At 41.6% G+C, this 288358-nt stretch overlaps 2 protein-coding genes and 1 long non-coding RNA gene across 5 annotated transcripts; 1 reads left to right on the plus strand and 2 right to left on the minus strand.

The window, feature by feature from the left end:
- Positions 1–27375: 27375 nt before the first annotated feature.
- Positions 27376–199584, minus strand: RNF150 (ring finger protein 150). 2 transcript variants are annotated; one of them, XM_081135304.1, is made up of 8 exons: positions 199098–199584; positions 97417–97667; positions 90139–90210; positions 88534–88616; positions 69556–69652; positions 62751–62961; positions 35786–35892; positions 27376–34418 (listed from the first exon to the last, which is right to left on the minus strand). In XM_081135304.1, exons 1-8 carry the CDS (start codon positions 199570–199572, stop codon positions 34386–34388), a joined length of 1329 nt encoding a protein of 442 aa, XP_080991430.1. In that variant the 5' UTR covers positions 199573–199584; the 3' UTR covers positions 27376–34385. The 2 variants fall into 2 exon arrangements, with proteins under 2 accessions (XP_080991430.1, XP_080991431.1); XM_081135305.1 differs by having other exon boundaries at positions 27376–35892.
- Positions 199585–240103: 40519 nt separating this feature from the next.
- On the minus strand, positions 240104–247128 carry LOC308556093. Its single transcript, XR_013998674.1, has 4 exons — positions 246739–247128; positions 243575–243833; positions 241856–241913; positions 240104–240760 (listed from the first exon to the last, which is right to left on the minus strand). It is a non-coding gene; the product is annotated as an uncharacterized lncRNA (long non-coding RNA).
- A 13-nt stretch (positions 247129–247141) lies between these two features.
- Positions 247142–261039, plus strand: ZNF330 (zinc finger protein 330). 2 transcript variants are annotated; one of them, XM_081135167.1, is made up of 10 exons: positions 247142–247327; positions 249464–249592; positions 251470–251489; positions 251587–251657; positions 253900–253979; positions 255942–256068; positions 256508–256612; positions 257779–257825; positions 258821–258938; positions 260064–261039. In XM_081135167.1, the coding sequence occupies exons 2-10, from the start codon at positions 249473–249475 to the stop codon at positions 260333–260335; spliced, it is 960 nt and encodes a 319-aa protein (XP_080991293.1). In that variant the 5' UTR covers positions 247142–247327; positions 249464–249472; the 3' UTR covers positions 260336–261039. The 2 variants fall into 2 exon arrangements, with proteins under 2 accessions (XP_080991293.1, XP_080991292.1); XM_081135166.1 differs by having other exon boundaries at positions 247142–247318.
- Positions 261040–288358: the final 27319 nt, after the last annotated feature.

Consider the following 288358-nt stretch of genomic DNA (forward strand, 5'->3'; position numbering starts at 1 on the left):
CCTTTTGGTGAACATCTTTGCAAATATCAACCTGTGTGTATAAACATGTGGACAGAGGCCTCCTTTATTCCCAGGGCTAGGTGCTAGAGATAACATGGCTTTGCCTCTGGATATTAGGGATTTCTTGGATGCTTTCTCCCTATGTGTAGTTACACTGGAGAGCAGGGCGGCAGCTCTGGCCGCTTCCTTTCACCTTGTGCAGGACAGGTCCGTGTGCAGGGAGACCTGTTTATGCTCCACTTTCTTATGGATGTGTAGACTAGGCACTGGAAAGAATCATCATTGTGTATAAACAGGTCAGTGATTACCCCGGCATCGTGCTCACATGTGAAAGGGAAATGGGGCTATGCCAAGGACTCTGAATTTTCCCTTTAAAGGACAGCAAGGTTCCTATGTAAAGTTTGTAGTAAACTTTCCTGGGCTCCTGACAGCTGGAGACAATGTTTCCTAAACAGGCCAGGCCCAGGTTCAGGAAGCAAAGGGTCACCTACAGGCACAGCTGCTTCAGTGTTTTCATGAATCTAACATGTTTTGAAAACTGATGTCTTGTAGAACTTTTTTTACAGTTCATAATATACACATTTAATTTTTTTTAAACCTATATTTTCATAGTTTTTCCTTTAACCTATTTGTTCTGATAGGTGATTCTTATCAAAAGTGGTTCTGCCAACTATGGTACTTTTATGGGAATTACTGTACGTGAGAGTTAATTTTTGAATGAACTTCTTACCCACCTTGAGTCTTAGTGGGGTTAAGTCACTTGTTAAACACAAAGTCTGGATGTCCTTGGTTTTATCCGAGCATTCCAGCCTGTGAGCCATAATGCGCTGGAAGGGATCTTGTCCCCTGTGATAATTTATGAAGTCTGAGGGAGAAGGCTTGATTGTCTAAGCGGGCCATGTTTTTGCTTCCAGTGCTTTCCAAAGCATGGAAAGTATACCCAGCATGCTTGAGAAATAGGCAGAGGTGAAGAATGAAGAAAAAGAGCCGTCAAAGGGGCAGTTAGAGGTCCTGTGGCAACTCAGGTGGGTGCGGCAGGCCCCACTTGTAGTCCTGTAGTGGTTCCCCAGGGTTTTCCAAATCAAGTCTCAGCCTGGTCTGCAAGGGCCTCACCCTCACCGCACTCGGTGCTCTGGCGACGCAGGGCTGCTCTGGATGCGGGCACCACCCCCTTCACGCTGACTCTAGATTCTTTGTTTCTGCTCCACTGCATCCTGAGCCTGAAATTTCCCTTCTATCAGCATTCAGTGCAAGAGTCATCACCTCTGGGAAACCTCTATTCGGGCTGGAGGTTACCTACTTCTCTCCTGTGCTTCCTCACCTCTGGCCTGTCTTTCTCTCTTTCTCTGTCTCACTTACTTTTGCATCCTAAACAGCTGCATAGTGCTTGGTACACAGTAGGTATTTTTAAAAAGACACATTTTTTTAATCGAACAGTTCCAATTTAATAAGTTCAGAGCGATCAGAGCTTTCTCCTAGTTAAACTGGGGATTGGGGCAGACTAGACTTAGGACTAGAGGTAGAATTTCCACATCCAGTATTATTACTCGCGAGGAGCTCAGTGCACAAAGGTGCCTGCCTGCTTTCCTGTCTGGTTGCTTGCTTTCTGAAAGTCAAGCTGGGGAAACGCTTCTTCACAAAGTGAGAGGTAAGAGAGCAGTTACAGAACCGAGCGCTCTTTACACTGGAATGGGGGTAAACACTCGCACACTCATTCACTTATTGCAGCCTTTCTTCAAGGCAGACCCATGCTACGTGTGGGGAATGAAGACATAGCCTCCCTCGGCTCTTCCGAAATTCACAGTCTTGTTTGGATGATAGATGTGTAAACAGACCAAGCTGATTCTTCTCCTCAAGCATTTAAAATGTACTGTTTTGACCTGAAGGCACACAGTAAGTGATTTGTCTTTCTGCCGAGACCCCAGTGTCAGAGAAAATGAACTCTTAGCTAGTGAGCGAGGGGAACTAGCAACCCAACACCTGAGCCTGTATTGGCCGCACTCTTCTTTATTACTCCCTCCTCAAAACTGAGATTGCAGTAAATTGATATGTTCCTGAAGGTGATAAATTAAAATTTTACTATACTGCATTTTTTAGGGAAAATAAGTTCCATATACTTTTTGAGGATTTGGACATGTGCAGAGCAGATTTGGAACATCTCCTGTAATTACTATGCGCTGTAAAAAGTACATGTTTAATATCTTGACGCTGTTTTCCTAGGGAAGGGGCAGATGAATACTAGAGATTTTGCGAGGAAAATAAAGCAAAGATCCCATTTACAGCATGGAAAGCATATCCTCTGTTTTGTCCAAAAAGACCAGACTCCTAACAACTCAGTAATGTAAACATTGGCTCCTAAAGAGGAGCTGGTTTCCTCCTGGAAAGACCCATCTGCTAAGTTTTTTCTGTGTATATCTTTAAGGTTTGATTTGCAATCTAGATAAGCCCAGACAGCCAGAGTGATCGCCTCGTGATTTTGAAGATGATGGAGAAAATCAGAGGACGATGTCAGGTGGTTGTCTCCCATACGACGTAGACTACAAGATTTCTCCAGGAGCAAAACCCCAGGAGTGCATCAGTATATTACTAAAGACAGATCAGGTGATTGCCAACTTCCTTCAAAACCGAAACTTGAAAGCTCATGCTTAAGGCAGACGCTCCCTTGCACAATTCACTGTGCCGACTGCCCGGCACAGAGCTGTGCGTGTGAGTAATCCAGGCGTCCCCTTGGACACGGGGCAGGTGACACAGCATGACTAAGGAGGGATGCAAGGCATCCTGCCGGTCCTCACACAGCAGAGCACGGCGGTCATCGGGAAGGGAGAGGGAGCCAAATCCACGATATCTTTTCAAAAATTGTGTCTCCTATTTCATGTACTTGACATTTGGCCTCAAGTGTGAGCGTGAGAAGGGAAGTCTGAGGTGGAACTGGAATCAGGCTTCTCTTTTCAAAGCTGCTCATCACCTTAGTTGGCTCATCCCTCGGCAAGCAGGAGGAGGGAGACCCAGGAATGGGACATGACACATTTCCTGAATGTTTGTTTTGTTCCTGGGACAGTGCTGGGCGCGCCCCACCTCACCTGGTGTCACTGGCTCAGCAGCAGGACGGACAGAGTTAAGAATGGACTCCAGGAGCAGCTCCCGGGTGGAGTCCTGGTTCAGCCACTCGGCCCTGTGACTTGGGCAAGTTGTCTGGCAACGAGCGCTCACTGAGCTTTGACTCTACCAGGCAGCATGTCAAGGGGCTTCATTTCTTCTTACCCTCATAGCTTCCTACACTAAGGTACTGTTATTATTATTGGGAGACACTGAGGTAGAGAGAAGTTAAGGGAGGTAGACTGTGAAGACTAAAAGCACCTGGTTCTGGAATAGCACTGCTGGCGTTTACGTCCCAGCTAGACTTTAGGCAAATTATTTATCCCCTCTAGAGACACGTGTAGCACACTCAGAACAGTGCTTGGCACGTAGGAAAACTTAGTAAATGCCAGGTATTATTGTGAGTTGGTGAAATGGCAGGTATCCTGTTTGTGTGGTACGTTTACTGCTTGGTCTTGAGTAACCTAGAGAGGGGACAGATAGCTTGTGTTTAGGACTCTGATGAGGCCGGTCACTGTACGGCACACTCAGCATGTGTACGTGGGGATTTAGGGCTGTGTGCGTGCTTTCTGGCCTGTCTCCACCCCAGCGGGCCTGTGTTTCTCTCTCAGATCCTCTTTGGGGTTGAGATGAGGATGAGTGGGAAGGGGAGGGGTGCCATGCCCTTGTGACATCTCTGAAGATCAAATCAAGGCTGTGATAATGGGTGTTATAGAGCGCTGTAGCTTGCCCCAGTCAAAGGCCACCAGCATCCCAACAAGGGTTGTGTCTGTGACATGTAGCACACTCAACAGGAATAAACCCCATTAACTCAGAACCCTGTTTTTGGGTCTCTTTATTCATGCTCCAGAACTTTATTTTATAATACTTAGAGGATTCTTTGACTCAAGATTTGTGAACATGGCAAAGAGACTAGTTTAAAACGATGAAATTCTCTCTTGAAATAAAAAATTCATGAACTATTTATTGATCCCAGTAGAGTGAAGAATTGGATTTGTGCTTTAGCTTATTTTCAATACTAGTTCTTAGATGTTAAAAAATTACTTTTAATTATTAAACCACAGAAGACTCATAAGAAAAGACAGCCAGTATCAGGGCAGTTGTCTATCTTTAAAAAATAGAACATGAAGAAATTCACTAATGCTCCTCCTTGATGAATTGCTACTCTAAGACTAATTCTGAAGGCGCTGTCAGCTATGACGGCTGTGGATGCCAGAGACCTCGTCCAGGACCAGCCGGCTTGTCTTCCGCTTCGACAATCTGCAGAGAGAGCGCCTGGGCTCGGCAGCCCCAGAACCAAATAAGCCACTCAAGATCCATCACCAGGCGCACACTTCCGTTTCTGCTTTGGTGTTGCCACTTGTCTCTTTTTCTCAGCCCACCTCCTTTTCTAGGTCTGACCTCAGCCTATTGTGGTATAGGTTTGGCCTGGCTACCTAGATCCATTTCCAGATGGAGAATGAATGATCTCGGAAACAAAATGGCCCCATTATTTGAATGGTATCCATGCATCTCCTTTGGGGATGTTGGATGGAGCATCTCCTAAGCAACCCAAATGGTTTGAAATGCAGCATTTAGCATTTCCCATCTGACCATAGTTAGGTCTTCATTGAAATCACATGGGAATCTGCTCAGGAGCATGAAAGTGCCTATTTAAAGCCAACTAGTATAGAGGAAGACATCTATATCCCCAGGTTTGGAGTCTTGACTGGTATCTGTTTCTTTCTAAAGACAATATTTTCTGTTCCCAATGTGAACATAGATCAATAAAGACTTAAAATGAGCTGGTAAAGATAATCAGATAATGTGTGCAAAAGTTAAAGAATAATTACCCATAAGTCAAACCATACACAATACTTAAGATTACCTTAATAGTGTTTTCTGACATAAAAAATAGCTTATCCCAGCCAGGCATGGCTCAGTGGTTGAGCATTGACCTAGGATCCAGGTGATAGGGGTTCGATTCCTGGTCAGGGCACATGCCCTGGTTGCGGGCTGCAGCTGATCAATGACTCTCTCATCATTGATGTTTCTACCTCTCTCTCTCCCTCCCCTTTCAGGTCTCTGAAATCAATAAAGATATATTTAAAAAAATAAATAAATAAAATAAAAAATAGCTTAAAATTTTATAAATATAGTAAAATAAAATTATGTAAATTAGGGTGAGATTATTCTCTAAAGATCAGAAAAAAATATAAACAGAAGAGTAAACTAAATAGCTTCTGGATGCTGTTGGCAATGGGAGTTTGTTTCTAGTATTGGGTGCTAGGGATAGAGGATCTAGAACTGGCTCTTCTCTCTGCCTCAGTGTTCCCGCCCTGCCTCCCCACTGACCCTTGGCAACAGACAGGAGGGATCTGGGGGGCATCACCTCAACTTGAGTTGTTACTGTGTATATTTTAGTGATGATGAAAACTGGAATCTCTACCCAGAGTGGAAAAAAAAAAATCTATTCAGCACTAAGTTGTGTTACTCAGATTTTTTGGGTAATACCCTGCTTTGCCTTTTAATTCCTCTTTGAGTTTTTAATTCTCTGATTGGGATGACTTTAGGGCTGGGAGTTTCCTTCCCAGCCTCCCAGCTTTATTGCTGGTCAGGTGCCTCCAACACCATAGCTCCAGGGGGATCGTCCCTCTTTTCCCAGTTGCCTGTTTCTTCTTCCAAGCTTTTTAAACCCAGAGTTTGTTTGGAATGGGGCTGTTGCTCACTCCTTTGTTACACGTAATCTTGGCTCAGGCCAGCACCAGTCCACTGATGCACTCTGTGGGTGCCTGGCACCTTGGCCTGGGTAGTGCCGCCATCATCTTTGAGCTCACGGAGGGAGTTTGATGTTCACGAGTTCTCTTGGCTGGGAGAAGAAAGAAGCAAAGAGGAGCTAAGCCACTAGGAGCAACGCGACTGAACATCCATCCAGGTGGGCCCGCAGGTCTTTGGGTCAGTGTTTGACTCAGGTCAATGGCCCTGGAGCCACTCTATGTGTCTGGACTACACGCAGTACCCTTGTAGATTGAAAGGTTGAAATAACTTTGTACCTGAGACTACCAGGGAAATCTCAGACCTGGGAAGTCTGCAAGGAGGAGCCACACAGACCCATAGCTTAGTCAGAACTGAATTCACCTCCAGCATAGAGCCAGCCAGTTACTGGAGGGTCCTCTCGCTGGTTCCTCTCATTCCCACTTCTCATTTTCCCTTTTGGATTAATCCCTTCTTTCTGCTTATCTGTTTATGTCTTCTTCACAAAACCACTGAATGAAGGTATAGGCCTAAGGAGATAAACTTGGCCAATAAACCCGCAGACTCCCCAGCCCCCAGGTACACACACGCTAAGGGGCGCAACAGCTCAAAGCCACATCCCCAGGACGACTTCAGCCCCGCTTCAAGGGCCCACGGGAGACAGCTCGGTGCTGCCAGGAGCATTTACGGTGCGGTCCAGCCCAAGCTGGAAAGAGGCAGACAGGCCGCTGAACCGCCCCCCGGGGCAGTGACTTTAGAAAGCTTGCAATTACAAATCCCGTCTCTGCCCTTTGAGACACGAATCTTCTACTACCCAGAACGGTCTTTCCAAGGACCTGAGAGCCGTCTCTTTGAGATGCAAACATTCAAGGAGGCAGTGTCACTTTCTGCTCCACTGGGCACCTTTCTGTGATTTATGTCACAGCTTCCTGTCATAAACACCTGAGAAGTTTGTCTCTCCTCTGGATGAGCACCAGTGAACAAACACAGGTGGCCTGTCACACGGAGCAGCCCTCTTCACGCCCTCGGTGCCTTTCTGTAGTACACCCAGCCTCCCAAAGGGCTCCTGCCTTGTGCCAGCCAAGATGAGCTGAGTTCAGGCCGGCCTTTTCCCCATCGCAGTGGGTGTCACTGCACCAAAGCCCCTGTGGCTCTCCCGGAGTCCCGCGTTCTTTACCCTTGACCTCCAGCGCCGCTTTCATTCGGCTTTCCCCACCTCCACGTGCCCGCGCCGTGCTCTCATTCCTCCCAGGTTTTTGTCTTTCTTTTTCACTGAGTTTTGGAAGTGCAACGGTCGGACTCTCCCGATGAAGGACAAACCCGGGTCACGCTGAGGCACAGCAGAGGGGGCGTGGTGGCACCTTGGCCAGGGGATAGTCATTAGCATATTTTCCGAGTTTTTTCCTGAATGATTGACTCCGACCTTGGATAAGGCTTAAAAATTCACTTTCTCTGGGCTCTCCTTTCCTCAATCTCTTCTGCTCCTCCTGCCTGTCCTTTCTGTATCAGGATATTCTCAGAATATTCTGTTGGGGCTCTTCAATTAGACTTGGTGTGTGAAACGAAATGTGTTTTCCCAGCGTGGCCCTGAGTAACTAGAGCAAACCTTCTGGGCTCCAACCACCCCTTTCCTCACCAGTTCAGGAGATGGAAGGGAGGTCTAGGTAGGAACTTCGGGGGACACTGCTCTGCCTGGGGTTCAGTGGAGGCCAGAGATGACTGCGTTTCCTGCTGATGCTCTGTAAGAACCAGTTTGGGGTGGGATGACTTGACGGAAGGTCTTGCCAGCCCTGAGGTGGCCCCTTGCAGAAAGGAAACCCAGTGCAATTCAAGTTGGTGACTGTGGCTCTTTCAGATGTCCCTGTCCACGCTAACGTGACCAAGGGTGGCTGCGGTTGTCAAGGACAAGCTACGAGACAGGCATCTCCACCAGTGATCAGCAAAATAGCAAATCCAATGACAAAATCCTAACGTCCAGGTGGGGCAAAACTCCCCATCCAGAAACCATAGGCACCTCCAGCAAATACCATAGGCCATTTAAAAAGGTGAAGAGCCCTAGCCAGTTTTTCTCAGTGGTTAGAGCATCACCCCCGGACTGAAGTGTCTTAGGTTTGATTCTGGTCAAGCGCATGTCCCTCAGTTGTAGGCTCGATCCCTGGCCCTAGTAGGGATGCGTGCAGGAGGCAACCAATCAATGTGTCTCTCTCACATCGATGTTTCTCTCTCTCTCCCCCTTCTACTCTCTCTGAAAAGCAATGGAAAAAATATCCTTGGGTGAGAATTAAAAAAAAAAAAAAAAAGTGATTAGTCAACACCTGGGGAATGGAACTACGGTGCAGACAATGTGTTGAACACTCGATAAACATTATCTCATTTAAATCCTCTCAAGAGCCTCAGTGGGTAGGTTCCATTACTACCTGGATTTATAATGAAGATGAGGCTGAGAGGAGGTAAGTAATTTGTCTAAGGGCAAACTCTTAACCAGTGGCAGAGCAAGGATCTGAACCCATGATTGGATCCCTTCCCAGGCCGTCCCTTGGTCACCCACTGAGCTTCTGGTTCTTGCTGCAAAAGCCAGGCACACTCCGCGTTAACCCTGAGCACGAGCTGGTCCCTCTGCCTGGACTCCCCTTCCCTTCAGGTGACACATGGGTTTCTCCCTCTTTCCAGCCAGGTCTCCGTTCACATATTACCTTCTCAAAGAGGTCCTCTTTAATTCTCCTGTCTCGAATGGCATGACCACACCTTATTATTCCTTTCAGCAACTATTTTTTCAGCTTGGATTTCCGCCCCGAACTCCAGGCTGTGACAACCAATTGCCAGTTTGACATCTCCACCTGGCTGTCTATTAGACTCCTCAAAGTCAGCAGAGCCACATCCACAAGTGAGCTCAGCTCCTCCACCCATTTCCCCCTAATCTGTTGTTCCTTCCTCATTTCAGTGAATGACAACTCTGTTCTTACAGTCACTCAGAGCAAAACCTCAGAGTCACTTTCCATGTCTTTCCTTTGCTTGGACCTCCTGCCCAATCTGCAAGCAGGCTCTGCCCTTTACCTTCAACACCAGTCGTGGCTCCAACCACTTCTCACCACTTCTGCGGCCGCCTCCTGGCCGGCCAGTCACCACTGCTTCCCCCTCAAATTATTGCAATAATCTCCTAACAATCTCCCTGCTCCTGCCCTAGGTCTCTTTAGTTTGTCCTTTGCACAGCAGCTCGTGATCCTCTTAAAAGATTAGTCAGATCACATCACAACTCTGCTCACAACCCACCGATAGGTTCCTGTTTCACTTGGAGTAAGAGCCAGAGCCCTCGCCATGGGCCAGCAGACTATGCTCTCTGGGTTCCATTGCCTTCCTGACCTCGTCGCCCAGATACTAGAATCGATAATTGAAATATTTATTAGAAGAATGAATGAATCCACAGCACTCATTCTGGATCAGCTCATTCACCTGTTTGTTACCTGCCTTTCTCCACCATGAATGCAGAGACTGGCACAGAGTGGTACCCAATAAGTGCTGACAGATGGGTGAACATCTAGGTGGACCCAGACCATCTGACACACACTCTAAAACAGGCAGACTTCAGGGCCCTTGGTTTCATGATATACTCCAAATCACCTTTCCCAATCACCATGTTCACTTCTCTGCAGCTATTTCATACTCTGTTCACTTGCTTTTTTCTCTTAAAAAGGATTTCACAGTTTTATGTTTTTCTTCCATGCTAATGGTTACCAAATGCAGTATTTTAAGTTCCACAACAGCTGCTGTGATGAGGCCAGGTCCTCGAGAATGAAGTCAAAAAACTCATGCCAAGTGCCAGCACAGAGGGTGCAGCCAGTAAGGGTGAGTTCCCTGTCCTTTCTCGGGACACAGAAAAGGCACACATCCATTCAGCTTTCAGCTCGGTGCAGAGGAGGAGGCGGGGACCCAGCAGCAGGCTGGTTCTTTGGCTAACTAACCATCTCCATTGGGTTTTATGCCTGCTCTGTTGGCTTCCCCGCATTTGCATCAGCCTTCAGAATGTGGAAGTGAAAATCTGTCCAGCCACCCCTCTACCCCTCAGGCCCTTTTGCTTCCTTCCTCTTGACTATAAGGACAGGTGCTGTTGTCTCTGGAAAAGATCCTCAGCTGAGAGGGCCACACGAGTATATTTGGGGCATGCCCTTCTTAAGGATTTCAGCCACACTCCTTGCTAGCTCTGCCATGCAAGTCACATCTCTTCTGTGCTTTGGGTAAAAGTGGCACCCTCATCTGTAGAATGGGTATATCATTTGCTCTGTCTAGTGCTGCGAGCCCAGGGCCCACCCCAGGTCTGTTGACTTACCCTTTAGGGGTGCTTTTGATACCCTTTGATTAGAACTTTGTGTCTGGACAGGAAGGACTGAGCACCTGGACAGGGCTTTGCAGAGACTACGATGTGGGAATTAATCTGGAGGTGTAATTTCCAGGACTTGGCAGCCAATGGATGTGACATTAGAAAGAAGAGAGAGGTCTCATCGATAAAGATATCTGTCATTGTCCTGCTGGCCTTTTGCCACCTGCAGTGCTTTTGTGAGAACTGGATAAAGTCACCCTTCTGGGTACAGGCTGGATTTCAGGCCCCCATTGGCCCCTCTGCCAGGTGCTCTTGCCCAGCCATCAGTCGTAGGTGGCAGTCCTGGTGTTCTACCTGGAAACTGGGGGCCTAGACAGCATAGGTGGGCTGCTTAGCAGAGAGACTGGTGGGTTTCGTTCAAGTCATGGCGTGTCTGATACACAGTAGGACAGCCATCTCTCTGCAGGTATCAGAGCAGGTAAGTGGAAATGAGGAGTGGGGGTGTTGGTGGTGGCTACTGCGAGTTTAAGGCCACAGCTGGAGCTGAGAGCTGTTAGCAGTGGCCAAGGCCAAAGGCTAGACCTTGTCTGATGTAGCCGAAGGGAAGATTAGAGATAGAACAGAGTTCCCTGTATCTCAAGTATAACTGGTGGCAGCTAAGTTAAACTCATTGGGACTAAACAATCACTTAGATAATAACCAACAGTTTTTTTTTTTCCTGAAACTTAGCCTAAAAATAGTAAGGAAGTCTATAAATGGGTAACTGAAGGCCTTAGGAAAAAATAGGACAGAGAAACTGACCTTGTGGGAACCTGCAAATATTATCACATTTTCTAAACTCAAATGATGGAGGGCACACTAACTAAATAGGCCATCGGTGACATTAAACATGGCCTCAGTTAAACGGCACAGGGCAGTTCATCGCCATGTACCATCTCCCGCTTGCTGGGCACTTGTCAGGATTTCTCCCCCATTTAATGGGGATGGTTATAAGGTCATTTTGCATTAGATATGTTTCCTTTTTTCCTGGGTCTGTTTTCCTGCTCAAGTGTCTGGTCTTTTCTGATTTGCGGATGTTTCCTCCTGCTTCCTAGAATAACTCGGATGTTTGTGCAGGAACATTTGCATAGGTGAGGAGGTTATATCTCAGCTCTTCTACTTATGAGCAAGGTCACGGACATGCCATCAGAAAAGAGTCGCGCATTGCGACCTGGCTCAGTGGGTTCCTCCTCAAGGTTTCAGTTCTCTTCTTTGGGCAAATAATGTCGGATAATATTACCCACATTCGCTGAACGTTTCTATGCACCCAGTGCTGGGCTCAGTGTTTTATATCCATTGTGCTATTTACCTTTACAATACCATTGTGAGGCAGATATTATTATCACCATTTTAGAGAAGGGGAAACTAACCCTTAGCCTAAAATTTTGGTCAAGATAATATTGCTGGTCAGTGACCAGTGAAGTCAGCAGATCAAAAATAACATAAGGCAGATTTTTATATCAGAAGACAGAGTACGAAGCCAGGAAATGGAGGAACTTTGTGGGGAAAGTGCACGAAACAGGGAATCTGAACTGTGATCCTGCTCTGTGGCGCCCGAGCTTGAGCCAAGCATCAGGGACAGAGTCCGTGATGTTACTCTCGGAGTTTTACAGGGCGGGTGGGAGAAACTATGGTGACATAGCTGAAGGCCTCCCTTGTGGTAGCTTCAATCTGCCTTTGTTAGCTTACATTGGCTGTGAAGAGAAAAGCCATCTAGAAGGGTGAATATTTTTTCTTCAGTCCCTTTGTGAGAATTTCTGCTTGGTTTGACTTCATGCATGGATGTATAAGGAAATCCACCTTTTGGTATCAGAATCAATGTTCTCTCTGAGGTTTCTAGGCTGCAGGTGGAATACCTTCTTGTGTGATTCACAGAAGGAGAAACTGGAATCCATGTGAACAGATAGTAATTTTGAAATCAAATAAAATTTAAAAGCAGGCTTACCTGGCACTTTGGCTGCCTTGTTGATAGCCGTCATTTTAAAATCTCTTGCCATCATCTTACCTCTTCCCTCCCTGACTCAGCAAAGGTCCTCTCCTGGCTCTTCTCTACCCAGTCAAGCCCAATCCATCAGTCCAGACGCAGCCCCATGTGTCAGCCCTTCTGAGAAAGCAGCCTCTGCGGCCCCTGCCCCGGGGCTTCTCACCTCTTTTCTCCTGCATGACGCGTGGTCTGTTGCACATGAACACTCTCATAACTTGTCTTAGACCTACCAGATGCCACACAGGGAGGGAGTCCTTTGTTTCTAGTACTCTTCAGGAATTTCAGGTGGGGAGTCTGGGCCCTTGAGAAGATTTGAGTGAATGGGTTCCTTGTACTGTGAGCTCCACAGGTAGGTCCAGCCCAGGGCTGGTCCCAGAACTGGTTCTCAGAAATGGTTTGTTGACTTGGAGATGGGAGGTGGGGAATGGGGACGTGCACCAGGAAACCTGGACTGAGGGGCCTTTCTCTCCTGCCATGCCTCAGTGCCAGGGAGGGCGAGGGCCTCCCTGGCTCAGCAGACCTTGTCTCCTACACTTTCAATTAGGTCTCTAAGTGTGATTTTCTAAACCTCGCAACCCAAAGGGGAACAGTCAGAACGTGGGAACAGGCGGTGTGAGTCAGGACATAAGGTCCCTCTCACAGATAAAAAGACCAACAGGATGTGTATATGTATGTGGGTGTGTGTGGTGGGTGTCTATTTGTATCTATGTCTATGTCTATCGCTGTATCTCTATCACATATCTATCTATCTACCTATCTATCATCTATGGAGATATTTATTTTTAGGCATTGGCTCACACAATTCTGAAGGCTTGGTAAGGCCAAAATCTACAGGTTGGAGACTCAGGGAAGAGCTGCAGTCCACATTCAAAGACACTCTTCTAGCAGAATTCCTTCTTGCTCTGGGGAGGTCAGTCTTTGTTCTGTGAAGGCCTTCCACTGGTCTGATGAGGCCCACCCACAGAATGTAAGGTGATCCAAAGAAACGCCCTCACAGAAACATCTGGAATAATGTTTGACCAACTAGCTGAGCATCGTGGTTCAGTCGAGTTAGCACATAAAATTAACAATCATGGTGGGGAGAGGGGAGAGGTAAGACCTCTTTCAAGTAGGGGAGCCTCACCACCTGCTGTATTCGCTAACAAACACAGAGGCTTTCGGGGACCAACCCCATGGGAATATTTCCTAATGAGACCAGAAAACAAATAGAGTGAGTTCTTTAAATGGGAAAAGGTCAAAAGGGAGAGGCGCCATGCAGGGCCAGACAGTGGATTTTCACAGGAAGATGAACAGATGGCCAAACCTCTTGGGTGGGACATAAGGCACCTCTCCCAGAGACAGCTGTCGAGGGAGCCTCAGAGCCCCTGGGTCCCTGAAGCCCCAGCTGGCGGGCTCTTCTGCAGGGCCCCTTTCCTCTGGGCGCCCAGCCAGAGAAGCCGGCTGGGGTAGAGAGTGCCCGGCTCCCTGCAGGCCTCAGCTGTCCCCTCTGCGGCTGAGAGACAGTCCCTCCCACCCTGGCTCTCCTCCTCCGCCCAGGCACTTCATTTCAAGGCAGTGCCCCAAAGGGTGACGCTAAGTGGGAAACAACAGAACACAAAAAAACCAACCAGGCCCTTGTCCCTGCCGTGGAGGAGCTTTCAGTTCCCAGGTCGGCGTTGGAAGCAGACTAGACTGGCGCTGAAGACGCCGAAGGCTGCGAGCAAGGCGCCGGATGAGAGCGGAAACCACGTGAGCCCTGTGCTGCTTCTTCCCGGTGGATGCTTCCAGTCTTCTCGACAGTGACAAGTCCTGCAGGCAGCGGAGTCAGCAGTTCCCCAGCAGCAGATGGCTCCCACACAGCCTTCCCGGTGGCGAGGAGCTGCTTGGGACGTGATGATGGAGCACTTGGCAAATATCCAGTGAATGATGACAGAGCTTCTGTTACACACACTGCAGTATCCTTTAGGGTGGACTATGGGCCAGTGGGCTGTCTCCCCACGCGCACTTACTTTATGCTCCCCTCATTTAGAGCATTATTCTAATGCCAGGGGTATTTGATGGACCTGGGCATTTTGCTTTGCAGAACCTAATATTTTGATTAGGGAAAGAGATGGAACCAGAATTCACTCTGGCTAAAGTGCACGCAAATAAAGGTTTTCAGGACATGAGTGAACTGTGGCTCATGGGCATGGTTCAGATTTTAGCACCAGGAAAAGAAAAGCCTATAAATGATGGAAATTTTACACCTATACTAGAATTATTCCAGTTTTGCTAGAACCTAGACTAGTACGTCCTCTCCTGCTCAGCACTTTCTCTGGTCACCCAGCCTCTGCCATCAGGCTGCCACCTGAATGCACCAGACGTAGGATGCTAGTGGTGAATGAGTGACCAAAGAGTTACAGCTATCAGTGAAAGCTTCATGGGGAAACACAAAGCTTCATTAGAGTGACCTATTATGGAGTAATGGTGGAAACAAGACTTCGACATAGCTGGTCAGAGGAGTGGGAAAGCAATCAGGATAGAAGCAAGGGGATGCGAATGTCAGGGGCAGTATGTGCTCTATCTGGGAGTTTCTTCCCCTGCTAATCCCACAGACTTGAGCCTGAGTCTCGGGTGGAAGGGACAATGAACAGAAACGCAAAGGATGGTTTTCAAGCACAGGTCACTGTAGGGCATTGGGAACCCAGGCCCATCTCTGGGATTGTGGTGACAAGGGTGGGAGAGGAAGGCATGTTCCCCACTTAGGTAAGGTTGCTTTAAAGCAGATCTGTGCAGGCTCAGTGTGATGCCGATGGCCAACCCTGGTGGTAGAGAAGAGGCATCCTCATTGGACTTGGCCAACAAAATTATGGAAGAGAGCCAGAGCAGAGGAAAGGAAAGAACAAGTGTCCAAGAGCTGTATCTAGTGTTTGTCTGGGGGGTTCTCCCCCCGCCCCAGGAAGGTTCCAGGGTAGGAAACTGGAGGCCCCACCCAAGTGGATGGGATGAACCAGATAAATGTGTTGTATCAAATCACCAAAATAAGGTGTCCCAAATACCCAATCTTCAGTCATGACATCACTGAGGAGACTGTTTGTAGTTCTTTTTCCAATCCAATTTGAAGGCTTAGAGATTTCATTTGATACAATCTAGTTAGCTATCAACAAAGCTTGCACATGCCGCTGTAAATTTGCTCTTCCAAGAGAAGACTGCAAAGATGCATCATGTTTTTATCCTAAAGATAAAGCTGTTAAAAGATCAACTTCATATTTTTAGGATTCCGCTTTATACATGTATCTATATTTAGTTTTAGGAGGAAGGATGTTTTCATGCCTCGAGATCAGCTAGGTGTATTTAATTTGTGTATCTGCTATCATTGGACTCCTCAGGGATCATTGTCAGCAATTTCTAAGCATCCTTTCTTGCTATTACTAATAATTATACATTTTTGTAATGCTCTTAAACTCACAGAGCACATTGGCCTAACCCCTTAATGTATGTTCTTCTTACAAGAAGGTATGGACCACATTTTATGAGTGAGGAGACTAAGACTGGAGTTTCTTCTTCAAGGACCAGCTGCTCATGGGACAGATGCTGCCGAAAGCCAGTCCTGGTGTTAAACGTGTGCTCCCTCCCATACCAGAGGGGTACTGTGCTACCAGTGTTATTTGTGAATCATTTCTAAAACATAATTTTACCCAGACCTGATCAACCAAATTGTGGAACTGGAAAAAATGATAGAGTTTCCTCTCTTTGATGTAATTCAGAAAATAGACCAAAATGCAGCCAGCGGGTTGATAAAACATTGTGAGAAATTTTAGGCTGTACTTTCGGTGTATTTCTCGGAAGCTGGCCCGTCCCCTGCGCAGTGTTGGCTGTGCGCAGTACTGCTCTTCCTTGGTGCTCTGGTATCCCTGCCCACGAGCTAGCTGCCTTCTCCTGTGTCTGACCTCCTTGCCTGGGAGCTGGGCATGGTGCAGGGAAGTCCAGCTATTCTGTTGCTAAAGCAATAGCACACCTGAAGCTATTAAATCCACTGTAAAACACCACAAGGCAAAGTGGGCTTAGCCTACCCACCCTGCCTTGGTCACCTCCCAACACTCCTTTCCTTTTTTTAAAAAAATTAATCTTTATCATTGAAAGTATTACAGATGTCACCCATTTTTTTCCCCATTGACCCCCTCCACCCCACACCTGCCCCCCCAAGGCCTTCACCACACTATTGTCTGTGTCCATGGGTTCTGCATATACACATATAAGTTCTCTGATACCCCCTTCCCGCCTTCCCTCTGAGATCTATCAGTCTGTTCCATGCTTCTATGTTGCTGTATCTCTTTTGTTCATCTGTTTTTTTTGTTCATTAGATTCTGATTCCCCCCCCCCCCTTCAACACTATTGTGGTGATCACTTTAACTAGATGGGTCTCCTTTAACAATGTTATTGTAAGCCCCATTGTTTCATTTGCCTTGTTTGGGCACAAAACAACTACCTCTTCTCTTGCTGAATGACAGATTTTGCATATTCCTCCTAGAATTGTCTTCCAAAAATCCACTTGACTCCCACGTTGTCTTTGGGTGAAAAGCTCATATTATTGATGTGAGTAAATGTTGAATCCATGTCACCTGCTCACCAATGACAGTCCAGGACCTCGGCAGTGAACTCCCTCCTTGCTGTTGTTGGAGCAAATGGCTCACTGTCAGTTCAATAATACAGGAGAACTCCTCAAAGGCCAACAGCAAGGCACAGGGCTGAGGAGGAGAATTTCCTACCAGTTGGGTGGTTACAAAGAATAATTCAGGACATTCGCTAAGCAAGGCCAGGTGCAATCTTCTTGCGTGCATCGTTTCAGTATCAACTGTACTGTTTCAGTTTCTAACATACAAAAGCAGGGGCTATGCATGAAAAATACACATCTGTTTATGAGTTAGAGTACTTTTTCTTTTTATGACTGTGGTTGGCTTGGTTCCCCTAATTTGGTTCCCGTTTGTGCATGGCGTGCCTCACAGTGACCTGGAAGCCTGGACCTTGCAGGAGGCTCCCCATGGCTTTGGCCTCATGGACAGTGCCTGGGTTTATGTTCATTTTGGAGCAACTGCCCACTTCCTTGGGAGGGGCTGGTCCCTTCACGTGAAGTGGAGCTATGGCGAGCCACATTCAGATGTAGGAAATGGGGGTCTCAGGAGCTTTCTAATCATTTGTCTAATATTAATAATGTCTTTACATTTGTAGCTGAACTATATGTTACAAAGCACTTTCAAGTTTCTTATGAAGGCTGTGGGAAAAGAAGGATCTGTTCCAGGCTCTGTTCCACGCAGGGGAACAGCAGGGAGAGAGCCAAGGAATCATGGGACAGCATGGTGTGCTTAAGAAGTAGACAGTTGTCCAGGGCAGTTATAGCAGAGAACATGTTGACAATGTCTCCTTCTCCAGGACTTTGTTCTGGTGGCTCAGGAGGACAGCTCCCGTCTTGTTGATGCTGGACCTGGATCTGCAGTTCATTGGACCATAATCTAGACTTCTCTTTATTTGTTTGCCTCATATAGTTATTGGTCCTCATATGTAATAAGTGGCTCTCATGGGCCTGAGAATTCTCTGGTTCTAGGGAGAAGCAGAGAATTAAAAAAAAGGAACAGAAAAGTGAGGAGGTTGTGTTCGGATCTAATTCCCTTTGAGGCCTAAGTTTGAAAGTCATAGGGTTACCTTGAAATTTTGTTGTGCATTGTAGTAATTATTTTCCTTTTAAGATAGAAATGGTTTCTCTATTAGTTTTGGGGAAAAGAAGACTTCTTTTCTATGTCATGAAGGTCCTGGGGGAAATATTTGAAAGATACTTGCTCATAGCAGGAGGGCTACCACTTTCTTAACTCTCACCTTCTTCAAGTCCTCACCTATTCAACAAGGCTTATCCTGATCATCCCACTTAACAATGCAAGGATTCCCCAATACCCAGGCCCACTTCCCCTTACTCTCTCCGTTTTTTATCACTTATTACCCCATATCCCCATATCACTTATTACCTCCCAAAGTACTTATAACTTACTATCTTTACCATCTAGTGTCTATCTCTCCTCTGCTTGAATATGAGTTTCACAAGGATGTGGATCTTTATATTTCCTCTACTGTCTACCCAAACCCTAGAACAGTGCCTGGCACATAGTTGATGCTTAATACATTTTGTTGAATGAATGAATAGAGTCCACCCAGGCCAGGCTTCCTTTTCAGGCCTCACTTTGCAGTCTGGGGACATTTTCATGTAAGATTAGAGAGACAGAGAAAACCAGTGATGCTCTTAGCCGGGGATATCAGTTCCCCAAAAAGGAATTAGATTTAATTTGTTCATAAGGTCAAGAAATGAGATGCAATTAGTAAATGCCAAATTGGTCAGTGATGGATGTGTGGGCATCATTTTCTCCTGCTCACTGTTTGTGCCATGTCGTCTGTCCCACCACCATCTGGTTTCACTCCGTCTCACAGCGTCTTTGCACAGGGAGGCTGAGCTGGGGGGTGATGAGAGCCTGGGGATGTGGGATGACTTGTGTGTGACTGGAACTGAATCAGCAGCCCTCACCCCTTATGCCCCAAAGAATAAGCAGATGCTGGGAAGCACCAGTTGTGTTCCCCAAGCAGTGCAGAAAGTTGAATGCCGCGCATTTTCCGGGCCTTGCAGAGATTAGGAAGTGACTGGGGGAACTGAAGCTACTCCGGCTGACCTCACCTTCTGGTTTAACTTTGTTCTCACTTGTGTCTGACCCACTGTACTCTCCATGCCTGATGGTTTTGAATTCAGTTTAATCCTTTAGCTAAGACCTTAACATTTTGATAGATGGGGGACAGTTAACAAGTTTTTCTTTGTAATTGCACGAAGTTCACACATCCAGAGGATGGTTGAAAACAGAAGCAGGAGACCAGCTGGATGTGGCTCAGCGGTTGGGCGTTGTTGACCTGGGATGCAGGAGATCGCTGTTCGATTCCCGGTCAGGGCACATGCCCTGGTTGTGGGCTCGATCCCCAGCAAGGGGCGTGCAGGTGGCAGCTGATCAATGACTCTCTAATCATTGATGTTTCTATCTCTCTCTCCCTCTCCCTCTCCCTTACTCACTCTGAAGTCAATAAAGACATATTTAAAAAACAAAAAAACAAACAAACAGAAGCAGGATTTGCACCTGTGGCAGCTTCAATCCACAGAGCCCTCACTTCAGAAGGAAGTGAAGAGTGTTTCCCCATCTTCTCTCTTCTTCATCCACCCCCAAAGTCTCACTTCTGCTTCTTCTCTGGCCCAGCTTGTCATTCATTTCTTTGATCTTGTCATCCATTTCTTTTAACTCACCCGGTCTTCCCTTGGAAGTGGCTCCACGTCACACGCAGATAATAAAAGAATGAAGGAAACGGTGACTCTCCTATTTAGACCTCCTGGTTTATGTGGCCTCTGGGCTTTGACTTCTCTCTTCCTCTCTCTGGAAGGCCACCAAAATGAAAATCCCAATTTTTAAGGGTGGATAACTACTCTCCGAGTGAAAGAAACTTCTGTTTATTTATTTGTTGCTGCCAAGAAAGCAAGGGTTCTTTACTTGAGGAAATGGCACCAAGCCCGGAGTACCAAAGATAAGCTAGGGCACAAACCCCTGGCTCCCCGATGGCTTCCAGGGAATGGGTTATATACGGGAAAAGTCATTAGTTATGGTGCCTAAAGGAGCTGGGGTCCTGGGCACTACTGACTGGTTGGGGTCAGGGTAGGGAGTAGTTGAGCATTGGATCAGGTCCTCATGTCAGCCCCGGCAGTGTTCTGTGAGGTTTTGTGAGGTTGGACGGTAGGTAAGGTCATTCCATTTCAGGGGCCTGGGGTTGAAACACAACTGAAGCCAAGATATTATCTTTAGCTTGACCGAAACTCGTTTTTGTGTCAACAGATCTGAGGCTTTGTTCTTACGAGAGTTTGACACTGACCAGAATCTGATGTCCTAAGCACTTAATGATTAAGGAAGGGAGTGGACAAAGAGGAGAAAGGGTCATGCTAAAGAAATGGAGTTTCTGCATGGTTTCAGTTTCCCCCTTCTTGTGATCATGCCTCAATCTTGAGGAATAGGGAACCTGGGTGTGGGTCAATCAAGAAGGACGATTAGCTTGTAAGATGGAGATAGATTTGTCTGCCCATCGTGTCTCTCTTCTCTGGCTCTTACAATCTCCCCAGCCCACCTCTTCTGCCGTGGTCCCTGAGCCTTACAAGGGGCATTCTAGGTATTTAATTTACAAGCAGGAACCACAGCAGTGGCAGAAGAAGCAGTAGGCCAGGATACCTCTATCCTAAGTAATAATCAGAGCAAACCACAAGCTAGTCTCTGAGTCTTTAAGGCCTCCAGTTGAGAAGACCTCCAGGTGAAGGCTCAGAGAAGAGGCTTCTGTTTTTATTAGCACCTCTGGGATCCTGATTTCCCTTCACCGTGGGCCTAGTAATTCCTTCCTATTTTGTCAGTTCTTTAATTGTTTTAAGATGTAATTGTCTATATTTATTTATATTTTTTCTTATTTTAAAAAGAAGTTTTTGTTTTGTTTTGTTACCAGAAGCACTGGTCTGAATAACTTAACTCAGCATTTCTTAAAACAAGATGGGCTTTGTTAAGAGACTAAATGTCATAGAACCTACACATTATGACAAAGATACTCTTTTATTGTTTGTCTCTCTGGTTTCACTTCCTCTGAGGTCAGCAGGAGTGGGCTTTCTTCTTATCGGAAGAAGTAAATTCTGAAATCTAAGTGTTTTTCTGAGACTGTTGTGACCTGTGTCAAATATGACAACATTTTTGTTTTATATCATCTTATCTCTTATTTTTCCTCCATAATTTGCAGCTAACATTTAAGTGTTTTGCTTCCATTATTTTCCCCATCAGCCTGGTATGTAATATCCAAATATTACTAGTTCTAATTTCTGGGTGAAAAGTTTTTTCTTTTTAGATAAAAAGAGTAAAACAGGTAGGAGAAAGCCGGACAGCTAGCAGGTACCCGGTTGTTCCTTCAATCATTTATTCTGCAAATGCATATGGAAAACCTACTCTAAAGCGGGCCCTGTGCTGAGCCTGGGGACATATGGAGATTAAAAACATGAGCCCTAATCCCGAGGAACATGTGAACTAGAGAGGATAATTGAAATCAGTCTAACAATGGCATCCGTGAATTATTAATGCTGAACATTGCTTAGTGCTGTGTTTAACACATGGAGCTGACCTAACCGTAGAGGTCCGAAGGCAAAGTACAAGGCGCTCTGTAAGCATTTACGGGGCTACCTAATCTAGGGGAGAAGTTTTCTCCAAAGGAAGGCTGTTGAGCCGAAGTCCAGGGCGTGGGCAGGCAGTGACTAGAGGAAGGGGCAGGGCTGGGGCCCAGGGAGGAGTGGGAGCGGTGTAAGATCATTCTGCAGATGGTGTTGGGGGCTAGATCACCTGGGACCAAGATCATGTTAAGGCTTCTGTACAGTACTGGGGCTTAATAGAAATGAGAGGGCGTTAAAGGATTTTAACTGAGTCAGTGTATGTGTGTGTGGGTGTGTGTGGGGGTGTGTGGGGGGGGTGTGGAGGCTGCTCATGCTGCTTCGTTCAGGTAAAGAATCAGGTGCATGAACTACGCTATGAAATGCTATGTGGAACAAAACATTTGTGGTCAATCAACGATTAGACAATACTCTAAGAATATTGCTCCCACATTTTTTCAGGAACATAGGTCTGTCTGGCTTAGGATAAAGCATTTCCAGTTTTGTCATTTCTAACCTGCTTTTCATTGAGTGATATATATGTGGCTTCAGTAATATGTAGGCCTAAGGGCTGTTACATGGTACAATCCAATACACTTTCTTCCTTCTATGAAACACACCCTTCTCCAACCATTGCCTAACTCCCCCTTTCCTAGGGTACAAGTATTACTGGAGAAGATTCTGAATGGTTGTTCCTCCTCAAAGTTACCTTATAAACTTCAAGGTGGAATCCATTCACCTCCGACCCCTCTGCCAGGGCATCTGTTCTATTTGATGGTCAATGGCGCCCCCTACTGGGAGAAACAGCTCAACTACAATAAATACCAAGACAGAGGGCAAGTGCTCTGTAACCTTTGGTGTATTGGTGTCTATGTGGTTTACACGTGCAATGTTGAATGTAATTGCTGTGCACCAGCTAAGAAACGTACTTATTACCTTTGCAATAACTATGACTCATAAATGATTAGCTTCTCATTTAGTACATTTTCCAATTACTCTGGTTTAAAGAATCATTGTAACAACGTAAGTCACAAATTTATAGTCTTGTTGAGGGTAAAGGGGGCTCAATATATGGTGATGGAAGGAGAATAGACTTTGGGAGGTGAGCACACAATGGAGTATTATAAAGCTGTACACCTGCCATTTATATATTATTAACCAAACTTATCCCAATACATTTAATTAAAAAGTAAAATAAAATCACTAAAAGATATGGAATTGATGTTAAGAAATAATCCAGTCCAGTCTCCAACTTCAAGAAGAAAATATAACCCTTTCAACATACTGAGTTCTCCTTATATGCATATATGCATAACCCATGGACACAGACAATAGTGAAGGCCAGAGGTAGACATCTGTAATACTTTCAACAATACAGATTTTAAAAAAGATACTCAGTTCTCTGTTCTATTTCTATAACTTCCACAAAAGAAAGTTCCACATCATCAAAAGCTAATTTCCATGTTTCTAGTAATCCAGTGGGTTCTTTTATTTGATGAAAATATCTTTTAAAAAATAAAGTTATTTTAGAGTGTTTTTAATTTTACAGGAAAGTTACAAAGAGGGAAATGGGAGATGTAGGTAGGGTTAGTTCATATGGGCCCTGCGGGTTAACCTAGATTATTCCTTCCTTACATGTGAGTCTCAAGCAACAAAACATTTTATGGTTAACTTCAATCTCCTCCAAATCCACTATCATAAGATCAAAGTAGCCTAACCAAAGTGATAACGTCACCTGTTCTCCAGTCCCGTGCTGCTCTTGGGGCCCCTCTGCTGAGCCTGAAATGACTGCAGTGGTGGTTTGTAAACTTGATAGTGCATTGGAGCCACCAGGAAGGACTCCTTTCAACATGAATTTGCTTTCTTGTATCTGATATTTCCCACCTTGCCAATCTTTATGAGTCTGACTCTGGACTTTCTTCCCCCCAGTGGCTCATTTCCTCTGTGCTGTGTAGAGATTTTTAAAAAAATTTACCACCTTAACCTTTTCTTTTCTAGTTATTGATTTTAGAGAGAGGGAGGAAGTAAGAGAGATAGAAACATCAATTTATCGTTCCACTTATTTATGCATTCATTGGTTGCTTCTTGTATGTGCCCTGACCGTGGATTGAACCCACAACCTTGGTGTATTCGGACGACATTCTAACCAACTGAGCTATCAGCCAGGGCTTTGCTGAGGATTTTTGATTGTGAGTTTATATTCCTGAAACTTGGTCTATGAGGATTTCTTTGAGGCCTGGGTCTCAGTAATACAGCTTCAGTGAGATATGAGTTTGATTCTACCAAACACTTAGTGTAGCTGCCAATCTGGGACCACTTTAAACTAAATCTGTATCTCGTTTATCTACCACAGTGGATGCTGCTTTTGTGCCAAGGTCTCTGGCTCTGACCCTGGACTTTGTTCCTGTCCCCTGAAAACTTTTCCTGTGGCCTATTTTTGGATGGCCTTGGAGCTAAGCACAGTTTGTACATTTAAAAAGGGTTGTTAAAAACAACACCAGTGAAAGACAGTTATAGAAATCATATGTGATCCACAAAACCTAAAATATTTATTATCTGACCCTTTACAGAAGAAAAAAGCTGTAGATCCTTGGACCATCTGAGATCAGCATATGGGCCCAGGGCAAACTCCCTTTCTCATGGTCATTTTCTCCTCTGGGTGGTTCTCTCTTATAGTTCTGGTTTCCAGGCATTTCGCTTACTTTCCACCAGCCAAGCTATTCATCTTAGGAGACTGAAGGTATTTTATTCCCATGTTTTCCAGTGTCCTGTAGTTTGAGGGTTTTTCTGACCTCTAGGCTCTCCATAATATAATATAAAGAAGTCCTCCCTCTGTAGTTCCCATCAAGCAAGCCTCAGCGCCAGAGCAGGGCCAGAAGGAGAAAAGCACAGAATAATAACTAATTTTATTTTGAAGGAGTCTAGAAAATAATAACTCCCATTGAGACCTTAATGCAATGAGCTTTCTTGCACAGCTAAAACGGGACAGCATTCCCTGGGGACTCGCCGCGTGGCTGGGGCTGTGGTGGCGGTGGTGGTGGGGTGTGTGGGGGCTGTGGTTGTGGTTGTGGTGGTGTGTGTGTGTGAATGTGTGTCTTTGCACCTTCTTACATTCTGTGCTTGCCTCCATCCTACTGTTTGCAGGTTAGAAGTATTCCTGTTCAGGGAGTATTTCCTGACTATACAATAATTTTAACATCACTGTAACAAAGCGCAGCTCTCAGTGTTTCTGGCTTTCAATTCCCGAGAGCCCTGAGCAGTCTGCAGCCGCCTGCGGATGGGAGGTTGTGGTGCAGCTCCGAGGACACTGGCAGCGGGGTCGGGAAACCCACGGTCTCGCCCTGACTCTGGCCCTAATGAACACCCTCCCTTTCCCCTCCCTCCGCCTTTCAAACAAAGGGAATCGAAGAGAGGGAAAGGGAAGGTGACAAGAGGCGGCGCCCACTCCTAGTTTTCCCCGTTGTGAAGGAAAGGCCGCGAGTTTCTGGACTTACCGAGAGTTTTGCTGGCGTCACATCAGACCCGGGCCCGAGGGCCGGGGCTTATTCTCGGGCCTGACCCCACTGTATTCTTATATTCTCTAATTAACTCCTCTGCTCTCACGCTTATTTATAGATACTGATGCTGTTTCCAAAGCTCTGAATTCTGCGTGTTTTTCTGAGAGAGCCGGGAGCCTTGGCGCCCTCTGGATCCGTAACGCCGGTGACAGCTGTGTTGTGTGTACGCCGCGCATAGCAACCCCAGGCAGCTGCCCGCCAGCCAGAGCCGGGTCTGGTTTCTCCTGTTCAGCCAACGACCCTGGGGAACAGAGAAGGCAGAATGTTCGAGGGAGGCATGGAGCGGGTGGTGCTGAGGTTGGGGGGGTCACGACTAGGACAGGCCTTCTGGATGTTCCCGTGGGGACAGGGTGGGAATGTCTTCCCAAACAGAAGGGTCCGAGGGGCTGGGAGTTCAGTTTCCACCTCCCAGTGTGCCAGCAAGGGCAGGCTCCACTGGCTGGGCTTCGGGGGGCATCCTACCTGTGCTGGGCGCTGTGGGGGCGAATCAGCGAAGGGAGACCTAACCACGGTGAGCCGAGGGCTCCCCTGGTCTTAGGAGGCACCGTGGAAGGGTCACCGTCTCTTATTCTTCTCACAGCCGAGAACAGACACAGTGAGGCTTGAGGGAGACTCCGCACCGATGGGTGAGATGATGCACGAGGTAAACTAACTTTCTGTGCTTGGATCACCGAGGGCGGTGGAGCAGTTGCTGGAAAATATCTCAGACATCGCCACCCGACTCTCTCTTGAGTTGGACTCTCACTCGTCCGTGAAATCACCCCAGAGCAGGACCGATGCCCCTTCTCCCCTCGCCAGCCCCATGCCCCAGCCGGGCGCGATGTGTTTCTCGGCCAAGGCAAGGAGAGGAGCAGGGATGCTAACGTGGGCTTAGGAGGGATTAGGAGACTTAGAAAAGCCCAAATGTGTTTGTGTGCTTTCTGAATAGTGCTTTAGCTCCTAGTACCCCACGCAGAGGTGTTAGCAGACTAAGAATCGGGCACAAAGCTGGTCTAGCTGGCTTGTTGCAAAGCTCTGGGGAGTTTTCCATTTTCCACCCTCAAAAGGATAAATGTGCTGCAAAACAAAAGCCCAGAGTGGACTGACCAGGAGGGCAGAGCTCCTACTTCCCCGAAAAAGCATGACAGGAAGCCCGCAGCCTGTCTCCGAGCAGCACCCGGGCACGGGTTTCCCGGGGCATCAGGCTGGCCTTACCTGATAGAGGTGGCACAGCAACCAGAGAGAGACAGGACGGTCTATGGGGTATGTGAGATGGGAGGTGGGGAACCAGGTCGAGCAGCTTCTTTCTAGTTTGAACACCAACACGGTCCACACAAGGTGGTCTCGTCCAAGGCAGTGCTGAAAAATGGGATTCTGTCTTCAATCAGCTTTAGAAAAGCTGAGTCATACCAAGTTACATCGGGGACTTAATAAAAGCCTTCTCGAAGGTTCTTAACAGCTACTACGTATTGTATGAAGCCTTATTCCAACCGGATTGACCTTGGGACTCTGTGCGGTATCCAGCGTCACAGTCCAGATGTCAGCTTCATGGCAGACAATGGGCTCCGGGCAGAGGAAACCTGCGCTATTGAAGCCTGAACAAAGTTGAAAGTGCGGCACGAACTGATGTGGCACGATCGCTGTTACTAACAATCCCTTTAGAGTATCTCCCTCCCTACGAGCTAAGCGTGAGGCCCGAGAGCAAAGCCCGGCACTGATGTTCCCACTGTCCTCCCGCAGCCCCGTGCGGGGCGCGGAGAGCTCGGGAGGCCCGCACCCGGAGCAGTTTGAGGGTCTGCGGGCAGGTTGTGTGCAGGCCCCAGCCCGCGGGGAGGGCGCCCGGCCAGGTGGAAGGCGGGCTTCGCCGGCTGAACCCCACTTGGTGCGTCCAGCCCCCTGCTCCTCTGGGGGCTGGGGCTGTGCCACAACCCTGGCCGGGCCACACCCAGGGGCTGGCAGTTTCAAGTGAGTCAACAATAAATAGGGGCCTCTCCTTTCCTTCCCTCCCAGGCTGGCAGATCCCATCTTTCATATTTCCTTAGCATTTTATTTCCTTGCTAATTCAAAAGAACTGCTGTTTAAAATCCTTTAGAGGTATGCAAGTAAATATAAAAAGGGACCTGGCCACCCCAGCCCATCTGGTGGGCCCCACGGGGTAACCCTGTGTAGGGTCACCTGCCCCAGACAGCTCAGACAGTAGGGCTCCGTCCCCGCACCTCCAGCTAAGTTAGCCCCCATTCTTCTGAATCGTTCAAAATTTTTCATCACTTCACAGAGAGGAACAAAAGATACGAGGAGGTCCGGTGCCTAGCACTTGACTTACCTGAGAGAAATTACAAAGTTATTGAATTCTCTCATTCTTTTACCATAATCAGGATTTCATGATAAATATCAAGTTTTAAAATCCATAGGGCCCCCTCTGGAACTCAAGAAGAGGCAACACAGTAAGGAAATATGGATGACACAAACACCGGCGTCTGGTTCCATTTTATTAAAAAACAAAACCAAACAAAATTTGCAATGAAATTTCCTGGAATTCACAATCCTTTCCCAATCATTAGAGTTGTATTTTTTTTTTTTTTTTACCAGTACATAAGAACACGATGGCACTTATTTACACAATAGTCTTCTATATAACAAAAATAGCCATGTTGTACGTTTGAATGTTTCCGACTCTCATCCTTAGCATTTCACCACCCCCGGTAGGTGACAAACTGTCTATGCTCTCCAAGCACACACAGAATAGAATCAAGCGAAAGAAAAGCCCGTGTCTCCTGACAGAAGACAAATCCCTTTAAAGGTCGTTTCTTAAAACTTTGTATTTCGAGATATAAAGTGCTTTGGAAGGAATAAGCTAAGTCCCCAAGGTGAGGAAGAAAAAAAGAAATTTGTACAGGAAGAAAAAACCTACACTGCCTTAACTAATCATTTAAATATGCCCATGACTTTGTACAGAAAACGATGTTTGGGGTAAAATAGCTACATAATCCATTACTAAAATTTTCAGCTATTAAGAGCTAATAAAAGTCCAAATTAAAAGCGACCCATGAAAATGCCATCAGGAATAACTTTGTTGATTTTGAGTCATGTGGCAGATACATCCAGGAAGCTCAGTCTCAGGATCTGAATTTGGAGAGGTTGGGGACCATCTCGCGTGTGATCTGCCAATGACGGGACAGAAAGACCTCCTGGGGGAGCTAAGCAGTTTCTATCTGTGACATCATTGGTTTCACAATAAAAGCACACAATTCATGTTTAGAAAGAAAAAATGAATCCACTGGATTTTTCCCCCCCTTGCTAGTAGGGAGCTACTGGAGACAGATTTATGAAGCCACATCTGACTATTTCATAATGGGAAATTCATTCTTTGTAACAGATGTCTTTTTCAGTGGAAATAACGTGCTATATACAGAGGGGTTAAAATAAGTTGTTTTTTTTTTTTTTCTTTTCACATTGAACTGGCAATTGCTGGTCATGGTCTGCAGTCTACAGAAGTGAGCGTCACACTTAAATTTCTTGGAAGGCTTCCCTGGAAACTTGAATCGTCATTCCCCCAGCTCATGAATACTTTCAAGAACAAGACCCATTATTTTGCAGGAAATGAATGGAATGTAACTTCTTACAAATACAAAATTACTTCAAGTCTTCTAAATATAAGGAACATCCTACTATAAAAATAACAACCCTTCCACCCCTCCCCCACCCCTCCATCTCTTTCTAATTATAAAACGGTACGACCATTTCAGATTACTAATGTGAAAGCAGGAAGTCCATATAGTGTTAGGTACACGTACAAAACACATTAGTATTTCATACCATCTACATTCATATGAAAGAAGTCTGTTTATTGATCTTCCTTTGCAATTTGACAAGAATCAAGTTAAGTTACAAAACCATCAGGCGCCTGCCTTATAACTGTACAAACATTCCAGCCAGAGGCATCTAGTTACAAACAGAGCTGACAAGATGTGTCCACATTTTGCAGAAGAAAGGGCTGCTGACAGTGAGGTCTTCGGTGGAGTTCTCTTTCAGTCTTTCAGGGTTTGTGACATTCCTTTCTCTTTTGATAAACCAAATTCTCAACTCCTGAGGGAACTGGATAATTAAAGGCAAACAACTAGTTGTTGATGAAATGGTGACTTGTCAAATTAATTGGCTAAAATGACGGTGGCTTTGCAGCAGAGGGCGCTCTGCCCTCTCCAACAGCATCCTACTGACCGGCGAGTACCAGAGATGCCAAGGCCAACGCAGGCCGAAAAGTTCCTGCTGGGCGGCTTCCTTCCACTGCTCTATTAGTACAGGCAATAGTTTGGTATTTTCTTTGCAAGAGTGGGATGTTAATCAGCGAGCTCTTATAGAGGAAAATTCTTTGGCTATTTAAAATCATTACGTTCTCCAAGAGAACAATATTCTGAGTTGAATAAAGCGCTCAATGTGTCTAAAACTTTTGAGGGAAAAGGGGCACTAACCACTAGACTTGAAAGATGCTGTGGTACGAAGGCCACAGGACGTTATTTTTCAGATTTCTGGATTTAGTAAGGGCAAGGTCAATCACCAGCCTGCAAGAGAAAACCCCTGAAGATTTCAGTTTCCTTCGACTAGACAACCCACCTTCACTTTTCTTTATGAGAACATTAGGAGAAAATTCAACTGGTCAATGGAAGAAACATGTCTATTTGGATGGTGAGCCATCTTTGGTGTGTTTTTGTTGTTTGTTTTTTTAAATGTTTTTTTTATTTTTTATTTTATTTTTTATTTTGGAGAGGGAGGCAGGGAGAGGGAGAGACAGAACATTGATGAGAGAAAATCATCGATTGTTTGCTTCCTGCACGCACCCCACTGGGGATCGAGCCCACAACCTGGGCATGTGCCCTGACCGGGAATCTAACCAGCAACCTCATGGTTCATGGGTTGATGCTCAACCACTGAGCCACACCGGCTGGGCTGTCTTTGGTTTATAGAGCACACATGGTCCCCACATCTCTTCTTCTCCAAGCCCTCCACTTCAGTCAGGATGACAGGACCACAGACACTCTGCCAAGCAGTGACTATGGGTAACTCAGGTTGCCCTACATTCTCCACAGATCTTTCTCCTGTGCTCCATTTAGACCTGCAGACCTCTTAAGAGATGTTTATTCTCGCCTTATCATATCATCAACAAATATGGATCGGGTGGCCACAGAGCGAATGGCTCCGTAGGAAGTGCAAACATCAATAGTAACAAAGATGAGAAGGTCCTGGATCATGGAGATTCCTGAAAAAGAGCCACCGCTGAAGCACTCAAGGCAGGCATAGTTCAGAGGGCGGTAAGGAGAGACGCGAACGACCTTAGCACGTTCTTTGCAAAACAAGCAGGTTTTGCAATTAAGGGGCTCGATAATTAAAGGTCCTCATCTAGGATCTGAAATCCCTTCTTTAGTTTTGGGGTGATAATTCAGCACTGTCAAAAAGACTCAGCGTGGAGGACTGTGGCTACTGATCTAAGGGTCCTTACAAATGATTATTCTAATGACAAAGGGCCTGGAGTTGTGAGATGGGAAGAAAAGTGGGAAAAGGGAAGAGGTAAGTGATGAGAAACTCATACCTGCTTCTCAGAATTAATTTAGTTTCCAGGCAATCCAAACCTTCTCTGCAATCATGAGTGTTTAACTCCTTCACACACACACACACATAACAAGCACGCACACGAAAGAATCAGGTCGGCTCTAAACCTAGGGGATGGGCATGTATTCGGGAAGAGCACCCATGTTCACGTCCTGCCATCCTCAGTTCCCACTCCCTGCCAGGTAGTTAGTATTCATACCGCCCTTGACCTGACATCACCAAATGTACTCTTCAGTTCCGGCCCTGCAACAGTGTGGAGGGAGGACTTCTGGGACACAGAGCAGTGCCTGAGGAACTGCATGTCCCTCCCCTTAGGAGGCTGGTTCCTTTGTGTCTCTTTTTCAGCCTTAAGAAAGAAGTGGCCTCTGCTATCACTTACCAAGAGCAAGCTCTCGTGCTACGATGTTAACAAGCAGGAGTGGCAGTCACGTATAGTACGGCCCACACATGTTTCTAAGAAACCCCAGCCCAGAGGGCCTGGGGTGACCTAGGAAGGTCACACACAGATGCTGGAGGTGGAAGGTAATAAACCTAGACAGCGTCCTGGAGTTGTTTCTTTGCCATTATTTGCCGGAGAGACTCTTCTGGCAAGGAATCCTGGGAGAAAAAGGCAATAGCTATAGACGGGCTGTGATAAAATTAGATATGAGAAGTGAAAAGCGGGCTAGCTCCTTTAAGGAGGAAGTTAATTTGCCTTTAGAGTAAACTGGGTATTATTGTCTGAAGTACAACTATCGATGTTGTCATGAAATAAGAAAACGCCAACAACACTAATGAGCGTAACCACATTAGCAACTCTCTAGATCTAGAGCCACCAAAGTTTTTGTCCTGAAAAGTGGGAGAATGTCTGTGGGTGTGCGTACGAAGAAAGAAACAGGCAGTCAGAGGAAGCCAGGCATAGAGACAGAAAAGAGAAAGGATCTAAGTGAGAGCCCATAAAAAATGCTACCGGAAATTGCCTCAGGGACCCTGGGACCACAGAGGGTTGGGTCTTCGCTCCATAGAGGGTGTGACTGTATATCCCAGATTTTCTGAAAGAGGTTTGATTTCATGGGGTTTCTTTGTGTTCAGCCAAGGTGAGCACTCAACGGATAACTAAATGCAATTTATTTTGCATGCTCTGCAAGAATTTTCATTTAAACAAAAGTCACAAATGAGAAAGAATCCTATGCTAGGCCCTCTGTCAGCATGTTCGGTTCTAAAAGCATGGCAGCCACAGGAGGTCAGAGTATTAACTGAAATAGCCACGGGGCACTACAGTTTTTCATACGACCAAACCCAGAGACATGGACCTCCAGAGGTGTTTCCACCAGAATGAGAGAAATGCGAAAACAAGACAAAATAACAAACGGCCTCTTTGGACAAAGACTTGTCTCCATGTTTATGATGCTAACTTACTATGTGATGTCAGAATAGGTAGGTACCTTTGCCACTATTAACTTTCTCCCTTCACAGACTCTCCACTCTTCCTGCCTGGATGACACAGTTGACATTTCAGGGGTTACAAACCCTGGAGACTCCATAAAAATTCATAATCAGGGCTCAGTTCCTCCTAAAGGGACCAGCCACACAGGAGGTAGCAATTCCTAGAGGTGGCTCTAAATTATTCGGAGGGAAGGGACATGGTCCTTTTCTTGCCCACAGCCTCGGGTGGAAGGAGGATGCTGACTTGTGTTGAGAGCTGGGCTGTTGACAGGCAGTCGTAATTCACCATGTAGGGGCCAGATGGTCACAAGCCCCAAAGACTTTTTCTCAATAAGGCCACACAAGGTCTTGTATTTGGAGTCCATACGGAACTCCCCACTTTTCCCTCCGAAATCTTCAGGGGCCACCGGGACTAGGAAAAGACCTCCTGCCAGGCAGGAGGAAGGACAGCTAGGGGCTGAGGTCAAGTTGGATGACTGCAGTGTGGAATTCTCTTTGGCTCTTGAGTGCCAGGTATCAGTCTAAGGAATTGCCATAGAAGTGAGGGATATAATTTTGTTTCAGCACCACATCAACATGGTTTGTGTGACTTTCTACAAAACAACTGGTCAGAGGAATCACAGTAAGTGGTAATGGACATTGGTGGTGTGGTTAGAAAGTTCAAGCATAAATTTCAGGAAGGGTGGCCTGGACATTTACCCATTACAAAACAAATGGGTCTCTGGGCCTTGGATTAGGCAACTTGGGTGGAGTCTGGTTCTCTTGGGAGGTAATTAGGTTTTCACTTTTGTTCTTTGTAAGGGGCAGGGAACCTTGTGAGAATATTGTGGAAGCTGGAGACCTGTGCTGTCCAATCGGTAGCTCGTCCAAATGGAGATGCGCCATGAGTGTAAAACACAGGACAGCATAAGAAGACTAAGTACAAAAAAAAATGTTTACACAAATTGCGTGTTGAAACACTAATGTTGGATTAATAAATATATTATTAAATTATTTTTATGTGTTTACTTTTTTTAATGTGGTCAGCAGAAAACTGAAAATTACACGTGTGACTTGCACTGCATTTCTATTGGACAGCGGCTGGTCTAGATACTCACGACAGGAAGATGCACATCAGCAAATATGCAATATCTGCATATACTTCTAAAGGGTTCCCCAGCCTTTGGAAACCCTCTGTTTACTACGGGGTCCCCAGGTCTTTGGTGGGGGGTGGTGAGGAACACTGTGGGAGAAGGGTTGTTTCCATTTCTTTTGCATCCTTCCATGCTGCCTAATTTTTTTTTTTTTAGCTACCAAAACCACAGGAGAATCCTCCAGAAACAGACCTCTGGTAACTGGAGAACCTCGTAGACTCAGGGGGTTTGCAGCAGAGCCTCCTTGTGGTCAGGTCCCCAGGCTTCCAGTGAGCCTCCCGGGCCCCTCAGCATCTCCGCAGTGCCCATTAGGGGCTGCTGCGGGCACATGCAATCAATTCCTGCTGGACCTGGTCATCGGCAGGAAGAGAGAAGCCTCGTCCAACAGAGGCCTGTGTGCTACAAGGCATTTTCTCTCTGGGTATGAAATGCAATGTATATTTCTTTTGCTGTTGAATTATCCTTCTAATTCCACTTAAGTTAATACCAAAATTTGTTTGGGGCCACGCTGACAGAAGGAGTAGGTGTTGCAGCCTATTCTGACCGAGACAGGGAACACCTTGAGATTAAGAGCTGCACGCTGAGAACCAGGCTTTGAGGGGCCCAGAGATGGCAAACCATGACTAATGGTGGATTGAAAACAAGTGAAACCAAATCCCTCCAACGTGGACTGAAAACTTCAATCATTGAGATGCTCGTTCTCGGCAACACAGGAGCTCCAAATCCCCAAAGCTGTTGCTCTCTGCTACACGCCCAGCACCTCTGCCTCTCCAAGGCAGAAAGTCGGCATGTCATCGCTACCCGCAAAAACGGATTCCCCCGGCCAAGCGCTCCCTGCTGGTCCCGCGGCCAGAAGGAGTCTTGGGCACCATCCTGTGAAACTCCTGCACTTACAGAGGGAGAAGTTGAGGCCCAGCAAGCACGCGGCTCATCCGGGCCTCCCGATTCCTAGTTCAGTCCTGTCTTCATTCCTCCCTGGATCTCGGTACAGGAGGTGCTGGACTCCCAGACAGATGGGACATTTCACAAGGTGGCAATAGTTTTCCTTGCCTCGCTGCCTACTTAGAAAGCATCAAATAGGAAAAGGTCAAAGGTGGTGACAAAAAGCACCCGGGAGTGTCCCTTGATGCACACTTCATGCTTCAGCAGGCAGCAAGGACTCATGGCGGAGCCAAACTCCGTGTTTGCGTGAGTGTTAGTGTGGGGTGTGGGCAGGAGCCTCATCAATGTGCGGAGAACTCAGGGAGGGGGCCCCCTCTCCTGGCCAGCCCACACGGCGGCCTCCTACGGACGACACGTGCTGCAGCTGTCCAGGGACTGCTCACCTCCTTAGTTGTCTCTGCATCAGGAGAGTCTACATGGATTATAAAATCGCCCATTGAAAAAAATAGCACATTTCTGCCATAGTTACAAAAAAAGAATGCAAACATAAACAGATACCTCTTTTCCTTTCCCTCTTTGTCTCTCTAAGTCAGGAGAAACCTGACTTAGCCAGGTCCCATGCTGGGCTTTTTAGACCAAGTGGTTCATTCCCACCTCCCTCCTCACTGGGCGTCTGGACACACTCGCGGAGCCCTGGGAAACAACCTGTAAAGGATTCGCCTAAACCCTTTCCTGAGGTCTGGCGAGGTGTAACAGAGGTGTGTTGGGATTAAGGTCAAACCCGCACTGTGGACACTGGGCTCAAAGCGGACTTGTCTAAAGCCTCCATCTCCTGCAGAAGCCACGTGAGGTAACGAAGCCTGTCCTAGCCTTGGGGAAGCCAGTACAACAGATGTTTTGCTTTCGGGAAGAATGCATGACACCTGGTTTGAAAACTAGGCTTGTGGTTCCAGCTACGAGCCCTACAGCCATGGAGAATGGCCTTCATGCCCTGGAGGGGACTTCTGAGTTCAGAATCTCAGCCACGGACTGTAAGACCCAGACAAATTAAAGTGCCTCCCTAGAGCTTCCTTCTCATGTCACATGGGCCCTTCCCAGAGCCAGGCAAGTGGAAGCCGGTGTGATGTCGCTGAAACTAATGAGCAGCGGCCTCAGCACATTCAGAGCTCAGTGTTGGGGTCTCAGGCAGCTGGGATTTTAAAGATCCATTTAAAAGAATTTAGATTCCTAATGAAAGCTGGCCTTCAACTGTTTCAGGGTGCCCAGGCACCTCCCGAAGCCATGCGCACTTCATGCTGAGAGGTCAAGGTCATTCATCTCCGGGATGGGATATAAACTGATCACAGCAGGGACTGGTGCTTGGAAACACAGCTCCATATAAAAGCCGGAGTGATTCGAAGGAAAAACAAAGGAGTGGACCTAAAGGAAACTATACACAGTCTTTAAGAAGGAACTGCCAAAGAAATCAAACAACAATTCCAAAACAAGAAAACAAGACTGGGAAAAAACTGAAATGAAAACTAAGAAGCCCTAAAAGTGTCCTTTCAGTCTGTTGTAGGGGCCTCTGAAGTGTGTGTCTACAAGGACACGGGAGGGAAAATCAGCTTTCCACTTCCAAGCTGCCAAGGCCGTGGACCATTGTAGAGATGGAGAGACTGCATCCCGATCAACGTGACTTTGGATATTGCTTTTCGTGACCGTTCTTGAGCAGAGCGCCCTGCAGATGCCGAGGTGTTCTGGAGGCGTGTGTGCCTGGTCCAAGTCTCGGGGCACTCCTCCCTCCCTCTCCCTCGGGTCCTACCATCCCTTTCTTCTATATTTGCCATTTCACGATTTCACCTCTTCGCAGTCCTGGTCAGTGGAAAGTTCTACATCAGATAGTCCAACCTCCATCGCCATAATCAGGGAGATGTCAGAATCACTGCTTACAGTTGGCTCCTGTTCACCTGGGAGGGGAGAGCAAAGGGCATGGTGAGCAGTGAGCTACGTCTTTGGATGATGCTGGTTATTTCAGCACAATTGTCTTTAATAGCATTTCTTTGATGGTCAAGAGAAGATATTGGAAAAATTGACTATTTTGTAAAAAAACAACATCTAGTTAGAGCCTCTTCTGACATTATCACCCAAAATATATTCTAAATGGGTCAAAAAGTTAAATGCAAAAAAAAAAGAGAAACTAATAAAGCTAGAAGAAAATACGTCAAAGTAGGAAAACGAATCTAACCAGGGCAAGAAATTCTATATGAAAAAGCAATTGAACAATTCACAGAAGATTGATTAGTGCACATAACATTAAAACAAACACACACACACACAAAAGATCAAAAGGTGTACATCACAATGGAAATATTTATAAAATTTTTACAGAAAAATGGGCAGGTTACTGTTGTATAATTTACAGAAGAATATCATAGAAATGACCAATAAACATAAGGTAAAATGAGCTACTGTTTTTGTTTATGAAACCTTCACTCTTTAAAAAAGATAGCCTTGTAGTCAAGGATACATTGAGGTAGGCACTTTGATAGATCACATGTAGAACTGTGAAATTCTCACCCACTAATGTCATTTCCAGGATGCATTTTAGAGAAATAATCAGAGATGCAAAAACATTCATTTATTCATTATTTATTCCATGTAACAAAGTCCAACAATAGAGAATATCCGAACTATGTTACTTCTAAAGGAAATCTTGTTACAGCCATTTACGTGACATCTCCAGAGAATCTGTAGTTACGTAAGGAAATGCTTGCAGTATACTGGGAAGTAAACACAGAAGTGCTCACAGCTTTTTATGTAGTGAGGTTCACAGAGAAAATTAACTGGAAGCAAGGAAACTAAAAAATGCTAATAAGTGTTGTCTCAAGTTTTAAGATTTACATTCATTGTCTTAAAATTTTTTTTCAATTTTACTCCCAAACATTCTGCAATGCACAAATATAATTCATTCACTCAAGACATACTGAGTCCTCACTCTGTGTTAAAGATTGTGTTGGGTGCTAGGGATAGATAATATGGTTGATGCAAATGTCATTTCATAAAAGTTAAACCATTTTTTGCAAATCTTTATTTTTATTGATTTGAATTCATCTTTGCCTTGAGCTGTACAAGGCAGTCACTTTCCAAAATAGCACCAGGACTTCAGCAGCCTGTAGTCTAAGCAGTCCCCATGGCCTTTTTTGGGTGAGAGTGAGATAATGCCTGTCCAGTAGGTAGGCCGACCATTAGCTAGTCAATTATAAGACAATGGGATGAGCTCTATGCTGGAAGACGTACTTGGTGTTACAGGAGCAGGTAAGAGGGCTACTTAACCATTTGCTGAATAGAAGAAGGCTTAGGGTGCAATGACTAAACCGAGTCCTACAGGATAACTCATATTTTAGCCAGATGAATGGGAAGGAAGAATCTTGCAAGCATCGCAATAGCACATACAGATGTCTGGAGGTGACAGAGAGCCCTTAGCTGGGCATCAGATCATATTTAAATATGCCTGGAATGCAGAGTCAAGCTAGGGAGTATGAACAGGGGAGTCAGGGGAGCTCAGCTGCGTAAAAGGCAGCTATAAAACCAAAAGATCTTGTATGTTCAATTATCCTGCAAGAGAAACATGCAATTAAAAGATCAAACAAAATGTCTCAGTATTGAAGGCTGATGGTTATAAAACTTTTGCTCTGATAATCAGATATAATTTTTCTCACGTTGAAGTACAGTTAAGAGCTCATCATAGTGATAAATCTAGTGACTTTCATCTAGATCTAGCGAAACAAGGCAGCACAGAGGAAGCGCTGACTTAGGGCTCTAGAAAGAGAGCTCACTGCCCCTGCACGTGGTAGCTTCTCACCTTCGCTTCTGGCTCTTCAGCCACCAGCCCAAACAGATTTCGTGGATTCATTTTCACCATGGTGTTTTCTAAATTGGAATGTGTGAATTAAAAGCAAAAAGGGCCATGGGGACTGCTAAAACTATGGGCTGCTGAAGTCGTGATGCTATTTTGGAAAGTGACTGTCCTGCACAGCTCAAGGCAAAGATGAATTCAAATCAATAAAAATAGAGATTTGCAACCAATGGTTTAATTTTTATGATGTGGCATTGGCATCAACCACATTATCTGATCATTTTCCATTTCAAAAGTTTAAAATAAGTGATTTGAAGACATCAGGAATTATTCTTTACTGTGCCCTATGTTTTTAATTGAAATTGGTCTGCTCCATAATTTTTTTGTTTTGTTTTTGTTAATTCTCACCGAGGATATTTTTTCCATTGATTTTTAGAGAGAGTGAAAGGGGGCGCAGAGAGAGAGAGAGACAGAAACATCGATGTGAGAGAGACACATTGGTTGCTTCTTGCATCAGTCCCAACGGGGCTGGGGATTGAACCTGCAACCCAGGTATGTGCCCTTGGCCAGGAATCAAACCCACGGCCCTTTGGTGTGTGGGCCGATGCTCCAACCACTGAGCAACACTGACCAGGGCTGCTCCATAATTTTTAAAAGCAGGGTTTTATTCTTTAATCGAAGCAGACATTTTACTTTGAGATCATGATCATACAAAGGAAAATGTCGTCACTAAGACATTTAGAAGGTTCTCTGTGGGTGAGTGTAAAGTAGCTATTAACAATATAAATTTTACCTTCTTCCCTGCAAAGGCTAATATTAAACTAATGCAAAAATAACAGTGGCCTTTATTGAATTCTCACAGCAACCCTTTGACACAGGTATTATTAGTCCTGCTTTACAGATGAAAAAAATCCTCCTGGTCCATTTGACACGGTAGTATAATACCTACTTGACACACTTTCTTCTCTTGGGTTTCATGCATTGTCAAGACATTGAGAGAATTTAAACAGAGTGATGCGATCCACTTAATATTTTAAAAGATCACTCTGGTGGTTAAGTGAAGAATAGACTCGTAGGACAAAGGGTGGAGATAATTCAGAGGAAGCTATTGTGGAAAGCAAAAACAGGATGGTGGCTTGCTGTGGCAAAAGGACTGGAGATAAGGGAACACCCTGAACAACTATTTTAGAAGCAGGATATACAGAAAAGTGATGGACTAGACAAGGGCAGAAAGAGAGGAGAGAGAGCAGAGTAACTCCCAGATTTTTTGAGCAATACAGGCACTTTTTACTGAGCTGGAGAAACTGGAAGCCAAACAGGTAGGGAGAGATCAAGAGCTGAGTTTTGCATGTGCAATGTTTGAGGTGCCCGAAAGAAATCCAAAGTTGACGTGGAGTTGGCAGCTAGATACAGAGTCTGGAGTTTAGAGGAGAGGCCATGACTATCAGTAAATTTGGGACGCTCCAGTATAGAGAAGGTATTGAAACCATGGAAGCAGATGACGTTTTCTAGAAAAAGACAATAGAATGAAAAGATGACTCAGGGTTAGAGCTCCCAGGAACACTAAAACCAATGGGAAAAACCTCAAACTGGTGCCTCCAACATAAAGTGTTTGGCCCATACAGTGTTGTTTTTTAAAAGTGTGAATTAGTTACCAGTATTTAAAAGTCAGATTATTTCACATACAAATTTATATTTAAAATTTATCTTGAAAAATATATGTGGCAACATGTGCCCAGTTCCCAGATGGAAATCATTGGGGTGAACTGGGCAAAGAGGCTCGAGGGCACCATGGACAGCCTGCTGCACTGGATCATGTTACTTGCTTGGCCTGTGTAGACATTTGAGTTTCAAATCTCATATTCAGGGGAAAGGCTGAGCATAGCAGAGGAGGATAAACCCCCAAAGAGCCTGAAAATGGCCAGAGAACACGTGTCATTGATTTTTTTTTTTCTCATTTAAATGTATTCTGCTTCGTTACTTCCTTTATGGGTACTGATTCACAATTAAGAGTCCATACAAGGAAATGAGATACTCTGGGTATCTCATTGGTTAGGGTGGATTTAAAGACTGATCCCAAGTCATCTACTACTCAGCTGTGAACCTCTTTATCACAGCATTAAAGGGAATCTGATTAGCTGGTAAGCAGACTATACTGTTTTCAATGGAGCCTTGTAACCTACCTTGTTGACCCATAACTACTGCTTTCATTTGTTTCCATATTTCATTCTAAGAAATTCAATCAGTAGCTTAACTGTGGTTAACCAAAAAATTCTCAGTGGTGGGATTTGTTTTATTAACTTTATAAATTATTTTTTTTACTTTTTAACTGAATTTATTGGGATGACATTGGTTAATAAAATCATATAGGTTTCAGGTGCACAGTTCTATAATGTATCACCTGTATATTGTATTGTCTTCCTGGTCCCAAGTCAAGTCTCCTTTCATCACCATTTATCCCCACTGTACCCTCTTCTACTTCCTTCATCCTCTTTTAATTTTACAAAATTATTAATATCTTTGGTTTATTTCTTTCCTCTTTAATACATAAAATGTTACCTAAGGAATCAGAGACCTCTCTTTGTGAAATGGGCATTGCATGTGTAGTTCTGGCGTGGGTTGGCTATCACTATCTATAGCAGAGGGTCTGGTTGAAGTTTCTTCCAGCCTGAGACCGTAAGACCCTGTGGTCTGTCCTGTCTGGTCTTTGGGTACACCTGGCCCATCTTTATGACCTCCCTGGCTCAGGCCCATTCCACTGTCCACAGTCTCATTTTAGAATCCCATCACTGGTAAATGTCTGTAGCAGTGAAATTGAAGTTTCTCTCTGGCTTTGAGGAGCTCAAGTTTTATATTTTATTAACTAATAACAATATTAGTGCTTACTGAGTACTTAATACATGACAGAGACTATGCTAAGTTCTTTAAATAGATTGTCTAATTTAATATTCACAATTAACCTATGACATAAGAAGAATTATTATTTCCATATTTAAGTGACATAAACTAAGGCTTGGAAAGGTTAAAAATTTCCCCAGCTCACGGGCAGTAGACTTGGTACCAGAATTCAATCCTAGCTCTGTCTGATTCCAGAGTCCATGAACTTGACCATATCTACAGTTCAGAGTTGAGATTCTTAACCAAAGGATTAGCGGGCTTTCAGGGGAGTCCAGGTACCTAGAGTGACAATCACACTTCTATGGCCATGTGCACTTGTGCATTTTTCTGGTGAGAGGGTTGCTTTCACAGAAACAAGGCTAAGAAGCAGTCACGCAAGAGCTTTTGCATCCTGGGTGAGCTGGAGAACACGTTTTCATATGCAACAAGAGTTGGCTTTCTTATTAAAGCGTATTTCAGTTTCCATTTCACTGACTACGTGTTCTACTCCCTTAACACGACACTTTTCACACCAAGTCGGTGCTTTCCTTCTTAATTGTTTCTTTATGATGGTTATGCAAAGCTAAAGCAGAAAATTACCCTTTCCAGAACAAGGTTTGACATTTCCTCGGCGGCCTGTGCTGTGAAAGAAGGCAGGAGCAGCAGCAGGCTGGAACAGGCCTCCTCTGTTAGGAAGCACCGAGAGTCGCCCTTGGAATTAGCGTCGCCTGTGTCCTCTGTGTCGGGTGAAAACAACACGGCGATGAACGTGATGGCCCAGGTCCTGATTCTCCAGCAGGCCCCGCGTTCACAGGCTCGGCGCTGCTCTGCATCACACAGGAGCTCATTCCCCCCCCCACTGTACTTGAAAAATTAGGTTCGAAAGAAAAAATGCATCTCTCTGTCCACTGCTACCGAGGCTCATCTTCTTGAAAATAGGGCGTCATTTCCAAGCCCCTCATATTACACAAGAACACCGCTGGGTAGCCACTGGCCGACTGGCAAGGCTGCTCGCCGCGTCTCGTCGCAGAGCTGAGGTTTCTTAGGGCTGGGGCACCGCCTCTGACTTTCCCGTCGTAACCTCCGTGGGACAGTTCATGAGGCTTCAAATGAGTGTTTGCAAGAAGGAAATGTACTCCTTCAAATACTTTGGTTAACAAGAAATTCTGGGGAGATGATCTTCCAATTTGGTTTAAACGTTCCCTCTCGTGAGTAGCTTCTGCTGCGAGGATGGCAGGGCTCTGGGTCACTTTTCTTAGAGGCTGGGCGGCAATGACAATAATAGTTAGGATGTGCGGACTCCCCCTAGGTGGCAGGCACTGTGCTAAGGGATTGCATATGTCATGTGCGTTGTCTGGACAACGACACGCCGAAGTAGGTGTGGGGTTCCAATGGTGGCTTCACATTTTCCGGGCGAAGTCACCTTGTCCAAGGTCAAGCACAGAGAAAGGGGCAGCCACGGAGTCCCCCCAGGCGCACGGCGACACTATTCTGCAGCGGCCGGCCGGCCAGGCTTCTCTCGGCAGCTCAGCTGAACTCACAGACGACGCTGGGCCACCTTCGGGAACCAAGCGCTCCAGGCCGACCATATAAATCCATCCATTTGGCCAAGCGACGCCTGAAATCATTCAGATGGAACTCGTACTTTTTTGCCTTTTAAAATTCTTGCCTCCTCGTTACAAATATCATGAGCTCAAATCAGGAAAATTCTTCCTTACCTTTTGGATGGGGAAGTCTGAAGCCTTGTTTTTGTTCCGACTTGGTAAAAAGAGAATTCCCTGGAAAGGTGTAGGTTAAATTAGGTCACACAGTTCTGAACTCACTTGGCTTTTCTCTTTGTCATTGCTCTTCTTTCTCTGCGACACTTCATTCAGCAAGAGAAACGTTTCTTCAATGGCCCAGACTCCTTGCCGATTTCCTGAACAGTTCACTCACTGGGCAACCTTACTAAGTGCCCAGAGAAGAAACACTGTGACATTTGCATTAGCTTTACATTAGTTTTTGCAGCAAGGCGGGGGGGATCTAGTGAGCATTTATACTGCCCACAGCTATTTTTACAATCCCAATTAGAGACACCTACAGGAAACCTTAAGCATTAAGCATAGTATTTGGTACATGGAAGGTTCTTGTAGATGTGAGTATGACTGGAATGAAAAAAGCGAGAAAGAAGCAGCTACCAAGTGGATTTAGAGAGACAGGCAAAAATCACGCAGACTCACCCATTTTTGCAATTGTATAAAATTATACAGAGACTTCATTTATGTATTTACTCATTGGCTCAACAGGTATTTATTGAACACTTATCAGGTACACGGCACTGCTGATGGGCTTTGGGGGAGATAAAGGTGAGCTAAAAAGAGGCTCGGCCTCTAAGTTGAATTTGATCTAGTAAAAGAGATCAGACTTGTAGCTGCATGTTTAATACAAGGTGATATGTGCTAAAATCCAGGAATAAATAAAATGGCAAGGAAATAAAGGGATGGGGGAATTGTACCTCTTGGTAACCAAGGGGGTTCTTAAGTAGGTGACATGTAAACCAGTGGGGGGAGATCTGATTAGTAGCATTAAGCATAGAGATGAAGAGAAATGGCATTCCTTTCAGGAGAACCAGCAGGACTAGGCCCCAACAGAGCAAATGTCAGGCCTGGGGATGGTTTGGTTTGGCTGAGCTTAGGTTATGCAGAATGATAGGCTCTGAGCCGGAGGTCCCTGGTAGGTACTCCACCCTCTTCCTGTTTCGTGGGGAGCTAGAAGGCTGGGAACTACACTTCCTAGACTCCCTGGCCAGCTGGGGGTCTCTTAGGTCCTGCCAAGGAGATTGGAAGGCAGGAGGAAGAGGGAAGCTATTGTACTTCTGGTTCAGGCAGCTCACTGTGGGCTCCAGAAGCGCTTGCAGTGGTTTCAACAGCATTTGAGGGAGGAAGATCCTGAATTCCTAATTTGCAGCAGTGCCAGTGGTTTCCACAGCAGAAGCAAGACAGAAGAATAGTGGGGTGTGCTCAGTTGCTCTGGGTAACCCCCTCTTGCTGCTCCAGTCTTCCAATCTTTCCCTCCCTCCCTCCCTCCCTCCCTCCCTCCCTCCCTCCCTCCCTCCCTCCCTCCCTCCCTCCCTCCCTTCCATCTTTCTCTCTCTTTCTCTTTCTCTCTCTCTTTCTTGTACATCAATTTTATTCGAGCATAATTTACCTACAATAAATTGCATCTACTTAAAGTGTGTGATTTGAAGAGCTTTGATGCGTGTGTGCTAAGTTCCCCTATTTTTAAATACCTAGAGTGATTTCCATTTTCCCTACTGGTCTCATGGATTACAGGCAATGGGCTTGGAGAGAGAGGCTGTACTAAAACTGAAGAGGGATTTGAATACAGAGCTAAAGTGCCATGACTTTATTTAACATAGATGGATTATATTATATTTGTGCATAAGTACTTGCTTTGATAAACTGCTGAAAAGTAAACAATGTCAGTTTCCTTATCAGTAAAATGGTGATAATAATAATACACTGCTTCACCTCACAGTGTGCCCGGCACACGTTATGCCAGATAATATCCAGCAATTACTGTATTTAATATATTTACCATGGACTTTCTCATAAGCCTCTTGGCTTCCTTCTTTGTCCATTAATGAGCTGATGGGCAAGGGGTGTCCTTTCTTTCCCTGGACACTACCCCACTGTTTCTGTAATGTTTTATTTCTTCAGTGTAATCAGATGTAGGTTGATGCATCAACATTTCGTAAAGAGCTCATTTGCTGTGTGACAGCCTCGCCACTACTGCTTATACAAGTATCACCCTGTTATAAGATAGTCCAGTGCGGGCGCCAGAAGAAACCAGAGAACAGGGCTCTGATGGAAACAGTCTAGCTGAAAGGTCAGGCCGCCGGACCTAGCACAGTGGAGGGTCTTTACCTCCTTTGGGATGGGGTTGGAGAGGAGAGGACAGAAGTAGGCACACTTTCTTACACATACACTTTCAAATGGAAAGAAGCATTTAAAATATAATCTGCTAAAATATCAGTCCTCAAGAAAAGCATCAGCAAATTATATGGTAAGTAAACAGCTCAGTGCTAAGCTGCAGACAGAACACTGCCATGAGCACATTTGGGTCTCTATCGGCCGGCAGGTTTCATTTTACATCAACCTGTTCTATGACCTCAGTGGGTTTATGGTCTTTAATATAGTTGTCATTTATGACCATTCTGACCATCGGCCTCCCCAGAAAGCATGTGAGAAGCCTGATCATAAAGCTTCAAGACTGCAAGTCATTTGTTTAGAAGAACCGTTGGCTGCCTGCACCTCCTCCAATAAAGGCTGCATCATTCACCTTTGGTGGATTTGAGGACTGGTCACAACCTGGTGTTTTGGGGGATGGCCAAGGAGAGGGGGCTTCAAGTGGGTGCACGAATAAGTCCTCAAAAACTGATCGGCTTACTCTTGGCTAAAGAAAAGAGGCCTGATGCTTTGACCCAGAGTATGGGTTGATAGCCCACCATATGTTTCCGAAATTGCCCTAGCTGTTTACATGCCTTCCTGAAAGGCCTAATGGATTCTCTCTAAAGCATATAACAGCAAGAGCAGTGGTCTAGTCACACACATCATAAAATCATAACTACACCTATTCGTCTGGCTCCCAGAATACAGTTTCTAGCTCTTTGTGTTTACAACAAAAACCAGAATCAATATTTGGGCATGCAGTGGGGATTCTGCACCATGAGTTCAGGGTGAGAATAAAGGAGATACAAATGAGGAGAGCTGTTCAACAAGGTGAGGGCCTGTGAAAGGCAAAGAAATATGGGGGACATTAAGCTTGGCCATACATCTCTCTTCCATGCTGCTCCTCGAAGATAGAAACCTCTGCCCTTCTAGTTTCTTGGATCTTCTGCTTTGTTTCATAAGCAAGAGGACAGAGCGAGAAGAGATTTCAAGTTTCCTTAATCTGTCACTCAGTCAACCAAATAATCTAATGGCTATAAAACATTCAGCCTCATTTCTGGTTCAGAGAAACACTTAATAAAACAGAGCCTGTGAGACTGATCATGATAAAGCTGCTGTTTCTATTGGCTTCACAGATGGATGAACCCATTTCACCAACTTAGTAAGTGAGGAGGCAGATAGGGTAGTATGTCTGGAAAAACATCCCATAAAGTAATTTCATTTCACATCTGGACAATGCCAAAATGTAAATCATTTTTTAAAACACTGGCTCTAAAGTTCAACAAAATCTTCCCGACAGGCGGGGGTCCAGGAAAGAGAGCAGTGACTCTCAAGGGCAAGGTTGGGGGGCGGGGGGACTGTGGGTTCAAACCCTTGTGAGAAGGGATGATTTTCATGTTTATCAGAAGAGAGTATAGTGTTTTTTTAAAAAAAGTTTGGGAATGTGCTCATAAAGGGGAAAGAGAGTTGAAGACCTAATCTCAACACTGACATGATAAGCATTGCTCGATTTCACCAGCAGCTGCCCTGGGTTCCTTATCTGCTCACAGAGGGTGGGGACTTATTTTGCATAGAATGTCCCAAAGCTCCACCCCCAATGCTATACAAATAGAACCAATGTCACCCCAACAAATTCAATAAAAAAGAAATGTAATGGTTATCACTGGGATGAATAAATGAATGGGAAGATATGAAGAAGTCATGTTGATATTTTAAAGGCTAAAAGCATTGATGAGAGGGACCCCTCTCCTGAGGTCAGTGCTACTCGGGGTACACTGCACTAAGGGGGCAAGGCAACCCCATATAACAGGCGGAGAAAAACCAGGTCTGGACCACACAGCAAGTCAACGGCTTCATGTATTTACATGGGCCAGCAATCGCTGCCTGCTCCCGACCCCTCCACTTTAGTAGGCATCTTCTAAGACCAGCTTACTGTTTCTTGTTGCTCTTTCACGGTTTCAGAGTTGGGTTCAGCTCGTCCCTGTGCGAACTCTGTCCCTGTGGGGCATAGGTGGGGTGCAGCTAAGCACACTGTTCTGCCAGCGGCTTGTGAAACATAAAAATGGAGTGGTGAGAATTGTAAAGGTACCATTTATAGATGGACCATCACGACTGGGTGGACATAGTCATGATAAACACAGAATTAGAAAAGAACTGAAAACCCAGCAAATTTCCAGCAGTAAGAATGGAAACCTAGGAGGCATTTCATCCTAATAGCCTTGAGTCTGTGTTTAAAAGGCCAAATTCCCTGAACAAATCCCAGTAGGATTTTCTGGAATTTATTGTGGGAGGGTAAGGTCTTACTATTTCCTGCACTGGTCCCAGAGTGACCACTTCTCTCTCTCTCTCTCATAAATGAATACAAACTCTGTATGTGCACAGAGCCTTTAGCAGATATGGCAAATGAGACCTATTTTTTAAAAATAGCACTTGGCAAAATTGCTTCTACTTTGTACACATCTGTTTGACATCTGCTAGAATCTAACTTTCTTTAAAGGCAGTTTCATCCTACCTCAGCACAGGCATTAATAAATATTAGACTATATCCCCGATATCATTGGTAAGAATGGCTTTGTTTAATTAATGAAACAGACTTCTAGATTAACTTCTGGGGAGGTCTTACAGATATTTTCAGAGTGCTTTTGTGATGTCTTTTTCCCCTAATTACAGTATTCTTAACATGTTTTGTGAGCTTTGCACAACATCAAGTCATTTCAACATGTGGCCCATGTTAGTCTGATTTGGATGTTTTTAAAGGACTGTGCTGTTGCTATTTGAAATGATCACTGATGTTGACGATGGGCCCCCTCCCCACCTTTAACTCCACAGTTATCCTAAATATTTGTTCAGGACAGAGCTCCTGCCTCACTGTGACCCTGTAATGATCAAGCTGTATTGATCATTTTGCCAATATTTTTCAGTAGCCCACAACCAATGAACATTTGGAATCTGTATTTTTGAAAACTCTGCAGCCACAGGCAGAGCCCGCGTCCCAACAGGAGGCCCTCAATCACTGGCCAGGTCTTACCATGCAGTTGTCAATATTTCTTTCTTTCCTGCTTGCAAATATTTTATCTTACTTTGCCACAGAACAATAGCTGCCCACACTCTTTCTAAAGTCTCCTGCAAAGCGGGAAGTTTTGTCAACAATGATAAATATGGCACAGAGTGGTTAAAAATCCATAAGTGCCCAGATCACATAGAATCTGCAGCTCATCTGGTGCACGGCTGTCTCCATGGATACCAAGGGAGCAGCCAGTTCCCAGGAGCCTCCGGGGAGAGCAGACACCCTCACCTGGGCGTCTGCAAGCCCGGCTGAAAGCATCAAGGGTCCTGAGAACTTTGCATCTGCAGAGCCTGTTCATTAACCCATTAAATCCCAGGCTGCCCTAAGAGAAAGTCTCAAGGGCAGGGGCAAGGGGGGTGTGGGCCGCAGGAGAACTGGGTGGGATTTCTGAGACCGTTTGAATATTTTCCCTTCAAAACTTTGTAATTCCAGCCACATGGGTAAGTATATTTTTCTGTTCTATGGGTGCTTTTTTAGACCCAGGGTTTCTCTAGGAGAGGAATGCATATGCAGGCACAAGAGAACCCTGGAAGTAAAAGATGAAGGTATCACAGCACAGACATGCATACAAGTAAAGGCAAATTCCCAGCAATATGCTTCAGAGGGGAAAACATATCTGACTCTAAGAAAGGAGGGGCATATCCTATGAGAGTTAAGTCGCGGTTCTATGTTCCATAACTGCAATTGCTCATCAAGATAGAAAAATAATAACAAAGAAAGATAGAGTTCCTACCATGATTACCTCCTTCCAAGTATTAAGCTCCCCAAAGGTATTATCCACCCTGTATCTTCGGTGGAAGATAAAAGGCTGCTTAGTTGTGCCCAACTAATTAATTAGTAGATCTTAGCTGCCATGAATCCGAAGGAACTATAAAATGTAACCTTGTTGCCTTATCTGTTTTTCTTCAGCAGTTAATTTTATGACACTAAAGACCTCTTTCCTCAGTAAAATTATGTATCTGAAAAATACCAATTGCAGTTCTTTCCAAATTCATCTTCTGCTCTACTGGATCAAGGACTTAACTCCAGTATCTGAGCCTGTTGAAGGATTGTCTCTAGAGAAAGCGCCCCTTTTTACCAGTGGACGATGTTGGGGTCCCTGCTTAAGCTCAGTGTCAGTGAGTGCCTGGGCCACGGCGTGCAGTCAGGTCCACACAGTTCCATGTGCAAAGGAGCAGTTATTACAATGGTACAAAGAGAGTGGCCTTCTGCCCTGTACAGCAATGTTGGCTACCAGGATTAAACCTCCATTAAGATCACAAGAAAGGCAGGACTGAATAAAAATGTATTTTCTATGGCTTTCCTTTTGGTTCTGGGCTCCTACTCACAGGGATTGGGGGCCGTCCATACCGCACGCATGGATAGAACAGGTGGGGTCTGTGAAAAAGGAGCCACCCGGGACCAATCACGAAACATCACACTAAGGTGTCCGGCTGGGGAATCCTCAAAGCTGAGGCAACAAGAACTATGTGAAGTTGTTGGTTTGAAGAGAGTTCCACTTCCAATGCCCCTGAATAGAATGAGCATCGGACAGACACAGACAGAATGTACGTGGACCGTAGTGGTAAGAGCACACTTAGGATGCACGTGTCACCCGGGACTGTCCTCCTTGGGTAGGCTTCTGGGGCAGTGGCAGGCGTTTTCCAAATCTGGTTTTAGAAAGAATTGTGGAAGAAGCTGCATAGGAATGGTTGTTCTCAGCTCACCCCTGAAAACTGAGATTTAGTAGATCTGGGGTGAGGCCCAGAGGTCTACACTGCACTTCTAGTCCCAGTAGGTGCTCAGATCACATCTGAGAAATCCACTCTGGTGGAATGAACCTGGGCTTTGGAGAGAGTGACCAGAGCTCTCATCCCAGCCTGCCAGTTACTCAAGATGTGATGTTGATGAGGTCCCTGGACTGCTCTCCACTTCAAATTCTTGTGTGTAAAAGAGTGATAATGATTGTAAAAGTTAAATAAAACACAGAAAGCAAGCTCTCTGCAAGATCCTCGGCACATGGTATATGCTTAATAATGTCTGAATTCCCTCTACCTTTTCCTCTGTAGATAGATAGAATGTTTTCCGAACGCTTATTATGGACTAGAAACTTTTCTAAGGAGTTTGCATTACATTTAATCACCTGAGATAAGTGTTCTCATTACTTTCATTTTACAGATGAGGAAATGGAGGTTCAGAGAGGTTGAGCAATCTGCCCAGGGTTGCAGAGGCAGTGGGGCTGGGCCTTGACTTAGCTCTACTGGCGAGAACTTAAATTGTGTTCAGGGGTATAAATTAGGACAGGGATTTCAAGACTTCTCTCTGCTGTCCAATAAAGACCCACCCTTAACGTCCCAGCACCCTTGGCATTGGGTCATGTTCTCTGACGCCTCACCAGCTGAAGCTGACCTCATGCTCAGTGTGGACACAGGCATGTACAATTGTGATTTGGCCAGAGAGTGTGTGATTCTATTATAGGACAGAGGTGCTAGAAATACATTGTACCTAAAATGAAGGACTGCCTTACCTGTAGGGGCATGTTTCCTCTTTCCAGATATTGGACAGCCTTTAAGTGCATTAATGAAATAGAATAATATATAAATCTGTTTTGGGAGCTGTTCCCTTTCTGAGGAGCTGTTTGACCAGAAACTTCAAGTCCTCCTGCTGAAACATGTTAACACCTATGACACCAAACTGATGGTGCTAAGTCATGTGTCTGTGCACAGGTGTGCATGTAGACCATTCAAACGTGCAGATGTGTGTGTAAAGTACTGTCTGAGCCACGTACACATGCTTCACATGATATGCAGACAGGAACGTGTGTATATGCATGTTTGTGTGTGTAGGTAGGTGCATGTGTGTTCCTGGAGCAAATATGTGCACACACATGCATACTTCGACACAGGCATGTGTGTGTCTGTGTGTGCCCATGTATGCAAATGTTTATTTATCCCATTGCACGAATTTTCCTCAACTTCATAACAGCGAAGACATGCTTTCTAATCCATTGTGTCTCTGCTTGAACTCTGATTTCCAATTTTCTAATTAATTCCATATTTAAATAACGGTTTCAGTATTATTATAATGTTTATTTTTTCTTAAAAAATTCATTCTACTATTCTTGTTGCACAGTGGGAGTTTAAGTGCAGCCAATCCTTCTAGTACTGACAGCTTTGATTAAGGCATAAGTCTTTATATAAATGAATGATTTGTTTGACAAAAAATTTTGATGGAGCTTTAGTCCTACTAATTGTTCCTCCCTGCCGTGAATGTTAGTTACCAGTGAGCTTATTAACTGTGGATATTGTTGCTTAATAGGTTGCGCTGCATGATTTTACTAATAGGTATTATTTTAATGAGACCTAATAGGACAATTCACAACAGTGATTGTCCCTTAAACATCAGTGCACATGAAATAAGTACTGTAGCCTTGAAACTGTCCCTCAATTTGAGGCTGCAAAGCTGTGGTGAATGGCAGAGGACATGCCTCATCTCCAGGGCACTGCCTGACTCAGGTGCAGCCAATTGTCATCATAAGAGAATGAGGCTCATGATTTCAACCTTTTCAAGTTAGTGATATGCGCGCACACATGAATGTGTACATGTGTATGCGTGTACATGTATGTGTGCATGTGTGTGCATGCATTTTAGGGAACCTGGCTTGATTCTCACCCTGGTGTCCTGGTGTGTGCTCCACAGGAAGCCTCCAGAGTGAGGAGGAGGGCCAGTCTCCCTCCCATCCTGGCACTCTCAGACTTATCCACACCGAGTTCAGGAGGAGCTAGCTGCTCACCTCCGCAGCTGTGGCCTGTATGGAGCTGGGGAGAGGAGTTCGGCTGAATCACTTAACCACAATATATACAGAGTGTCCCCCTTCAAATGCGTACACACTCTAACAGCTGATAGCTCAATTTTGAAAATGAAATGTATTTTAATAAACACGGCCTTTATAATTATTCAAAGTGTGTGGATACATTTTGAGGGACACTCTGTATTTTCTTTTCTCCAGAAATTTTCCTGCATTTTTTTTCCCTAAAGGGAGGAAGGAAGTGCAGTGAAGACCGCCCTATAAGAAGCCGGTGAGTTAGAAACTCTGTATTTTAAACCATTTCTAGTGGATTTTCTATGTGGAGGTGTAGGACTCCATTGCTGCAAACTTGAAGGTTTATATCAATGGGTTCTTCCAAAATTTTTGCTGCAAACTGTTCCCTAAGGCTAAATGTATAAACACAAAAGGATCAAGACTTAGCCAATCTGAAATTATTAGTTTCTCCACAGATCATTTGTCTGGAGGTCTGCATGCTTAAATCACTCTCTAAGATTATGGGTAGGGTGGCTGTCTTTGGAACACAACCCATAGAGAGCCATGTGGAGGAAGACAGAACTATGACTTTCTAGGAATTGACACTAATGGGCTGTTGATTGATCGATGGGCTGCCTCGTGATGATGCTCATAGCCTGAGAGGTTTCTCTGTAAATGGTGCTGTAAGGACGTCATCATTTTATACGAGATCATGGTAATAAAGAATACAGCTTACAACTCAGTAGAACTCAAGTGATCAATTTAGGAAAAAGATAAATGATGACAAGTGTGCATGCAGCTCTGGCTCAGGAAACAAAGCAATTGTGATAATCAAAGATGAGTAAGGCAACGTCCATTTTCATCCCCACAGACACATGGTTTAGGATGCAACCTAGAGCTCCCAGGCTTTGGAACCTACTAGAGAAAGGTGCTGAGTAGATATCTTTGTATCAGGACATTTCAGTTGCACTGATAGGCACCTGGGATGTGTCTATTCAATGCGTGTTCCCACTGGGAGAGATGAGCACAGTGGGAAAAGAGGTAACATTTATGATTTACTGAGTGCCAGGCGCTGAGCCAGCAGCTGTATCCACACAGATATATTTCACCTGTGAGGTGGATTTTACTTCGAGAATTTTAAAGATGAGGAATTGAGAACCAGGGAGGTTAAGTGAGTTGGCTTCTAATTCAGTGGGTAGCCAGGATTTGAGCCCAGATCCATCCAATGTCCAAGTCATCCGGTTTCCCCAAGCCTGTATTATCTCTTAGTAGGGTCATCTTGATTCATCATGGGCTAATGCTAAGAATAGCACCAATGGTATAAAACAAAAATGAAGAGGTTCATTTAATCTGCACTGGTTTCTGGGCACTTGGTTTTATGATGTTTCCAGGGCGTCTGCAGAAATCGATGCATGGTCAGGCATGAGAGCCTTTCTCCATCACATTTCTCGTTGCTGCTATTTCCACCACTTCGTCTCTCTCCACTGCTTTTAATCCTGTTTCTACTGTGTAGTCCAATATCCAGAGTGATAAATAATAAATCATCAATCCATTTCTACAAGGTATTCGTCTCCTGCCTTCTTCATGATGGGGGAACAGTTTAGCATTTGTGTTCCTGTCACATGGGGGGAGGGTCAGAGAGTCATCCCATAGGAACTAGCCAGTTCCTAGGAAGGCTGGTCTGTTGGGGCCTTGGAAGAATTTATAGAAATATAAATATATATATTTTCTTTTCATTTCATTAGCACACAAAATGCAAATATATATTGCGATACAGTCTTTTCCATTTCTAGCTATAGCTATTGTTGGCTTTCTTTAAAATTCAGCATGTTCATTCATTCATTCATTCATTCATTCAACTAATGTTTATTGAGTCTACATGGATGCCATAAACTGTGCTAGCTTTGGAGCATGCAGGTGAAAAGCTGGAGTCCGAATTCTATAAGGACCTATATGTTTTGTGGGATGACAGATGCTTTCTCAAGGAATCAAAACAGAGCTAACTGTTTGAAAGGAGATAATTGTAGGAGGAGTACCAGATCCTACTTGGAGTAGCAGAGAAGACGTCTCAGAGAACACAGCAGAAGGGTAAGTGGAGCTTCGTGGGTGGAGGGCAATGTGTCAGGGGCACTGTATCTGGAACCAATGGCTCAGAAATGCTTCTGTATGATGTGCCAGGTGGGAGTGGGGGAAAGTCAGAGAGAGATGCAGGGGCCAAATGCTTACTGATTTGTTCTGATTAGCCAGCTTGCAATAGGTGATAAAAATGTTTTGAGCAAAACAGTGAACTAAGATCAGATTTCTAGAGCTGTCTATCGAGGAAGCAGGGTTAGGAGAGTCTGGAAACGGTAAGGTTAGAAACGGGGAGCGAAATGGCAACCACGGCAGAAATCCAGGTAAGAGACGATAAGGTCTTGAAGGGTAGTGATGGCAGAGGGAAATGGCACATGAAGAGAGACTTAAAGGAGAATGAACATGGCTTGGTGATTGTTTTACTATAGAGAGCAATAGAGTGGAAAGAATATAAGGTAACTGTGTGTTATTGGCTTGAGCACTGGGAAGTAATTTCACTATAAAAACTGAAGGCACTAACTTATAAAATAAATCTATACACTAGAGCATTGCAAATATAACACAAATGTAGCATGTAATAAGGAAACACTTAAAAGTTTGGTACCATGCACAATTTCTGAAGCCAAGAATGCCATACAAGGCCATAATTTTCATCATGAGAAAAAGCACATTTGGGGGATGGTGTGTGAGACACTAACAAAATGTGTGTTGAATTAGGGTTAATTCTTCAATGGCAAGTCAACTGTCTCTTTTTGTTCTTTGTTATTTTTAAATTCAATTTTTCAATCAAATTAATTTTTACAAATTTTCATTTCACAGCACAAACATAGTTTAACAAGACAAATAGTACTTTATCTTTGACTTTATCTTTTAATCATTCTATGGGAATTTTTGCTCTGTTATATTTTTTAATTTCGAAAAGCTCTTCCTCATTCTCTGAACTTTCCTATTACCTGTTTCTTTTCCATGGATGCAATATTATCTCATATTTCTAAGGATACAAATGATGGTTTACAGAATTCTGTGCTCTGAATTATTCTGGCTTCCTTGAGTTTATTTTTATTCATTATGTTCTCTCTCTTAGATTTAGTGGTTTCTTGCAACTCTCTATCCATCCTTGCTTTCCATTCCTATTTACAAATGAGACACTGTGATTAAGTGGGCATGGGTAGGGCTTGCCAATTGGAGAAGGGAACCTCAATGTGGGCCTAGGGCAACTAGTGGTTGGCCCAGGATGGGGGGAGAAACTGGGGGGGGGGTCTAGATGCTCTATATAAAGTCTTTCACTGCATCTTCTTTTGAGCACCAGTCTTTACTGCAGCCTTCCTGGGGACCTGGTGCTCTATATCCTGAGGCTCTATTGGCTTCTCCCTTCGGAGGCACTAAGATTTCAGCTTTCTCTATTTCCACTCATTTGTCATCTAAAATGTGTTGCCATATTGTCTGTTGTCATCTTTTTTTCTGTTCTTAGTGTCCTTGCAGGTTTATACCTTTTACAAGGTTGGCAGGCCTTGGTTAGGCAGCAGAGATGAACCTGTGGGTTCAATCTGCCATGCGTAGCCAGGAATCTTCAGTTGGTTCTAGATAGTTCCTTTACCAAATACAAGCAATCTTGATGCCCCTGAGTCTTAAAATGCCTCATAGGGGCATGTTTTAATTCCATTTTTAACTCTGCACTCTTAGTCTGGAATAAGTGAGCTTCTCAGGAATTTCTTTGCAGGAACCAGTTTAATGATGTGGTCCAGTACTAGAGAGACAATGGAGCCAGGGCAGAAACTTGACGTATACCTCCTCTGCTCCAGTTTTTCCTTTGGGGATAAATATTACTTTCTGTTTCTATTGTACAAGAGTGCTACGCAGACAGAACAGGATACTGAGGGTGAATTATGCTTTGAGATCTTAGGGGGAAAGATCAATCGATGAATTCAAGGTATTTTTTTTCTTAGTAAAAGTGACTTGTGATAACTGAAGAAATGAAAGTGCAGAGAGGGTAAGCGACTTGCCAAGGGTGCACAGCAAATTGGAGGCCAAATCAGGACTTGGGCCCAAATTTCCTGCCTCTGGCTAGTGATGTTTCCATTATATCATCTTACCTCAAGTAGCCCCAGTAATGTTCTGGTGGTTACACTTTTCATTTTCCCCTGACATTGAAATTCGTTTCTAAAATACTTTGACTTGTAGAACCCTGACACTCTGAATTTTCAGAGCCAATTCTTATGTCATCCAAAAGGCATTTTTGGCTGTTTCTGCTTTCTTAATCTCTGAATGATGGAACTCCCCATGATTTGTTTTGAAATTGAAATGGAAAGAGAAACTTTATCTTATTTACACTTCATGCTGCTCAAGCACTGAAAAAGTGCTGACTTGCCAACTGTGATTCCTGCCATTAGCTGTCACTTCCCTGCTGAACTCCATGTTTAGTGTGACAGTGTCGGGTAAAATGCAGGTCTGCTCAACAGCCCTTTCCCCAGCTCATGCTTGGAACAGCTGCTTGGTCGTGACACTTACCAAAGGCAAGACAGTGTTGGGAAATGGTGCTATCAATGAGTAACTCAGGAATGAGGCAGTCTCCTAGAAATGGATGATTTTCCTCTGCTGGCTGAGTTACTCAGTTTCGGGAAGACGAGTTTCTTCTTAGAGAATGGTGTGTGTCGTTCCAAGCTGAGTGTTCCAAGTGGCCATATATCTGTGGTCTAAGCTGAAGAACTCTCTCCCAGACTGTCTGTGAGTCTGCAGATCCTCAGTCCTGCCTGTCAGAGGCACCAGATGCACAAGACAGGAAAACCCTGGGAGGCAGGCCCTGTGGGCTTTCTTGGACTGACAAGTGTTTTTAATCCAGGAGGAATGTTATCATGGAAAACCGGGTGGCTTGTCGATTGGAGAGCTGCCATCTGGGTCACTTGATGATCAAGGCCTGTGCTTATTGCAGAGATCTTTGCTCTTTGGGACAGCTGTCCCTCTGTTGAAGCTGTCATTTGAGCTGGTGAGCTGGAAGGCTCAGAAACAAGGTGGTGAAGTTGCTTCAGGGACCTGGCACGTTACGAGACATGGGGAGCATTGTCACAATCTGCAAATGCTTTGTTTTGTAGAGTCGTCCATCGTGGCCTACCTACTTCCCGAAGGAGAGATGACAGTGGGGTCTATAGTCTTAACGGGTTGGCTGATTCTGTTGTCTGACACAATGAAATATGCTCACAGATCAAAGCAGTCATCTTGCCAGGGCTAATGTGAGTTTTATGGGCCCCAAGGGAGGCCATTCTCATCGCTGGTTCCAGCCAGCATATTACCCACAGTCAGGTGCAGCTCCTTTGCCATTTCAGGCTGTGATGCGAGTCGAAAAAGCGGGCGCGGCTGCTCCCTCTTGTCCTCCCTCGTAAACAGCAGGACGCTTTAGAGGGACGTGTTTATTTCTGGATGCACCAGTATATTTTACAGTCACATAAAACCTGGAAATTGCTGCTTTGCAAATGCAGCAAAGTGTAGCTGCACATTTGAAGCAGAAACGTGATGTTCCTGCCAACCCTCCCTTTGCTCTCAGTTGTCAGGACTCAGAGGTTCAGAATCGAGTTTCCTGGAAGAGTCCCGCAGACACACTTTCTCTTGTTTTCACGTTTAGGCTGTGGCCAGAGCATGCCCAGGGGCACTGAAAACTTTTGAACATAGATGTTCTGAAGCCTTTGTGAACTGCTCCCTAAACAATAAACACAGAACTTTAAAAATGCAAGAGTGGATGTCATTTCTGTCTGATTTTAAGAGAATGTGTCTTCAGCAATGAAGCCTCCCCAGAGAGGTTTACACTGAGTCCCTCCAGTAAGAGACAGTGGTGTGTTCCAGAGACTCCACACGGTCTCTGATGAAGTCTTTGGGAGCCTTTTCAAAATTGGCATGGCCTGTGTGTCCCTGGAGAGCTCCTGGTGACTGCAGTGATGGCTGTCAACGATTTTTGTGTGTGTGTGAAAATGACTTTTTTCTGGGCTGCAGTTTCGGCTGTGCTGAGACAATGATTTTCATCTCTGAGTGCATTTTGCAGAATATGAGCATTTCCCCCCCCAAAGGCTGACCTATCCCTAGGTTCTCTGCAGAGGGACTGTGGGTTAGTGGCCACATTGCAGGGGAGACATTCAGGAACTCATCCTGTCACATGGGACACTTCCTGGGATGCTTCCCACCTCTGTTTCTACTGCAGAGATGTGGACAGCAAGGAGGAGGCAGCCTCTCCGACCCCCCACCTTTGCTCCCCACCCACTGCCCTATGTACAAGGAATATGAAGGGAAGCAGGTCTGGGATTCTTCATCCCATCACCCATTCTGAGACAATAAAAAAGAGAGAGAGGGAGAGGAAGGTGGGAAAATTGGTAAAGAGGTTGTCTGTGGAGGGTATTTCCATGCTGAGTCCACTCCTCCAGCCCGAGGGGTGAGGAGGGCTCCCTGCCAGCCCACTCCCAGTGTGGGAACCCACCAGGGGATTCTGAACTATGTCCCCTGTAGGGGGGACACGGGGAGAACTGACTCCAGCCTTAGAAAAGCTAAAGCAGGCAGACTGTGAGCTCGGGACTCCTTCCCGCCTGGCATCTGGGGAGAGGAGGCTGTGGCTGGGTGGGTCTGAGGCCAGGGGATGGCACTGTACTGAAGAGGACTGTCGGGGCAGGCGAAGTGTGAGTACCCCAGGGCTGGCCACGTGGGGCAGCGAGCAGGACTGGGCTGTGCTTGGGCCCTCTCCCAAAGGACCCCCTGAAGCATAAGGCACTTCAGCAGACAGAGGCTGCACACAGACTGGCTGGATGCCCAGGGGCTGCAAGAGGCCTCGTGAGGAAGTGAAAGAGACTGGTCTGTCTGGAGTCACGGGCATTGTTACAAGGAAAAGGGCCCCGCAGGAAAAAAAATTCTGTTGTCTGTGTTTGGGACCTAAACGGATTCTTAGAACTGTCCTTTACCTAAGAGTAAGCAGAAATTCTTGCTGGAATTTTCGGCCGAGGGCTGGGGGAATGTTACGGCCACTCAACACAGCTGTGAGAGGTGTCTGAATACATCACAAATGATATTTGCTCAACATATCAGATGCACTCCACATCCCCCAAGGATCAGAGTTGATAGGAAGTTAGCAGAGGAAGCTTCTCAGAGGAATCCCATACTACAGTTCATTTCAACTGGCTGAGTTTTAGCAATAATTCATATGAACTGCTTCCTTCCGTAAAACCTGAAGACAGGTCTTCTTCTGGCCAAACCCCTTGCGCCATGTGCTCCTCTGTGTACTGGGGCAGGTCTGAGCCATCTTGAGTCTGTCTTCCAGGTGTCTTTCTGCCCCCAGCTCCCTCCACTCTCCACTCCACCCCATAGGCTGACAGTTGGGTCCTTCTAGTTTGAGGAAAAGAATGGCAAATGGGTAATGATCTAGAGGCACCACTAGATGGTTGAGTAGTGATTCAGTACAGGAAATGGATGGCGGCATCAACAGCTTCCTTGGGAAACAAAGGGAAGGTTTCTGGCCCTCCTGAGAGGACTCAGAGCTGCACTGAATGTCTTAGGAAGGGGTGATAGTCTTCTCCTTTGTATCTTTCTCTAGCTCCTTTCTGGAGTCTCCAAACACCTGGGGCTGTTTGTTTAGCTGTGTTTTCCTTTGATCCCAAGGGACTTTTCCCCCTGCTGAAGCAAGTCCAACAACAGCAGCCTGGGCTTGGGGAATCAGAAGGCAAAGTATGCATTTGGTGCAATCAGACAGGCAAATCAAGACTGGCTAGTGACGTCTGGAAAGTCGAACAAATGACCCCTTGCACTAACTAAGGTGCAGGAGAAACACTGCGATTTGGGACTGCCACGTGAGCTCATACAAGGTGGAAAGTCAGAAACGTTAAAGGTATGCACAGAGAATGTCTTTCTCTCAAATGTCAGGCTTGAAACAAGTTCGGATTTCCTCTGCTGTGTCAATGCTTTTGTTTCTTTTCCTGGGAGCTGAAGATGATCCTTTAATGCCAGATTTTCCCATGTTCACTCTAACGGCAATCTGTTCCACCACCAGCCCAACCCCTCAAGCGCTGAGATGACTTTTACATGCATTTGGTCAACACACACAACAGTCTTTGCCAGGAAAGGAAGGCTAGAGCATGAGTGAGAAATCAAGTAGGAGCTACACACATTATGGAACTTTCAGAGGTTTAGAGAAATGGAGAAAAAGAGTAAATAAATAATATGAGAAGGCAGTGAGCAACTGTGTCCATTTTCTCCCTTAGTTCACCTTTGAGCATAGAGTAGTTAAGCATGGGCCTCTGGGCCAGAGACGCCTCTGAATTCCAGCTCTACTTGTCCTTGGGCCAGTACTTTAATCTCTCTGTACCTCCATTTCTGCATCAGTAAAATGAGGGTAAAAGTAATATTTACCATAGAGTTGTTGTGAGCTAATATAGTAAATGGCTTTAAAGGGTGCCTGGTGCGTAGTTGGTGTTATATATTTGTTAGCTACTGTTATTTCCTCATTTTCTAGTAACTTCTTGAGTCTGTAGAGATGTGAGGTGGGAAAAGATAATATGAAGAAAAGTCAGGTCCAATCTCCAATGGGCTATTTATTTGTGATTTGTAGCAATATTGTATCCCAACTACACTTATTTCTCCATCCACATTTTTTTTTAAGATAGCATTAGAGAGTTGGTTTTAATAATGTTGATAAGAACTTGAATTTTTTCACCCATTTATTCATGCATCTGTGATTGTTCATTTATTGATTATTTATTTGAGTTAGGGCACAAGGCAATTTACAAACCTGTAGAGAGCACAGAATTTTCCCCTTAAGGAATCTACAGTCATTTGGTTAATGGTATAAATCATTAACATATCATCAGAATGAGATTGGACTGTTTATGTTTGGAATATTCCGTTAAATCCCTATAAATAAAACATATCACAAATAAATGGTCTAGGAAAAACATTTTGTGAAAAAGTTCAGTTTCTGTACTATAAGACTGCTATCTCTAGCCATATGGATATATATCATCAGTCTTTAGACTATAGATGTGATCACATACCTTTTGTCTTTACCAACACCTTCCTTCGAAATTACCTGGCATTCTTCCTTCTGTTGTGAACAGAAGCTCCCTGCTTCAAGCTTAGATCCAACACTTGCACCTCAGGTCATTCAATCAACATCTACTGAATGCCTCCTATGACCTAAACACTCAGAGTCTATTTTAGGCAAAAGCTGTTTATGGATTATAAATTGTATGGACACCAACCACAATTTTCAACTTCATTTTTGGATGTCTTTTAACTCACATATGCCTTTTCATTTGCCGTCTGGGCTTTACTGAGATATGTGAAGTATGTAATCACTTTTCAAAGTAAGGAATTTAACAGAGGACACATTTTCTCCTGAATATTAAAAAATCATTTCATTGCAAGGAAAATAATGCATTTTTGACTTGGTTCTTCTCATGGGCTCAAAAAAGGTTCATGTGTTCAAGCTTTTTGAACTGCTAATAAAATTTTATCACACCTTCCAATATACTTCACATGGGCCACTAGTGATATAACTGATGGTAACTGAAGATGTCCAATAACTGGAAATATTATGGGACAATCTTGTACTCTGAAAAAAGAACTTATTTTTTGGCCTGAATCAGCCACTTACTCCTCTGGGCCACAATTTTCTCATGGTAAAAATGAGAAGTTTATCATGGTTAAAATCAAATGAACTTCAAGGTCCTTCCATCCCTAAATTACTAGGATTCTAAATGTGTCTTCTCCTATGGGGCCACTAGCCACATGTGGCTCCTGAACACGTGGAGCATGGCTAAGTGCAACTGAGATGCGCCGGAGGTGTAAAATACTCACCAGATTTTGAGTTAGTACAAAAATGTAAAATATTTTGGATATATTGGGTGAGTTAAAAATATTGTTAAGATGACCTTCACTTATTTTTTTAGTGTGGCTATAGAGAACTTAAAACTGCTTTTGTGGGTTGCATTGTTAATAGTAGACAACACCTCTCTAAACCTTCAAAACAAAGGGAGCAAAACCTATTTTTGAGGACTTTCGCTGCTTAATGGTCATCGTTTCAATATTGTGGTCCTTATGCCTCTAAAAGCCAAGTTAAAACACTTATCTACCCCAAACGAATAAGTCTTGCATGGCAGATACTTATCACCAAGTTCCTCTTGAAGATGCTTTCTGTCCAGGGCCTGTGAAAGTCCTATGATTACAATACTCAACGGTCGGCCCCTGTGGCATTGCTTCAACTAGATCATAACAGATTATCAGGAAATACACCAAAATGTTAAGAGTGATTATTTCTGGGTAATGGGTTACTGAATGATTTTTGAATTTGTAAAATTCTTTTCTTCATCTTTCAATCTTTTAACACTGAGGACCATTACGTTTCTTCATTAGAAAAATGCGTATCTTTAAATTTCAGCATGAATGATTTTACAAACTGTATAAACATCACAGATATGTAAGAAAGAGGCCACTTAAAAGGAAATATCCTAAAATGCTTTAATCTGCTTTTCTATATTTCCAAATTTTCTATAGTGAATCAGTTATTTCTATCCAGGGAAACAATACACTTTATTTAAAACTTGCAATATCCACCCACCCTTCTAACCTTCAACCTACGTTAACTTGCAGGCTGGCTTTCTCCTAGAGCTCCTAGAGCTGTATTAGACTGAGGAATAAATACTTTAGGTGTTTGCTTCAATCTTGATGCTAACAATGGCTACTTTAATATTTTTATAACTAACATCAAACAGAACAGTATTGAGTTAGAGTCTATGCAGGAGGCAGGGAAGAAACCCCATAGGTATTTGAATATGCTGCGTGCAGAGGGGTTTAGATTGTACTGGGAAAATGCCCATCTAAAGGAGTGTCATTTACGTCTGAGCCCTGTGGCAGCAGGGAGAGCACTGTAAAGTATGTGTGTGTGCCCTCAGGGGGGTACACCGCCCCCCCCCACATGAGTGAGCGGGGCTGTGCCCTACCTTGGTCCCCCTGAGCATCCCCTCTGGCTGCTTTCTCACCTGCCTCCCAGCCACCCTCAAGGCCGGGCCCACGCCCCGCCTGCTTCGGGCAGCAGAGCGCGCAGCGCGGTGTGAGCGTGCGGGCAGGCGTGAAAACCAGGTGAGCTGTCTGCCCGCTGGCCCTGCAAAGCGCTGGGCTTCTAGAGGCCGAGCAGGTGGCACTGTCTGACCTGGCAATTTCCCCCCAACTCCCACAGCGCAGCAGCCCTAGAATACAACTCCATCAAGCACAGAACTTACTGTTGGTAGAAAAGATGACTTCTCCCTCCTGCGGGGTGGGGTCCGTATCCTGGACCACCTGCAAGGCTCCCACAGTCCGGACAGCAGGGTCCAAAGTGACTGAGCTTTCATTCACGGTTGTGTCGCTTGCGCCTGTGATCTGGTTGGTGGGCGGGCCTCCCAGGGATCCCTCGTAGTCGGTGGGCAAGTCGTCCATGCAGTCGGCATTGGGCTGACGGGAGCAGGGAAAAATCTATTCTTAGTGCGTGTGTCATTAAGTTAGAGGAGAAATGTCTGCAGCCTAAGTATTTTGTCTTGATGGAAAACCAAGTCCTTTACTGCTTTCTTCCTGAACCATTTTATTTAAAAAATTTTCACATAAAGTTCTGTAATGAACATGAAAACATCTTCCAAAATTTCCTTTCCAACGGTTCCATTTAGATCTACATACAAGTTTTTAATTCCGGGAGTAGCAATATCCATACATTAATGTAATTACTTAGGGGCAATAACACGATGTTTATTTATGATAGCCCTTCCTTAGAGAGGGTGTTTATCTCTCGTCTAGAAAGCATGATAATGCTGAAGGCCCATGCATTTTTGCAAATATTCTGGTGACAGGAGAGGGGCATAGAATCTGAACCATTGTGAATTGTTCATCACACACACACACACACACACACACACACACACACACACACACACACTACAAGGTGAGGTTATTTATTGTTGTTAAATGTAAGCCAAAAACCAGCTATCAAAAAAAGTCCTATTTACTTAACATGCAATTGTTCAGACATTTGTCAAATCCTCTAGATGAAGATCTTAGAATCATGACACTAGGGTGAGACCACTGAGTGTAACTACCCAGCATTGCAGGACTCTTACCCCAATATCCACATGAATGACATACATACGGGAGCTCTCTGCTTTTTGAATTTTTGCAAGGCAAAAATTTGCAAGGCAGCCTGTGTTGCTCAGCTTCTCTGGACTGTTCCATTATTGGGCAATGTGGCAAGTTTTATTCTTTGGTCTTACTTCTGCTGTTTGAAGTGGTATTGCATATATTTATATCTCTTCCATAAGCAGCATTTAAATGACTTTCAGTTGTTATATCTTCACCCAAACTCAGAAAAAAGGTGGTGTTGGAGAGACATGGGCCTGAGAAATACTAAGAATAGCTATTCATTAGTTTTTGGTTTTGCTTTGGTCTGAACATCAACATTGCCTTGAGTGATGATAATTAAATGGTTTTGCATTGCCAATGGATAAAGAACAGAGTGTGCAGGATTAGGTGAGAACTCTGGGTTGACACTGATTATGTTTTGTTTAAAGTTCATTATAAGAGAAAATCCACAGCTCATGGACTCACTGGGAGCATAATGCAAGATATTCAAAGCACTGAACTCTTGTCCTAGATTTCCACTCTTAAACTAGTCTCTTACCACCACACCTGTGTTTTCAACAGTCAGCTAGAAATCTCCATCACCCCACAAACCCCTCAGCTCATTCCCTATTTTTCTATATTCTCTTTTCTTTTTGCTTCTTTGTCTCTATTGGAAGTGAGTCAACTCATTGAAACTCAAGTTGTTGAAAGTCAATTCACTGAATGACCGATCCACCAAATTCACTGATTGTGACATTGGGCGTGAGCAGTTATGTTGTGAACATTTCTCATCCATTACTGGTCTCATAATCTCCCTATAGTCTCCTTCTCCATACATCCCATTCTCTGCTTTCTCACCAGAACACTCTTCTTTTAAAAACACAGGTATGATTCTTCTTTTCTCCTAAAGAATGAATTACAATCTTAGTATGGCAAAACAGGCACTCTACAGCCTCCCCAGCCTACACTTCTGGCCTCACCTCCAGCCTTTGGAAACACACTGAATACCGTATATTCCCTGTCTCAGAGCTTAGCTCACACTGTTCCTCTACTCAGGGAGACATTTGCCCCAATTATCTGGCCCCCCTTTCCCATTGCAAGGTCTCAAACTAACCCTCCTCGTGAACTCCTAATCATCCCTCAATTCCCAGTCCAAATGTCACCTTTTCTAAGTAGTGTTCCCTCCCAGGTAGTCATCTTCAGCACTATAACACCTTATTCCTACTTCTCCCATGCTGTTATGGTCATTGGTCACTGCGTTAGTCTCACTCTACTAGTCTGCATATTTTTAAAATTCCAGTTTTATTAAGGTATAATTAACACGTAATATTATTTTAGTTTAATGATTTGATATATGTATATATTACCAAATGAGCACCATAATCGCTTTAGTTAACATCCATCACCTCACCTGGTTACATTCTTTTTCTTGTGATGAGAACTTTTAAAAGCTACTCTCTTAGCAACTTTCAAATATACAAAACAGTATTGTTAACTATAGTTACCGTGCTGTACACTTTATCTCCAGAACTTATCTTCTAATTGGATGTTTGTACCTTTGACCACCTTTGCCTATTTTGTCCACCCCCCCACCCCCTGCCTCTGGCAACCACCTGTCTGTTCTCTATTTCTATGAGTTCAGTTTTTTAGGTCCCACATATAAGTGAGACACAAGCTTTTTAAAGTGACTCAACTACACTATATTGCTCTTGAATTCCAAGACTTCACATAGTGACTGACAATTATTAAGTGGTTAGCAAATGTCAGTTTGAAAATTTTATCTGAGTCTCAGCTTACTGCTCAGAAAACTTAGTAACATTAGAATCTGCCCTACATTATGGGAGGATTTGAGAAAATACTTTAAAAACGGAGTTCTGTGCAAAGGTAAGGTATGCTATTGAAGGGCAGCAGAACATCCTACTGCAAAATATGCAATGTTGGCATAAAGATTATTCTGAGCTGAAATAATTGAGAAGTAGATAAAGAAATGCTCTCTCCCATGTGCCTAAGAGCAGGACATACACTTGCAAAGGTGTGCCCCTCTCTGAACCAGGAAGAGAAGAACATTTTTATCACCAGTGCCTGGGAATCACTCTGAAATGGATCTGCACAAACAAACCTTACTAACAGGACCTTATCCACCCTTAGTTTCCTCCATATATTTACCTCCTCCCAATGCGCTGTTCTAGAAACTCAAAATCCCTTCCTTTGTCTTGCTACTTCTCTAAAATATTATTGCTCTTTTTTAGAAGATGCTATATAAGCTCAAGTTCTAACCACCTCTTTCAGTTGCTCATCACTAATTGTTGCCACGTGTATGCACGATGCATGTGTTAATAAACTTTGGTTTGATCTTCTCTTGTTAATCTTTTATGAGTGTAATTTACAGGCTGCCTGCTGGAGAACCTAGGAAGGTAGGTGGAAAAATAATTTTCCCCTCCTTTACACTATGTAAAGATGCTTCGAAGCAAGACCCACTATGTGGGGTATCAGGGAGGAAAGGTTTCCCAGTGGGAAATGTGCGGTTGCTCTTTCAGCCGTAAGCAGCTGACTGCAATCATATATGTGATAACAACTGACATGTTTTTCAAAATGTTGTGTTGGCTTGTTGATATCGTTCCTTTATTTCTTTTCCTTATTTAAAAATAGTTTTAAATTAATTTTGATGCAGGGTGTTTGCCTTTACTTTGTTGGACTAGGAGTGGTATTATATCTTTAACAGCAGGGAGAGGAAAGAGGAGAGAATTAGCTCAGTGAGGCTGTTAGCTGCATCAATAATTTGGACTGGATATAACATTTAAGACACCAACCTTACTGAATCTCACAGTTTATATTCACTCCAAATGGTTCATCAAATAGCATATTTCGTAAAGAAATCTAATTTATATCCAAGAGAAATTACAGTTCAATGTTTAGTAAAAGAGGTCAAATACCATCTGTAAGTGAACAAGATATAGGCGTTCAAATTCGGGTTAGCATGGGGAAACCCCGGTAAACCAACCGCCAAACGGCCAGGGCTTTGTGAGGACACCAGCTACGCGGCCTTTGCTGTCAAACAGTCATCCTGTTCATACCTGGATAATCGTCATGGGAGAAGGTGTTTGCTGGGATATGAAAAACCCAGTTTATACGGTACCTTACAGGAGTACTCACTGAAACCTGTGCTCTGTCATCTTACAAATACACACCTAGACCAAACTGGAGAGAAAGGAGGGTGAAGCACTGTAATGTAGATAAAGAGATGAAAACACTCCTGACAATAAAGGACTCCCCCACCCCCTCACCTCTATTCTATTTCTCCTGGCAAAATATAATGAAAAAAGATGCCCACTGTAATGGGAATTTCATGAGTCCTGAGCTGTGCTTTCTTTCTTTAGTTCATTTTAGAGAAACTCACAAAATGAAAATCTTTCTAGCTCTTAGCTTTCCATTTATATTTTTTTGCCTTATAGCACAGGCAGCCACAGGATACTCAGTTAAAAACAACAAAAACAAAAATGAACAAAAAGAACCCTGCCACCTGCATTTGGACTATCTAGTGGATCAGGGTTACAGACAAGTTGGTGAGTGGCTATTGTTCAAGGGGGATCGGGGTGAGTTTCATACACACGGTTCTGTGACTGGCAGCCTTCAGACTCTGAGGGGCTGCAACCTCACAGACATGTATTGAGCACTTAGCACATGTAAGGGATGAAGAGATGAAGGATTAACAGGCATCAATGATCAGGGAAAGTGACAGGCTCTTTTCAATTTCCCTTGATTAAGAAGAAATGGAGTAGAGGAGTTTAGGAAGACTATAAGCTGCATAAAAAGAGTTTCAGTTAGGCATAGGAAGTGTTTTCCAGCCGAGAAGGCTGTGAGCCTGGCCAATGACATGGGAAGTTCTAAGAATGGAGTAATAACTTCATCTCTTTGGCCTAATTAGGCCTAGTGCCACCCAACGATGGAAGATGGAGTGGAAACTACACCCAAAAGTCCTCCCAGATCCAGACTTCAGTTCAGTATTGGACAAAAAGAGGGAATCCTCAGGAAGGCACGGAGGGGAGCCATAAGCCTCGGTGCTTCTGAGAAGTAGCATAATCCATGAGCCTTCCTCAACGAGGATGTTCTGTTCTCTGGGGCGAGCTTGGATGCCTGTCACATTCCTGTTCGCCTGGCCTTTAAGAATCCTTGGCAAAATTCAAAAGATGCCACTGATGTTTATTTTTCTGGAAGTCAAGTGTGCTAAGTAAAATCCTATCCAGTCCTGATAGGTATAAACCCTGGCCAGAAGGCCCAACTGCTAAAAGTCACAATGCTATTAGTTTTGTAAATAAGCCAAATGGCCACCCAATAATTCTATTTTAAAAACAATAGCTGTATTCACAACTCATTTACAAGTAGCTTCTGGAGAAGTTCACCTCCCCAGGAAAAGTCTCGAGTCAAATGCTGTTTGGTACAAAATTTGGTTTCATTATTTTAACTAAGGAGCACTGGAATCAACACTTAGGAGCTTTGAAAGTATCCTGAGCAATAGGAAATAGGTCAAGTGATGCGACTGTCTACCTCTAACTGTGAGTACGTATTCTAAAGATGTTGGAGACCAAAGACACACGTAACACGTGCAAGCACACACATGCATACATTTCCCCCTCCCTTGTAAGAACCAGTTACAGCCAGGAATGTGAAAGTGTGAACACTGAGCTGATTTTCTAAGTCACCAGTATCTGGTGGAGATGTTGGGTTTTAACTAATGTTCCATGTTTACAATAATTGCTTTTCACCTTGAATGCATTATGCATTTATAACCCCAGTCTGAAAACTTAATGCACTGCCTTTCAAAGTCTAGCTCAAAGCCAAAGTCACACAAATTGAGTTTTGCCTGGTGTATCAACCATGAAAATTGGGCACATGGCTGGCATAGAGGCTGGTTCAGGGAGAAAATTCAGCCAATGCGTAACCCTCTAATGCTCAGCTGTGCCCTCTCCAACAGAGTCACTCTGATAGTCCTCTGGCATTAAAGAAAACCTTTAATATCGGATCTGATCCTTCCTCCTTCAGTGACATCTTGGGACCATTAACATTCTCTTTATTCTCTGCCATTAGTGTAGTGAGGAATGACAACAGGGAGGCTGCAGCAGGGAGGAGGGGAAGGGGGAGGCCGTTTTCTGCATCCTGTTTGTCTAGCTCCTTTTAGCCAGCGCCTGTGTTTTTCTGACATCTCTCTGTGCAGCCCTTGGCCTGGGTGGCCTGGCTGGCTTCATGCTCTCGCACAGCAGCTGCTGTCTCACCAACAACGTCTGTGGGCCTCACTTGCTATGGGCCTGGGAAAGTCTTTCCCTGGAGTGTCAAGCCAGCCAGCTGGTGGGATTCTCTTTGCACTGGTGGGGAGATTCGATTTTATAAAACATGTAGGGGAGGCACCAGCTGGATGGTCACACTAGAATGCAGTGGTTCTAGCTCAGGTTTCCTGCTCATTCAAGGTCTCCACAGAGATCTGAGTTCAGCAGGGGCTCCGCGCCAGCTTCCCAGCAGCTGTCCTCCCTGCCCAGTGTTGGGAAGAGCTTGTTTCCTCTGAAAGCTGGGTGACTGGGGCACAATCAGAAAATGTGGCCTGCAGACCTCTGTGATGATAGCACAGGGGCAATGACCCAAGAGGAAACCAATGCGTCCCGCCTGTGCCCACTCACTGCAGCCTGGAGGAGAAGCCTGTGGGCTGCACAAGCAGCACCTCGACTCTCAACTAAAATGGACACAGGGAGAAGCCACGATGTTCTCAGGCTGAGAAAAAGTGAGAGGAGAAGTGTTTTCAGACATGGGCATTCCCTTAGGGCCTCATCGGATGACACCACCGCCATGGGGTTGAGGGGACAGAGAAGAGCCAGGCGTGACGTTTTCTCCTTGCTTCGGGGCAATGCAGAAAGACAGACGTTACGATGCTGTAGGCTGTGCTGTGCTTACCGGGATCCCTAGGGCTTTAAGAATGTTCATCTTGCACATGGGACAGGTGCGATGGTCTAGGAGCCAGGGGTCAACACAGGACTTGTGGAAAAGATGCCTGCAATGAGAACCATACAGCTTAGAGCGGCGGCAACTGCAGAGACTCCCTAGTAGTCCACTAGATCCCAGACACTTGTCCAGGGTCACTCCGCTGCTCAGCGGCAGAGTCAAGACGCAAACCTCCGTCTCCTAACACCTGGGCCAATGTGCTTCCTGTTATCCCTGGTGGTGATGAGGTCAAACGTTGTCTGGATCCCAGGAGTGTCCTGCAGGATTCTAAGTTTCAGAGCACATAGAGAATGTAGAAACAGAGGTGTTTCTCTTTCTCAATAGGAAGAATGTTTACTGGAAAGAACACAAGGGGAGAACCTTGCACAGACCTTTCAGGATAACTCGATAGATGCTATTTTACATAATTCCAGAATTTCTTTTCCCACGGTTGAAAGACAACTGCAAAAATAAAGACTCATTTCCATTAATATTTGGGTTCTGACATAAAGGGCAGAAGAGCTCCTGCAAGCATTTAACAACACAAATGACCTTTTAAGTTGTTATGGCTGCTGGTTGTCGAGTCAGAAGCCAGAGTGAAAGGGGTTGTAACCTTTACTGTTTGTACAGCTGATGTGCTCACTTCACTCCATCCCCAGTGCCAGGTTCTCCGAGCATCCATCTGAGTGGCAGGATAATGGGGGGCATTTGGTAGATGTGGGAGGGCTCCTAACTGAAATTCCTCTCAACTTGGCTCTCAGGAGCCCACTCAGCACTGTTGGAGTCAGGAGCTTGTCTTCTCACTCAGAAGACTCCAGACCATGGGCAGAAGCAGCCCAAAGTTCCTGCCTGGGGCAAGAAGAGAGAGAACTATCTGTCTTAAGAGTGAGGGCTTCCTTAGGACATTCCATAATGCCTGACCCTCTCCCCTCAATGGTACCCTACACCTGGGAGCACTTCCGCTCTCTCCTCTCACTTTCCTCTCATGCGAACAGTTCTCACAAAGTTCTTTGTGTTAGATGGCTTTAGGCCAAATGCTTAAAAAGGGACCCCAAATTAAAGAAGCATGCAAGAAGGGGTTGCCTTTTAAATTGAACTTGGGAAGTACCCACGTGCCAAGGATGGGATTAGCTATATACAGGATCTGATCAAATTGGTGATTAGAAAAAAGGAGAGAGGCAACTTGGATGTGTCATTGTGTTTGCAGATTACTGCTTAGAATGCCCTGCAGATTTGCTGCTTGGGAGGTATGTATCTCATCCATTCATTCCCTCATCCACACCTTTGTCCAACAAGTAGTGTCTGCCAAGAACTGTGCTCATCACTGGAAGTCGCTATGATAGAGGTTTGGCCCCTTCCCTTAGGGAGTATAACAGGAGGGGCAGACATTAATAAAATAATAATATAAATAAACTGCTAATGACAACAGTGCTAAGTACCACATTAGAAGAACAGGAGTTGGGAGGATTATAACAAGGAGAGTTTCCCGATGAAGTGCCAAAGCTAAGAGCAGAGGGCTGCGCAGACATCCACATGAAGGGGAGGGGAGAGGAAGGGGGGTATTCTAGGCAGAACCGCTGGCTGGACAAAAGCCCTGAGCTGGGCACTGGAGGAAAGTGGTCCCAGCCCAGGGAGGAAGGGGCTGAGGCTGAATAGAGTCCTTTCTGCACAGCCACGCACCCCTCCCCTGCCCCCTAGCAATACCTCCCTCCCTATGTTCAGGCTTTACATTCAGGAAACAAGTTCCTAATCTGAATTTGCTCACCACCTGGTGTTCCTACTGGGAACAAAGTCAAACATCTGGCCCCTTTGACCGTCTCTGGGAGGCAGGCTCTGCAGTGTCTCCTGAACACAGGCTGGAGTCAGAATGAGGGCCGGACCCATCATTAGCTGCTAAAGCTTAAAGAAGTCACTTAATATCTCCAAGTCTCACCCAACCGGGGTGGCTCAGAGGTTGAGCATCGACCTAGGATCCAGGAGATCGGGGTTCGATTCCCAGTCAGGGCACATGCCTGGGTTGTGGGCTAGGCAGCCGATCAATGACTCTCTCATCATTGATGTTTCTATCTCTCTCTTCCCCTTCCTTCCTTTCTCTGAAATCAAGAAAGATATGTTTAATAAAAATATATATATATATCTCCAAGTCTCTTTGTCTCATCTGTAAGATGAGGGTCTGCTACTCACATGGAGAAGATTTCCCTGAGCGTCCACCCACAGAAGTCAGTACTTTTCTCTACCCCGCTAAGTGATTTCTCTCCATGCGCCGGTCGGCCTTACAGCCTCTGTGGTGGTTAGAGTTAGTGTTGTGTGTCACTGGGCCAGGCTATTCAACCAAACACTAATCTAGGGGATTCTGTAGACATGATTAATATCTATAATCAGTCGACTTTAAATAAAGGAGATTATCCCAAATAATCTGGGCTTATTCTAATCATTTGAAAGGTTTTAAGAGCAAAACCTTTTTAAGAGAAGACATTCTGGCTCAAGGAGGCTGCCTTAGCTCCTGCTCAGAGTTTCCAGCCTGTAGGCCTGTCCTGCAGATTTCAGACTTCCCAACCCCTACAATCATGTAACCCAACTCCTTGAAAATGTATAGTGGGATATAGTGGTTCTCTAGAGAGCCCTGACTGATGCAATCTCCAAGGAGAATATAAGCTCCAGGAGAGCAAAACCTTTGTCTGTCTGATTGACTGTTGTATCCCGGCATCACGAATAGTTCCTGGCACACAGATGATGCTCGAGAAATATTTGCTGTATAAATGGATATGTCAAAGGTCCTGGCGCTCCTCACTGCCTGCACTTGGCCACTGCGTCCCGTGGATTCATGCTTCCTAAGTTTCTTTCACATTCATTGCTTTTCTTTTCCCAGTGCCGCTCCCTCATTCACAATCTCATGACCTTTTTTCCCCTCTGTATTATTCCAATAACACCCAAGCTGGTCCCCATGCCACCAGCCTTTCTCTGTTCTCTTCATCCCACTCTTCCTTGCCAGATTTACCTTTTTAAAATAAAGTATGAGTTACGTCACTCCCTTGTTCATTCTGTTCTGTGCTAGGAGCTGGGTACAGAGATGAGTAAGACAAGGTCCCTCCTTCCAAGGCAGTGCCACAGCCCTTCAGAGGTTCCCTGGGAACTAAAATGCCGAGGCCATCGAAAGGCCACACTCCTGCATCCGTTTTTCTGGCTGTTTGATCTTAGGCACCTCTTAGCTCTCCAAGACTCATTCCCTCAGCTCTGAAATTTTATCTTATAGGTATGGAGTTTGCAAATGTGTGTGTGTGTGTGTGTGTGCGCATGAACGAAAGAGAGAATAAACAATGTCCACAAAGCTTAAATCATAAGTCTTGACCCTCCTTAATTGTAAGCGACCACTAGTCTTATCAATACCATTATTGCATCTTGTTTTTAGATATTAAGTTTTACTCTGATTTATAATCTTCAGAATGAACTTTCTAACGTTGAAAGCAAGGAGCTTGAAATTTTTAAAAATCAAGGGAAGAACCAAAGACAAAAAAAAAGTGCTGAAAGGACCCACAGGATTATCATGCTGATTAACTAACATTTCAGGCACCATATTTCTTGTTAGCCATCAACTACAAAGACTATATCCTTATAATTGGATTGCAAACCAATTTTTCCCTCCCAAATGGAAAGAAAAACAAAAGTCACTCGACTAAATAAATTAATTAAGGAATAGGGGAAGAATCTGGAATTGAGTGAAATGCACCACCAGTTTTAGTAAACATCTATAAGGCAAAGTCAGTCCCCACTTGTCCTATTTGCGTGAGTCTCAGTGGAGCACTGTCCCTTACCATGTTTTGGCAAAGGCTAGGTGAGGAAGCACAAGCTGGAAATACAACGGGGGTTTCACCAAACTCTTCTCCTTCCTTTTTCACCGAAGGGAAGCAAGAGTTTAGAAATTCTCCAAACACCTAACAAAACATGCTGTGCACAGCTGCATAATGATGCAGAGAGGACTGTGAATAATAAAATAAGGTCTCACATTTCTAGCAGTACTGAAAACCCGGCTCCACCCATTTCCCCATCTACTGATCCTAGTAGTCTGCTGTCTTTCACCTGCACGTGTGAACCTCACCCCAAATGAATGACATTTTTTCTCCACGTGGAGGAGGAAGGGTTGTTCTGGCCTTTCCATCTCATTCCTTTTTGCAGGCTCTTAGACCCTGCCACCTGCCACTGAGATTAGGGTCCTGTGGCTTTCCTTTTAGCACCAGCGCAAGCTGTTTCATTCCCCTGGGTGAAATGGTCACCAAAGAACGTGAGTCATGGAGACCCGAGAATCCATTCTCCCAGACAACATGACCTGCTTAAATAAGACACAGCTAGTGCACCTATGGTAGCCCAAATCCTTCTTCAGAGCCTCAGAATATTATTGGCAAAGTTGCCGATGAAATGAGTAAGTTTTTAATTAATAAACAATACCTACTGGTTACTGAATGCCTACTATATCCCAGGCATGTAACATACACTGTTAATTCACAACAGCCCTATAAGGTAAAACTTATTATTCCTGTTTTATGGAGAAGGAAGCTGAAGCCCATTAAAGTAAATTAAATTACCCCAAGAGCTAGTAGGCTGCAGAGCTAGGACTCAAACCCAGGCCCAGCCTAGGCCCACAGCTGGTGTTTTTGCCCAACTCCTCACTCCACTGCCCTTCTCCCTTCTGCCCCCAATAAACTGTCATGGGCAGGTGCGGAGGAGTTGGAGAAATTCAAAGTTTTATTCTTTCCAAATGTATTTTTGTGCTCCAGCTTAAAGGAGGCAGTATCTCAGTTATAGAGATTGGGGGTCAGGCAAAACCAAAGGGAAAGGTGATCGCCTTTATAGGGAGTTCACTTGGCTACAGACGGGAAAGCTGTCAGATCTTGGCCTCCTCGGGCCTACCCTTAGATACCAGGCTGCTGGATTCACAAATGAAGAGGGTAACATGGGCCTCTCAGCTCTGTGCTCCCCATTCTCCGCTGAACAAGGGACCTGAGAAATGAGGAGTTGACAGCCCAACACCTTTCAAACAAATTTTCAAATTTGGATCATGAAGTGCCCAGGAAGTAATATCCACTTTTTTGCCAGCGTTCTTCTCGACCTGATCTGGCTTCTCTTTCTTGTCTCAGTTTTCTAAAATACAAGTAGGATATCACTCCCCAGACTTCAAATGCTTCAGCTGCTCCCACTGCCTACAGCGCAAAGTCAAAGTGCCTGAACACTGCACACGAAGAAGCCCACCCGATCCAACACTGTCACCTCTGCCAGCCGGTTCACCCCACACTCTCACCAGAACTTGGGGATGCCCTTCTCACTTTTTATTTTTGGTGGGGCAAATCTTGCTCATATTTCAAGCCATAGCTCAGATGTCCCTTCTCTTCCCTGACCATCCAGTTCTTTTCTCCAAACTCTCCCTATTGCTCCCCCACATGTGTCACAGCAGCTGAGACTTCATTTGGTTTTCAGGGTTTGAAGATCAGACCTTAGCTTTGTGACCTTGGGTGCTCTACGACAATGCTTTTCAATTGTCACAACACCCTTTGAAGTATTACTATTGTTGAGGTTAACCTTTCAGAGGACTGTTATGAATTCAAGGACAAAGGATGTAGACACTTCTTAGAACACCACCTGGCTCTTAAGAAGCTAGAGTATCTCAATGTTTTGTGTTTGTTGCTTGTTTGTGGTTTTGAATCTCTTGTTCATATATGGGTAAAATTAAAAATATTTTAACTACAGGTGCAGCCTGGGCATGGATCAATCAGAATGGATGCACAGTATAAACAAAGCACAGCCCTCCGAGGCTCAGTGTCACCTGGCCAATTGTTCTATGTCCTGAGTGAGCCCATGACACCTTTCACAGCAGAGATGGAGTGTTTCTATTCCCACAGCCTAGCAGTGTACCTGGAATAGTACGGGCTCTCAGTACTGTTTGCTGAAAAAAGATGTCCTTAAGATCAGATTCCCCAAATCATTAATTAACAGCAATGTAGTTCTTTGCAAGTGGGTTTCCTCCAGAAGCAGAGCTTAGTCTGAGGCAGTTTCCTTCATTTTCATGGCCACTAAAATAAGACAGACTTCTGCTTTCTTCTGGGGCCAGGGGCTCCTAAAGAGGACATTATGGACAGTGATGAACCGGCTCTGCCTCGACTGCCTGGCAGATGTCACACAGGGCCATTCCTTCACCTTGGGAGCATGGATTTATGCACCTGGGCACAGGCATTACTCGGTTAGAATGGCTGAAATGGCAGTGGTGGTGGCATTAACCCAGTGCTGACCGAGCCGAGACAGTGTTAATGGATGTTGCATAGGAGAAACATACCCCTCTCCCATCCAGAGGACAAAAGACATCTAAATTGCTCTCATTGATTTTTTTCTTTGTCTAATTGCTCCTACAATCAAGTGAATTCAATGAAGACTATACCAGCATCTGACTGCTATGGCTTTGGGAATCATGTGGAAATCACTGGCTTTTTCTGTGCATTTTCCTTGTCTCACCCCGCCTGTGGTCCAGTAACCAGCAACCCAGGCTCTCAGTGTGTCATGGAAGTTCTCTACATTTTCTACTGCACTGTAGTATGCAAACCAGGAGGTTCAATCCTTATGCCTGTCAGTAAGAAAAGAGCTTTGGTATAGAAAGGAAGGTGGATTTCTCAGTTATACATGAGAAAGAATATTCCTGTGTATTGTTAAAGAGATTCCAAACCTGACACAAGGACTCACTGCTAGGAATTTGGGGTCCTGAGAAAAAGGAGGGAAATCATCAGAGATAGTTCAGACATGCATCCTGTTGGTGATAGATTCACAGGAAGATGCAAAGTCCATACTGTGTACAGGCTAAAAGATAAGGGATGAAGCAGGTTTCATTTTCATTCTTAATCTTGGCTGACTGTCCTGCGATAACCCCTTAACGTCTCTGAGCCTTCATTTATTGAATGAGAATGACAGTACCTACTTGAGGCACTCATTAATACTACTCATCCAATATACTGGCTCTGTATCTTCCAGGCACGTGGGAAGATGACAGGCTCTCCTGGTGGTAGCTATGGGCATGTGACTAAACCTGGTCAATACGTTATGAAGAGAAATGACAAATCTCGCTTCAGGCCTTGGCATTTAATCATATACCGGTCAATTAACAATGTTGGAGATGGTGACTGCTCGTCAGCCTGACTGGCATGAGCAGACTGTTCCTGCAGACACACAACAGACACAAAATATAAGGAAGAAATCTCTGTTGTGCTAAGCCACTGAGAGTTGGAGGAATTTTGTTTGTTTGTTTTTGCTGCAGCAAAGCCTAGCCTATCCTGACCAGTAAAATACCCTATGGGCTTGTTGTCAGAACGAAATAGCTTGTTTGTAAAGTGCTTGGTTAGTCTTCAGTGAGTAATAGTGACATTAACTATTTTAAGGGATCTTAGAACAACATGTAAAGAAAGTGACAGGTCATAAATAGATTCAAGCAAAAGTGCTACAGAATTCAAGAAAGGGGGCAGTTACTTTGTGAGGAAATTAGGAAACTGAAGGATGGGGAGAGCTTTGACGTGTGGAGACTGGAGGAAAGAAATCCAAGGAGAAGGAACCGACATGATTCCAGCGTAGCTGTGTATAGTGATGCGGAGAGAAACTCAGTTGGGGGTGAAGTGGACGATTTTAGAGGAATAGGAAATACAGTTGGAAGGGCGGGTTCGAACCAGCATTCTGAGATCATCTAGATGGATGCGGGGAAAAGAGGTATGAGCAGCGAGGAAAATAACCAAGGACCTGGGCCAGACTTGCCCTCATTCCTTGTGAGGATGAACTTCTTGTCATTAAGTGATTTCCTCCCACACTGCCTCATTTTCTCCATCTCCTCTACAGACAGTCCTTCCAGGGGTCACCATGCTGTGTTCTGGGGCTCGGTGTGGATCAGGCCAGTCAAGCAGCCACAGCTCCTCCTGCTCAGACTCCTTCCAGCTGGCCCAGTGCCCCGCTGCAGGGCGACTCTGCCACTGGGCTTGGTCTGAAGAGTTCGGACCAATTATGAGACATGGCATTTTCCTGATTCCCTCTGCTTAGGTTATGCAAACATTGTTTAAAATTAAAAGAAGAAAAGGAAAGGGAGAAGAGCTGCCACACAGAACCAGTAGTAACCATATTCTGGTGCTGTTGTAAACATAATTACTCAGATGCTGTGCCAGCAGGTGTGCCTGCCGGAGAAAGAAAAGGAATGTGGTAAAGTACATTGCCACTCACCTCTAGCACAGGAGGCCCGTAAAGACAAGCTGGGACTCACTGTGGAGGTGAAATCCTTAATGCTGGACTAGTTTTGATCGGATGTGCTTGGGGTTCTCAGACATTTGGCTCAGGGGGAGATGGTTTCTGAGGCAGATTTTTAGCCAAAACCATATTCCCAGAGAGCTGAGAGCACAGCAGAGCACCCTTCGGGGGCAAGGGGAAGGTGGGGCCAAGGTATCAAATCCACAGCCAGTGGTACAGTGGAAAGACCGGCTCAGAAGTCAGAAAACCTGGCTTTGCTTTGGGCCCTGTGGTCAATTTCTCTGAGTTAAGCTTTTTATTTAAAAAAAAATAAAATAAAATAATGAACCCAGCCAGCATGGCTCAGTGGTTGAGCATTGACCTATGAACCAGGAGGTCACTGTTTGATTCCCGGTCAGGGCATATCCCGGGATGTGGGCTCGATCTCCAGTAGGGGGCGTGCAGGAGGCAGCTGATCGGTGATTCTCATCTTTGATATTTCTATCTCTCTCTCCCTCTCCCTTCCTCTCTCTGAAATCAATAAAAACATATTTAAAAAAATAATGAGTCCTTAATAGTACCTACTCTATATTATAGATATATAGATATATATAATTGTGATACCAATTAGCTATTACATGTAAAAGAGCTTTGTAAACAGTAGAGTGCTTTTCAAAGTTAAAGTATTTTAATAAATAGCCGCTTATTTCACCCAGTTGCTCATAGTATTGGATTTAAATAGCAGTAAAGAAAAACCAATAAAACTTAAAAAACTAAGACACTGCATCAGATCCTCTTGCTACTAAACTCAGTTTCTTTTTTTAGCTACAGTAGAAGAAATCGATCCTTGGGGAAAGCAAGTTGCGAGGGGACTGCCGAGCCCTCCTTTCCTAGCCAGGCTCACTCATCCGCTGGCTCCTGGTGGAGGGAGGCTCCGAGCTGAAAACTTGACCCTGGTCTAATTATATCGTCTGGCTGGGGCAGCAAAGCTGGTTGGCATTTGTCCCGTCTGTCTAGTTGATTAATATAACTGGGGATCAGGACATTTGAAGTCAGAATGCCATATTTAACAAGGTTATTACAGTTCAAGATTTCTTTCCTAGGGCGGCATTTGCTCTGTTGAAAAGACGACAGAGACACATCAGACATCATTTACCGGCATCTCCTTTCATGTTTCCTCCTCTAATCCCCTAGATTCAGTGAAGCACCTCATGTTTGGCTGGGTACACATACGAATCCAAAGTAATCAAAGAAAAATTATTAGAAAGCACCATCAGCACACTTTGAACTTAAAATTTATGTAATTTTGACTAAGGCACAAAGTGAACTATTTTTTTTTTAAGTTCACAGCATAGCTTCTTTGATACTTAAAATCCCCCCCCATTATTTTAAATGTAGGTATAAAAATTGCTTAAATCTTAAGAAAGCTCGATGATGGAGTATGTATATATTTATGTACACACTACTGAGATGAAGATAAAGAGTTTCCATCACCCCAGCAACCTCTCCTGCCCCTTACCAGTCAATACCCACCCCCTGCCAAGTGCCCACCATTATGACTTGTCAGCATAGATGAGCTTTGCTTGTGATTGAATTTCATATAAATGGGATCATAAAGCAAGTATTCTTGTTTTGCCTGGGTTTCTTTTGCTCAACACGATGATTTCAGGTTTATATGTGCTTTGATGTATACTTACTAATATACATTGTTTTTTAATTCTGAGCAATATTCCATTGCATGTACATACCCCAATTAGTTTATAAATTTTCTGTTGTTAGACATTTGGGTTGCTTTCATTTTTTTGGCTATTCTGAATAAATGTGCTATGACAACTCTTGTACAAGTCTTCCTGTGAACGTAGGCATTCATTCTCCCTGGGTATATATCCTGGGTATATATCCATCCATTCTTCCTGGGTATATATTTAGTGGAATCGCTAGGTTAGAGGGTAGTGTGTGTTTAACTTTAGTAGAAACTGTCAAATTTCCAAAGCAGTTGTGCCGTTTTAAGCTCTCACCATGCTATATAACTTTTAATTTGTCAGAGTATGTTATGTTCCTGAAAGTATGAGTTTTTTTAAATAATGGTTTTCATAAACAATGACTATTGAGTGGAATGCTTTACACCAACATAAATTTCAGATACATTTTTAAAAATGTAGTGACTTGATGTTATTTTATTTCTTGATAGGGAAGCATAAAGAAGGAGAGATAAAACTGAACAAAGATAAAAAATCATATATTTTATCTTTTTACTGTTAATCAAAAAACATTATCAAAAGAAAGTAAAATATTTAAATGAGAAAAAGCACTATTTATTAAAAACATAAAAACAAAAATTTTAAAATAGTTAATATCACATTCTATCAATTCTAGGCCATACCATCCCCCTACCCCCCACATTTTAACATCTTTAAAATTAGTAAGCATCTTATAGCCAATGATAATTTAAATTAGATATAATATGTACATGAAGAGCTTGTTAGTAATATCTCAGAGAAATCAAAGACATAGGAATTAAAACTAGTGCTACCTTTCTATTTGGTTATCAGATGAGAAAGTTGTTTAAAATGGTTCTGCCTCATGGCTCCAAAGTGACACTAACATAAGCATTCTCACATCCTGCTGGTGGGTTGTAAACTGTTACCACATTTCAGGAAAACAGCTGGACAAAACTTATTGAGGTCCTTTAAAATCACTTTTGACCTAGTAAGTTCAAATTTAGGAATGTATCCTAAGGAATGGATATATATAAATAATATATATATTATATATATATATATGGTATATATATAAACAATTAAGGTAATGATTTTATAATGATGAAAACTGGAAGAAACTTAAATGCTAAACAATAAGAGGGCAGTTAACTAAACTCCAATAATGGGCTACTCTGCAACCACTAAAATATTTTAAAATAATATCTAATTATGGAAAATGCTTATTTTTAAAAAAATACGTGTTTTTATTGATTTTAGAGAGAGAGGAAGGGAGAGGGATAGAGAGATATAAACATTGCTGAGAGAGAAGCATGGACTGGCTGCCTCCTGCACACTTCCCACTGGGATCAAACCCGAAACCTGGGCATGCGCCCTAACGGGGAATTGAACCAGTGACCTCCTGGTTCATGGGTCAGTGCTCAACCACTGAGCAACACCAGCCGGGCTTACCTTTTAATGTTAAATAAGTAGAATAAAAATTGTATTAATGGCCCAACTCTACAACATTTAACAAATAACATGCTATATATTTAACAACATACAATGTAAAATAATATACATGGTATTTATATACATGCATTGTAAAAATTAAATACCAATGTCAATAATAACTTCTGGGTGGTGGGGTTGTTTTTTTGTTTACTTCTTTATACTTTCTCTATGGTCAAAATGTGTTTATTAACAATAAAACCTTGAAAGTTATTTTGAAAATCACATCTGTATATAAACAGAATTCCCAATAATCTAACTTGCATAGAATGGGCTTGAAAGAATAAGTCGAACTTTATGAAAACCAGCCAACATTTATTACTGTTTCCTAAAAAAGGAACTTGGGGAAAAACGTGTTCCTAATCAAGATATGTCACAGGCACACAGGGTGAAGTCAGGACAGACCATTTCTGCCTGGCTAGAAAGCGCCCCTTTGTTTCCCACTTCACTAGTTATGGGACTCATAGAACCCTGATCACATTTCAGCATTCTGTAAATTTCTTTTACTCATGAAGAGGTTGGAATCTTCTGTCTACACAGACATTCAGTTCATCTGACTCATCTAAAAAGCAGACTGGTCCCTAGGGAAAGCATCTTAAGGGGCCTGTGTTTATTTTTAGTGCTTTCGGTAAAACTTGATTGTGATGGTTTTGGGTTTTTAGATATTAAAATGATGTCCATTTTTATGTCAGATTAAAATTCTTGTTATGTCATATTGTTTATAAGGATCATGTTGTGTCTGGCAAGGAGACTGGAGGAGATTCTCTTTTCCCTCACAAGAGAGAAGTTCCCAGATGAACATCAGCATCCAACTGTGATGTCATGTTGGGTCATCATTAAAGGATCCAAGGCATGGATCCTGCAGCAGTTTCAAGAGAGGCAGGTGAGGCTACGGACTGCCCAGGTAGAAACATCCAATGAGAACAAGGAAAGGCTCTGGGATACACTAACCAAACAGCCTCCCAGGGAGGCCCTCTGGAAGCTAGCTACTCATTAGGTATACTCCTGTGCTCTCCCTACATTAGCTCAGCAAATCCTGTTAATTTGATTTTAAAGAGGCTGGGCCTTGGCAGGCAAGTCTGGAAGTCTTATGATATGTGCTTGTTCAGAAAGTTCTGCAAATGGATCCCTTTACTGTTTGCCATGTGCTTTATACTAGATATCTCCCAGAGCTACTTCTCTGGTAGAAGACAATGTCATCTGCCTTTGGAGACAGGAGTTAATGGGTTCTCAAATTTGAGGAGTCAATAATCAGGTTCATGTTAAAAATATATGTCAGTCATATCAACTGAGAAAGAAAAGTAGCAGTCTGTCTGACTGGTTAGATGGACAGGGATGGTTATGAGTGTCTTGGTCAATTGTAGACACATGGTACATAACAGACCTTCAAAGAATCTATTGAAACTAGTAGACCAAAATTAGGCTTTGTCCTCAAAAAAATTATTTTTCCAAATCTTCAGGCCTATTGCTTTTAGGTTCTATCTGACTCAGATGTTGAAAAGTCATTAGGAATTCCTTTGCCACTTAGGGTATCTATGTCCCCAATTGGCACCTACAAGCTTCATCTGTCCTTTCACTATTAATTTGTACTGCAATTTAACAGTAACCACTTATTCTGTTTTTGATTTTTAGCCTGGCATATTACTGTGTTTAAATCTGCATTTCATCTCTCTCAACAGGAATACTATTAGTCATGTTCTGATCTTTGTAAAAATGTAGGCTTAAGTTTCAAAGGAAAAACAACAGTATTATATCTTGCATGCCCCGAATTACTAAGGAGAGCTCTTAAACTGATACAACTGCAATTTGGCCTCATTCCTAAAACAGAGAGAAGAGAAAGGGGAAAGGTAGCACAGCATTTACACACAAAATCAAACAGTATCTATCCAAAATGGAAGTGTGCCTCAGTGACCCAGGTATGGGAGTGTTCTGGGGTTGGATAGCTCAGAAAGAAGTCTCCAAAAGATAAGCCAAAGTTGGTCCTCAGTGTTTTGAGTGATAAAGAAAAATCTGTTTCAGTGCTTGAAATCTGTTTCTTCTGCTATGGTTTTTGAGCAATAGTGCGCTAGCTGGGGGATTTTTTCTATTTCTTAGAATCGGAATGAAAAGATATGAGCATGTTTTAAATACGAACAGATACAGAGTCATTTTCCACTATTCCAGATGCTGACTCATGCTGGGTTTTCCTCCTGCATCTCTCCTGACTAGGCCCTTCTCTCTACATCCCCAGTGCCAAAGCTCCTCTTCAGGCCTCCATCACTTCCTACCTTGGCTTTGCAACAGTCTTGAGGAAAGAGTGAAGGCAGGGGATATATAAAATGCAGCCACTTTAACTGAGCTGCTAAAATTATTAACATTATGAAAGTTGTGGCGTGAGGAGAGACTCTATTCCTGCTCTCACTAGCCTGGAAACTTATACTTTTTTGAACTTTCCATTTCAGCGTTAATGCCTGGTTAGACATCTGGACCTGCGGATAACTTAACACTTTAATTAGCCCCTGAAGGACTCACAAATCCAGGCCACCTTATTATATACACTCTGAAGTACTCACATATACATCCACCTGACATCCATTATCCAAACCACTGGACGTGACCAGACCTCCTGGTTCCCATCTTCTAGACCACCTGGTATCCATCATCCAGTCTGTCTGACATCTGACTGATAACCATCCAGGACCAATCCTACAGTGCTAAGAATGTAGGACCGATAATTCTCAGTAATGTACTTCTTACTCTAAGAGATTTTAACTTTTCTTTCTTCTTTGGAACACTATTTGGGTTTATGCCTAAATCAGTGTTTCCAGAAGAAATATTCTTTTTGATCTCAAATAAATGCTTGTTGCCTTTCACTTTGGCCTTTTATTTTTAGGTTAACAGTCTCTTAACTAGTGTCCCAGCTCCAGTCAGATCCCTTCGAGCCACACTCCGCATAGTGCCAGCGTGCCGTGCATGTGGCACCAGCTGAACCCCACAGAGGGTCCCCTAGCACCTGGCTGCAGTCAGGCTCCTGGGCTGGGCGTTGGGGTCTTAAAGGATCTGGGTCAGCCCGCTCCCCCACCATCCTGACACGTGCATTACAAGCTAACAAGCCTTGGTTACCGCGAGTTGTCTTTGCTTGGAATAGTCTCCTTAGCTCTGACTGGAAAACTGAAAGAGTACAACTTTATGTAAAACAATTAAGTAATTTGAATACCTAACCTTAGGGGAAAAAAAGGACTCCAAAATGTGAACTAAGGTCTACACACATAGCTATTTATCACAGCCTTATTTCTAACAGCAAAAGAAGTGTCTGTGTGTGTGTGTGTGGGGGGGGGGGCGGGCAACTTAAATGTCCAAAAATAATCAAATAAATTATGGCATACAGGATATTATATAACAATTAAAATGACAAAGTTTTAGAGACATGGAAACTATTTATTCTAGAAAAGACTTAAGATGACTTAGGAGATGCAGAAATCCCAAAATGTGCCACAAAAGCAAAAGAAGAAAGAAAACTAGGAATGGCGACATAAAGCAGAGTCGGGGTGAGGCCGCAAAGATACCTTCTGGCTGTGCATCGGCCACACATCTGGTGCTTAGCTTTCCATCGGCAAGCAGAGAAAAAAATCTGCACAGTATCACCCCTTAGTAGCCACAATATGAAAAATCCCCTTGTTTGGGAGAAATGCACTCATTTCATACATGAACTGTTGTGGCGAGTCCCCACGGAGGGGCACACAAAATACTAAGACACACGCGGCAGGTTTTCCGAGGGTGATTCTTGCAGAGATCCCGAGGAAAGCAGCGGCCACTGCATCAGCCAACTCAATTCCCTTGTACGGAGCCAATAGAAAATAATGCACATTTTTAGTTTTCTGTGGATTGGCCTTGTTGCAGAAGTAGAATTTAGAGAGATAGAAGGACTGAAGAATATTTCAATGAATCTTCCCCCAAATAATTTTTTTGGTCATACTTCTGATACTTAATGAAGTTAAAGTTGTACTTGATGAAAAGTACCTGGAGTCAAGCTAGTCTAGCCGGATAATTAAAAATAGACTTATCAGAATGAATAATTAAGGGGCAGGAGTAGAAGGAGTGAGCTGAGAAGGCTACTAAAGAAAGACGGAACCAAATCGAAGGTCATAATGATGTAATGATGGTGCTAGGAACAGGAATAGTTCTAATGATGATAAGAGTAATGGCACATTATATTGTAATAATAGCAATAATAACAGTAGGAATATATATTTTCATTATTTGTCAGGTTTTGTATTGGGTATGTAAAAACAAATTTTTAGTTAGATAAAGTAGATTCTTGCATCAAAATCTAAGTTCCCTCATTGACAATTTTTTTTCTGTTAATAAAAGTCAAGGCTAAGTGAAAAACACAGCACACAAAGCTGGCACCCTCTCCTAGATTCCAAAAGTTTTGGTGGCGCTGGCACATTCTGTTCCCTTTAGTAAGAAGATCAAGGGAAATGGAATCTGCCTGTGATTTCCTACTCATTCCTGGTCATATTCCGGCTGCCGATCCATTCATGATCATAAAGTATTTTAAAGAGCCTGTTAACTTAATTAAAATAGCACTTGTGAAAACAAGAATTGATTCTGAATAGCTTAGGTCTGTTAAAGAAAACTCGTACTTGGAGCTGGTAGGTATGTCTGTGCATGTCTTCATTCTAATCATCACCATAGCTACAAACAGGAGGAAAATAATTTATTATTAGTCCCTCACTTGTGCAAGCGTCTCTGAAAGAGACAAACAACAGAATGATTTTGAAAATGTGGTGATACAAGAGCATCCAGTCCTGAATGATAGGGAAAGATACCCTACCCAGCAACAACAGAGCAGAGAGGTACCCAGTGTGTCAGGGGTGCCGAGGTCACAGAAAAGAGTATCAGAGAAGGAAGACAATAAGTTGGATCATTTTTTTGAAACAGTTTTTACACCAAAGAGATGCAAAGAATTCTGTGGATGAGTCAGCCTAGAAACAATGGGAAAGTCTATGAAGTTCATAGGAGCAAAGGCTTAACAACACTCCAGAGGAAATTATCTAGCAAAAAGCAAATGCCAGTGAAATTGTTTGATAACATCCATTAGTGCAAACTGTCTGGCAGATAACAGCAACAGGCATAAAAATATCTTGATTTTAAAGTCAGCATAGAAAAAAATGTATGAGCTCTTCAAAGAGTGAATATGTGTGGCGAGTCTAAGATCAAAGTTGTAAGGATAACCTGTGCTTGGGAATGCTCAATGCATTTTGCTATTTATTTATTTTTAAAAACATATCTTTATTGATTTCAGAGAGAGGAAAGGAGGGGGAGAGAGAGAGATAGAAACATCAATGATGAGAGAGTCAGTGATCGGCTGCCTTGCCCGCAACCCAGGCATGTGCCCTGACCGGGAATCGAACCCCAATCTCCTGGATCCTAGGTCGATGCTCAACTGCTGAGCCAGGCCCAGCCAGGGTGCATTTTGCTATTTAAAGCAGGGCCCACAATAAGAAAATAAAAGCTGATGGACAGTAAGGAGCTTAAAGCAAAAAGAATCAAGAAATGAGCTGAGAACCAAATAATGATGTAAAAAGGAAAAGCTTGAGGCCAAACTGAAACAGCCTAGGGCAAGGACTAGTATAAATAAAACGAAAGTTCCTAAAGTTTTATTATTTTTGTGTGATAAATATTAAAATGCTATTTTTTTCTTGGTTAATATTTCCAAAACATTTTACTGTAAAGGGAGATCTGGCATGATATATCATGACAATCTAAATGCTGCTAAAGCCAGGTAATTTGTCATAATTAAAAAAATTGCGATCAGCCAGATGTTACACACGTGGGCATGGTGAAGTAAACTGTGGGTACGTCTATGGCTGGGCTATTATGCAGCCTCTAGCAACTGCATGTAGAACATGGAATATGCTCATGACAGCTCTAAATGAACAAGCTATTGTACACTATGAATTACAGAGCTAGAGTAATGCTGTACCTAGTTTCTAAAGCATTTTCTTCATTACATTTGTAAAGTTCTTTGGAGTCTCAGGGAAAAAACTGCTATTTAACTTCAATTTGCTTTGGATATATATATTTTTTTATTAGGAACTACCTTACAGGCTCTAAGCAATCTCTAAGAAATAAAATGAAGGGAAGCACTTTCCTTGCTTTTAACTATCAGGCTTTATAAACCTGAATAAAATCTGCAGAAATGGAAGATGCTATGCTGAGAGGCTCTGGTGCTTCATGTCCTGCCTCTTTGCCAGTGTTCTAGAAGTCACCAAGTGAAAACCATGTATAATGTCTAGAGAGATAATTTATGTATAGTAGCCTCATATGAAGGAAACTACCAAGTCTTCATATGCCCGATTTATGATTTTATCTTAGAGAAAGTCAGGCATCTATACACCAAGGAGAGGAATCCCACTTGAAGGCCTTGGCTGGGGCCACCAGAGTGCACTTCCTCAGGCCTGGTTTCCTAACAATCAATTTGCCTAAAAGCATTTCAAGTACGATACATTCCCCTTGAGAGTTTCTGCATTTATTTGAGTATCCTGGGTGGTTTTTTTTGTCACTTCTTTGTCATTTTGGGATTATTAAACCAACTCCTCTAAAGGCATACTTTATTTATTTTGTATTTCTAATAAATAGTTTTTAAAGATGCAATGTTTTATGAGTAAATGGACTGTTTTATATCTCTGCATGTTTTCTATCTCTCTGTGTTTTTTTCTACTTTATTTACTTAAGTATTTTAAGACCTTTTAAAGCCAGTCTTTTTAAGTGAAGACCATTTCTTCAAGGCAGAATTTGATTTTGATTTTTAGAACACTTGCACAGATGCAGAAACACTAAAAAAAGGTTTTTAATTATAGGAGGACAGCTTTTAAGGAAACTTTAAAATAATTTAATCAAACTATTTAAATGTATTTCATTTTAACTGTATAAAAAGAATTCAGAAACCTTAACAGTAAATTTCATTTAGGGGGAGGAATGAGGGTTACGTGAGAATTACCTGGGAAGTTTTTCCAACTACACATGCTGGCACTCTTTCCTATAGATTCTAGAAGTTTGGCAGGGGACTGTCACATTCTGTTCTCGTTAGTTAAAAAAAAAACAACAGAAGAAAAAAAAAAATCAAGGGGAATGGAATCTGCCTTCAGCTTCCTACTCATTCCTGCCCATTTTCTGGCTGCTGATCCCTTCATGATCATTCATAAAATATTTGAAAGATTTTATTCATTTAATTAAAATAACACTGTAAAGTCGAGAACTGGCTCTGAATGTCACAGATCCGTGGTAAAGAAAACTCACACTGGGGGCCATGTTATCAAACTGTGTCATGAGGTTCTAGTTCCTAGCGGTATACTACTCCTTTGGTGCACAGAGGATCAGAAAAATATTTCAAAGGGAAAAGTTAAACAGAAAGAACGAGCCTTTTGGTTGCTTGATACTGAAGCACGGAAATGTTTGGGCAGATGGCCTAGCAGGTCTGAGGCTGAGCCAGGGGCCAGCGGGCGGCCTAGTGACTCACCGGCAGGGCAGGATCCGGACCACGTCGCTGGGCTTGTACCCTTCGATGCAGACTGCACAGTTGTCAAAGTCGGGCTCTGTTTCCTGCAACACAGAAAGCACACATGAGCCTGCTTTCGTAGCTCCAAGTCCTGTGAAGACACCCAGATAACAGGCCAAATGACAGCATGCAACAGTCTTGGGGTCAGTTTTCTTAATCAATAATTTACTATTTATTGGCTTAGTTTCCATTCATTCTAACCTCCACTTTTGGTTTCTGGGTTCCACTGCAAGTGCTTTGGTGAGGAAACAATTTTTTATGTATCATTACCAATAATGCTATTTGTTATAATTAGAAGTGGCATAGCAAAAACTCGAAGATGAGAAACATCATTTATGGAGAAGTATCTGAATGATATTTACCCATTTCTCGGGAATCTAATGTGTACAACTCTAAAATAGTGCTTTTAACTTCCCGCTCCCAAGTATATAAATCTATTTTAATGCTCCATAAAACATTACTTATATAGTAGTTCTTATTCTTTTATTATTCTCTGTTTCAGGGGAAAATGATAAAAAACTACTTTAAATTCAGTAGTGATTTTAAATGAATATTATCAGACACAGACAATTGTGTAGTGAAGGCCTGGGTTGGGATGGGGGTGCCGGGTAGGAGGAGTCAATGGGGAAAAAAAAAGGACATCTGTAATACTTTCAACAATAAAGATAAATTTAAAAAATAAACAAGTGAATGTTATATTAATAAGCTCAATGGTACATCTATATAGTTGAAAAGCAGCAGCACATAATTAGGGAGACAAATCAATTATTCAGACTAGAGAAAACACCTGTAATACATGGAGAGTCATGAATCCCTTACAAGCCCCCAGGAGCCCCAAACCCATGTCTGCAACCCACTGCTTTAAAATTTCTCCTGGGGCCAAGAGAGACCTTCGGAGGCGCAGGCGTGGCCTGCAGCACTCTGTTGTGGGTCCTCTAGATGTGCAGCTGCTTTTGGCTTTATGTCAACCTTCTACAGCGAGGGAGACTGTTGGCAATGACTTTGGGGCTCTTGACACGGGATTTCAGAAGCACTAAATATGCTCAGTGCATTTACTACAGATGTAAGCGGAGGATATCGTTCAGCACATAACACTGTCTTCCTTGCAAAGATTTGTGAAAAAATTTTTTCAAGTCCTAATACAGGAACGATTATTTTTTGTCTTTTTAAATCTTGTGGGACACTGGATAAGGTAATTAGCTACTGCTTGAAAATTGAATATTATTTCCTTCTTTGCACTGGCTGCTAGAAAGCCCCCACCTAAATTTGAGACCCACTTCTGTTATACATTTGTATACTAATTTCTTCCTGGCTTCATCTGTTTTTCCTACATTACTTTTTAAATTTCTCATATTTCTTATCCAAACTACTTTGCTATTCTATTGTATGCATTTCATAAAGTGCTTTAAGTTATATTTAATAAAGATGGGTATGACAACAGGTGCTTATGGGAGAATTATTAGCACACATCCCCCTTTCCCATCCGTCTCTCTCTTCTACCCCGGTGGCCAGTAAAGCGAGGCTCTTTTTGAATAGCCCCTCACCCAAAAGAAAAGAGGCTGTTACCTTGTCCCCCTTCTTGATGGTCCTGACCTGGAGTTTGCTGATCGCTTTTTTTGCTGCGTCTCCCAGTCGGCGCTGAAACACCAAACGCTGTGTGTTAGTAACAAAGGCCTGTAATTCTTGACTTTGCTTCTGATAACATTTAATAAACCACAGCAGCTATCACTGAAATTATGCACAAGTGGCATGAATGCTAATGATGATGTCTGGAAGAGAGATGGGCTGGTGATATCTGTGCAAAGTGGCTCTAGTAATTGAGGTCTATTAAGGAGAAGCTCTTCATGCCCCGTGTTAAGCAAATGGCATATGATATAAAAAGATCCTGCCCAACAGTGACTTTAGTGCAGGTTACATCTATGCAGACTAGCAAAAAAAATAATAAGCTTAGTAATTTGCCACTCCAGCCACTTAATTTGTGACAGACACAATCAATCTGGAGTAATTAGAATAAACATCTCTTTTTTCACAATCAAGGTTTATCGTCTGTATATTCCTTTCAATTTGGAATTTTAAGGAATTTCCTTTGCTGATGTAGACCCAAACTAGGTTCATATTTAGTCTGTAATATCCTATTACACCACATTCCTACATGCCAATTTTACCTCCTTTGTGTATGTTTAAGTGTGCATGTGGATATAGGGATATACATAAAATATGTATGTTTAGTTTAACAAATAATGATAAAGAAAACCCCTAGATAACCAGCATAACCCACATCAAGAAATACTATATTATGCATTATTTTTAAAAATAAAGTTACTTTCTAATGAGTACTACAATAATGTAATGAGGAAGACTGAGAGACAAAGAGGGTGAGGAAAGAATTGTTTTAATCCATCAAGGAGAAAAATGGTTTGCTTCTGTGTTTGTGAGTTTTCCACATTTTTATCACCTTTCTAAGTACATGTACTATTTGTCTGTTATAGATGTATATTTGCAGCACTAAACATATTTGAAGGACTGAGATAAATGGAACAAGCATTTAAACAGAATAAGCATTAGCTTTCACCAATTTTGTTCCTTTTGGAAATAACACTCAAGCTTCTTTCTTTTCTTTAAAATAGTGAGCATATACTAGTGAACTGTTACTTTATCCAAGGTACCATGGTAAAGCTTTAAGTGCAGTATCTTTCATCCTTACAGCAACCCTATGAGAAAAATATTTTTCTGTAGAATGAACTAAGACTTATAGTTCATGTAAATTGTTTTAATATTATAATGTTAGTGAAAGGTCAGCTAGAATATGAATAAAATTAAGTCTGACTTTAAAGCCAAAGCTAAACTATCATTCTCATTATTCAGGAACCACACAATTGACCAACCTGCCAGTCAGCCAATCAACCAACTTCTGCCCAGAGAGTCAACTAACCAATCAGCCAGCCAGCCAATCAACTCACACGTGGCCAACCAGCCAACTAACCAATCAGCTAGCTAGCTAGCAAGCCATTCAACTAATCAACCAATCAGCTAGCCAACCAACCAACGTCTAACCAGTAAGCTAACCAGTCAACTAGCCATTCAGCCAACCAGCTAACCAACCTGCTGGCCAACCAGTCAAAATCTCTGAAGTACCTATGATGAGGCATTTCCCTTAACACACAGTAGTTACGGTAAATAAGTACAAAAGGAGATGCTCTCTTTGTTAGTTTACTTTTCTCTTTGATATTTCATTTTTTAGTTTTAAAAATAATCACTGGCATTTTTACCAGGAGAGCAAGCTTTGGCTGTTTCCTAAAAGGACACCTACACACACTGATATTTATGCAGAAGTCTGTGAGTAGCTAGCAAACTATGGTGGCAGGAAAAATAGTTAAGAGTCTATAATGATAAATACTAGTGGGGGGCATAGGGTGAGAAGGGGAATAAAGAAGTGAGGTAAAACTAAACAGGATGCAACTCTTTTCTCTCCTCTTCCTCTAGTTATTGACTAATCATCTTTTGGTCTCATCTCAAGCCATTTTGAGGGGAGCCCTCCCTAGATGTCTTCCAAGAGAGAAGGTCCTTCTGGTCTAAACCCTCACAGCACCTGTCCCTCTGCTTCATAGCACTGTGATAACATCTGCTATTTTTAAGACCAATCCCAGTTACTTTTCTCTCATGTAAGCTCCCTGAGGACAGGACTGTGTTTATGTTTGCTTCCCATTAATATGAATAGAGCTACCGTCAGTAATTGACACTGGATCATTCAACCTATATTCCAGATCACTTACTTTGTCCCAGGAACAGCTCTGGGTTTTGGAAAAAAAAAAAAAAAAAGGGTAGTGAAAACACATACACAAATTCCTGTTCTCTGAAATTTACTACCTAGTAGAAACTCCATTAACGGTTGATGAATGAATAAAATCTTAAAAGAAGAGGTTTTTATTTTTTTATTTTTAGCATGGAAAACAACCTGAGACATTTAGCCAGGAAAATACATGGACAAACTATAAGTAATACATGTGGTTAGGTAAGCAAAGCTATGGTCCTGACCTTGGCAAATCCAGCCTGTCTCATCTATGAGCTGCTTTTCATTGAAGAAGCTGGGAGCAGGAATTGAAAGGCATGGAGAAGGGGCTACTAGTTACAAGGAGTGAGTGCAGTAAACCTGCAGAATATTATATTTAGAATAAGAGATCTTGACCTAAAGTAAACAAGCATTGATTGTTTTAATTTTAAGTTATGAGCTCAGATATTTCTGTAATTGTGTTTAATTGGTATTTTATAATATCTGCCCCTAATTCAGTTACTTAAATTGTTTTTTATATGGAAAGGCTAAGCAGAGCAATTAGGCAGCAAAAATTATTTTTGAACAATGGTATTGGATTATACTCAAAGGCAACTTTTTTTTTAAGGAGGTGAATCAGAAATAATGTTTTCAAAATTTATTTAAAATACTTTTTTTAGCAAATGAAATGCCTGTCTAAAATGGGAACATGTAAGGTAAATTCAAAGTCTGCTTTCTATCTTGTCAATGCATTTTACTTAACTTTTGGTTATATCTGAATAAAAATGGGGTATTTAATAAAAACATCCCTTTCTCTCTTCAGAAAAATAAAAAGCCTTTTCCATGCCCCTTTAAGGAAAAATGCAAGCTGCCTTTATTAAATAAAAGAAAATGGTTTATCTATTCAGGAAATGTAAAGTAAGCTGACCTGAGTGTATTGGGGGTTAGGGCTACCAGCAGAGTGAATGGTTAGGGCATTAGAAAGAGGAATCTCATTCCCCACATTCTGCTGACCGAGGCCTGGGGGGTTAAAGGAGTTCAGTGGAGGGCACAGTCTTTTGGAGCCGGGCTTCTCAAATGGGCAGGGCTAACAGATGGAGACATCCGAGTAAGAGAGAGAAAGACAAAGCCCTCTCAACATCAAGTCTATGAGGCCTTCCCCCTGGAGGTCCTGAGGCCAGATGATGCACACAGGAAGGCAGACACATTTTCTTTGATCATTCTGAAAAACTGGTGTGAAGTGCCCTGAGTCCAACCTCATTTCAGGTGGCAGTTCACATATACTTCTTTTCAGGAGAAAAGGGGTAACGTTGTGTGAGTGGCTGATGAAGGGTAAATGAGTTTGACCTGCCAGGGGGCAGAACAGATGTTCTAGATACCCCGGAGAATACAGAGAAGTCCACTTCGGAAATACAGAAGACAGTTATGAAACAGTGGAGTGCTAGGTTTTTCAACAGGAGTCTAGATTAACAAAATAAGGGGAAAAGCACCATAAAGTTTTAAAAAATGCTATATTTGCATGAAACCAAATTTTGTCAGTATATGCACGTCTCTATTTCTTTTTAAGTGACAAGAAAATGACACAGAAATATTGACTTCTGAATAAAAACACTGACTCACTTTCAACAATTTTCTAACTAGTATTACTGGATTACCAAAATGCAAATGAAAGAGATGAGTAAAAACATAAACATTCTTAATGAAATGGCCCAACTAAAACAGTTGTAGCCTTTACAGTTGGTTTCTTCTGGTTTTGGGTTTTTAACTGCACCAGGTAAAAAAGATAGAAAAACCATAGGCCCTGCTCAAACTGAGCCTGGTATGGGGGGAGACATCTGTCACACAACACATCCTTTCCTTTGTGGTTCTCAGAAATGCAGACTAAAAGGATGTTAATGGGAGACTTAGGGACCACCTCAGGTAGATTTAGGGACGACCTCAGGTTTCTAGAAGCCTTTTGTTTCAGGGGGGATTCCTCTCCCTTGTCCAGGGGCTCCTACAGATTTCTTCTGACCCAACTAGATCCAAATCATGCTTTTCACTAGAGTGTATCAGGAGTTGGGCATTTTAGTAATTTATTTATCCATCAATTTAATCTAAATGAGTATAAGAAAGTATTCACCAAGGTTATTAGTTCCTTGACAATAGTGAAGATACATGGCTTCATGGAAAATAAAAACAGAACCATTTATTAAACGAAGAAAATCCTACATAAATGCCAGCAAGGAGGGTAAACAATGATAGACTCTAGTTCAACCCAAGACATGTAAATTAGAGACTTTCTAAATATTTAGGAAATGGAGAAAAAGAAGACACTTTCCCCTGGACCCCTTCTGGGTTACAAACAGACATGCAGTGAAGATGATAAAAAACTAGGGACGTAAGGATGCCAAACAGCATAAAAATCGAGTTTATGTTCTATGCCATCTGATAGGATAGTTCTGTATCATATTTGCCCCTTTTTACTGACATCTGTATTTGATAATTGTCATTATCATCAGCACCACCAAGTGGAAAAATAAAGTGCTCTTCTGTTCTAGGTGGAGAGAGGACACTGTAAACATAAACAGAGTTGGTACTAGTCGTCTGGAACCTCGAGGCCACGGTGACTCAGACACTTCTCTCACTCGCTCTAATACATTATAATGATTTTTCCAGGCCTGGCTGATGTAACAGAAATCTGCACAATTTCTATGATGTAGATCAGCACTCCGTAAATCTAGAAAAGTGGGTCAGAGAATGAGACTGACTGCTCTGCCAGCCACGGTGACCTCACAGAGTGATGACTTAAAGCTGTTTGCATACATGTGACATGAGGTGGAAACGCCGGGTTAATTTTTGTGGGAGGTGTTGTAGAGGAGAAAGCAATGGCTCAGAAGTGAGAAGATCCAGCTTTCAGTCCTGTTTCAGTCACTAACTGTGTGACTTTGGTCAAGTCGCTCAACATTCTGGACCCCAGTTCCCTTCATTAGTAAAATTAAGTATGTAAAGTCTTGTCATTTCTGGTTTTCCCAGCTCAGGATTTTCTTCCACGCAGAAGAGAACTGGGAGGCAAAGGTCCTTGGAGACTTGAATTATCTAAACATGGCAAATCAACCGCTAATGACCTCACTGAAGACGTCAGGGAAACAACATGCACTTCGCTTTTCTGTCCCCCGTGGGCTCTGCACTTTCTCTAGGGACAGAGAAGAGATCGTTTTGGTTGTTGCTCTTTAGGAGACAGGAGCATCTCTGACCCCTGGGACACTTGGCATAGTCTTCTCCCTTTCTTTTCTCTTTCCCTGTGACATTCTAGTTTGTCTTAAACACCATTACTTCTCTTGTTCCAGCATAACTTCAGGGCCAATATGTGCAAATGAAAACAAATGGCCATGGGCCATGTACGTGCAAATACTAAGAAAAGTATTCACACAGAAGGGTAACTCTTTCAAGAAAGCTTGGTTGAATGTCATTACCAGGCCTCACATAAAACAACACAAACCAGGTCTGGTTTCCTTGGATTAACCTCAAAGGCAACATTGTTTACAAAAAACAAAAAAAGAGCTTAATGTTGTTTATCTGATCTGCCCATGTTTGAAATAGCCGCCTTCTACTGAGAGTCCTGTGGTTTTCAGGGCACAGACCTAGTCTTTGTGTCGGAGATGGGATATCCTAGGAGAGAGCGGGTCAATGTCCCAGAGCATCACTGGAAGGCAGGCTCATCGGCCAGAGCCAAGGCAGGAGTGCTGCTCGCTGGCTTTGCTCTGCCCTCTGCAGGGTTTCTATGAACAGGATAAGAATTCAGGAATGGCCATCAAAGTAGCACATCTGGGGAATGAGGGACACATGACTTCTTAACCTCCTGGTGGGGCGGGGAGGGTGCCCATATGGATATTGGCGTTCTGGTCAAGAATCTGTCATGGCCCTGGCCCACCAGGTAGCTCCATTGGTTAGAGCATCGTCCCGATATACCAAGGTTGCAGGTTCGATCCTTGGTCAGGGCATAGATAAGAATCAGTCAATGAATGCATAAATAAGTGGAACAACAAATCGAGGTTTTCTTCTCTCTCTCAATCAATCAATGAAAAAAAAAAGAGTCTGTCATGGTCCTGGCTCTCTATCTCAAGAGTTCAAGAAGAGGTCACTGGAAGGGAGATGATTAGTTGGGTAGAAGAAGAATCCTGAGCCGCCTCTGTGGAGCCCTCAGATAAGGGGGATCTTAGACTAGATACTAGAAAGGACTTAACAACAAGTCCTTACTTCTAAAGCCAAAAAGGGCCAAATTCAAACAGTAGAATGTGCTTAGTGTCACTTGTACATTTTTTTTTTTTGGTAAGAGAAAACATGTCCATCAATAGGAGCTGGTTTAATAAATGTAGCATGCAGAAAATAAAATGTTATACAGTCAATAGAAATGAGAAGGCAGCTTGGATTGAGTGTTGATATAAATTAATCTTCAAGATATAGTGAGAAATAAGGGTTCAGAGTTAAGTGTGCTATTATTTGTTCACACACACACAAACACGCATGAATGTGCAAGCACTGAAAATGTCTCAAGAAGAAGAAATTTCAGGCAGAGGACCTGGGTAACTAAGGGGCACATATGGGAAGGCAATTACTTTTCATTTATACCATTTTATACCTTTTGCAATTCATATCATGTGTATATACTATCTTTTCCAAAATTAATTGCTTTAAAAAATAGCTTTTATTTATTTATCTTCTTTTCTTCTATCCACAAGAAGGAAATCCTGGCTCTTCCCAAATTCTGTTGCCACCATTAGCATAATCTCAGCTTATGTCCCCTTTCTCCCTTTATGTGCCTCAATAAATAATTGTCCAAAAGATGAGCAATAGGAATGCAGGACAAAGCACCTCAACTTTACAGAACAATACTAGTAAAATATCAAAATATGTGTATTTGGCAAAGATCTGAAAAACTATACAGCAAATACTAAGTGCTTATCTTGAGTGGGGGTACAACAGGTAATTTTGGTCTTGTCTCGGTATTTTTTGTGCTTTTCTAAGTTTATACAATAACATGTCTCATTTTGGTAATAATTTTTAAGTTCTTTAAAAAACTGTTTGCTACTCACCTGGTTCCTGTCTCTGGCATTTGCATATCGAAACCTCTGGATATAATAAAAGACGAGCCACGCGAGGGAAATGATCATCAGGACGATGAAGGAGATGGAGACAAACACAACCGACGTGCGGCTCACGTATTTCTGCAAGTTCCGAGTTCCGATGGTGATGTACATCATCACCGTGATGTTTCTTTCCAGCAGGCTGACTATCTCCCTGCCTTTTGGCTCAGGAATCATTATTGCCACGATCTCTTCTACCCCTGTTGTGAGAGGGACAATGGTAAGGGGATAAGAGAGAGAGGGGGAAAATAATAGTGAAATGTCTGGATAAAGTAACACACAACCAAATAATGATACTATTTTTGACAATTCTTTGCCAGATCTAATATCCAGGTCTAATTTCTAAGTTCCAACGGCCAGAAACTGAATCAAATTTTTGCTTTCTTCAGCTACCTTGGGATGCTGCTGTCTTGTATATAAGAAAAGAACCTAAAATAAACTCATAATTTTGGTACCAGCGAGGTCATGATCAAGCTACCCCTTCAACTGTCCAAGGTGTTACTGACCCTGGTAAATAAAGGTGGGCCCTTCCCAACTAGTCCAAGTTTACAGCCCTATGTTGCATTTCACAACCCACCCTGAGGAGGGGAAAAGGCACTCTTACCCCATGGCACAAGGGTAAAATGCATTTTTATGCCATCTGTCTGCGACCTCCCTCTCTATCCTTCACTCAAACACTATGAATACTTGATTATAGATCTCTACTTATCATTTTCAAGGCAATTTTCTCCTATACAGAGTACCCGAAGTAACCCCAAATAGGGTTTTTTAGTGAGCTCTAACATGATTTGTCAACATAAAATAATGGTCTCAGAATGATTTTCTACTAATTCGATACAAACAGCTTGTGATTCCTCACCAAGCAAGGGAAGATGGAGGCTGAACAGATAACTCCAGGATTGTTTCACTTCCACTCTCAAATACTCCCGCCACATGCCCGTTATTGGAAAGTCTGAAGCAAAAGGGGCACCTTCCTTGGGTGTGAGTTATCTGGGTCATTGTCTCTATTCTTCATCACACTGTGTGAGGCACAGGCTCTCCGAGAGGAGTTCTGGGGCCTCTACAAGGGGGTCTTTGTAAGGATATGATACCAGCTCCAAATGGAGCAACTTGACATGTCACTGTGACTGATCCATGGACTAGACTATCAATTTCACTACAATAGGTTCTCAGGGATCACCTGATTCAAATTTATGCCCACAAAGCTCTTCATGGGCCCAAGTTCCATACGGAGATATCCTATTACCTGGGGTCACTACAAATTCAAGAGAGCAAATTTACAGCTAGGATGTTGTAGCTTAGGGACAAAATTAAGCACCACCATAGCTGCTTAAAGCTGGCTTTGTTCACATGCTGAAGTCAGCCAGCTAGACGGAGCTACCAGATCACATTTGCTCAGGATCTTGCAAGTCTCTTAGAAGCTACTTAGGGCTTTCACTTGACCTTGATCTCTACGCAGGTTTTCGAGTCTAGATTCCTTGATGTTATTTCACCGGGGCCGAATAAATACTTTAAAAGCTAGCTACATACAAAGGTGTCTGTGTAGGCTACATCAATTATATCTTTTTTTTTTTTTTTAATTCCAAAAACCTTTGCATGGGCCCAACTGTAAAATCACAAAGCCACAGAGTGTTTAGATTTAGCTGTCAACTTATGGGAATTACTGAAACTGGATGGCTTGAATTTCAACTTTGCAGAATTTACTGACAATTCCAATGCTCCTCTTTCCATGTTTATTTTGGCTAATGGCTGCATGTGGTCTGAGGTTTCTTGAGGGATTAAGGCTGTGGGCAGGTTTTGTCTCTACAGAAATAACTTCTTTGTATACTGGACTAATCTGGCCTGGTGGGGCTCATCCTGATGCTGTAGCTTTTTTAGATATATTTAAATAGTGGTAGATTCATAACTTTTCACTTAATTGAACATTTTATTTATATTTCTAAAGTGTGTCTATTCAAGGCTCTAGAATAAGATATTTTTTCTGAGAAGGGGATTTGGGGTTATTTCTAAGACTTTGTATGCTCAGATTTGCACAAGTTTTGTATATATATATATATATTTTAAAAATATGTTTTTATTGACTTTAGAGAGAGAGGAAGGGAGAAGGAGAGAGAGAGAAACATTGATTGGTTGCCCAGCATGCTCCCTGACCCGGTGTTGAACCCGCAACATGGGTATGTGCCCTGACTGAGAGTTGAACTGGTGGCCTTTCAGTGTATGGGACAATTCTCAACCAACTGAGCCACACTAGGCAGGGCAAATTTTATATTTTTTAGTAGTCAAATTTTATTATTCTATTTTATGGCTTCCAGTTTTGACACTTTGCTTAGGAAGCTTCTCCACCACAGATGACAGAAATACTCATTTAAATTTCTTTTCAAAATCTTTTAGTTTTACTTTTTACGTTTAAATCTTGAACAACCTAAATGTGATTTAATAACAACACAACATGTGATAATGTGATGGGTAGAGAGGAGACAGTTAGGATGCAATTTATTTTCCCCTAAATTCTTAGACATATTTGGATCTACTTTTGGATTTTATTTCACTGTAAGATTGACCTATTTTTTGCTGAACCTACACCAGGCTATTTTAGTTGTCTAGGCTTTTAATATATTTACTGTCTGGTAGCCTAACTCTTCCTCCACTAATTATCCCCTTATATTTTTCCACTTATCTACTATATGAGGAGACCATAGGGCCTAATGCTAAAGAGTTGAGCTCTGGAACAGAACAGTTTGTTTCAAACCCCAGCTCAGCATTTTAAAAATAGGCAACCAAAGTTTGGAGATCCATGAAGTTCTAAACTACTCATCATCCATTTTCAGGAACCTGAGAAAACATTTTCTCTTCCTGTAGGGTAAGTATAATTAACTATTTTAAACTGAAGTGTGTAGTTACACTACCTGTGTGGTTCACACCACTGTTGTGTCTTCATGATACATGACATCCGCTTGGAGAGACTGAAAATGGCAGTGGGGAGGTTCTGGTCATCTGAACTTGAACCTTAGTCAGTATTCATAATGAATTTCAATTTCTAGGGCTGATGATGGTAAAAAAGAGAGAGGATTCTGGGACATTTTTCCATGCAGTTTAGCCTACATAATGTACATGGTGTGCATTTATCCCAGTAGAAACAGTCATTAAGAACTTAGGTACATAGGCTTTCCCAAAACAGCACAAGGTAAAATGGATTTGGATGAGTTATCTGACCAGTCTGATCAATCCACAAAGTCCAGGGCAAAAAGTGACATAGGACTGAATCTGTTCCAATGGGACACATGCACCCATGTGAGTTATCAGAAAATTCCCTGGTCTTTGCTTCATTTTGGAATATGCAGCCAGTGTTAGGGAGAAGCCAGCAGATTCTCCCCAGCTACACTGTGGTGTCACTGCTTCGGAGGGGGTGTGTGAGGGAAGAGGGGAGAGAAAGCAGGGCTGAGGAGCGGTAGATGCTGAAAATCTAGTTGAGTGATCTCCTTAGAGCGAACACTGCCCTAAGTACCTAACCTATGACACACCGGAGGCTCTGAGACTCAGGGAAGAGCCGTGAACAAACAGCACATTCTCTCTGGGTAAACTCTACAAACAGGCCTTGCTATTTGGGCAATTCTGTGCTTACTGTGATGCCTAATCTATTATCAATTGCCTCTTTTTGCAAAATTATGTCAGCCACCCAGCTATTTTCCTCCCAAAGGCACTTTATACTTCTGAGTGATCACTGTTAAGTAATTACCGTGTATTCGGGAAAAGCTCGTTAGCCCTTGAGAGAATGCGTGACCAGGACATGCGTATGATCTGGCCGCCAGGCAGGTAGCAGAAGCACCCTGTATATGTAGTGCTTCCTATTCCCAGGAGGGAGCTCAATTGCCATGACCTAATTTAGTCTATGCAGATAAGTAAGGAATCAAAACAAAAGTTAAGAAAAAATGTTTAATAATCAGGAAATCCTTTATTTATACATTTAAAGCCAGGTTGTTCAAACATTGCATTGATAGAATGTCTGGAACACCAGCACAGGGCTAGACATTTAAAGGGCCAGCAGCCCCATTCCGCCCGGTGCATCCTGGAGGGTGGTAAGTCCCTCCTAGGTTTGTGTGAGCAAAAACCCTTTTTCAGTCCTATACATCCTCCGCTCCCCTAATCTTTACTTTAGTCTCACTGACAGCCCTTTAGAATTTAGGCAATAGTAAGAAAAGGCAGTTTTCATTTATAGATATTTTCTGATTATACACTTATTATCTACTGCCTTTTAAATAGTCAGCTCCTGATAATCATCTATTCTAAAGTCAGATGATAACATATGTGAAATAATTTCAAAAAACTGCAAAGTACCATATAAATGTAAAGTATTACCATTTTTTGCATTAGTTTAAAAACACTTTTAATAAACATAGATGCCAAAATCATAAATAAAGCATTCACAAATCGACTCCAACAATCCAGTAAAAAAATATTTATGATCAAGGTGGGATTTGTCCTAGGAAGGTGAGGGTGATTTAATATTGGAAAATATATGAATGCTTTTTAGTGCATTAACAAATTAAAGGAATAAAGCATATGATTATCTTGTGTACCTAGCTGTCCTCCAATATCTGGGCTCTTATACTTCTACAGTATTCATGTTTTAGCCTGGCACATGCTGTCCAGCAAAGTGTTAATCCTCAGCCTCCCTTGCAGCTAGCTGTGGCTCTGTGGTTAATGTTTGGCTGTTGAGATGTGGGTGGAGATGATGTTGGCTACTCCAGGGTCCTATCCATAAAGGACTGAGTATGTGCACCCCAGACCCCGTCTCCCCTTGTATCTGACTCCAGATAGAGAGGTGTGGAACAACCAGCTTCTTAAAAAAGGAAGCATATGTTGGGGATGGCACCCATTCCTGATTCTTATTAATAGTAATATAAAGAAATTTCCTTAATGTGGGTTATATCCACTTAAGCTATCATAGCTGTGGAGAGCTCTGATGTCACCATGATTCCTGTTCTCCGGAAGTCACCTGTTCTTCCTCTTTGTAACCTGTTAGAGTTATATTTGAGATGCTAGTCTTTCAGGTTCTTAAATGTCACTGTGTCTGAGTATTCATCAGTTAGTTTGGTAGTATATGGATACTTTCAATCTGAGGTATTTCATTTTTTCTTTAATTCTAAAACCGTTGTCTTTCCTCTTATATTTTTCTTTCCTGTGATTCCTATTATCCTGTTGGTGGCACTTATTCTTCTCTTTGCCATATTTTTAATGCTTTTCCCCTCTCATTTAAAAAATGTTTTATTTTGAAATAATTATAGACCAATAAGTGGTAAAAATATTACACAGAGGTCCCATGCACCTATCTCCTAGCTTCCTCCAATGGTGGTGGTCTTACATATTACAGTGCATTATCAAAACAGGAAACTGGCTGGCAAAATGCAATGAGCTAGATTATAGGACTTACTCGGACTTCACCAGTTTTGGTATGTACAGATTTTTAAAATGTCTGTGTAAAATTCCATGAAATTTATCATACATATAGAGTCATATAACTACAATTAAAATATTGAAATGGTCCATCACCACAAAGGAATTCCTTCCCTCCCTCCCCCTCTTCTCCTTCCCTAACCCCTGGATGTTGGCTTATCTATTCTCCATCTCTATAATGTTGTCATTTCTAGAATGTTTTATAAATGGAACCATTTGAGATGGGCTTTTCCCACTCAACATAGGGACTTTAACATCCATCCAAGTTGTTTTGTGTGACAGTAGTTCCTGTATATTGCTGAGTAGTATTCTACAGTACAGAATGTGGTACATCATAGCTGTTACTCACTCATTGATGGACATACGGGTTATTTCCAGTTTTGGGCTATTAAGAATAAAGCTGTTATGAACATTAGTATACACGTTTTTGTGTGAATATAAGTTTTCATTTCTTTGGGTGAATGGCAAGGGGTACAATTGCTAGATTGCAGGGTAGCTGCATGCTTGGTTTTTAAAAGAAACTGCCAAAAGAAACTGCTTTTCAGAGTGGTTGTATCATTTTACATTCCCACCAAAAATGTATGATCGATCCAGTTTCCCAACATCCTTGCCGGCATTTGAAATTATCACTGTTTTTTAATTTCAGCCATTGTAATAGCTATATAGCAGTATTTCATTATAATTTCTCTTTATCCGTCGTTGCTGACTTGTGGAAGAGTTTCTCAAGCTGATCTTCAAGCTCATGAATTTGTCTTTAGTGGTATCCACTCTATATTTTACTTCACTTATTGTGTTCTTTATAACTATTATATTTTTCATTCTATGCCCAGCCGGTGTGGCTCAGTTGGTTGAGCATAGTCTCATGCACCAGGAGGTTACCGGTTCGATTCTCGGGCTCAATCCCTAGGAGGGGGTATGCAGGAGGCAGGCAATCAGTGTTTCTATATCTCCCTCTCCCTTCCTGTCTCTGAAATAAATAAAAATATATTTTAAAAAAAAAGAAAATCAATTTCTTAAGAGCAGTTAAAGTTTACTGTTTTGGTTTCTAGAAGTTGGAAAACCCCACATAGTTTTCCTTATGGTAAGATCACATGGACTCTAAATTCATCAAATAATAATGTCAGTTAAAAGACCAACTATTAACATATGAGAAAACATAGCAAAGTGGGACAGAACTTGATATAACTTGGTGGATGTAAACAGGCTTCTGAAAGATGAGCTTTCAAACTCCAGAGAAGGGGAAAACACTGCATCTCCTTTGGCTGGACCCATAAATTACAACTAGTTGTAACGAACATTAGTATGAAGCGCTTTTAGACTAATATAAGTGAATAAAGTCTATAAAGCTCCTTGGTCTTTATGCCTTCATGGGTAGATCACAGGGCAGGGGAACTGGGTACATTTCTCAGGTCTAGGAAGGTCTAGGAAGGGGAGAAGAGTTGGGCCATTGAGTATGTATTTTGAAAAAGCTCCACAGATCTGAAATATACCTAGTGTCCTTTGTTCCATAAGCTCTACACTGTTAGTCCAAGAGTGTCCATGGCAGATACTGTCCATTACCACCCGTATCCCCTAGTCCACACCATTTTAGTGAACACTGTCCTGACTTTCAACGGCCAGCATCTCCTTGCCTAAATGGCCTTCCTTGACCACTAGACATCACTCTGACTGAGCGTGGGCCAGGAAGGAGGAACTGCCACCACCTGGGAGCAGTCCTGAAGTAATTACTGAGGAAGTTGTTGCATAAATCCCTCAGCTCCCTCCTCCCGGTGCTGGAGGAGCTCGCCAGTGGGATTAAGCTGCAGTGACTCCGGTGGAACTTAAGAGCACACTCTTTATTGGCTCCTTGGCCTCACTGTTGAGTTTCTCCATTCCCAAACTGCTGTTTCCTGGAATCACCTCCAAAATGCCTTGTACTTGAACCTTTGTCTTAGGTCTGCTCCTGGGGAAGCCCAAACTAAGACTGTGCCAAAACTTATTTCTCTCTTTTTTTCCTTTCCTTATAATTCCGATGCCCTAAATAATAGCTATATTGGTTTGTGTCTTATGGACAAACAGACACTGCTTCATAAATATCATCAAAAGCAAACCCCTGAACTCCTCCCCATCTATTTTGTAACTTATAAAAAGGAGCAGAATCATTCAGCAGAAGTAGCTCCCTCCTACCTTCTCACGCCCCCTCGCCATGAGGGTAGCTGCGGCGACACAGCTGCTGAAAAGGAGCATTCACTCGGCTACCTGGGGGACTGGAGCACCTTCTCTCCCCTCGCTGCCCTTAGGGAGGGGACATTCTTTGGATACTGAGCACTCGCTGAGATGACTGCACATCGGCCACTCTGGAAGGCTCCTTGTCTGACGCGGAGCCGCTAGCCACGTGCGGCACCGAGTGCTTGAAATGTAACTGGCATGACTGAGCGACTGCATTTCTCATTTTAGTTCATTTAAATTTTAATTTAAAGTCATTACTCAGTTCAATTACTGGAAAACTTTTAAGTATTTTTGAGACAACTTGAGCATGAACATCTACTTTTTTCTTTCCTTTTTTTTAATTTAATTTTTTCCATCATCATTTCTCCCCTCTATGCTCTCTTCTACCCCCCCCACCACTCCAGCACCACACTGTTGTCCAAGGCCATGAGTTCTCTCTCTTTTTTTTTTCTTAATTACTATCCCCCAATGCTGTCTGCCTGCTCTCTAAGTCCGTCTCTACTTTTTTCTAGTGTAAGTTTTATAAAATCTAAATACAGATCAAGTGTGTCTGGTGGAATTTAGCATCTGTATGGAGATGTGCTGAAATATAAAATACACACTGGAATTTGAAGAACTAATATGAAAAAATGCCATGAGTAATCATTAATATTTGATATTAATAAAGATACTTTTATATTGATTAGATGTTGAAATGATAATATTTTGGATATGTTGGGTTATATAAAATATATTAAATATAATTTCTCCTATTTCTCCTTCATTTTTACCAAAAAAATGTGGCTGCTAGAAAATGAAATTACATATGTGGTTCACATTATATTTTTTATTGGATGGCACTGTTCAGTCACCCTACTCATTACTTTTATTTGCTAGTCTTGTGGGAAAAATCACTGCTGTATAAAAAGATGAAGACAAAGAAATGACACTCCCTGTTCTTAAGGAGGTGACATTTTAAAAGGAACGTCGCAGGCTCAGTAATACTATTGAAGTCAAACTTAGAAGCAAAATAAAAAGTAAAGGCATGTCAAACTTTTCCATGGAAAGTAGCTATTCTTTTACATGAATAGATTATGATACTAAAGTAAATTACAGAAAGTGACTTAAGAAATAATGTCATCATCTTTATAAGTCTATAAGGCTTGCTCAGCCTGAACAATGAACCAAGTGCTGTGCCAATGTCACCTTTCTAGACTTCAATGGAACAACAAAATCAGGCACCTGGATCATCTTCTCTGACATCATTGCCTCCTTTATTTTACAGATAAGGAGAAATGACTTAGCCAGGTTAGGAGACTTGTTTAAGGATAGAAATGATTTTGTTCTTTCTCAAAAAAACCAAAAACCCCACAAAAATTAATTCTTGAATATAATTTATGTTCCTATTTAAAAACTTCTCCGTCATTGCAAAGTTCATATATTCAAACAAGTGGTTCTCAGATGTACCAACACTTCTTGGTATTACTGTCATAATTCCTTCCATATTTCTAAATAATATGATGATACTAATATTTCTTAGATTATCAATTTTGGACATTTTCTATTGACATTCTGCCATGGTAGATGAAGATGTAATTCACTATCACTCTACTTATGTCCCCACCTCATCCCTCACTGGATAAATCAACAGTATTCGATGCAAATACCGTTCCTTGTAAAGCCAGGTAGCACATTACAATTATGCATATTTTCTTTGTTTTTCTTGAAGTGAATAAATAATTGCATCCTTCTTTCACTTGCCTGGTTTTCCATATTTCCATTGTTATTTTTCCCCACAAATGCTACTCTCTCTGCCGTGCGCTTACCAATAACATTTTCTGTACTCCTCAAACACATTAGCTCCATGTGTCTTTTTGACGGAGACACTTCCCTCCTGCAACCACTGTTCCGCTCCAACACGGACTGCTTGCCTTGAAGCCTGATATGCAGCTGTCACCTGGGAGCTTGTCTTACATGGTGATCTAATGGGGGAAAAACTACTTCCCAAGTCAACTTTAAAACTCTCTTATTTGTATTCTGCGGACATATGTGTATTAAGTAACAGCCAAACGGTACTACCAACACCACAATCAAACACTCAGCACACTTAAAAATAGTAATCAGTAGCTTTTATAAATATTTACAATAGGAAAAGAGTGTGCCTATTTGAAGCATTTTGATTGCCCCTCAGCAAATGCTATCACAAGCCACAGAGGTCTTTTAGCTTCACTGCTGCCCAAACCTGGGTGTTTCCGAAGTGACCCTCACATCTGGAGCACATAAAGGCTGGTGTCAGCGATGTTCCCAGAATTACCTTTTGTTTAACCCCGAACTTTCGAGCCATCATTGTTGGAAAATAGGATCGAGAGGCCTTTATGATCAGGTAATGTGGAACCAGTAGGAATGTGAAGACAGGGCTGTGCTATCGTGGTGGTGCCGGCGCTGATGACATTCTGGATCTTGCTTATCTGACCTGTTCATCCAAAGAATGCACCAGTTTTCAGCTGACCACCGAAAGAGGTCCCAGATGTAGACAGAGCCATGGAAAGCTGTTGCAGAACCACAGAGTTCTACTTCTGGGTGCCACCCGGAGACCATCTGTCAAGTCCAATCTCCATATTTTGCAAACGAAAAAAAACCAAGGCCCAGATTTACCTAAGACAAAAAGGGGGTTGGTGGCAGCTTGGAAGCAGGCTTTTCAAAACATTTAGAAAGATGAAAGTAACTGATTGCTAACAGAGAAATTATGATCTTACAGATGGGTGTTGTTATTTTGCATAAGCTAAGCTTCCTGGAAGAAGTAAAATCATTTAAATATTCAAATTAACAAGAAGAAAATTCTGAAATGTCCTAAATTAAATTACAGCAGGTGGGAGGGTGGAAGGGAGAAACAAGAGAGGTTAATCAGGTAACAGCTGCAGCCCGAAACCAACAAAAGACCAATAACATTCCTGAATGTACCTCCAAGCTTTGAGTTAACTTCCTTCCAGGTGGCTATTTCTGCAATTATCCAGACAAATAGTCGACCACCAGGCGCCACCGCATCTTGCTTATGCATGATATTTCTGGATTGTTGCCCAAACCAACCCCCCAAAAGCAAACACAGTTCCCTTACAGACTCCACACCTGTCCCAGAACTAGCCTCCTCCACCCTCTCCCACTCCTTTATCTAGAGCCAATGTAACTTCTTTCAAAGCAACTTACATCTTTCTTCCCCAAACGGTTTGTGAAAAAGACCCCTGCCAATCCCGAATGCTGGACGCGCCTCCACCAGCCCTGCCGCTACTGGTTCCGGCTGCATGTGCCAGGGCCTGCTCCTTTGCTGCCTGCATATAGCTCAACAAACCCGTCTTTCAGAAAAGCTTGTAGCTGAGAAAGTTTTTGTTTAATGATATAGATAATTCTAACTCTTAGGCATTGATCCTATAATACTGTAACAATATTTTATAAGTAAATGTGGAAATTGAAGCATCAAATCGTCATGTTTCTGCCGTGTTTTCTGTTTTTGTTTTTGTTTTTACCACGTGAAACACAAATCTTGAGGCTTCTTAATTACTTAGCATCTGGCTTCGGAGATGATAGAACTTATGCAAATTATAGGTAAATGCTGACAGCTAGGCTGTTCTAGAATGACCCAGCCAGTTATGGGTCGCTGCTGAAAAGAAGAGTTAAGAGCATTTTCACTTCTCATTCAGAGACAAAGTCCTTAGACATGGGATGAATGTCACTGACTTGTTTGTCTAAAGAGACTGTGGCCACTAACTAAAAAAAAAAAAAAAGAAAAAAAAAAGTTAAGCACTAATGAAAAAATGAAAAAGAATTGCTGTTTCTTTTTTTGGACCTGTTTTTCAGCACTTACTTGAATTTTCCAAATTACAGGTAGATTATTCTAAGAAATCCTGCTCATGTGCCATCACCTTATAATTTATATCCATTGTGGGACACACGTGCACCGTCTGCATTCTAACCACCAAGGAGCTAACGGCCTTTCCCAGCACCCATCGCAGGCCTTCCATACGCAGTCTTCACAGCCAACACAGAGTGTCCGTGATCTGGTACTAATCATTTCCCTTTGCTTATTCTAGAAATTACTACTTGTTCTCTCTTTTACAAACAACTCTGAAGTGAAACAAAATGATAGCTTTCTTCATCACATTAGCAGCTTTGATTTGGAAAATCATTTGCGAATATTAGTTCTGGAGCCTCAAAACCATTCCAACAGATTACAACCATGAAACTCCATTTGCTCACTAGAAACATTCCACTCTGAATGTCAAGACTTCAGCCTTAAATAAGATTCTAGTGAAGGCAAAAGACGTTTATATTTGCGGGTTGCTGAGCAACCGATGTAGCAGCTTTCCAAATCTGAAGCAAATCAATAAATTCTAACTGAAATTTGAGAAGAATAATTTATATGGGAATAATAGTAACTAAAGGGTACATTTAGAGAGTCCGGAAAAGCACAGTTGAGTGTTCCCAGCAGAGTGACAAAATAAATTATTCCAAGTGTGGAAAGACTGGAATCATGTGAATGCTCTTATCTTCAGATGGTGCAGATCTTAATGGGGTCCTTCAAGAACCAAAATTCTGAAAATACTGCAAAATGTAATCTGAAAATACATACAAGATAGTAAACCTGTCTTGTTCCTAGGAGAAAGGGATTTTACTGATAATATAAAAAATTCTTCAAGTTCTCGGATTCCCTGTCACAAAAGAATGTGTAGTAATGTTTCCAACTTGAGTTCCACTTATTTAAAATTTTAGTACACATGAGTATACTTTTAAGTGACTTATTCTTAGGTTTCAGAATTTCCATCTGAGTATGTGGGCATTTTCTGACAAACTCGCTGGGGATCATGAGATAGTTAACCAGGGATTGGGAAGTAAAACGGAAGATAAAGCAGAAGGTTGCACAGTTGAGTTGTGTCTTGGGCCAGGTGTCGGAGATGTATGGGGGGCTGCCACCGTTAGATGAGCCTTGGCCTTGCTCCTGCGGCTGGTAGCAGGAGAGGCACTTGGTCAATGCCAAAGCAGCTGAGAGAAGAGCACAGTGTGCTCCACCTTTAACTCTGTGAGTGATGCTTTTCTTAGCTGGTCCTCCTTGGTGGGGTGGAGGCACTCAGGCATAGCTATTTCAAAGGGTGAGCTAGGCACAATGACAAATCCTCCTCGAGTACCCCACCCATGGACAACTATGGACAGATTCCTCCAGCACAGGAATCGAGGGACATCCCTGGATTCAGAGCAGCAGGGGACCAAGTGGAGAGGATGAGATGGTGCTCTGGGGAGTGACACATCTTCCCTGGGGGTGTCAAAATCAGTCATGGTTGGGTATATTAATTTCCCATTGCTGTGACAAATTACCACAAACTTAGTGGCTTAAAACAATAGTAATTTATTATTTTACAGTTTTAGAAATCAGAAGTCTGAAATGGTTGTCACTGGCAAACATCCAGGTGTCAGCAGGGCTGTGCTCCTTCTGAAGGCTCTAGGGCAGAAACTCTTTGGCTTTTCCAGCTTCTAGAGGCAGCTTGCATTCCTTGGCTTGTGGCCACATCACTCCACCCCTGCTTCCTTTGTCATGTCCTCCTTTCCCTCTCACCCTCATGCCTCCCTTTTATAAGGATCCTTATAATTACATTGGCTAATCCAGGATCTTTAACTTAATCATACCTGCAAAGTGCCTTATGCCATAGAGGCAACACAGTCACAGGTTCTGGAGATGGGGGTGGGGCATTATTCTGCCTACCAGGCTGAAGGTGGAAGTAAGACATATTTCTGGAGTAGGTCTCCCAGGGGCATGCAACTGGAGCCAGATCTTTCCTCATTACAGTGAAGGCCCCCGTTTCCCCCAGGTGTTTACATGGATGGAGAAGTAAGATTATTTATGATTTCCCTAAGGCCTTCATTCTGCTTGAATAGACTGACTTCAGCCATGGGCTGATTTCAATAAACGTTAAAGCTATTATTTCTCAAAGTCATGGAAGATAGTTAATCCCTGTCTCCCCTCTTCTCCCTGCCCCCACTAACACCCCAAACCCAAATCCTAGCACACTGGCAGGCACTCAGCCATGAGCAAGATCCTAGGGACATAAATTCTAACTAAGGCAGTGACATTCACTCATTGTAAAACACTGGCCAGGAAGGATGACAGGCCTAGTCCATTTTGGCAAGAAAAAAGTTACATGTGTGGAATTTTGTTGGCATAATAGTGGTAATTTGCCTCCTAGGGCCTAAGAATAGCTGCCCCCAGCATCTGAGAATGTAAGAGCTTTCCAAATAATTATTCGTTCCTCTCAGCTCCCTCTAGACCTTCACAGGCTGCACAGAGGCACATATGCATGCTTCCAGGCTCTTGGAGAGAACTGCTCATGGAAAGGATACAAAAAGAGCCAGCCTATTAACCATGTTTGGAGTGGAAATCTAAGGCCGTACCTGCTCCAAAGAAGCCCAGCCAAATCCTGAAAGATTTTAAAGAGGGTCAAGTGTAGCAATATTAACGATGTTAATAAGTGAAGCCATATTAACATCTCCCCACGCGAGTCGTTGCCAGGTTGTCTTGAAGGCAGAGGCCCAAAGAATCTGAGATGAGAGGCAAGTCTGGGACCCAGGTGATCTGTGTGTTTATCAGACCAAGAGTGCAAGCTGAAGGCGAGAATACAACTCATCCGGAGGTCGATTCTTAATAAATGTGGGTATTAGTTGTGGGGCTGCTGCTCACACACACACACTCTCTCTCTCTGTCTCTCTGTCTCTGTCTCTCTGTCTCTCTCTCTCTCCACTGCCTATTTAATCAGCCCTAACGAACTGAAGCCGGAGGCTAATATTGAACAGTGAGTGACCTTATTGTGGTGGCTGGCCACACAACAAAAACCACATTTAGAAGGCATCAAGTCCAAAAAAAGTAAGGCCTGAGAATGAGGAAGTGTAAGCTAAGAAAAAACGAAAAAGGTTTTAAGTATTCCCTAAAGACCGGTAGCCCTGAAGGGCAAAATGATTTCACTGCCAGGCTCTCGGAGTAGAGAACAGGGTGGAATTTTCACTCAAGGCTGTCACCCATCTGGTTTTCACGTGGATTATCTGGATGGAAGCTTATATTTAATCAATCTACCACTCTTTACTGAGTGCTCAGCACTACTAAATGTTAAGAGAGAGCATGAGATAGTGGAAAGTAAATTTGATCTGGAATAGTTAAAACTGAAGTCCTGCCTTTATTCATAGCTGCGTGATCTGGGCATTTAATTTCATTGAGTCTCAGTTTTTTATCTCTATGATGAAACAATAATATTGTATATTAATTATGCATTAATTATATATTATAATCATACATTACTAATAATAATTTACATAAGCTTGAGAATTTATTATTATCATTATTATTATTATGCTCTGGCTACTTCAAAAGGTTGATGAAATAATAAAATATGAATGTTTAAGTTCTTCTTATCTTATTAAATGTTATAAAAATACATATCGCTATTATAGAAGCAAGGTAAACTTCAGGTTCTACTTAGGGAATTTAGTTAGGGAAATTACACATGCACAAGAAATATAAAGAGAAAAACTGTATTTAGCAAAGTGTTAGAGTCCTGGAGTCTATTAGATTTCCTGACTCCATGCACTAAGGTTCATTGTGTGGTACAGACCAAGACTAAAAGTGAGAAAAAGTCATCAGGAAAAACTTCATAAGAGAGAAGCATGTGAGTTGGGTGCAATGAGGCAGAAAGGAACTTGGAGAACATTCCAGAATGTGAGAAATTCATGAGCCAATATACAGAGATAGTGAGAAGCAAATCTGCATAATTTCCCCAAACCCTCTCCTACAAACCATGATGGGGAACAACACGGCCTTATCTACCAGAGCATAAGCTGTACATATCTTCTGACACAGCACTGCCACTTTTAGAAATTGATCCTACAGGTGCATATGCATGTGCACACATAAATAATATATATAAAGATATTCTGCAGTCCAGTTTGTATATTTGATGGAAATAAAATTTTAAAATCTAGAAATACAACCTCAGAGCCCATCAATAGGAGACTGGTTAGAAAACTGGTATATCCTTAATGAAATATTTCACCGATTTTATAAAATGTAACATATATAATAGGCTCCAGATGCACCGATTTTGAATAATTGTCAAGATTTATTAAGTAAAATAAGTAAAGTATAGAACTGTGCCTACAATGCTATTATTTGTGTACAAACAAAGAAAAAGACTATGACAGATTGCTTGTCAGTGCACAGACGACCTGCATCAAAGTAAAGAAGCCACCAGTAACAGATTAGGATAGAGAAGTGAGAGGCGACTGTACTTGTCACTATAAGCCTTTGGGATTCTGTATCATAGTCTTGTATTATCTTTTCAAAAATTACTTCAGAAGTACCATCTGGCGGCCCCATGCTTTAAAGACTCCAAGTAATTTTGCACACCCTGACTTCAATTTAGGAAGCCCTGACAAACAATGTTCCCTGAAGAGACTCTAGCTGAAATTGCTTCCAGGTACATAACAATGCAAAATAAAGCTGTCCAACGTAGGGTCCAGTGCAGTTACCCGTGGACTTCATTTAATGGTTAGGTACTGTTATGGACTGAATTGTGTGTGTGTGTCCCCACCAGCCAAATTCATCTGCTGAAGCCCTTACCCCAACATAGAAATAGAGCCTTTGTTAATTAAGTGTCAATGTGGTCATAGGAGTGAGGCCTGATCTGACTGGTGACCTTATAAGAAGGGGAAGAGACACCAGAGCGTTTTCTCCTCGCCACCATATGAGGCACGGGGAGAAGGCAGTCACCTACAAGCCAGGGAGAAAGCCCTCACCAGAAACCAACCCGACTGGCAACTTGATCTTGGACTATCAGCCTTCAGAACTGTGAGCAAATAAAATTCCATTGTTTAAGCCACCCAGCCTGTGGTATTTTGCCGTGGCAGCCCCAGCAAAGTCAGGCAGGTACCACCATGGACTCTAGCCAATGCAAGCGGAGCTCAGGTGGTTGCTACAATGCCTTGCCTGCAGAGGAGCAATGCTGACGCACAGTAACACACCCCTAGGTAAAACTGAAAGAATGTGTGTGAGTAGCCCTAGGTCCGAGTTCCCAGGCTGTCTCCCTGACCGTGACCTTGAGCTATCAACCTCTGTAGGATTTGTCTGAAGCATCTCTAAGTTCCTTCCAGCTTGTGGGTACTAGGGTCTAGGACACACAGACAGCAAAACATGCCACTGCCAAGAGTCACGTTCACATCCAAAAATAGTGCAGTTTCATATTTGTGAAAGAGAAACAGCAGGCTGTAACCCAGGAGCCCCCAGTTAGCGTGAGCAGATCTACTTAGATTTTAAAGCCTCGCAAAGGTGGCTGCTGCCCATTGCTGAGGACACAGAATCTTCCTCATTCCGAGCCCTGCTAGCCTTCTCCAGGGAGGGCAGAACATGCTCCACTCCGAGAAGTTACTACTCTGAAAACCCACCTCTCAGAAACCCTGATACTCCCAAACCGGGCGGTAGGAAGTACTCCATCTCACAGGCGGATGAGGACACCTCCTGTTGCTAGCAAAGCAAGAGAGGTGGTGTGAAGCCAATCACTAAAGCACACATTGCTCAGGTATTATCCGTGCCTAAGTGGAAAGTGAAAGTGACTCTGCTGACCGGCTGATCCAACACTTGAGAGAGAGACCCAGGAATACTCTTGTGGTGAGCAGCAATTTTGAAAAGCCTACTTGAAGCGCTGATGCTTTTTTTTTTTTAGTCTAAGATTTGAATTCTTATCAACACCTAGGAACGGATATCATGGTTTGGGCAGGGAATAATTTCCTTAATGACAATGAGGCTAAAAGAATGGCAGTGCTGTTTGTTATCAAGATTTGGGGGATGCGGTTTCAAGAGAAAACATGACCCAGGATTGTGGGTGACGATTTCATATACATATTTTTAATATATCTTTATTGATTTCAGAGAGAGGAAAGGAGGGTGAGAGAGAAATAGAAACATCAATGATGAGAGAGTCACGGATAGGCTGCCTAGCCCACAGCCGGGCATGTGCCCTGACCGGGAATCGAACCCCGATTGCCTGGATCCCAGGTCGATGCTCCACCGCTGAACCACGCCTGGCCGAACATGATTTCATATTTTTGAACTCATTCTGAACTCTGTAAGGAACCCATTTCCATTGTACCCATCCCTAGCAAAGCTGAAGAAAGAGCTTTATCAGATTAGGAGTTGAAATGAACTTGAAAACCAGTTTTTGAAAACAAGTAAGCCTCTTCAAGGAATCGGTTTAGAAAAATTCTGCCTCCAAATCTCTCCTGGTAGATAGTTCTGAATATATGGCAAAATTTTATCTACTTAAGTAGTTCAAAAACAAGAAAATATTTGAGCACAAATTTCATAATTACATTCTAGATTCCTTGGGTCAGTCAGTATATGTAAGGGAGACTCCTGTTTATAGCTGTTAAACCTGGAAAGTAGCTAGAACTCTGGGTGTAAGAGTGGTTTATTCTTTGAATCCTTATTAAATACTGTAAGTACACAGACATATTGGTTTACCAACAAATATATTCGATTTTGAGCAACATCAAATTTCCATGCAGGTGGCAGACTATTTTAACTCCTTCAGAATATTAAAAGTAAATGCAACAAAATTTTCATGCACAAATAGAGGATCTTAAAAAGTATATCAATTTCAAGAGAAATATAATAGCCTACACTGATTTAAAAAGTTTTGACTTTGTTCTCACTACACACTTAGGCCAAGACAGAGTTAATGGGATTTGTTAAAAATTTGCCTCCCCACACCTCAAACGGGGAAAAATTTCTATAAATATCAAAAAGAATGAATCAAGCATCCAAATGAATTGTTGCTTACAATGTTATATTTCAACGTGGATTTTGTCTGGGAGGCTGGATTTTGTCTGGGAGGCTTCGTAAGTGTTAATCCCTGGCCATAGGCATCCTTATTCAAAAGTTATTTCAGCTGGCTAGAATTTCAAATGGCACCAACTATAAATAAGTATAACAATATAAAACCTTTCAGCTGTTTTACAAGTCTTATGCTATAATAACTATAAGAATGACTCATTCAGTACTAATTTATCTGTGAACTTTTGAAAATCGCTACATAGAAGACAAATTAAATAAATTAGCCTGACTTAACTTATAATTGAATAATTATGTTGGAAAAAATGTTTGAGGTGCACAGACTTAACCCATTAAGACACAGGCCACGTATTTCCCATATCTATACGCTTATGGAAAACATTCAAGAGATTATACTCCCATTTTGCCTATGGTTGTAAAATGCAGCCCATCTTTAAAACTCTAACTGGAAATCCCTCAAGGTGAATTAAATTCTGTGGTACTCCATCAAAGCCTATTTCTCTGAGCAATTTCCTCTCTTTCCTTTAGATACTGTTTGATATATGCTTCTCTTTGACCATCTTCTGTCTTCTCATATTTTCCTGCTCTTGCTCATACTTTTAACATACCCTCCTCATTTATCCTCGCTACTTCTTTCTCTCCTGTCCTTTCTGTTTCAGTAATTACACAACAGAGATTTATTGTCTCAATTGTATAAGATGATGAAAGGAACAGTTTATATAACCTCCTAGGAGAATTAAAAAAATGTAATCAAATTTAATGAAACTAACTTTCATAGTAGCAAATAACACCTGTGAAATAAACTAGATGTGGATGATACATGTGTGTTTATATCTACACGTGTATATGTTTCTGTCTACAATACTGACCCAGACATCACCTGAAATCATTCCGTGGTATGAGTTCCCACTTTAGTTTGGGAAAATACAATATCTCAGTTCTGCTTAGAGAAAGAAATAATTTTATGACAGATTATTATACGGTAAAAGAAGCATTAGCTGAAGAGTTACAATTTTGAGTGTTAGAAATGCTTTTCACCAGGGTTTTCCTTGGATTTGTTTATTGTCAAAGCCTCATGCACAGCACAATCTTTCCTGTATTTGATTAAACTCACACCAGGGCAGATTATCTGACTCCTACCATAGCTCTATCAACAGCCTCTTATTCTAAGAACAGATCTATGATGTCAGCCCTTATTCCATCTCCCTCCCCCACCCCCTTCCTCTCCTCACTATCTTAAACTATGCCACACTGAATGATTAAGAGCTTGGGTCAAAATGATGTGGTTACATAAACACCTACTATTTCTGTCTTATGGAAATGCTTCCCTTGTGAGTTACTCAATGTGTCTCAGCCAGAGACTGCATCTCCTCTCTGGGCTTGCACTGAAAATAATACCATTTGGCCTAATCCCACTGACAAATTGCTAAATCTTTTAAACAGGCCTGCTGCATACACCAAGTGGCATAACTGCGAACATGGCTAGCAGCTTATAAGTAAGTCAGATGTAGTGCAGAGGTGAAGGGTTGAAGAGGAGGGCTGGGCACCTTCCCTCACGGAGCACCATGCTCTCAACTAGGAAGCACCTCAGCCTTTATTATTTCAAAGGCCTCTTCCAGTTACGTCCTTTAAGCTCTTCAAGGAGCACTGTCAAAATTCCCAAAGGAAAGAACATTTACCTGTAGTATTCACCTCTGAACACCTAATGCCTACAGCACTGCCTGACACATAGTAGATGCTTAAAAGATATTTGTTGAAAGAATGAACCAAGTGGCAGGTTTCTCACCACCACTCTGAAGTGATATTCATTTAGGGGACTTGGATTCTCTTTCTATCCTTACAGGGATGTATTTCTTGAGTAGACACATAATTACTTATTACTTACTGGACAAGTATGAGAAATAAAAAGAAAAAAATAGGAAAGAACTGAATTTTGAGAAGCAAGGAGAGAAAGGACCATGGAAATAATTTTAGGGTGTGACACACCATACAAAACAGGGCTACCATGGGTGCTAGCTTTCAGGACTAATCTACATCACAGAAAAGAACATGTACCATATGGTATAACTCTTTCAGGAGACTTTGGTGAGGGACCTAGGCAGTGTCCTCCACCCCAAACACAAAGATTGATATTGGACTGAACTACAACCTTGGCAAATTACCAGGATGAACAGTTTACCGAAGTCTGCTGAGGGGACCGATGGCATAGGGAGAAAGCAGGTAAATGGCTTGTCCTCTCTTGTTCTCTCACCCTTCCCATTGCCTTTTCCTACTTCAGTAACACTGGCCACATTCCAATTACCAACAGTCATGAACACTTGGCCTGTTCTCCCCACAACACCCCAAATCCAAGTGAAGGGGAGGAAGGCCATGGGTGCCTCTGCTGACCCAACGTGGGAAAAAGATGCTGCAAGACTGAACAGAGAGTGGAGTCCTGGCGTGGACTGCAGGCGATGGAAGTAAAGGGGCAGTTCAACCGCCAGAGCCTTTGGAGAGAAGAGAAGCCACCCTACAACGTTCTCTGTGAAATGAGGCAGCCTCCGCGGCTAAGGATTTTAGCCCCACTCTTGTCCAGCACCCTGTTTCCATTCTGTTGCCCTTCCAGGTCTTTCCCCATTCTTGTCTTTCTGCTTCCCCAGCCTCAGCCTGGTGAGCCTTGATTCAGGCCATCAGGATACCACCAGTTGTGTAGATCTCAGAGGTGCCTGCAGACAGCGGAGGCCCACCAAGGTCAGGGAGGAAGGATGGTTCTTCAAGCAAGTGGAAGGAGTGGGTTGTGTACCAGAAACCAAGTAGGATTCCGAATGCAGTTTCTCAAAGACATGATGTATCTGCCGTCGTGGTTCTGTACTGTGTTCAGGCCGTTCATTCAGCAGCACTCAACACATGTCTACTGAGCATTTACAATGTGCCATGCTGGGCTCTGGGCCTATAATGATGGTGAATAGGAAAAATACAGGTTCCCTACTTTTATGGGCTTAAAAGTTTAGTGGAAGAGACATATATTAATAAAAAAGTCTCCAGCAATAAATGAACTATTACAGACTCAGATAGCTATGAAGAAGGAAAGGAATGATATTCTCTGGGGATGTTCTACAAAGGAGCCTGGGGTAGGGCCAGGAGTGAGGAAAGGCTTTCTGAGGACTGACGCTAAAGCTCAGCTCTGAAGGATGACTGGGAGCTTTCTCAGCTGGGGGGGGGGGGGGGGGGGGAAGGAATATGAGGAGGCAGGAAATTCTAACCCCTCGAACTTTTAAAATTATACCCATTATTTTCTCCATTATGCTCTTCAGAGGTGGCCAATAGAATTATGTCTGAAAACTTGCTAAAAGGCAGTTGTTAGTGAAAAGACTCTAGTAAGCTAGGAAGAGATTACAGACCCAGGTGAGTATGGAGACAGGATTCTGGTCAGTGACCCTGTGTCATTAGTTCTATAATAACTTAGAGTCTTACAATAACTTCTTTTTGTATTTTGGAAGATCAAAATTGTCCTTGCTACATTTATTTTTCGAAGTTGTCGCCATATGTGAGACATATGGACTTCAACAGTTATTGCCTTTCTAATATAACCATTAATCCTGGTTGTCACAAGAAATTGCTCTCTACCTGGTATTTAGCAGGAAAACTTCAAAATGTTACATTCCTCTCCCTTTAGGCCTGAATGAATCAATAAATCATTGACTACAGCAGATGACTTCCTTTTTTTAAAAAAAATAAAATAAAGGCTCCTATGAGAGATTATTGTTTCAACAAATGGCACCAGCAAAGGCCCTGTGGCAGGAAAGAGCACAAAATGTGCAGACCATTGGAGAGGAATAGGTAGATTAGGAGGTACAATTGACAGCGCTTGTAAGGACCTGAGGAATGAGAAGGGGAGAGCCCAAGAATGACCAACCCCAAGATTTCTGACCCACCCACCTGGACAGATGGTGGAGCCATTTTTATGTTGGCGGGGGGGGGGGCAGGGAAGAAATCCAAATTTAGGAGAGAAGACATGTTTTTGGACATGCTGAGTCTGAAGTGACTTTTAGAAATCCAAACAGATACTGTGGATGATCTGTTCAGGAAGGGAGATATAAATTTAGCAGCTGTCAGAATGTAGATGGTACTTGAAGCCCAGATGTGGACAAGGTTGAACAGGCAGACAGCACACAGAGAGAAGAGGCAGCCCAAGATTAAGTGTTGAGGAATTCCACACTCAGTGCTGTGCTAAAGAGGAGTCTGTCAAAGAGTCAGAGAAACAGCGCCCAAGAGACACAAGGCAACCCAGTATGGCCAACACTACAAGCACGCCTGGTAAGCGAGGAAGTGTTTATCCTGGACTCCTAGGAGCGGTAGGCTTCTCTAAGGAGGTATGAGAACCTAAGCACTGTGCAAAATACTTACCCTGGAAACTCTGTCCTGAAATGAAGATGAAACCTGTGAGGACTCTGGCTACATTAATATGGGTGTTAATAAATTAACTTTTAGAACACAACCCATCAGTAACTTGAGTGTCGTGTGTACTATGATAGAGGGAGACATTTTACTTTGGTTACATCTTAAATATTTTGAGCAAAGAGAATTATTTCTTTCCCTTTTTTCCTACTATCACTTCCTTCCTGGAATTTGCTAAAAGTTGGGTTTCTATTTTTAAGAACTAGAATGAAGAGCAAAGAGGAATGAGACATAGATACACTGCCCCACTTTCGGTGCATTTCCCCTTGGTCTCTGACTGGTTAGCTCAGCTGTCAGGTTTGTAGTCTTCTGTAAACTAGTGAAACCCTCCTTCTGTGTGGCACAGTAAGAATTGGCCAAGATGATCCCTGGCAGACTGACATCTGGCAACAAGGAGCTGGGGGAGGGACTACAGCTAAAAGCAGAGACAAATGTCAAGTTCCTTCATACCGAATCCTCTCAGTAACACGTGATTGAAGTAGACAGGGTTGATTAGGCAATAGATGCTTGTTTGTTTTACTTGACATTTGGAAATTTGAGGCTGTGGCTCTACTCAAATCTTATCTACTTCCCAGGGACAAGGAGGTGCATTGAGAAAGCATGGGTTCTAAATTCTCAGCTTTGACCTTCTTTCACACCCAACAGTCTAGTTAAATAGCACATTATTTCAAAACCTGAAGAAGTGTTTTGAAGATTAATACATCTTTCTTTCTTGCAGTTGTCTTCACTCCATATGTTTAAGTTTCAGAATTACACTTGAGATTATAAAACATAGGAGAACAAACCAGATTTAGGAATTTCTTCCTTTAAGCAAAATGTATGTATAATTGAGTTTATACTGTATTGAGAAGAGTGTTGGGCTAAAATATAGATGTTTATAAGAAAACTACAGATGTCCGAGAAAGTTAATTCTTCATGAGGAAAAAAAAGAGTTCTATGTTCTAGGCTAGTTCCTAAAAGGTATTTCAGAGTTTCCGACCTTTGCTAGTTTTGTGTTTTATTAATTTTTGGTTTTCAATGTAAAATGTGCATTTCCAAAGGTTAGAAAGGAATTGAGGCATTAATCAACCATCATCCCTTCTTCTGTAGTCTGTCTCCTGAATAGCACACTGACTCATCTCTACAGATCTGAATAGAGAGAGAGCTGGAAGACAGCTTGGGTTCAACCTTGTTTCAACAGAAGAGAGATTTATTGAACACTAAGCTTATCCCTATGGGGGAATGGTGTGGGGGTCATGCCAGTATTCTGCAAGAACCCTTGAAAATACTCCTCCTGGAAAGGAAAGGCCTCTGGGCAGAGATCTGGGGGACCTGGGTTCCTGTCTTGTTTCTGCCCTGATAAAATGTAGGAATTTAGTTAATTAGTAAATATCTCAAAAACTCATCTTCTTTCTCTCTAACGTATGATGAGTGGACTATATATGTAATCTTTAAAATATCTGCCAGGTCAATACTGTGTCAGCTGATTTTGGCAACCTCAGTGCTTCCAATCATCTTGGGTACTTGAAAAGCAGTCTGATTTTTAGTGCATGCATTTAAATTTTCTTATTTTTTAAAATAAGACTGGATGTTGAAGAAACAGACTCATAGATACAGTGAACAAACTGAAGACTGCTAGATGGGAGGGGGGAGGGAAGGCTGGTGAAAAAGATGAAGGGAGTAAGAAGTTACAAAATAGTAATGGGGATATACAATAAGGATATACAAAACAACCACAACCACCGGATGTTGAATTAGAATTACCCAACTATCCAAGTAAAGACCTAAAGGTTTTATTTGACCAAACGTGTATTCAAGTTGCTGTGATTCCCACTCCTTGGTGTGAGTAATAACATTTATAGACATGAACTGCCATTCACTGCAACCTGCCTACTTCACATTCCCCACCTTCCCATAGAGTGAACATCTGGACTGACCTTCAAAGGTAACTTTGTTCATATACCTGTAAAGCCAACAGGTTTCCTTCCATCCAGGGCTTAGAAAGTATGATGCAAGCTAAACTCAGGTGAGGAAATGAGAACACCCTTTCCATTAAGCTGCCAGAGAGCTGACTTTACAGGTTTAATAGGTTTGGTACGCACTTAGGCCTGGCTAATTCTTAACTCCATCTTCCCAGCATACCACTTTGCCTCCAAGAGACCCAGTTAAAGACTGGTAATTCCTTGAACTATTAGAGGGAAAACAGCATCCTATTACCTATGTAAGCTCATTTTATAACACAAAGCCTTGCATAAGTAGGTGCTCAATGACTACTTTGGGAGTGCAAGGGGGGGTGAAAGATTTCCACTGCTGAAGTCCTAGACTAGGTCATGTAATTTGTGGGCTGTGGACTGGATCAATTACAACTCTTCTTTTATCTCATAGAGGCCTTCATATATGTGGGCCAAAACGGCTACATCTTCATCTTGGTATTTAGGATGTTTGATGTTCTGAGCCTTCAGGATTTTCATGGAGGGTGTGTGTGTATGTGTGTGTGTACGGATATATGCATGCATCTGGCTGATTCCGGTAAGATATATAATTACCATTTCCATTCCTACCTCCAAGCAGTAGGCATCCCTACAAGAAAGATTCTTCAGATTTTTGTGAGGGTAAGTTCACTTTCATTGGCCCAAGGGAAGTGAGTGAAGGCTAGAAGTGGAAACCCTGAGCAGTGAAGCCAGTTGAGTGAGACCTGGGAGACGATGCAGCTCCAGTCCTCCAACAAAGATTCCAGCCGCGCGCAGCAGTCACGGCTGAGTTCGAGGTGTGCTGACCGAGCCAAACGCAACTGGCAGGTGCTCCAGCTAAGAAAATGTACTCTCCCTGTAGCCATCTGACTTGGGGGTTTCAGATCGTTGGATTAGCACATAATTTAAAAAGTGAATTTATACATATAGATAGATAGATGATAGATAGATAGATAGATAGATAGATAGATAGATAGATAGATAGATAGGTGATAGATAGATAGATAGATAGATAAATAGATAGATAGATAGATGATAGATAGATGATAGATAGATACACACACATATTTAACATCTATTAACATCATTTGGAATGTGTTTTGATAACTTAGCCTCTTTCATACAAGCTAATTTCTAATTGTGTTGGCTGTCTTTGCCTTACTGATTGGTAGGAGCTTTTTTATTCTAAATATAAGTCTTTTTCATTGGATATATGTATTGCAAATATCTTCTACTCTTTTAATGGAGTCTTTTAATGAACACACATTATTAATATAATGAAGTCCAACTTATCAATCCTTTTATGGTTAGTGCTTTTTATTTCCTATTTAGGAAATTTCTGTTTATCCCAAAGTCACAAACATATTTCCCATCAGAAACCCTCTTCCCTGGCAGTTGGACAGAATGGCCGACCCCCACTCCAGATTCTGCTCCTCCCAGAGTCCACCCTTCTCTCAGAAACACAGATGACAGGCCATCTGATTTCTCTACTTACTCATTCTGAGAAAAACAAAATCTGTAATACGCTCCCTGTCTAGACAACGTGCCTCAGTAACTCAAAAATAAGCTCTAAAGTTAAATAGATTTGATTTCCATTTTAGCTCTGTCATCTTGTCATTGTGTGACAGGGGCTTGGTTAACACCATAAAGTCCACAAGTTGTAAGGATTAAATAGAATCCTTTCTATAAAAGGACTTGGCACAGTGCCGAGATATCCAATAAACCTCCATTATCCTCTCCTGTGCTTTTTATTTCTCTTCACAGCACTCCACTTGAAATTTTCAATCATCACAAAAGTAAATCCATAATGATAAATTAGAATCTAAGTGACTCTCACTCACTCACTGATTAGAAATTCTGTATTAGGACATATAAAAATCAAATTTCAGATTCACACGCACAAAAATCTTCTTAGATAGAAAGGAATTTTTGTAAGCTTCTCAAGGGATGTACCTGGTGGCTCAGAGAACAAAGAACATTCTCTCTATTAAATAGAGCTCCAAAGCGTCATAATCTAAGGTTAGGGCTGCATTCCGGTTAACCGCATTCTTTTTTGAGCACAGCTACTCTTTTTAGATATTACCTTTTCACTAATCACTGCCAATCACATTGAAGTTATTGTGAAATAACGGATCTTTCCTTTCAAAAGCCACAATTCAAATCAGAACAAGGAGCCCTACAAAGAGCTATAAAAGCTCTGGAGGAGGCTGCTTCTCCTGGAGAAATGCTGGGAAGCTGTCTGCAAACAAGCTCAGGGCCCCCCTTGTCCTGGGCAGCCAGTGGGGGGCTGCTGGCCCCAACCTGGCTGTGAAGCCACAGGAATTCAACTTCCCTGTCCCTTCAATGTAACAGCTGGGTACGGATGAGTACATAAATGGGCTTTCCCCCTTCTCTCCTTTTGCATTATAGTATTATAATATTTTGAGTTTGTGTGTGTGTGTGTGATGTTAGCAAAATGCAAAGATTGGCACGATAAATGGAGACTGTGTACACATGAACAAAAAAGTGTAGCTTTTTCTTTTTATATATAAAAGATGCACTAACTTCTGTATTCAAGAATACAACTCAAAGCTGCTTGTCACAGACACCCCAACATTATATTTAAAAGAAACTGGGTAGGGACATGGAAAGCTCTGTTGTTTTTGTGTGCAAACAATTCACAACAACGTCTAATTGAGAGACTACTCCCTGCCAAGCACTGGAATAGAAGCTCCAGGGGGAAAAATAGTTTTTTATAAAAGGAGAAGTCCTTCCTGTAAGGAGCTTACTCAAGTTAGGTTTAAAACATTTCTATAAACTAATGAAAAATATCACAATTAGTCAGAGTTTCTGGGTTCTTTTCCATTCAAAGTGAATCCAGAGAGTGTGAGCTACTGCTGAGCCATGAGAGCAACTGTGAATCCACAGCTGTCCTTTACACAGACACATACGCCACCTACGTGACCAGCACAGTTAAGAACCCAGGTGGGGCCCCGATGGGTGTGGCTCCACTGGTCGGAGCTTCATCCTGTGCTCATGGGTTCGATTCCTGGTCAGGGTACATACCCAGGGGACGGCTCCATCCCAAGTCTGGGCCGAGGCAACCGATCGATGTTTCTCTCTCTCCCTTTCTCTTCCTCTCTCTCTAAAAAAATCAGTAAAAACATATCCTTGGGGGAGGATAATGAAGAACCCAGGTGGACCTTCCCATTGGGAGAGATGTTTATTTTTTCTCAATAAATTTAAGGATGTTAAGAAGTGAGGGGCTCTGATCGTGTCAGTGCTTTGATGAGGTAAACCAACAGAACCACATTTTAAAGAAATGATATCATTTTAGAAGGAGAATACTTGGATCTTCAAAGACAAACCTAGTGAGATGGTTATTAGAAGCGAGAACGATGTGGTTGAGAGAAGAGGAAATCGACCACCTTCATTTAGCCTCTGCTTTTCTTCGTCTTAAAGACACCCAATGCCCCCTGCTCTACACCTTATTGCTTAATTAGACCAGTTCTCTCCCTACCCAGGGAGACCTCCCGCTTGTTCCAGAGACACTCTCTTGGCTCTGTCTACCTCAGAGTGTCCCTCTAAGTGCTGCTGGCCTTGCCTACAGATCCCAGGGCTGCCCTTCCACTCCCTGCACGTTTTCTGTATCAGAGTCAGAGTAACACCCCTGGCCTTACCTGTCTTCCTCTGAGCTTCCTGCCATGCAGGTCCCTCCCTGTCACCTTCACCAAGGGGTCTAGAGACAGGACGCCCAGAAAGGGCCCCTGCTGCCCAGTGCCTGCCAGTACAATCACAAAAGGATTTGGGGGAAGAAAAGACGCCACCACTCTCCCAGTATTGTGCACTTGTATTTATGCATACATTTTTTTTAAAGTAGGGAAATTGAATTTGCCACTAAACTACTGACCCCATATTTTTTACTCAGAAATAAAGTGGTGAAGGTAATACATTCAATGAAACATCGCACAGGGCTTTTTCCTACGGGTTGACCCAGTTATACAGCATTGCTGGGGTTTCCTTCTATACATGCGTAGCATCACAAAAACATCCTTTGAAGGCAACCTTGCAATGAAGAAATATATTAAAAAGGAACTTTACCCAAAGAATGTTAGAAGATATGCATTGCAATGAATAGCATGAGTTTAGGATTTCCTGAAACATACTTTCTGATTCTGTGTAGATCACATTAACATTTTAATATTGTTTACAAAAAGACACCAACTCATGGGTCTCAAAATGTAAATAAAATCAATGGTCTAGAATGAAAAGATCCATGTCAAATGTGAAAGACCTTAAAATTATCAAGAAAATAATTTTAGGTATTGGTCCTAGTTCTATGTAATTGATTTAAAATGAGATTTTTAAAAGCATCACTGTCATGCTTTATAAGAGTCTGAACGAAAGACTATATTTAGATCTTATTTGATAAAGAAAATCAACAATTCAATGGCTTTCCTTTGAGTGGAAATTTTACTATAAGAAAATCTGAGAATAAGACACAGTGTTTTAAAGTGACTTCTCAAGTGAGCTATGAGAAATATATGCTACATTTTTATAATCATTACCATCACCTCTCCCAACCCCCACTGCCAAATTCCCCAGCATATGTTTAAGAACTAAACTGAAATTCAGATAGCTGCCATCTGGAAATGCATGTGAAAACCTCTCTACATTTCCAAGTCTGCGACGAGCAAATGTTTTTCACGTGTCTTTAATGCCAACCAATTCAAATGGTTTTCTGAAAGGTTCCAGAAGCAAGGTTATTGCTTTTGTCCTCTGATGGCCCCTCTCACGTTGATAGAGAGCTTTAAATACATAAACTGAATAGTGCAGCATCTTAGGGTTAGGCTCTAAATTCAGCTTGTAAGGCAAAATTAGCCTGGCAAACGCCCCGAACCACCCATAAGGTACAATGTAAGTGGCTGGCTGGTGCCGACTGGCCCACCCGCTTGGCAGCTCCATCGCCACCTTGAACTCTGACAGTCGGTGCTCCTCTGGACCCTTCCCTGGGCAGCTTTTCATCCACACAGCACTCTCATCTCAACAGCCACTGGGGATTTTTTTATTTTTATTTTTGGTTTGTTGGTTTGTTCTCATTTTATTTTGTGTTATTGGTCAATGGCAAAAAAAGTCCTTAAACTCTTTCATACATGCTTTTTGTAGGTTTCCCTGTGTTTGGCTGACCGCTCCATTGCCTACGGTGTATGTGCACTGACTCTGTGGTCTGTGGGAATATTTAAAGATATGTTTTCTCTTCTTCCCTCTCCCCTATTCCCCCGGAACTAAGAGTATCATCTGGGTAATTTATATGCACACGTGATACAACTCCACATTCTAAGGTAAAGCCCCTGCGAAAGGCTGCATATGTTGAGGTTGCGGGCATCTAAACCCCAATCTTTCTAAACAGTCAGGACAGTGTGGCAAATGCTAGGAACCATGGCCAACCATACAGTCATTCCTATTTACTCAGCTCAGCCGGCTGATTACAGTCAGGCTAAAGCTAGAACACATCATCATTTCATGCGAATGGTGTGTTTTTTTAAAAAATTTATCTTTATTTGTTGAAAATATTACAGATGTCCCCCCTTTCCCTCAATTAACCCTCTCCACCCCACCCCCACCCCCACCAGGCCTTCACTGAAAATTGTCTATGTCCATGGGTAATGCAAATATGCATATACATTCTTTGGTTAATCTCTTTTCAGAAGCTCTCCATGACTTAAGCTGTCACATTTAATTAAATTATCGAGTAAGATGCATGGAGAGTTGAGAATGAGATCCTGGCTAAACTAGACCCTTCACATTGGCCACGAAAATAAACACACACTGTGGTTAAGCTGCACTGAACAGGTAAAACACTTTCTCACCCTCTCTAACTTGGCGGCTTCGTTCCAACTAAGCATAGCTGTCTTGCTCACAAACACTAGTGCGTGGCATCAGAAATCTAAGGGTCAAGAGGTAATGGAAGAAAAGAGGCATAAATCACTAAGTCTGGCTCTACACTTGGCTTTTGGAACCTTTTGTTCCTCTGGCCAACAATGGAGGTAGTAAACGGACAATTTCTTGCCTTCGAACTGGAACGCTAAACATATGGATGGAATCAGGACGACATCTGATAAAAGTTACAGATGATTCCACTTCAAAGATAGCTGTGCTTTTCATTTTCAAATGCTTTAATCATTTGGTCCCTATGCCTGTCTCAGGCCCCTGGGGGAACAGATGTGTCCCACTGTTCCAGGTAAAGGCCCACCAGTTGGGAATCAGGTTATCAGTGACACCCTAGGACAAAGCCCATCTGTCCCTGGTGCCCACACCAGTACTCCTCACATGGAGACACTGTACATGAAATAAACTTTTGTTGCAGTTGGACTCAAAGGGAAAACATGAGACCTTAGCTGAGCCACACAGCTGGCTAACTCCCCCTGTAGCAAGTGAACAAAGGAGAATTTATGTTGCAACTCAGGGTCCATTCCTCATCTGAACAGAATCCTGGGATGGCAGCTACAGTGACTACAACTGGAGGCCCAGCCAATGTGCTAAGGCATTGGTGACAATTTAAGAGAACAAGGGGCAATAAGAAAGGAAGGCTTCTTTACACAGGCACAAGTGGTCTCTGGAGAGTTAGCTGAAACACAACTTGGAACCAAGGCTTATGATCCCTTTGCACCGGGGTTTGTTCTGCAGACTGCTGGAATCATAGCTCTCTGGAAGCCTCAGATCTTTGAACTTATGATCCCCTTTCATAATTTTACTTCCCCCTACCCCACCACTTAGAAAAAAAAACATGGATGATGTTTGATGGGCTATTGTGAAATGTATAGAGTGACAAAGACAAAATATGGCAAAATACCCTTAAAATGTCACATTATTGGCTTAATGACTAGTCGCAGATGGGAGCGCAACGATGCCTTTGGAAACTTTTTGTTGGGTTGGCTGACTTTACAGTTACAGCTCATTTCTCAACCTAAAGGCAGAATACCATTCAGTGACTGAGCAAGTTTAATAACCCCAGGATGAAACATATACTCTGAGTGTACGGCGTTTCCCACATGCTAGCACCCTCTTTTTCATTCTGTATACCCAAATGATAAATGAATGAAAACCGATATAGGGAAGTGGATGGGCTAAAATGTTAGAGGGAAAAAACCAGTATCAAATTAAGAATGTTTATTTTAGTTTTTGATTCCTTAAGTGCTTTTCATTCATTATATATTGCATCAAAACTTTTTTACATCACCTAAACAAAGTGTGACAAAACCACGGAAGACTATTGCTAAAGATAGGTATGTTATTCTACTCAAGTGATTGTCAAAAGCATTTATCTAAACTCATTTCCCCCAACTACTCTCTGCCTAAATTTGCTACACCACAGTGAACTAAATTCTATTCTCTCACCTCACACTCCTCCTTTTGTTGTAAGAATGGGGTCCATAGTGGACCCAGGATGGGAAATATTTGCAGGTATTGTGGGTCTCATCATATACCATGTTCAGGAACAGTGAGAGACCATTTGAGAGTACTAAGTGCCTTCCTATATTCATCCAGTACTTTTTGTGTACCTACAACGTACTCTAATGCTGGCCAATAGAAATAGGAGAGTCACAAATAAAATTTAAAATTTTCTAGTAGCCACATTAAAAAAATGGTGAAATTAATTTTAATATTCCTTTTTACCCAATATATCCAAATAGCATTTCAATACATTATCAACATAACGACTGAGATATTTTACATTCTTTTTTACACTAAGTCTTCAGAATCTAGTTTGCATTTTATACCTTGCATGTCTAGTTTGCATGTCTCAATTCACCATCCACATTTCAAGGGCTCAACAGCCAGGGAGAACTAGTGGTTACCAAGTTGGATAGCATCTGTCTAGACAAACTGAATGATAACAAACCACCTCTGTGCTTTCCTGCCTCCCTTATCTGTTTGCTCGGTTCTCTCTTACAGATTGTTCTTATACTTCATCCACGGATCCATTTACTTGCTTAACATGTATTAACTGTTTATGGAAATATGGTAGAATAACTATACTGTAAGCCCCCCTCTTATAAAACCCTCAGAAATGCTTGCTAAAACACATTCTTTGAAATGTGTAGCTACAGTTGTGGAAACATAAGAAAAATTTCCAGAACCACAAACTAGACAGAGGTGAAGATGGTGGTACTTGAGCTGCCAAGGGGTTGGTCCCAGGCAACTGAGAAGTTTGGCTTCCACATAACAAAAGAAAAACGAGGCTTGGCAGATGCTCAAGACATGAGTTGGAGTTGAAATCCATCTCTAACAAGGGGACCACAGAATGTGTTTCCCACAGTAAAACACTGAATTAGGAAAAACAATCTCCCGCAATCGCAGGAAGACAATAAGTACAAATGGGGGAAAATGTCTCCTCTTAAAGTTCACACCTATGGGTCTCTCTCCCCACTTAGGCTTGGGGTTCAAAATTAAATGAACATGTATGTTTCAGTAATTCTCAGAAATACTACCAGGTGCTTGGCAGAAGCAAACACAAGACATCTCATGGGGGATATACCCTCATCGAAGGGCACGTAAGATTATAACTGGTTAAGCTTCACCAAACATGAGCTCACAATTCCAAATTATAAACCAAATGAGAAAACAATGCAAGAGTTAGATGACAGAACCAAGAGCAGGATTAGATATCCTCAAGCAGTTCTGATCATAGAAATATCAAAGAGATCTTGTAAAAGAAATACACACAAAATATTAAAGTCATAAAAGGAGTCAGCTAAAACATTACAAAGAATAAAGTTCATACACACACAAAAAAAGACCAGGCGGATGAAAACAAATAACCAAATTGTACTTGAAATGATCAGTATAGTCATTTAATAAAAAAAACTTCAATAACTGGGTTAAATAGTTACTCAGATGCAGTTTAAAGAGAGGGTTAGTGAGCTGGAAGATGATCTAGTTATTCCATAACTAGATAAACTATCATTTAAGAATTATGTTGAAATATGGGCATTTTTTAGGTAAAGATTTAGTTTTACCACTAAAAGGCCTTTGCTGAAAAAAGTTCTAAAACACATTGGTAAAAATGGGTTTATATATAAGCAAGCATCAATTGTTTAAAATGGGTATAATTATAATAAAATTCAGAGAAAAATTAACAAGAAATCCTAGAGTAGTGCTGTCCAATAGAAATAAAGTATGAGATCCAGGTCAAGTGCTCAGCAGTTCCATGCGACTAGTAGAGGAGATCACAATGGACCACACACATCTAGAGCAGCAGCATCCAACTGGATATTCTGTGTGTCAGTGTGCCCAAGGGCACTTAAGTAGGGTGTGCAATGCGTTTCCTGTGTTCAATTGAGTTTGGTAAATTCCAGGATGAACATTAAACAAGCGTCTAAGCTGCAGACCTTCTCAGAACACTCAGTGCAGATGTACCCCCAGAGGGAATGCGGTAAGCAGTGTAATGTTTCACAAATGTATTAGTACTTTCCATACTAATGTAGTACATTTGGTCTACAGCACATCTGTAATACCTCCCAGAAAAATCCGCTGTGGAATATCAGTGTGAGAAACTCTGGTTTCAGTCACAGGGAAAACTAAAAAAAACAAAACTGGCAAGATGTGAAGTTGAAAACAGGGAAATGTCAGATCAAAACCTTATCAGATAGTCTAAGAAATGTGGATCTTGCGACGAGGAGCCATAAGAAGCTCTGGAGACATCTGAGCAGTGGGAGTGCGGAGCAATGCTCTGGGTTTCAACTGCGGCTTCTAAAGCTGCCTCTCCCTGGCCACATCTGAGAGCGGGGCCCCGACAGCGCCTGCACCGGGGCGCGGCGGGATGCTCGCCCCAGTGATCCGCAGGCAGGCTAACTTCCTCCCTGCCAAGTGACCCCACAGTCATTCCCCTTCAGCTGGCCTGCCGACTGAGATGAGAGGGGGGAACAGATCCCCATGCTGCAGTGAACCAGGTGACGGAGAGGTTCACCCTGAGACCAGAACCAGCTTGGCTCATGAGGACTTAGGGCGTGCTCATAAGCCATGACGAGCAACACAACTCTGGGGAACATGGCTTATAAATAGGTAAGGAGTTCTAAGTGTTATATGGACAATGATTTTCAAAAACATTTCATTTTTTGAATGGATCATGTATTTACATCGTTTAAGTCACACACACGCACACACTCATATAATGAAATGCCTCAATTCCGCTCTTCTTTCACGCAGCTTCTACCACCTCTATAGCAGGGACTGGACCCTGGGGTCTAAACCTGCTTTGCCTTGGCACACGGACTACAGTCCCCAGCCTCCCTGGCAAGGAGGTGTGGCCACGTGATTACACCCTGGCCAAGGGAATATGTGTCACTTATGTGCCTGGCCCACAACCTTCCGCATTTATCTTCCCTCTCTTTTCCCATCTGCTGGCTGAATGTCCACACGGACAGCGACCTTGGAAGCGGTGTCACGAGGAAGGCGAGGCCTCTATCAGCCGTGGCCTGGGACTGGCTGAAGGCGGCAGTGGGCCGCTCCTGTCCCCATTGTACAGAACGTATGGATATATTCCGGCTGCTTCCACCAGGCTCTCGTTCATGGACACCTGCATTAGAAATTGATTTTCAATCTCCTCTCTGCTAGTGTTTTTAAAGATCCTTAGTTAACGAGCTTAAGACATATTTTTTGTCTAATCTTGTTTCATCAAGGTATATATGACAGGAATTTAAAAGTAGAATATAACAGATGATGGATTGCAAAACACTGAGAATACTCTGCTACTGATGGATACGCTGTTGAAATCTCACTTTGTATCCTGAGTACACAGTGTTAGGACAAGCTGGAACCCCTAAACCCCTCTTTAGAATTAATCATATTACTCCGTAGCTCGCCAGACAACTGCTCCATTCAAATGTTACTGATGTCATACGAATAAAGGCTGATGGGTTTACATCTGGCATTCATTAAGAGGTAGTGGCTGGAATTAGTCAGAATCCTCGATGATTAATCTTTGATATGCATGGCCACAAATGGAGTTTAGTCACTTAGCCAGATGTTTCTTATGGATCCTTCTGAAGGACTGGGGCATGTCTCAGAAACCATTTGCTTAGTCATTTAACTAGAGTGCTTGCTTTTGCCAACAGCTTGACAGTTTAGAAAAGAATAAAAGCCTGTTTCCCACTGGAAAATTTTGGAGTTTTGCCATAATCATTATATACAGTGCTCTTAGGAAATTCCAGCTTTATGACTCTTTAGACAAATGGAGTATGAATTTTACTGTCAGTAGAGAACACTAAAAAACAAAGTAATAAAAGAAATCAATAACACAGACCCATGCCCCTTAATACAGTCCTTTAAAATTAAATATAGAGTATGATTTTGTAATTTATTTTCAAACAAGAACTGTTGAGAGACTCTGGACTCAGTGTTAGTGCTAGGATTACAATGAAAATGAAGTGCTTTTTAAATTTAAAACACTATAAAATTCCCAAAGGTAATCTTGAAACTTCATTTTATTTCTTGTTTTCCAATAGTAAAAATACCATTTCAAATTAAAAATAAACCTTGTCAGTAAAGCTCATATCCTAAAAAAATAACCAATTAGTTATTGGGCTTTTTATAATACAATGACATTAATTTAGGAAAGATTCATAAATTAGTAATCAACAATAACATTAATATTCACTCACATTTACATCATTTATTAAAATACACCATAATCCTGAACGATTACTTGCTTTCTCTGTGAGTACTTAGGAAGCATTTGATTCTAAGAATGGGTGGCCTAGATATTTTTCCAGCTATTGTTGCAGTCACCCAATAGCTAGCTGCATTTTAATGGAGAAATTGACTATATATAAATTGTGAACACACTGAAATTCCCTGAGAAGAAAAGGAAAGGTTCATCAGAAATCATAGATTGTATACGTTTCCTTAAAAAAAAAAAGGCAAACATTTTCCCTGGATTTTCCATGGATTCTACCCTGGTTACTTAGTATATCATTTCCCTGATGATATATAGAAACAGGCTTTGTATCCACATGCAACTCCAAGTAACTTCCAGGTCATCCCTATGGGTTTAGCTCATATTTGTTCAAGTTCAGTGAGAGTGGCTACACCATGCAAACCAGGCATCCCCCTCCAGGAACTCAGGATCAGTCACACCAGACTTACGGCGAAACAGCCTGCCTGCACCTCCCACTTCAACACTTGTTCCATTTATGGAGAACTTAAATCAGAGTACACTTAATACTTTACATGCTAGTACAGTTACAACAAGGAAAATGCTGAGGTTTTCATTATAGCTTTTGTGCACAGAAAAGTTTTAAAACATTACCCTTACTAGTGTTATTAATTTTATGGAAGTTGGACAACCTTAACACAGAACTGGACTTCATGGTCCGATGGACTTATTTGGGCAGGGGAGATTACTGGTTATCTGTCAGCAGACCAGCCAAAGATAATTTCTGCACAAATTATGGTACCAAATGTTAAAGTCAGTTCTATCAATCAACAGAGTGAAAAGACAAACTACAGAATGGGAGAAAATACTTGCAAATCATCTGTCTAATAAGGAGTTAATATCCAGACTATATAAAGGACTACATCTTAAGAACAAACAACGCAATTAAAGATCGGCACAGAACTTGAATGGGCATTTTCTCAGTGATATACAAATAATGAAAATATGCTTAACATCACTAATCATTAGAGATATAAGAATCAAAACCACGAGATATCACTTCACACCTGCTAGGACGGCTATTATTAAAACCAAACCAAACCAGAAAAGTATCAGCAAATATGTGGAGAAACTGGAACCCTTGTGCGCTGTTGGTGGTAACGTAAAATGGTGCAGCCTCCATGGAAAACACACATTCTAAAGAAGTTAAAAAATAGAATCACCATATGATCCAACAATCCCACCTCCAGGTATATATCCCCCCAAATTGAAAGCAGGATCTTGAAGAAATAGTTGCACACTCATGTTCACAACAGTATTATTCACAAAAGCCAAGAGGTGGGAGCAACCCACGTACCCATCCCCAGATGAACAGGTGGTTATAATGCGCCATGTACACTCGACGGACTCCTGTCACATGAACAGCGTGGATGGACCTTGGGGACATTATGCTAAGTGGAAGAAGCCAGTCTCAAAAACACAAGTATTATATGATTCCACTTATATAAGGTATTTAAAGTAGTCAAGTTTATAGAAACTGAAAATAGGACGGTGGTTCCTAGGGGCTGGGGGAAGGGAAGAGTGAGAGTTATGGTTTAAGGGGCACAGAGTTTCGGTTTTGCAAGATGAAGACTTTTAGAGATCTGTTGCACAACGATGTAAATATACTTAATGCTACTCAACTGTACACTTAAAAGGGTAAATTTTATGTTGTTTACCACAGTGGAAACTTAAAAAAATTACAAAACAAAACATAGTCCTGGCTAATCAAAGAAACCACAGTTAATCCTGTGTCTCCCAAAGGCAGTGCTGGTTGCTCTTCAGCCCATCAAAGCAACTTGTAAGGTGATGAAAGTATCTTTTATTTTAACCAGCTCCACCATTTGACTCAAAAAGCCACCGCTGCAACATGTCTGAGGTTGTTAGGTGCTCTTCCTTCCAAAGCTGGGTGAAAAATAAAGGGACATAACTGAAATTTGCCAAGAGAGTAGAATGTAAATGTCCTCGTGGAAAAAAATTAAAAAAGATAAACATATGTGAGGACGGATGTGGGAATCCTTTCACAATGTCTAGGTATATCGAATCACAATGTACACTTCAAATGCCTTATAATTTTACATGTCAATTATACATTGGCAAAGCTGAAATTAAAAAAAGGAATAATTGAAAACATTTACTTAGAATTAGATGTTCACTCTGGCTCTGGGGGATGCAGAAACTGGCACATGCCCATGTGTCAGTCCTCTTGGTGTGAGCCAGAATGCAGAGGCTCCAAAGCTGAACCCCTCCCCCGGGCTCACTGGCTGACCTTCACAGCCTTGCGCGTCAGGAACATGGGAGCCCTCGCTACAGCTTATGCCAAGAAGAATGCTGTGGAACTCTTAGTGGATAAATAGAGAAGAAGACACTACAGAAGTTAATTACACATTTAATAACAATGGGGAATGTATGTTTTCCTAAGCCCCAAGTGATCTAAATCTCATAAAATGGACTATTGCTGCAGGAGACAATACTGGTTAGAGCACAGCACTGCCAGGCAGCGAGCCTCATTAATTACTCTACTGGAGGCCAGGTCCCTGCACTGATTCACTTTCTAAGTACGCGTGACAATCATAATGAAGCACATATGGCATTTGGTGGCGTGCACCTGAGTCTTCAGATCCCAAAAGAGAAAGATGATAACTATTATAAAGAAATAAATGCTAAATATAAATATAAGTTTACATGTTAATAATTTTAATTAAAAATTAAATATACATGAATATTTAAACAAGGAAACAATGTATTTGGTATTAAGAAGAGAATTTAAGATATCTTAATATGTCACTTCATTTAATAAACCTTCTTCTGTGTCTGTTACATGCAAAACACTGTACCAACCACTGGGCCAGGCCTGGGGGACAAGGGAAGCTGAACACTACACGACATGGCAGCCAAAGGGAGGCTTTATCTTTGGGTCGTTCTTAATGGATTCTTAAAAAAGAACTGTCAACAGGTAAGAATAAGAACTGAGGTGAGTGGAAAGCCAGGAGGGCATTTAGGACTAAGAGAGTATGACAAACAAAGCCATAAAAGCACACAAATGTGAAGCGTACCTGGAAAATGGTAAAGCGCTATGGCAAAAGCCTAAGGAACAAGAATATAGCAGCCCTTTCCACTGCAGCAATATTTTATTTTAAATGTTGCATGTGGGGCTGTGCCTTCTCCATTGCTGTGCTTTGTATGTTTCTGACATAAACAGGTGCTTGAAAAGATTTGTTGAATGAACAGAAGATGATGTGAAGACAGGTGAGAGGCCAAGTCATGCCTGCCCTTAATATGTAAATATTAAGTTTAATATTTAAATTTTTTATTGTGGCAATAACACATAACATTTTTTGTTAAGCATATTCGCATTGTTAATGTCTCTAGAACTTTTTCATTTTGCAAAACTAAAAGTCTATACCCACTGAACAACTCATTTAACATTTTGTTCTGTGAGCAATAATATGACTCAAAGTTTTTGGGAAAGATTCCTGCACTTTGGTAAGTAACTTGTAAGTAATGTTAGGGTGTGTTAGGGAACCAATGGGCCACACCAGGGGAAAACCATTAGCTGGTTGATGAATCTCTACAGTAAAATGCCCAAATTTTCTATTCCTATTTTGTTAAGGAAAATCCCAGTTGCAATATATTTGTTAGAAGTGTTGATATATAAATGTATCTGAAAAATATTGATAATGCTTGTGGATGTCACATTTAATTTAAAAAAAAAGAAATTATTCAAAATAATACCCTAATATCACAGTGCAGCACAGCTCAAGAGAAGCATATTCTTAACTGTAATCTATTTATCTTACTTAAAAGGTAAGTGTTTTTGGTTTTGGTTTTGGTTTTGGTTTTAGTAAGTAAGATCACTTTTGCTCACCATCTTCCTACTAACTCACCCTTTAGCTTTTTAGAAAGCATAAAATGTATCTATCACACAGAAGTTTACTGCACATCACTCAAACAGCCAGTGTGAACTAAACTAACCTACTTTAAGTCAATACATCATCATTTATAAAGACTTTAAGAAGCCAATGAACAACAGAGTGGTGATTGTGAGGGACAGGGGAAGGGGGGAGGTAGAAGAGCATACAGGGATATAAATGGTGATGGAAAAAAAATTTTAAAAATAAGCCAATGAACAATGTTTAAGGGAACACTTTAATGTGAGGATAAACTGATAGCAAGAGAAATCAATTTCATTATGAGAATTTGGGAGAATTCATAAACCTAAACATAATCTGATGAGAACATTAGATCTGCATTTTCTCCTGAAGAAAATGAAATAGTTCAACAAGATTTGGAATTTCCAAATTACTTCGAATTACATTTAATCCCAGTTTCCCAATAAAATAATATAATTTATTTTCTTTTTTCATCATGTAAACAGAAGCCAGAACCATTTTTTTGTAATAAACTGTTAGATCAAAATGCATTTTTCCCAAGAGAGAAAGTTAAGGCGCTCAATGCCAAGGACTAAATTATTTCCAGCTGTAAAAGATTTCATTTTTCCTGGGAAAGCGGGTAGTAGCCAAATTCGATGTCATTTGTATAATATTTCAGAAAAGACATTCAATGTAAGACTAACCATGCAAATCAGTAAGTGGGCAGGGACCATGTACACAAATTTACAGAATTAACTGGAATCACAAAAAATATTTAAGTTCCCACCTGGATATAGAGAAATTTACATTTCAAAGCAACCAACTTATAAACAATTATATACACTAACATGCTGAAATATAAATAATTTTTTATTTGCTAAGTTCAAATATTTATAGTTTACAGAATTTAAATTATATATAAAATAATGCTAACACACGCAGAGGAGGGAGACTGTATTTTGCACCACCATCCCGAGAAACCTGCGACACCGGGTTAGTCACACCTGATTCTATTTGCGTGTGTACCTGGGGGCTACGTGAAGAGGGTGGTGGGCGTCAGGTTCCTGAAAATAAAACTCCCGGACAAAGAGGGAAGACAAAGACTCCCCTCCATCTCTGGGAAAAGTGACGGAGACACGTGGGGTGCATGCCATACTCTGGACACGCCTTAGAACCGACCTTTGGTGGTACCACTTAAATATCTGCTCTCCTGGCCAGAGGATTTAGACCGAGAAATCAAGAAAGAAGGCTGAAAAGTTAACAGGGCTGGCAACTTCTTTTGGGGCCATGGTCTGAATGTTTGTGTCCTTCCCAAATTCACGGGCTGGAATTTTAGCACCCAGTGTGACGGTGTTGCAAGGTGGGGCCTCTGGGAGGTGAACAGATCCTAAGGGTAGAGCCCCCGTGAAGGGGATGAGTGCCTTATCGAAGAGATGCCAAGGAACTCCCCAGCCCCTTCCACAGTGAGGCTCCAAGAGGTCTGCAACCTGGGAGAGGGCCCTCACCCAGACATGTTGGCCCCCTCATCTCAGACCTTCAGTCTCTAGAACTGTGAGAATTAAACTTCTGCTGTTTCTAAGTTATCCACTCTGTAATATTTAGCTCTAGCAGGCTGAACAGACTGACATTTGGCGACCCAGTAGCTTTAAAAAATAATTTCTTTCCCATTTGCATGCTAAAAAGAACAGAGAAATGACATGAAATAGCAGGGGATGGTAAGAGACACCTGGAGAAGCAGAGACATTGGTCACAGAGCAGAAAGAATTAATAGGGGCAGAGATCACTTTTACTCACTACAGGCTAAGGGTGTCCAGTGAGCCCCCCCCCCCAACAACAGAAGAGGAAGAACATGACCAGAGGCAAGATGTGAGCAACAGCTTCACCGAAGACAGCCGGGCCCTTGGACAGGGAGGTGGCTCTGGGCGACGGCTTGACGTTCTAAGGTGGATGGCAGATTCACAGGTCAGGGGCTTCAGGGCCCGGGAACTGGTACTCAGGCACACCTAAGACACTGTCTACCCTTAGAAAGGGTACAAACGCCCGAGTTGTGCTGACGTGGTGGCTGGGGAGTAAAGTGTGTATTATAAAATGGATGTATTTTGTGAGCCTTTTGTAATAGCTCCTAAAATTTGCACACGTGCGCGCACACACACACACACACACACACCAATTACACACGTGAGCTACGTAGGGCAAAATGAGGTGAGATTTGCTGACTATTAGGCCACTCCAAAAAACAAGGAAGAAAGGATACACTAAATGGGACCTCAGAATAGTTATTTTCTAACTTACTATAATAACGCAATACAAATACATAAACACACACACATTTTAATGGCTAGAAATGACAAGCAAAACATATACTACTTTAAGCTCAACAGGGAAGAAAGTGGAAATCAAACTAACAATATCAGTGGGGAAAATGCACTTGGCGATGGAAATAATAGGCTTCCGACTTTCTTATGTGTATTTTTTCTGGGTCAAGATAAAAAAAAAAAAAAGCAATACAAATATCTGCCCACAGGTAGAGTGGCCATATAATTTATTGTCCAAATTAAGGCACTTCTGAGAGTAAAAGGGGCAGCTACTAAAAATGACACCAGGGCACCAGGCATAAACCAGGGCTATCCTAGGCACACTGGGGAGCCTGTTCTCTACGGATAGGTGTGAAACGGCACTTATATCAATGGCTTCCTGCCTGTGTAAGAAGTACTGTTAAGAAGTACACAAATCTAAACGCCCAGTAAGGATGTCAGTAGATGGAATCACAATACACACATTGATCTACATAGCATTGATTTCAAATGTCTACACAGTGTTATGTTCTACACAATTCAAGTAAATTTCAGTGTTACAAAATGTGTGGTAGACTTTGATCATTAGGTATTTTATCAATCAATGGCTCCTAAACATACCACCAGCCTCAAGTGCCTGGCTGAGCAAACTTTTAACCTTTAAAAGTGTTGACACTCAGTTTTTGGGCCACTATTACCCAAAACATTTACCAAACTGTTTAGTAAATGTTGGTTTTTATTGTAAACATTCATTATCCAAAAACAAACAAACAAAATCCCAAGGAATTGAGCATCTACTATGTAGTATTAAGCTTAAAAATATGAATGTGGTTTCTATCCTTGAGAAGCTCAGAGCCCAGTTAGGGAGATAACTAACTGCAGCCTCTTGTGGTAAGTGCTGTGATATAAATACAAGCGAGTCCTATGAATGTCTTATCTAAACAGCTAAATCACATCACACCACGGCCACGGCCACACCGAGGTATAAACAAAGTGCTCTGACGTCAGATGGTGGAATGATCACTTGGGGGGTGGTCAGGAAAGATATGAGGGTAAACGGGACACTGGAGGAGGGAGTAAAAGTACTTGAACATCATGAAATAAGAAGAGAGTGGAACAGCACAAAGGAATGCACATCGAAATAGTATCCTCACTTAAATCCTAATTATAAAACTCATAGTTCTCACACAAATACCGCACCTGGCCCAAAGTTCCCAGGTGCCAAGACTCCATCAAATACAATTTGGAAACCTCTGACCAGGAGCAGAATTTTTCAAATGTATTTCTTCTATGGGCTGTCTTGACTTAAAAAAAAAAAAAAGTTTCATCGATTACTTTTGCTTGTCACTGTAAAGAAAATCAATAAAGAACCCCCCCCCCCTAGAATTAACAGAAAGTACAGTACTACTTTGGATGAAATGCCAATAATATGATAGTTGCTTTGAGTCAAATATAATGTAAGAAAATATAAAATAAGTGAATACAGTTTTCACATGTACATTGTATTATATAAATGAGTACTGTAAGTAACAGAAGAGATCAAGCCTTGGACCATCTGCAGAGCCACAATGAACTACATTAAAGAACCAATTATTGGGTGAAGGCATCTCCTTCTTAGAAAGTGACACGCCCTAGGGGAAACAGAAGAGTCAACCTATTTGTCATGAAGTTGTATCTTGATCCATAAAGAATAATATAATTGCAGGTCTCCGTGGGGCCAATACTAGAAAGATAGCTCCTTTCTCTAGGGAAAGTTGGTGATTCAAGAATACGGAACCATCAGTAAACAGGAAACAGTTTTGTGTTTACTGGACGTGTCTGGCAGTTGACATGTGCAGCTCGCCTGCCTGTGAGAAAGTGCGAAATAAATCAGTAACACCCAACAACTTCTAGTGAATTAGAGGCCCGATTTACTTCGAGCGTGCGGAAGGAAACATTTGCATTTGGAGACTGTCAGTCTTACTGCATAAAATGTGAGCCTCATTTTATCTAAAGAATAATAAGCTTGCTGAAGACAAAGTTTAAAATGAAAAAGGTCAACTAAAGGGCACGTCAAGACCTCAGCCCTCTCCACAGGGCTGTCAACCACCTCGAAGGCATTCGGGAAGGATAAGCTACTGCAACGGTCCGAGGCATTTCAAAAGCGGGGTCCTTCTCAAAGTTTCAACTGGGTGAATTCGAGTTGTGTTTCCTTCCCTGAGGCTCTTTCCATGCAAGATGAGATGGGTCTGACAAAACGCAATTTGGCTCCAGAGGCGCATGTATCATTTTTCACTTCGCACCAAAGAAAACAAATCCTAAAATGACTCGGAAAACAAAAGATACTAGCAATTGCCAACGGTGCCAAACTAAAATAAATACCAGAATATATAAGTTGAACGCCAAAAATGAGTGGTAACTGGTCAATTCTGTTGAAAGTAGTGATTCTTATCTGCAGCATAAATGATCTCCTTCATTTTTCTGAGAGTCACGTATTCATTCGCATTCCCTCCCTCCGTGTGTGCTGGCGGGGGAGGGGGGGTAAAGCACCCTCATGGGGGTTTTTCAAGTCCCTGAACTGTGTCTTCAGCATACTCTTCCAGGGGAATTGAAGGAAGGATTAAATATTTCAGGGAAAGCTTGGGAGAGTTGTATGACAGTCTTTTCTCATATTTAAAATATGTTTCAGCCTGGCCGGGCGTGGCTCAGCGGTTGAGCATCGACCTGGGATCCAGGTGATCGGGGTTCGATTCCCGGTCAGGGCACATGCCCGGGTTGCGGGCTCGATCAATGACTCTCTCATCATTGATGTTTCTACCTCTCTCTCTCCCTCTCCTTTCCTCTCTCTGAGATCAATAAAGATATATTTAAAAAAAAAAAATTAAAAAAAATTTAAAAAAACTAAAATAAATAAAATATGTTTCAGTGACCAAGTCGTCCAAGGGAAATGCTTCGCCTTATTTTTTATTGGAAAATATAATCTCAGTATAAGTATGTAGAAAAATATTCCAATATTTCTTTGTGAGCCGAGAGCCTGCAAATAATACAGACCCATTTGGAAAGGAAAACTGGGAACTTGCCCAAGAGATAGGTTATTAGCAAAGAGGAGAGTTTGGGTTTTAAGATTTTCACAGGGTGTGCTTGTAAAGGAGAGGGGTGGACCGTGCAGAGAACTGACTTCTGAGTCTCTCTGATGAAGGGAAGATGCCAGCCTACAATAGGTGACAGCAAAGAAGGGTTTCTGGGAGTTTACCTATTCATATGGCAACGGGTTCCCGTTTCTTTATGTAAGAATTCATAAAACATTCACTCCTATAAAATAGCTGAGGAAAATCATTTGTTCCAAAATGCTCAGCAATATCGGGGGGAGGGGGCCCGATTCCAGGCACACCCTGTCAAGTTCACCTGATAGATGAGTTTTAACATCTTGTTTAAAGAAGTGCTATGTAGGGAGACTGAAAATACAGAAATACTTTCTCCTTAACAAGAAGTTCTTGGTGTCTGAGTCCAGGTTTGGACGTCTATTCTCTTGTATTATTAGCCAGACTAGCTGTGGGTCTACCTGCAGAATTAAGTCATTTTAGGAAGGGGGGAGATTAGAGGTTGGCATAAGGTGAAGGGAAGCTCCTTTGTCAGGGAAGGCTAAGCAGGTCAGCGGTTGGGTGACTCAATTATTAGCCAGTTTCTGAATCCGGGGAACACACTGGTTTGATTGGTAATCATTCCTCTCTGTATCAGGGCAGAGAGTAAAAGAGGTCATCCTGCAGGTGAAGGGATATGCAGAAGTAAAAATAATACTCAGGATTCATGGACCACACGCTTGACTTCAGACCCCAAAATAATCATCTCCCCAACCCCCAAATACACATGCAACAGTGTTAAGTTTATCTGGAAGGATCTGGGAGAAACCAAAACAAGTAACACATACTTAGGTTCTTTATATTACCCCATTTAACCTTCATAGCATCCTTGCAGGATATGTAGTAGTGTTGAAGTGAATTTATTCTATTAGTATCTATCAGGATTCCTTCTCTTCTCTGTGTAAATTAAATCACACGTGAAAAGTAAGCCCAATATTTTAAAGGATACAGGCATATTTAAGGTGATATATTGACACATTAAATAGGATGCCTTTTGGAAAGGGGAAGGAGTATACATACATAATGTTAGCAAAATGCCTCACTAATTTTAAATTTAAATATTTTTAAAATCTATATTGTTGAGAGTATTATAGATCCTTCAAACAACATGTATAATCCAAATCTTGACCACTTAACAGCCCATAAGCAGACCAGTTTAGCAATACTTCCTAGCAGCAAATTCTATAAATGAGCACTAACCACAGGTTCAAAATGTTGGTCTTTTTAAAGGGGAAATCTGGGTGTACCTCCAAATCCTGGCCATGGAGAAGAAATTACCAGTTTCATGTAATCTAATCAGTAATATATGAAAAATGGATACATAAAATTTCAATAGCCACTCTCATTCTCTGAACCTCCTGTTTATATAATATGATTAGTCATAGCTGAAAAAGAAAATGACAGAAAAAAATATTGTCTTGGACTGGGAAATACTATTTTTTGCATCTAGATGTAATCAAAGAACATTAAAACCATGTAGACACAGATAAGAAGCCTCCTTCAATGAGATCAAATTTAGAATATCCAAAAACTAGTATTTAAAGCTAACCCCTCACATGTTTGAGGACTTTTATTTGGTAAAGACAAGTTATGAAATGTTGAAGCAGGAAAACACACACACACAGGCACACACACACACACAGGCACACACACACAATGTGCTCACGTGAGCTTGGGAAGGTCTGACTGGACTTTAAATCTCTGAAAAACATCTTACTGACACATCAGTTAATGTCAATATTTGTTTTGGTTTGAGAATAGGAGTAATCTGTTAACATGTCTATCTATTTATTTATAGCTATTGTTTATGAAGCATTCACTATAGGCCAGGACACTAAGCTAAGTATTTTATAAGCATTATCTCTTTTAATTTTCACAATGACTCTTTATGATTATATCCCAATAGAATTCCCATTGTACAGATAAGAAAACTGGCAGCGTTGAGAAGTTAAGAAACTTGTGCAAAGGCATTTGGCAAAAAAGTGTTGGTTCCAGGAATGCAAGCCATGTTCTGAATCATTAAACGCTGCCCAAGTCCCAACACTGATGCACTGGTGTAGAATGCAACAATTTAAGACAAAGTAGGAGAACTCAGAGGAACATCTTTCTAAACAGAGGGTCATAGCAGCCCTTTCATTTTCCAATGTGTACAGGTGCATGTCAGAGACATTTGGTTAGCACTGCTAAGATCATTGTTTTGAGTTCAACAAACCTTAAATCAAACTCAATAAACACTTACTAAGGTCCTACTCCACTTAAGCACTATGCTTTTGATTCTGGGTTTTAAACATTTATTAAGTCAGGTCCCTGATTTCAAGCAATTATGCTGATGTGGTAACCTAAAAGCATGTTGGCCCCTTCTTGTTTTTTTTAATTTATGAAAACATCCTTACCTGTTATTATAATCACTTTTAGATAAATAATCCCCCCCAAAGTGTTCTTTTCATTCTTAAGTATCAATATTTTTGTAATATATTTCATATGAAATTGAATTCAGACGTAGCACACTTCTTGGTCAAGGCTTGCATATGAAATTATAAATATAAAGGAAAAAAAGACTGAATAGGAAAGCTAAAGAGAAGGGTCTAATTATGTAGGGGGAATAAAAGGAGATAGACAAAAATGGGAAAAATTTCAAGTTATGAAAATACTGGAATTAATTATGATAGGCTAAAGCCTAAGATAGACTTTAGCACAGCAGGTAAAAGGCTGTCAAATACCAGCTTGGCCTGAGTGATTGCTGATAAAGTTTTGTCTCTCCTTATAACCTTGGAAAGGGGCCGGAGGAACTATATTTCCATAAAGCTTTCAAATTGTGTCTCCTACCTAAATAGATACCGACACTCCTCTTTAAATAGGATGCATTTTTTTCTGTTTCTCACATTCATGACTGGACTGGAGTACACTCTTTGGTTGCCAAAGCTTGGGACATATATAAACTTGTTATTGGAGCATTCGAGGAAATATACAACCACAAGTCTGGGAGGAAGTTCCAGAGTAGACTGTTATTTACTGACACCCACCAGGGACAAAATTGAAGTTTACACTCCAATGAGTCATTGGTTCCATATCTTTGGAAGCGTGGTGTATGAAGAACTCTTTTCAAACTGCAGACTGCTTCCCTAGCTTCTGAACATCTGTGTTGCTCTGTTCCCATGACCATTTTTATTATTTTCTGGCCAGCTGCAGATGAATTCAAGTCAAAAGGCAATTCATCATGCTCACATTTTCTCCACATTTATTCCACTGGTGAGGGGATGACTGCCTGATAGGACGTCACGTGGCCTCACAATGACTGGGCCTAGGTAAGAGGAGGCATATTTGTCATTCCTTAGAAACACGTGAGGATAAAAGGAGATATCTTGCTTGTTTCACCTTGTTTGCAATACATTTTTGGATCATTTTCTTTGCCTTTTAAATCTTAATATTTGCCCAAGACGGTAATAAAACAACATGACCCCCCCCCCCAAAAAAAAACATACTCAAACTCAGTTTTGAAGCCCAGTCCAGACCTTCCCAGGCTCATGGGAGCAGTGTGTGTGTGTGTGTGTGTGTGTGTGTGTGCGCGCGCGTGTGTGTATTTCCCTGCTTTACTATTTCACAGCTTGCCTATATCACAAAAAGTTCAAAAACCATGTGTGAGGGATTGCCTTTTTAGGGTGCTGGTATTTACATATGTTAAAATGCTGAACATATCGAATGCCTTCCATCTTTCCTACTGAAGGAATTGTGACCCCTTCCTGCACGCCCACAGCTCTCTGCAGTCAACGCCATTTCCATCTGTAGCAACGAAAGGCAGAGGCTGGCCCGGCCGACGTGGCTCAGCGGTTGAGCGTCGACCTAGGACCAAGGAGGTTGGGGTTCGATTCCCGGTCAGGGCACATGCCTGGGTTGCAGGCTTGATCCCCAGTAAGGGCTGTGCAGGAGGCAGCTGATCAATGACTCTCTCATCATTGATGCTTCTCTCTCTCTCCTTCTCCTGTCCTCTCTCTCTAAAAATCAATAAAAACATTAAAAAAAAGAACAAAAAGGCAGAGGCTGGACCCGATCAAGGATCTTGGCTAGTGTGACTAAGCACATTCCCAGAACTGATCAAAGATAGACGCACACATAGGTGGTGACTCACAGGATAAACTTTTCATCAAAAAGAAATACTTTCAAGTAGTATATCAGTGGATATTGATTAGAAGTCATTTAACCTTGAAAAACAGAAAATGGGAGCCAAAAAAAAAATTTAAATGCAACCCAAACACACAAGAAATTCTATCAAATTAATTTAAAATTGATGCCAGAGTATTGACTTTCTATAGGGTCTTTAAAGACCAAGATCTACTCTGCACTTTGTCTTCATGCTCCTGGGCACGTTCATCCATGTGATATAAAGCCACAGTTTAGACTGCAGGAAAAACGAAAGTGTTGAATGGAACCAGTGAAATACCGCTTGCTCTAACACAGCATCACATGGCTGAGAACGTGTGGGGGAGAGGCGCATGGTGATTCACAGCAACTGTTACATGGTAAGCTGAAGGAAGCGAAAAGAAAGTGAAAGAAGCAGCTTCAAGTACACTGAAGTGCAAGGTCTCCGCTTAGCTATGATCTAAAGGAATGTTAGAAATATAATGTTACCCAGCAATGGGCTGCTGGGCAACAAAGCCTGCGAGAAGCCCAGCCTGGCATGCAGCCATGAGGATGGGTCAGAGCTGCAGGCAAGGGGGAGACAATTGGTTGTTGCGATTATGAGATGAAGAAGGGGGTATCTTTCCTAGCTGCTTCCTTGCTACATGGAGCTTTGCGGCAGCTACCTCAAGAAGCCAAGCTGGCTGAAATCCACATAATTCTTCACTCATCTCTCACTCTCCCTTCTGATAAAATCTAAGAACAAGGGGTAGCCGTAGCAGACTTTCAAAACAAGAGCAGCAGTCAGGCCTGATGCTACCGGCAGGGCCAGGCCAGCTGTTCAAGGTTGGCACCTATTCTGAGTGACAGGGATTATGAAATGTTGTTAATTGTGCTTCATCTAAAGGATGAAAAATACCTTAAAAGTATGAAGCAAAAGGGGAAGATAGCCTTGGGTGGATTGCCTGAACAATGAACATGCCCTGCCTCGGGGTCTTGACCTTGCTGTTGCTGTTCCGTCCACCTGAAACAGTTTCCCTCACATAGTCACATGGTTCAGCCAGAGGTTATGTGCATAATGTTCCCCTACTAGACCTCTTTTAGGAAACAACCAGTTAGTCCAAACATCTGGGCAACTGGGAGGATGCTGGGTGAAAATCCATGAGGCTGTACAGGAGCTTCCAGACCGAATGCCAGCCTTGGTGCCCACGCTTCCTTCAGAGCTGGGCTCAAAGGTCACCACTGGAGGAGGTATTCCCTGGCAGCCCTATCTAAAACAACGTTCCTGCCATTATCTCATGGCCCTACCTTCTGTTTTTTTCATCCTGTGGCATTTATCATTGCCTGACTATATTTTACATATTCACCTGTCAAACTTTCTATTGCCTACACGCCTCACGAGCATGTAAGTTCTAAGAGGGCAGGGACCTTGCCTACTGCTCTGCTCAAGGTTGCCTGTGAAAGGTCAATCTTGCATCTCATCTTTGAGTTATCATTAGTAGCTGATCACTCTTTCTTCCTTGAATGCTTTCCCCCTAAGCTCTCAACATGAAAGGAGAGCCTCAAATTCTTTCTTTTTCTGGCTGCTCCTTCTCAATCTCCCCCGGCCCCCAGCTCCCTGATCTCTAAGGATTGTCTGGAACACCCGGGCTCGCAGCTTTAAACACCTATATGCTGATGACTCCCAAATTCTGATCTTCTGCCCAACCTCTCTCCTGAGCTCCAGGCTTATTTATCTGACTGCCTGCCTGACATCTCCCTTGGATATCTGACAGGCATCTCAAATGTAATCAGTCTCAAATGGAACTCCTTGCCTGGCCCCAGACAAGTTCCTCCTATGTCCTCCTTAGCTCAGTTATATTAATTTTTCCAAGTGGTCACACCTAAAACCTTAATTTCATCTTTGGTGCTGCTCTTTACCTCATGACCCACATCTGGTCTGTTAACCAAATGTGTTGATTCATCCTTTAAACCAGGGGTGGGGAATGTCCAGCTCTCAGGCCATATCATTTGGCCTGGCCCTGCCAAGGCAACTGCAGGCAAGACTCGAAATTCAATAAATCTAGGAGCTTTAGTCATAGCTAATTTTTAAGTTGATAATTTTGCATGGCCCTCGAGTGATGTTTTAAATATCCAAATGGCCCTTGGCAGAAAAAAGGTTCCCCACCCTGCAAACGATACCCAGAATCTTACAGCTTCTCACTATCTCTTTTTTTTTTTTTTTTTTTTTACCATCGACTCTTGTACAGATTATTGCAAAAGAATTAACTGATCTCTCTGCTTCTCTCCTTGCTCTTTTCAATTTATAACAGTACCAGAACCAGGATGATCTTGTTAAAACATGTCGGACCATGTCTTTACTTAGAACCCTCCAATGGCTTCTGTGCCACATAGATGTACTTATTATGACTTATTAGAGGCTCATTATGGCCTGGCCCTTGTTATCTCTGACCTCATCAGTCACTGCTGTCTCCTTCCTGCCACTCCAGCACACTGTGCTTCAAACAGTCACTGAATGTGGTTGCCTCAGGGCCTTAGCACTTGTTTCTTCTGCCTGCAATACTGTTCCCCAGATATGCACCTTGTATTTCCTCAAAGTCATTTCCTGTGGTACATCTCACCTGGTTAGTCCATCTAAAATTTAAACCTGTCCAGACTATTTCACTTTTGTAATATTTACTCAATCACATTTCCAGGGCTCCTGGTTTAATGCAGCATTTTAATGGGAGGAGATGAGGCTTGAGTTTGAGAAAGCACAGACCAGACCATGAGGGCCTTGGTGAGCGTGCAAAGCCTGTGACCTTCCCCAGGCGGTGAGGAGCCACCGAAGGCTTTTATGCAGGAATGAGATACTATCATAGTTGTGTTTTTAAGTGATCGTTTTGGTAGGCCTGATTTTTTTAAACCAAAGCACTGGGAATATCAAACTCTGGCATGACAAGGAGAACAACAGAATATTCTTGGAGATTTCAAGCAAACCTAAAATTTTCTTTGGTCAAATTGCTTTCAATTTCTATTTTTTAACTCTGCGATAGACAACCCTACACTTCAGTGGTTATGTACACTGAGTCCACTTTACAGGAACCTTAAGATGAACTTCAAATTATTGAGCCACTTGGGATTTCACATTAATTTTCCCCATAATGCTCAAAATTGCTAACATAAATTTAAACAATCAGAAACCCCTCACAAACACAAGATTTCATATTAATAGGAAAACCTCTAAATATTAAACAGTATGATAAAATTATAAATGACATGCGCCCAATGCGGCATCCTGGGGGAAAGTATTTCCTCTTTACAGGAACATTCTACTCCACTCTTGCAGATGGTTGCCAGACTTTTCTACTTTTCAGGAAAAGAAAAAACTCAGATGTTTATATGAAGTCTCTCAAGTTTTGAAATATTGAAATCAAATCAAATCTTTCCACAATTGCATTCAACCCCAGCTGTGGCCATTTTTGCCATCTGATGGGTGGTGTTGGAGTCTCAGATGCCCTCTCAGTCATTTCTTTCCTTACTTGCTTAGTCTCTCTATGTCTCAGTTTCCTTACCTGTAAAAGTCAGATAATAACAATCCCTACCAAATAAGGTTGCAGTTAGGAATACATTAAATAATAAGTGAAAAACATTTAACCTAGTGCTTGCCATATAGAAGGCCACTATTCTCATGACTACCTTTCCACTGAAAAGTACTAAAGCTAATAAGTCAATTGACAATATTTCCTGATACACATTTAATGCAGATCACTGTTCTAAGGGCTGTGCAAATAGGCAAGGAAAAGGAAGCAGGTGCCTGCCCTTGTCCATAGAATAGCAATGAGGAATCAGGGCAAATATTAAGTCAACTTGAGGATATGCACCAAAAACCATAAAATGAACCAATGGATATTAGCAAAACCATAAGTAAAAGTGGGAACTTTAAGGCAAAGGAGCAATATGAGTTGGTGGATTATAAGGCACGGCTGGGTATGGGACTTGAACACACCCAGTGATTTCCTCAGGAACCTGTTTTAGGCAGGTTCCAAAACAGGACAAGAGGTGATATTTAAATAGGTGGAGATAATGGGAAAGAAAATTGATTAGGAAATTAAGGAAGATATCATGGAAACCATCAAAGTCTATGGAGAATGCATATTAATTAGATAGGGTTCCCTGAATGGAGTAGGGCCCTGGTAAGGGAATAGACTTGGGGCATTTGGCTATGAGGGGTTGTCATGAGAAAAGGTTAAACCTGTCAAGAATCATAAAAATGAGAGAGAAAATGAGATAAATGATCCAACCTCACTTCCTCTGTTAAAGCTGCCTCTTCAAAATGTTCTCTCCCTCCAAAGGGTGATGTTTAAAATGTCCCTTTAACATCCCACTGAATGTCCCTTCTCTCCACGGGATATAAAATCTCTGCAAGTACCTGGGCTGAGAGACAATGGAGTTGTCCTATAGTTATCTACACTTTCTCCACGCCTCTTAAAAACCACACACCTGCTGTAAAAATGACAATGACATTTGAAAGAAATCTTTAAAATGAATAAAAATACCTTTAATTCCCAAAGCAAATGCAATTCTTTTCATTTTTGTACTTTCCTGTCTAATTTACGTCCATAAGCCTACAGATTTGTCAAGCTATAATCAGTGTGTATATTTAATTCTATTATCTATTTTGTAGAAACTCTAGGTTTCTCTGGTCATAGTTATGACTTCAATGTCTACATAACAGTTCATCAAATTGATACTCCCTAATTCAATAAAACATCAGGCATCAGGCATTTAAATAATGACCATTCTTTTCTGTTTACGAACGGTTGCAGAAAATGCTACGACATCACTGTTTCACACAAAGTTATTTTTTTGAATGCTGTTGGACAATTTCCTCAGGATAAATTCAAAGGAGTGAGATGACTGAGCCAAAAGGTATAAACAGTTTTATTTCCCTTTAATCTACATATATTAAGACAAGCATCCATGGCTTATAATGCTATAATAACAAGACTGGGAACTTCAGATGCATAACAAAAGGCACTTAGCCCGAAGTGCGATATATATCAACTCACAGTTCAGTTCTAAAAATGTCCCATGACCTCATAAGCGTCTGAACACACGAAAAAATTGGCCATTTAACAGAGTACAACTGAATGTCAAGGCATGGCTTTTTCCCCCCTACACTCCCCTACAAAGTTAATGTGCTGGTAGTAAAGACATAAGTAGAAACTTTCTCTCTTTGGATAAATTGCCCAGCAGAGACGCGATAGTAAATCTTCAGGCCTCGAAATCTAATAAACAAGAATTATCCAACACTGAGAAATATGAGTAAGGCACAGCTCTGGACTGTGTTAGCACTAATACAATAAAAGGACGAGTGAGTGGACGTATCAGATTGAAACTGGACATCATACAGACTACCAGAAAAATTGTAAATGCAAAAGAGCTAATGGATAAAATCAAGCTTTAAAAATCTGTGACATCTGCTAAACACCATTACTTAAAAATGCATGGGAAAAAGGGATGTCAACGTTATGATTATTGAAGAGCACAATTAAAGTGAAACAACTTTGGCCGTAGTTTTCAGTTGAACAACAGGTAATAAAAATGGTTTGGAAGGAGTGTAGGTATGCTTTGATAAAGAGAGAGGGCATGGGGGATAATTACAAAGTCTAGTTTCATGCAGGCAATGTGAAATGAGATTGATTAGTCTTTCAGTTAATCTCATCGGGATGAAAGAACCAATTATTTTCTTTTTTTCTTTTTTTTTTTTAATTCTCACCTGAGGATATTTTTTCCATTGCTTTTTCAGAAAGAGTGGAAGGGGGAGAGAGAAACATTGATGTGAGACAGACATATCGATTGGCTGCCTCCCATACTCTGGTTGGGGCCGGGGATCAAGCCTGCAACCGAGGTACATGCCCATGACAGGAATCAAATCTGGGACCCTACAGTCTGAGGGTCAACACTCTAACCACTGAGCCAAACCAGCTTGGGCAAAAGAACCAATTCTGGGAGTTCTGTAATTTCAGCTGACCATCTTGGGTAATAAAATATTATTTATTGCCAGGTGCCCAAGTCCATCAGTGCTAGCCACACTGAGATCACGCCTCTAGAGTGAAAATGAGAGCAAGATCAGCTCTGCTGCCCTTGGCCACCCCTCCATGAACTAGTTGGAAGGTCTGTCCCCTCTTTAGATATGCAGAAAACCCCAGGCAATGCTCAACATAATGGCCGTATCATGTTTGTGAGTTTACAGGCAGGGTTGCAGACTGTCTCCATCTGGTCCTCGGGTGACACAATCAGCTGTGGTCACGACACTGTTTTCTTGGTTTTATCTCAAACTACTTTCAAGGGAAATTGTATGTCAGAGGTTACATAATGCTGTACAATTCCACTTTCAGTGGACAGGTTGTTTAGATGCTCTAAAGGGTCTTCTCGAATATAACACAATTAGTAGTAAAAAGTTTTACTGCATCTCTGAACTCACAGGTTGTAAGAGAAATTTCCGAGGTGAAAATAAACAAAAAGTACCCAGGGGCTTGCAAAAGTGCTGTTTTCCAGAGAGCAAATGCTATCGTCGGTGCTACAACGGGAGACGAGGATGTGAGGCAGCACCAAGGTGGCAGGGGCAAGCCAGAGGCCTTAATTAAGCCTGAGATGCTCTCAGGGGCTACAGTGGCCCCAAGTCAGCAAGTCCTGATGACAAACACAAAGAGTCTCTGGAGAAAAGTATCCTCAATTTAGATTTTCTAGTTGTTCATTGTTTAAGGCCAACTCACTCTGAACTCCATGAGTGAGAGTCAGCAGAAATAACAAAAGAGTTAGACAACAAGGACTTCTTTTATTGAAATAAAAAATAGCTATGAAATGATTAAAATTTTAAAAGAGTATCACAAAAGCAAATAACAAGAGATAACAATGATTAGGAGATTCAAATATATATATCTACATATATATACACACACACACACACATGCATAACTATTGAAACAGAAATACTCTGTCAATGGTTTAATCCAGGGAATACCAGGAAAGGTACTCTTCACTGTTTACCTTCTGGGTCCAGTGCATCCTTTTATTGCTTATATTCTTAAGTCACCTTAATAAATAATCTACAGAAGAGTAAAGTGATAAAGGAATTCAATGTACCCACATGGTAGTTTCAAGAGGGAATGAGTTTTATCCTATTAGAAATTAGTATATTTTCTCTGTTTTTTTCTAAAGACCTCTAAAAAATATCAGGAGGCATCAATTCTTAAAATTAGTTAAAACTGCTCATAAAAGAAACTAAGTGCTAACATTGGGTACAATGGGCCCTGAGGATTAAGTAACCATTTAAACACAGCTGAAGATAGAATTAGTAAGCAGAACTACGGATCAGAAGAAACTACCCAGAATACAGCACAGAGTCCTGGAGATAGAAAATACCACAAAAGTGGCTCAAAGATATGATGGAGGACCGAGAATGAGGAGGTCTAATATATCTAATGAGGGTATCAAAAGAAGAAACTGGATAGAAGAGAGGCAATATTTAAAAGCTCAACCCTTCATTTTTAAGCAATTACAATAGTGTGATCGCTTAAAAATGAAGGGTTGAGCTTAGTCTTGATGATCTATTTTTAGCTGTGTGCTCTTGGGAAAGTTATTTAACCTGTGTTTCACTTCCCTCATTTATGAAAGGGGAATAAAATAGTTGCTATCTCAGAGATTCTGTGAGGTGGAAATTAGGACACTATTAGGGTCCAGTTGTAGCTTTTGAGATTTATTTTAGAACAGTATGTACTTCGAACAGTGCCTGTCACATATAGGTATTCAATATATGTTCATTATTATTATTATTATTATTTTTAATTACCTTTATACCCCACCAGGCATGGCTCAGCAGTTGAGCATTGACCTATGAACCAGGAGATCGCGGTTCAATTCCCGGTCAGGTCACATGCCCAGGTTGCGGGCTTGAGCCCCACTCAGGGGCGTGCAAAAGGCAGCCGATCAATGATGACTCTTTCATTATTGATGTTTCTCTCTCTCTTTCTCTCTCTCTCTCTCCTCCCCTTCCTCTCTCTGAAATCAATAGATATATTTTTAAAAAATTACCTTTATAGAATTATGTTATATCTAAATTATATTTTATATAATCAGAATATGTATAATTATGTATGATACAAAATATACAGTTGACCCTTGAACAACATGGGTTTGAACTGTGTGGGTCTGCTTATATTGGGATTTTTTTTCTGATAAATATACAGGGTGGGGCAAAAGTAGGTTTATAGCTGTATGAAAAATAGTACAATAATTAATAAATAATGGTACTAAACTCTGCGTTTCACATACTCACAACAATAAACTATTTTTGCCCCAACCTGTAGAGTTGATCCTTCATATCCCTGGGTTTTGTATCCATAGATTCAACCAATCTTGTATTGAAAACAGTATTTTCTATAAAATGTTCTACACCATTTTACATAAGGGACTTGAGGATCTGCAGATTTTGATATCCAAGGGGGGTCCTGGAACCAATCCCCTGAGGACTGGCAGGGACGACTGTATTACCAATATACTTATTAAAAGAGAAATACATTAAAAATCATGAATAATTAAGACAACTAGTATTTTTGTTTCGTTTCCCCAAATATAAAGATATTAAAAAATGTATTTCCTTATGCGACTAAGCTGGCTTAGCTTTTGTAAACATGCCCAGTGTTCTGAAATAGTCTTTAAAAAATTACCCTTTTGAAAAACATTATTCTTACAAAAGGACAATATAATTTCTTTGGCCAACAAGCATTGGTTCATAACAACACAAGATTTCCCAAAATCCTTATGGCTCTAGAGAAAATGTAATTGAATTATATTCCTTAAGTTTCCATACATTTGATGGTGTAGCTGTTATGCTCTTTATCAGAACACCACCAACAAAAAGTATTTTGTTTGCCAATGTGAAAATTTGTGGTTTAATTCTATGCATGAAATAAACCAACAGATCACAACCCCTGATGTCGTTGTCAAAATTAAGCAGGGACGAAGGGAATACATTGTCCAATTAGAGGCTCTGAGAGCCAAAATGGGTTATTTAATTTGAAATTCATACAAGATGAGGTATCTCAACCATTCCCCAGTTGGGTGTTTCTAGACACTCTGATGTGATGATGGTGGCAGAAGCAACTAATTATAGTTGCCAATCAAGAGTAACAAGGAGGCGGATGATTGAAAACAGATCACTGAAAAATCATCTATTTGGTTTTAGAATGAAGTTGTGATTCCTTTGACAAATTCATTGTCATAATTCTGGGAGTAAGACAGTCAGTAATATGCACAGAAAGCAAAAGAAGGTGGTCAGTATTTAATCTTTTTTTAAACCCACAAAGCAAATAATTCACATTAAGGTAATTAAGAGCATGATGCTTTATTTGCTTTCTATGAATGAGCTTTAATATTAACAAAAGAACCTGGAGAAACAGTCTGCTTGACGAACATGCCTCTGGGCCTTTAAACCACAGTAGGTGTCCACAAAGGCCCTGCAGGGTAGTCCCCGAGGGCTGTCTCCGCCAGTCCCCCACCTCCCTCTCCTGCTCACCCACCCCCTGGCCTCCACTGGACTCCCCTGTGTCCTGATAACCTCTCACTTCCACTCCCTCTGACAGAGCCCCTGCATTCTAGTATCTGACTTCTCAGCTTCACACTCAGCAAACTTGGGCAAGACCCCAACACCCTAACATCCTGCCCACCAACAAGACCACACCGTCTGCTCTGAAAGTGGTGGGCATGAAGACGGAACTTCCCTATGTGGGATATAAGGTGCGAGACCTTCTAATTAACACAACATCGCTGACTCTTAAGCAACAAGAGGACACCGCCAGGGCTGGGATCCCATGCGCTACCTGATGAAACCAATCTGTGCAGGAAACGAAAAGTGCATGTTATCAATTAAATGTGCACATACAATGTACATTCTGATACTGATATACTACACAGAGGCTTTCCTATTTATATTCATTGTAAATGTTTGGAAAATACAAAGAGGACGAAGCAAGGGAGAAGTAAAGGGGGGAAGAGGAGGGAAGAAGGGGGAGGGGGAAGCAGAGGAGGGGGGAAGGGAGGAGGGGGGAGGGGAGGAGTAGGAGGCTATTTTGGAGAAGTTCACAAGATAATAAAAAAAATATTTTCTGTATGTACTCACTTCAGAATAAACGACAACTTCAACACTTTTTTTTTTAAAAAATGTATTAGTTCAGAGAGAGGAAGGGAGAGGGAGAGAGAGAAACATCAGTGATGAGAGAGAGTCATGGATAGGCTGCCTCCAGCAAGCATCCCCCCGGGGACCGAGCGCACAACCCGGGCGTGTGCCCTGACCAAGAATCGAACCGCGACCTCCTGGTTCACGGGTCGACGCTCAGCCACTGAGCCACGCCAGCCGGGCAACACTCTTTAGTATTCATATTTCTGGCTCCTATAATTCACAGCTAATCCTTTCAGTTTTCAGAGAAGAAAAGTATTTGGTTAAATTTCATTAAAAAACATAACTTTTATTTAATATTATAAAACTCTGGATATATACTTTGCTATGTGAAGAGGTAGCTTTATCTCCAAATGAGTTATTTGATCATAAGATAAAAAAGGAAATCATGTGGTTACAAAAAATTTATAAAATCTTCTGCAGCCATCATACATTATTTCTAAATAGTTCAAATTTCAATTCAAATAATTCCATGTTTTATTGCAAATGCACTCATCTTCATGACAAAAAGCTCACATAAAACACTATTAAATGAAATCTACTTTAGCTTAGGAAATTCTGTGTAATTAGGGTTACTTAATTGTCAAATATGTGGTAAATAGCAACCAAATTTAAAATTAAACATAGGTATCGAGAGTGAGTTATATCTAGGAAGGATGTGGGTTTTTTTTTTTAGTCTTACATTTGTAAATGTAAGTTATGTCAAGATATGAGAACTCTAAAGGGAAAAAATGCTGCTTCACACCTTGTCTCCTATGTGGTTATAGCATGGATGTACATTCATGTAAGGTCCCATGGATACTGGGCTAAATTTCCACTTTTTATGACTGCATGGAGGTTTAATTATTCTTTCCATACCATTTCAGAAAATAAATTTTGAGCTACTGAGCTATTTGCTCATATCCTGGTGATAGATAAAATATGCTCTTAAAGAAAAGAATGCTTGGAAAAAGGAACTCAATAACCAACAGTAAATGTTACCTAATACTTATAGGGCAGCGACAGAAATGATAATTGAAAATAATCAGACTAGTGGAAATTTAAGCCTAGTCTGGCCCACAATAAAAAGAATACAATATAGCTCTCCTAAAAGATGAGAGAAATGAACACAATACATATTAGTAAAAAAAAAAAAAGCCACTGACTTTCATCAGAGAAAAAAGTTATTAACATATCAAAAAAATGTCAATGAATTCCTATCACTTTTTCAAAGGAACTCCAGCAAATTTAGGATCACTTAGCTCAGAGAGTACAGTGGCAACTACACATGAAAAATTTAGGAAGTAGGATAGTCATAAAAATATAGTCATAAGAATATATATTTTACCATACTTTAAATGAGTTATTATCAAATTTGCTTATTATAGCATGTTCTACCTATGCACTAAAAGATCTGAATTAAGTAGGCTCTACTTCAATTGATATAAATAAACCAAAGTTCAAAAGTAAAGAAAATACCTCCCCAAAGTATATAGATTTAAAATCCATTGAAGCATTTAAGATAAGAGAATCAGTCCTATAATTGTGAGTTATAGAATTGTGGTAAGTACAAAATACTTTTTTCAAACAACTTGTAGCTGAGTCACCTGTTGATTTCTAAGATTTAAAGATTTGGGAGACTAATTTTTATTAGAGTATGAAAGAAACAATTTTGAAAATTAAAAAAAGAAAATGAAACATATTATGTTCAAGGTAAAGTAAGATAGGAAAATTAAGTTTAAAATGTATAGTAAAATCTATTTCTTAAGTGCATGAAGTAATGAGTTTTCCTTTTGGGTCTTTATGTAAAATTGTTATTGTTTCAAGTTTCTTCATATTATAAAAGAAATATATATGCATGCACGCTCATGCAATAGCAGGTTTGTAAGGCATACTTATGTCTAAAGCACCAGGAGTGAAAAATCACTCCTGATATTCTGCTTAGAAGCACCACCTTTGAACAACACGGCACCCTGCCAGCTGCCCTTGCTCCTGTGCCTTCTTTAGTTAGCTGAGGTTACTTGTAGGCAATTTTGTATTCTGTTTTTTCCCCCCAGGAAACATTATATTTGTTGTTTAAAACAAACTTTGTAAAGATGATTTTAATGATTCATAAATATTTTTAAGTTTATGTGTCAATATTGCATTAAATGAGTCATTAACATTTATATAGCATATTCCACTTACCAAAAAAACCTGAATTACAGTATATAGATGCTACTACCTCAGTTAATATAAACCAAGTTCCAAGTTTCAAAACTGAATGAATTGCCTCCCAAAAGGACATGGGCTTTAATTCTACTGAACCTATAAAGATTACTTCATCATTTTCCTTTCTATACTTAAAGCTATCCAGGTTGTGTTTAAGTTTTTATCTTTTAATAAGTAAATGCAGACCAACATCTTTGTGAGTAAGCTATTTCCTAATGATAGTCTCAAAAGTTAAATTAGTAGGACAAATAGTATAAATTATTGTTAACGTTTTAAATAAAAACAAACAAATGACTTTTCTGAAAGTTTGTGCCAGATCACCCTTCTCCCGGTTACAGGTGAAAGTACAGGTTTGGGGCTTACACTGTTTTTAGTTCTACAAGAAGGGCCTGATGAATCTGGCGCCATGAGTAAAAACAAACTGATTTAGAACATAAGTGCACAAGTTATTATGCTAGATTCAAGGGGTACAAAATAAATACAAGACTCTTTCCTTTGCAGATCTTACAGACTCACAGTTTAGAATGTGTAATAGCTATATGTGTGTGTCTCCCTGTGTGTACATGTGTATCTGTTTGTGATGGGGGTTTGCGGTCATAAAAACGGAGTAAGCAACAGTCATACCCTTTATTCTAGTTGAAGGTTTTGGCCTTCACCTTTCCTGCTCATTAAACTGTAACCACCATTTTATAATGAATCAACGACAAAAAGTCCTACATAAATGTGACTGGTTGTTTCATAGACAGATTTAATTCAAGTTAACAATAGACTCCCCTGATTAAACCAAACAAGTTGAACTTTATTTTTTTACTTTTTAAATTCTACACATCATAAAACATATTGAATATTTGCTGTGTATCAGATGCTATTCTAAACACCTAGCACATCTTAATTAATTTAATGTTGGTACAACCTTATGAGTTAAGAACTATAATTCCCTCATTTTACATCTGAGAAAAACCAAATGCCATTAGCTAGTAAGTTTCAGAGGAGGCATTTGAACTTTTGTGGACTAAGTAAGAAAATGCACCCTACTCTATACTCTGCCTTCTATATAGTAGGCCCTTGGAAAATCCTAACCATTATTGACTATGTACGTTTCTCTTTTGCCCTACAGGTTGTGAATATTATAAGGTCCAGATTTAAAACTAGGATGCTTTATACATGGCTTTCCTCCATTAAAAAAGCTAATTAGTTATATTTTCATTATACTCCTATTAAAAACTAACACATAATAAAAGACAAAAACATGGTGGTGGTATTGGGTGGGAGCAGTGGAATGAATATCAATGAAATGAGAGGTAGTGTCCCCCAAGCATTATTCATTAAACTAAAAGCAATGCAGAAGGTTTGACACTGATGTGGCTCTATAGGGTACAAGTTTAATAGCACAACAATTCTTAAATATGCCCTATGTATGTACCAGGCTCAATGTCTGCAGATCCACTTGCTTCTCCAGTTTCAGCAATGAACCTGGCATACCTGGTTGCTGCTCTCTAAGGTGTAGGATAGCCACACACTTGGGATGGGTGTGTGACAGGTAGAGGCAGGGAAGGAAAGTGACAGAGAGAAATACAGAACATAAAAGAAGTTCCCTCACATGATTGATGCCTGTTTCTGACTCCTCTCCAAATAGGAAAAAAAGCTATTCAAAAATATTAGAAACAGAAGCAGTTCCTAGAATTACATATAGGAAAAATACATCCTTGTTTGTAATAAATTTCAAGTTTTCTATATCAGATGCTAACTGTTTAGATAAGACTTAGGAGATGCCTCTTAACAAAAGGCAAATTTTAAAAGGCAATGAATTAGGGTGTATAGGCTCCACAAGAAATTTGTTATAATTCACTCTTCAAAGGTAGACTGAACTGAGCAATTTAATAATAACATTTCCACTCACGAGGTCAAACATTGGAAAAACTGGCCTTGACATCCTCAAGACCACTGGAGTATGAGATCAATATTCGCCTTTCTTTGTCTGTCAAGCTCCACCCCTTAACTTGCATGCCCTCCATCTAACCACAGAGTCAAACAACTTTCTTCCAACTCCCAAATGGAGATGATGCACCTAGCATACCCGTCCGGATTTTCATGTTGAAATCGGCTGCGATCCTTTATCTTTACACAGTAGCCTCAGCAAAAGCTTTCTTTCCTACAGCTGCTCGTGTTGCAATAACACACTGCAGGCATCCTCTCTGCAAGAGCCGCTCCATCTTCCCGGTCCCTGCTCTGTGATTATCTCCTAACCCTTCTCAACATCGTTTGATTCATCTGATTTAAGTGTGTTCAATTTGGAAAGGGGCGAATCACCATGAACTCCCTCCTCCTCCTGCTAAATTATTTCTCCTTCTGACCCTTTTCCTCTGGATGCAAGAACAGCAGAGCAAGGTGCACTTGTTAAAAGCTATCATTTGCTCAGTATTTGTGTAAAAGACTTTAATCCATTCCTCAGCAATTTAGCACTCCACCAGCTATACTTTCAATGTCAAGAGCGTGTATCTCCGTAATCTGTAAGGGCCGCTTACCCTCTGCAGCAGCAGCAGCGTTTCCTTCCCATGGAGGAGGGATCATTAAGCTGTGAACAAAGCAGCAAGCAGCAGTTCAGATCCTGAAGCCTAAGCTAGACACAGTCAGCAGAGCCACGTCCTTTTAGTTAGTTTGTACTTCCAAAATACTTTAGACACAAATGCAAATGTGTCTTGATACTAGAGAAGATATCTATGCCAAGAATTCACGATATGAAGCAAAAGTTTTCTTTTAAATCGAGTATTAGTGTTCTAAATGTTTTTAAGCAAAGAGTTATCATACCTTATAAGAATTGGGCTATGACAACTTAAGAAACTGAAACGTCTTGTAAAATTAATAGTTTCACAAATTCCTTTGCAAAGCGGATTTCTCCTCAAACACTGAAGACATACAAAACCACAAATCATAAATAATGTAAAATACTTGGTTGACTGTGAAGTTAAATTAGTGTAAAGTCTGAATTTTCAATACTGAGTGCCCACAATATCCCACATATGTTTTTAAATAACTTCAGTTAAATTAGTTGCAAATGGATCAAGTTTTGCCTATTCAGTTATGTGGCACTGTTTTCATAAGAGATAAAATAATCTGTTGTTAGAATATTAATTGTTTATTATTTGTCAAAGAGTGTATATAGACTGACCGAGGTTGTCTAAAAATTACCCTCTTACAAAAATTTGAAATTATCCTTAAGCTATTAACATTCTGAGTCAAAGTCATTTTCAGGGAGAAAACAGGTCTTCCCCATCAGAAGCACCATGAATGGACTAGTTTTATTGCAGCCTGGTGCCTCACTGCAAGAGCTTTTCCTTGGACTCATCAAGTCAAAGTCTGCGGTGGGTATGTCTATATGGTAGAAACAATCTGACTAATATGCAAGAACCAGGAAATGCCGGGCTAAGCACTTACTGCCTGTCTTGACATGGTCAAAACCAGGCAGGAGATACTTTGATTAAATTCAGGACATGTTATCTCCCTGCTATCAAAGAAAAAAATTCCTTGGTCCCAATAATCTAGATTGGTTTTATTGATCTGTTAAATATCATCATGTAATTAGTTGGTTATTTGCCAAATGACTTGACTATAAATTACTAAAAGGTGGTTGCTCAGAGCCTCAGCTTTGATTTCAGTTTCCAAGTTCAGAGAGGATAATTTCTCAGAAAGGCTCTTTATGGTAAGATGGAAAACACCTCAAAAACTCCAGAGGAAAGGCCAAATAAAAAGTTTTGCAATCATCTAAAGATACAGGTAAAAATTAAGGATCTCTATGGAGAAATTCACCTATAAAATATCTTTTTCTACCACTGGGATGGAGTCAAGATACATTCTTCCTGAACTGAACTAGCTCTAATTATCTGGCAAGTTTTAGCACTGAGATTGAGGAAGTAAAAACATTCCCCAAGTTATTACTGGTGAATGCTGTCTTTAAAAAAAAAAGGAATAAAAAAGTTGGGTAGCATTTCCACTTTAATTCTTTTTTCCTTTTTTTTAAATATATCTCTATTGATTTCAGTGAGAGGAAGGGAGAGGGAGAGTGAGAGGTAGAAACATCAAAGAGGAGAGAGTCATGGATCGGCTGCCTCCTGCACACCCTGGACTGGGGATCGAGCCCGCAACCCTAACTGGAATTGAACCTCGATGTCTTGGATCCTAGGTCGATGCTCAACCACCCAGCTGGGCTCCACTTTAATTCTTAAGGGAGACCTCAAATACTTTTTGCATATTGACAACAAAAAGGAGAAATAAAAAAATAAAATAAAATAAGGGAAGGCAGTAAAAGAGGAAGAAGGAAGGAGTGAGGAAGGACATTTATTGCTGGGAAAAGCATGAAACATTTTGGCCTAGAGTTTAATTGATGGAAAATATGGTACAAATTTAAATATGGGATTTTTGAGTGTGATAACATTTTCCTATGAAAACACATCTTATGGCTCTTGAAAGGTCATGTGTTAAGTGGCACAGGGAGAACTGTATGGTAGCAGAGCCACCTACACACTTTTAGGAAGTACAGACATTTCAATCAAAAGAGGTCATGATGGGAGCTTTTGTTTCTTCAGGATAAAGGTCATCCTCCACTTCTGAAAGCTGGACAGCACTGCACTTGTACAGTCCCAAAGAGTGAAAGCTAGAATGTCAGGGCTGGCTCTTGGTAACCCTTATTTTGTTTCTTTGTGGGAGAAAAAATTAAAAACAAAAAAGATTCTGCCATAATTTCAAACCAATGTGCATATGAACCACCCAGGCATACTGTTAGAATAAAGATTCTGATTCAGTAGGTCTGGGGCCTGGGATTCTTTATGACACAGCAGCTTCTACTGAGATTCTAGGGCATTAGCACTGAGCACCTGTCCACCTACAACCATGCAGCAGTGTCACAGGAACTGTTGCAACAGGTATAGCTCTTTATATTTTGAAATACAGCCTCCTATGAGTTTTGTTAGTACAAGTCAATCTCCCTGAATGAAAATTAAGATACTGGGTGAAAAAGGTGAAGAGATTAAGAAGTACAAATTGGTAGTTACAAAACAGTCTCAGGGATGTAAAGTGCAGCATAGGAAATATAGTCAATAATATTGTAACAAATATGTATGGTGCCAAGTGGGTACTGGAAATACCGGGGGGGAGGAACACTCTGTAAAGTATATGATTGTCTAACCACTATGCTGTACACCTGAAACTAATATAAAATAATGTTGAATGTAAACTGCAATTAAAAAATAAAATGTAAATTATAACATAAAAAAATAAACACTAAATAAATGCAAACAGACTAAAAGTTACCAAATTTAATTTTTAAAAAAATCTTGGTCCCAGGAACTGAATCTAGACCAAAGTCACCCAACTGAGGGAAGCCCTGGTTCCAGGGCTGACTCTAGAGGAAGGGTGGGCAGACTTTTTCTGCAGAGTGAGAAGGTAAATATTTTAGGCTTTGTGGGCCATATAATCTGTCGTAACTACTCAATTCTGCTCTACAGTGAGATTGCAGCTCTAGCCAGGGGTGGGGAATGCCTGTGTGTACATACACCTTGTGAAATCATTTGGTCTGGCCCTGTCAACTCAACCATAGGCAGGACTCAGAATTCAATAAATCTAGGAGTTTTTTTCCTAGCTAAGTTTTAAGTTGATAATTTTGTATGGCCCTCGAATGATGTTATAAATATCCAAATGGCCCTTGACAGAAAAGTTTCCCCAACCCTGCTCTAGACAGACAAATGGGTATGGCTGTGCTCCAATAAAACACTATTCACAAAAATGGGCAGTGGGCTGGATTTGGCCTCAGGAAGGGCCATGGTCCTCTAACCCAAGTCTAACCCAATGTCAGCCCAGTAAAGGAAGCCCATCTTGAAGTAACTCTCAAAACGAAACATTAGATAACAGCTAAAAATTTGAGGGCAGGGCCAATGTCCACTATTGTTTACTAACTATAATTATACCCTTTAATCTCAGTCTAATAATCAAAGATTCAGAATGTTACTGTATTTTTCCCTGAACTGCGCCTCTATATTAATGAATCACTTAAAAAATCTCTTTAGTTTTATTTTGTCTCTAATGTAGTTTTTAAATTCATGACTTTTGACTTACAGCTTTTCTATATAATTTGAGTTGCATCTAATTCAAATAGAACTTTAAAGAATTTTCCATTGGGCTTTCCAAAATATTTTCATTTCTAGTACTTAAAAAAACTTTTGTCATTCCTTCCTACGTTTTGTTAATGTGAGGTTTGGTGAGAAAATCTCTAGCATAAGAACATTTTCCTTTTAAAAACAGTTTTCAAGATCTGATCGAAAAATGATGACACTATCTAGTCAACTGTTTTCATAAAAATGCATGAGGACATACTACCCATTAAAAGATTACATATCTTTTATAAAATCACAAAAAGGAGCTATTCTTTTAAGATTTCTTTGGAGTTTTCTAACATTGCACAAAATACGCTGACAGGCATAGATTAAATCATTTCCAGTGCTTCCCAGGTCTTGCAAGCTTTGCTCTAATGCATTTTGCTCTTTGTTCCAAATTCATTCCTCCTCTCTACCAGCCTTTACTGAGGTCTACTTCCCATTTCTATATTAAAAATGCTTTTTTAAAAATGGCAGACAATTGTATCATTCATATTCAGTTTTTCTTTTTCATTTTCTCTTAAAACAGATGCTTATTTTCTCTTCCTTGACCTAAGGCATAAGATCAGGCCATGGATTCTAAAACACAAGCATATCTGACTTCATTCAACCAGTCACTCAGGGTTGGGTTCTTCACCTTCACAATATGTTTTTCTTTCAAGGCTTCAAACTATGGGTTTTTTCCTTCATTTATTCTTCTTCCTGCAAAATTTAGCATCTTCATGTGGGTGGACCCTGATTCTCCCTTCCTGACTCCCCTACACCACCAGCTTTGATACTTTTAGCGAACTGACATGCTGGGCCTCTTGAGATCTTTACTTGTAAGTCTCTCAAAAAGAAAAACATATTGCCTATAAAACACAAATATAATTCACAAAAATATTTCATATAATAAGCACTAAATAAATGTTTGCCTTTACATGTTATTTACATTTGAATGTTGAATGCATTCATATGCCAGTGAATGGCATTTCCTTCCCTTGGTCAAAATGATCCTGTTTGAAAGAAAACAGCTTGGTCTAACTCATTACTCCAGTCACCTGATATCAATGAGATTGCTATTCTTGCCTCTCCAACCCCAAAGTGTGAGTCTGATGGGTACAGCTTGCGAAGGAGCAGCCAAGGGCCCTGGGAAAGTCGCCGGGACTGAGCTGTGGTGCTCTTTAACTGAGCTCACTACACTTCTTTCTGCCCGTAGGGGGAGAGGGGAAACAAATGAACAAACAACACAGATGCGTAAAAACTCAGACAGACAACAGTGCAGTGTGGTCACCAGAGGGAAGGGGCGTGGGGAGCAGCAAAGGGTAAAAGGGGTCAAATATATGGTGACAGAAGATCTCATTTTGGGTAGTGAACACACAGTGCAATATACAGATGATGTATCACAGAATTGTACACTTGAAACCTATATAATTTTATCAACCAATGTCACCCCAATAAATTTAATTATAAAAAGGGGGAGATAAAAATTAATGAGTTAGGCCCATTCAAAAGCGAGAGGGGACCCAAGAGATGTGAAAACAGATGTCCACACACAAACCTGCGCATGAAAGTTGACAGCAGCCTTATTTATAATCACCCAGACCCAAATGTCCCCAGTGGGTGAATGAACACCCAAACTGATACATCCGCATAGAGGGACGCCACCCAGGAGCAAGCTATTGCTACATGGGAACCCAGGGGTGAATCTCAAGCGCAGTGTACTCAGTAGAAGAGGCCGGATGCAAACGGCTAAGTACTGTATGATCCCACTAATCATGACATCCTGGGAAAGGCAAAGCGATACAGCAGAGAACAGGCAGTGATTGCTAGGGATGGAAGTGGGACAGGACTTGACAAAGGGGCAGCACAGGGGATGGGCCTGTTCTGTATCTTGACTGCGGCAGTGGAACATGACTCTTGTCAAGCTTAGAGGACTGTACAATAAATAAAGTAGATTTTACTGTATATGTAACCATGACCATGCCCTGGGTCAGTGTGAAGCGCGACTGGGTTGCCTGGGGCCAACGCGGACCTCAGTGAATGAAAGGAAAAGCTGTCCATCTTCTCCTCTCCACACCTCAAGTCCAAATCTCCTAAGACTTTGTGGGATTTTTTTTTAAAAAGGTGTGTTGGAGGAGAGGGCCTACATTTTACATGCTTTGCTGTTTTGCAAGGGAAATGATTTCACTCTATCCCATATTAAACTATTACCAGGCCTGCTTTCAAAATCAGAGCAGATTATGTCTAAAAATAGTTTTAAAAGGAGTTTAAGATTAAGGAGGGGTTTATAAAAAGTCTCTTCCATTTCACACGCAGAATATCTAAGCACACCTCACAGTGATGGCATGGGGTTAGGTAGTGCCATTTAATAAAGAGTTGTTTCATCATTTTTTTGTTTTAATGTCTTTATTGATTTCAGAGAGAGGAAGGGAGAGGAAGAGAGAGAGAGAGAAACATAATGATGAGAGAGTCATTGATCGGCTGCCTCCTGCACGCCCGCACTGGGGACCAAGCCCGCAACCCAGGCATGTGCCCTGACTGGGAATCGAACCTCGATCTCCTGAATCCTAGGTTGATGCTCAACCACTGAGCCATACCAGCCAGGCTGTTTCATCATCTTTATCAGTCCCATCAGGTTCTAATAGAGACCAGCCTGCTGATAGAGTTGTCTAATTTGTTGTAAAGAAAGATAAGGAGGATATCGCTGCTGCGATGCATTCTTTGCGTGGAGACTGCTTGGAGAGGTCAACCCCACTAAAAAGGATGGCTTTCTGCTCTCCTCAACTGCAGCACTTGCATCCAGCACGTCCTGTCCTGTTTTTAATCAGCAAATGAAGCCTTGCTTTATTCTGAAAACATTAGGCCACTAAAACTCCCAAGAAAGCCAAAAGGCAGCTTTGATTTTTTTTTTCCTTTTCTTATTTTCATTTTCATTCTTTGAGGAGAGTGTATAAAGTTATCAACTGCTAGAGTCAGACTGTCTGGGCCCAAATTCCAGTTCTACCATTGAATAGTTACCTGACCTTGGGCAAGTTACTTAACCTCTCTGAGCTTCAATTTCCTCATTTGAAAAGGGGGATAGTAAGTGAGAGTATTTACCACACAGGATCATTTTTTTTAAAGTAGTTAATAAATGTAAAGAGCTTAGAACAGTGCCTGGCACATAATAGGTTTTATAAAAGTACAGGCATACCTTGTTTTATTGACCTTTGCTTTATTGCACTTAACAGATACTGCATTTTCATCAACATGGAGGCAAGATGCTCCACCAGCAAAAAGATTATGACTCATTGAAAGCTTGGATGATGGTCAGCATTTTTTAGCATCAAAGGTTTTCTTTCATTGAGGCATATACATTGCTTTTAATTTTTAGACATAATGCTACTTAGACTATAGTATAGTATAAACATAGCTTTTATATGCACTTGTAAAACCAAAACATTCAGATGACTTGCTTTATGGAATTTGCTTTGCTTTATGGTGTTGAGCCGAAGCCACAATGTCTCTGAGGTATGCCCCTATAAGCACCTGTTGTTATTAGGTCAACATCTACAGAACACCACAAACACCAGTAGAAGGAGAATGATTTGGAGGGTCAGACAGATATGACTTTAAATCCTAACATGTACTGGTTTCCTGTGTTCTGAGCCTCAGTTTCCTCATCTGTGAAATGGGGTTAATAGTGCCTCCTGACGGGTCTGTTAGACACAGACTTAATGCCTGGCATTTAGCTGGTATCCTGCTCCTGTGTGATAGTGGTCAGAACCGTAGGCTCTGGACCAGAAAGCTTGTGAGACTGTGAGCAAATTGCTAACCTCCCTGAAGTGCAGTCCATTACAGGTAAATGTCAATGAAAGTGGTACTGAGTTCAGAGCAATGCTGCGATGATTGTATGAAATAAGGTGCATAAAGCAGAGTCGGGACTCAATATATATTGTTTAAAATTATAAGCCAGACGTGTACATTATACAGAAAACTGGAAAAAAAGATTCCTAGTTCAAAAAAAGTCATATTTAAGTAATATTTTAAACAAACAGAAAATGAAAAAGTACTTCTCCCTTGAAAAACACCTCTTCCCAGGGAGGCCAGATGAGTGGGCAGTAACAGGAGGATTAACCCCCAGGGCCCTGTGAATCACTCCATAATCTATCATGCAATCCCCTGCCTCTGTTCAGGCATCTCTGAAATCTGTCCTCTCCCCGCCCCCTCCACTAGGAGGTTCTCGGCCAGTCTGCTACTATTGGGTTTGCTTTTGCCGCAAAAGACAAATACAACACAAAACCTCTGGTTCACCATCAAATTTGAAATGCCTGTCCACATTCTGGCCACTTCGCTATCTTCACCCAATCCAACACCAGCTGCTATTATCAATTTAAATTTTCTTTTCTCATTGTCACAACATGGCACTGTGACTGCTTAAGACATGTCTAATTTCTTCATTAGCTTCACTTTATATTCCTGACTCATCTCAAATATGTTCTCTTCTCACGACGACTCCTAAGAAAGGTTCTGTTCTGTGAAATATCAGCTACTTGTCTAAAATTGCATTTTTTTTTTCTTTTCTGCCTCTGAAAGAATTATATTTGTGTGAGAAAGGGCAAGGGGACATGTGTCAGCGGTGACAACCCCAGCTCAGCTCTGCGGAGGGCTTTAGAACAAGACTGACCGGGGTGGGAGAGACTAGGGTACTGGAGCTGCACCCCAGCCAGGAAAGTCAGACCAAGGGCAAAGGTGCAGCGAGTGTGACAAGAAGTCTGTGAGAATCTCTCTGAAGTCGGGGAGAACAAGGATGGAAAGTTCTTGGGCCACACATGCGAAGTCTGATTACCAAACGTGATCTGCTCCTATGGCTCTGCGTTGAGTGACCTACTTACTGGAACATGAATCCGATGTGGTTGTCACCATTAAGGGGCAGCCGGATTTCCTAAATACTACCCTTGGATAAGTGGCCTCCTATGGCACAGCACCTCTAACACAGCATCTGAAGTCACAACCATCTGGAGGGTCTGCTGCTGTGTCAACAGCTTTCAACACTGTCAGCCCTGAGGGATAGGACCCTGTCAGATGCAAGCAGCCATTACTGCTCAAATTCTGGAAAGGAAGGCCAGGGCCAAGGATGTGTCAGCATCGGGAAATTCTATTTCATTTTATAAACGGCCCTATCAGTCATTAAGATAAATGATATTTAGGTGTTAGTTGAGCTGTTATTTTGAGCTAGGTAAATTTCCTCTGCCTTCTTCCTGTGTCTCCTCTGAGCTCCCTCTTTAACTCCATCTGCCAAGAGACTCAGTCTAAGCAGAGGGAATTACAGGAGAGGCCTTCTTGTGTTTGCTGATAGAAAACAGGAAATAAAAATAAGACAAAAAGGGACCCACACTGCCCCAAATGGAAGCACCTAGGGACGACTGCTTCTATTGGATGGAGACAAGAAAACACCATTGTCAACCAGATCTTTGCATGGAGGGATTTGTGTGTTCCATATTTAGCACCTTTAAATTTATGAAACTTCCCTGCTAAAGGAGTGAAATGTTTATCTTCCAAAATTTATTGAAAAAAATCCCTGAATACCACTTGAAAGCATAATGTAGAAATATAAGCAAAGACAAGATAGAGATCTGTGAGATTCAAGGCCTTTTCGAACAAAGTAAAAATAACTGAACAATTGGTGTGTGTGTGTGAGAGAGGGGAGGTGGTGCGGAGAGAGAACTTATCTACCTACCTATATTTAGGGCAAGAGAATAGATTGATAGTTTTCCAAAACCAATTATTCCTTTAGAGATAGGGAATTTTCATGTGTTAAAAAAAAAAAATCACTTAAATTGCTTCCTTCAATAGTGTTTGCATATGCCCCCATTTAATATCAAGAGAATAGAAGAGCTTTTATTATTCTTTCCCATTTCTACTCCCTGTGGGGAATTCTATTTAATTTTCAAAACCATAAACTGTTCTACTTGTGCCCTAGGTTCTCAGAGCTTTATGGTTACTCTACATTCAGTACTGTTTCACTGTCAAAGTATAATTATGTGTTCGGACCAAAGAAACCAAATGCAGTTTGCTCCCCCAAAGCATACATCAGCTTTGCCACTTAGGTTATCAGCTCAGTCCCCACATGAAACCTAGAGGTGCCATACCATCATTTGAGCTCCAAATCCCTCTGCTGTTCGAACTCTTCAGAGAAAAAAGACTAAAATAATCCAAAGTAGTCATACATATTATTTACCATATTCCCTGAAGGTTTTTGAAAAAGCCTGAAAGCGATGCGCATAATAAATGAGAGATTAGATAGTGATTCCATGTTACCGCTGCTCAGCTGTATACAGTATGAGCCGTGCTTCTGGGAAACAGAAGAACTTTGAAACCAATGCATGAGATAATAGAGGGACTCGATTCAGTTCTTGTCTAATAGCCATATGCACCATGAATGGTTTTTCTAGCATTTTCTGACTGTTCTGGTCTTCCTGTCCTGAGATGAATGATTTCGGGGCAGCTCTCCTCCTGCTCCTGCTCCTGACTTTCTACCTCCTTGCTTCAGCCTTTCTAACTAATGCAAGGGGGGAACATGTGCCTAATAGAGCAGGCTGTCTGCCAAGTCAAGAAATATGGGGCAGACTCATCTTTAAGTAGTATGTTAGCTACAGTTGCAAATACTATGCTCAGTATGGTTTCCTTCCAGCTTCAGGTGAAGGATCTCTACATTAAGGCAATGGGTATAACAATCTGAAAAAAAAGACAGTCATACACCATTTTTCTCGTGTTTCAACCTTTTCTAAACCCTCTGTAGACACTTATCATATAGACTAAGAGTATGCTGATCCTATGTTTTCTGACTTTTAAGACCCTCTGCAGTAAAAGGCATATTCCTAATGAACCGTCAGAATGGTTCATGAAAAAAGGTGAATCCACTAACAGTACCATAAAACTCCCCTTCATACCAAAGGAAGATTTACCGAGAACCCCAAAAAGCACAGAGAAATAACCAGTTCTTCTGAGTTTGTAGAATTAGGAAATGAGATCGTTAGATCCTGACTTTTTGCCAGGAAAAAGGAAACACATCCATAACCAGGAAAAACATCCATAACCATACTAAAAAACCCCGAATCAAATGACTCTCTGAAAATGCCTTGTGCCCAAGACCACTCTGTCCTAAATTAAGCCCTTCCTTTCTTGCCCTCCTCCCCTCCCTCTTCTATTCAGCTTAGGAAGAGCTACCAACAGGTTTGATTTACATGTTGGTGGTGTTGGTTTTGGGGAGGAGTTTTCTCTGCCTTTCTGGAAGTTAAGATGCTGAACCCAGCTGAGACCCAGAATCCTAAAAGGCCTGTGAGTGTGCGAAGGGCACCTGAGGGCCCTGGTCAGCAGGAGACCCGAGTCACAGGAGAGCCTTGTTCCACTCATGCCTTCTTTTTTGCCCAAATGCACAGAGGCCCTGAGGATGGGCACAAAGTTGGCTGTGGAGCCCTTTCTGCCAGTGTGACAGAAAGTGCACACACAGTTCACATGTTTGTGCACAAAGCTGCACAGTACAAAACCTTCACATGACTCTAATATCTTTCCAGACACTTACGAAAACTACAAAGGCAGCTGACTAAAATATGCATAAAGGAAGGCTGCTCAAAAGTCAAAAATATGCTCTTTGGAAGTAGATTCTGTAAGTGCCCTATATCGCCTCCTCTGCACATATGTACCTAACTTCTATCTGCTAGTAAGTAGTATAATGTGGTATGGATAAGACTGCACCTAATTTTAATCATATTTAAATTTAAGTAGAAGCTATATTCAAGTGGAATGTACCTTCCTTATCCCTGGGCATGAATCAGAAACACAAGACAAAGAAATGACAGCTCAGCGGTCCTGAGTGTTTACCATTCAATGACTTCAGCTTAGCAAATAACTCTTTCCATGACCTGAAGTGCTATCACTGTCTCCTAAATAATTGAAAAGAATATTATCTTCTCATCGCTCTGGGTCTGTAGTAATGCTACATATTCTCAAATATCCTTTCAAGCTCTGTATCTAGAAGACAATATCCAGGTTATCATTTTTTTTCTCCAGGAAATAGAACCAAATATGGAGTTTTACCCTTTAAAAAAGGGAACGTGCAGAGCAAATAGATTAATTCAACACAGGGACAAAATGATTCCACTTAAGTAAAATTAACTGGTTCTATAAAGTTGTATAAAATTTGTATATCAGGTTATATATATATTTTAAGATGATAGATACACACACTTTTATATAGTATATAAACAAAAATGTGTGTGTATATATTTATTTTTAGGGCTGCATATGTAAGGATTAAACAACAAGGCAAGGGCATGACTTAAGAACTTCAGAACAGCCTTGGCCAGGTAGCTAGGTTGGTTAGAGGGTCGTTCCGATACACACCAAGGTTGCCTGTTCAATCCCTGGCAAGGACACATACAAGAATCAACCAATGAATGCATAAATAAGTGGACAATAATTTGATGTGTCTGTCTGTCTCCTTTCTTCTCTCTCCCAAATCAATAAGAACACGACATTTCAGGATAGTGGCACTCGATCCTAAAGAGGCACCCAGGGGCTTCTAACTTGCCATTTATGAATCATCTAGTTAGTACAGTGAGTGCCAGGATAGATGTATTTGTTGTTATTTATCATTATCTTTTAACTTTACATATTTGTTACATGCACTCATTCATACATGACACATTTTGTAATTAAAATAAGAGTTCTGTGCAGATAGGCCTGTAACAGTTAATAGTAGTTCCCTCTGTGTTGGGGAGGGTGGAGGAGAGGGTTAATGGCCACGTTTACTTCTTGCTCAATGTGCTTCTGTTTCTGGGTTTGGGTTTTTTTTTTTTTTTGGTAACACAAGGAGTAGTGTGCATTCATACTTTTTCTTAAAAAAACCACTAAAGATAATTTTTAGCTTGTAAAACAATGAATTTTACTCATTTTAGGAAATTCTTTTTCTGCTACAAAGTAAAAGTACCTCAAAGGGATGAGCATAGGTTTATACAGCTTTAATTTTTCTAAGGTGCAAAAAATCATAAAAGTTTAAAAATAAAGATACCATATATAATGATACCTTAGAGTCTTCTTGGCCATATCTGTTCACTTCAGAAAAAAATAGCATTTAACTGTACTGTGATCGAATAATCCTTTCATTTTTTCTTCTGGGCAAGGTAACATGATGATTTACAAGAGTGCATACTCCTTTACTCAGGCAAGAGATCCTGAAGTCCCGATTAGTCTCAAATTAGGCTAAAATTCCAAGAAACTTCAAGAATCATCAGTGTTATATTTCTTTTATCCCTAAGTGACTTCAAAATACCTTTGTTGGACTAACAATGGCCAACAACCACAGTGAGAAGGTCTTTATGTGGGACTTAATGCTCTCTAATGTTCTTTCCAGGTCTAAAAATCTTCTGGGCTTCATTTAGATGCAGCCATGTCCTCAGTGAGTGGAAAATGTGATGCAATTACTCTTTCCATGGGTCTTTATCAGAGACAGCAGCCTGAATATTAAAGCACTATTTACCAAAGCAGACCATGATATGCTGGACTATGTTGTTTGGGAGCCTTTTACTTCTCCCCAAATAGAATGTGATTTCTGTAGAACAAGGAACCTTGTGTGAGCATCTAGTGCAGTGCCAGGAACACCCCAGGTACTGATAAACTGTTCGCTGAGTGCATTTGCTTGCTTTGAGCTCAGAAAATTAATTTATTTCAGCCAGCCACCCATATATTTCACAAGCCTTTACTTAGTGCCAACTCTAAGCCAATTTGATAGTAGATACTGAGGTTACAAATACCATTCACGCACTTTCATGCCTTCCGGAGGTTATGTCTACACCAAAGGAGAGAAAGTAGTTTGTTATTTTATCTACCCAGCAACAACATGGATAAAACTGACAACCTGATGTTGAGTGAAAGATGCCAGACACAGAAGAGTACATTCTGTATAATTTTGTTTATATAAGTTCAAAACCAAGCAAACCTAATCTATGGAATTTGAAGTAGGGACAGTGGTTACCTTTGGGAAAGTTAGCAACCAGAAGGGGCATAAAAGAACTAATGGGGTTAGTTAGTGTTTTGTTTCTTAATCTGGGCTTGATCAACTTGTTGAAAATCCACCAAGCAGTGGGTTTATGATTTGGGCACTTCTATATGTGCATGTTATACTTTAATAGGAAGTTCACTTTGGGGGGAAAAAATAACACTTTTAAAAAGCATATGGCTTGGGTAAGTGGATTTGTTACTGTTCATACAGTTCAACACATTCTCAACACTTCTAATCTTGTTCTAACTCAAACGCCACTTCCTGCAGAAAGTCTCCAATGAGTCCCAGACTTGAATGACTTTTTTCTTCCTTAGAAGTGCATGGCATTTTGTTTATGCATCTCCCTCACTTTAAGCACTGGGCCAAAATGTGAAACAATCTTTAAGTTGGACCACTATGACAGTGCTTTGGATATACTAGGTACTCACAAATCCTTAAGCAAATAAACATTAAACCTTCTATTACCTGCACTGCTCCACATGGCCTATTCCTGGGCTTCTGGCTACTCTGTAGTCTGTCCCTTTATTCAGCATCACATACACGACAAACTTGGAATCTACTCTAAATGTGATGTCAACAAACCTGAAACCTTTTCTATGGATGGCTGGGGCAGATTAAAAAGAAAATAGCATTGTTCTTTTGTTCTAATGATAGATACTGTATAAAAAACTCAAACAAAGAAAAATAAAAGTTACCATTAATTTATTATACACTTTGTCTTATGACTTGATCTTTACTCTTATAACAGCATATACATCTTTTCATGTCCACACATGCAACTCTCACCGAAGTTCATCACCTTCTGGAAAGTACGTTCCTACTTTGCTTCACCAACTCCCCATCTATGGACATCTGGGCAAGTTCAGAAATTTTACTTTTAAAAACAATAATCATCTTTATAAAATTGTCCATTCACAATAACTACATAAAGGTAAATCCCTTTGAGGTTTATTTTCTGCATTCAAAGTATAAACGTTACAAAGGATTTTTTAGGGTATGCATTATCAAATGTAAGTTTCTACAATAACAAATTCCACATTGCATTGATTCATTGTTTTTACCTTTTAACACCTATGAAATCAAAATGCTCCTTACAGTCGATGGCACGTTAAAATTACTGCCAGGCAGCTGGCTGTTGGGACATGGTTCACTCTGCCTGCTCTACTCTGCAACACCTTGGCCAGAAAACTGCTTAAAGACCATTTTAGGAAAGAATTTAAGTGCTGACTATCATCTGAAAACATTTTGACACCTTCTTTAAGATTAAGAAAGTGCCAGCATTGAATCTCACAGAAGGGGTGTCAGTGGCATGGGGAAAACAATCCCAGAGGACAGAGCCGAGCTCTCTTTTAAGAAATGCCGCATCTTCAGAGCTCGAGATGGCACAGATGATTATAGTGTGAACAAACAGGGATGTTGATGCTATGAGTTGAAAAGTGATTCGGAAGCATTGCACTCATTGTGAAAACGTTTTAGAAAATAACCAGTTCAACCAATTTATTTTATGCATATTTTCCCCTTAACCTACCCACAGGCATGATTTAAGGTCAAAATCTACATCTAAATAAGTATAAAAATATCTTACAATAATTATAAAATGAAATTCTAAAGAAGACAGCATTATATCATAGTTTACTCAATGGCTTTTTTGTTTCTTAATAACACATGAAATAATGTTGGGCTTTCACACTGATGGCAGCTTCAGTTCCATGGAAGGGAATTCAGTGTCCTAAGTTCTAATACTAAGTTTCATGTTTTCTTTGTCATCTTTATCAATTTTACATAAAAATGGCATAATGTTTTAACCTGTATATCTTTGATTACTCATGAAAATGGCCTTCTCCTCCTCCAATTTCTCAACCATTTATGGTCCCCTCTGTAAACTGTCTGTTTTTGTGGGTGTTTTTTTTTTTCACATCTTCTATTGAGATGCTTATATTTCACTTTTTTGGTGATAGTACTTTATAAATTTAAAATATTAAACCTTTCTGCTATATCCCATGCAAACATTTTTCTCAGTTTATCCATCATTTTAACCTCGTTGATGGTGTCTTTTGCAATTCAGAGACCCATTCACCTAGTAAGAGATGCCAGCCTGTTTCTGATTTGATCCAATTTTACCAATCTCTTCCAGATACCTTCTTCATAGACGGGGGGAAATCTCATACAGATAAATGTCACACAGCTAGAAATAACTCCAGTTAGCATCAGCCTACATTAAAATGATAAGACCCCAGAAACCTGCAGCAGAGTCCTGTCTTTGATCACAATTTCACTCAAAGAATGACATTCTAGGTCTTTCCAGAGCAGCCTTCACTTTGGGGTACTTCACAGCTGCCTAGGGGTAATAATGTGATCAGCAGGGGCAACAAAAAGCCTGTCTGATGAGAAACAGCTTCTGAGGGCCACGGGTCGGAACGCTGCGGCCCCGGCCTAGCTGCACAGGCCTCCGGGGCCACAGCGGGCCAGACCTCCCTGCCACCGCCCCAGCGCACAAGTTCGGCTGGGCCTCTGTGTGTCCCTGGCATTGCCGTGCACTGAGAGTCGGGTGTCATGGGGCCTAACCTTGGCTTTGCCTCTAACTTGCAGGAGTAATTTTACCTGTCTGGGTCTCAGTTTGCTCAGCTTTTGGCCACGAGCAGCTGGAATACCTATTTCCAATGCCCATATTCTGGCTCTGTGATACATACCTCACAACTCTCCTCATTTACTGCCCAGTAGTAAAAACCACAACAAAAAATTCAAGTGTGTCTTTCTCCAAAGGTGCGCTTCTTAAACATTTCACTATACAGTAGTCCCCCCTTTATCCATGGGGGATACGTTCTAAGAGCCCCAGTGGATGCCTGAAACCATGGATAGTACGGAACCCTATATATACTATGTTTTTTCCTGTACATACATACCTATGGTGAAGTTTAATTTATAAATTAGGCACAGCAAGAGGTTACCAACAATAACTAATAATATAATAGAACAATTATAACAATATACTGTAATTTACGTGAATATGGTCTCTCTCAAAAATATCTTATGGTATTGTACTCACTTTTTCACTTAAAGGAAGCACTTACAGCTTCTCTTTGGCAGACCCTGATGGCCAGCATCACCACTATTGCACATTGGGGCCAGCATCACCACTATTGCACATTGGGTCCACTACTTGCACACAAGCACCAAGATACCATGACAGTCGGTCTGATAACCGAGGTGGCTACTGAGTGACTAAGGAGTGGGAACACACGGAGTGGAGACTCTAGACAAAGAGATGATTCACGTCCTGAACAGGACACAGCGGGATGGCTCAAGATTTCATTATGGTACTCAGAAAGCACACAATTTAAAACGTATGAATTGTTTATTTCTGGAAATTTCCTTTTAATATTTTCAGACCTTAGTTGACCGCAAGTAACGAAACCACAGAAAGCAAAATCATGGATAAGGGGGGACTACTGGACTGTCTCCTAAGTTAACAGAGCACTTTGATCTGTGTTTTCCTTCCTCATTTCACAAGGACTGCATTGAGTTGAAAGTCAAGGTTAGAAACCTCAAAAAATTTTATTAGACCTCTGGCCCACTCACCTCAGCCAACACATAGTGACCCTACGAGCAGCTGAATTATTTCCCCAGTTGTTTTTAACAATCACAAAGATGGACTTCTTTAGCACTTCCTCAAAAAATCTATTCTGTAATTACCTAACTCAGATTAAAGGTTTTTTTCCTGAAATGTAGCTTTTGGGGATTTCTTCCCCTTCCTCCTGTCCCCATATCTCCTTACATAGATATACTGAAAATTAATCCTCAGATTTATTATTTACAGTTTTAATATAAAATTTTGTATAATCATCACACTTCTCATTATTGCTGGTAAAGTGGTGAAAAAAAAATATTACTTTCCAAAGAGCTGGCTAATCCCTTCACACAACAAAATAAAGACTCATGGGCACAGGCAACACTGTGGTGACCGCCAGAGGGAAGGGGGGTGAGGGGAGGGAGGCAGAAGAAAGTAAAGGGGGAATAAACGGCGATGGAAGGAGACTTGACTTGGGGTGGTGAACACAATGCAATATGCAGATGATGTATCGTAGAATTAATTGTATGCCTGAAACCTATATAATTTTATTAACCAATGTGACTCCCAAGGAATTTTTATTTTTAAAAAGAGCCAGCACCAGAATAATTACTCTAAACACAGAAAGGTCTTTGATTGTGGCAGGAGATGAAAGAACTCAAGAGCAGAGCATCCTTGGCTTCCAAAGCTTCGGGGAGAGGCTGAAGCTGCTGTGCCACAAAGTAGTAGGAAAGAAATGCATGGTCTGGAGCTGGCAGCTGCAGAAGAAAGAAGAGACGGGAGGAGAGAGGAGCCAGGGAGCCTTTAAGTTTGGCGTGTGCCTGGGAGAAGCACCCGGGGCAACTTCTGCTGAGCGGTCAAATGCTCGCACAGGGACCTGGGAAATTTACTCCAGCCTTGGGGCTTACACCACAGAGGAAGGGCACGGGCCCCCAGGAGCCTGCCGAGAAATGGAAGGGCTAGTAAGGGCTACAGCGACGCCTGTTTCAGGAGAGCAGATGGGAAAATCAGGGACCGGGCCCCAGCTTGAACACGGGGTTATAACAGGGAGTGACTCGACGTAAGAGCAAAGAACAGGATGTGCCACTCACCCACCCACATCACCGAAGTTCAGAAAAAGGCCAAGAAAAAGAATGTTTGCAATGCGATGGTGAACTATACAGTATGTGATGGGACCCTCAGACTTTCAGTAGAATCTTACATACAAAAACAAGGTTGTGATTTTGTGTGTGTTACGCTTCAGTAGGGCATTTGTTTGGGGATGGAAAGAGGGGTGGCGAGGGAGGGAGGGGGGAGGGGAGGGGGGCAGAGGGGAGAGAGGGAGACTGAAACCTGATGAGCTCTGGGTCAATGCGGTTTGGGTTCCTGTGGTGTGAGGCACTGTGGTGTGAAACACAGCCATCAGCAAAGGTCTCATGATAACCATGAAAATATAAGCTCCCTGGAAAGCTCAAAGAATCTGACGATTTAAACTTTTATAGGACATCGAAAGAAGATTCAATTTAATATAATGTGGAACACAAGGGACTAGAAATCCCCAACTGATATTTGGCTTTTACTTCTTTACCCAAATACCGTTTGCATAACTCTGTCGTGTGGTAATTACATTCCAGTCTTTATATATTTGTGAACGTCTTCGGTTCCTTTCAGAATCTGTCTTAAGGAAAGCAGTAATTTCCATAAAGAATTAAATACATAATTCTCTCCTGGGAGAGCAGGGTGAGAGATTTTCATCTCCCATTGGAGATGAAATTCAGGAATGGATTCTGAACTGTTTTGCACTAATAAAAAGGAGTGGTATTTTTCTTCTATCATGTCCAAAGCGACAATCACAAATACTGGAAATATGCTATTAAATAAGGAAAGGCATTAGGGGTGTTCACACCTTCACACTGCAAAGTGATCGATACAATGCAAAGTCGACACAGGGACACAATTTTACTGCCCCTTCCCCCTGCTGACATCTAGCAGCCTCGGCGATATCAAACCTGGGAGCCACTGAGGGTCCTGCACACGGGTGTGCACTGCAGAAACAGATGTATTTAGGATAAGCTTGCAAGTATATCCACGGAAGGTGTGTAAACAAAATCATGTGTTAGCTTTTTCAAGCCATTTCTCTACTACCACTATAGCAATACTATCAACAAGTAGAAAAAATATCGATTAGGATTTCATTGCTTACTTCACCCATGTAAGAAAGTTAGAGTAGCCGAGACACAGAATGCACAAAAAAAGAGGAAAAAGCTCTAGTGCACACATGAGGCAGCTGCTCCCAGACCCTTTTCTTTCCTAAAGGCCATGAACGCTTCAGCCCATCAGCACAAATACTCTGCCGTCATCCACCTTCTACCTTCCCTACCACACCAGGGAGCAGTTGGAGGGTCGCTGTTTTCACATTAAAAGAGAGATAGATGATGTCATATTCACCCCAAAGCTGGGAAATTCCTATGTAAGTGGTAGTGTCCACAAACAAAAATAACCCTGTCCAGAAATCACGCCGTGGTGGACCCGCTTTCCTGGCTCCGGCGACATCAACACAGTGATTGCGACGACAGGGGTGCCTGCCACGGCGGCTGGGCTGCTAATTCAACAGGAAGGGCCTTTAACCTCCAAATTTATAATGCCATGATTGAAAAAAATGTATCTCATACAATGGAATGAACTGTTTACTCTTACTAAATAGGGTTTTTACGCAAAATAAATAACTGAATAATAAAAGTAAAAATAAAAATTGTAGATAATTAGAGTGCAGTTCTGGTGTTCCTACATCTGGTGGATGTGGCTTCCAGTCCACAAGCTTTTCCTTCTTGTTCCCTGATTCTCTGTCGTACTCACTTCCATTCCGCAGACACTTTGACAACGAAGAGGCCAACTGCATGATCTTCACCCTCTGTGGTTGGAGGTTACAGCACAGGGCCTTGCTCCTTAGCTGGGCAGCTCCACCAACTGGACTCACGCGGCTCTAGAGGATCTGGATCCTATTTGCTGATTCATAGGAGATAAAACTGCCGAGACCCTACTCCATGTGAGCACACAGCCCTCTGCCTCCAATAAAAACCATAAATGCTTCTGCACAATTGAGGGACAGTGTTTGGTTTGGGAAAGTCTAGCCTAGAGGTTGTGAAGACCCCTTTACTCGGGGGCCCTTGTGTGAGAGCTCTCATTAACAAACATCTTGGCAACGGAGGGAATCGGCCTACATCCGAACTCCTGGGGAGACGGGGAGATGACACAAGGTCATAATGCTGAATGCTGCGGACAATTTTTTTTTTTTAGAGTAGAGCAAAACACCACAGTGAATCACTGGGATGTTATCTAAGACCTTAGCTTTTAAATCTATTGTGATCTCTCACACACATTCGTGGCTATGTCATAAAAGTTTTGCAAAACAATAGCTACCCCTATTGTGTGCAGTGAACTGTAATATTTTTCTCTTCTGTTTCATTCGTTTGAAAGAGTGTTGTCCAACCTTCTAAATTTATTTTTTGAATTTGCAGTTAGAAAAACAACTAATATAAAAGGTTAACGAGACAGGTGGAAATGTAATTAAATATATTTCTTTCCAGGAAGTCATAGGAACACCTATGATGTCAAGTTCCGCCCCCTTAGGTACTGGGATGATTCCATTTACACAAAATTACAAACACAAAGGTCTCAGACATCCGTTTAGTTTTTAGCTAAGGACACATAAGAATACAGGGTGGGAAGTAGTGCTTAACCTTAATTCTGAATAAGCCCATAAAAATATAACAAGGTTACACTGCAGTAAGGAAATACTTAATGGATGCAGAGTGTTCTGATCAGGGATCCTAAAGAGAAGCAAGAGGTGATGAGGTTTGGGGGCATAAGAGGAAAAGAGTGAAGGTCAAGTTCTCTTGGTTTGTGCACGTCGGCTAATTGGCTCACCCCTGAACCAAGTGGAGAAGGTTAGGTGGCTGCTGCTCACAGCACAAAAGGAGAGCAGTGACTCCTGCAATTCAGAACAGAGGTCACTAGTAAAGACTGAAAAAGTGTCTGTGCACCCTTACTCCACGGGTTCCAAGCATAACCACAAGAGTCAGCTTCCCAACCGCTTACACCACCATCGCTCGGAAAAATTCTCCGTGCAGAAGCCTCTGTCTTCTGTCTGTTTTGAATCACCTCCAGTAGAGCTAATGGCAGTTGGAGCTGAGTAGCAAGTTGGCAGCTGAAGAGCTATAAAATGTTTATAATCTTTAAGGGGGAAAAGAGTTAATTATAAGAGATTGCAAGGTTCCAATGACTAGATGTTACCTTGAGATCTGTTTATACACTAAGAGCGATACACATTCAAGCTTGTGCAAAACACTGCTTTCCTCTCTCTGGAGCCTGCAGCAAATGGTGCTCTGCACAACAGCAACGACAATAATAATTTGACGATTCTATTCAATGTCCCAAATCCAAATTGGTAGCAGACATAAGAGGAGCCCAAGAGGTCTGTCAACCTCTTTTGGCAAATAATAGGTAATGCTTGCTGAAATGCTAGCATTTGCAATGGCATAAACAGTGATCATTCAAATCCAGCACCATCATGGTGACTCCCTCTCTCTCTCTCTCTCTCTGTCTCTCTCTCTCTCACACACACACACACATTTCTACCTTTATACATCAACTGCCATCCCCAGACATTATTTATCCCCATCATGATACGGCACGCAAAAATTAATATGTTGACTATGCTTTGCCCTCATTTTTATAATCTCTACCCTGTATGCCTATTGTTTAGAAGGATAAGTTAAATTTAGAGAGATTTCTGAATTCTATATAACCCAACCATTACATTTCTTTCTGGAGATTTGAATGCCAGGATTAGCAATGGTAGTGGGAAATTTATACCCAAAGATAAACAAGAATAGGCCTCTGGTAATGGTTTTGTAAATTAAAGGGCTTCTCCAGATTGGCTTATTTGCCTAATATTATTATTTGCTCTTGGGAGAACATAGAGAAAGCTCAGAGTAAGAGCCAATGTGTTAATTGAATAGGACCTTTGATATCATCTAGTTCAAGTGCATCATTGCACTTGTCAAGTCCAATATTGTCAGCCTCTTGCCCTGTTAGCAGCATCTGGCCTTGTTATGTACTTGTTTACTGAAATTCTCTCACTCCTAGGTTTCCATAATTTTAGTCATTTTGGAATTTCTCTAACCAAAAAGTTGCTTTGTACTCCCAATCTCCAAAATGCTTGCCCCCTACCCTCAACCCCACCCCGGGTGTCTATCCTCACCTACACCTCCTCTGGTGTTGGTCCCATCCATTCTCACAGTTTCATCTACCTGGACTGTATTAGTGGCACCAACATCTGTGTGCAGCCTCAGAAATGCTACACACCCAGCACTGCAACACACCCGACACTGCATCCACATTTTCCTTCCAAATCCCTCCTTTCCCTTATATTCCATTTTTATTATGCCATTCATCACTCACCCACACAAACATATCACTTTTACTCCGCCCTTATATTCAGGCACCAGTTTCTAGAAATTATTTCCGAACTCTCTAGACTCTTGTGATTGGCCTGCTAATTAACATTTCCGAAAACCAGTGTCTCCTATACACACACTTCAGTACCGCTAGCACAATTATTTTCTAAAACAGAGCTCTGACACGTTTGCTTAAAAACCTTTAACATTTCCTATCAATCACCTATAAGAAAATGCCCGACTTCCTCGGCACCCTTCCCACCTCTAACTGTTGTTAGTCTCACCTCGCCATACGACCCATCGACTGGTCCCTTTGGCCCACTCACCTTCCCTCAACGATCAAATCAGTGGTTCCTCGGCTTACAGCGCTCTCATCTTCTCCCTTTCACACAACTCTGCTTATTGTAAAATGCCAACTCCTCTGTATCGCCTCCCCCTCAAATCTGGAGGCCATTTAATCATTCCTGGAATGATTAGTGTTTCTCTGGTCCTCTGTTCCCTCTAACGCTCTCACACATCCACTGTTCCCTTCTCGTCCGCCGGATGGTAACCTGCGCTGGAAAAAGTGGCACCTAGTCTTCATACAGCTGGGGGTTAATACACCTGCGCATGGTGAGTGCTCAATTCACAGCCGCTAAAGACGCAGGTGAACAGTGAGAAACACGTTTGAATTAAAAAGAAGAAGATGTGAATCTGAGTCCTACTTTGGCTAGGACTTAAACTCTGGGAGCGTCAACGCCTTCATGTGTGGGCGGCGACACTAGTATTCTTTTCACCTGTGAAGTGCTATTATAAGAAGAAATGAAATCAAGTAGAGAAAAGTACTATGTCAAAGAGAGACGAATATATTAAGCACAATCCAAGACTATAATCTTTTAATGTTCGAGGCCTTCACCTAATATATACCCAAAGGTTAAAAGATGCTACAGCCAAGGCCCAAATAGGGATGACTATAAATGCAATAATAAAAGATATTTTCTCTCTGTTAGCATTCACTGTTCCTAGAAATCAAAGGTGACATCAATTTAATGTGATCTGTACAGCATAATAGTAGGCATTAGTTAGTGTGTAGAAGCATATATCACAGAGAAAAAGCATAGGCTATCGATTAAAATAGACATGAACTCCAGCACCACGTGCTACTCTGCTTTCTCATTAGCAAATGCTTTCATAGTGCTTACTCTATAGATAAGTGCTTGATATATATTAGCCCATTTAATTCTCACAAGAACCCCCTGACGTAGGTCCTACTATGATGATTTCCATTTTGCATACGGAAGCAGGGAGGTCGGTTAACTTGTCCCAGGTCACAAAGCTATTACGAGGCAGAGCTGGGATTTGTGTCCTCAAAATCTGGTTCTCGCCTGGCTCTAACGACTAAGACAATGTAGGCTGTCCAAGTAATCACATGACGGGCTAGCACAGTGCCTGACACACAGTGAATTCTGGACAAAATGTTAGTTTCCTTTTGAACATAACTGTGCTCAGGTGGCGAGGACATATGCCAGTGGGCATGAGGTCTGCTACATCATCTGACAACAACCCCGAGCCATTTGGACTCCATGGAAGGGGAATTTTATCTGTATAGTGGATTAGCATTCTTTCCGATGAGTGGAATTTCCAAGAAAACTAGAAAAGATCAAACCGTTTTAATATCCATTCACATGTCACACACACACACATACACACACACACACACACTACACACACCCACTTTCCTTTTGCGGAATCATTAAAATGCCGTAACACTGGGCTGAGACAAAGGCCGATAGTCGCCAGCCAGTTTCATTCATTCAGATCTTCTGGCTTTCCTCTGACACATCCCAGCACACCAATTACATTTTCTATCACAACCAGCGTGGCTCATGTGGTATGAACTTGTTCCAGTTCTCCCTCCCCTCTGATAACCTCGGACGCACTCCTCCCTCAGGGAAGTTGTGGGGTCCTCTCCTGTCACCCAGGGAGGAATGTGTGAGACGCTCTCCAACCGCAGCTCGCATCTCCGCAGGGCTCCTGCCTCGGCCTGCCTCGGACCTGCCTGGGGAGGACACTAGGCTACAGCTACTGGGGTAGATCAGGCGTCTTCACAGTTTTTCCAACTGGGTTAATTCTTACACACCTGACACGAGGGTTCTGAGGCTCTGAACTGGGGTGTCATCGATAGTAGGGTGAATTTAGGAGCCAAAGGGCACAGGGAGAGATAAACAGGGTGATTTCTCCTGCCTGCGCTGGAGCAGACTGTAGGAGAATAACCCTCCCATTAACGGCAACAGAAAAAGGCAGGTTCAGAGAAAAATCAAACAAATATCTACTCAAAGATCATGACAGGAATCCAGGCAACCAGGGCCTGGGGGGGGCCAAGATCCTAGAAAGAAGAAAAATACACTTAAGGGAGCCCTACATTCGTTTTGTTTTTTTTTTGCCTCAGGGAATTTGCCAATTTGGTCTCAACCCGTAGTGTCCAAACAGAAAGCGACAGCTGAGGCCTTCTGCAGTCTTACTGGGTTGGGGAGGAAAAAAAAATTGGAGTTAAAGGCTACCAAAGTTGCCAGAACTTGAGAGACCAAGGACCAGGGTTACAAGGAACCACAGAGCAGTGAGGATGTCCCGCAGTTTCCTCCTGAGGCCTTGGGTGACTCCTCAGCTGCTCATAATTAGGGCAAGATGCTTTGAAAACCACCAGAAAACCACTGGTTAGGAGACTAAAAAGCTAATCGCTATGTCCGAAATCCCAGAGAGCTTAGGAAGGACAAAAACTGCAGCCCAGGGCCCGTCAAGAAGGGGGCCACCTGGCACACAGTCGGAAGGACCACGCCCTGGGAGTAAGCGCAGATCAGGAACCGGGGGCATTGAAAACGTTTTGCGTGCAGTTGCCACGGTCACGGGGCAGCAGGGTTCAAATGCAAACGGGTGTGACATAAGCCTCTCCACCTCCCAGGGCCTTGTTGCCTAGCAACTCAGTGATGGACTCAGACCCTGCCTTGGTATTGATCAGCTCTGGGGCCATACAGCAGTCGGACACCCGTTCCCCGGAGGGCCAGGGCCTGAGCGTCTCCAACGCAAGAGCTTCTAGTGAGACCATGAGACGACCGCAGCAGAGCCCATCGGCAGCCACTACGTGAGGACACGTTGGCCATTCCAAATAGCCACCGAGCCGTTTCTCAGTTATCGTCTCTTCCCATGGGAGGTGACCGAGGAAAATTCTCTCCTTTGTTTGCATAAGCTAAGACAGCCTTTCTGAAAGTCACCTCTTTTGGTTCCAGACATATGCATCCAATTATCACCCTGTTCATTAGAGGAGCTCAGCGGTCCAGGCAGAGGTCAGGATAGCTGGGACTCAACTGGTGATAATACAGGTGTTAAGATGTAGTCCCATTGCAAATATATATATATTTTGACAGCCCTAGGTTGCTTTATGTCTCCCCAGGCAGGTGACTCTCTCAGGGTTCAGACCCAGATCAACTGCATCCAGAATCACCTTTTTCACCACTACCCTATCCTGCCTTCCAGTCTGGGTGCTGACAACCAAGATACGTGGAATGGGGTACTTCCTACTTGGTAAAAATATCAGGGTGTCTCTACCACTTATGCCAGAGCCTACAATCAAGATAATGAACATGCCAATAAAATTTCACCCAACTAAACTTAAATGGCTAATCATTTATTAAGGGCTCAGCGTTTCCCCTTTGCTGCATTATGTAGTGTAAGTGTTCACAACAGCTCTGACGGAGAACGTGTGAGGCTCACTTCTCAAGTGGAGGAGACTCAAAGGCTTAGGTTAATCCCCTGCTTCTTGAGCTTTCCGGGCCCTCCCTGCCCGGCAAAACCCCCAGTTCTGGGCAGCCCCTTGCCCACTCTGCTCACATCCCAGAAGGGTAGCATCTCACTCTCACCAACTGAATGACTTCGAACTTCTATCTGTGCTGGGTGGAATAGATATTAGAAGGAAGGGAAGCGATACTAATCATTTCTGACACATTGCTGTACTCTTTTCGACTGCTTTACACGAGTTTGTATGCTTTCCTGTCCTCGCTGCATTTGCCATTTGTCTCCTTGCTGCTCTCTAAATCTGGTTATTATTAGCGAGTCACTAACCCACGTCTTGAGGTAACACTTAACTGTACATGTCACCATAGTTTTAACCACTATAGCAAAGATATTAAATTTTTTTTCCATGCAGGATTTTGATGTCCAAGGAATAGTTTTAAGTATTTCTTTAAATACTTAATAAAGAATCATGGGATCTAAGAACCTGAGGAAGAATGTAGATTCATCCAGTGTGGTGGCTGCCAACCCTGGCTGGATATGAGAATAGCCTGAAGTGTCCCCTTCCAACACCAGACCCATTCCAACAGAATCTCTGGGCATCTGTAAGTTAAACTCCCTGATTCTCATGTGAAACAAAGGTGGGAAGCCATAGATCTAAACCAAGATCCCATGGGGGAAGTGACTTGCCAACGGTAAGGCCCATTTGTGGTAGAACCACAAATGAAACCCAGGTTTCCTAACTCCCTGTTCAATTTGCATTTGACACCCCCAGAACGTAAACCACAGACGAATGGGTACAAGGGAAAGGGGGGGGGGTGTCTCACTGACTGTAATTCTGATGCTTCTATCACTGAGGCTTCATTTCTTCTGATTCTCCACCGTCTGTGTCTTGCCCCAGCTGCCAAACTAGTTTACCTTGGAGCAAAGTGATGCAGAAAAGCTGTGCTGGGACTGCAGCAGCAGCACCGGCGGCACCCCAAACGGCCAGCTGTCCTTTGTACTTCAGAGGAGAGCCATACCATGAGTGAGCGCAGAGCTATATAAAACCCTGCACGCAGCCAGGCAGGAGGAGCCTTTGACTAACTAGGGCTGCATTCAGGAGCCTGACTTAAGAAAGGAATCATGGATATGCACCCATTTTTAGGTGCATAAGGTTGTAGGTGCAGCAGCATTGTCTATGTAGGAAAAGTGGAAACGTCATAGAAATATCATGGAAACATCAAGAAATTTCAAAATATAACCTTGTATTTTAAAAAACCACTAAAACATATAGGTAACATTATTCCCAATTGGGTAAAAGCAAATAGGTAACCACATAATGAGGAATATTATAGCTGAGTTAATGATGGTTATTAGCTTCCTCTTTTTACATGTTTCCACATTTTCAAAATTTTCTATGAAACATATTTCATTCATTTAAAAAGATATACATATATAGATACATCCATATATAGATACACATATCTATCATCTATGTATCTATGTATCTATCTATCTATCTAGATGCAAGACCACAAACACATGCACAGAATTGTATTTGGTTATAACTTTGAAACCCTGGATCCCTCTGCTTGTTACTTAGTATGTCTTTTTCCTCTTCGACCACGAACATGAACCAGGCACTCACTTCATGCCACATCTGCAAGATGACCAAACATTTTAATGGGAGACTCAAATTAGAATTTCCCTGTCAAAAGCTAAGAAAAAATTTCTTAATGTCATAGAATATTTTTTCATGAGATTAGGGACTAACATTAACAGAGTCCCTCTTTCCAGTCTCCAGCTTATGTAAGAGATCTTAACAATAAATATTTACTGAGCTCATTCCAGGCACCAGGGTCTGGGAACTTTACCATGAACAACAGCAAAACATGTCTAAAAGCTCTACTGCTCGTGGAGCTTACATCCTGATGGATAAACATGTCACCTATGAAGCAGGGAGGGGGCCGGGTGTGCTGGGGATGGGATGTGCGGGACAGATGCTGCTGTTTTCAGCAGAGTAGCCAGGGAGTGCCTCAGAGATGAGGTCACATAGAGAAGGGACCTTCGAGAGGCAGGGGCAGCCAGTCCTGGGGGTATCTGGGAGGAAGAACATTCCAAGCATCTTCTTGATAAATAAAGGGGAAAATCTCTTTTCTCCTCCACTGTTCTTTGGAGCATTTGAATTACATTCCTGATGAGGGTGTGACGGTCAGCTCATGGCTACGGAATGGCCAGACAATATGTTCCGTAGACAGTGATGACAGCAGAAAAGACGTATTTAAAGGAGGGGAAAGGGGCACTGTGTATGCAGAAAGACAACACCTCTGAGAAACCTCAAATCTTTGTCTTAAGTGGACTGTGTGTGTAAAACACCATCTATGATGGAGAGGTACCAGACTGAATTGGTTAAGAAACAAGACATTTCCTGGATTTTACCTAATATATGTACTCACTGTATGCATATCTTTGCCTGGAAAGGACATGAATATGAATAAGCTATATATTTCATACAAAAATACATCTAATTTTTTTAAAAAACGTCTTATATGAAATATATATTCATGCACTGAATATGAAAAAGCCTAACATCCAATATATAAGCTTAAATTTTATGATAAACAATGCTTCTTTCTACTGGGAAAGATTTTCTAAACACTACTGTATTATAGAATAGGCAAGATATTTTTAAAAAATATACTTATAGAAATAAACTTATAACCAATGCTTTTGAAGTGGTAAAAATATTTAATTTCCCTCTCTTATACAGAAAAAAATAAGAAGAACTAGATCTAACCCTAATCATTAATATTTTTACTTCAATCTACAAAACACACTTAGTCTATCATACATTAAACTGTCAAGTGATTAATCCTGAAAGTTTAAAATAAAAAATTATACCTGTAGACAAGGTTTCCATCTACTAGAACCACCATAGTTGCAGCTTCAGGAGAACAGTCACACGGCACAAGGTTGCCTTGTAGCTGGGATTTATATTACCAATAAAATCCCCAAGAGTTGCGACAACCCAAATAGGATTTAATTTCTTTTAAGCATAATAATTTTCTTTAAGAATTGATTACATTTTTTTTTTTCTTTTTTTATTAAACTTACTGGAGTAACATTGGTTAATATGATCATCTAGGTTTCAGGTGTGGGTTTCTATGTTACAAAATCTGTATGTCGCACTGTGTGCCCACCACTCAAAGTCAAATCTTCTCCTGTCACCATATATTAAGACCCCCTTCACTCTCCACCCCTTTCCCTCTGGCAACTTGGGTTTCATTTTAATTCAAATTTAGCCTCTCTCGACTTACATTATCACACACACAGAGTTCCAGCGCAGCTTCAGTCAGTAATAAGTGAGGATCCTTAGAGTGTATACAAAATAAAGTATCTCTTCTGCAGATAAACTGAAGACTTTCAGGGGCTACAAAATACCAAATTCTTTATATACTGAGTTTCATGTCCCGAAATGTAACAGTAATGGTTAAGCTCCTCCCTTTTAAAAGCTGAGGCTCTTTTCTAAACAAATTAACACAGCATCAGAGACACAATCATTCCTTCTAAGAAACTAGAAGAACAAGTTACAGAGTCCCAAGCTCTCTCTAAACCTTTCCAGATTTCACAGCCATGAAATCCCTTCCTTTTTGAGAAGTCGGGGGAGCCCTAAGAACAGAGGCATCAGGAGAGACTAGGGTGGGATTCTTACTACAGATTAGCAGGTAGGAGACAGGCTTCCTTTCAAATCCCCCAGATGTGTATTTCTATGACCTGCAATGAGTAAACAAGGCCCACAGTTTCTTGAAATGCCTGGGCCATATTAAGTTACGCTGCCAATAATGCTATTTCACACTGACACTGAAGTATGGCTTTTAATAACAGAGTCTGGAATTCCTGGCTGTTGGCTATCTGGCTGCCAGTGGAGAGACTGGTGAAGAGGTACAGCTGAGAGCCAAACAAAAGAACACAAACAAAGAGGGGCGGGTGAGACTGTTTGGGCCTGGGAGATTAAGACCAAACGTAAATGATAGCTTTCTGTATGCATCTTAAAAGAAAAGTGAAGTGGAACCTGAGGCTCTTCAGAAATGTTTCTTAACTATCTGAAAGCCAGAGAGTCATGGGCTCTCAGGCTCGGGAGGGCCCTTCAGATGTCACCCATGGGAACCTTGTGCGTGAATCCTGTGCTCAGCAAGCACACAACATTCATCTGAATGCAAGAGAAAGCGTCCCTCCCAGGGAAACCTCTTCCATTTCTAAACAGTTCTAGCCTTGTGAATTTCCCCCCTTTATAGGCCAAGTCTGCTTTCTGTAACCTCTCCTCATGGACCCCAGTTTGACTCCATAATGTATAGCTGAGGCCCCATATGGCCTTGGGGTTCGGATGGGGCATCAATGAGCAGTGCAGGCCAAGAGCCGGACAGACCACAGGAAGTGACGGGGACCTGGGCCAGCTAATGGGCACACTGACCATCTCCAGGGCCGGCCAGGGCTCTGCTCCAGCTGCCTGCTGCCACCATGCAGGACTGTGGGCCCCTGCTACCAGATTTTCTAATGGGATGCCAGAAATTTGAATTTTAGTAAAAATATCCTAATTTTTAAATATATAAGGAAGAGATTGTGGAGTTCACACAGCTCTTAGAGAACTAACCAAACCTCTCATTTTTTTTAAAGTAAGAAAACTGAGACCCAGGATAGAAAAAATGGCTGACCCAAAGCCAAATGGTTAATCAGAGGTGGGTCCTACATCTTCCAGCACAGAAATGCAGTCTGCAAGTCGGCGCATCTGGCCTGTAGACTCGTTCAAGTATTCCAAAATGGGAATCGGCTTCAGATCATTTCCCATCTCCATTAAGTCACCACTGTCCACATCTAGTGTTTAGAGCATCCGTTCAAGTTGAGAGGGTATGTGGAGCAGTAGTTACAAGCACAGGCTCAGGAGACAGGCTGCTGAGGTTTGCAGGTCCAGCTGTACCTGCATGGCCGAACCGCCTCCCCTGTCCAGGTCTCAGTTCCCTTGCCTGTGAAACAGTGATGATAACAGTACCTATCTCAGCACAGCTATGAAGACTAAATGAACAAACACACATAAAGTGCATATAACATGCCTGACACAGAGCAAGTACTGCATGAGCAATATCGTTACTACCCAGACAGGGCTACGATACCCTGAAAAACAGAGTTAATGCAAACATATTACTTAAAGGAAAACATAAAAATAAAAATAAAAACACACCAGCAAATATTCTAGAAAAATGAGTCCTGCAGGAAAATTAACATCAGCTAGTTCCTTTGTAGGAGTTAAGGCAAAGGCAGACTTTAGCAATTAAAGTAATGGTCATAAATGCAGCATAAACCCGGGAATTAAACTCTTAGCACCCACTTAAGCAGGAAAGAACCTCAGTAAATATTCTACTTTTTCTCCTCGAACCTTGGAGAAAGTCCTAGAATACATGGGATATCCTTCATCCTGGGTGCTTCCTCGCCAAGGGCTGAGCTTTTTGTCTAGATAGTTAACTGCAGCCATCTCCTCCCTCTATCCTTGATACTATTAGGGATCGGGTCTCTCAACAGTTCTTCCTAGAAGCCTAGGTGTTTAGTTTTCTCCTTTCCCTTTAACTATGAGCGAGTAATAGACAAAAAGTGGCAAACACACTCTAAAAGGGGGGAAAAAAGAAAACGCACCATTTCTTCAACATCACAACCCACTTGGAAACCATATCCATCGACTTACAAATCTACCATGTTTATCATATAGGTCCTGGTCATGATGAGATTTCAGTTTAAGCCAAGAGAAAGCACAAATACAACAGGAGAATCCTAAAATGTTCAGCAACCATCAGAAAGAGCTGGAGCACTTGTTTCAAATCACAGGAACCACAGAGACTGGAGCAACTGCTCTGGCCTCTCACGCGTGAGAGGGTAAATCAAGAGCTCTTTCCCAAGGCTGCTAGGGCTCACTGGGGCTGGGTGATCCAGTTTGTGGCTCTTGTGTGTCACTGAGTACAGTGCTTATAAGGGTTAATATTTATTGATGGCTACATCCCAGCTATAGATATAAGCACTGTACTAACTCATTTAATTCACAAAACAAACAACCGAGGAAGTTACTATTATCTCCCATTTTACAGATGAGGAAGCTGAAGCCCCGAGAGGTTGAGTAACTTGCTCAAAGAGCCACAGTGAGAGAAAGTAGCAGAGCCAGGGCACAAACTTAAGTGGTTGGCTCTAGAGGCCACACTCTTTAATTTGGGTCTCATGGCCTTTGCCTGTGCCTGCAAGGACACTGCTGGGGCTCTCCCTAGGTGGAGACAGTATTCCTATATGTACAGCTTTTTACTCTTGCCCCCCTGTCACTCTCACAAGGCAAACTGTGCCAGAAGCTCCCTAAAGCAACGAAGACACAGTTCCTCACATCCTTTTATAGGGGACATATAAAATCTCTGGTCCATGGACTTTTTTTTTAATGGAAAGAGATGGATCTCTTTTCTCTACCAATCTCTTTCTCTCTCTCTTCCCTGGGACAAAAGTGTATGAGCTGAAAGAACAAATAAAGGACTAACAAGGGGGAAGGAACAAAATGAAAAGCAGAGAAAGAATTAAGATTATGCTGAAAAGTAACTGTAGTCTTTAGGGAAAAGCAAATTAAAACCACAATGGTGATATCACTTCACAACCTCAGGGATGGTCAACATAAAAAAGTCAGATAATGAGGAGTGTTGATGTGGAGAAACTGGAACCCTCACACACTGCTGGTGGGGATGTGAAACGGGAGCTGCTGTGGAAAACAATCTGGCAGTTCCTCAAAAGGTTAAACCACACAGCTGCATGTGACTCAGAAATTTCACTTCTAGATATGTACCCAAGAGAAATGTCCACAAAATGTACATGGATTTTCATAGAAGCATTATTCTTTCTTTATTTTATTTTAATCTTCACCGGAGGATATCTTTTCCTACTCCTTTTCAGAGAGAGTGGAAGAGAGAGAGAGAGAGAGAGAGAGAAATATCGATGTGAGAGAGACACATCAGTTGGTTGCCTCCCACACACCCCTGACCAGGGCTGGGGATTGAGTCTGAAAGCGAGGTATGTGCCCTTGGCCAAAATTGAACCCAAGACCCTTCAGTCTCCAGGCCGACGCTCTAACCACTGAGCCAAACTGGCTAGAGCTAGAAGCATTATTCTTAATAACCCAAAAGTGAAGAAAATCTAAATGTCCATTAATTGATGAATAAATAAAAGGTGGTATATACATACACAGGAATATTACTTGGCAAAGAGGAATGTAGTACTGATACATTCTACAGTATTGCTAGACCTCAAAAATATTACGCTAAGTGAAAGAAGGCAGTCATAAAAAAATCCCCACACATTACATGATTCCATTTATATGAAATGTCCAGAATCGGTGATCCATAAAGAGAGATAGAAAATGGATTAGCGATTAGCTAGGGCTGGGAGATTGGTGAGTAATGACAAGTAACTGCTAATGGGCACACGGTTTCTTTTGGGAATTAGTGGTGAGGGTTGTACAACTCTGTCAGTATGGTAAAGGCCATTAAATTGTTTACTTTAAATGAGTGAATTGTATGGTATGTGAATTGTATGCCAATAAAGCTGTCATATTTTAAATAAGATTTAAAACCTGGTTACAAAGTAAAACTACTAGCCTATCCCAGGAGAACCTGTATCTTTGTGAATGAGAAACCATAATTGCAGAAGTGGCAGAAACCCTAAATCATTTAAGCAGGAAAGGGAAAAATTTCAGAAAGAAAGGCTATATGGAAAGGCGAAGGAGAAAATGATTTCCATGTAACGGAATTCCAAGATAGTGGGAGTGTGGGGGTCATATCACCCTAAATGTGTGTTACATGATGGGTTGTATAAATCTAAGTTCAGACCTTTTCCTCACCTGAAAGCTAGCAGCTCCAAAAATAAAGGATCTAGAGATGAGGTGAGATTTTTTTTTAGAGACTGAATTAAAGAGTTCACAAGTGTAAGGATTCTCTGGTACATTGCATCCCATGTTCACAAAATAAGAATATGAAACTAGCATCTAACACGTATTTCCTAAAATGAATTTAGAAATCTGACTCAAAGTTAACTAGAAAAATTAAAGCCTTCTGGAGCTAAGAGTAAGACACTGACAGCCAGACCAGTGCTGGCACTGTTTCAGATTCAGGCAGAAGGACTTAAGAGTGAAGTGAAGGGTTTGCCAAGCTACCGAGTCATGTATCTACTTATAATGAGACTTTAGCAGAAATCAATGCAATCTCTGAGTAAAGCGAATACAGAGTCTCTTAGTGTGGCAGTATGTCAAATGATACTATGGAAGTTTCATGGCTATTAGCAGATAGAGCATTAACACATTTTTCTAAACAGAATAGATAGTAGAGAATTTCATTTACATTTTTTAGGCTTTAACTTTCAAACTGTTACTAAGTCCTTTACTCCCACGAGGTCTTAATCAAGCATCGTTTGTGTAGAAAATCAGCTTACTGCTTTCTTTAAAAACAGGCGAGCCATTAATTGATCCAATGTGTTGGCAGTTCTGGAGAACCTTTTTAGACAGGAACAAATGATGCCTCTTAGTTTGTGTTCCAAGAAGCCAAGTTTAAGATTTCATGCATATGCACAAAGAAACATTGAAAGAATCCTGCAAAGTCAGCCAACAATCTTCTTGGCTTTTAAAGGGGGAAAAAAAAAATCTCCTTCACACCACCCCACCAGTTGAAGTTAAGATATTTAATATGTTTATTTAAAGATACTTTACATGACTTAAAGTGCTCTTCCAAAGTCCTCCAAACCCTTGAATACCATAGTTTAAGTAATGCTCCTATGACTCGAGGTCAGAATACAGTCTTTCCCCCTACACAATTGTTGAGCTCAAGAAAGCATATCACATGTTCCCAAATGCACTATTGTAACTTTCCTAAGTTTACTGCCTCTCCACCTCTTCATTAACTGCCACATTGTATTTTCCTGCCCTAGGTGACAGAAGCATTGCTGTCCACACCCCACCTGTTTGCGTTCATGTTGACAGTTTCCTCTCCTAAAGCAGCTGGTGATGATTACCATAGGCAAACCAACTGGATATTTCACTAATAGGTGATACGAGCTCTTGGAAGAAAACTTGTCCCCAAAGAATGCACCCCTCCCCCGCCCCAGTGGAGCCAAAGCTCGGTGTTCCATTTCAGTAGTGTGACTGCTTATTCATATCTGGCTTTGAAGGAAAAATGATGTTTTTGCTTAAGCGGCTCCGGTCAGAAAATCCATCTGTCATTTCTATTACCTCCTCCCCCTGGATGTCACAGTCTCAACCCAGGAAGCCCTCTGGGGAAGGAGGGCGCGCTTCTCAGGCACATAGAAACAAGCAGCATCCCTGGACTCCGCGAGTCTGCTCCATCTAGCTGCTTATGCTGATGAGCCTGGAGAGGACTTCGTGTTCTTCCTACCACGGAAGCACCGCTATGTCAGTCAGGGAAAAATCGCCAGTTTCAGGGCAGTAACCTATTTCTAGTGCTGGCACCCTGCGATCATTAAGAAAAGCTTAGTCTTTCTATCCTGAAATCCTCTTATTGGCACAAGCGTAATTAACCTCCCGATCAAGCAAAAGACAATGCAATACTGAAAAAAGTAGACATAACTTCAGGGCCACCATGCTTTTCTTGGCTTGGTGAGAATTGTTATTATTTACCATGGTGCCCGCCTGTCAGCCTCTCCGGATGACAGCCGGGCAGAGCACAGGGCTTTTAACATTATTTATGATGTGTGTCAAAGCAGCGGGAGGGGCGGGGGTGCTCCATCTCCCATGAAGAACTGAAACCCGACTTAAGAAGCTAGTTCTCCGAGGTGAGCTGCTCACACCAGAAACCCTACCCACCTCCTGACACACAAGCGCCCGCACCAGGCGTATACCTGATGCACACGGCGAGGGCAGAGCTGACTTATCAGATCTACCTGCTCCACGCAGGTGCGGGGCCAGTCCCTGAGCGAGAACAATACCTGAGCTCGGCCCCAACCGCACCTTTCAGGTCCTGCTCTGAGAGGTCAGCCCACCTGGGCGGCGACCCCCAGTCCGGGCGCACGCATCTAAACTGAACACACTCCCTAGTCCCCCAATGCAGGTAGTCTTTTTTCTTTGTAAACCCCCCCAAAGTGACGCACAACAAAACTTAGAAGGTCCAGGGAACGGAGACGCGTCTTTGGCAAAGCACAGACTTCCCAGAAAGGGGGGGAGGGGGGCCAGGCGCTGGGGGCTTCTCAGCACCTCCCCCCCGGGGTTCCCCACCCCCCGCGCCCGCCGAGGCCGCTCACCTGCGTGGGACATGGTGATGGTCTCGTTGGTGTTGGAGCCCACGTTGAAGATGACCACGGCGGAGGCGTTCTGCAGGAACGCGTTCCGGATCTTATCCCGGTACGTGCAGTTGCCCTTGGGGATGAGCGCGATCCAGCTCTTGCCGTGGGCCGGGGCGGCGAACTTGGTGCTGGGGTCGCAGGCCAGGCGGTCGTGCGCCGCGCTGGCCATGACCACCTCCCCGCGCGCGTCCTGCTTGGGCGAGTGCTCCCCGTAGCGCCCGCACTCGGTCTTCTCGGTGCGCAGCTCGGGGCCGCCGCCCGGCGCGCCGGGGTCCGGCGCGGGCTCGGCGTAGGTGATGTTCACGAAGGCGGTGTACCATTCCTCCTTCTCGGCCACGGTGAAGTCCAGGCAGAGCAGATGCACGAAACAAAAGGAAAGCAGCCATGTTGAGAGAGCCAGACTGCGGCACGCTTGGATGAGAGACATTGCCATCTTTATCCGCCGGGGCCCCCTCCCCGCCCCCCGCGCCCTCCTCCCGCCCCGTCCCTCCTCCCCCGCCCCGGCCAACCCCGGGCCGGCCGCCGCCTCCTCTTGCTCCCGCTCCCGCTTCTCGCTCACTCCCAAGCCCGGGGGGCCGCGGCCGGGACGCGCCGCAGCCGCGGGGACCGGATCCCGAGCTGGCGGAAGGCGCCGGCCCCTTCCCCTTTCAGCCGGAGCGCGGCGGTTGCATGTCGCTTCCTGGGCGCCGGAGGGGCGCAGGCGGAGGCGGCGCTCGGGGCTTGCGGAGGAGTCCAGCTGCCGAGCGTCCTGCTCCTTCGCTCGGCTTCTCGCATAGGGGTGGCGGGGGGCCCAGGAGCCCGCGGGGTGGCGGCTCCGCGCCCTGCAGCCCCGGCGCGGGCGGACGCGGCTGCTGGAAGCGCGGGGTGCTGCCCGGGCGGCCAGGCCACCGCTCCTGCTGCGCGCCGGTCCCCGCCCGCTGCGGGCGCTGCGCTCCTGGCTCCTGGCTTCGTCGGTGGCCGAGCCGGACACACAGCCAAGGCAGAGGCCGGCTCCGGGGCAGTGGGTGCGAGCGGGCAGAGAGAAGTACGCGGTCTGTCCACGGTGTGTGCGCGCGCGTGTGTGTGTGTGTGGAGATGTGTGCGTGCAAGGAGGAGCTTAGTGTGATGTCAAAGATTCGGGGCTTCGCTGCTGCGCTCCCTCGGTCTCACTTTATAGGCAGCAGCGACCCCTGCTGGGTGTCAAGTTCAACCCAACCTGCGATTCGGATCGGGTGGAGGCAAAGGGGGAAGGGCCCCCTTGACCTACGCCTGGAGGAACAACTTCCTGCACCTGAAACGCAGCGAAGTGTGCGCGCCTGTTCGAAACAGCCTTCCCCTTGGCGGGAGCACCTGCAGAGCGCTCCCTGCTTACCCACCCGAGGGCCGCGGGATGAGGCCGGCCGGGGGAGAGGCCCTTCCCAGCCAGCCTGCAGCATCTAGGGCTGCGACCATCAACTGTGAGGGTGCATCGGCGTCACCTAGGGGTGGTTAAAACGCAGACTGGTGGGTCCTGCCGCGGAGTTTCTGAGTTAGTACAGCTAGGGCAGGGCTCCAGAGCAGTGCATGCCTTTCTAACAAGCTCCCAGAGGGTGCTGAATGCTGCTGGTCTGGGGACCGCTCTATTCAGGCGAGCCCAGGAATGGGCTGCTTTCCTCCCATCTGGAAGCAAACGCTGGACATTTGTTTTCCTGTAGAATGAGTGTTTCCTCACTACAGGAGGAGAAACTGGGTGAGATGTTTCTTCACTGTGTTTATTGTGGTTGTCAGGACTGGTAACAGAGGACTCGCAGGGTTAATAGGCAAGGGAGGTTTGTTTGGGTTATTGTTTATAGTGTGTTCTCCAGGTGTGCAGAGGGATCACAACCAGTCAGCAGAGAGTACATCCCCTCGGGAGTAGTCTTCTTAAGACTGTGACACAGCACAATTCCTTCCCAATTAAATGTTCGGTTATTATCCTTTCACACCAGCAGTTTCCTTGGCTTGGGATATGGGCCATATAAAGTCTCTAAACCAGTTAGTTTGCATGGTGGTTTTCAGTCCCTCACATTGTACTTCCCACCTGGCACGTTTTCAGACAACCCAGGACCCAATTCATCATGCAGACAAAAGTGCACCTTTCCCCCAGGACCTTAGTAGTTCACAGGCTTCTCTGTTAAAGACCGTTCACCAGCGGCTTCCTTTCCTTCCAGCAGCAATGCAAAAAACTGGTGGCTATACCCAAGCTAGAAGCAGGCACAAGAAGAAATACTAAGAAGAATTTGTCTCTTTGGTATTTGATGTGCTGGATTTGTGTGTTTTCACTTCAGAAAATAGGCTTCTAGGCAACAGGGACCATGCTTTTTATAGTACCCAATACCTTAGGCAAAAGTAGAGACTCCCTGGTTCCTGAATGGTGGCAGATCCGAGGGAGGAGTCCATTGGCCACCCCCCAACCCCAGCTAGGTTCTGTACAGATTCCTTAGCAGACCAAGGTGGTTCCCCAAACCTCTCTCTGCCTCATAGAGAGGTTTCTATAACTTCTTCTCCAGCCACAACCCTTGGGGAGCCTCTGTCATTCAGAATGCACAGTTACCTCCTACCCTTTCTCTCCTGAGGCCGAAGAGGTTGCAGGACTAAGGAGACAGCATCCTGGCTGGGAGATTGGTTAAGTACAGGGGCATTGGGCAGGTATGTGAAATATTAACTATATTGGGAACTGGGATTTTTAGTATTGGAAAAGGAATTTATAAATATGGAAAGAAAGAAAGCTATAAAGAACTATGAGGTGTTGGATTGGATTAAAAATGAGTGCAAAATCATTATATATAGATGTATATATGTACACCTATATATATGAACCTACATGTATATACATACACACACCAGAGCTGTCTTCACTCAGAGGCTAGAAGCAATGGACACATCAAGTGATCAGAGGATCTTGGCTTCTAAGTGCCATTCTCTCTTAGAAGGAGCCAGGGCTGCTTGAGCTGGGAAAGTGCAAAGTAAACTTGGAGGGAAGTGCTCAAAGCATGACAAGAACATGCCAAAGGGCACATGAGCCAGCTGGATGGAGCTCCCACTGGCCAAGTCTGGGACAGCTTGAGCATCAAAATAATTAATGATAGTAACTGATAATAACCCATTGGATAAAACAAGAATCCGTGAATCCATGCTAATATAAATGGGTAAATAAATAATGATAGAATAAATAAATAAATGAGGAAGGAAGGATAGCTCTTTCTTGTGGAAGAAGGCCAACTAAGATTGATGGAAATAGAAAGTCACCCTTGGGCAATGTCCATTGATTCAGGCAGGAGTTCTCAGTGGGTGCTGAGGGTGGTGGGTGGATGGGTGTTTGATGTGAAGCAGGATGCTAGCCTAGTCTCAAAGTAGCTTCTGAAATGTACTTATTGACGACAAGGGGGGAAATGGTTAATTTATTGAAGAGAACCCTGGAAGACACCAAATTGACCAAGTGATCAAGATCAGCATCACCAGTAGTAAAACTGGTCACATCTCATACCTCCTGTTGTGATGTGCAGAGACCAGCACAGCATCTTTTCTGTCGCATTCCTGTTGAGAATGCGTGGCCTGAATCTGGACATAGGAAAACTTTCGGTGGACCCACAGTGAGAGGCATCTCACAAAATGGAAGATCTGTATTCTTTAAAACTCTTAAGTTTATAAGAGGGAAAGATGGAAGATCGAATTGATCTAAGTCAAAGGAGACTTAAGAGATGTGACAACTAAATCCAACAAATGATGCTGGATTGGGTCCTGGACCAGACAGGAAAAATAAACGGTTGGCAAAAATTGAATGAGGTCTCTGAATGGGACGATAGTGCCTTATCAATGCTGACTACCTGCTCTGGATGTTCACATTGTAGCTATGCAGAAGGATGCCCTTGTGTGGGGGATATGTGCCCGACAGTGTTTAGTTGTGATGAGGCATTCTGTCTGCACCTTGCTCTCAAGTGGTTCAGGAAAAAAAAAAGATAATCTATAAGATCTTGGTTTCTACTAGCCACTATTTCAGAGAAGTTGAAATCCAATCCATGATAAAATAGAAAGTCAAAAGTCCACTATTTTAGGGTGGGTGGGTTGGAGGATATTAATCTGTTTCCAGCTTTGTGCTAATGATTCTCTTCCAGCACAGCTGCTCCTTTGCTCTAGTAGCTTCACTTGAACCACTGAGCTGGGTATAGAAGAGGGAAAAAACAGATAAAGTTCTCCCTTTCGTGGAGTTTACATTCTGAAGTGGGAGAAATTGAAAAACAATTTAAGTTTTAGAGTATGTCAGAAAGTGCTATTAAGAAAAAGGCATCAGTCCTAGCTGGTTTGCTCAGTGGTTAGCGTGTTGTCCGGTGGACTGAAGGGTCTCGGGTTTGATTCCGGTCAAGGGCACATACCTTGCTTTCAGGGCATGTGCAGGAGGCAATCAATCGATGTGTCTCTCTCACATCGATGTTTCTCTCTCTCTCTCTCTCTTTCTCTCTCCCCCCCCCCTTCTACTCTCTCTGAAAAGCAATGGAAAAAATGTCCTTGGGTGAAGTTTAAAAAAAAGAAAAAGGCATCAGAATGAGGGAGGGTGACCTATTTTAGATACGCTACTATTTTACATCAGGATCAGCTGCTCTGATGAGGTGACTTCGGAATAGAATCCTTGAAAGAAGGGAGGAGATCCATGTGTGTATTAGGGGGCCTGGTTGTACCAGGAAGAGGGAGTCATAAACTCAGCAGGCTTGAGGTAAGTTTGTGCTTAATGTGCTTGAAAAAGAGCAAAGAAACCATGGAGGGTGGAGAGGGGTGAGAGAAAGAAAGTGAAGGAGATGAGACCAGAGAGATGGGAGGGAGATCCTATGGGGCCTTACAGTCCAGGGTAAGAACACTTTGGTTTGAATCTGAGTGAGAAGAAGAACCTTTGGAGAGCTTTAAGGAGAGAAGTGACACAGTCTGACATGCTTTAAAAGTTTATTCTGATGGTATTGGAGCAGGTATGGAAGCAAGGAGAACAACCAGAAGCTATAAACATAATTTGGGAAGCAGGACAGTGCTATGCCAGGACAGTGTCAATGAACATGCTGAGAAGTGATCAGATCCTCAATCTATTTCAAAGACGGAACAAACAGAATTCTCTGGGGCATCTGAAATGGGATATGAAAGAGAAGATTCCAGAAGGACTCTACAGTTTGGAGCCTAAGCAACTGGTGGAATGCAGTTGTCATTATCCGAGACGAGGAAGATTGTAGGAGGAGTTGGTTGGGGTAAGGATCGTGTAATTTGCCTTGGTATAGTGTCCCAGAAGGAAGATTACCGGGTCAAAGCACATGAACGGTTTTCAAGTTATTGACACATCCAGCATGGCCAAATTGCTTTTCCGTCTTTCATGCCCCCAAAGTAAAGGGAGCTCCCTAAAATAGTTTTTGAAATATCACCAGGAGATAGCTTAGTGGTGAGTCTGGGCCTAAGGGGGGACTTTCTTCATCAGCCAAGCAGCACAGGCCACATAGAATTAGCAGGTGTCCCCAGAGCTCTTTGGTGTGTGAAAAATGGTATAAATTGGAGCCACTTTAACGCAGAGTCAGAGCTGCCATCCCAGATGTACTGCCTTGCGAGTCTCACTCCTCAAGCCTCTGGAATGTTAAAGCTGGGCACAAAAACCTTTAGACTGGGCCTAAAGCAGCATGGTATCCCACAAAACTGGAAACATAACACAAAAGCAGACATGGTGACTACAGGGTTAAAAATTAAAGACATTCTTTAGAATTAGCATTCCTGTGTTAGCTTATCTGCACCTATAGAAATTCCTGCTATTGATGTAATTGTGCCCCTTCTCTATCTCATAAATACCCCTTGCTTTCGCCTCCTAATAAGAGCATTATTTGGGTTTCTGCCTGAATCAGCGCATCCCAAATAGCTATTCTTTTGCATCTCAAATAAATGCTATTGCCTCTCACTTTGGCTTTAATTTTTAGGTTAGCAGGTGTAGGGAGGTGTTCCTGTTTTCCTGAAGGGTGGAGGCAGATTTGGCTTGAATGCATGCAACCTGTAAGTGTCTGAGTCAGAAACAAAGAGCAGCCCCAGCGGAGTGTGGCAGTGTCCCATTTCTGAATGCCAGCACACTGGACTTTCCCCCGGACGCTCTCACCCCTGACACTGCCTTGTCACCTTGCCATTCATGTGCATTGCGTGTTCAAAGGGAATTCTACGCTAGACCTTTAGGATATGAATAGAAACATTTGAAAATGCAATCCCCACTCCATATACATATTTTAATGGCTTCTAAAAGTTTAATGTGAAGAAATTTCAATGTGTAAGATTTGATCCATATTGTATTTTTCCAATTTGACATTAATTGATTGATTGATCACAAGTTTTTAAAATGGATGCCTGTTCAGTTCTTCACACTAAACTCTTAAATAACTATCCCCATGACTGAATATGGGGAAACTCATCAAAAATATATTCTCCATGTCTGTGAAGGGGGAAGAATCCTCAAACTATAGCAGGGGACGCATATCACCTTAGTGTATTATTGTTTTAATGATCTGTTTCCTGTGGAGCATCAGGCTGTGGCATTTAGTTTCATGTATTCTTTCCCCTTCCCCACCTTCCCTACTTGCTCAGAGGGGAAGTATGTCGTGCTGTGTTGGAGGCATGGGGGGCTTGGCAGCTGGTGAACCAGGATTAGAATCTGGGCCCTGCCACAGGGGCAGTTTTATCAGTGCTGAGCCACAGTTTTCTCTTTAAAATGGGACTGATTACACCTTTTCCCAGGAATGTTGGAAGATTCTAAAGGGAACGTATGTTGGGCGCATAGAAGAGTGAGAGAGACTCCAAGGAGAGGCCAGGACAAGGGGATAGGAGGGAACAGAGCCTAGAAATTTTTAATGTCCAAAACATTTCAAGAAAGTCAGTTTTATCATTTATGTTTTATGGTTGTCTGATTTGTGTTAGGCCCTGTGCTGGATGCTGAGGAATAGACAAGGGCCCTCCTCTCCAGGAGTTTAGAATCTAGTTTTACAGACAGACATAACCATCCAAGGGAATTGTGAAGGTAGAGTGTGGTCATTTTTAAAACACCCAGATAAGAAGAATTCAGCGAGAGCAAATGCTACATAGAAATGACACAATATAAGGCTGGCCTAACCAGGTTATTCTGCATCACAGTTAGCACAGATCCCTGGAGGGGGCCTAGGCCTGCCTGGCTCCTCCAGACGGGACGTCCTACTCCTGCTTACATCCCAAGCACCTGCTGCAATGTCTGGTCCATGGTGAGCATCAATAAACGTGCCGAGTAATAAACAGTAATGAAGAGCTGCCATTTTTGAGCACTTAATAGCTATGCAGGCACCATTCATTCTAAGCACTTTACACAGACTGTCTTATTTAATTCTCAAGATGATTTTATGACATAGGTATCATTTGTCCCATTACACAACTGAGAAAACAGAAACTTGAAGAAGAGCCTGAGGCCATGCAAGGAGCAGGTGCGGGAGCCGGGCATTTTTTTCCTGGCCGTCTCACTCCGGCCTCTGGTCCTAAGGGCCGTACTGTTCCATTGGTGTTCTCCTTGTCCTGCATTTTCACCACCTTGGTCATGAACTTGACTCTGATGAGTAACTTCAGTCTTTTCGCCTCTGGCTAATTCCTTTGTTCACTCCAGCTCTGATGCTCACCCTTGGACCTCACATGCGTGGGAGTGCGTCTCCGAGACCACGCACTTTCAGAGTCCAGCCATTCCTGTAGCTTCTGCTGCAAGTCTTGCCGACGGAAATGGAAGGTTATGGGAACGTGTGGGGGTGTTTTTTGGAGAGTGCGCCTGAAACTAGTAACATTCATTTCTTTCCTCTCTATTCCTTTATTAAGTTCTCAAATTTCAGAACAATACATTGCTAAAAATAACCTTTCTTCTTTTTTGCTCCTTTAAATGATCAAATGAGTTCTTATTTCAGTCTTCCGTACAGTTTTGAAATTTAATTTGGTCTTCTTTGCCCACCTCATTAACCAGAACCCTTCCAAACAAGTTTGTCACAAAATTCTTTGAGAGACTAGACATGGAAAGTCAGCATGTACAAGCTCTCTTGGGACACGAGCCAAAACCAACAGAAAACTTTTCCACCACAGTACAACTCCTTTTTGTCTTATTATTTCATAAGTGGTTGTTCAAATTTTGTTCTAAATTACTACTTTAATTGGGTATACTTTTTAAAACTGGCTTCTTTTCTTGTCTTGTTCTTTTCAAGATCATCTCTTCCCCTTTCACCAGAAAGTTGAGACGGGGGAGGATGCATCTGCGAGCCAAGGCATTCAGAGAATTGCATGCTCACTGCCCGGAACAGCTGGTAGGCACAAGCGGCTGTAAACTGCACTTTGTCAAATACCAGAGGGGAGAGACTCCAGGCGCTCCTGCTGCCCTTTATAGCCCACTGTTTAGAAGGACACTTTTGTAAATATTTTCCCTTTGACGAAGTGCATTCCCACAGGGCCGGTGAACAGCCATCAGCACAATCGAGGGAGACAGACAGCCTGCTTTAGGATTGAAAGGAGCAGGTGTCAGGGTCTTAATCCCAGCTTTGTGCCTAATTTGCTATTTAGGTCAAGACTGTGGGGTGACTAATGGCTCATTTTGGCACACTTTACTTTGGATACTAATTCCTAAACATCCATTGAGTGGAGTCCCACAGACCCGTCACATGACTTTGGCATCACTGTGTTTCCATTAACTGGTCTTCTCATGTCAGAGTAAAGTCACTGAGAAGAAACAAGGGAGAGAAAATAACTTTTTTTCTCATAAACCAGGCCCTGTGTAGTTTTCATATAAGTTATCTAGCCTGAGTTTTTGCCACGGTGCTACAGGTAACGAATGTGAAAGCTCAGACCAGCCCATTCCGAGCTTGTTTTTCCTCTGTAAAGTGAGTGTGTCAGAACCGATGGTTTCTGCAGATCTCTAACGTGCTATGGATCGGATGAGTCTCTTACTCAGGTCACATACAATCATGCAATTCCTTTCTGTTGTTAGGCTGGACTCTGTGAGGGTCTCCAAATAGATCTGAAGAACTTCCTTGGAATTTCCAGCTGGGGAAACTAGCCACTCAATTCTCTCTCTCTCTTTAAAAAAAATTTTTATTCAGTTTATTGGGATGACATTGGTTAGTAAAATTACATAGGTTTCGAGTGTACAATTGTATAATGAATCATCTGTATATTGCATTGTGCAGCACTCAGTTCTCTTGACAGAAGAGCAGGCCTCCTCTCCCTGGAGATGCTTCCCTCTTTGACCGAGTGTGATAAGAAAGTTCAGGTAAGGCACCGCCAGCATGGCAGCCAGTTCATCCTGTTCCACCGGGGAGAGCATTGGGTGGCAGGAGTCACAAAGAGTTCCCATTCACTATTATTATTAAAGATCTCACTACTGAGCAAATCAATTTTACTTTAAATTTATGATGTAAAGCTCACATCGGCACCTCCTGGCAATGCTACCGTTTCTCTGGCAGGCTCACTTTTCCACTCCCCTTTGAATATTTCATAGCCTTCCTCTTGTCACGCCTTCTACACACTCCTTAGTTTCTTACTGTTAGCTTGTGATCTCACCTCAAATATGATTTAGAAAAAGGAAGCCTTCAGAATCAAGTTCCCAACATTTGATTGAGAAGCAGCCTACTTTCACCCCACTCACCCTTCCCATTGCTTTAGTGAAGAAAGCCGCTCCAGTTCCTCAAGGCCGACTCTCCTGCTGTTGCTCAGCATCTCGTCCCCTCCTGCCTTCTGAAGGCCATGGCATTTAAGATCGCCCCCTGCCTCTTGCACATCATTAATCACTTCCTTTGAGGGGCAGTTTCCAATCATCATGCACCCATGCTCAGTGTCACCTAAAACCTTCCGCACTCTTCCAGCTACTACCTCATTTCCTCTCTTTTTACAGCAAAACTTTTCAAAAGAGTCAGCTGGCTGCAGCCCAGCCACTGCATCCCATCCTGCACCCACTATATTCTGTCTTCTGCCCAGGCCGCTCACTGAAATGCCTCTGGTCTCCAGTGAGCACCGCTTTTCCAAATCCAACGGCTGCATTCCTGTCTTCACCTTATGTGACACTGACACACAGTTGACCACAGTCTTCCACTTGAGTGTCTCTCCTCTCACATTTCCTCAGAACTGCTCTTTTGGCTCCTCTGTCCAACAGGCAAATGTAGGGTGTCCTAAGGCCCTGTCCCTAAGTGTCCCTAACCCCAAGGGTTGCTGCGGCCTCTCTTCTTCATTTTAGACTCTATTTAGGTGACCTGCTTTCCAGTGTTGGGTATCTCATTTTTGAACTGATGGTTCCTGAATCAATTTTCTTGAGGCCCCAAACTCGCGTATTCTGTTGCCTAATTTACGTATCCCATATTGATGATTTATGGATATCACAGAATTAATATGCCAAACTCCGAGCTACTAATTCTTCCCATTCTTATGTTCATCAGATAGTAAATGGCACCATCACCCACTCAGGGACGTGAGCCAGGATTCCTTCTTGATTCCGCCCTTTTAATCACCACTGCCCACCCCCCACTCATATATATAATCCATCAGCCAGGTCTGTTAATTCAGTCTTCAAAATAAATTTCAACCTACTCTCTCCTCGCCATCTACCCTGTTACCACTTTAGTCGAGTCTACCTGCCCCTCGATCCCTGCCATCAAGATGAATATAGTGCATACATAGTCTCCTAACTGGACTAAGGGCTTCCCTCTTCCATGGGACTTAACAGAGCATTAAAAGTGAGTTTAAGATGTAAATCTGACTCTCCACCTCATTAAGTGATTCCATGACTTTCTTGGTCTGCCCCTGCCTTTTCTCCGGGCTGGCACCCTCCTCTCATCACCAGGCCCCACTGGATTTCTGTTACATCCTTCAGTGTGGTGAGCACTAGCACCACTCTCCTCAGGGCTTTTGCACATGCTTTCCCTGCATCTAGAATGCACTTTCCCTTACTGTCCACAGGGTTAATGTTTCTTCCCTTACTTTTAAATGCCATTTTCTCAGAGATATTTCCCCTGACCACTCTCCTTAGATAAACAACCCTCTTCAATTGTTATGTTTCTTCCCACTTGGGGGAAGAATAAAGTGTGGGGGAGGGAAACCAAAAATCCTTACCATGCTACCTATGTGTGGGGCTCTCCTTTCTTTAAGAACTGTAACCGCTATGTGACTAGATAAGACTTTGTGGTCTTAATGCATTTGCTCAAAAGACATTATTCCAAGAACATAATTCTGATCATCACAGCACCAATCTGACCAGCCATCCCAATCCTCTTGCCAGAGGCTCTGCCACATTGATCAAGATTGTGTTTTGTTCAGGTGTCCTGCAATTGGCAATTGTCATGCTCTATACAATTGCTTTGGAGCCTGGTTTGCAGTGATTCTTTGCTTTTAGGAGCCCAGACCAGTTGTTTGGGGGTGAGCATGACGTCTGTGCAGAAGATCGCCTCCGTATCAGCCTTGGTGGCTGATGAGCTCTGTTTTCAATTCTAATGCTCGTTAAGCTTTTAGGAACATGAATATGCTTACACAGCAGAGAACGTAGGACAGAGATGATTCCTTCCTTCAGTGAAAAAAGGTAAGGATGGGATCATCACACATGATTTTTTTTTTTTTAAATCAGAGAAAATGTACAAAAGAAATACTTATTTACTTTGGACAGTATTTCTAAAGGGCTATGTGTTTCTTTCCTAAATAGTAGAAATAAGTGGCATGAAAGCAGGGACACAATCTATATTCCTAAAGCTTAGAAAGGGCTGGTATAGCCCCTCAGGGAGTGGCTCAGCCATTGAACGTCAACCTAGGATCCAGGAGATCGCAGTTAGATTCCTGGTCAGGGCACGTGCCCAGGTTGCGGGCTTGATCCCCAGTCGGGGGCGTGCAATGACTCTCTCATCATTGATTTTTCAACTCTCTCCTTCTCCCTTCCTCTCTCTGAAATTCTTCTTATATATAGGAAGCATTAAAAAAAAGGGGGCTGATATATAGTAGAGTCTCAGTAAATATGCAGTATATGGTAGGGAAGAAAGGATGGGCAAGCTAATTAATCAAGGCAATTCCAGTAACAAGAAAGGCTACTGCATCTAAGCTTTTCAATTTGATAATAGAATATCTATATCTCTAGGACAAAGCAACACATCCTCTGGCCTGAACTTTAAGTATGGAAATCTCTCTAAGCTGTAGATTGAAATGCAGTTTTGGTTACTTAAGACATTTACTTCACATTTGTATTGCACTTATTCCAGGAAAACAATTGGTATAGATTTACAACCTCAAATATAATATAAATTAGGCCAATTAAAAATTAAAAATGAAACCAAATCAACTAAAAGGAGTATTAAAAAATGTGACCAGCACAAGAATATATTAATTACTGCTCTTGAGTACTGAATTTGGTCAATATTTCCTAATAGGGCATAAATGAAAACATGTTGGATTAAGTACTTTTTGTTTGTGTAATAAAAGAATGAAGACAATTTATTTGTCTTTAGAGGTATTTTTTTTCCTTATAACTGATTTCAAGATATTCACATTTACCGTGATTATTATTGTAGCATCATAATCAATGTCTCTAACTGTATTTTTGCCAAAAGCACAATCATGTTCAAATGGGTATTTCTTCACTGACCCTTTATACAATTCAAAGGAAGGCATTAAAACAGAATGCAATAAAGGTATTTCTGTGGAGCATATAAAATGGAGATAATAGGGTACATACAAGACAGAAAGGCTAAAATTCACTTACGTAAAGTGCATAGGACAGTGACTTCCTTATAGCAGCGCTAACTAAATATTAACTATTACTGCTGTAACTTACTACCACTTCTGCTACTACGACTGCTTACTAGGCATTAAATGAGGACCCTAAATGTGTAATAATCTATAGTAGGAACTAGTCTCGTGCTATTAAAGCAAACAGTTGGCAAGGGCACACTACTAGATAGAAAACAGAAATATATAATCATATGTACATTTACATATATGTGTATGGGTCTGTGTGTGTATCTATCTTTCTATAGCTCAAGGAGTCATTTCAGAATTTTTTAAAAATGTAAATTCAGATACAGGTATTTGATCTTGTGAAATCTGGGTAGTTTTAAAATTTTGAGTCACTTTACCTTACTGCCTAATTCGCAGGTCACATCCTCGATTCATTTGTGATGCGAGCTGTGGGAAAGAGGTCAGTCAAATCGTTTCATTTATGTCTAGATCTGAAACAAACCTACACACATTTGAATTCAGTTGACCTGGGGTGGGGCTCTCACAGTGGTAATTTTAAAAGCAACTCAGATACTTGTAATGTGTGGCCAGGTTGAGAACCATAGGTAATTTAGATAACTGGGGGCAGCAGGGGTGAGAACTGAAATAATTAATGAATAATAACAGTTACACCTCAATTCCCACACTAGCCAGTGTTCATAATTAGCTAAATAATTTTCTGAACTTTACCCAAACTAGGTGTACAATGTAACATTTTAATGGCAAATAAAACTGTATAGAATTTAAATCGTTTCTGAAATATTAAGGTGATAAAAAGAAAGTAAACACCAACCTATGAAGAAGTAAATACAAATTGAGATAGAAATATTTTCATTTAGCATGAATAAAATGAAAATAATAAAAATAGGCAAAAATGCAGAACATTATGAAGCTTAGCTTAATATGAGTCAGGCAATAAAGAAATACAACACTATTAAGACAATTTTAAAATAAAGGAACTCAAAAGGCTATATGACTAAAATATGTATCGATCATTTCCAATTAACAGATGAGGGGGGGAGAGAGAGAGAGAGAGAGAGAATAAACACACACCGTGTGTGTCTTTGTGAACAGTCTAGTTCACCATTCATCACAGCGTAACTCCTGTGGGCTAGCCAATGACTGATAGCTTGTTTCAACTCTTGCTATATTTGTCATGGCTACACTAAATTGAATAATCTTTAAAACCAGATATTACAAAAAGAAAACGAAAATCTCACTTTCTGGTGTATAGACAAAAAGGGAGAAAAGATAAATTCCTATCAACTGGGCGGCCCATTTACTCACCCAGGACAGAAGTCTCTCATGGGCCAGGCCTGCTTGGATGACTGTATCTTATGGAAGATCCAGTGCTCGGGTTCTGCCGTGGTTCAGGTTCCCAACTTTTCCACCTTGTGGAGGTTTTGAGGAGTCACAGTGTGTCTCAGGGTATCTCTGTGTCAGGACGGATGTAACATCACCCACACCTGCCTCGGTATGTGCCTGGGCTCAGACATTTTCAGTGTCTCACTGCTCATGGGGACATAACCAGCTTTCCGTTGGTCCCTTTTCCGGATGCATCACAAGGGAGAGCTTTACTGCTCAAGTCTCTATAGGACTCGGGAAGGGGAGATGTGATCTAACCAACACTGGATTTGCTACTTTATATTATGTAGGGACCCGTGTTTAATGAACCAGAATCAGGGTTGGTCCATTGGCTAAGTCATGGTAATCTTTATATTCACCTCATATTGTGTTTAAATAATCAAGCCTTTGACCCTATTTTCCTGGGGAGGAAAACCATGTGCAGGTGAAATATTCCTTATACAGATGGAAACCTTTAACTTTTTAAAATCCTAACTGCCAATATCACATGACTGTAAAAGACTAATTGCTTGCTAACTGTAGGAAACGTTCACTGCTTCATCCACAAGATCCTAATTTCCTTCTTTAGGAAAAAGGGCAGCCCGTGAGTACGAATGAGCCACCCTTACGGTGCGCGGTAGGCCCCCTTCTCCTCGACTGTGAAACCCGGCTGCCCGCTGGCAGGACTTAGGAAGGAGGTGAGATAACCTCTGTATTTACTAGCAATGTGGCTCAAGAAGAACCTGTTGAGAGTGTAATTCAAGGGTAAAAAATGTCCATATTTGGGATAAAACCGTACACTGCTTGCTACACAACGTTGCCATTGAATATTAGCCAAAACTTGCAGCATATGAAACCCACCAAATGCCGTGCTGGTATGCATCTTATAGGCCTCCCATCCCGCGCAAGGTGACTTTATTATCTATACCAAGAGAACTATGCAATCTGTTAGAGCTCTGAGGAATCTATAAATAACACCCTCTTTCCATTCCCAAGGTTAGAACAAATTGAGACACAGACAAGGATTCAGAAATATGGAGGCAATATATTTGCTTTATTACTGATAATAGCTCTTTGGAGAATGTGAATGTGTTTGTTATGATAAATAATGCTGTCTTGCAAACAAACCAGCCCTAAAATCTCAGTGGCTTAACACAACAAAAGTTTATTTCTTGCTCATGAGAAATCCAATAAGAATGTTCCTATTTGGCAGGTGGCCTTCGACACGGTCACTCAATGACCTTCTGTAATGCGGTTCATCATCCCAAGGGCCTCAGAGTATTCTGCTGAAGTCTCTACGTCTGGCTAATACATGAGGAAGAGAGAGTATGAAAAATAAGAGTTGATCCTAAGAATGAGGGTAAATAGAAGAGCTGGGAAGACCGTATTCCATAGTTCACAGTGAGACCCATCATTTAGTTCAATGAAATTGAGTAAGGTTTGAAGGAGGTGAGGGGATGAACCACATGGACACCTTGGAGACCATGATTCCAGAGGGAACAGCCAGTGCAAAGGCCTTGAGTGACAGCAAGTGTGGCACGTCCAGGGAACAGCAAGGAGCTGAGTGTGGCTGGAGTGCAGTGAGCAAAGGTGATGTCAGAGGAGCAGTGGGGACAGGGATACGGGATGCTGAGTGGGGGGAGTCAGTTCATGAAGGGCCATGGAGGCCATTCTAAAAACCGTCGACTTTCCTCTGGGTGAGATGGACCGTCCCTGGAGGCTTTGTGCAAAGGAGGGAGGCCGCCTGACTTGTGTTTTACAGGATTACTCAGGCAGCTGTGTCAGGGAGCTAGGGTAGGAGAAGGGTCATATTTCCCAGTGGATGATTTTCCTAGATTAGCACTCCTAGAGTCTCTCTTCCTCCTTTCTCTGATTGCTGAGATTGAAATAATTAGTAACGTTCAATCAATCAACCCTTTCCTCCCTCTCTCTGGAATCTTGACCACACAGAGGGTGCACTCTGAGCCTTTCTCTCAGCCGAGCTATAAGCTCAGTGAGGCACCTTCTACCCTGCAAGGGGTGCTCTGCTGTTTCTCAGGAGTGAGTCTGCTTAATTCTGGGAGGAAATATTGGCATGCCGAGACTCTATGCTGTCACCAAAATCCATTTCTTCTGCCTTGTGTTCCTAGAGCTAGACTAAATTTCCCAACCTTCCCAATCTTCCTCATTCTGAAGGGAGGCCATGTGATTGAGTTCTAGGAGACGGAATGTGAGTCAAACTTATATACACCACTTCCAGTCCTGGCACACGAAAACCTCTATTAAAAATGAGCACTCCTTCTCTTGTATCACCCACTTCCTTTCCTACTTTTTGTCCTCAATTCATATCCACTTAACACAGCACATGGTTGATATTTTAAAAAATTGTCTTTCTCCGTCTCTCCCCACTAGTTCTTGGAATATAGTATATAATTAATAGACAATTTTGGAATGAGTGAATGGATCAGGTATATTAAATTAATTTTTTATTGTTTGATTTATAAATAAGTTTTCTTTCTTTATAGTTGCCTAAGAATTATAAGAATATACCTAGTTTTATGTTTGAACTTCCTTAAATAATATTATTATAAAAGTAATTTAAGTCAACTCTGGGAGCTAAAGACATGTTTTTCTTTAAAAGAGGTTTACACAAGTTTTTACTTTTTACTGTTTGAAAAAATACACTATTCTAGCTAGGGTGATAGTAATCTGAAAGAATCAGAAAACTGCAAAAATATTAGAAACAGGAGGAAACTTAAATGTTATCTAACCTAACATTTTACCTTAGAATAGAACAATTCTAGCATTATGGGAGGCTTTTATTTATTATTCTGTTTGCAAAGTTTTCTGGATTTTATGAGTAAGAAAATGATGCTCTTAATCTTTATAACATTTGTATTGACAAATAATTTCAGATTCCCCAAGGAAGGCAATGTGCTGTCATGATAAAATAAAATTCTTCATAAAATTTTCTTTAATATACCAGCTTTAAATTTCATTCAGAAATGAAAAGCTGTTCAAATGGATTTAACAGATAGGTATTGTTGGGAAATATTTAATTCTTGGAAAAATTCATGATGTAAACCTACCTTGTGTTCTTCTACAATCCTTTCATTTATGTCCAAAGAAAATACATAGTTTTGTAACAGTGATAAAATTGTCATTTACTCAATTTTAACAACGGCTTTTATGCAGTCTATTAATCCCTCTCTAGCTATTTGGGGAATGTTGCTATGAATCATTAGAAATAAATGAAGTTTTGAGTTGTGAAGTTTTTTTAGAGAATTATCTTGGGCCACAGGGATTCTTCAGTGGGTAAGACAACACCAGGATGAAATTCAGGTAGGAATTCAGTTGTATTGCCTGCATCCCTGGAGGGTGGATTAAACACCCACATTGTGGACTTTTGTCCAGTCATATGAAAAGAAAACATGAGAATTCCTTTTCCAAGTTGTTAGGTTTTGAGATGAACATAGCTAAACAATGAGTGTGGGGAGGGAACAGTCTGCTATCTTGAAGAAATGCACCTGGAATATCTGAATATTGCTTCAGCCTGCGACGTGACTGTTAAACTTCAGTACAGCATATTGCAAGTTGCAGAGTGCCATCCACTGTTTTGTTATTATTTATTTGTAAAACAAAGGTAATTTTTGGAGTTTTTTTGTTTGTCCATTACAGTTGACATTCAGTATTATTTTATATTAGTTTCAGGTGTACAGCGTAGTGGTTAGACATTTATATAATTTATGAAGTGATCCCCCAGTAAGTCTAGTGCCCGCTTGGCACCATACACAGTTATTACAATGTTATTGACTATATTCTGTAAGCTGTGCTTTCCATCCCTGTGCCTATTAAAAAAGGTAAACTTTATTCCCAGGAAGCACTGCCTTCAATTGCACTGGTGAGTACTGGGCCTCACTGTCACGTATCAAGGTCTTCCCAGTCGTTCCGTTTCCTTCATTGTCATCCTTAGGGCCAACTCTTCATTTTACTTTGCCCCAGAAGATGTTTGAGATATATTAACCCCTTCAGGGGAGAGAAGAGAGGAGTTCAACCTATTTTTGTTTGTTTGTTTGTGTTTAGGATAAACTTCAGGGCACACACATATGTAATACGTGTAATATCTTGGCATGAAAAGAATATTAAATCGGCCTATGAAAACAATTCTAGGCAGTGTTTTCCAATAACCAAAAGCATATCCCTAGGACTCATTCACAGCATCTTAATTATACACTTGGCTTGCAATATCCATAATTATGTTCTTCTTTCCTTCGAGCTGAGAAACGTTTTTAATTCTTCCAAGTGTTGGGGGTTTACAGGCATTAAAGATGTCAAAGCACATTTTGGAGAGGTTGGTAAGGAGGGGGAGTTAGTGCAGTATAATGGGCTGAGTCGTGTCCTCCCCAGAATTTATATTTTGGAGTCCTAACCCCCAGTAACTAAGAATGTGACTGTATTTGGAGAGAAGGCCTTTGGAGAGGTAATTAAGTTAAAATGAGGTCCTTAGGATGGGACTGAGACCAATCTGACTGCTGTCCTTATAAGAAGAGGTAATTTGGGCACAGACAGGTATAGAGGGAAGACCTTGTGAAGACACAGGGAGAAGACGGCCACCTACAGGCCAAGGAGAGAGGCCTCAGGTGACACCAATCTTGCTGATAGCTTGATCTTGGACATTTAGCCCCCAGAAATGTGAGAAAATAAACTTTGATTGTTTAAAGCCACCCAGTCTCTGTGATGGCAGCCCTAGCACATTAATATACATAGCAAAGCAATCATGGTAAAAAAAAAAATCATCTGTTGGGCATTAATCTATTTGAACAGAAAGAAAGCACTGAATGGGCGGATGACGCAGTAGGAAGAGAACTTCCAGAGGGATGTTGGGTCTCTGTTACCTATTTTTCTATTTGTCGCCCAAATGGATTGTGGTGTTCCTTAGAGCAGAGATGAAGTGTAATTTGTGTTTGAACTCCCTCCCTGCTCTTTGCACACAGTAGGTGCTTACGCGTGTCTCCTGAATAGATCAGTCGTTAATTGGAGGAGGGGTGCAGCGGGGAGCACACACTGAGGCGTAACGTATGGCTAAGAGAGCAGGCTACGGAGGGGATTAGCCAAGGCTGATCCCAGCTCTGCCACTTATTAGTTGTGTGCTCTTGGGCAACGTTCCTCACCTCTCTCTGCCTCTGTTTCCTTACGAGTAAACCAGAGGTCATCAGTATGCCTACCTCAGTTTGCTGTGAGTATTAAATGACTACACACATGGAAAAGCACTTAGGATGATCCCAGGCACATAAAAGGCACTCATTAAGCCTCTGCCATTAGGCGTTTCCAGAATGTCCAGAGTTAAAAGGAAGCTCTGCCTTAATAGCTGACATAAAACAGGACTCGGGTCTGGGTGATAGTGCTATCAGTTCTTTGGCCAAATTCCAACTTATTTCCTTCCCACATAAATAGCCAAATTCTCCCTTCTTAGGGAGAGGAACCAGCTTTTATAAAGCTAAAAAAGGAACTTTGCAGGCTGCTTAATCCAGAGCAAGGTCACTCTGACCTTCATTTGCCCATCCATAGAGCTCAACACCAGTCTGTGAGTAGGGTTACTAAGGCACGCTGTTCTCACCACTTCTTAGTAATGGCCATGTTTAGACCCACTAGCTAAATGCTGGGGGATTAGGGAAAAACTGAGCAGAGTCAGAGAACATACATACTCACAAATAAGCGGACACCCAAATCTCTCCTCGCCTGAGCTCTTTGCAGTCCTGGTGTGTATCTAGAGAGACAGAATATGCCAGCATGCAGCAGAAAAGCAAGCGGTTGTACGTAAAAAGCAGCCACAGTCTTGAGTGCAAGGAGGGCCTAAATTAACAAATGAATTTAATTTGGGGAAAGCTTATGTGAGAAGGTGAGCTCTTGGCAAAATATGATGGATGAAAGGATACATATTGGTAGAGACTAGGAAGAGAGGGAAACCATTATTCAATGAGAACTGCTGTTTCAGGCTGCGAATCGTACTCAATCCTGTCAGTAATCCTACCTCTCTGCCTGGCTTGAAGGGAAGGAGATAAGAACTGCGCGCCTGTTTGTAAAAATAAAGCCTGGGGATGTCATTCTTCATCAAAGAGATATTTTACCAGTATCCTCTCCTTCAGGATGCCTCTGTTGTCTGACCTCCTGTTGTTTCACTAGCATGAAAATCATGGTACACACTATATGGAATTATAACTCTGAGCATATGCTATAGATGATTAAAAGAAATGAATCCAAGGTCCAGGCATTTCCAAGCCTAGAGGCTTCGAGGGTGTGGGATATGTAAGAATGCCTTCCTCTGCAATAGCAGAATTCCCAACTGGAGACGGCTTAGAAAACAACGGGCTCAGTATCTCACAAGAAGCCCAGAGGCAGACAGTTCTAAGGTTGGCCAAGCCAACAATGCAACCTTGGCATCAAGGGCTCAGGTCGTCATTGTCGTCGGCCTCCCTGCTCCGTCACCTTCAGGGTGTCATCAGTGTCTCCCCTCACTGAGGTAATTGCAGGAGTTTCAGGTACCACATGCAAACATGACAACATCGCCTCCAAAACGGGGGTTGGGGGAGATTACTTTCTATAAAACCTTTTTAAATAGCAAGAGAAATCTTTCCTAGCACGGCCATGCATGCTGTTGCCCCCACGGAGGAGTCAGATCCCACTGACCCGGGTCAAATCCACTCACTGAGGAAGGAGACTAGAAGCATGACTGATGTAGCCTCTCGTGACTCACAGTACATGTGAACCCCACAGGAGGGTGAACCCCAGAACAAAACTAGGGTGCTGCCAGCAAGGGAGAACAGGGAAGGAAGCGGCAACCAATGATGCCCATCCCAGTGAATTCACCAGAACCCAGGGGATGTCGCATTTCTTTTCTCCAGTTCGCCTGGAGTTGACGTCATATGTTAGCTTTCAGAAAGCAACCTATTTTCTCTTCTTCTGGAGCCCCAACTGCTCTGTTCCCCATTCCTATACCCATCCCATATACCTCAAATTTATTGGCATGTTTTTAAAACTCTAAGGAACCATATGTGATAATAACATATTAGCATCTCTTACTTGCAATATGCATTATAATATAAAGAGCGCTTCTACAAATAGTTTCCCTGTTACTCAAAACAGCGCTGCGAGAAGACCAAGGCTCGGGTGTTTCAAAAGGTGTCTGTCTAAAGTCAGAGAGCTTTTGGTTGTAGCATTTGTCTTGCAGCTCAGGTCTTCTGACTCCGCCCAAGGCGCTTTCTGCTCTCCCCTCCTAATTCTCAGAACACTGCCGACAACATCATAATCACTCAACACACAGTTGTTAAATAAATGGATTCACATTTAAAATCTGGAAAATGTGCATTCCATTTTTATAATTTTTTTAGGAGAGTTTGAGGAAATATAAAGCACTGTAACAAGATAGCCACGGGAGGTCGCTGTTGTTCCACAAAAACAGAACATGTTTTCTTTTTTTTTCCTGAAAGAAGAGCCTGATCCTGTTATAAAATCCCAAGTGAAATGATGGGAGCTGTTGTTACATAATATTTACTGACTTCCCCAGGCTTTAGGGATTACAACTATAGAAATCTCATGCTTTGTGTATTTAGTGTTAACATTTACCAAACATTCTGCTGAGCTGACATAACCATTTTTTTTCTGTGACATTTCTCCATATTTAGAATGACCATTTCATTTTTTTATTTTTATTTTTACAATGCAAAGATGGTGGGATTATTTTGTTAATAGAAAAGGTTCTTTCCTCAAATTTGTTTCCCCCCCACTGTGATAGTCCCAAGGAAGAGCCCATCTATAGCTTCCTATGGGTATAATTTGAGAGACACTTAGAACTCTAATCCTCTTTTTGCCTGGGCCATCCTTGCTAATTTGTTCATAGATAGGTCATCATTAATTCTTCATTCCTTTTCGTTAAATTTGTGTCCCCACTTTGAGGGCCTGTGCTCCAGAATGGCATTTCCCCAAGTAGTGTTCCTCAAAATATGTATGGCATGAAACCTGCTATAAAAAGAAGGGCTCCTCAGTCAAGCCAGCCCAGGAAATGCTGCAAACGCTAGCCTCCATTTGGAGCTGCAGAACCGCATTAGTGCTTTACACGGGGGAGAAGCTCAACAGCAAAGGAACAGTTGGTGTCACTTTGTTTAGCCAGCTGCTCCCAGATCTTTCCACCAGAGGGCAGCAAACTTCTGTGAAGGGCCCGCGGAGGACCTGCTTTGGGCTTTGGGGCTCCTGCTGGGTCTGTGTTGGAACTTCCCCAATCTGCCACTGTGACACCAAAGGGGCTGTGGACAGTGTGTAGAAGAAAGAGTGGCTGTGCCCCAATGAATCTTTGTTTATAGACACTGAAATTTGAATTTTAGATAATTTTCATATGCCGTAATATATCCCTGACACATTTTCCCCCAACCTTTAAAAATCTAAAAACTCTCATCGGTATGAGTTTCGTACAGAGTTTGTAATGTGCACCCAGACAGACAGCGCACCAGATCTGGCCGGTGGGCCCAGTTTGCCAACCCCTGCATTGGACCACATGCCCTTTCTCATTACCGTGTTTATTTTCAGGTGACATCTATTAAGATTGAGGGGACTGTAAGGATACAATTCGCAAAAGGGTGGTATCTAACTTGTGAATTGGTTTTCCAACCCAATAGCCTGTTTGCTGACTTCAGATATTAATTAGGGGGAAGAGCAACCTGAGAGATCGAGGTCTCTTTGGGGGGGGGTCCTAAGAGAGGACAAGCTGCAATCCTCTAACTGTCCACACCACTGTTTCACTTAGTGCTGGTCCCAGTGCAGTGGTATGTAGAGAAGGTCATTAAGTCATGTCACCTCTCAGCCAGGGCTCCACAGCTGGTGTGGCTTCTCCATCTTTACTTTCCCCTTCAAGGCCAGAAAACACAACACTGTGAGAGAGTGGAGCCTCTAGAGGTGGAAGCCTCTTTGATAAGCCTTTTGCTTGTTTTCAATTTTTAATATTGTAAACAATGCTGGGATCCATTGGTTATATTACTAGATCTCTTTCTAGATTTATTGCTTCCTTAAATACATGACCCAGGACATACATGGGGACAATTCAGGTACCTTTGCCTAATTCGGGAAAACCTGTGATTTTGCCTTTATTTCTGGACAGATGACTTTCTACCCTCTGTTTGCGAAGATACTATTTAATAGTGATCTGGGCACTGGCACTAAAGATGAGTGGGGAAGATAAAATTTCCAGACTTCGCTTTTCTGTTCTCTTATCTATTTCTAAGGCTTCAAGAAGAAGGCAAGGGCAAATCCTCACAGGATTTGATTACAGATTACTCTGGTAAAGCTGTACCACACTGGGGAAAACAGCATTAATCCCAGGAACAGACTCTTAATTTTTTGAGCTACACCTTGGAAATTAAAAGATAAACAAAGAACTCTAGTAAAAGAACATGACCTTCTCGAATGACACCCTAGAAAGGTCATATCAAAGCAGACCAAGATAATTTTGAAAAGTGCGTAAAAAAGTAGATATTCTCTATTTGGGGTGTCCAGGTGGCAGACACTAGGGGGGTAGCTCTGAGAGCAGCTTCAGGAATCCTAAGTCCTCTCAATGTTTATGAGCCTTCAGCCTTTGAAAATGCTTCCAGCTCTGTCTTTCTTACTTCTGATTTGTTTACCTGACATTTCAGACATAGTCAAACACCAATTGTTGTTTTTTTTAACTCCCAAACTACTTTCATCTGTTACAAGCGGCAACAGTTGTGAAGATTTTGCAACAATCCTTTGCTGTGCAGCTCCCGTGTTTCCCAAAGTGCTGCAGCTGTGATCCTGGAGCCTGGGCTCCCCATCAGCGGCCTCAGCCTCGCCTTGTTAGAAACGCAGATTCTCAGCCCCCACCCCAGATTTGTGGAGCTGGCCCAGCAGCCTGTGTTTTCATAAGCCCTCCAGGTGACCCTAATGTGTGCTAAAGTCTGAAAACACACTGTTCCGCAGCCACCATTTTTTATTTACTATAAAATAAGGAAAAAGAGGAAGTCTGAGAGCTGTCATGGGCTACGTGGCTCAGGCAAATCAACTGTCACAAGTACGGAAAGGGAAGCTGCTGGAGGGGGGCGACTGGAGAAACTAGAAATCTGCATTACGGGGAAAATGCTGGTCGGTATCCTGCCTGACATGACTCGTATCTCAGGTGTCATATAATTGTATGAATGTGAAAGTATGTAACTTTGTATAAGATGTCTTTGCCAAAAAGAGTAAGAAGAATAATTATAAAAACTTTACCAGTAAATATGTGTCACCTCATGGAAAAACCTAAGGTAAGATTAACTTCTCAATACATACTTATTGGGCAGTATTTTAATGGTTATAATTAATGGTAAAGAATAAAGTAATTCATTAGGAAGGAGAAACAAAAGATTCTCATATTGAGTAGTAGGAAAATGTCCAAGAACCACAATAGAAAGGCTCATGTTTAAGGGGAAAGTTTGGGATGCAGTTCGTGACAGGCTGGAGTGAGCATGCGCACATCTGGAAGTAAATTTCTCCCTATACTCAGCAATATTCTCAGCTTCCTTTGAGTTATCTATTAAGGTTTGAATCTACTTTATCTAAGTTATTAAGTTTAAGTGTCTAATTGTTTATTTACTTATCTCACTTTTTAAGTCTAAACTTTCTGTAATTTTTGCCATTCATTCCTTTTTGGCATTTATAAAAGTAATTATGATTCTGGTACCTTTACAAGACCTATTTAGCTTATCATAGTCATGAGTCTAATACATTCTTCTCATTTCTGTGCCCTCCCAGGTCGTCAGCTCCTAAAAATCCATAATTCTACAATTTCTAATTTGTGTTATAGTCTAGAAATCCCAAGAAAAAAAAAAATAAAGGAGATGAATGAATTTGTTCAGAAAAGCATTTCAGAAATAAGAATCCCAATATTAATATTTATTTTGCACCAAACTAAACATGAATCTAGATTTAGGGATGGTTCGCTGCTCACATAATTGAGCTAATGTTATAGAACTACCAAATCATGGTCGTGCAAATGAAAAGAAATGGAGATACTGAATCAAATTTAGAGTTAATGAGCCTTTTCAGGCTTCACCATGTTAAACAATATATTCCATTATTATAAATGTTTGTAACAGTTCTAAGCCAGATAATATACAATACATTGATGAACGCACTTGGACCAAGTAGCTTGTAATTTCTCAGTTATTTTGAGGAACTTTATCATAGAGATGACATTTACTCCATGTCTTGGGGCACCTGTAGGTGATTTTTAATTGTGACATGAATCACCATATAGTGCTTGAATGGCTGAAGGTTGCCTGTAGATGATCAGAGCTGTCAAAATCCATTTTTATACAACAGATAGAAAAAAATAGTAAAAAGTAACTGCCTTCATTCAAACTTGTTATGCTGAGGTTCAAGGGAGCCTAATATATTGCAATTCTGTTTTCCACTTGAACTCAGAACCAGCTAAGAGGTAAACTTTCCCACCCACTCACTGGCAGCACTGCCTTATATACTTATAAACAAACTATAATTTAAACACAGTAAAGGATAAAGCAGTTAAAAATCTGATGAGCCCTGGCAGATGCGGCTCAGAGGTGAGAGCGTCAGCCCTCACGCCCAAGGGTCTAGGGTTCGATTCCCTGCCAAGGGCATGAACCTGGATTGCAGGCTTGATCCACGCTCCAGCAGGGCAGGGCGAGTGCGGGAGACAACTACTCGATGCGTCTCTCTCACATCGATGGTTCTCCCTCCCTCTCTCTCCGCCACCTTCTCCCTTACTCGCTCTCTAAAAATCAATGGGAAAAATATAAAATATACTTGACTGAGGATTAACAACAACAAAATCTGATGAAAAGAACTTTCGCCACACAAGATATGGATTACATTTTTTAGTATCCACAGGGAATCTAACTTATAAATATTTCCTCCTCTTTTATCTTATTAACAAGCAAAATAGCCCATCCAGTGCCTTTTATTCTCACTATTTTATTTCACTAGCTCAAAGCTTTTAAATCTTTTAAATGTTCTCTACGAAACACTCTCATGTCTGCTGATTTTATTTTTAAGTGAAGGATTAGTAAAAAAAATTCAAGCTCTAAAAAGTTTAATTTTATAATATCATCAGTAGCAATCTATAGTTACGTAAGGAACAGGGACCATCGCAAAAGGGGTAACATCCAAAGCTTAGATTGTAGACAATCCTATGCAAAGGAAGATTCCAATGTTCACTTAAAAATGTGTTCCTGATTTCCTCCAGGGAACCCACGATTGAGATGCACAAATCAGCCCTGGCCTTGTGGCACCATTCTGACACTTCCCAAACCCAAGGCCATGTTTCCACCGAGGAGGGCAGAGTCTGGCAGCCGGCAGGGCTACAGATGCAGACGCCGGTGTGGGCGGTGCCTTCACGCCCCTCCATCCCCTTTCTCCCTATGATACAGCCTCAAATGTACGTTAAGATCAGGACAGAAACTACGTTTCCCTGTCCAGGAATGGCCAAGTTTCCCAGGAAGCCAGTATTTTTGGAAGAGCATTTCCGCCGTCTAGATGCCTGCGCTAGCAGTCTCTTTCCTGGGCCTGTGATTTCTCACGCTCGGTGCTTGTCCTGATTTCTCTGACATGAGAGAAGAAAATTAATGGAACAAAATAAATTAAGAGCCCTGGTACTTTATCACTGTAACTGTTCAGCAAATCTAATTGATACCTTGGGGAGATCAGGAGGCGCTTGCTGATAGCTCCTTTAGAGCAAAGGGCTTACTGTTTTTTTGTTTGTTTGCCTGTTTACATTTTGCGGCTATAGTGCGCTATAGGTAATAAATACAATAGCAAATATGATAATTAAATGTTCGAGGGGAAATGGGAAATGACAACCTTACACTTTTCAAATTAAACAGCGGATATGGTAATTTCCTGAATGAGTAGTAAAAGGGTCATCTCTGTATTTTGGATTCAAATAAGTAAATTTCTCTCACATTCTCTATTTTTTTCCATGTTAAAGAAGTATCAGAAAGAACAATTCCTGGAGAAACTTGAAGGTACATAGCAGGGGCCACTTCTCAGTTACTCAAAATGATCCGTTGAGAGGCCCACTTGTCATTTTTTTACTGTCTTTAGCTTAAAGAAGATGAGTTCCTTGGGGGCTGGTGAGGGAGGGGAAGGTTGCAAATGTCCAGGGACTGGAGGTACAGCCAAAGCGTTGAGCTTGTGCTGACAAAGGGCCAGGTCATATGGAGTTCATGTGGATGCTAGTTTAGGTTCTTCAACTGCTTTTGTTTTTTTGTTTTTTTGTTGTTAATTCTCACTGGAGGATATTTTTTCCATTGATCTCTAGAGAGAGTGGAAGGGAGAGAAGGGGAGAGAGAGAGAGAAACACCCGTGTGAGAACTGTCACATTGATCGCTTGCCTCCTGCACATGCCCAACCGGGCCAGGGATCGAGCCTGCAACCCAGGTACAACGAGCCCTTGGCCAGAAATCAAACCCATGACCCTTTGGGGCTTGGTGGACACTCTAGCCACTGAGCAAGGCTGTCCAGGGCTCCAACTGTTTCTTAAATGTCAAATTTAATTAATATATTTCAGGTTCGCCCAGCCGGGCGTGGCTCAGCGGTTGAGCGTCGACCTAGGATCCAGGCGATCGGGGTTTGATTCCCGGTCAGGGCACATGCCCGGGTTGCGGGCTGGATCAATGACTCTCTCGTCATTGATGTTTCTCTCTCTTTCTCTTCCTCTCCCTTCCTCTCTCTAAAAAAAAAAAATATATATATATATATATAGATATATTTCAGGTTCGATTATATATTTTTGCAGTCTAAGTATTCCGGTGATTGAGTATTCCCTCCTGGATGCTGGTCCTGCTACTCCCCTGGCTAACACCTAGTCATTTTTCAGGTCTATGTTCAATGCCACTTTCTCCAGAAAAATTATTTGACCTCTGAATTAGGACCCTCTTTCATTTTTCTGCCTTAGAACCCTGTTCCTTTCTTTCAGGGGACCATAGGTATAGAAATATATGTAATATATGACCTATATTAAGCTCCCCCGTTTGTGATAGGTTCCTCCCCCATGTTCAGCTGTGCGCTCCAGCAGGGCGGGCGCCGTGTCCAGCAGCTCAGCATCAGCACCAGGTCGACAGTCGATCACTATTCCCCATGTGTAAGTCCCACAATATTGCCTCACTTTCTCCTATTGTAGTTTATAAGCTTCTTTGTCTTTGTTTCCAATTAACCTTCCATTGGCACAATTCCTTACCAGTTTAGGTTAAGAATTTCAAAGTTCTTCCTTCATTGTCGAGGGGATTTAATATTTAAAGGAGTTCAACAGCGATTTGTCTTGTAAAAGAGAAGTCATTGGATTGCATGACTATTCCATAATCTTTCAAAGGTTAAATTCATTTTGTTTCAAATGCTCCCTTGTTTATAGGGTTTTCACTGCTGGGGCTTTGCCCTTTCAGAGGCTTAAACCCACTTGTATTTCCGTAGTGGACCCTTTCACCTTCCATAACCCCCACCACACGGTTTAGAGGGATTTGTGGGGATTTGCTTCCTTTCTTGTGTGGATGGCTCCAGGCAGGAGCTCTGTCCTCCTGATTTGTCATTGCACCGTAGCTGGCAGGCCAGAGCCCTCTAGCTGCTGACCGGTCCTCATGCCATGCGGAGCCCGGGGGAAAGACGGAGCTGATTAATTAGTACTAATTACTCTTCAGCCAAAGGGCTCTTCTGAGCGTGACAAAACGCAACGCAGTCCACATCACAGTGCGCTCAGCTGGTCGGAAAGGTGGGGCTCCACGGTCAGAGGCAGGCGCCCACTCTTTCTCCTGGGAAACGAAACACAGCTGAGTAAAGAAACCCCCAGACCTCGGCTCTGCTGTCACCTCCGATGCCCATCCAATTTGTCTTTTTCCTCCTATTCGCAAGTATCTTAATTCAGCATCCACTTAGGGGGCGCGGGGCTCTGAGCGACAGGCGGCCTGACTGGGACCTGCTTCAACAGGACGTGGTTTTTCTCACGGAACAAGAACCCTGGGTGTGGATGGGCGGCGATGTTCCTTCCGAGGCTCTCGGAGTCAGACTTCGGGTCGGCGTCTGTGTGACTCTCACGGCCATCGGAGCTGAGCAGCCCCAGCAGCCTCTGCTGCATGTTCAGGCCTCGGACAGGCAGCCAGCAGCAAAGGCTTTCTCCTCCTGCTCCCATCTCAGCCAGGAGAGAGGCCCCCCTCAAAGCCTCCCAGCTGCCTTGACTTCCCCTCCCGTTTCGTCGGCCAGAACTGGTTACATGGCTGCTCCGGCTGGGGGGCAAAAGAAAGAGCCATAGGCTGTCCAATCCTTACAGGAGGTAATGGGGAGTGGAGAAGGGCGTTGGAAATGGCTTTGGCATTAGTTACCTAGAGTCAGTGATAGATCCTATCTGGGGACTCTGCTCAACCCTTTGCAATGCCATTTATTACAGGATCAGAACCGTATTCTTGGTGGTGGCATTCTCCCCATGCCTTAAGATGTTCCTCCTTTTCTGTTTGGTGCCATAACTCCCGTCTGAATTTTTCTTAAAAAAATATTTGGCACAGAACCAGCAAATCACACGTTTATGTGGTATATTAAGCATATCAGAAGAACAAGTACTATTTTTAAAAGATTACATTTTTCTTTTCAAAAGCTCCCTCCCCCAGGTGTTGTTTTTCTTTTTGTATGGACTTTCTCAGGTACTGAAATTCCTAGAGTAGTAAATGTAGAAGTGTATACCAGGTTGGAGTAAGTCTTGTATTTATATAAATGAAATAACATCAGTAATTTCATGATTTGGGATAGTCAAGAGAAGCATTATGGTGAAATTCTCTATATCATTTTTTTAAAAGTTACTTTCTAAAGTATGCAGTTTAATAAAACTCTGTCCCTGCTAGAGATGTTATATACTAATAACTCAGCACTCAACCGGCCTCTTGGGTTTTGACACCAACTTTTATCACATAATCTGCCACTGAATTCCTTCCTACCTGTGGTATCTTAAGTCACTGGGTGCACCTGAAGGGCAAGTGGGTTCATATTTCATTTCACAAGGATGAAAAGAAAACATGGACAAATGTTCTCGGTAATTATTGGTAACTTAGTAGGTAATGCTATAAAAGTTACTAATGTAACTTTCACATGAAAAAAACGAATAAAATCTGTATAATCTTTCTATAATTGTGATTAGGTGCAGAAGTCGATTGACCTGAACTGTTGAAAGTTTTTCCATCTGTGTATAATTAATAATAAATGAATTCTGCCAGCCAAACAATTTTTTGAAGTTCATTTATTTGATAGTCTTGATTTGACCTCTTTAAAAATACCCTGTAGCTCTAATTTTGTTTACTTCTGTGATTAGGCATGGGCAATCACTCATGCATAGACATTCTGACTCACTCAACAACATTTTCTCTTTTGCATACAAATGTTCTAATTTATTTTTTGCTCTCTCATCAAATGTCCATGTGATACGATCTAAAAATATGAAGACTATGCTCATCCAAACAGAGTTTAGTGTTTAAATAAAATATAAAGTCACCTTACCTGTGACATGAGTAGTTTACCATTTATGCCCAATTACTATGCAGCACAGTAACAATGATATACACCATTCAATACAGGGTAGGGGAAAAGTAGGTTTACAGTTGTTCATATAGAAATACAATAATTAATAAATAATAATACAAGAATAAACTTTTGCAAACTCACAGCTGTAAACCTACTTTTGCCTCCCCTCTGTACTGAATGGTGTGTGTCATTGTTACTGTGCTGCATAGTAACTGGGCATAAATGGTAAACTACTCATGCCACAGCAACGGAGAATATATCTATACAGACAGACCCAGCATTTTTATAATCAGCAGTGGGAAGAAGTTGAAAGTGGGAGGAGTGAACATGGAGATGTAGTTTGTGGAAAGCCTCTCCCCTATCATACGATGACTGAATGTGTACCTGTTTTCTGCTAACTCTGTCATATCTGACCTTAAGGAAAAGCACCTAAAACCTTCTCTATATTGATTTCCCCAGTATTTAGATGAACTAGCATGTCAATCTGCACTGGAGCTTCTTAAGCACTTAGATGTGGGTCTCCCATGTTGATGATTTTAGAAAGAAACTGGTTAAAGGACTAAAATGCCCAACAACTCTCAACAGAACAAGTAGGAAAAAAACATTTTCCATATATAATTATCTTAGCTGAAGACCCCAAGAAGCTGTGACCCTGGTGGTCATGTGCAAAGAAGACAGAGAGTTTGTGTCCTTACCTTGAAAAGGCAATGAATGACCAGTGGGGTGTGAGTAACACTTCCTAAACCCACAGACCATGGCAGTAGATCACTCAACTATTCATTTCGTAGGTATGATAGTCATAATTCTAAGATTGCTCCCCAAATACCTGCTCCCTGGTGTGCATGCCTAGTCTCATCTCTTCCCCATAAGTGGGGGCAAAACCTGTGAATTAGGTTATGTTATAAAGCAAAGGTGAAGAAATTTTGCAGATGTAATTAAGATCCCTAATCAGTTGACTTTGAGTTAATCTAAAGGGAGATTATCCTGGGTTGGCTTGACCTTATCAGATGAGCCCTAAAAGGGAGAGTGGGCTTTGAAGTGTTTTGAGATGATCATGTAGCTAGAATCTGAGAGCACCTACCACTACAACTATGAGAGACTAAATTCTGCCAGTAGCCTGAATGAGCCTGGAAGAAGTTCCTGAACTAACTCCACAGAAGAGCACAGCCCTTCAGACAACTTCATTGCAACCTTGTGAGACTCTGGGCAGGGGACCAGGTAAACTATGGTTGGATCTCCGACCTACAGAAACTGTGGGAAAATAAATGACTATTGTTTTAAGGTCACTATGTTTGTTTTGCAGATATAGAAGACTAATACCATTGGTTTTATTCAGTCATACATTTAACATTCACTATGTCTCCTGTCCTGTTAATTTACTTGGCACTTGGTTATGTGGAAAAAAATTTACATGTCCTTGTATTTCGTATAACTGATCTGATTTCCATGAGTCTTCACCAGCTATAGTGACAGAGGAAAAAACTTAAACTTGTCACTTAAAATGAGGTTAATAGTAGCACCTACCTCACAGGGTGCTGGTGAAGATTAAATGAATTAATTCAAAACACCTAAAGCATTCAGAATGATATCTGGCGCATAGGAAAGACACAATAATACTGGCTACTATTATGTAATGCAATCACGCATACTCAAAATGAAAATTTAAAATATAAGACTAATATCCATTTTTCTACTTTTTCCCCTTTCATGTTCCCTTTCCAAACACATGCACACACACACACAAGCATAAGAATAAACGCCTCATCAAAATGAAGACAAGAGGTTGCTTTCACAGGCTACCAGGAAAAATACTTCATTCTTTCCTGGGGATCCTGTTGTAGTGTCTGCCCCTTTAAATGAACTCAGCTTGCCCTTGCAACTCTGAGCGGGGATTATGTAAAGGGCCCCTGCAAGGCTTGCAAACTCTGTCCCTGGAATAATTCCAGGTCATTTCCATGTGCCAGTAGTGCTAATCCTTTGACCTTGGCATGACTAGATAATCTTTGCAGATACTGTTTTATGTGGCTTTCTCCCTGCATCTTTTTTTTTTTTTTTTTTGCTTGTTTTTTAAATATAATCTCTATTGACTTCAGAGAGAGAGAGTGGGAGAGAGAGAGATAGAAACATCAATGATGAGAGAGTCATTGATCGGCTGCCTCCTGCACACTCTCAACTTGGGATCAAGCCCACAACTTGGGTTTGTGCCCTGACCGGGAGTTGAACCAGGATCTCCTGGATCCTAGGTCCATGCTCAACCACTGAGCCACACCCGGCCGGGCAGCTGCATCTTTTCTTTGTTAATGCCCTGCCAACCTCTATTTCTCCCTCTCTTGCCCCCATTGAGATGACCTTGGACTTGGACTATCAGCTTTCTGGCTTCAGTGACCGTGGGAGGTTGGGGGATGTGGTTAGGATGGAAAGCACTAGTAACTTGGAAAATGTACGGATGTTCTTTGCTCAAATTCTTAGTCAGTAGGATAATTAGAAGGTTTGTAAGGTTGGTAGAACGATTGAGTGAATTTGTGAAAGCAGATGATTTAAAAGGAACACAAGGGAAAACAATTCTTGTAAAGGTTCTATTGGATTGTGACAGGATTTGCAATCTGAGGGTTTTACCAGGAAAAGAGACCCAACAACCATTGTTCCCTGACAAAGTCCCAAACGTGTGACATGACTTTAGAGAGGACTGGCTGCAAAGTGTGCTGGGAAGCGGGGATCCTAGGCACCTCATTAAAGATTTCTACATGCAAAGCTCAGGTTGAATGTGTTAAAGAGCCAGCAGATTGGGATCCTCCAAGAAATCTATGTGGACAGTAGACCAAAATCCAGAATGCCCTACCCTATGCCTTGGCAATGCAGAAAGCTCTGGAACAGGAGTAAAATGCTTGTGTTGAGAGAAACCATAAGAAAAGAAGTGGAATAGTGTTCAAAATAGAAATTAACTCATTGTATGCAAAACAAAGAGGTAAATAGTTCTGACGGGTTTTGACCTCCCGGCAGACCTTACCCTTTCTACTAAGAACAAAACCTGACCCCCTCAGGGAACTTATATTTTCTCCATTTAATGGAACTGTTGATCAGGTCTTCCTCTAGCAAGGGAGTAGGCAGAAGACTCAAATTAGACCAGTTAGACTCCTTTTGGGACTCCGACTCTTGAGAGCAGTGATGTGCCAGAGGACTGTTGGGTACGATGGATCCTGTTTCAGGAGTAATCAGTTCTTGCTACCTGGATCCTCATTGCTGTCCTAGCTTCCCCCTTTGCAAACCATAGGTTCTTCAGTTTTGCCTTTGATTCTGAGAACTGCTTCAGATACTTCCACTACCATTCTCTTCAGGTTAGAAAGGCTTTTGGTGGAAATCCAAAGTTAGTAATAACTGATTTGCTGTTGTTTTGACTCCTAAAACGAACAGTCCTAGTACCTGTTGTACCACCTCGCTGTTCATACCCAGGGCTGAGAAACTGGTGATGAACTGTGGTTGTACTTGGCCTTGGCTCCTTGCCGAGACATGCGTTTTGGCATCTCCTGTCGCTTCACACACTGACCTTTCTGGTAAGAGGTGACCCACTCTTTCCCCTTTCTCAGCCCAAGTGACTGAGTCCTTCAACTGCCCCTCTCCCAGAATGGGCTTCTCAGGGAGGAGGACCAGCGGGTGGCCAGCTGATCCAAAGCTCCCTTAGACGACGGTCCATCCATCTTAGTGTGTCCCAAGATGAGCTTTGTTTCAATAATATCCAGTTTTCAAGCATTAGCATGAAGCCATCTTGTCCTGATTAGTGGTTGATATTGAGAGTTGGATTAAGTTTTGTTCCAAAGATAAAGTCTTTTAACAATTTATCTTTTCATGACATTTTCTTTTATCTGGGTGGTAGCTTCTGTTTGCCATGATAAATTTTACTTTTATCAAAAATTATTCATCTCAAAATATTAGTGAATTCACAATTGCAATCCAATTTTTAATATCTTTGTATCTTTTAAAAAATTTAACTTGAGCCCGGCCGGGCGTGGCTCAGTGGTTGAGCATTGACCTAGGATCCAGGTGATCGGGGTTCGATTCCCGGTCAGGGCACATGCCCGGGTTGCGGGCTCGATCCTGTCGGGGGCATGTAGGAGGCGGCTGATCAATGACTCTCTCATCATTGATGTTTCTCTCTCTCCCCCTCTCCTTTCCTCTCTCTGAAGTCAATAAAGATATATTTTTTTAAAAAAAAATTTAACTTGAACATATATGGGTTGTTTTGAGCATTCATTAATATATTGATTTTGTACCAATGGTAGATGCATATTTTCTTGATTTTGAGTGTTTCCATTTCCTTTTTTGCAATTTAATCATCTTAATATTTTAATATAAGAGAAGATAAAGACTAAAAGATAGTTAATGTATTAATTTAAAAATTCTTAACAATTTTCAGAATAACAGAAAATGAAGCTAAAAAATTTATTTTCTTTCTAAATTCAGTTATCAAAACTTTTTGAATTTGTTTTCTAAAGTCAAGTGATTGAATATTAAGAAATGATCTAAACAAGAAATGACCTAAGCCCAACACCTAGAAAGTGCTTAATTAAATATTTATTCAGTAAGTGAACAAGGCGATCTGATTCAATTTCCTTCACTACAAACTACCTTAGAGGGCATTAAACTACTCTTCTTTATTTGTCCCTTTTCACACATCATGAGGGATTAACTCACAGACTTTTCAGTTATACTGTTTCCACTGTGTTCACGCAGAAAGTCTCCCAGCTTGTCTGAAGTGCTCACACAAGGTGAAGCTCATTCATTACATGAAGCGTTGGTGGGCATCTGTTATGTGCTGGGCTAACAGGGAAGCCAACACACCATCTCTGCCTCGGAGGAGCCTGAGGGGGTTGAAGAGCACGCAGATGACAGGAGCAAAACCGGTAAGTAAGTGTGGTTGGTGCTATGGACGTAAGGCCATGAACAAACAGAAATAAATGTACATCTGAAAGGCTTCTGGGGTTAGGAAAGGATTCACAGACCACAAACTCAGAAATTTCAAATACATATGTGACAAAAGTCAATAGAAGTTTTCTTATTCTGTTTGGAGCTAAGAGCAACTCAGACATTTCCCTCTGCCTTCAAAATAAATGTTACCAGGTAGGGCTAATGCAGAGCAGTTAGAGAGCTTTGCAGAAAGCAGAGTTGCACAACCCCCAAAGCATGACTCATTAAAGGGGAAAAAAAAGATGAATTAGACTCCATCAAAGTTAAAAAGTTTTGCTCTTTGAAAGGCAATGAAAGACAATTTACAGACTGGGAGAAAATATCTGCAAATCACATATCTTAAAGGTTCTTATATCTGAAAGATACAAAGAACTCTCAAAACTCAGCAATAAGAAAATGCAACTCAATAAAAAGTGAGCAAAAGATTTGAACAGACACTTGGCCAAAAAAAATATGGATAGTAAATAAATTCATTGAAAGCTGCTAAATATCATTAATCATTTAGATAAATGCAAATTAAAACACAATGAGATACCACTACATATGTATTAGGATGACTAAAATAAAAAAGTCCCACAATACTGAGTTCTAGTGATGATATGGAGGAACTGGCACTTTCATACACTGAAGGTGGGAATGCAAAATACTACAGTCACTTTGCAAAACAGTCTGTCAGTTTCTCATAAAGTTAAACATACACCTAACACGTGAACCAGAAATCTACTTTTTATCCAAGGGGATGAAAACATATTTACATAAAAGCCTTTATACGAATGGTTATAGCATTGATTCATAATTGCCCAAAGCTGGAGATGATCCAAATGTCCTTTGTTCCATAAGCGGATAAACCAATTGTGATACATCCATATAATGGGACAGTACTCAGCAAGAGAAATAAGCACACTACTGATATACTCAATAATGTGAATGAATCCTAAATGCATTTTTCTAAGTAAAAGAAGTTAGTTCCAAAATAATATATAATGTATGACCTCATTTATATGACATTCTCAAAAAGGCATGGTTGTCAGGGGTTGAAGACAGAGGGTTGATGGCAAAAGCCCAGCATGAGGGAAGTTGTCAGGTGGAGCTGTCCTGTGTCATGAGTGCAATGGTGTATATGTTTTGGTTAAAACCATAGAACTGTGCATCATGAAGAATGAATCTGACTGTACATAAATTTTAAAAAATTGAAAAAAGTAGTTTCCACCTTCTATCTTTTGCCCCAAATTATAATGCCCTCAATATTAATAGGGTGTAAACAAAAGTAGTGATGATTTTGTTACGTAAATTATATACCCTGGCCCAAATTAACACACGAGTTCTATAAAGAATGCCCGAGGCTACATCACTCACGCGAAGGAATGTTGTTTGGTTATGAAATATCTCTGCTTTGTACCCAAATACTTCCATAGCTTACATGAGATTTACTGAGAAGCTATGCCCCATACATCTATAGATTCCAGATTTGTTTATTATAAGTGATCATACATAGTAGACCGGGAACATCCTTCTAAAGACGTTACATAGATGAGGACTCATCTCCTAGTAAATATTATTTATTTGCCAGAAGGGCAGTCATTCAAGTGTGGACAAGGACATCTAACCAGGTTACCTTCCTTACTTCTCTGGACGTGCCACTGGCCCAGTGCCCCCGTGAATGTGAGAAAATGGGTGCAGTCCTGCTGCTACTTCCTTCTGGGAGCCAAAGCCTTGAGGACTTCTTAAATCAGGGACTCAACCTTATTAAGTCTCTCTCCTTGGCTTCATTTTGCAGGTAGGTTCTTTCCTTGTAGTATGGGAGATAGCTACCAAGAGCATGATCTTAGAAACCCCAGTAGAAGGAATTATTTTTTGTTTCTTCTTCATAAATCTAGGAAAAACTTTGATGATCCCCGTTTGGGTTATGTACCATCTCACTACTGTTAGGAAATATAAGTCCTGGATCAAGTGGAATCAGGGGAGATGGGTATCTTATTTAAGAATAAAGAGGGGGAAACTTCCTGGGCAGGTAAAAATAATAGACAAGACCCCACTAAAATATCTAAATCATTCTTGTCTTAAGCACAAGCAGTGTTTAGTCAGAATACAGGTATTTTGTTAATAAATATATTCTTAAATATACTTTCATCCATGTTTTACCAGGTGTGACTTTAAAGGAAGACTTTTAAAATATCACACAAATCAATATAGAATGATTATTTTCAAATTATTTTTTTTGAGGGGGAGACTCTCTTCTTTAAAACATTTTTCAAACATTTAAAAGGGTATTAGAATTTTGTATGAAAATACTTTCAAAATCAGTTTGTGAGTTATACAAGAAAATTATTCTCAATACTTAATATTAAATTTTGTCTGCAGTTGAATGTTTTATCACTAGCATTTGTCTTAACAAGAGAAAACAGAGTTATTAAGTATCTAGTGACAGAAAAATAATTTCAAAAGTCTTTAGGGTTCAGACCACTACCAAACTAATAAACAATAATATTTTACTCAGCAACTGCAAACTAATACTGGCTGTAGAGAGTACAGTGGCAATAAATCTTTAAATCGAGAGTATGTTGTTTGGCAGGCACTTAAAAATAGAATTCATGTTTTTGGAAATGCCACAAAATTTATTTCTAATTTTGTTTTGTAATATACATTTTCACTATATGACCGACCGCTCAGTTGGATCTGTGTTCAGCACTTTTTTTCTTTAATACAGAAAGGATCATGGCACATTTATGCAGATAGAATGTGATTATAATTAAAAGTGTGGACACTGATCATTCTGTGTGATTGACTGAGAACTAATTAAGCACTTGTCACCAAGTCCTCCTCCTGGGGCCTTGGGATAGTCAAGAGTCGCTTCAATTGAATTTACCTGAGAGACTCAAAGGCACCAGGACTGGAAAGGTTATTCTCAACCCTCCTGAAATTTTCAGAATTTTTTTTTTTATCTTTGCAAATTATCTTGGGAACACCTTCAAAAGAGGTTTTTTTGTTTGTTTTTTTAAAATATATCTTTGTTGATTTCAGAGAGAGGAAAGGAGAGGGAGAGAGAGAGAAACATCAATGATGAGAGAGTCATTGATCAGCTGCAGCCCGCAACCCGGGCATGTGCCCTGACCGGGAACCGAACCCTGATCGCCTGGATCCTAGGTCGACGCTTAACTGCTGAGCCACGCCCGGCCAGGCCAAAAGAGGTTTTATTATTTTTTGTTTGTTTTGTTTTTTTGCTTTTTCCCACAGTGCTGCTTGGGTTTTGAGGTGAATAAAAAAAAGGCCCATTGAAAAAAAAAGATGTGACTTTGGACAGATCAACCACCACCATCACCACCACCGCCACCACCACTATCATCATCACCACCACCATCACTGCCACCACCACCTCTCCCACCTCCACCACCACCACCACCACCACCATCATCACCACCACCATCACCACCACCGCCACCACCATCACCATCACCACCACCGCCACCACCACTATCATCACCACCACCATCACTGCCACCACCACCACCATCATCGCCACCACCATCACCACCACCGCCACCACCATCACCATCACCACCACCATCACCATCACCACCACCATCATCATCACCACCACCATCACCACCACCGCCACCACCATCACCATCACCACCACCACCTCTCCCACCCCCACCACCACCACTTCTACACCTCCACTACCTCCACCACCACCACTTGGCTTCTAATTATGAGTAACATAAACATGCTCTTCCAAGCACAGTGAAGAAAAAATTATCCTCTAGACTGGGAACAGGGGCTAACATTCTTGTTAAGAATTTTGGACAAATGAGTAGATCTCAGCAGGAAGGGTGGTGAGAATGGGGAGAAAAGAACCCCAAGCCCAGGAGACACTGTGTAAAATGCAAACATTCAGGAGCTCAAAGCAGTTCACTGTGAACAAAGATCAGAGGCCCCAGGCCATGAAACACCCTGGCTTGTGAAGGAATTTGGAGTTCACACTATAAATTATGAGGGCCATTTGAAATAGAGAAGCATCATGAATGGGCTGAGTTCGGAAGCATCAGTCTTGCCGCAGCTGGAAGATGGATGCAGGTGGATGTCCTTAGAAGCAGGGACAGCAGTGCCCCAGCAATCTCCCAGGTGAGAAGAGGTGAAAGCCTCGCACTCGGAAGAGGCAGTGAGAATGGAACAGGGAGGAGGCACATAGGCACAATTACAGACAACTTATGATCTATGTGGTGTGAGGATTGAGAGGAAGGTCTTTCTGCTGCACCCAGAAAGATCTTTGCAAGAAGTAATTATGATAGACCACTCACCTTGTTTAAAATGCCTCATTAATTTCCTGTTGTTTTCCGGCAGAAAGACAAAATTTATCTACTCACCTTTGCATCTCTAGTACTTAATATATAGTAGACATGTAATAAGTACAAATATTCTCCACCCTATCTTCTTCTCTCTTTCCTATGAATTTGTGGCACTGATGAATTTTTTCAGTGCAGAGAGAGATTTTAAAGGAGATAAACTGAGGTTACTGTCATTGGCAGAGCTGGGAATAGCTCTTGGGGCCACAGCGACAACTTTGACACACACCTTGTCCAAAGAAAACAATTAGAGTAAAATTCTCAATAAACATAAATTGTAATACAAATATAAAGATTAGGATTATGCTCCTTTACACATTTTACACTTGCCTAGTTGGTCCTCAGTCTTTGGTAGAATATTAATAAATGTTTTTAGAGCCAGAGATATTAATGTTCTAATGTCAGCAAGACTGCAAGCTAAGACTTCATTACTTTTTAAAAAACTTTCTCATATAGGCGAAACCCAGGGGTATTTTAAAGTGTAGAATTTTGGCAAGGCCATCTGATATATTTCTATAAATGTATGCCTGGAGGTCTTTTTCTGAACATAGTTAACCCATTTGGGATAAACATTCTTAAAGTAAAGGGATCTTACATCAAATAAATATTGACATGCTTTTTAAGGTCATTTGACACCAGACTAGGGTATTAACAGGCGGCTAGATTTGATACATATTTTCTATCAATAGCTGGAATAAAATTCACTGTGTTCATTTTATAATATAAATCTCAAGTATTGAAAAGTCATCTTGAGTTTCTGTAGCTCCTGTCATACCCTTAGTGGCTAGTAAAGGTGTACATGCTATTCATGAAGAATGCTTATAAAATGTTTTTCACAACCTATTTTTTTCTATAATGTTCAGAAACCAAAGGACCTGAGATGATAAAACAAGATTTTTTAAGCTATTATTTATCTCTGCAGATATTTTTTTTTCCTTTTTAGACTATGCTTCATAAGTAATAAAGGAAGCAATAAGGATGGGAATTGGGTCTGGGAAGACAAAATTAGAGAGAAAAAATAGTTTCTATTATTGGGATAGATGATGGATTTATTAGAGGCAGGACCAAAGGTTCAGCCATTCTTCTAAGGAATATTTCTGTTCCACATCAAAGCACAACTACAGTTTGTGAGTGAGGGGGTATCTATTATTATGAGAAATATTTCTTTTTGGGAGCCAAATAGCAGGGAATATATCTCATCTCAATATAAAGCTAGACACATAATTTGTTTATTTGACAAGAGAATTGGTGATGTCATCATATCCCACAGAGAAACTTCTTAATTTCTAGGTCCAAAGAAGCAATCCTAAATTCCCCATCCACGTCAGAGCAGGCTTTTCATAAAAACTGATTTTAAGAAATTGCTGTTTCCCAATTCTGGCCATGTGTTTGTGCATGTGTGTGCGTGTGCGTGTGTGTGTGTGTATTGGAAGAGAGGTTATTCAATTTAAAAGGAGTAACATGTGTAACTGCTGGAGAAGGGAAGAAGTGGGTCTTGCATCTTAATTTTTAAAAATGAAATCAAGGTGATATCTTCATAGGACGCTGTACTCCGCATTTCCAGGTGTGTCCATGACCGCTCCTGGAGCACTCTCTCTACAATCACCTTGGGGCCTGCTTTCTTATCGTTGCTCTCCTTGCATTGGCTGTTCCTTTCCAACTCTCCCTCTCTTCTTCCTAAAGGAGTGTCCAAAAACCCATATACCAAGTTAAAGAAGATTGCCATAGTCAAAGCGGGTCATAAGGTTTCAAGTGAGGGTGTCATATAAAGAAGATATAACAAATAATATTCAAATTTTTAGATGGTGTGGTAGGCAGAATGGCCCACCCAGAGGTGACCATGCCCTAATCCTGGAAACTTACGATATGTTATGTGACTCAACATAAGGGACTTCTGGGTGGGTGCAGCAGAGAACCTTCTCTGGCTGGAGTCACAGAGATGCAACAGAAGACGTCTGAGAGATAAATGTGAGACACTCAGCCCCATGAGTCTGTTGCTGGAGGGGCCACAGAAAAAGCATGAAAGTGAATTAGGGCAGCCTCTGAAAGCAAATGCCAGCCCCTGACGGTGGCTCACACAGACATGAGGACCTCAGTCCTACAATCATAAGAAACTGAAGCTAACTAACAAGCTGAACAAGATTGGAAAAGGATTCTTCTTCACAGCCCCCACCAAGGAATGCAACCCCATGACACCCTCATTTTTGTCTTGTGAAACCCTATACAGAGTACCCATTTAAGCCCAGCCAGACCTCTGACCTACAGAAACTGCAAGATTAAAAAAATTGTGTTTATTTTTTTAATTGTGTTGTTTTAAGTCACTAAGTTTGTGGTAATTTGTTATGGCAGCAACACAAAACTAACTCATATAGATACAGATTCTAATAGAAGCTTTTGTTCTGTGTTTACTATTAAAGTTTTGGCAGTATAAAACTTTGAAAATAAACCACTTCAGAGTAGCTTTTCCTTAACATTTACCTTATCGGTCAGGGTTCAATTTAGGATGAGAGAAACCATTGTAGGTATTTCAAGCAGGAAGGATTTAACACAAGATTTTAAGTACTTTAAAATCAAACAAAAAGAACACAGAACAACAGCTGAGGAAGCAAAAGTGAGGACAATCACCTCTCATGAAATGTGAAAACTGAAGGAACCACAGGAAACCACCAAGGGTCTCAGTAATTTATGGAGCTGAAATGAGTTATTCTCAGAAAATGACTGGAAGTGGTTGGCAAAACTCCATTTCTACTGTCAGCGAGAACGAGTGCCTACCTTGCCAGAGAAATAATAACGGCTTCTGCCTCTCACTGGTGGAATCTAACCCAGAATCCTGCAACAGAGAGAAAAGCACAGGAGGAAAACGGCCGAGTGGCTGGCACATTTCTACAGCCCATTGTTCCCATGGCATCAATGCCCATGTGGAGAAAAATAAAGAAAACAGAAGGCAGGAAGAAAAAAGGACCTCCATCCACCAATGCACTTAATGATATAAGATTCAGACACAAAATGAAATTATAAGAGAGCTTCAATTCTTCCTTGCAAGCTCCCTTTTAGCTGGTCGAGTGCCTTCACTCTAGATCTCAGGATATGTTTTAATACTTACACAATATAGAATCATGAAATATTAGAGACTACTTCAATTATCCCCTTTTACATAAAAGAAACAAAAACTCTGTAGAGGGTACTGAATAGGTCAACTCAAGATACTTAGTGAATAAACAGGGCCAAGGTCTTCGGAAATCTCTGCAGTCTCCCATCTTACTGTCGAGGTCTACAAAGTGTCTGGGATTTTACCCAACTTGCAGGCTAATAGTGTGTTATCGATTTACTTAATATACAGGGTAAATCTAAAATACTGGTAAAAAACTACAGTAGGCAATTTTGGTTATGAAAACTATGAGGAAATGAAATATTCTTTTATTTTATCCATTCTGGTAGATGTGATATTAGATATGTTTTTAAATTAATTTTGTTCTGACAACTAAAAGTATAACTATTGTCCTGCATCATCCATCTCATCCCTTTTCCTCACCAGAGATAATAAAAATCTGATGTTAATAACATTTCTATGGATGTTTTGGTACTTAACTAGTACCAAATAATGTATAAAATTGTTTTGCTTTACAATTTTACATAAATAATATTTCAATTAGAATTTTTCTTTAAGGTAATGTTTTGGGACAATGCATGTTGATATTTATAGATGAAGTTCATGAACTTTGTTACATACATAGCATATAATTTATTCCTCCTTTAATAAAAGATAGTTTCAAATTTTTTGCTAAATATAGTAATACAGGTTTAACAATTTATGCTCCAACCAGAATTGCTTAAAGTCAGTTTCTCTCTTTCTCCCTCTCTAAAAAATCAATAAAAGAAAAATCTTTGTCAGGATTTTATTTCAATCCCATTGAATTTAGAGAATATTTCATTTCCTCATAGTTTTCATAACCAAAATTGTCTACTGTAGTTTTGTACAAGTATTTTAGATTTACCCTGTATATTAAATAAATCGATAACATACTATTACTCTTTTGCGCCCCCCTCCTTTCTTCTGAATTCCATTCTCACCTTCCTATGTACACTCTTTGGAATTCTTTCAGTAAGGGTCTAGAAATGGTAAAGATTCTCTTTCTTTGTGTGAATGTGTCTTTATTTAGTTATCACCCTTTGTAGTGAACATTGTGAGGCACTACCCAGATCCCAATTAAAAAATGAGGGACTTATTCCCGGGCTGCTGGGAGTCGGCAAGCTGACAAAATGCAGTTGCCAGCCCTTTTCATAGTCTAGCCTAAGTAGTCTATCCACTTCCCGTATCAGCTCAGGTGTATAAAGGCTGAGCTCACTCCCTTAACTCTGAAGAGACATCCAGATTCACAGCCGAGGCCTTCACTGAGACTTCTTGCAAGCCAGCTCTTCCTTCTGTCCAATCCTGCTACCCTCCCTTTGCAGGTATTCCAAAGCACTCCCTAATAAACTCTCTGCACTCACCTCTGACTCGATAAGCTTCCAGAAAAGCTGATCCAAGATGCTGATGTCAGGGATGAGTGAAGGAAGGAGAAGCTAACATGGAATTTTTGACTTGAATCGTTGGCCAGTGGACTGTCAGTGAGACCTCCTCATTGGTGACAGATGGACCTTGGCAATAGGTAAAACTTCACTAGTAGTGAACTGGGATGTATTCTAATGGAAGGCGATGCAGGCTTCCTCTGCTATGAAAGGAGAGCATTCCTATGAAACCTTTCATAAGCTGAAATGGCAGAAAGCAAAGAAGCAATTACCATTAAAGTATATGGAAAAATGTTTGCTCATTCCCAGACCCCCAAAATAACCTAACAGATTATACCAAATAACACATAAAACCAAAAATAACACTTAATTTTGTCAAGTTTTATGCCAAGCATAACACCCTTATGCGTTCTCAGACTTTTCTGATACCTTAGGACACATCTTCCTACCAAAGCACAAAATAAGTCAAGATACAGCGCAGATGCTCACAGACACAGTTCCCAGCTATGGGGCTTGGTGGAGAGATGCTGAGTGTAATTCTCAGCGAGGGAGCTTGGCAGGGCCTCTCTCTCAGCTCAGGTGCGAGTTGACTCAATAAGGGCTCCCTGCAAAACAAATGCTAAAGGCTATTTTTACTTTTTTTCGGTAAAAGCAAAAATCCTCTTTGGATTTCTTTCGGTTAGTAAAAGTGGGTACGAATGTAGGTCTTTTGTAAAAGCAAAATGGTGTAATGTGAACTTCTGAATAGTGAGGGCTACCTGTACACTAGAGTGGGTGTGATGCATTAGGCACTTAAGAAATATGAGGAAATGTGATCTCAAAAACAGGGGAATTAGCAGTTGCTAAGCAAAATTGATTCTTTGCAAAAAGCAAAAAGCTGAGAACGGTTAATGGCTATTAAAAATATAAGAGTAAAATACAAAAGGCCTCTTTGGTATCAAATTAAGAAGCTTTTATCTCCTGCAGTGGGAGGGCAGAAAAGCCCAGCATTGCATCATAAGAGTGGCAGAGCTCCACTGGAGATTAACAACCATGCAGCCCAGTTAGGTTGGCCATACCAAAGTCAGAATGCTGGACTGGAAAGAAACCCTGATGCAATGAACACCTGAAATACATGAATCCCCAGATTTTCCTGAACCCTCTGAGTCGGAACATGGGCCATATTCCTGATAAATGACTAATGCTCTCCACTTGCTTGAAAACAATGAGGAGGCTTCCTTCTTGTAGTACAACCTGTGGTCCCTTCAGGATCTGCCCTCAGCTTTCCTCCTGACCACCGGGTCAATAACTTGGCTTTTTTTACAATGTAATTTTATTTTAATCAGTGGTAAGGGATGAGTGGCAATGAGGGAGAGGGCCTGATCCTTAGAAGATTAGGGAGATGGATAACAGAATATGGTGTCCCCAAGAGCATAATGGATGGGCACCAAACAAAGACACTGCTTAGTCTGTACAATCAAAAGAAATCAAGGAGTGCAAGACCAGGAGCTGAGAGCAATACTCCAATAATGAGTCACAATTCTTTGCCCAGTTTTTAAATCTGAGCCCCTTTTCAGATCTGGAAACCATCAACAGAGAAAAGGCTAGATCCCCAGGAGGAAGCCCTGGAATATGATAAAAGATGTACACTGTAATAATTCCCGCAGTCTTTCCCCAGAGGGATCTTTGCAATTACTCTGGCTAACCATATGTTGGGAAAATGAGAACATCAAAACGTTTCTCAATAGCATTGCATATATAAGAATTCACCTGCCTTCTATTAAGCTTTCCATTAAAGAGATTTGCAAAACTGAAAAAGAATAGCACTCTTCTATGTTTTTTGTTTGGGAAAATATAGTTATTTTTTCCATATAAATATGTTATGTATACTAACATGCAACCTATTTATGAGTATTATTTTTACTGAAGTGATAAATATTTAAAACTTTGTTTTAATATTTGTATGTGGTAACTATAGATAGACACAGCCCGCATAAACAAAAGCTTGTTAGAGTCTTCAATTTTTAAGAGTTTTTAAGGGGTTCTGGGACAAAAACAATTTAAGAACTGCTGCAATAGACAATACCACAAGCGAAACTATCTGTGTAATCTTGGAGCAAGTTGCAAAGTCTCTCTGCCTGTTTCCTCACGGGTAAAGTTAGGAGTTAATACTGCACATGTAAAATAAGATATCAGTAGCACGGAATGATATATCTATAGCCATTATTGATATTATTATATTTTCTCTGTGAAACAGGAGGGATTAATACCTGTTGAAATTGATGGAGGAAGTGATGGATAGTTTAAGGAAAGAGAAGATTTGTTAAAGCCATGTGGAGAATGGAAAAGATAGCTCTGATTAGGAAAATGTAGTATGACTGAGGAACAATTTTGAGAGCCTTGTGGCAGTTGGTGACTTTGGATGTAGAGTAAAATGATAATTGTGTAATTCTGTTTTTCCTTAACAACACTCAGAAGTCCAGTAAAGGCAAGAAAAGGAAAGCTATTGGACTGGGAATGTTTCTGTCAGTTTGATCAGAAGAAAAATAAGGCATGTTGCAACTGATGTGAAAAATTGTGTTTTATAAAATGGGGGAGGGAAGGAAAGAAAGCAGAGAGATGATTGATAGAAGACACAAGGGTCAAGAGATTTGATGTCTTCCTTAGGAGGGACAGCAGAGCAAGAGAGTTGGTAAGGCAGGAGGTTGGATGGGTGGTTTGACTTTGGATGTCAGTGATGAGTGATCCACCTGATGACAAGCCCTGGAGCGCGGTCATGAGAGTGGGTGCCTGTAGTGGGGTGCAGGCGGTGGCTATGGGAGATGAAGAAATCAAGAACCCAAGAGAATGGGTCTTCCATTTGGATGTTAATGCAACTCTGGGTCATGGAAGAGGTTGGAAGTCAGGTTCCAAAGTTTTCCATCAACAAGCTGTGGGTAGAAAATAACAACAATGAAGGATAGGAAGCGGCATGGCTGCATAGGAACGAGGAATAATGATCTGAAGGAGGCCCTGGGAGCAAGGGGACCGACGCCACCTCCTCCCCCGGAGAGGAAGTGTGGAGAAACGAGCACCCGAGCACCCCAGAATGCGCCAGAATTTGTTCACAAAAGCATGGAATTCCAGGGGCCCCGTGGAGGCAGGAGGCACAGGCGTGTAACACAGACCTTCACCGGGCAACTAAAGGCACAGCTCGTGCAGCAGCCATCAAAAGTGGGACGTGAGGAATCAGCGCTGGAGGCTTTCCCAAGGAATTAGGCCAGAGTTTTGTTGTTTGGGTCGACAGATACAGTACCAAGCTCGTGAGCTCATGCGCCTCTTCCTTTTAGATGTTCCCCTTTCCTTAAATTTCTCCTTTTCCGGAAAAATAAAATGGAGGGGGCCTGCCCCGCCCCTAAAGTTCTGTTTCCCCGTCGTTCCCTCTCCCCTCGGCCTCCGCCCTCCAGCCGGGTCCTCTCGGCAGGACGGCGAGCCCCCCGCCGCGCCGGAGCGGGGGGAACGGGGGAGGCGCGAACAGAAGTGGGCGGGCCCTTTCCTGGCGACGCGCTGCCGTCGGGACGCTGCTGACGTCAGAGGACATCCGGTCCGGCTCCGAGGCTCCGAAAGCGACCGTCCGCCTTTGCCTGGGTCTCAGTAGCTTCTAAGCCCGGAGCGCGGTCCGCGAGCCGGTCTTGCTGTCGCCGCGGGCCGGCGTCACGCCGTCCCCTGCCCCTCTGCCCGCCGAGCGAGCCCGGCCTGCCCGCGAGGGTGAGCGAGGTCGGCCGGAGCGCGCGCGAGGGCGGGTGTTCCGCGGGCGGGTGACGGTCGCCGGTTCCCCGAGCCGCGTGGCACCGCCGCGGAGCCTCCTCGGGCCGCCCCCTTCGCCCCCCGGGTCCTGCGGCGTCAGGCTTTCCCCCCAAAGCCGCGGTGACACGGGCCACGGCCTGAAGAAGTCGGAGCGTTCCTGGACAAGGGCTTAAACCCCATAGAAGGCTGAGAAAAAGAATTTATTCTTTAAATTTCCAAAACAAGCTGGAGGGAAAAGTGGAGGCCCCACTTTCTCAGCGGCTTCACCCCTGGGGACGTAGAGAGTTCTGCCATGTGATCGCCCCGGGATGATTTTCCCAGCTCTGTTGGCCGCAGCAGGACACGTGTTTTTTTTCACCCTGTTGATTTTGTCATGTGAAATACTGGAAGGGTGACCTGCTGGGCTTGGACATTACTTGAGTAACCACCTACTAAACTTCCTGGCTTGATTTGTCTTTTTTTTTTTTTTTTTTTTTTAAGTCTCAACTTCCCATCACTTGTTTTCTTACTGGATATTCTAACATAAGAGTTGAAACCCCAAATAGGAAAAGTTTATGAGTGAGCTTCGTGTTGTTTTCAGTACAAGCTGGTGCATGATTTTGCTGTCTGTAATATGCCCTTTGAAAAAGAAATACAAATCTCTTGATGGTGTGCTTGCTTGAACTCTGTCCATGTATCATGGACACGCTTTGATTTCTTTGCATCAGAACGTTTATGCCTTCAGGGAGGTTGTGTGTCACAGTCGCAGGGAAACTTGAGCCCATCCTTGGAGGTTTGGAATTCCTAGATCTTGAGTAGGGCCTAGAAGTCTAAATCTGTATTTTTAGGAATTTCTACAGTTTATTTTTGGGAATCACTCTGAGAAGAGACTTTAAAAATATGTATTTTGAAGAATATTAAGAAATTTGAGATTCTGTTGTCAAAGCAAGCACATAGACCCTTTCATTAGTGTATCTCTTGGTTTATTGAGTGCTTAATATACGTCAGGTAGAGCTGGGAGGCAAACATCCATCGAAGAAAGATGGAGCTGGAATCCTCAGGGAACTTGCAGTTTTCAGACTGATGAAAAACCAAATAAAAATGTTATTTAGCAAGAACCTCGTTTTATTAAATGTAGTTGTTTCAGCTAAGTAATGAAAGCCATTTAAAGTTTTAAAGTCATTATTTTAATATATGTGGTAAAGATATACTCTTATAAATTTGAACCCTGTTAAAATTACAGCAGGTCATAGAATAACATTTTGTTCAAGTCATTTAGTTGTAACCATGAGATGGTTAGGAACTTAACTCCCCTTTTTGTCAATTAGCCATTGATAAAAATTGGTTTCATTATAAGTCGTTTCACTGAAAGTGGTAGAACCTGTGCACAAGGTTAAGTGAAGACAATGTACAGGGGTGGGCAAAAGTAGGTTTACAGTTTAGAGTAACCAAAAGTTTATTCTCATATTGTTTATTAATGTATTATTTATTTGTATTACAACTGCATACTTTTGCCCTCCCTGAATATGCTCATTGCATGTAGACAGGAGGGCAGCTTTCAGAGTCAAAGCAACTGTAATACCTTTAATATCTTTTTAGGAGACTAGTTTGGCTTTGTAGTTGATGTCATTTGACTTAAATAGTAGATGTTTTAGATATTACATAGGAGAAATATGACTTGTTAATCTTCAGGTCTTGTCAGCATCAAGTCATTTGAATATATAGTTCAAAAAGTGATATTAACTGCATATATTATATACTTTTTAATGATTTCTTGTTAATGATTTCTTCCTAATAATTTTTTTAACTTGGTACAGAATAATTTTTAAAGAATACTCAACATCAGGGAAACCTTTTTCCGTGGGAAAGAAAACTTGGATGATTTTTGTGTGTATGTGTATTTACACTTGTTAGAATTGTTTGGTAGTGCAAATAAGTGCATTATTTAGAAGGCATCTATTTTATTTGGGATAATGTGTGCTTAGTGCTTCATAAAGGCTTAAAGTTGCTTAACTGTCAAAATGACAGGGTTGAGTTTAAAATTTAATGAGAATGAATTTCTTAGTTTATTTAAAATAGCAAATGCAACCTGGCAATTATACCTTCTCTGTTTTCTTGTGTTGAAAGAGGGAGAAAATGCCTAAAAAAAAGACTGGTGCGAGGAAGAAGGCGGAGAACCGCCGGGAACGTGAAAAACAGCTGCGAGCATCGAGAGGCACCATAGATTTAGCTAAACACCCATGCAACGCTTCAATGGTAACAGCTTTTTATGATAGCAGTTGATAGTTGAAAAACTATCAGATATCTGAAAAACACCGGAAAAAAATTTTAGTGAATACAGTGTTGCTGCATATATGTTACTGATTTTGAAATCTGTGTTAGAGGCATGTTTGTTGTTTTCATTAACACTGAGTAGCCATGATTTTTGTTTGATTTTCTGTTATTTATAAAACCTAGCATATTACTTTGGCTACTGTAGGTGATAAATACTTATTGACCAAGAATATATACTAGGATCTCTGCAAAAAATTTTCCAGCTTCTCTCACCTCATGTACTTTAATTCAATTTGTCCGATTAGTTGGAGCCTTTTCATCATTGTCTCTTAGCAATTCTTTTTAACTCACTTGATTTCTCATTTCTAAACTTTCCACTGTTCTTGACATCTCTTTTGCTTTCCTGTTCTACTACTACCTTATTTCCCTGTGCCAGATGGGTTAGTCCTGATCACCTAGTCAAAGTTGTGAAAAGCAAGAGATTATTTATGTCAGCATTACTTCTTTTCTTTCTTTGACCATATTTCTCTGAGTTGTCCCACATTTCTCTATTTCTACTTCTCTCTATTTTTCCTATTCCCACTGCTTCTCTTTTTTTCTTCTTTTGTTTAATTAAACACATATGAAATGTTTAACATGACTTAATTCCACAAACTGCTGTGCATCTACTCTGTGCCTGTTACTATTTTAGCTGCTGTGGGGGATACATAGGTGAATGACACAGTCCTGTTTTCACAAGCTTATGGATCAGTTTTTTTGTGCATTACTTAAGAACTGTTTGTTTGTAAATTACAAATTCAACCTAAATAACTGGGAGAAATAGTTTACTGAATGAATAGTGGACTAACTTGTGTAGTTGGGCAGGGCAAGGATATAGCTGGAACAGTGACAACTGGAACACCCTTGTAGTTCTGTCTTTTGCTTGTATTCCTTTTTGCTTATTATTTCCCTTTTCTCAGGTTGCCTTACTCCATTTGTTTGGGTTCATAGGCACTGATAACTCGCATGTCTCACATCACATATTGTTGCCCTGAAAGGGGGAAAGAACTCTGATTCTTTGAATCTGGTGGGTGCCATTTCCAGGACTAACATTTATGGCTGGAGTGGGGGAGCAGGATTACATAGCACAGGTAGGACAGTGGGGGCTCCCTTCTGTGTGTCAGGGTCATTTCTAGAGACAAGGGGTATCGGGCAGACAAAACAAGAAGTGACTCCCATACATTAGTACATAAAATGACGGCCAGACTTGGTAGGTGTTGCAGTAGAGGCACAGTTAGGACTAAGAGGTGATAAAGTTGAATGTGCGGATGGGGTATAGTTTACAGAAGAGATGGGATCATCACCAGGACTTCCAACAGGTAAAAACTGTGAGGAGGGACTTTTCAAGGCAAAGTATTAGAATAAGTAAGGCATAAAAAAAGAGAGTACAAGGCATATTTTGAGAATGACTAACAAATAGTGACTTGAATCTGAAGAGAATAGGCCAGCAAGGTTTGAAAAGTAGAGACCAGATTGTTGAGAATTTTTAATACCATGTTTAAGATTTTGGATTTTCTGTAAGCTTCATCATATTGGTTTCGCCACTGTTTCTTGTCTCTATTCTTTATTATTTGTGTGATTCATTAAAAAAACAAACTACCTCTGTATTTACCCTCTTTTGTAAAAATGCCACTTCTTTCTTTAGGGTGTTACTCGAAAGAGCATACCTTTGTTATGTGTAGATGCTTGTACACTGGGGGATGTTGGAGGGTTTGGGCAAGTGTCATTTAAATTTTAACATGAAGACCAGGATATTCTTTATAATGAAAATTTATAATTTTCAGCCAGTAGAAAATTAATGTCATGTTTATATTTTACAGGAATGTGACAAGTGTCAGAGGTAAATTTTTATTTCTTTATCTATATGTAATAATATAGATCCTTTGACCTTTTATCTGATATTGACTATATTTTAAAATTTTATTTTACATGACAAGGCGGCAGAAGAATAGAGCGTTTTGCTATTTTTGTAATTCTGTACAGAAGTTACCAATTTGTGCACAGTGTGGTAAGTATATATGATAACTAAGGGCACCTGCCTTTTATCAAACATTTGTTTGGCAGTTAATCTGTTTGAAACTGGGTTTATCATTGTTTTCAATAATGTTATGCTTTACCTTTATAAAATAACATTAAATATTATTTGGTTTACCAAAACACTATCAAGTCTTGATTTTGACTTTTTGATATAATGCTGGAAAATGATTAAGATACAGGTTATATATAGGTTACCAACATGTTTTTGCTTTGTTCTTAAGTTTTTTTTTATTGATTTTTACAGAGTGTGAGGGGAGAGAGAGAGAAACATATCTGCTGCCTCCTGCACACCCCCTACTGGGGACTGATCCCAGAACCCAGGCATATTCCCTGACCAGGAATCAAACCAGCAACTTTCAGTGCACAGAACGACGCCCAGCCAACTGAGCCACACTGGCCAGGGCTACCAACATGTTTTAAACATTAAAAGATCAGATTTCAGCCTAATAACAACTTGGTGATCCTGAATTTTTAATGATACTACCTTAGTATTGTGGATAGCCATTTGTTTACTTTTCTAAATTTTGATTCCTGCTGATCTTACCTGCAGTATGTTAGACCATTGGGAGTAACTTCATTCCACATTTATCTGGTGCCAGTTTTTCTGATAATTTGTTTTCTGTTTGGCATTAGCATATGACTCTTTAATTTCCTCACATGGATTCCCAAGTGATTAGAATAGAGTTCCTAAGCCATGTACTCAGTTCCAAAGTATAAGTGAAAATTTATTAAGAGTAAATAAGTGATCATTCAGAGTAAAACTAAATGGTAGTTCACAGAACTAGATTGGTGTTTGTCAAATAGTCTTCCTTAGGATACTTTCAATATTAATAAGTATTTCTGAGTACAGTGTATACATTTGAGAAATGCTGCATGTTTCACCCCCTTCCCATCTGGGAGATTTCTGTTACATATTTATATGTTAAAGTTTCTGAAAACCTCTAGTAAAGAAATACAGATTTTCTTCCCAAACCTTTATTTGAACAAATATCCCTTTTGGTTCTGGGATAATAATTTCAGGTGGAACACATTTTGGGATGTGCTCATTTAAATGTGTTTATGTATCATAACGTTGCAGAAAGTTAGGAATGTTTAGGGTTACATTTCTAGTGTAGTTCTAGCTCTCAAACAAGACATCATTGAGGTTTATAATTAATGAAAAAGATAATCCTGGCTTAGGTAGACCACTAATCTACCAGCTTTTATATCCTTATTTTACAAAAGAAATTAATATAGAATGAGAAAATAGTTTATGGAAAAGATTAAGTTCTTGCTAGGACCTTCCCATAATTTCAGTGTTTGTGAGCTTAAATTTTATAGTGCTATCCGTGGATTCATTTCTCACTTATTTTGTACTTAGTGTTAGACGTGGAATAGTTGGGTAGTCTCTGCTTCTCATTTCCAATTTCTCTTTCTTCTCATTTCCTGTTGTCTAGCTTTGTTCCTCAGGTAATCAGGATAATGGAAAATTGAGTATCTTCTGTTTCTTTCATGTTCTACTTTGTGGAGTCTGAGATGGGTGATTACTATGTCATCATTAATCTTCCCATAGTATATGATAAACGAATTTCCTGACAGTGTTTTAGGATGGTAATTAGCTGCTATATCAGAGTTTTTGTGGCTGTATGATGATTTTTAGCTCTATCACTGTATTGCTGGTTTTTATGCTCACTTGGGGACTATTTGAAAATTCTGTTGGAAAAATGTTTATTTGGAGGCTATGTCTAAACTTTTACATATGGATAAACTTAAAAAGTGAGCAAGATAGGATATATAACCTGGTTTGGTTTGGTTTAAGATACTCTGTAGAAAGAAATAAGCAATAACTTTAAAACAGACTTTTTATTGTGAATTATGAAAGGTTAACTTCTTTTAAAGCATAGTATTTTAAAATCTGCTTTAATTCATCAGAAAATTTACAAGATTTTAAACTACAATGATGGTTTGGTTACGAAACATAACTTGCAATTTCTGATTTTAGTACAAATATGAATTATATAACTTTATTGTGCAATTGATTTTTAATAAATTTCTGATCTCAAAAGATCTGACTCAGATAATGAGATCTCAGTTATATTCATTTTCTATTTTTGGTTATGTAAGCAGCAAACTGCTAATTTTATAGTAACCTAGGCTAGATAAAGAGAAGAATTAATGGATATTTCCATGTACTGCTTTGCCAGGCTAATAGTACAAATTTGTTTCTTTACTAGGGAAGACAAAGTGCATGATGAAGTCTTCAGACTGTGTCATAAAGCATGCTGGTGTATACAGTACTGGCCTTGCAATGGTGGTAAGCATCTCATCATCTCTTAGACCAGTGATTTTCAATTGGTGTGGGGCAAGAATTTTTAAAACCTTACTAATTAGTCATGGGCACTGACCTCTTTTCTCTAAATTGTCAAATTAAAAAATGACAACAGCCAACACAGCAAATAGCCGTCTGGTGTGAATGAATCCAAATTAATACATACTTTGTCAGATTGGCAAATATATTTTTTGGCAATTAGTTTATGTGTCATGGGATGAAAAAAGGTTGAAAATCACTGTCTTAAACTAGTACGTGTCCGAGGATAACAAAATGTCATTCTGACCAATGGTTATTTATCTATCTATCTATCATCTATCTATCTATCTATCTATCTATCTATCTATCTATCTATCTATCTATCTATCTATCTATCTATCTATCATCTATCTATCTATCTATCTATCTATCTATCTATCTATCTATTTATATATTTATTTATTTTTAATCCTTACTGGAGGATATTTTTTCCATTGATTTTTCAGATAGAGGAGAGGGGAGGGAGGAGGGGGGGGAGAGAGAGAGAAACATTGATGTGACAGAGGCATGTAGATTGGTTGCCTCCTGCACACATCCTGACCATGGCAGGGTTCAAACCTGCAACCAAAGTATGTGCCCTTGACAGGCAGTTAAACCCGAGATGCCCTTCGGTTCTTGGACCAACACTCTAACCACTGAGCCAAACTGGCCAGGCCCATTAGTTATTTTTTATAACCACTGTATTTTATACTGCTTTGTCCCTTGGTTCAGTCAGTCTGGAGTTACTTGGATTATTTGTGGCATGCTTTTTGTATGATTTTCTTTTATTACCCACTTGTTTTTGATTGCCTCCTTTTTTTCTTATTTGGAAACATACAAGGGATGGAAACTTATTTAATGTTGACTTAAAAAAAATTCATTTGTCAGTGGTACCTTTCTAGTGTGTCTTAATTAGACTTCATTTACTACACTGAAAGCCTTGCTTAACTGAGGTTCAAGTTTTTTACTAAGCAACCTCATTCCAAAATAACCTAGGATTAATAGTTTTTCTAACGCTTAAAGTACATACTAAAGAGTTGTACATAACTTCATTACATGTAGAACTTTTCTAAGGAAATTTGTTGTTTTATATAATAAAAACATGTTTTGTGTGACACATTTGCTCTCTTTTTCACTAAAAAGTTATCCTTTTAACCAGTTTTACTGTATTCTATTGTGTGATTTTTATACTCTATTCCAAATTTCAGTCCACGATGAAAATAATACTATTTTAAATAAAGCAGAATATTTTATTTGTAGTAACTTTCCAAGAACATAATTTTCCATCATGAGGCAGATCTTTATGTGATATATTTCATGTGTGCTTATCTTATGGATGCAAGGAGTTAGAATTATTCATAATCATCTTGTGAATTCCTCTTTATTTTAAATATAGAATTATCAGTGTTATCTTTTAAAAACCAATTAAAGATTCAAAAACCATTGTAATCTTCCTTGGTAGCTTGCTTATGTCTAAATTTATCAGACCCTTTAATTCACTGAGTTGTATGAGCCTGTATGGTCTTATATAAAGAAAACATTTAAGTAGAATCATGAATCATTAGTTATAAATTCTAGAAAAGTGATTTGCCCATCAAAATTCCCTCTCCTTTCCCTCTTCTCCTCTCTGCTTTGCCCTGGGAGCCTGACTGGATCATGGCTTTCTTACCTTATGGCTTCCCTTTGGTTCCGACATTGGGAGACCCTGGCAGGATACCTTAAGGTAGAAGGAGAATACCATCTGGGTCTTTATTCTCTCAGCTCACTCCCTGCCAGGTGTCCTGGTTTGGATGTGGGTTGGGCACAGTGCCTCTCCATATGGCTAGGTAATCCTTTCCATATGGCTCACTGGTTGAAAATTGCTGGGCTAGACAATGGCTGCAGCCAGTCAAGTGACAAAGGTTAATTTCTCATGCTCCTTGGTTGCAGGGTGCAATATGTGACTTCTGTGAAGCATGGGTTTGTCATGGTCGGAAATGTCTCAGCACACATGCCTGTGCCTGCCCTCTTACCGATGCCGAGTGTGTAGAATGTGAACGAGGCGTCTGGGACCATGGTGAGTGATTACATACAGGCAGCGAACTTTGCTTTGAGTGAAACATCCTGGATACTCTTTAAGATTTTTTTCAGGATGCTGTCAATCCTAACTACTGGCACTGTTTTGGTTATCAGTTTAGTTGGAAAAGGGACTTATGCTATCAGTATCAGTCATTTGGATTGTTTACCAAAACAGGTAGGGAAGGGAGTTACAGGAAAGCAAGTGTCCCTGAGCTTTGTTTTACATATGTATAGCCAGGGGATAGTGAGAGTCCACTTCTTTATGATTCATTTTGGCAGTTTTCATTGTAGCCTGTACCAGAACAAAAACTCCTGTGTCATTTTGGTGTAAATCTGAAATAACTTGCCATCGTTTTTGAGCAGTTTTATAGATAAGAGTTTTTTAAATGAAAGCTTATCGTATATACATTATGAGGTTTTGTTTTTTAATCCAATAGGAGGCAGAATATTCAGTTGTTCTTTTTGCCAGAACTTTCTCTGTGAAGATGATCAATTTGAACATCAAGCCAGCTGTCAGGTTTTAGAGGCGGAAACGTTTAAATGTAAGTTTTTATACATTAAGTATTCTTTATATTCAAGTTTCTTAATAGTCTAAGTGTTAAACAATTAAAAAGGAATCTAGTTTTTTATGTAGCCTCTTTGTATTTAGCTCAATATCTATTTTCTGTTTATAGAAAGAAGTCATAATATCTATTTTCTCTTTTCAACAGAGGTGCCTCTGATATTTTGATTGGGCCAATTCTTCATTTTGTGGGAATGATCATTACTAGTCCTGAATACAAAATGTCATTTTCACCTCCAAGTTACTATAACAACTCCCTTCACCCCCACACACTTCCACATGCCCCCGGGTTTCCAGTGATTTTAGACAGGAGTATGCATCAAAGACACCTGTAGAGGTTTTTAAAAGTACAGGTACTCAGACCTCATCCCTGGAGATTCTATATTTAAGTCTGTGGTGGGTGCCAGGCACATGTATTTTACCTGCACACATAATTCTCAAGTATCTTCCCATTTGAAATCAGTGTTACTGACGGTAGATGGTATCATCTTCACAGATGGATTGCATTTTATTTCTATTCTGATTCTCAAAAGCTCAAGTTTTGGAGTTAAATACTACTACTACTTGTTGGCCATATGATTTAGGGGAAATCACTAAATCTTTCTAAACCTGAGTTTCCTTAAATGGGAAGTGCTAATGTCTTTTTTAAAGAGTTCATTGCAATGAGAATCCATATAAAGAAAAGCATAAGTATAGTACCTGGCACTTTGAAAGCCTTTATTATATAGTAAATACCATCATGGGAAAGACTGAAATTCCCCAGGTATTCACTTCCTTGAATTGGTTCTTGTTCTGGTATCAATTGTTAATCGTTATATTCACTATAAATTTAAAGTTGATATATGTATGTCATTATTAGATATATCTATGTCTAAGACATATGTATCAACTTTATATATGTAACTCTTACAGTATTTTTATAAAAGTTCTCAGAGGTTAAAGGACCATCTCAAGGAATATAGCAATTGTTGGCTTCCTTCCCTCTGGCTGGGAATTCAGTCTCATTTTTATGTATCTTCTAGTTGCATTATGAGACAGAACAAAAACTGTTAGCAATTGATGTAAGATAGTACTTCAGGTACAAATCTGTGGAAAGTAGTGTTTTTATTCCAAGTTTAGTCTGGACATTATGTGTTTTCCCCACAGGTGTTTCGTGCAATCGGCTTGGTCAGCATTCTTGTCTCCGTTGTAAGGTATACTTGTGTATTTTTTATTTTTAGGTTTTGTTTTTAATCCATACTTCACCACCAATTCTTGGGTTATTTATAGCTATAATTAATCTGCAGGGATCCATAAACATTATTTTAGTTTAGTTCTCTTATTTCAGAGATTGTGGAATTGAGCTTCGTGACTTTGTAAAGGCCATCCATTTGGCTTGTCTTAGAGTTGACACTAGTGCACATTCCTCCTGAATCTGAGCTCTGTTTTCACACCTTATGTTTATGGAAAACATTCTGAACAAAATGCTGGAGTGTATTTTAATTAATGTCAAAATGCACTTACTTAGGAGAGTGAAGATTTCCATAACATTCTGTTTCTTTGGAACTTATCTCCAGCATTTCTGTTTGTCTGAGATCACTAAATAGATGCAACTGATTCACTTCCTCTTAAACATTTCTCTGGTTTTTGCTTATATTCTTAACCCTGTCTCACTTCTCTTTCCATTCTTTTCCAATTTTGTCTAAGCTGTTTCCTCTGCCTTAGATCTCTTTTCCATCTTTACTGCATGCCCTTTCTCCTTCAGATCTCAGCTAAGATGTCATGTTCTTTCCAGAATCCTGCATCTTGTTTAGTTCCCCTCCTCTGCACTTCTCTTTCAACATAAAGGGTCTTGTAGTAGCCTCCCCACTTGTCTATGTCCCCAGTTAGACTGCAGACCATGTGAAGGTAAGATAGGCTCTTCACCATTATGTCATCAGGGCTTTGCGAATACTAATATATTTGTGAATGAATATACGTATCTACATAGCATACCCTGTGTATAGTTTCTGCCTTGTGTTAGGTCATAGTTCTGAAGAGTCCTGGCAGAGACCATTTCCCTTAAGAAATTAAAGTCAGGAGTGTGACCAATCCCAATAAAACTCTTCTGCCCTAATGAACCATATCTTTAAATTTCCTTAAAATAGTGCATGATGTGTATTTGTGTATTTTTAAACTATTTATTGTTTATTTTTACTTCTCTGTATAGGCTTGTTTCTGTGATGATCATTCAAGGAGCAAGGTGTTTAAACAAGAAAAAGGAAAACAACCTCCCTGCCCTAAATGTGGACATGAAACTCAGGAAACTAAGGATCTTAGCATGTCAAGTAAGGCTCTTCTTAAAATACCAGTGGGTTGATTTTGCTTTTATGCTTAGGCAAAATTTATCTTTTTTTTCCTTTCTTTCTATTTTTGTTTTTGCCTCTTCTTCATATATGAAAAGATGAATGTGTTCTCTTAAAGAAGTGGGATTTTACAGCCTTGGAAAATATATGGGTAAAATTTCTCAATTTAACTTAAGAAATAAACCATTATTCACTTTGATATTTGGCATTTGCCTCAGTTTAATGACATAGTGAATACTGAAATTTAAGACCAAAAGGATTTTTCTTTTTTCGCTGAGGCTTCCTTGTTAAATAATTGAGTAGCTATAAATCCTTAATATTTAAGTGCCGGTAATCTTTAGTACTTGAAAGTTGGAATTCATTTTGAAGCTATTCTTAGGTGTATAGTATTTGAGCAGCTATACTTACTCTGCACTACATCACTACTGTAGGAAATTGCTTTCTGGTTTTTATATAACTTTTCTATGAAGGAGTAAGACTACCATAAACATTTATAGTAATGCAGCTTACAATTTGTTAAAGAGAATTTGACCCTTTACCAAACGTATCAGAATGGAACCATAATTCTAAATGACTTTACTTAATCAAATGAGGTGAGACTGATGATTTTGCTGATTTTTTTGCGCTAATTGTTGTGTTGCTAGAAGAAATGAGAGGCTTTGTCTTTTAGGATATCTGAATTACAAAATTGCTCTAATAAATGTAATGACATGAAAATCAACTCTTCTGTGATTCAAAAATAAACTTTTAATTGATCAAGTAAAGGGCATTTTATTTTAATTTTAGCATGCCTTATTTATGTTTAGAGAGTGCTGTTTTGTTTTCTAGCTCTTTCTAGGTTTAATGAAATTACACTGTTATCTTTATCATTTATTACATGTGGTATGTATGTAGACTCCAAGTTGGATAGAATAGATTGTTGTTTGTTAAGGTCTTTTTTCCCCAATTAAACATTAAATTAGGAAGGTAGGAAAATTGTGGCTTGCTTTTTCATCTGGGGTAGGAAGCAGCCAATCAAGTTCATGTAATTTTATGTATTATAGAGCCAAATGAGAATGTAGAGAACAGGAACTAATATGGTGCTATGTACATATCTGTGTTTTATAGCACGGTCCCTGAAATTTGGCAGGCAGGCTGGAGGTGAAGAGGGAGATGGAGCTTCTGGGTATGATGCCTATTGGAAGAACCTTTCATCTGATAAGTATGGTGATACCAGCTACCACGATGAGGAGGATGAGTATGAAGCAGAGGATGATGAAGATGACGACGACGAAGGTGGAAAGGATTCAGATACTGAGTCATCAGATTTGTTTACTAATTTAAATTTAGGAAGGACCTACGCCAGTGGCTATGCTCACTATGAGGAACAAGAGAATTAGGGGAGCTGCTTGCCCATTGGTGACCTTGTCTGAGAGGAGCAGGGGAGTGTGTGCTTGATGAATCCTGTGTGGATGTTCAGAAGTACTGTCGCTTAGCCTTGTGCAAAAGACTAGTCACACTTACTGGGGCAAGGAGTGGGGCATAGCATTTTTATAGGAACTGCTAATCAGGCTTATGGCATAAGAAAAATTAATTTCAAATGTAAGATGTTTATTGATACAAGCAATTGAAGCATCATGGATTGGAATTTTACTGATTTCAGTAATCTGGTAGGTTTTGCCAATTAGATACATATATAGGATAAAGGAATAGGAGGGTAATATATTTGAAATTAAATTGCTGTTTTTATGAAAAAACACTGCTTATAAATTCATTCCGTCCGATTTTGTAAAATGTAATGGGTAAAATGAGTTACTGTATTTTTCCTTTTTGTCCAGAGAATACAAGTCAGATATTCTATGCTAAATTTTCATTAAATCTCCATGTCATCTTACATAGTCATGATATGTGTGCTTTAACAACTGATTCATTTATTTCTTCACAATGTACATGCTGAATAGTACCTATTAATGCCTAAATGTATAGACAAAGGTGACTACATAGCCATTTTTCAGACACAGAATCAGAAATAGTATTATTACACAGATGCTTTACCCAGAAAATTTCATTTCTTTTTGAATAAATCTAGTATTACAGTTCCATACTTTTGATATTTTATTTAATTTCTTGTTCTCAATTTCGTAAACTTTGGAAAGCATTCTAATATTTTTGTATAATCTGTTTGCTTCATTTTTTTTGGTCTTAATATGCGAAATAGATAGCAGAGATTAATATTGTGGTAGACACAAAGTTACGCAGCCAGACCCCATCATTCATGGTGAAGTCGGAGAACAGACAGTTGCTGGCACAAGTTCCAGTTGTTACAACTTAATGCTGGCAGTGAATTGGGATGAAGTGATAGAAATGCATTATTGGACTGACTGGCGTTTGAGAAGTATGCAGAAAACTGCAGGTCTGAGGTTAACAAGGTTGGATGGTTTATTCTATAGAAACAACATGAATAGGCGAGGGCAATAACAGGCAAAGGAAACCAGGTGTGAAAGCCAGAGGGCCTCTGGATGCATGCAGAAAAAGCTTTCATCTCTTACGGCAGCAGGGCTGAGAAAACAGGACCAAGCGCAGGATTTAATACTCTGAATGGATGCATGTCAAAAACAGTTGCCAATCAAGGCAGGTCTATTATGCAAAGGGCAAGGCGCTGTTGGGGAAAACCCAGGACCCTGACAAGTGAGATGGAGATATCTGAATGGATGCTGCTGCAGATTTTTACTCCCCAGATTTCTGAACTTTCTGAGCCTGCAATCAGCTCACCTCTCTGTTAAGGACGTGCATCCCCCATCCCTCTCCTGAGCTGGATGACAATGCAGAGGTCTCCTCCCCAGGCAGCATACGCCCCCTTCAGGATTTGTCCTATCCCCAGGTTACTAGGCCTAGAATTAGGGTTACGTAACTAGAAGATTAGGGTTATGCACAACTCAGCTGGGCCAGCAGAGAGGAGAAGCCACTATTCCCCAAAGGAGCCCCAAGAATTTGCCAGGATGTGCTGGGAGAAGCAGGAGTACACTTGAGACTGGAATCTGAGGGTGTTGATGATAACAGACGTCAAGACAAAATTAGGGAGAAGTTTGATAGCACCACATTGGGTCCTTGGGTTGTGGGGCTTAAATAGTAGGACTTAAATAGGCTAGGATCCCAGGAGATGGCTGCTAGAAACATAGGAAAAGCTATGGCCAATTCTGAGCAAAGCTGAAATGCCAGTTTACTGTGGCAGACGGTGGAGGGAGGGCTAAAAGTGTGAGGAAAATGGACAGGCTGGAGTGGATGGATTGTCTTTGGCTGGTGGAAGATCCATCAGATGATTATGTTCAACTGGAAGGCCAGGGACAAACCATTGAACAAGGCCATAAAGATAAGAATTGATGGGGGCAGGAAGGGGACAAGGGTCACTAAACACTTTAGTGGTAACTAGGCCACTGCTCACAGTAGAAACAAACTATTACAAAGTTTAGTTTGCTGAGAGCAATGGGTGATAAGACCCTGAAAAAATATTGGCCAAGCTACAATGCCTAACCTCAAACTGGGAGTGGTTAGCCAAGGGGGCCTCACCTGCGGAGAGTTATAAAGGAGGCTGATAGAATACATACAGCACCCGTAGGGGAAAAATAAATTAACGGGGGGGGGGGGGGGGGGGACATTTTTCTTCCCATCTCGGACATGGCTGTCCATGTTTAGAATTCTATGCTCTCAAAGGGGGCACCTTTCTTCATGGTACCCAATAAGCACTCCATTGAATTATAAACTGTGCCTGCCGACTTGGCAGTTTTAGCTTTTTATGCCCAGGGATCAGCATGCAAGAAAAAATCACTGTCTTGGCAGATGATAGTGACTCTAAGAGGAGGTAGGGTTGCCTCTGTGACTGGAGCAGAGAGGAGTATGAGTGGAGTTCAGGTAATTCACTTGGGTTTTCTAGGTGCTTCTTTTCTTACTTGACCATAAATGGACATGGCAAACTACCCCAGCCTGAGAAGGGTGTGGTGACTAGGTCCCCAGGGGATGAGGGCCCAGGTCATGCCTCCAGGTAATCTGAGACCAGCAGAGGTGGTAGCAGTCAGGTAGGAGGTGATAACAACGGGTTGGGTGGGGGGATATATTTCCTCCTCTTCATTCTGGTCATGGTTAGTAAACTGCTGGACTAATGTAATGATGTGTGTGAGGGTGACCTTTACGTGTCACCTACAAGCTTCTGCTCATGCAGGATGTATTCGTGCATTTCAGAAAGTGAATAGACCGTATCACACACCCACCTGTGCTTTACAGAGTCATCATGGTTACTGATTTGCCCAATGGGAGCAATTCAAAGGCTGAAAATATATTAAATGCTTAATAATGTTTTGTGGGATCAGACATAGTACAAATGATACGTTAGACATACTGAAGCAATCTTTGTAAGTCAGAGTTAAAACCATGTATATAAAAGCCAGAGTGTTTCTGACTGAGAGAATCTGTGGGATGGCAAATGAATATGCTAATGGCAATTTGCTGGTTTCCCTGCTGCACGGAGAAGCCGAGCTGCAAGCCTCTCCGGACTCTTAGCTCTTTCTCTTCTACTCAGGGTCCGGGACTGCCCCGGGTCCCCCTTCCCTCAGCTGTGATGTGTAAAATCTCTGAAGGCAGTAAGTTGGGGCAATTGCAAGGCTCATCTTATGTGTTCCTCATCTCTTAGGGATCACTATCCCATTCATTACCTGATGTCCTGTATCTTGAGAATGATTATTTCACATATTTTGTCCACCCACCCTCCCTTTTTTTTCTGGTGGGAGAGTAGATTTGGTCCCCGATGTTTCACTCTGGCTGGAGTTCAGTCACAATCTTGACATAGTTTACTGCATAGAAACTAGTCCTTTGTGGCTCTTTGCCGTATTATTTTCCATCCACACAAGGATTCTGTTAATATGGATGACAATCTACTTGTGGTACTGTGTGTATCTATTTCTAAACTCTGTTAACTTACACATCTTGCCTTAAAAAATCTTGCCTGGTTTTCCATCAGTATAAGAATAATTCTTTCTACGAACTGTACATTTAAGTGACATAAGTTTTAAAAAGTATATTTATACAGGTTTAATGTAAGTACATTTTTTGCTTGTCAGGAGAAATCATGGCAACCAATGATCCTTGATTTTCTTTTTAATTTTTAAGTTTCATTCCCATATTCAGAGAAGAAAAGTCCTAAGGCGAACTTGGTGAGAATCCTGAAGTTCTGGTGGATCTCTTGGGGAGGAGTTGATTTTTATAATTTCTATATCCTAAAAAATTAAGCATCGATGGCTTCCTGGTGACTGAGAGGAAGGCACAAATGGAAGAGCAGGACTCTGCAGGTCCTCAGCAGATTTACAAAGTTAGAAGGAACCCTGTGTCATCTGGTTTAGTTCCCTACCCTACTCAGATGTCTTCTGTAGATCACCTAGTAAATTGATCCAAATTATTTAAATACTGTGCTTTTTTTTAGAACTACGTATAGTTGTGTCTGTATCTTAACAGGAAATGAATATTATAATACAGAACAAAGTTAACCATTTGTACCTGAGGCTTAAGTAGATAGGCTCATGAGATCCTGACTCATGGGTAGATTTTTCGAGTTTTGGCAGCTTTAAAAAATCTGTTTTAGTGTGGTAGGCAGAATAACGCCTTCCCAAAGATGTCCACGTCTTAATCCCAGGGAAACTGCATGTTACGTTGCAAAGAGGAATGAAAGTAGCAGACGGAGTTAAATTTGCTAACCAGGTGCTCTTAAGAGTATTTTGGGTTATCTGGATGGGCCTGATGTAATCACAAAGGTGGAAGAGGGAGGCAGAAGAAAAAGTGATACGATGGGCAAAGGGCTCAAGTCTCCCTTGCTGGTTTTGACTATGGAGAAAGGGGACCGTGAGCCAAGGAGTATGGGCAACCTCTAGAAGAAGAAAAAGGCAAGGAATGAACCTCCCCTGGAGCCTTCAGAGAAGAACGCCTCGATCATAGTGCAGGAGACCTGTGTCAGACTTCTAACCTACGAACTGTAAGATGATAAAATTGCATTGTTTTAAGCCACTAAACTTGTAACTTGTTACAGCAGCAATAAGAAACTAACATGTTAATTGTCCCCTAAACCTTAAATGAAAATATTAACACCTTGGCCTGTAACTAGAGGATCAGATGTTTTCACATAGCATAGTTATTATTTCCAAACAGAATTTAAATGCTCCCAGAGTTTACAGTGAAGTAATTATTAACTAAACCATAAGTTAGGTGCAGAAATTTACTGCAATAGAATGTCTCAAAAAGTGGAGGTAGAGGGTGGGAAAACCGAGTCCCACAACATCAGCACATTGTCTGATTTGCATTAATGAAGCAATTTAAAACTGACTCATGAAACTCTATACTCTGGAATACTGTCACCAGGCTGCAATGAAAACAAAAGATGCTAAATTATTGATACTGCTAGTTATCATGGCTGTTATATTTCTCTGGAGTTCTTTATTCAGTACCACCTATGAGCCTTTTGTAGACCAATGAGGCTCTAAGTCACTTAATGAAATATCAAACCCACACTAAACACTGGAGAAGTAAGATTTTATTACAGTACAACTTCCCTGGGCTAGATGTAGTATGTTGAGAATTCCAAACTTGAGTTAATGTAAGAAAATGTGCTGAGAAGAAATGCTCTGTGACGGTGTCTCATATCTGAGAACTTGCACAGCCCTGGGAATGCAATTGTGCACCCCCACAGGTCGATGGGATGTACCTCTTAAGAGGGCATAGCTCTTTTTGTGCAAAACATATAAGCTAAACATAGCTATAAAAGGCAGAGTAAAAGTAACAATAGACTCTCTAAATAGCTCATATAACTGTAAAGAAGTAACTAATTTTTACATGGTTAATGCTAGGAAATGACTACTGTATGATATAATCACAAATGTAATATGCAAGGTGCATACACATGCACATATCTATCTTAAAGTTTAAGATTTACATACTACCTGTATAATATACCTACCTATGTTTATATATTCCTTATTTAAGTACAAATCTCTATTTACTTGATTCTAATCTTAGACATCAAGTTTTTCTTAGCCTCCAAGAAGAAAAGCTTTAAAAATGCAATGCAAGTGGGTTCACATAATCTATATAGTTTTGATCTTTAAGTATCTAGTGTCTAAGCCAATGGGTATATAATATACCTGATATGTTCATCAGATTACCTTACTTTGTTGATGGGGGTCTCTATTTTTTTTTTTTTTCCTAGAAATGTACTTAATACTACCACACAATCATAAAAAAGGAATAGTGTTATTGAAGCTTTGTCTTTTTTTGGATAAAAGAAAAGTTTAAAGAAAATGTTTTTCTCTTAGAATTTCAGTCTGGAATGCCACCTGGCCTCTCAACCCAGCCTTAAACTTCAGTCTTAAGAAAATGTTTGAGCTTCTTTATCTTTCAGCTTGACAAAGTGCCCTCCATCTTTGAAATCCCCCTTTTTGCTTTACATGTGCCTGTCAATGTGATTTAGAAATATAAAGCTCTTGGGGGTAAGAGAGGTGCCTTTTTGTTTGTTTGTTTAATCTTTGACCACCCTCAGTGTGTCTACTCCACCAAGTTGGCATTCCAAAAACATTGCTCATTAAAATCTTAATTCCCCTATAGTGGTTTGAAAGTAATAGTAGGAGCTGTTGGATTCAATTCTTCACTTAGAGGCTTTAAGAAATAAAAACAAAGGGAACGTTTCATCCCATTTAACAAATTTCTTGAGGCTCTTCTGCACAGCAGTAATTAATATTCATTAAAGATTAGCTGACACAGCCACTATGATCAAGTTCTGGGGTTGATACATAAGAAACTTAATAGGGACCCATTGATTCAAAAAAGTATATGCTCTTATTGGGACAGGAAAACATAACTTGTTGCACAATGATGTTACTTGGCCAGATGAGAAACAAATACCAGATTCCAGCCCTAGCGTAGCTACCCTTATTGAATGAAATAAATATACAGAGAAAAGGGCACAGTTATACTTTATTATCAGGTGGGGAATTTTGCTTTAATCCAGAATTCTGGTAACCTAGGCTGAGACCCATGAAAAACTCTTTTCTAAGCACAACCAGCCTGAAATGCCCAGGGTTTCTTTCATGCAGGTACGGTGTGGAGACTGGGGTGAAGAGCCAAAATAGAGACCAAAAGATCACGACAGAGAGCAATGCAGGAAAGAAAGAGAATTTATTAAACTATATCATAGGAGTTTACATAGAATAGCAAGTACAGCCCAATCCAAATGATCTTCTCTACTCGGGGGTTAACTTGCAGAAGGCCTCTGATGGCACCTTTCATTGTTGAAATAAAACAGAAGTAAGGATGTTCTAATTTTAGATCAGACAACTTTGTCCATCAGCTTCTGCTTTGGCAGAGAGCCCATTCCAACTGAAAACTCACCATTAGGAAGAAAGTATTAGCTGCTAAAATAGCCTCTAATAAGTAAGAATATAATCATGTATAGTTAAATGTATTTGCATAAGACTACATCTCAAGTAATAAGGCACTCATGATAAAATCAGATATATTTTCCCCTGGCATTTGTCACTTACTCACTTTTCATTTTAAATACTTTTTAAATTGATTTCAGAGAGAGAAAGGGATAGGGAGAGAGAGATACATCAATGAGAGAGAAACATTGATCGGCTGCCTCCTGCAGGCTCCCTACTGGGGATTGAGCCCACAAGCTGGGCATGTGCCCTGACAGGGAATTGAACCATGACCTTCTGGATTCATGGGACAATGCTCAACCAACTGAACCACACTGGCCACAGGCCTCACTTTTCATTTTAATAGGCATTTATTTTGGCTATCCTGAGAATTCCTGACTCCTCAGCATGCTGATGTCCTCCAATACTGGAGTACAAGATCACATTGACCTTCATTTATATTTCAACCATGAGGCAATCTAGAAACAGACATCATATCTCCCATTGAGCAGACTGCTAGATTAGCAATCTGTATCACAGACATACTATTTTTCAGAATACCAAAAAGAGTATTGTTTTTAATGGATAAAACCAACATGACTGTGGTGGAGAGTGAGAAGGGCCTGCCACCCACAGAAAAAGGAAGAACTGGATCCCCACAGGACTCTGTGGTCCAGCAGGAGGGCTGCTGGGTGAACACTGAAACCCACAGCAGGTATGGTTGGTGGGACCACAGCCGCACATGCAACTTTTGGTAGCAGGAGCAAATATAGTAGGTCCCTCCTTATTGACAGGATATGTTTGAGGACAACCAGTGGATGCCCGAAACCATGGTTAGCACCAAACCCTATATATACTATGTGGTTTTTTTCCTATGCATACATACCTTTCACTTAAAGGAAGCATTCTACAGCTCCTCTTTGACATGTCCAAATTGCCTGTAACCCTACTCTTGCACTTTGGGGGCATCATTAAGTAAAATAAGGGTGACTTGAATACAAGCACTGCCAGACAGCGATGGTCCATCTGATACCTTGATACGTCTACTCAGAGGCTCATGGGTAGGGAGCGTCTACAGCATGGAGACAATTGACAAAGGGAGGATTCACATGCTGGGCAGGACAGAGCAGGAAGGTGGAATATTTCATCATGCTACTCAGTGCATTTATAAGTTATGAATTGTTTATTTCTGGAATTCTCCACTTAGTATTTTTGGATCTTTCATTGACCAAGTGTAACTGAAACCACAGGGAAGGAAAATCATGTATACTTGAAAGAGGATTTTAGGGTCCGTGATGTCACCCCCTCATCCATTCTTTTAATGCCAATGTGGCTTCTACCTGCCCCATCACCCATTTCTCAGAGACTATTTCATGGGCTACCAGTGATCTCCATGGTCTAGGTCCCAGGATCAGCTCCCTATTCCCTTCCCTAGCCTATCCTCAGAATTTTACATCAACGGCTACTATCTTTCCCCTCAAACACTTTTCCTTTGGTTTCCACCGTATCACACCCTCCCTTGCATTTTCCCTCCTACCTTGCTGGCCATTCCTTGTTAGTTTCCTTTACTGGTTTTGCCTCCTTTCTGCATTTTAAATGCTGTATCTAAATGCTGTAACTAAACATGTCACTGTACACATTCAACCTACATGATCTTATCCAGTCCCAAGGCTTTAATTCTATCTTCCAGATATAAGGTGACTGCTACTAGTGATTGAGAAAAAAGTACTGGGTGTGGAGAGCATGGTAGCCCAGGGAGGCTGAAAGGGAAAAGAGCACCTTCTTGAATTCCACGGTCCAAGAGAAAGAGACCACAGAGTTGTTTGAACGGGAAGGCCCTGAAATGGGGAGTTACCGAGGACAGATGGTCCTGGAAGCTGCTTCACGTGAGGCAAAGAGATGCAGGAGCCAGAGTTGTAGCTAAGCCCCCAAGGGACTCCCAGTACCCAGGAAAGCCACTTGAGATTAGGCCAGGTCCAAAAATTGGATTGAAACTTCAAAATGGTGAGGATGATACACAATGACACTGCCTTAATTATTAAAAATGACTGAAAAATTATGGAATCCCACTGAAATGTCTGCTGGGAGTGGGTTTCCACAGAGCTGCCTGGTACAAGTTCCTGGGACATTAAAATATTTTTTCTGCATTAAATATTTTGTGTAAGTTGAGATGCCTCAACCAAGCTAGTTATCAAACCATTCTTTTCAACACTGCATAGCATTATGGCAGTGAAGGCAATGATAACCATCAATTAAAGATACACTCTGGTGTCAGAGTTGAGATTTTTCACGTTAGTAAACATTCTTGTCTCAGTTGTGTGGTGTTTCTCTTGACCAGAGCTGTGAGCCCCAGGTAAACGTCGGGGCTGTTTGCAGCCTCTCAGATCACAGGAATGATTGTAAAGCATGGAGCACCGTAGTGAGCCTCGAATGACGGTTCTCATCCTGGTTAAATCTGGAAGGAGGTGAGAGGAAAATAAGCATTTAAATGTTGCTGTTGAAAAGAAAGTGTATGTGGTGCTGTGGTAGAAGATGTACAAAAGACAGGCGACAAGCTGAGAATAGGAGGAGGTGAGGTTTGGTTTGAATCCCCCTTTGGGATATTTGTTTTAAAACAGTCACATGTTTATGTAGATGAAATTGAGAGAACTTTCTCAGAACTTAACAACCAGCCCATTTTTCTGCTATTCTTTTAAAACTGCTGAAAGAGAGACTTAAATTTTTTTTGTATTATTACTCCCATGAAGCAAAGTCTTTAAAATTATGTTTGCCTTTTAACAATGAATTGCAAACAATAAGGTTAATCAGAGCTTTCACTTTTTATGCAGCCATTTAAAAATGTGGGTAATTTTTGGATGATATTATTTTTAGACTTTGATAAGCCTTCTACATTTCAGCTTATGCATATTTATTCAAGCTTTAAAAATATATGAGATAAAGTGGAGATTAAACCATATTCTTTAGTATCAACCTGTATGAAGTCCCAGGGCAAAATCTGGAGTCTGTCACCATGAGTGATGTGTGGCAGAGGGGACATGACCTGGGTTTTGTAGTCAGAGAGACCTTAGTTCAGGCTTAGATCTTTGACTCAGTCCCAGCCTGGCTGTGTGACCTTGGCAAGTCATGATATCTCTTTGATGTCATGCAATTCCTCACTACAAAGCAAGTGCAACCCTTTAAGCTTGTGTGGGGCTCAGTGTCATACATGGGATACCTATTTTGTCTCTTCTAATTATGCACTATAAAAGTTAGCGTAAATTTATAGAGACAGAAGGATGAAAATATCAAAACCTAAATGCTTGAAACTCCTATAAAGTTTTATACATCATACTATAGGAAAGGACATTCTTGCTTTTTCAAATGTAGGTTCATCTGTTAAATCTGCTGATGATATAAATCAACTTTTAAATCTCCTAAGACTACTCACTAATAAAAGTAATCAATTGTAGGGTATTGGATGAGACAAAGGAATCTGTGAAGATTTTGGTTTTTATTGTTAATTATGCTCTAAAAAATTTTGTGCATCTAGCTAGTCCTAAAATTATATAGTTTAGATTTTTCTTACAAATGATCTTATTGTTGAATAAGGCATTTGTCTTGATAAATGTCTAAAATTGAATTACGTATTTTATCCAAATCACAATTTTGGATTTAGGAATAGTAATATAACATTGTTTTACATTTTTATTTTCATGTACTTTTCAACTCATTCGATTATTCCTTAGTTCGCTTTAATAAATGAAGATAATTTTACCTATCAAAATTCATTCAAAATAAATGTCTGAATTTCTTTTTCCTTATTTGCCTTGCTATTAAGTAAAAAATAATTGTGTTTTTATGTAAATATTCATCCCACCATTCTTAATTGACCCATCTGCTTCACTCATATTCCCATGCCAATTTGTATTCCATAATTCCACATAGACGTGTTGGGACAGAACAGACCGGGACAGAGTAAACAGCCGGGGGATGGAGCAGCTTGACATCGAGAAGGGAAACTTGGTCTGTTTAATTTTCCGGGATGAGGAACGTATTTGGGTGGTTCGCCTGTGTTTCCGTTTTTAGTCTTTCCAGGCACATGAGGTTGGGGCATCGGGGTGGGAAAGAGACTGTATTTCCACGTCCCCTTGAGATTGGGTGTGATGATGTGACTCACTTTAGCCAACGGAATTCAAGTAGAGGTGCCATGCGGCACTTGGTCGAAGTGCTTAACCCCTGGAGACTGCCCTGCACGCTGCTCCCCTGCTTTGTGATCACGGGGCCCTGAGTGCCGCTTTGCAAACTGGCTCCCGTACGTGGAGGGCGAGGAGAGCCCAGGGAAAGAGGCAGAGCACTCCAGCTGGGTAGGAGGTAGCTTCACAAGCAAGGGGACTCACCCACAAGGCCTGTCCTGGCCAGTCAAGTCACGAGACGAGTAGATCTCGGCACCTGGGCCAGAATCTTAAGTTTATTATAGTCTTTTTGTGGCAGTGAGTCACCTGTACCATCCAGATGGTCTCAACAGCACGTTCTTGAAAATAGCTCCCACTATGGGAATGGTGGGCAGTGCGGACAATCCACGGGGAGGGGAAGGGGGAGGGGCCTCTGATGGCCTGGGTGCAGCTCACAGGTCAAAGGGCAGTGATGGCCTCGCTATAACTTCCCCCACAAGGAGACCAAGGCGGACCCTGAGCCCAGACCAGGCCTCCAGGATGGACAGCAGATTCGGGTGAGTGAGGAGCATTTTTGTTGTGTTAAGCCTTTGACATTTTGGTGTTTTATGTCACCACAGCATAGAACAGCTGATCTTCACTGAGAATATGAATAAGGTTTTTGTGCTTAATTAGGCTGTTCCTTCACCGGAAGGCCCTCTGATTTCCTGCCCCTCCGTATCTTTCGCTGATTGTTGATGGCCAGCCATCTATTTTTCTGAGGAGTCTGAAATTTTGGAGCCTTGCTGCCTTTTCACTGGTATCTTCTCACATAAACTGCACTTAGATATAGCATCTGGATAAAATGCTTCCCCAACCCATTTGTGCTGGCGCACACAGAAGTTTCTGAAACATCCAGAGGAAATTTTCCCATTTCTTTGATCTTATAGGTGAACACAGTAAACTACAGAAACAGTGAGTGGGCTGCCAGCTGGATCGCAGAAAAGGGCTTCGGAACTGCGAAAAAAATGAAAAGTTAGTAGGAAATAGTACTTGTAACTTTGATAGAAACTACTGAGGATTTGACAGTCTTTCGTCCCTGGAAGTCCTGGTTCTTGGACAAGTGAGGGAAGTGCTCGTTTTGATGTGGAGGCCGCCTTAACATTCTTTCTCTTGGCGCTTATTTTATGCCATTATAATCTCGTACTCGAGTGGCCTCTGGAAGAAGGAATCCAAGATACCTAATGGACGAGGAGGGCGCATGGTGGTTCATTTACCTTGAATTCTTATCGGGTCTTTGGAAATCATAGTCTGGTATCCCCCAGCCAAAGAAAGAATAATTTCTGATGGAAAATCAGGGGCATTTGAGAATTCTGACCCAAAGAACAAATTCATTTCTAAAATAATTTAATCTATTTCTAAATACACTCATCCAGAGCACATTCATTTACCGTCTAATTGAGGCTTCGGTGGATCCAGCACCGAGTGTAGCTGCAGCGTGGGGCTGCGCGCGGAGCGCGGGGCCTTCTCTAGTCCGCGGGCGGTGCGCTGCAAGCTGCAGTCAGCGCCGTGGCACCTGCTCATTAGGACCCATCGAGCGCCCATGTGGCTGTAATGCACCTCCATTTGTATTCCGCAGCAATTTAGCATCGGGGACTTAAAAGTCATTTGATCAATCTTGTGTGGCGCTCTTGTTTTCACTCCAGGCAAATTAATGTGAAGATGAGTGCAACATGTTAAACAGGTTTAATTGTTCATTGATCAAGCAGTAACTCCAACATGCATACACTTTAAGATGTAATATCGCCGCATATTTTGAAGGCATGAAAAAATGTTATTTATCCATTCAGATTGAATGACAGAAGAGGTGCATTGAAATATATGTAAAACTTATTAACTCCTTTTTTTTTTGGACACGCGGTTATATTACGTATGTATGGTCTCACAAAATCATAGCTTCTTGTCACTAATTCAACCAGAGCTGAATTTACAGATTTTTTTTTTTTAATGGGTTTAAAATGATTATAAAAGGTGCGACAGCTGTTGAACTAGGAATTTTAGTGTCTCCTCACATTTTTACCACGCTGCATGAAGCCATTAAGACTTGAGAATAGACACCTTCAAAGTAATAGTAAGACACAGAATATAATGCCGGGAACTGGATTTTGTAAACTTTACCTTGTTATGCAAAGAAAGCACTTATCAGAAAAGAGGTTGAAGGAGAAAACAAGAGGAGAAATCTCTCCTCTCTCAAACTTACTGCACGCAAATGTTGCCTCGTGGAACTCTTCTATACAGTCTTGTTTTATGAATGGTGATTCTGCTTCAGCATCTTAGCATGTTTAATAATTCCAAAATTCAGAGGCTTGCTCCAGTTAAGGAAAGCCTGTCTGCTCTGTCTTTCTTGCTTTTATGTATTTATAAATATAAGCTTAGATTTTTTATTTTGTAGAAGGATTCAGAGAAGGTGAGACTATGAATTAAATGCAGTTTATAGAAAAACATGCCAGTCGATAAGTTATGTGAGGGGCTAGGACTGGCAATATTTCTGACTTGGATATGGAAGGAAACACCTGAAAAATTTTAAGTATGGAATTGCAACCCTTTGGAAGAGATCATTTTGATGATTTAGTGCAATCTTCTCAGTTTACAGGTGAGGAAACTGAAACCTAGTCATAAAATTAAAAGCCTTTTTTTTTTTTTTTTTTTTTTTACCATCAAGCTCTTACAGAAAAAAGAGCACTTAGAAATGATGCTAATAGGCACCGTATAACAATTCTAATATTTATTTGATAGTAAAACTCCAAATACTCCAACAGAATCATTTTAAGTTCTTATAATTATTTTAGGTTTTCTTATACTTAGTTTGCAAGGTTAATCTAAAGGTAACCAGATTTCTGAGTTAATGTTGAGGACTGAAACAAGCATACAGCTTTACTTACTAATTTATTTATTGAAAATTATCTTTCAAAACAAACAGAGTCCTAGGCACTCTTCTAGATGCTTAGAAGGTATCAGTGCCTAGATAAACAAAAAGCTCTGCCTCTGTTGGGGAGACAGACAATAAAATAATAAACATATCACATAAGCTGGAAGTTAGAAAGTGAATATTATGGGGAAAAATAGAGCAGATTTTAAGGGGTGAGGCTTAGTGGGAAAACTGGTTGCACGTAAATATGGTTGTTAGAGTGGGACTTGTAGAAGGTGAGAGAGATTTGCGTGGAAGAGTGACAGAAGCTGGTACGTTTTTAAAAAGATCATTTTGGCTGTGTTGGTGAGAACCTCAGCCTTAGGTGGGCTTTATCTTCGTAATATATAGGCTTCCTCAAAACCTCTTTTTTTTTCTTCCTTAAGCTCTTGCATTATCTTGTTCCTCTGCAACCAGCACTTTCTCTTGATGTGAAAGACGTAGGATTTTTAAGTCGTCTGGGTTCAGGGCTCCTGCTGTTCGCAGGCCTGCCCAACCTTTGAGGACAGCGCTCTGCGGCGTGCGGGGTGCCCGGCCCACCCCTGGCTTTGCTGTGCGGGCGGCCCCCCTCGTTTCCTTCCCCCCGCAGCACCCTGCTTTTAGCCACCCAAGGCGTCGCCAGCTCTAAGCCAGCTCCGAGATTCCCACAGGCGGCCTTCGGCTTTCATACATTTAAAAACAAAATCTGTTGTCATCTTCTTTTCAGCCTTTTTTGTTGTTGTTCTCAGTCACATCATTATAAAACTTACATTTTTTTTCTCTTCTGGGAAACTGTGTTCATTTTAACAGGAAAATGGCTGTTTTCACTTGTGGCTTCTCTAAAATACACACATCCCAGTATGTGGGGTTTTCTAAAGATTTTTTGATGAGCCCTCAGGAGGGCGACACCTCGTAGGACATGGCAAAACTTCTCCAAAGTTCAAGTAAGTGTAGCAGCTGCTTAGCGCTCACCTCTGTTTCCTCTTTTCTCTTTCTTCTCTGTCTTCATTCTTTCTGCCTGTGTCTCTTTCCAGGATCATAGTTTTTGCTCCTCTGGGTGGCACCATGTAGGGCCTATGTGGAGAAACCCAGCCTCTCTCGCCTCTCCCGTTTGTCTTCGCCTCTCCCTCGGTGCAGCAAAATGGACCATCTCTCTCAGTATCTGTTCTCTTTAGGAGGTGAGAGGAGGTTGAGATTATAAATATTTAGAATTTAACAGTTTTTTTCTGGTCCCATAATCTTTTTCTTATTATAAAAGCAGCATATTTTCCATGTAAAACATTAGAAAATAGAGACACACAAAAAGTCATAAAGGAGAAAGTATTCATAACTCTGTCACCCATAGATAACTTTATCACGCTGTTTTATATCTTTCCAGAGCTTTTGTGTGTATATGTATATATTTTCTTAACAAATCTTATTTCATTGACTATATCATGACTGAATTCATGTCAATAGATATTTCTTTATTACACTGTTTTAAGGACTTAATAGTATTACATTATAGGAATGTATATGATTTATTTAATCATCAGCACGTACTTATATACATCGGCATGTACTTAGATGATATCGTATATAATGTTTACCCTTGTCTTTAATTTTTCTTCAGAGTAAACACCTAGAATTGGTATTTCGGCCAAAAGTTATGTATGGCCTTTGCCGGCTGGGCAGCGTCCTGCGCTCCGGAAGGTCGCCGGTTCAGTTCCCAGTCAGGGCACATGCCCAGGTTGTGGGCTGGATCTCCAGCAGGGGTTGTGTGGGAGGCAGCTGGTCAATGTCTCGCTCTCTTTCTAAAAATCAATAAAAATATTTTTTAAAAAGTTATATACATTTTTGTTTTTCAGTGTATATTGCTACTACGAGTGACAATACCAATTCTTTCCTTCTCACTAGTACTTTCTCAGGCTGCTTTCCCTACTCTCAAACCCTCACCAGTACAGGATGTTATTCTTCTTTTAAATCATTCCAAGTAATATTGTATAAACAAGTTGTATGTTATTATTGTTTTACTTTTTATTGCTTTGATCATTAATGGCAATAACTATGTATCAACACCCTGCAGGTTTCAACCTGGACACCCTCCTTGCTCCTGAGAAGGACTTTCTGGCGCCTCCATTCTGGGCTGGTCCCCTCTCTCATCTCCCCATGGGACTGTGTACTCTGAGTGCCACATTCTGATCTCCACTTTATTTCTCTTCCTGCTTCACTAGATTTTAAGATCCATGAGGACAGGGATCCTGCTGTCTTGCTCATCAATTGCCGGTGATTGGTACATCACAGCATCCAAATAAGCAGTTATTAATAAAATCCCAGAAATCAAGATTTTTAATAATCATTGGTTAATTTCTTCTTCCCCTTGTTAATGAAAATATATTTTATGTCACCATTTTAACAGCAAAACAGTGATATTTCCCCCCCAAATTTATAGTGAATAAGTGAATCAATGGGTGGGTGAATGGAAGTCCTTTCCATTGTCTGTTCTATTTCTAGTCCCTTGACATCTTAGTTGTCTGAGAACATAACCCCCATCTCCAGACTGAAAATTGACCTAAAAACAAACCAAAACATAGCATAAGCACAGGCAAAGAGGAAACAGAATAAAGGGTGTTTGATACCTCAAAAATCAATTATATTCTACTTTATAAATTAATTCAGCCTTGGAGTTCTACCCATGACTGGGTTTACAGCGAGTCCTTGGGTTTCCAGGCTCCCTAGATGCCACCTCTGGTCTGGGAGTCCTGTCCAGAATGAATAATAGGTAAAGAGGTGTCTGCATTGAGAACTTCAGATTTTAACATTTTTCTGTCACATATACCAGGAATTTTGAAGTGAATTCCCACCAAAATCTACTATAAACCTCAAATGATGAACTGTTTTATTAACATACACCTCAAATTAATTTTTATAAATCAGAATGCTATTTGGATTAGCCAAATTAATAAAATTTACTAATATTGAAACATTGATAAAGACGTAAATGATGTTAGTAATTTTAACACAACTACTGGGAAAGCTGAGAAGTGGTCTTGGTAAAAGCTAATTGGAAATGAGTTTCGATTATTTAGATATCTAAGCTTAACTAATGCAAACATAGTAGGAAGGGGGCATATTTAGGGAAAGACTCACAGTTACCTCAATTTCTGATAAAGTAGCTACAAAAGGACATTTGATTGTATACAAGCAGTATAAGCAATCTTTTATTAAAATTATAGTTTTGAACATAATTAAAGCATGTTGGAAATTGGGAGTTGAATGTAAAGTACTAAAGAGGAGAGCTTGAAATAAGTTAAAAATGTTTTTATTTATTTCTACTCCTAATTTTCAGGTTTGACAATGGCAAGAGCTCCTACCTAGAATAGGTATAAGTAGCCCAGTTGCATGGTGGGTGGGTGGGTAGCTCTGTTCTCCTTGGATATCTATCTGTTTATTTTTCAATCAGAGAAGAGTAAAAAGGTTTTCTGACATTCTGCTTCTGGTGCTGGATTAGAAAGTATGCCACTTATGTTTGGTACATTTAATTAGCTGTTTAGCTTGAGCTTATAAGAAATTTCTATTCATTTTAGTCAACTCAGATTACATTAGTTCATTAAATATTCCATTAGAGATTATTGTTGACACTCTGGTAAAAAAAAAAGGAAAAAAGAAAAAGGGTTATCTAAGACTCTTTGGTACCAAATTTTGACTCGTCTTTGATGCATTTTTTATTTGGTGAAGTTTTAATCTCATCAAGTTTTAGTGGTTTCCTGATTTTGTAGTTTATGACTCAGATAATGCTATTTAATCAGTGGGTTGCACTAATAAACCCTACCTCATGCTCACTAAAATTTCAGCACAAACAGCTGAATGAATGTGTTATCTTGTCAGCACATTGCTTTTTTTGTGTGCAATTGTTTCATGTGGTTATTGCCCATTTAATGTTGTAAGATTTGGAAAGATGAGAAGTGTGTCTGTGTAACTTGATATGAATAATTTTTAATGATATATGAAGCTCTGTTGGATTAAATGACTACAATAATAATAACATTAATAATAATTTCAATGGTTAAGTTTAAAAATTTATTCCACAACTATTCTATGCATGGCACTGTGCTAAGAAGTATATATGAACTATCTCTGCAAGACAGGTATTATTATTTCCATTTACACATAAGTTAATTGAGGTTCCAGAAGGTTAAATAATTTGCTGAAGATTCAGTTACTAAATGTTAGAGATAAAAAACAGCCTAATTTACTCCAAAGATCATAATATTCCATCACATTTGTTCCTATTGAAAGCTGAATGACACCTGTACCATGAGGTGTGCTGTGTTTTACTGTATTCCTATCACAGCAGAGCAGTGTTTCTCAGACTTTAATGTGAGGATCTAGTTAAAAGGCAGATTTCGATGCACTGGGTCTTGGGTCGGGGCCTGAGAGCCTGGATTTCCAACAGCTTTCCAGGTGATGCCAGTGTTGCTAGCCTCTGGACCCCACTTTGGGTGGCAATCTCTAGGGCAGAGATACCCCACTTGGGGGGGGGGGAAGAATGTTGGAAAACATGCTCATCTGACCTTCACTGGAAGCATTTAGAACAACTCGTCGACCTAGGGAGTTTTCCTGTCCCTGGAAGAATCTCACATGCCCTAAAATCCTAAAATTAGTGCTGAAGAGAGCCTTGAATGCTGAGCAGACTCCTGCTACATCCCTCATGTGGATGGGGATAGAAAATGATTGAAAATGACTGATGGGGCCAGTTCAGACTAGAATATCAAACCAAAGCAAAGCAAAAACAGTTTGAGGCCCGGGTGACAGAGCCCATGCTGAAGCAGAGGGGAAAGAAAACATAAAGAGAGGGGACTGGGTTAGGGAGTGAAGAGGTGAGAGAAGGAGAAAGGTGAGAAAATGTGGAAGAAAACAATTATATACGGAGGTGAGTGGCAGGGTGGCACCGAAGACTGCCCGACAGAGCCGATCTCACGGCACTGTGGAGCATAATTTGAGGAAGCAGCTCCTCTCAAAAATACCACTTTCCTCATTTGGTCATAGGGCCTCAGATCATAGTTTTGATTCAGAGCAACCTCTAAGATGGTTTGCTATGCCAGGCAGCCTCTCCTACCCACCAGCAATTTCAGGGTATTTCGAGCGGGGTGACAATAATCCTTCACCTTCACTTTAACCTTTGGCATTGTCGTTGTAGAGCTATCTTATAGCTCTTGTCTTTATAACTTAACGAACGCATTTGTGTGATTGGAAAGAGTGAGGCGGAATGGGGCTAGTCAACTTTCTTTAGCTCCTGAGAAGCGTGTGTGCGCAAGTGAAACACACACACGGACACACACTTCTCATCTCCTGTCAGTGGACTGTTGAAAAGTGAAAGCAGCGTCTTTGTTATTGCTGTTGTGTTTTAAACAAATACAGGCGTAGCTTTTATAATTCCTTGTTTGAAAACACAGCGAGGTGAAAATGCCTTGGTCGTGTTACAGAGGTCGATGCCAGATGGAATACAGAGGGTATTGTAAATTTGTTATTGCTTCTTCGAACCCTCCATAAAATAAAACCTACTGGAGGTCCTGGTAATAGAGATAGTAACAAGGGCAAATTTTGGGTCAAAGGCACCGTTACTTGAACATAATAATGAAGATGTGAACCCAGATTTTGACAGTTACCAGAGAGGTTTGCATTTGGAAATGCGATAAACCAACAGCAACTGCCCCAAACATTTTTTTAAAAAATATATCTTTATTAATTTCAGAGAGAGGAAAGGAGAGGGAGAGAGAGAGATAGAAACATCAATGATGAGAGGGTCATTGATCAAGCCCGCAACCCGGGCATGTGCCCTGACCAGGAATACGAACCCCGATCGCCTGGATCCTAGGTCGACACTCAACCGCTGAGCCACGGGCGGCCAGGCCCCAAACATTTTTGATGCAGGCCTTCTCAAACTGTCTCCCGGTAATGTGCTCTCATATGGAGCAGCTGATTAACACACTGAAATTCCCTAACACAGCCAATGAAGATTTTATGCCGCTGTATCTCTAATGAGAGTTTTCTAACCCTTACAAACGTATTTGCTCTCACCAGCTCCTTGGTATATATGGTTCCATCTGCATAGAATCTGAGCAATTTATCTCAAAATTTTAAAGCATTTTCCCAGATTATTGATTCATTAATTTCTGTGTTTTCAACCCACCATGTATGGGAGTTTCCTCCTTGAGAAATTGTTTTTTTTTTTTAGCCTGGTAGTTACATGAGAAGTATGTAAAATTTTAGTCACAGTTATTTCACTATTGACCATTGCTGTGCTTTTTAAGACTTTGTGGAGAAAACTAATAGGAGTGATATAGGATTGCAGTATTTATTGATGTTTACAGAGCCTTTGACTTCATGGGTAGTAGACGTTATGGTCTAAGCCTCATGAACTTCTAATTGAACCCAAGCTTCTAATGCTTCTCCAGAGCTTCATCATAAAGCATTAGCTAGTTAGGATCAGCCTGAGGCTCTCATGAGGATCCAATGGGTTTAGTACCCTTTTCTTCTACATTTGATTCTAAATGACTGCTTTGGGATCAGGTGGATGCATGTTCCTCACTATAAAGAATTAAAATATAAGTATTTTATTGTCTTCCATATACATGTGATGGTTCAATTTATCCCCAACCCTGAAGGACTTAAGATTCAACCAGACTTTCTATTGCTCTATAGTGTCTGGAAAAAAAGCATTTGCGATAAACTATTTTAGAGTTTGAATCATGATTTTTGGTATGTACTCAAGAGTATACTTTGTTTTTATCTTTCACCTCTATATTGCTGGTCAACCTATGAAGTCCATTCATCATTGCATTGCTTTCTCTGTCAGGAGAAAATTCACTTACCAGGTTTATTATTTGATTTGAAATTTTATATTTTGTCCTAAAGGATTAAATTATTATAATTTAAACTATTATGGTTATTTACTCTCTAATTCTATCCTAAGTGATAAAAGATAATTCTAGCTTAGTAATATTCTATGAAACATATATTAACAATTAAAGTGAAACTATCCTATTAGATACTATTTTAAATTATTTACTCATTATTATTATTATTGATTTTATTCATAGTTATCTCCCTTAATAGCTATAAACAATTTTATTTAAATTCCCTAATTTGAAAAATGTATTTTGGGATGTTTTATATTAACTTTTCCTCATTTTTAAAGAAAACATATGTGTGAAAAGAAATACAAGAGCTTATATTTCTGCACCAGTACTGGGCCTGGAGAAAGTTCTCCATTAAATAGTGATTAAGTTTTTCTTTCTGCCCTAATATAAAAATTGGAGAGCAGTCCTTTTACCTTGATTGACAAAAGGCAACTTAATGCTTAAAACAAACAAACAAGTAAAAATTCCTATGCACCTGGAGAGCTCTACTTCATTGATTTCCATTGATGATAAATGAAATTATATGAAATAAGAGATACAATCCAATGAAACTTCATTCTAAATAGCTAAGTTTGAATTGGATCTTCTTAGAACATATCTGACTTTTCCTCACATCTTACAGAAAAATCATCTTCACCTATGGTTTTCTATAATTACTTTGTAGAGAGTATTCACTCGAACTAAAAGCATGTGGAATCAGAGAGCTGTGACTTTTAAACTTTAATTGAAACAAAAATGTATTATCTTTTAAAATAAATATCATGTCAATGTGGACTGTTAAACTTCTTTGGGTTTTAAAGTAGTAAGTTGGTAACGCCACCCTAGCTTCTTGAGCAAAGTACCATGAAAGGATAAGTAATTTTCCTAAAATCTTTACAACCCATCCCGTCCTCCCCCCAAGCCAGTTTTGATCCATGCAGGGAGCTGAGGGACAGGGCACTAGCTAGGTTTCCCATGCGAGCTCAGTTCTATCCCGGGTGCAATGGAAATGGAGAAAGTATAAAACAAATGCCAGTTCCATGGGAGTTCTAGCTTCAGTGAGAAGCCAAGACCAACACACACACAAAGGTTGTCTACAATCCAGGCCCCTTTTAGGAAAAAGAAGAAAAAAAACTACAAGTGAAAAACAAAAACCTTAGAGATCTAAGCAAATCAACTCAACTTCAGCTATTAAACATTAACTGCTAGACCAGTCTTAAGTTCACTTACTTTGAGCCTTTTATTACAAAAAAGCAAAGTTCTTTATCAATTGCATTATAGTCATATCTATAACCATGTCATTTAAGCTTGTCATTTACAGACTGTCATTGTTTTACTCTAATGCATCTGCAAAAATGTTAATTTATCTTTGGAAAGGTTCATGAAAAAAACCCTGATTTACTCTAAATTACAGGATTCTAAGAAGGTCATCAAAATATTGCTAATTTTAAAATCATTTTGTTCTCCAGATATAAGGAAGCTTGCTTTTCCCTAGAGCAGTTTGGTAAATTATACCTTCGTAAGCAATATTCAAACATTTATATTTTTCTCTCAACCTAATCCTTCTGGAATTTGGCATGGAAATACATTTCTTTGCATGAATTCAATAAGACCAGTTTTCGAATGTGGTTTTATTAACCAAACTTTGACTGAATGGTCATGACCAGTGAGATGCTGGGAGAGGATAGGTTACCCTGGGGGTGAAGTTCTTGTTTCCCCAGTTTTGCCCTTTGCTAGGCTTCCAGGGTTTCTGCCCTGGTGAGTTTCTGTACCTGGCCCATTGTGCTTGCTCTGCTTATGTCTGTCTAACTGCCTATAGCGGTCCCTGCTCAAGGAGTTTGGCTCTGAATTCTTTCAGGGAAAAGGGGTGCAGGGTCTCTTCTGTAGGTGCTTCCTGCTGAAAGGGGGCTATGTTTTCCTTCAGAGCACAGACGTCCTTGCTTTCAGAGGGACGATTAGGCCTGGGCACAGAAGGAAGCCATGATGGTGTCCGGGGCAGTATTTCCTGAGTGTAAGTAGGGCTTGTAACCGGTAGAGACAAATTGTGTTACAAATCTCATTATTAGTGGGGCAAAAGCTAGAATGACAAGAATTATGACAAATGATCTGATATAAGGAAAAAGTCGCAGTTCCTAATAATTCCAAGTCAAAGATTGAGAGAAAAATGAAACATTAGTTTGGAGGGTTATAGTCAAATATTTAAGAAAACGAGAAAAATTTAGGATTCGGTTCAGTTTAACTCATTGGTGAAAAATAAAACTTTGAAAATAATGAACTGAACTAAAGTCTAACATTTACAATTGTGTATATGGAGTCTATTGAAACACAATTTTTCTCCCTAAAATCACCCTCATTTTTATCAAAGAGTAAAATTAAGACCAATTTATTTACTTCATTATGTTTAGTTTCAATTTGGCCTGATTATTTGCATGAACACAAGAATAGCAATTGATTATATAAGCTCTTTTAAATCTGCTCTGCTGGAATTTTGTATTGGTAAGGAATCTTCAGATTGAGCTTTAGCCAGCCCCTCAGGGCACAGAAGACAAGCCCCGCAGTTGCCATCTGGCTTTTCCTATAATTTTCATATCACTGGTCATGCAGTTTAGACCCCCTGACCTTTTCCTCCCTAAAGATCACATCTAGGCCTCAGTTGTAGTTCAGCTCCAGGCCCAGAAAAGCAGCAAAACCAGACAAGTGCTGCTGTGGCTGCCTCAGGCTCAGCTACACTGACTAATGACCCCCTGCCCTGGCACTGACCAAGCAGTGGAGACCATGACCCTGAAAGAGCACCCCTGGAAAGCTGATGAATATTCTATTGTGAACTTCCCCTGAGCCCTCCCCTAAGATTTCCACCTACAAGAGAGAGAAATATGCTCAGGATGAAGAACCCAGGCTGCGCCCTCCCCCAGAGGAGCATGGCCATGCCATTCCCTTTCCCCTTCTTTCCTCCAAGGGACCCATGAGACAAGGCAACTAGGGGAGCAGTGGGCAGCGGGAGCTCGGCCTGGGCTGACCCCGGAACCTGTCTCCAAGGCCCCCTTTTCTCTGAGCCAAAGCAGCCCAGCTGAGGCTCTCCTGTTGCTTCTGTGTCCTTCCTTGTTTCACTGTCCTAAGAATATTTTTGCTGCAGTCAATAAATTCTTACTTTTCTACACTTTGTCTCTTGAATGAAATCTTTCCTTCAAGAAGACAAGGACTGAGGTCCCCTCATCTTCCTGGTAACAATTTTTACAATGATTTTCACATTACGGGCCCTTCAGAGTAAACTTGATTTTTAGCCTTAGATTAGAGATTATAAATACTAACAAATGGACCTAGAGTTTTCTTATGCTTGTGTTTATATGAGACCCAAAGTGTGAAGCTATATGTTTAAGAGATGAGGAAGGGGATCTGGCATAACTTTCTAAGACAATTCTGCTTTCTTGTATATTAATAAGTGAATACTCTCTATTAACAAACTATTAAAATAATAAAACAGATTTCCTTGGCTTCCCAAGCAGAAAATGATGCTTTGAGATGAGGCAGTGAGGACTGAAGCATGAAAGAATTGCTAATAGTTTTTTCTGTCTTACTTTCTTTCCCTCTACCACCGTCTTTATTGCTTCACCCTTAGTCATTTCTATTGGTAAGAGTGAATACTAAACTGTTTCTCTAAAATCTTTGCCATTGTACTCACTTCATTGAGTCAGAGTATGAACATCTTGCACAGTACATGTATTATGTGTGTCCCTGAACTTACAATTCTTCTTGGCTTTATGGCAAAGCATTATGATACTATGTTGTATGTCATATAACTATTTCTTTACTGCTTACCACTTGTATGTGAGTTTTCCCAGTTTTACGCTATAAAATAATGAAATATGACACTGCTCTAAACATCTTTATATAAATTACTTCATTTTATCTGGGGCTTTTTTTTTAGGAAAGTTTCCCAAATGTAAATCATTGGACTAATTTATAATATATTTTTAAAAATTGGAACTTATTGCCAGATTATTTCTCAGAAAACTGAGCTGATATTCATGCTATGCTATGGATAATATTTCCTCTTCTTCACAGCAGTATAAAATTGAAGCACTTAAATTTTTTTCTTTTCAGTTTAATAGATGGAACTTACCCCTATTACTTAAATCTTTTTATCATCTTTTCTGTGGTTAAAATAGGATACTTGTAAAATTGGGACATGAATTTGGGGCAGAGTCAGAGTGGCAGCTTTCCTACAAATGGCTCCCTGGCTCAGAACTGCTATTTTTCAGTCTCTTTGGCCCATTTTGCAAGACACATCATGACCAAATGGAAGTTCCAGATACTCCACCTGGCTGTTCCTTTGTAGAGAAGTTCTGTTTCTGGGCAGAAGAGGGCACTGTTTGTTTGTACCAAGGAGGGAATGACCCACTTAAGGAGAGTGATCGCTGCCAGAGACAGCCTTTCACTTTGAGGTCTGGTGACTACAGTGGTGATGGCCTAAGCTCAGTCCATGCCTGATAAAATCTGTGAAGCATTCAGTTTGCTGTTACTCACTGAGCTTACAGAGTTCCAGCTACCTGAATGGAGACCACTGGAGTCATTTACATCCCTGACACCAAGAACTTGGCACCCAGGCAGGTGCCTGCTTCCAGAGGGAGTGCTGGTGTACCCCAGGAGACAGCAGCCCAAGCTCAATACTTGCAAGGCCCTGGGAAACCACGAGGTTAATTAGCATTTGATGAGTGGTGAAGGCAGAAATTTAGACAGGCTGGAATAGCAACCAGCCTGGGAAGGGAAGGACATTTTTGTTAAAAGTGTAAAGTACTATAGAAGATTTTCAAGCCAATCTTATTTCTTCTTTTTTTTTTCCTCTTTAAAAGTCACATAGGACATGTACAAATGCATTATTAGTGCAAAAGGTTAAATCTTAGCATAGAGAGCTGAGCAATCCTTAAAGTCTCCCTTTTACCTTCTTGTTCCACTCACGCTCCCTTTCTCAAAGACCACAACCAATACAGTTTGATGAATTTGTGGACATATGTAGGTTCACATATATCTTTTTTTCTACAAAAGTGGGTTCTTACAATGCATACTATCCTGAAACTATTTTTTCACTTAATTGTAAGACTTATCATTGTTTTCCTAAGAATTCAAATAAGTGTACCTTATCCTGCATAACGACCTGTGATACCAATGATCATGAATTATTAGCTATTATACTAACGAGAGGCATTTAGCTTGTTTTCAGCTTTCATTATTACAAATAATGCAAAGTGAATGTCCTTGTTTATATAACTGCACAGGCTTAACTGTTTTTGTAGGATGAATGCTAGATATAAAATTGCAGGGTCAACTTTTGTGAGCATTTAAAATTGTAATAGATATGCTCAAATTGTCCTCCCAAAAGGAGGCTATAATTTCTTCAGGCCATTGATATGAGTCAGATGGCAACACAGGCAGCTAGATCTGCAAAAACACAGTCCACAGTCACTAATACTTCTTTTTAACAGCTAATCGTTTGTTCTCTAATTGAGGACTCATCTCTCTCCATTGCACACTGCACAGTGTTTCCAGTCCAGCTGTGGGCCGGAGGGGAGAGATTTCATCTTGAGACCTATACGGTGGTGAGAAAACCTCCAACGAAAGAGGCGGGTGTGAGTGCAAGGTGCATAGTAACCACGGAGGGACTTCAAAACCAGGAAAACTTCAGGGGTGAAGCTTCCCTACATGGAAATCTCTGAGAGACCATGGAAGAGCCTCGTTTAGGAAAGAGACAGCGCAACATCTGCTGACTCAGCAGGGACTTCACTTTTAGACATCTGCCAGGCCCCAAAGTCCAAAGAAATGTCTCAGCCATATCAGAGCTATGCTAGCTCCTCATCTCTCCTCACCCCACAGCTCCTTCTTCCCCTACCCCACCTCCATGGGAGCAGAATCAAGCGTGGGGCAGGTGAGCAGAGGGGGCAGAGAGCAGGAGGGTGGACCACTGCCACCCCTCCACTGCCCCCAGCCGTGTGAGCTGGGGAAGGGAGATCAATGCTAAGTTAAATAGAGGAACTCGGGCTTGCTACTTATAAGAGACTGGGGAGTCAAATTCCTGAACTGAGATTGTGTTTTACGCAAAAGTGAGCAAAAGGCCCTAACATCTTCAAGTTGCCAGGAAATCAGAGACTCGCTCAAACCTTCATTCAGACATAGCCCTCCCACCACATCATGGATAAAGCATGGTTCTCAATCTTACCTGCCCTTTTGTGCCACAAGGGAACTTCAAAAATCCCAAGGCTCAAGCCATACCCCAGACCAAATAAATTAGAATATTTGTGGGTCTGGCCCAGGCATCAGAATCGTTAAAGCTTCCCACGTGATTTCAATGTGCACACAAACAGTGAGAGACAAAAATGAAGTTCCATTTTGATCATAATCAAGAGACTGGTCCTTATACTGGAAACACTTTGAGTTTCAATTAACTTTATAATGGGACATACTCTAATTTATCAGTTTATATCCAGCTTGATAAAGATTTGAATAGCACCGGGCTTCGGGAGCACTGCTGAGAGTTTTGGTTGGTTTGGCTGTCTTGCTTTAATACCAAGAAGAAACTTGCAGAAAACTGCAGCTTGGCAGAAAAGACAAGAGACTCACTTGTAATTTTTTTTTTTTTTAAATCCTCACCCAAGGATATTTTTTCCATTTTTTTTTTCAGAGAGATTGGAAGGGGGGGGGGGGGAGGAGGGAGAGAAAGGGAGAGAGAGAGAGAGAGACAAGTGGATTGGTTTCCTCCCACACATGCCCCGGCTCCAATTAAGCCTGCAACTGAGGTATGTGCCCTTGACCGAAATCAAACTCGGGACCCTTCAGTCTACAGGCCAATGCTCTAACCACTGAACAAACTGGATAGGACTGTAAATTTTTTAAATTTTTTTTCATCCCAACCTTCTCTCTCTCCATGTTTATTGATTCCTGGAAGCTGAGTGTTTGGACTGAGTGCCTCAGAATCCTTTGGGGAGCTGCTAAAAGTATCAATTTCCTGGCCCAACCCCAGGCC

Source organism: Miniopterus schreibersii (genome assembly GCF_964146895.1).
Source record: "Miniopterus schreibersii genome assembly, chromosome: 4".
NCBI lineage: Eukaryota > Metazoa > Chordata > Mammalia > Chiroptera > Miniopteridae > Miniopterus > Miniopterus schreibersii.

Bases quoted from the DNA above. Each gene is read 5' to 3' on its own strand.
- RNF150 (XM_081135304.1), bottom strand. From the start codon at position 199,572: ATGGCAATGTCTCTCATCCAAGCGTGCCGCAGTCTGGCTCTCTCAACA. The intron at 90,211-97,416 runs GTGAGTAGCAAA...TTGGTGTTTCAG, and splicing joins ATGCCAGAGACAGGAACCAG to CGCCGACTGGGAGACGCAGC. The intron at 34,419-35,785 runs GTGAAATCGTGA...TAATCCATGTAG, and splicing joins CTGACCAGGACTGCGAAGAG to ACTCTCCTGATGCAGAGACA.
- ZNF330 (XM_081135167.1), top strand. From the start codon at position 249,473: ATGCCTAAAAAAAAGACTGGTGCGAGGAAGAAGGCGGAGAACCGCCGG. The intron at 251,658-253,899 runs GTAAGTATATAT...TTTCTTTACTAG, and splicing joins ACCAATTTGTGCACAGTGTG to GGAAGACAAAGTGCATGATG. The intron at 257,826-258,820 runs GTATACTTGTGT...TTCTCTGTATAG, and splicing joins ATTCTTGTCTCCGTTGTAAG to GCTTGTTTCTGTGATGATCA.